Source organism: Aethalodelphis obliquidens, unplaced genomic scaffold (genome assembly GCF_003676395.1).
Source record: "Aethalodelphis obliquidens isolate GAN/ISIS:26980383/991018 unplaced genomic scaffold, ASM367639v1 scaffold2, whole genome shotgun sequence".
In the NCBI taxonomy this organism is placed as follows: domain Eukaryota; kingdom Metazoa; phylum Chordata; class Mammalia; order Artiodactyla; family Delphinidae; genus Aethalodelphis; species Aethalodelphis obliquidens.
Window position 1 is genome coordinate 66,712,106 of NW_020837946.1, and position 288,358 is coordinate 67,000,463.

The 288,358-nt window shown below is 37.1% G+C and overlaps 2 protein-coding genes and 1 non-coding gene across 29 annotated transcripts in view; 2 read left to right on the forward strand and 1 right to left on the reverse strand.

Annotated features, from left to right (window-relative positions):
* COBLL1 (cordon-bleu WH2 repeat protein like 1) overlaps nucleotides 1-11,458 on the forward strand; it is a 160,507-nt gene extending 149,049 nt beyond the window's left edge. For 11 of the 15 annotated variants that reach the window (XM_027129482.1, XM_027129534.1, XM_027129517.1 and 8 more), the window contains 3 exons: nucleotides 1,202-2,781; nucleotides 4,660-4,836; nucleotides 10,517-11,458. In XM_027129482.1, coding sequence (XP_026985283.1) covers nucleotides 1,202-2,781; nucleotides 4,660-4,836; nucleotides 10,517-10,603 — 1,844 coding nt within the window. In that variant the 3' untranslated portion in view covers nucleotides 10,604-11,458. The remainder of the gene's footprint in view (nucleotides 1-1,201; nucleotides 2,782-4,659; nucleotides 4,837-10,516) is intronic. The other 4 variants (XM_027129488.1, XM_027129550.1, XM_027129582.1 and 1 more) reach the window with 1 other exon arrangement.
* Nucleotides 11,459-84,277: 72,819 nt separating this feature from the next.
* GRB14 (growth factor receptor bound protein 14) lies at nucleotides 84,278-209,133 on the forward strand. 13 transcript variants are annotated; one of them, XM_027129616.1, is made up of 15 exons: nucleotides 84,666-85,018; nucleotides 86,280-86,412; nucleotides 159,642-159,798; nucleotides 181,935-182,056; nucleotides 183,932-184,006; nucleotides 187,977-188,114; nucleotides 193,085-193,195; nucleotides 193,387-193,482; nucleotides 199,480-199,560; nucleotides 200,038-200,100; nucleotides 204,673-204,789; nucleotides 204,881-204,953; nucleotides 205,101-205,188; nucleotides 207,376-207,469; nucleotides 208,772-209,133. In XM_027129616.1, exons 1-15 carry the CDS (start codon nucleotides 84,828-84,830, stop codon nucleotides 208,916-208,918), a joined length of 1,686 nt encoding a protein of 561 aa, XP_026985417.1. In that variant the 5' UTR covers nucleotides 84,666-84,827; the 3' UTR covers nucleotides 208,919-209,133. The 13 variants fall into 13 exon arrangements, with proteins under 13 accessions (XP_026985413.1, XP_026985443.1, XP_026985420.1 ...); XM_027129612.1 differs by lacking the exon at nucleotides 200,038-200,100 and having other exon boundaries at nucleotides 84,278-85,018; XM_027129642.1 differs by lacking the exon at nucleotides 207,376-207,469 and having other exon boundaries at nucleotides 84,659-85,018; nucleotides 208,772-208,960.
* A 48,906-nt stretch (nucleotides 209,134-258,039) lies between these two features.
* LOC113605273 (small nucleolar RNA SNORA25) lies at nucleotides 258,040-258,168 on the reverse strand. The gene has a single exon (XR_003427136.1). It is a non-coding gene; the product is annotated as a small nucleolar RNA SNORA25 (small nucleolar RNA).
* Nucleotides 258,169-288,358: the final 30,190 nt, after the last annotated feature.

Below are 288,358 nucleotides of genomic sequence, written 5' to 3' on the forward strand. Positions count from 1 at the left end.
ACTTTATCTTGTAGATGAAAGTGAGTGATTATAAAACTATAGAGAAATACTTGACATCCTTTTACAATTTGACTTCCAAGGCTCACATTTCACTTGTGCTGTGCAAACAATCATATCTGAAAGGAGAGGCCACTGAGGGTTTTGAAGATGAGGGCTAGCTGGTTATTCAGAAGAAATGACTCTTCATGGCATTTGACTGGAGGAGCACAGTATATAAATCACTTGGCTTAGTACAAGACACGTGGTACACATTCATAAGCCTGTGTTTTCTTCCAGATGCCTCATTCCAACTCTTTGCCATCATGCTGTTGGCTGGCAACTGTTGCTTTGTTAACCTAGACACTGGAAAATGATTTTTGTTTTCAGGAGGTCTGAATTAAAATTAAGAGGAAAGGTAGTGCTGGGGAGAGGGAAGTTGTTTTCTCTACCTGGATTCAGACATGAGAAAAATAGTTATTTTTTCTCACAGAGAAAAATCAAAACCCACATGATTGTTTTTATGTAGTTGAAATCACCCATATTTTGACTGAAAACAAAGTCCTCTAAAAGTATTTAGCAAGGACACCTAATTAATAAGACAATCAACTTAGGTTCTGTTTTTACTTCAACTCTTAAAGGTAAGGTTTTGTTGTCTTCCTTAATTAAAACTGATAGCATTTGCTGGGATTGTTTCCCTTTTAACGTTAGGTATAAAATTTAAATATACTAGGGATTATAGAAAAGACAGAGAATCAAAATGGAAAAAAAATTAGAGAATAAAAACATTTTTTAAATTTGTCAATGTCTTGTCATTCTTAACAATGACTGAAATATAGTCTTTATTTAAAAGAAAAATCATAGGTATCTTCTATGAGTACTTGTTTTGGGCAACACACTATCCTAATAAGCATGTTACATAAATGATATATATAATACATGTTTTTTTTTTACATCTGAGCAAACTGAGGCTCAAAAAGGGTAAGTAATATGATGTGGCCATACAGGTTGTAATTAGTCAAGCTGATTCCAGATTCAGGTCTCTATGATATCAAAGCCCATGCTGTTTTCTCTGTATGCCACTACCTGTATAATTTTTGTATAATTGGTAGCTGAAAATTATCTATAGAATTCAAATCAATCTGTTTCAGTTTGGGGGAGGCAGGCATTGAAAACTTGAGGTTTTCTATTTTTTTCATATACTTTATGATATTTTTTCTCTCAGTAGATCAAAATGAAATAATTGTCATTCCAACAAACACAGAAGACAGTATGAAAAATGGAATGAGGAGAACAGAAATCAATGTAGCAGGTGTTGCCAAAAGTAACAATGTGGACGTGGAAGTTGACAGACTATCAAATGATCAGGCATATAAAACTGATACTGCTAGAAGTTACAAGGAAAATCATCTTGCTGCTTCATCAGCACCAGATCAAAAACTGATTCAACCTAGTGCAGAAAAGACAAAAATGCAAGATGCAGCAATTCAGACAATCCCTTCCTGTGACAGTTTTGATGGGAATCATCAAGATCATAATTTGTCTGATGTCAAAGTTGATGAAAGTGTGCAAACTTCAAGTAACAACAAATCAACTCAACACTCATCTTTAAGCCCACAAGATTCTTTAGATACCTCAAGAGAATTTGGGAGTCAGGGCCCCCTAATTACGTATACAGAAGAGCAACTCACCATAAAAGATCCAATTTGTGCACACGGTAATGATGATCTTTTGCCTCCTGTAGATGGGACTGATAAAAATTCAACAGCTTCTTATATAAAGACTTATCCATTTTACAGACAAGACTATAATCCCAAGCCAAAACCTTCAAATGAAATTACAAGAGAGTACATACCCAAAATTGGGATGACTACTTACAAAATAGTGCCTCCCAGATCCCTAGAAATATTGAAAGATTGGGAATCGGAAACCATAGGGTATAAAAATGATCAGGAGATAAATACTTTAGGAGAAAAGGACACTCGTGAGAATGTGAAAGTAACTGCAATCCAAACAGAAGATCCTGTTATTTCTGAAAGCCCAAAGGAGCCAGAAGGAGACCTGAAACCAAAGCCTACCCTGAGAACAGAGCATCAGGTGCAAAGTGAGGAGAGTCTTACCCACAGCACAATGTCGAATCCTCTGAAACCTACTCCCAAAATGACGAGAGACACTGGCACAGCTCCTTTTGTGCCAAATTTGGAAGATATAAACAGTATTTTGGAGTCAAAACTTAAATCTCGGGTTTCAAATCCCCACTCCAAACCAAGTTCTTTTTTCTTGCAGATGCAAAAAAGAGTTTCAGGTCATTATGTGACATCTGCAGCTGCCAAGAGTGTTCAGGCTGCCCCTAATCCTACTCCAAAGGAACTAATAAAGAAAGAGGTGGAAAGGGATACAATACCTCCTCCAGAGCCAGCTCCTTCTCCCTTAAGTAAAACAACTCACTCTCCTCCACAGCCACACATTCAAAACACTGATGATGACAGCAATCAGAAGCCTGCTGAAACCTCTCCCCCTCCCGTAGCCCCCAAACCTGTTCCTCTTCCCAAGAGTCAGTTAGCAACACTTAACCTGAAGACTCTGAAAACTTTTGGTGCCCCTCGACCATATTCCAGCTCTGCTCCTTCACCGTTTGCCCTCGCTGTGGTGAAACGGTCACAGTCTTTCAGCAAAGGTCGTACAGGGTCACGCAGTGAGGAGGTCAGAGGTGCATCTGCCCGAGCTCCAACTGACACAGAGGGAGGGAAGATTCCTTCCGTAAATACGTTTGTGGACATCCCACAACCAGGTGTGAAAGATAAGGTAAATGTAACCTTTTTAAAAGTAAGGGATTCTTAAACAACATGGTTTCAACAGGGTTAACAAAGCATGTCGGTTTGTTTGTGTGTTACTTAACTCTGAATTCATAATCTACTATCAAGCTACTGTAGGAAGAAAAGAGTAGTAATACACAGAATCTGATTATTTATTCTCAGAGTTATTATAATTCATATAACTTGATCAGATATTACTATAAGGTCATCCTTATATAATTGTATCATTAGGAAATATTTAAATTTAAAGCTTCTTTGCTCCTACATTTGTATAGTGTAATAGTTTATAGTTCTGACTCTCTAGTTTTCTGTGTTTTGCTTACCTCAATTTGTTTATAACTCTTCTAGATGGTCTGGTTGACTTTATTTTCTTTTCCAATTCTCCATAATGGCAAAAGTTTTAATTACATAAAAACATAAGCAGTATCAAAGACTAGATAAAATAACCAAACATCTCTCAGCTCTGTATTTTCTATCATATACACTCAACCTGAGCTTACCAAACATTGTTATATGTAATTTAAATTAAAACCAGAGTTTAAATAGGTAATTTTCTTAATTTCCCATTTTGTTAATTCAGTGTCAACTTTCCAGTTATACGTATGTTGAGCAAAATATCACTTAACCACCATCTAACCTTAATGGTGTACAAAAAAGGGATTTGTTGACTTCATGTTTGATCAACTAATGATATAATTTGCTAGATTCAAGTAGTATAGTCAGGAAGAAATTCACAGTATGAATTATGATAATCCCCATGCAATTTTTAAAAAATACATTGTGTACTTTTACTCTGATAGTGTTTAAAGAATACTTTCATATTTGTATGACTGTTCCAGAAGCATTTTATACTATTTTTTCAAACACTCCCAGAGTAACAGAACATTAACCATATTGCCAAGTAAAGACTTTTCCATAATTTTAAAGCAATATTTACCTTGAAAAATATTTCTTCATATATTTTCACATTTATGTTTATTACTTTGATATAATATCAGGAAGAGATATACGATGCAGAGATTAATTCTTTACTTGGGAATAAAGCCTGAGTTTTTTTCTTAGAATGGAATACCATTTCTAAACAACAGAAGCTTGATTTATATAATACAGTTTTTGAGCCATTGCCTGAGTTCTGTTTAGCTCATCTTTTATAAAGATACTCATCTGGCAGTTTGAAAAAGACATTTTTAAGATTGTTTGAATACAGTTGCCAGTTAAGTCAGTTACTAAATATTCCTTCCTAAGAAGTTTAATTAAATTTTTGATTCTTAAATTTGGAAATTTCTAATATTTATTTTTAGTCTCATGAGAAAAATAAAGAAAACATGGCCATCAGTTAGCCCCTGTGACTTCCAGAAACACAAAATAAGCTGTTAGTCACTAATATTCCTTTATTAGAAGATACATTAGGTTCAACAAGTATGAAATTACCAACATTTGTCCATTTGTACCATCAAAAATAATTTCACAACATTAATATATTGGAACTATGAAAATGTGTTTTTTTTGTTTTTTTGTCTGTGGGATTTTTATTTACTTTGGCTCTTCTAGCCAACTCCACTGGAGAAATCGGCATTATTCTATTTACTCAAGGACAGTAAAATTACCACTGCATTTGTGAAACAAAAAGAGGTATCACTTTCCTTCCTTAGCCTCCTGAGTTCAAGATGAGGGAAAGTAATGCCCTCATCTTCCAGCTGAGCTCTGGCAGCAGAGATAACTCAGTGGATGAGGAAACAGAGCTGAGTCTAAAACACCAGTGAGGCAAATGGTGGTTCTTAAAGAGCTACTGATGATGAAAATGTTTTGCATAATGGCCCATTCTTCACGTGGTATTCATATAAATATTTCACATTTATTTTTATAGGAAAATAACTCTGCACATAATGAACAGAATCCCCAAACGCCATCTCTGACTGACGGCCCATCATTCACCCTTAAGAGACAAAGTTCTTCAACATTCCAAAGCTCTGACCCAGAACAGATCCGACAGAGTCTGCTGACTGCAATTCGTTCTGGAGAGGCTGCTGCCAAGTTGAAAAGGGTAAGTTTTCTTTATCAGATGGGTGACAGTGGGTTTATTTTCAACATTGTCAAACTCATACTTAGGGGAAATTGTTTTCTGGCTTTTAAGTCTGAATAGGGAAGATGCCAGAAGTTACTCTTTTATGTCAGGGGTCATTTTTGAAGTATAAGCTGAAAGAGTACTTAAAAATATGTCAGGTCTGTTTTCCAAAACATGGGCCAGGTGCAGAACACTAGTTTTGCTCATTATTATATATCTATATATAGAAAGTGCCTTGGACTCTTATTTTAAAAAAATTGTGTTAGCACAGCAAGAAAGAGTCTTTTGGAAAGAAAGTCCCTCCTTTATTCCAGAAAAGCTGCACTGTTGTAGAAGCCTGCAAGTTTTCAGTCATCGCTCCTACAGCAATCAGTTACTACCATACGTGGGATTGGGTGGTTGGGCAGGGGGAGGAGTTTTATAGGCTAAACCAAAATAATGTAGGGAAAATCTAGAGAATTTAGATGAGACCTAATGCAGAAATTCCAATCTTAATAATGCCCTGCCAGAGTCTAGCTTCTCCTGGATGTAGGAGAGCAAGGAGGTGTGCCCCCTTCTTGGGCAAACACCAAAAAGCATCACAGGGAATTATGTGCAGATGAGTTTCCTCCCTTTGTTGCCTTCATCCGCTGAAAGAGGATGTGGTGCAGCCTTGAGCCTGGCATCCTCACTTGGACCTCCCAGAGGCTGTAGTTTCCCTAAATGTCTTTCTTGTTCTTCCCTTAGTCATCTTGGTTGCAAGTTCCTCAACACCCAAGACAAGACAAGTACTCATTATTTCACTGACTCCCTAGGCATTTCATTTTGTGAATTCCTTCTCTAATCATTTTAGAAGCTATTTAGAGAAGAGTAAGAGACTTGTTGAGCAAAACACTGAACTCAACAAAAACGAAATCTGCCAAGGAACAGGAATGCTGCAAAGATAGAAAAAGGGGGAGGCATCCTCGCATGTCTACACAGCCAGCTTTGCCTGTGTCAGCCAGCTTCCTGGATGGGTTTCATTGGAGCCCTGAGTGACGGCCGTTCCCACAGAGGACTTGGCGCTCCCATCTGGGCACACATGGTGACAAGGCAAAATATTGTGTGCTGTCAGGAGTGAAGGAAACATGAAGGAATAATTCAGGGGAGAAGGTTTGAATTTTGTAGATTATTTGTAGAGTTTAAATTAAGGTGCCAGGCAGCAAAAAAAACCCAAAGAAACCAAAAGGAACATTGAAATTGGTATTTCACAGGTCATGACATCTATATTTTGTGGGGGGGGAATATGTCCCTGTAAATAAACTGTACATTCTTATTTATGAAAATAATTCTATTTCTAATTCTGTTTCTAATCTTGTAAATTAAGGATGAGTTTCAAAGTTCTCAATTCAATAAATTTGATAAATATTTTTTTAAAGCAGAAAAATACCAAACATTGTACAGATACTGGGGATACAAAATTGAATAAAACGAAGCCTCTGCCTTCTGGGTGTTCATAGCCTGGGACTGAGAAACAGTGGTACCTCAGGCTCATGGGAGAACAGAAAATAACCGCAGTGCCTTTGTACTAAGTCAGTGGATATATTAATCAGTTTCAGTAAACTAATTGCAGAAAACAGTGCATTAAGTTGGAAATGCCTTCTAGGCCAACAGAATTTTACAGGCAGGCAGCTGTATACTTGGTATCTTACGGGCTCCGATTTGGCAGTCTCTTCACGTATAAAATTCTCATTGCTTCCAGAATGAGCTGGATGTGAATCAACACGGAAAGCAGGCCCTAAATGATGATCCTATAATTGTATCCTGTTTATAACTCATTACTTCAGGTTCTATTGAGTCTAAATTCTCTCTCTCAGTAGGAGGTTACTGACAGCTCTGACTCCCTATAGTGTCAGCTCCTAAACTCTGTTTAATGAAAATTCCTTACATAATCCTTTTTCTTCCCTCTGAAGAAAGACACAGGGTCTAGTAGAGTTCATGATATCTACACTCCATGATCAGCACCTTCACTTCTACTTATATATGCTAAAAATGTGTTTTTATATACCAAGACTCAGAAGAACATTGTTTGTAATAGCTCCAAATACATATAACCTTAATATCCAAAAATGGTAGACTAGTGGTAGATTCAAAGCATGGCAATAAATTGGATAAAATGCACACAACAGAACAATGTAGATAGAGACATAAAAAGATATGTAAAGTTGACAGCATGCAAAACTCAATTATATTATTCAGTGATGCATGCATAGGTGGCAATTATTTTTAAAAGTGAGGAAGTAATTACAAAAATCACAATAGGGTTACTTCCAGAGGGGAAGAAGAAGTGCTGTTGGGGGTGTATTAGAGCAAGATGGGCACACAATTTAAGAGGGAACTAAAAAAATTAATCAAGATAAATATTATCTTAATGCAATATTTAAAAATGTACAAATTAATGCAAAAATCCATGATAAAGTCAAAATTTTAAATAAAGACAAGATCAGTAGGGAGCTGGAGTAGGGAGTATTCTCTTGACCTGAGTGGTGGGCTACATATATGTCTGTGTTTGTTTTCATTGGGCTGTTCAGTGCACTCCTCTGTACATGTATTATATTTCAAAAAATTGCAGAAGGTGGTAAAAATAGACACAAGAAGGCTCTAATTTCTTGTGATCTTTGCTTAAGTCCCATATTTCTGTCCTGTTCTGAACACTTCTTCTGGTTTGTTTTACATTCTAACATTTCTTTTATAGAACAACAGTTACAGTGCCAAATAAAATCTCCAGTGATTTTGACAGTGGGTTTAGATTGTTCATCAGAAAGTTGGCTCCGTGTTTTGGCACCCAAATGTTCACTTTTTCTCCAGGTACCAACCTGCCTTATGGCTCTTGTTCATACTTGAGCAATTAACCTTCATTAAGTAGTTGGTTCACATTAGAACAATTATCTAGTTGATTGCCCTAGTGTAAATGTAGTCGTGAATTTTCATGTTTCTTAAGGCTTTTTTCCCATGCCTTACCCCCAAGTCAACCCACATATAGTCAAAGCGATTTGTCTTGTCTTCATATAAAGCATTAATAAATCTAGCACAGTATTTTATAAAATGTGTTTGATGTTAAGATGTATGTATGACAGCAAATTGTTTTCAGAGAATAAGAGATTAAGTCATCTATTATTATTGACTTGTGTTGACACAAGAACTTTGGCTGCTTTTGGTTCTTGTTGGTGCCTCGACTTACTAAGGTTATTACACTATTATAAGGAGAATATAGGTTTGTAAATATAAAAGTCTGAAAATAAACTGATGAATGATATTTAGTGCTTGGTAGTAAGTGTTTCCTCAGAAAATAAAACTTATCATTAGCTAGATAGAAATCTGGAGGGAAAAGAAAACCTGGGTAAGTCACCCAGGATCTTCCTGGCTTATTTTGTTTAATTAGTCTGCTTTTTATTCATATTTCCTTGGTTTGAATTTGAACAGTCCAAGTGTTTCAGGTTGGCAGCTCTTTCCATGTATTTTAAAAGTAAAAATGAATGATGGTTTCACAGTAAGAAAGCTATGTGAATATTCCTGAAAATTTCTTGAACTTCAAGGGTAGACAGTCAACTAGTAGATGCTTACATCAGTAAATTCTTAAAGTTACTTTTTAAAGATATCTTTATTACTAGTGTCCTGTGGTCACTGTTCAAAAAATTCAAGCAATACTTTTATACTTCATAAATGTTTGTAAAAAGTTACCATATTTCATCTAAGAAATAGTCATCGAGTTACACTGACCAGGCACTAAAATAACTATGAGTGTGAAGTAGGTATGAAGTGGCATTAAAATAGACAAGGTCTCTGACCTCAAAAAATTCATAGAATAGTATTCTAATGATATCTTCTCATGTTTGAAGTTTAAGTAAACAAATTTTTAAATAACAAAATACCATTTCCCCCCAGAGTAACTGCTCTGGATAGAGTACAGTGTAACCTTTCAGACCACTTTTGTCATATATAAACATTTATTTTTTCTAACAAAAATGGAATCCTCTAAAACACTGTTAAATATATATCTATCTCTTGAAGCTTTCCCTTTTGTTACATACATATCTATGCTGTTCTTTTAAGACTATGTAGTATTTGGAATTCCCTGGTGGTCCAGTGGTTAGGACTCTGAGCTCTCACTGCCAAGGGCCCAGGTTCAATCCCTGGTCAGGGAACTAAGATCCCACATGTTGTGTGGCGCGGCCAAAAAAAAAAAAAAGACAACATAGTATTTGACTGTATGAATGAACCATAGCTTATTTGCTCCTTACTGGTAGACATTTAACTGGATTCTAGTTTTTCACTCTATAAATGATATTACAATTAACATCTTTTACTTGTAGACATTTAGAACCATCAGTATGTTTTTTTAAATGCTTAAACCAAATTTTCTCTTTTACTTTACAAAGAATATGAGAACTGCAATTTTGGCAAGAATTACAAAAATAACCCCTCACACACAGAGAGGCTTTTCAGACCAAGATTACATAACAAAAAGCCATTACCTGCATTACCTGTCTGTTGGCTGTACTTGGAAAGTAGCCCCACATGAGTACTGAATAGGGTGCAGATAAGTAAGTGTTCCTTCCCTTGGTGGCAACTTTTCTGCTTAGCTTTTCAGGTGGATGGTGTCAACCACTCTACTCCATCCTGGGTTCTTAAGACAGTCAAGAAAATTGATTAGTTTAGATAATCTATCTTTGTTTAGTAAAAGGCAAGAAATGAAGCACCAGGAAACCAAAGCCAACCTAAATTTGCCAACTTTATTTTCCTTTTCACTGACTTACTCTGTTGCTAGGCAGAATCTGTAGCCTTTTGTACTTCAGTTCTCTTCTTATGAAAAGAGGATAATGTTTGGTTATAAAGCTGAACTGGTCAAATTACAATCAAGAGATGAACTATTTTTCTTAAAATGTCATATTTTATATGTAATATTTAAAAATATTATACCTACTATTCAGAATCCAGATAACTTTCTTCTACATTCCTGTAAGTAACGTTGGAATTTCAAACTATTTAGGAAATTTTGTTTTAGTGTGTTTTATTCCCTTTCAGTTTGTAAATAGGAAACTTTGCCATAGAATTTTGGAACTTAGGAGTTTATTCCCTAGTGAATAAACTCCTTTTCATTCTGCATTTGTTTTGGCAAAACAGTCATAGGTTTGACTTTTTTAGCCCTTCAAATGAAGGCATTTTAAAAACCAAAGCTAGTTTTTCTTATAAATGAGGGGTACCTGGGAGAATAATTTCAAGTTAATATATATCATCAATATGAAAATTATACAATTCATTGCTTTGTGGAATTTGCTTTATTTTTCTACATTCTCCAAGGTACTCTGGGGGAGCCAGAATTAATCTAGCTAAAAATGCGCTTTAATAACAACTTGGCCTGCAGTCTGCTTATGCTCTTGTCCTTTGAGTTGATTTGGTAGTTTTGTAAAGACTAAGGTGTGTTAACGGATTATTTAACTTGTTTGTTGTGGAAATAACTCATTTTTAATTTCATGGCAGATTGAACATTTATTCTTGATTATATTTGAAATTTATTGAATAATAAATACTAAATGTTAGCATTTACAATTAAGTAGAAGTTAAAATGTGGTAATTGTTGAAAATTAGACAGCTGTCCCATTTTAAATTGATGGGTGCAAAGTGTGTTTCTTTCTCTTAGGTTGCAGTTCCATCAAATACAGTATCTGTGAATGGAAGGTCAAGATTCAGCCGCTCCATGTCCCTTGATGCCCAGGATGGCCATTAAGTGTTGCCCTGCCATGCCGCACTTCACCAGCTCTATTGCACAGAACGACTTCATACTGATGGAGAATGTTAGCAAATGTATGTTCAGATGTACACTAATATATTATCTATTAAAGCATAAGAACTTGTGCTGTGGCTTTTAATGCCAAAAGAAGAATTACCAGAATTTATAATTTATAATAATATCTTTGGCCTTTTTTGCCTTAAGAACTGAATATGCTGCTTTAGAACTTTAAGACAAGGTGTTAATGACTTTCATTTTTCTCAAATGAGAAATCGTCACCTTTTGTTGATTTCACTTATTGACACATTCTCTACAATCGTGACTTAGACAAAGGGATAAATTAAGATTCATAGACATATTTGTATGACACATAAATAACTAGGCAAACATAGATCTGACATTTGCTGCCTCAATGTTACAGTTTAATTGGAAATGTTTATGTTATATTAAAGCCCATAACAAATATTCCATTGATGGATATAACATGTTACGGGGTGGGTACCCCATCCTCTAAACATAAACGTTAAGGTTTCAGAAATCCTGGCTTTAATTAAAGTGATAGTAATTATGTAGTTCAGATGCTAATATTCTAAATAGTAATATATATTTACATTAAAGCTAAAATTGTTAAGCAAAACAATGTCTAATTTGTTGGCTTGTAACTGTTCTGGAGTCTAGAGCTTGTTGATGTTCAATTCCTACTTTAAAAATTTAACTGCTCACTTATTCTAAAAGCCTTGTCAAACAAACTGATGTTATGTTGGTTTTTACTAAAGCTACTGGGATATCTGCCTCTTTGGAAAATGTGTTGCTTTTTCCCCTGTTTAATAAAAGCAAGTTATATATTTGGGATTCTTTTTAAAATGCAGTTTGTGTCAATCAGCACATCTGTGCACTTCACCTGATGAACACATCTCCATCAGCCAGTAAACAAATAAGTAATATAGTAAGACCGACCATTTATCAGGGCTCCCTGGTGTGTATGAGCCCATGTATTCTAACTCCAAAATGCATAACATGCTTAGCAGAGTTCTTGACACATGGCAAGTACACATTAAGTTAAATATTGCTGCTATTTCCTTGAATCAGACTTGAAGAGACCCTCATGTATGGAAACCTAAGTTATGTCATTATAAACCAACAGGGAAAGGAGTGACTTTTTGAAAAACTGTGTTTGATTATCCACTTGGAAAACAATACATTTGGATTCCTAACTCAAACCATAAACAAATATATTTGAGCTTTTAAGAGCAGTATTTTAAAACTTAGATGAATATATTCAACATTTTTCAGACCTCAGCATAGGAAAATTACTTAAATAAGACAAAGGCACAGTCATAAAAGATATGATACATTTACAAATATTAAAATTTAAAACTTATATGTACATTAAGTACTATAAAAATGAAAAAATAAGCCACGAGAAGTTTTTAATATATATAAGCGTTAATTTATAAAATGTAAACATTTCTAAGACTCATGAAAAGACTACTGAATAGAAATATGCACACACTGAAAAAACAAAGGGTATTTCTTACAAGAGGAAATCTGAAAGGCTAACAAACATATGGAAAAAAATACTCTTCAGTAATAATCAAGGAAACACAAGAACACGAGGAAGTGTACCACATCACACCCATCAAATTAGTAAAAATGTAAGTTTCAAAACAGCAAGCGTTGTCAAGGGCAGTGAAACAATGGGAAGTCTTTTACTGTGGTGGGAAAATACCCTGGCACAACCATCAAATTTGCAATATCTAGTAAAATTAAAGATCTTTTATCATGTTACCTTAAAGAAGTACTTATGTGTGTGCTTAAGGAGGGGTAAAAATGTTCATGGCAGCCTTGTATATAAACAGCAGAAAGGAGTCCTAACCAGCGCTAAACATTGATAGTATATTCATATAATAGACTTTTGTACAACAGTCAAAATGAACAAATTAGAGTTATGCATATCACATGGATACATCTCAGAAATAATAAGGAAGAAAACAATGGAACAATGCTTATTTTATGATGCTTATATAAAATAATAAAATATGCAAAGTGATACTATGTATTATGGCTATAAATATAGAAAAAATAAAATACACAGGTTTGCTGGTGGGAATCAAGAAATGAAGATCGGATTGGGGAGATTTATAGGAAGCATCAATTGTGTTTGAAAACAAGTTTTACTCCAGGTTTTAGCAAACTTGAAATAGTTTGTAGTTATTTTTTTTAAAGATCACACAGGACTTAGGGGGATATATATATGAACCATTAGTACACATACAATCTGAAAAAGTTGCCTTGTCCACATTACTTTAGGAGAAAAGCATGTGCTACACTCTCTACCCAATTGGGAAAGGATAGGAAAACTAGTCATATCCTTAAGTGACAGCAAAATGAAGATACAGGAATGATTTAGAACCAACTTTCAATTTTCATATTTAATTTTTGGCATCTAGGCATTTTGCTTTTCCTTTTTTCCCCCATCAAGTTATTTCTTTATGATACCTATTTTTAAATTATCCAGATTCTATGTAAATTATAGGGTTTGAAATTACCCTCTTTTCTGTCTCCAGCATCCCAATCCCCTTTTCAGAGATAACCAATGTTAATGTTTTGATATTAATCCCTATATAGATGTATTTATATCCAATACATATTTATAGGTTTGTTTTCGGCTTTTGTATTTTTGCAGATTTGTTGTTACCGTTGTTTTTAAGATTAAAAAAAGTCACACTCTAATACTATTTAGCAACTTGCCTTTGCACCAGCAATGTTCCTTCTTGCACATAAAGATCAACCTTATCATGTTTCAGTTTGTTGTTCTCCTATTATTAATTTCATTCTTGTGGTACACAGTTATGCCTAGAGTCAAGATACTTGGGTTCAAATCATAGGTCTGCCACTTACAAGTCATTGGATCTTGGGCAAATTATTTTATCTGTACCTCATTTTCACCTTTGAAAAATTGAATTAACATACTTATGGTGATGGTTGTGAGGATTAAATGAATTTTAAAAGTGTTTGGCACAATTCATTTTACAAAGCTACCTATTTTTAATACTACTATTAGCGAACAGGCATTATTTATCTAATATACTTCCCATCCTTCTGAAGAGTGACCTTCCCTCCCATTTTAAGACCAGATCTTGTGAAAATGACTATACTACCCAAAGCAATCTACAGATTCAATGCAATCCCTAACAAACTACCACTGGCATTTTTCACAGAACTTGGCCTGAGATAACAGAATCCACACTCTGCTACTTGACCCAAGTCCTTGAATGAGACCAGTCATTTTCCTGAGACCTAATGTTGCTTGTACTTGAAACTTAAAGAATCCCAATTGATACAATTATTGTCTAGTGCCAGTTCTTTTCCTACCCACTACCATTAGAGACAAAAACACAAAAGAGCTAAGAATCAAACTCACTAGTTTTTACTACCAATTGACTTTGATAAATGACTTGAAAGAAAAGGGAACTTGCAATCGGGGGTCACAGTGAAGATTTCCATGGATAGAATGGTTTTTTTAGATTATTTTTCATATAAAAATAGCTAATTTATTTGGTGTTTTAGAGTTTACACAGAACTTTTGTATTATTTGATCCACATGTGGAACAAAAAAGTACGCAAAGAAATTGCTACTTTACAAAGGTCACACAACCAGACAAGTGGCAGAATCCCACATCTGATTTCTAGTTTGCTCTTTTGCCTGGCCAAACTTTGCAAATGATGGAGAAAATGGTGCTAGATTTCAAGGGACACTTAAATAGTAACCTACTTGTTCTGGATCTTCAGTCTGTCTTGCTTTTCTCTTAAATGTTACCACTTTCCTGCAAGTTTTCATCCTTAACACCTCAGACTCTTCATATGGGTAGATGTATTTTGTTTATGGCAAGAAAAAATGCCACCATGTGCTCTCTCAAAACTTTTCTGACAGGTATTTCAAGAGAAATTGTGAAACATTCTGGTAATCTGTATAGCACTGTTGGCATTTCTGCGTCACAAACTGGAGAAATTCATCTGGAAGTCTTGCAGATTACTCATCTTGAAGAAAAAGTGCTACAATTCCAACCTTATAGTTTTCAAACCAAGAAATTTCTTTACCTACCAACTTATTATGTTCCTACCCACGCCTTGTGGTAGACGATAGTGATGGCCCCCGATTCTTTACCTCACCTGCATCCACACATTTTTCCACATGACTTTGCATTTCCTCTCACTAAAGAAACAGAACCCATTTCCCCACCCACAGGAACAGGTTTTGTGACTAACAGAATGAGATGAAATGACACAGTGCCAATTCTGAGACTAGATCTCAAAGTTTGCATGTTTTTGCTTGCTCTCCCTGTGCCTGAAATGCTGCTGTGAGAAAGACATCTCTGGGATGGCTGAATGGTCCTTAAAAAAGGACGAGAGATGCATGGAGCAGGGCTCCCAACTGAGGTCAGCCTAGAGCATTTAACAATCAGATCCCTAGACATGAGCAAGTTCAGTCAAGATCAGCAGGGCCAAATAGCCAACCGAAGCTGACCCTGGTGTAAGAGCAATCAATGCTTACCCACTAGCAATGCCCCTGAGGTTTCATGGTTGATTGTTATACAGCATTAATGTGGCAACAGATGCAATACACCCTCTTAAACTCATATACATATGACTCTAACCCAAATTATAAATTCATTCAATTGGTTCAGATCCACATACCCTATTTCCCCCATAGTTCCACAGACTATTTACTAAATCCAACACAAATACACCTCAGATTCTCTGTCTAGCTCCCAGCTATCTCAAAAAAAAAAAATTCTAACGTAATAATCCCTTTATTATTTGTGGTGCAGAAATATCTTCTTTCCCTTTCTCCTCTCTCGTTTTATGTTCAGAACTGGGAACACGAGAGCCCAAATATCAAAGAGATCCACAGCCCCCTTAAAAGCTCTTTGGACTTGTCTATTTCTTAGAGTTGCCAGATAAAATACAGATTTCCCAGCTAAATTTGAATTTCAAAGATAAACAATGAATTACTTTTTAGTGTAGGTATGTCCCATGGAATATTTGGGATATATATATATATATATATATGTACGTATGTATACACTAAAAAAATAATCATTGATCTGAAATTTAAATTTAACTGGACATCCTATATTTTTCTTTGCCAAATCTGGCAATCCTACTATTTCAGGAAAATCTGGAAGGAGGAAATGAAGCAAGAAGAAGCATCCAACATGTGGGGGAAAAAAGAGGAGAGAGCAGGCCCAGGTACATCAAGAAACCAGAAAGTGGCATTACAGAAAAGAGTGGAACCTTTGTTCTCTTTGATAGTTCACCATCAGAGAAAACCTCATGTAATGAATAGGAAAAGGTTCATTGAAGAGTTCACAGTGAAGAAACCCTGTGGATGACTTCTGTTGGTGGGTTTTAGATACCTTCAAGTCATCAAGAAACAATATACTCAAGAAATTCTGCTAGAGATTGGCCAAGATGGCAGAGTAGAAAGACACTAAGCTCACCTCTTCTCACAAGCACACCAAAATCATAGCTATTTGCAGAATAACCATGAATTAAAAAAAACAGAACCTACCAGGAAAGACCTTATGTAATTAAAGACATAAAGAAGGCAAGACAGGCAGGAGGAGCAGACTCACAATACAATAGAGTCCCATACCCCTGGGTGGGTGACCCACAAGCTGGAGAATAATTACATTGCAGAGATTCTCCCACAGGGATGAGAGTTCTGAGCCCTACACCAGGCTCCCCAGCCTGGGCATCCTGCACTGGGAAGACAAGCCCCCATTGCATTTGCCTTTGAAGGCTAGCAGGGCTTAATTTTGGAAGCCCCAGAGGACTGGGGGAAAAAGAGACTTCATTTTTAAAGGGTGCTGACAAAATCTCACGTGCACTGGGACCCAGGGTAAAAGCAGTAATTCGATAGGCGCCTGGGCCAGACCTACCTGCTGGTCTTGGAGAGTGTCCTGGAGAGGTGGGGGTGGCTATGGATCACCCTGGGGACATAGACAGGAGCCATATTTGGGAGTTTGGACACTGCTGCTAGGGACCATCTTGGGACCATCTTGGAACCCTCCCTCTAGTTCATTAGCACCAAGACCTGACCCCCCAACATCCTATAGGCTGGGACACCTCAGGCCAGACAACTAACTGGGCAAGGCCACAACTCTGCCCATCAGCAGACAGGCTGCCTAAAGACTTCTTGAGCCCAAGCCACCTCTAGACATCCCTCTAGACATGGCCCTGCCCACCAGAGGACCAAAAACCAACTCCACCCAGCAGTGGGCAGGTGCTGGCCCTGCCCTCCAGGAAGCATGCACTAGCCTCTAGACCAGCCTCACCAACCAGGGGGCAGAAACCAGACATAATAAAACTGTAATCCTGTGGCCTGCAGACCCAGCCAGCCTATAGCAGGCCAGCCCCTACCCAGGGACCAGCTGGGTCCCAGCACTGCCCACTAGCAGGCCAACATAAGCTTCAGGACACCCCAGACCCCATACCTAATTGTGTCAAGAACTGGTTCCTCTGTTCCCCCACCAATGATCTAACACACCAGCTCTGGGATCCCTGGGCCCTGCAGCCAGATTCTAGGACCTGGCTCTGCCAGCCAGTAGTCCAGCACTAACCTCATGATCTGGCTTCACCCTACAGTGGGCAGGCAACAGTCCTGGAGTCTTCTGAACCCTGACTCCACCAACCAGCTAGTCAGCACTAGCCTGGGGTCCCCTAGGGTTCTGCAGCAAACTGTCTCATGACTTGGCCCCACTAACTAGCAGCCAGCAGCATCTGCACAGGGCAGGAACTGGCAACCAACTGGGCTACAGGCCAACCAAGCCTACCAGACCACCCACATAATCAGACCACCACAAAAGAAGGAACCACGCAGCCCTCTTAGGGGGAACCCCTAGAGCATATAGCTTGGGTGATGAGAGGGGAGTGTGCTGCTGGGACACACAGGATGTCTCCTACAGAGGGCCACTTCTCCAATGTCGAGAAATGTAATAACCTTCCACATACATAAATATCCAAATAGCAACTTAGACAAAATGGGGCAGCAGAGGAACATGTTCCAGACAAAGGAACAAGATAACACTGCAGAAGAAGAACTAAGTGAAGTGGAGATAGGCAATCTACCCGAAAAAGAGTTCAGAGTAATGATCGTAAAGATGATCAAATAACTTTGATGAAGAACAGATCCACAGAGCAAGAAGTTAGAAGTTTTCAACAAAGAGAAAATATAAGGAACAACCAACCAGATGAAAAAATATAGCAACTGCAATGAAAAATACACTAGAAGGAATCCACAGTAGACTAAATGATACAGAGGAACGGGTCAGTGAGCTGGAAAATGGAGTAGTGGAAATCACTACCACCGAACAGTAAAAAGAAAAGAAAATGAAAAGTGAGGACAGTTTAAATGACCCCTGGGACAACACCAAGTGCAGGAATATTTGCATTATAGAGGTCCCAGAAGGAGAAGAGAGAGAGAAAAGGACATAGAGAACATATTTGAAGACATAATAGCCGAAAACTTCCCTAACCTGGGAAAGGAAACAGTCACCCAAGTCCAGGAAGCACAGAGAGTCCCATATGGGATTAACCCAAAGAGGAATACAAGAAGGCACTGTAATGAAAATGACAAAAGTTAAAGAATATTAAGCAACAAGGAAAAAGCAACAAATAACTTACAAGAGAACTCCCATAAGGCTATCAGTTGATTTATCAGCATCAACTCTACAGGCCAGAAGGGACTGGCACAATATACTTAAAGCAATGAAAGGGAAAAAGCTACAACCAAGAATACTCTACCCAGCAAGGTTCTCCTTCAGATTTGATGGAGAAATCAAAAGCTTTACACACAGACAAAAGCTAAAAGAGTTCAGCACCACTAAACCAGCTTTATAACAAATGTTAAAGGAACTCCTTTAGGCATAAAAGAAAAGGCCACAACTAGAAACAAGAAAATTAGAAAATGAAAATTTTAACCAGTAAAGGAAAACCTACAGTAAAAGTAGGAAATCATCCACACACAAGGTTAGTACGGAGGGTAAAAGAAAAAAGCAGTAAGATTCTGTATATCCACAATAAGCAGTTAAGGGATACACAAAATAATTAGATGTAAAATATGATACCAAAAACAGTAATCATGAGGAGAGGAGAATACAAATGCAAAATTTTAAAAATGTATTTAAAATTAAGAGATCAACAACTTAAAACAATCAAGTATATATATAGACTGCTGTACAAAAACCCCATGGTAACTACAAACCAAAAATCTATAATAGATATACATACAAAAAAGAAAAGGCAGTCCAAACATACCACTAAAGATAGTCATCAAATCACAGAGAACAGAACAAAAAGAAGAAGAAAGGGGGAAAAAAGACCTACAAAAACAAATCCAAAGCAATTTAAAAAATGGTAATAAGAACATACATATCGATAATTACCTTAAATGTAAATGGATGAAATACTCCAACCAAAAGACATAGAATGGCTCATGGATACAAAAACTAGACCCAGTATATATGCTGCCTACAAGATACTTGATCTAGAGACGCACACGAACTGAAAGGGAGGGGATGGAAAAAGGTATTCCATGCAAACGGAAATCAAAAGAAATCCAGAGTAATACTTATATCAGAAAAAACAGACTTTAAAATAAGACTGTTACAAGAGACAAAGAAGGACACTACATAATGATCAAGGGATAAATCCAAGAGGAAGATATAACAATTGGAAATATTGGGTTGGCCAAGAAGTTCGTTCAGGTTTTTCCATAACATCTTATGGAAAAACCCAAATGAACTTTTTGGCCAACTCAATATATATGCACCCAACATAGGAGCAAGTAAATTTATAAGGGCACATATTAACTGACATAGAAGGATAAACTGACAGTAACACAATAATGGTGGGGGATTTTAACATGCCACTTACACCAATGGACAGATCATCCAGACAGAACATCAATAAGGAAACACTGGCCTTAAATGATACATTAGACCAAATGGACTTAATTGATATATAGAGCACTCCATCTGAAACTGGAATACACATTCTTTTAAAGTACACATGGAATGTTCTTCAGGATAGATCACTGAGGCCGCAAAACAAGCCTCAGTAAAAAAAAAGTGAAATTTTATCAAGCATCTTTCCGACCACAATATTATGAGATTAGAAATCAACTACAAGAAAAAAACTGCAAAAAAAAAAACCCAAAACCCACCACAAACACGTGGAGGCTAAACAGTATGCTACTAAACAACCAATGAAGCACTGAAGAAATCTAAGAGGAAATTATTGATAAAATATACCTATAGACAGGGGCTTCCCTGGTGGCACAGTGAATAAGAATCCGCTTGCCAATGCAGGGGACACAGATTTGATCCCTGGTCTGGGAAGATCCCATATGCTGCAGAGCAACTAAGCCCATGCACCACAACCACTGAGCCTGCGCTCTAGAGCCCACAAACTACAACTACTGAAGCCCGCGTGCCTAGAGCCTGTGCTCCACAACGAGAGAAGCCACTGCAATGAGAAGCCTGTGCACCGCAACGAAGAGTAGACCCTGCTCGCTGCAACTAGAGAAAAGCCCGTGTGCAGCAACGAAGACACAGCACAGCCAAAAAAAAAAAAACCTATAGGCAAATGAATACGAAAACACAAAGATCCAAAACCTATGCGATGTAGCAAAAACACTTCTAAGAGGGAAGTTAATAGTGATACAAGCTTACCTCAGGAAACAAGAAAAATTTCAAATAGACAATCTAACCATACACCTAAAGCAACTAGAGAAAGAAGAGCAAACAAAACCCAAAGTTAGTAGAAGGAAAGAATCATAAAGGTCAGAGCAGAAATAAGTGAGAGAATAAAAAACAATAGAAAAGATCAATGAAAATAAAAGCTGGTTCTCTGAAAAAATAAAATTAATAAATCTTTAGCCAGACTTATCAAGAAGAAAAGGGAGAGGGCTCAAATCAATAAAATTAGAAATAATAAAGAACTTACAACTGACACCACAGAAATACAAAGGATCATAAGAGACTACTATGACAATAAAATTTTTACTATTTTTACTATTTTTAGTAAAAAAATATTTTTTATTTATGCCAATAAATATTTTTTTATTTATGCCAATAAAATTTTTACTATTTTACTAATAAAAAAATTTACTATGCCAATAAAATGAAAAACCTAGAAGAAATGGACAAATTCTTAGAAAGGTATGATCTCTCAAGACTGAACCAGAAAGAAATAGAAAATATGAACAGATCAATTACCAGTAATGAAAATGAATCAGTAATTTAAAAACTCCCAACAAACAAAAGTCCAGGGCCAGATGGATTCATAGGTGAATTCTACCGAACATTTAGAGAAGAGATAACACCTATCCTTCTCAAATTGTTCCAAAAAATTGCAGAAGGAACACTTCTGAACTTATTCTATGAGACCAGCATCACCCTGATACCAAAACATGACAAAGATACCACACACAAAAAAATTACAGGCCAGTATCACTGATGAACATACCCGCAAAAATCCTCAACAAAATACTAGCAAACTGAACCCAACAATACATTAAAAGGATCATACCCCATGATCAAGTGGGATCTATCCCAGGTATGCAAGGATTTTTCAATACCCATAAATCAATCAATGTGATATATCACATTAACAAACTGAAGAATAAAAACCATATGATCATATCAACAGATGGAGAAAAAGCTTCTGATAAAATTTAACACACACTTAGGATAAAACTTTCCAGGAAGTGGGCCTGGAGGGAACACACCTCAACATAATAAAGGCCATATGTCACAAACACACAGCTAACATCATACTCTACAGTTAAAAGCTGAAAGCATTTCCTCTAAGATCAGGAACAAGAGAAGGATGCCCACTCTTGCCACTTTTATTCAACATATTTTAGGAAGTTCTGCACCAATTAGAGAAGAAAAAGAAATAACAGGAATCCAACTTGGAAAGGAAAAAGTAAAACTGTCACTGTTTGTGGATCATATGATACTATACATAGAAAATCCTAAAGACTCTACCAGAAAACTATTGGAGCTCATCAACTAATTCAGTAAAGTTGCAGGATAAAACATAAATATACAGAAATCTGTTGAATTTCTATGCATTAACAATGAACTAGGAGAAAGGGAAACTGAAGAAACAATCCCATTTACCATTGCATGAAAAAGAATAAAATACCTACGGAGGCAAAAGACCTGTCCTCAGAAAACTATGACACTGATGAAAAAACTGAAGACAACACAAACAGATGGAAAGACATAACATGTTCCTGGACTGGAAGAATCAACACTGTTAAAATTAATATACTAACCAAGGCAATCTAGATTCAGAGCAATCCCTATCAAAATACCAATGACATTTTCCACAGAACTGGAACAAATAACTTTAAAATTTGTGTGGAAATATGAAAGACCCTGAATAACCAAAATAATCTTGAGAAAGAAGAACAGAGTTGGAGGAACCACACACTCTGACTTCACACTGTATTACAAAGTCAGTAATCAAAATAGTATGGTACTGGCACAAAAACGGACACATAGATTAATGAAACAGAATAGAGAGTCCAGAAATAAACTCACAAACTTATGGTCAGTTAATCTATGACAAAGGAGGCAAGAATATACAATGGAGAAAAGACAGTCTCTTCAATAAGTGGTGCTGGGAAAACTGGACAGCTACATGTAAAAGACTGAAACTAGAACACTCCCTAACACCATACACAAATTAAACTCAAAATGGATTAAAGACCTAAATGTAAGACCGGATACTATAAAACTCTAAGAGGAAAACATAGGCAGAACACTCTTTGACATAAGTTGTAGCAATGTCCACCTCCTAGATTAATGAAAATAAAAAAAATAAAAAATAGGACCTAATTAAACTTAAAAGCTTTTGCACAGCAAAGGAAACCATAAATAAAACAAAAGGACAATCCACAGAATGGGAGAAAATATCTGCAAATGAAGTGACAAACAAGGGATTAATCTCCAAAATATACAAACAATTCCTGCAGCTCAATATCAAAAAAACAAACAAACCAATCAAAAAATGGGCATTTCTCCAAAGAAGCCATACAGAGGGCCAAGAGGCCCATAAAAGATGCTCAACATCACTAATTATTAGAGAAATGCAAATCAAAACTACAATGAGGTATCACCTCACACCAGTCAGAATGGCCATCATTAAAAAGTCTACAGACAATAAATGCTGGAGAGGGTGTGGAGAAAAGGAAGTCTTCCTACACTGTTGGTGGGAATGTAACTTGTTACAGCCACTATGGAGAACAGTATGGAGGTTCCTTGAAAAACTACAAATGGAACTACCATATAATCCAGCAATCCCACTCCTGGGCATATATCTAGAGAAAACCATAATTCAAAAAGATAACATGCACCTCAATGTTCACTGAAGCACTATTTACAATAGCCAAAACATGGAAACAATATAAATGTTCATCAACAGAGGAAGAGATAAAGAAAATGTGGTACATATATACAATGGAATATTACTCAGCCATAAAAAAGAACGAAATAATGCCATTTGCAGCAACATGAATGGATCCAGAGATTATCATAGTAAGTGAAGTAAGTCAGAGAAATACAAATATCATATGATATCACTTATACGTGGAATCTAAAAAAATTAAACAAATGAACTTATTTATAAAAAAGAAACAGACACACAGACTTTGAAAACAAACTTATAGTTACCAAAGGGGAAAGGTAGGGGAGTGATACATTAGGAGTTTGGAACATATACACACTACTATATATTACACAGATAATCAACAAGGACATACTGTATAGCACAGGGAACTCTATTCAGTATTCTGTAATAACCTACATGGGAAAAGAATCTGGAAAAGAATGGATATATGTACATATATAACTGAATCACTTTGCTGTACACCTGAAACTAACACAATATTATAAATCAACTATACTCTAACATAAAATAAAAATTAAAGTAAAAAGAAAAGAGAACACTCATACACTGTTGGTGGGAATGTACATCTGTGCAGCCACTGTGGAAAACAGTACGGAGGTTTCTCAAAAAACTAAAAACAGAACTAGCATACGATCCAGCAATTTCACTACTTGGTATGTATCCAAAAAAACAAAAACACTAATTTGAAAAGATACATGCACCCTGATGTTCATGTTAACATTTACAGCAGTATTTACAATTGCCGAGACATGGAGAAAACCTGTATCCATCAACTGATGATGGATAAAGAAGATGTGGTGTATATATATAAAATGGAATATTACTCATCCATAAAAAAGAATAAAATTTTGCCATTTGTAGCAACATGGATATGTTAAGTGAAATAAGTCAGACAGAGAAAGACAAATAGTGTATGATATCACTTATATGTGGAATCTAAAAAATACAACAACCTAGTGAATATAACAAAAAAGAAACAGACTCACAGATATGGAGAACAGACATAGTGTTTACCCATGGGGAGAGAGAAGGGGGGAAGGGCAATATAGGGAAAAAGGGTTATTATGGGATTATATGAAATCATGTGTGTGATACTTTTGAAAATTGTTTTGAAAAACTGTTTTGAAAATTGCTTAAAAGCACTATAGAATTTAAAGGATCTTTTACTCAATAAAAAAAACTAAACAAAGAAATTCTGCTAATGTCCTCATTAACCTCAGTATCATTTTTATGATAACTATTATAACAATTGGTAAATCTAGGTAGGAGGTATGTGGGTTATAATTACACATGATTTTTTAAACTTTCCTGCATGTTTAAAATTATTCATAATATAGTTGGGAAATAAGTTATTAAGACACTCCTATTATAGTGACCAGCTGCACTATACACGTGTGGGGAGGGAGATATTTAATTTATGGTCATTTGTTTCCCTTCTACCAATGAAGAATTTTAGGCAAGTCAGGGGGGATGTTGTGATGCAAGTATTAATTTGGCAAAAGCAACTTGCTGTTGGCAAAGTTGCTCGAAGGGTTTTATTGCTAGGTCTCAACTAAAAAACATACACTTCAAGATCTGACTGAACACATCATTATTTGTAACAGGAAGGACAGAAATAAGAAAAATAAAATTTAAAAGGGAGAGTGATGAAGATGGTAGAGGAGTAGGACATAGAGCACACCTCCTCCCACAAATACATCAAAAATATATCTACAGGGCTTCCCTGGTGGTGCAGTGGTTGAGAGTCCACCTGCTGATGCAGGGGACATGGGTTCGTGCCCCGGTCCGGGAAGATTCCACGTGCTGCGGAGCGGCTGGGCCCGTGAGCCATGGCCGCTGAGCCTGTGCGTCCGGAGCCTGGGCTCCGCAACGGGAGAGGCCACAACAGTGAGAGGCCCGCATACCGCAAAACAAACAAACAAAGAAACAAACAAAAAAATCTACATTTGAAAGGATTCTCACAGAACATCTACTGAATCCTGGCAGAAGACCTCAGACTACTGAAAGTGCAAGAAGATCTCCACATAGTCAGGTAGGACAAAAGGAAAAAGAAAAAAAAAAAGAGAGAGAAAGGAATCGGGAGGGGACATACACCCCTGGGAGGGAGCTGTGAAAGGAAAAATGTTCCCACACTTTTGAAGTCCCCTCACTGTCAGGGAGATCAGCCGGGATGATGGGTTGGGGTGGGAGTGCAGCAACTGGTTTGTGGAAGGCAAAACAGAGAGAGACATGCACAGACAGTTGGTACAGGCACCCTGCACTCCCCAGCCTGAGATGTGCATCTGCTGGTATGGGCAGGGGTTGGGTGAGGAAGCTTGGGCTTCAGAGGTCAGACCCAGAGAGAGGACTGGGGTTGGCCGCGTGGAGACAGCCTGAAGGGGCTGGAGTGTGTTGCAACTACAACTGAGGATGTACGCGAAGAAGCCTGGGCCTGCCAGAGAGGCAAGGCACCATTGTTGGTGGGCAAGTGAGGAGAGGGGTGGGACCTATAGGTGCCTCTTTCCCTGTGTGTGTGCTCTCAGGCAACAGGACACCACCTACATGAGCTCCAGGGGCAGGTGCAAGCCGCCACTGCCATCGTGGGCTCTAGAGGCGGGTGCGGGCCACCACTGCTGCTGAGAGACCCATGAGCAGGTGCCAGCCGCTGCCTCCACAAGCACAGGCCCTGGGAGTGCACGTGGGCCACCGCATCAGTACATGCCCTTCAAGGGGATAACAGCACATGCTGAAGAAAGATGTGGAAGGCATCCAAACTAAAACACAGCCCTCACCAAAAATATTAAACCCACACAAGCTACACAGGGACGCTCCTGCATATAAATAGCCTTCCAAGACTACAGTAGATAATTGTTTCTCCTAAACTCACAGAGTAAGAGAAATATAAGTAAAATGAAGAATCAGAGGAACCACTCCCAGTTAAAAGACCAAGAGAATTCTACCGAAGGAACAATGAAACAGACTTCTTCAGTCTAATAGATACAGAGTTCAAAAAGGAGGTAATGAAAATACTGAAGAAATTAAGAAAGGCTATTGACAGAAAGGCAGATTACTGTAAAAAGGAATTAGAAACTATGAGGAGCCAAAAAAAATTAGGAAATTCATTTGCCAAGATGAAAGCTGAGCTAAAGGCAATGAATAGCAGAATGAATAATGCAGAACGAATAAGTGAACTGAAACACAAGAATAATGGAAATTACCCAATCAGAACAGCAGACAGAAAGCCAACTGAAAAAAAATGAAAGCAATATAAGAGACCTGTAGGATAATATAAAGCAGCCAATCTATGCCTAACAGGAATTCCGGAAGGAGAAGAAAGAGAAAAGGGGATTGAAAATGTATTTGAAGAAATTATGGCTGAAAACTTCCCAAACCTAAAGAAGGAAACAGATATCTAGATACAGGAAGCACAGAGGGTGCCAAATAAGATGAACCCAAACAGACCTAGACCAAGACATAATCAAAATGCCAAAGTTAAAAATAAAGAGGATTCTAAAGGCAGCAAAAGAAAAACAAAGAGTTAATTACAAGGGAACCCCCATAAGGCTATCAGCTGATTTCTCTACAGAAACATTTCAGGGCAGAAGGGAGTGGCAAAATATATTCAAAGCCTTGAAAGGGAAACATCTGCAACCTAGAATACTCTACCCAGCAAATTATCATTTAGAATAGAAGGAGAGAGAAAGAATTTCTCAGACAAGCAAAAACTAAAAGAATACTGCAATAGTAAACCTATCCTAAAAGAAATATTGAAAGGTCTCCTCTAAATAGAAAAGAAGCAAAAAGATATAGGAAAGAGACTATCACAACTGGAAAGTAAATCACGTAAATAAGCAGATCAAAAGATCAAATACAGATCAAATACAAAAAGAAAAAAAATTATTTGTGAAGCAACAAACACAAGCAAAAGAATAAAGATGTAAAAGGACATCAAAATCATAAAATGTGGGGGAAGAGAGTAAGAAAATGTTGATTTTTTTTTTTAAAGAATGTGTTTGAGCCTATATGACTATCAGTCTAAAGCAAGCAGACATAGGAAGGGGTTAACATACTTGAAAAACAGTGTAACCACAAATCAAACACATACAATAGATTCACAAAAAACAAGAGAACACAAGCATAAAAGTCAATCATCAAACCACAAAAAGAAAAACAAAAGAAAAAGTAACAAAGATGAAACATAGAATCAACTGGAAAACAAGGTTCAAATGGAAATAAATACATATTTATCAATAATTACCTTAAATGTCAACAGACTAAATGCTTCAATCAGAAGACATAGAGTGGCAGACTGGATAAAAAAACAAGAGCCTACAATATGCTGCCTATAAGAGACCCACTTTAGGGCAAAGGACACACAAAGATTGAAAGTGAGGGTATGGAAAAACATATTTCATGCAAATGGAAATGACAAGGAAGCAGGGGTCACAATACTCATATCAGACAAAATAGACTTTACAACAAAGGCCATAAAGAAAGATAAAGAAGGACACTATATAATGATAAAAGGATCAGTACAAGAAGAGGATTTTATGCTCATCAATGTATATGCACCCAATATAGGAGCACCCAAATACATAAAACAAATACTAACAGACATAAAGGGAGAAACTGACAGGAATACAATCATAGTAGGAGATTTTACACCCCACTCACATCAATGGACAGATCTTCTAGACAGAAAATCATTAAGGCAACAGAGATTCTAAATGATACAATAGAACAGTTAGACTTAATTGTTATTTTCAGGACATTACAACCAAAAAATCCAGAAGACACATTCTTTTCACAGTGCACTTGGAACATTCTCTAGGTCTGACCACATACTAGGGCATAAAGCAAACCTCAACAAATTCAAGAGTATAAAAATTATTTCAAGCATCTTCTCTTGACCACAAGAGCATGAAACTAGAAATCAACCAAAGAAAAAGAAATGAGAAAAAAAAATGATTACATGGAAATGAAAAAACATTCTACTAAAAAAACTAATGGGTCAACAAGGAAATCAAAAAGGAAATTAAAAAATATCTTGAGACAAATAACAATGAAAACACAACCAAACAAAATCTATGGAATGCAGCAAAAACAGTTCTGAGAAGGAAGTTCATAGTGATACAGGCCTTCCTCAAAAAACAAGAAAAATCTCAAATAAACAACCTAACCTACCACCTAAAAGAATTAGAAAAAGAGGACCAAACAAAACCTAAAATCAGCAGAAAGAAAGAAATAAAGATCAAAGAGGAAATAAACAAAATAGTGATAAAAAAATAGAAAAAAATCAGTAAAACAAAGAGCTGGTTCTTTGAAAGGGTAAACACAACTGACAAACCAAGTCACCAGGCTCACCAAGAAGAAAAGAGAGAGAACCCACATAAGCAAAATAAGAAATGAAAAAGGAGAAATATCAACTGATACCACAGAAATACAAAAAACCATAAGAGAATACTACAAACAATTGTATGCCAACAAATTTGACAACCTAGAAGAAATGGACAAATTTCTAGAAACATAAAGCCCACCAAAACTGAATCAAGAAGAAATAGATAATTTGAACAGACCTATCACCAGAAGTGAAGTAGAATCTGTAAAAAAACCAAAAAACCAAAAAACAAAAAAAAACCTCCCTACAAACAAAAGTCCAGGACCAGATGGCTTCACAGGTGAATTCTACCAAACATACAAAGAAGAAATTTTACCAATCCTTTTCAAACTCCTCCGAAAGATTGAAGAGGAGAGAACACTCCCAAAGCCATTCCATAAAGCCACCATCACCCTGATACCAAAGCCAGACAAAGATACCACCAAAAAAAGAAAATTACAGGCCAATATCTCTGATGAATATAGATGTAAAAATTCTCAACAAAATATTAGCAAGCCAAATCCAACAACACATAAGAAAGATCATACACCATGACCAAGTGGGATTTACCCCAAGTTCACAAGGATGGTTCAACATACACAAAATCAATGTGATACACCACGTCAACAAAAGACAAAAACCACATGATCATCTCAACAGATGCAGAAAAAGCATTTGACAAAATTCAACATCATTCATGATAAAAACTGTTACCAAAGTGGGTATAGAGGGAATATATTTCAATGTAATAAAAGCTATTTATGACAAACCCACAGGCAATATAATACTCAAGTGAAAAGCTGAAAGCCTTCCCACAAAAATATGGAACTAGACAAGGATTCCCACTCTCAATTCTTCTATTCAACATAGTATTGGAAGTCTTAGCCACAGCAATCAGACAAGAAAAAGGAATAAAAGGTATCCAAATTGGAAGAGAAGAGGTAAAACTGTCATTATATGCAGATGACATAATACTATATATAGAAAATGCTAAAGACTCCACACAAAAATTACTAGAAGTGATAAATGAATTCAGCAAGGTAGCAGGATACAAGATTAACATATTAGAAATCAGTTTCATTTCTTTACACTAACAATGAAATAACAGAAAGGGAATGTAGAAAAAAACTTTTTAAAATTACACCAAAAAAACCCCCCAAACCTTAGGAATAAACCTAACAAAGGAGATGAAAGACTTATATGCTGAGAACTAGAAAACATTAATAAAGGAAATTAAAGATGATTCAAAGAAATGAAAACATATCCCATGCTCTTGGATTGGAAGAATATTGTCAAAATGGCAGTAGTACCCAAAGCAGATTTAATGTGATCCCTATCAAATTACCCATGACATTTTTCACAGAACTAGAACAAATAATCCTAAAATTTATGTGGAACCATTCAAGACCCAGAACTGCCAAAGCAATCCTGAGGAGAAAGAACAAAGCAGGAGGCATAATCCTCCCAGACTTCAGACAATACTACAATGTTACAGTAATCAAAACAGTGTGATATTGGCACAAAAACAGACGTATGGATCAATGGAACAGAATCGAGAGCCCAGAAATAAACCCACACATCTATGGTCAATTAATCTTTGACAATGGAGGCAAGAATATAAAATGGGAAAAAGACTCTTCATCAAGTGGTGCTGAGAAAGTTGGACAGCTGCATGTAAAGCAATGAAGTTAGAACATACCTCACACCATGCACAAAATAAACTCAAGATGGCTTAAAGATTTAAACCTAAGACATGACACCATAAAACCCCTAGAAGAAATCATAGGCAAAACATTCTCTGACATAATTTGTACCAATGGTGTTTCAGGAGGAACAATGTTTACACCGAGAAGAGGAGCAAAGACTCTGAGGGTGGTGGGCTTATGGTGAGTTTTGTTAACAGAGTGTACATTATTCTAGAGTGGCAAGTTTGTTCCTTTACTCAATGAGCATGTATATGTTGATGATTTTCCTTCCACCAGGCACTGTACTGGGTGATAAGGAAACAAAGACAACTAAGACACAATTCTTATCCTCTAAGAATTATAAACTAATGAGAGTTCATGAAACATGGTCATAAAGAAAACTATACTAGAAAATTAAGTTGCCTGATTTTCTACCAGGTCATTTGTCATTTTATTTTTGATTTTTGGGAGTTCTTTATATATTTTTGATACTAGCCCATTGGTGGTTACATACACTGAAAATCTCTTCATGTCTGTAGCTTGTTGTTTCCTATTCTTTGTGTTTTTAATGAAAAGTTCTTGTTAAGTAATTGAGTATATCAATATTTGCTTTTATAGTTAAGCTTTTCTGTATCATATTTAAGAAATCCTTCCCTCTCTTGAGGTCAGAATGGGGTATTCACTGATATTTTATTTTGAAAAATTTAAAGTTTCATTTCTTAAATTTAAGGTCTGAATGCATTTGAAGTTGATTTTTTTGGTATGGTGTGAGATAGTAATCTATTTCTCCTTTTGCCCTCTATATGAAGAGTCAATTTTTTGCAACTCTATTTGCTAAATAACCATACTTTCCCCCCAATGACCTAATATACCATCTCCACCATTTCTGAAGTTTCCTAAATTAATAAGTCTATTTTGGGTCTATTTTTTCTGTTCCATTGGTCAAAATGTATATTCCTGCACCAAAAACACACTGTCTTCATTACATCAGCTTTATAAGAAGCCTTTATATATTGAAAGGAAGTCACTCCTTTTTCTTCTCCTTCAGAAATATCTTGGCTATTTTTGGCTCTTTGCTTTTCTATATAAATTTTAGAATAAACTTAAGTTCTGCAACACTTGAATGGGAATTTTACGGAAGAGTTAATGTTAATTAATTAGCCAGACGGCTAATAAACATGAAGAATAGCTCAGCTTCATCAGCAATTGAAGGAATGCAAATCATGACCACAAGGAGATATCATTTGAACCTACGGATAAAAATTCAGAAGTTTAATAATACTAAAGAGAGAATATGGACCAACAGAATCTCTTGTATACTCTGGTGGGAGTAGAAATTGGTACACACACTTTGGGGGAAAAAAAAGGATGGAATTACATAATATTTAACATTTGCATGTATCTTTTTACCTCTCTAGATGCAGTCTCTAGCTTTCTCCACTTTGCTCTGTGTTTTTGGAAGCTGATCTTTAGAGACTTTAATCAGTGGGTTCCCTGGCATTCTGGTTGGGTTGGGTTGAACTAATGAAAGACCCCGGCAAAACAATGGAGAGAAGGGCTGAGTGTGAGGTCAGGGTTTTTAGTGAGATCAGCTCCCTCTGTGCCAGGCTGTTGATTGGCTGAGTTCTACTAAAAGCTAGAGCTCTGTTGGGTAATACTCTCCTACAGCTGTAGCTGCCCTCTTCAGGTTCCAGTAATTCCTCCCTCTCCCTGCCTCTTCAGAGATGGGGATGCTTATGGCTCCCTGCCCTTGCTAGTGCTAATGTGCTTCATTAGTCCGTAATAGTTCCTTTATTTAACTTTCCTCAGTTATACAATTTGACCTTGTTCCTGCCAGGACCCTCACTGGTACCATCTAAAATTTAACAGTTTCACTCTTAGGCACATACCCAAGAGAAACCAAAGCAGGAATGCTTTCCAGGAGACATGTTCAAGAATGTTTGCAACAGACTTGGCACAGTTTGGTAATAGCAAAAAGCCAAAAACCAAGCGGGGGAAGGGCTCAAAGCCAATTGTGATATATTTACAAGCTAATATCATACAAAAGTGAAAATTAACCGTAACACATGCAGCAACACAGATGAGTCTCAGTAACCAAAAGTTGAGGAAAAATTTTTGAAGCAAGCCATAGAAAGCATGATAACCTTTTTATAAAACTGAAGATTATTTATATGTGCTAAAACTTTTTAAAAGTGAGGCATGACAAAAACAAATTTAAGACTGTGGTTACCTCTAAGAGGGAGGAAAAGGGTAAGATTAGGGTAGGCAAGGAGGACATTGGTAGGTTATTGGTAATATCATCCTATGTTATGAATTAGATGGTGGATTAAGAGGTTAAAATTAATAAATTGGCTAAATAAAAATGTATAATTGATTAATGTTAAAACATAAAAGCAGGTTTAGGAAGCCTGGAATTCCAGGATAAGAGTTTCATATTTATCCTCTAATCTTCTGAAGTTTTTGAGCAGAAAAGTGAAATAACTATACATTTAAGTTAATTTGCCAGAAGTGGGCAAAAGCAGAAATTCAGAAGGATCCTTTGTGAACTGATGGCATTCTGGTCCTGGAGTCATGGCAGTGGCATCAGAAGGAAGAGAAACAGGGATAAGTATTGATAGTATTCTTTGTGGAAATACAGGAGGCCAAAACAAGAGAGGACTGAAGTAGGAGGCCAAGAGTTAATTTTCCAGGTTTTGAAGCCTGAATTTTAAATACAGTCTTTTAAGGAGATATGAAGAATTTTAAATTGTTTGATGCTGTCTCCACAGTGGCTAAACTTATGCTAAATAAACTGAATGCCTCCATTTCTTGGGCTTCTCCCAGACCTATTTACTGGGAATTAAATTCAAGAGTAAAGCTGGGACACCGCAAAACCACCGCTGGGTTTTAGCTGCATCCGTTCAATCAGTTATGTCTATCTAGCTGATGCATATTATCCAAATTTGGGTGTGTTTTTTTTTGTATTTTTGTTTCTATATGGGAGGGGTACCATTAAAAGATATACAGGGACTTCTCAGCTGAAAAACTGAAAGAAACCTTATTCCAAATGATAAGTTGTCACTGCTTGAATGTCAATCATTCTTAAATCCTGAACACAATTTCATAACCAACATTTCTCTTAAATATTTAAATGGTATCCTATTTCCTACATTCAATAAAAATAATAAATCTTATTAGCGAATTCAATCCTGTGGGTTGAGTTGTTAATCCCAGTACTCTATTTATACAATTATTTTCAAGTTTATTTCCTATTTTTATCTTGTCCTTCAACTGCAATATAGTTCAGGGTTGCCTATTTTTAGTGCACTCAAGTACCACGGGCAGAAATGCTTCAACACTTCACTGTATAACCATGGCAGTTCTGCACCTTCCCTCCTAGCAGGCGACCTGTGCTTATGTCATCTGTGTCTTCCAACTTAAAGGGTGAGTCTAAATTCTCCTATTTACCAGTCATAAAGAATACCCATTTTGTGGCAAGAAGAAAAAGAGCAGTAAAATATTTTGATGACCCTGTATTTTAGAGGAGACTTCAAAAACCTTGTCTAAAAATAAGACATTTAATGCAAGTGCCAAAGATCAAGTAAATCATTTTTAGTAATCCTAGGACTTTTGACTGTGTCCAGGCTTGATTTGGGGAATCCTACTATGAGAATCGTTTTATTCTTTAAGAAAAAAATCTGAACAAAAGCCTGACTTCTTGCAGAATCTTTGACAACTTTTTCTTTTTTAAACCCTTATCTAGATGAGCTGTCTGTGAAGCAAGCTGACCTTCATTTAAATATGAATTTAAAATCTGCCTCACAGGTCTGAGTGGGGGCAAAATGCCAGGTGTATTTAGGGATATCTGGTTAATATTGTTGCAGGTTATCCAAATCAGCTCACTCCTAGAAGGCTGAGAGTACAAGCAGAAAAAGAAGTGACTGTAATTAGGACGTGGAGTTGTGGAGTGAGACAAAGATGGTTGGGTGAATGGGGTTGTGCGTTTCCTCTTTGGCACTCAGGCTGTCCATGCCATCTGCTGCAGAATGGGAGGAACAACTGGGCTTGTCCTCAACAAACACTGGCAGTTGGTCTTTTCATTTCCTCCCAGAAGAATTTGTCTTTACTAGGACAAAGGTCTCTGGAGCATCACAGAGATTTATGCCTTAAGAAATGTAGTGAACCATTTGGAAATCAAGATTGCTTTCTTGAAACTTTAAGTGGTCATAAAGAAATGAGAAGTGGAAAAATAAATTATTCCGAGGATGTCTGCCCAACACAATGGTCCTAATGTGAAATTCCATTTGCTACTCACTTGAAAGGGTACAATTTACCATAAAAATATCAAAGATTTTGAGACTCAGTCACCAGGGAGTGTGTGGAATAGCAAAGTGAAGTGTGGTTTCTCTTGGTTGCAATAGAAGAAAGTGACACATGAACATTTAGAGAGATGTTATATCCATGTGATATTATTCACATTATACTTCCCTTAAAAGTTATTTATCCAATTATTTATTATTTTCCCATTACTAACTTTTGTTCTCCATGAGGGAAAAACCATACCTAGTTTATCCTCCATGCACAGTCCATAATACATAATAACAGCAGCAGTTAACATTTTGCCCTTACCATTCGCTCTTCTAAATGCTTTACTGATATTAATCATTTAATCTACAACAACAGGTATTATTACATCCATTCTTACAAATGAAGAAATTGAGGAACAAAGGACCCAAGATCATATCTAGTAAACAGAAAACCAGAACATAAACCCAGGTACTCTGACACTGAGTCCTCATTCTTCTATACTACCTGTCATATTAAGCATGCGATGTAAGTATTTGTTGAAAGAATGAATGACCAATTCAGTAAATTGCTTTTTAAAATCTTGACTAGGTGAGAAACAGGTCATTTAAAATTTTCTTCTCTCTCATTAGAAATACTGATCCACCTCCCTACAAATGTAAGAAAATAGTTATAGCCAACTGTATTGATAGCATGATAATGACAATAACCAAACTTCAATCCTGATACAACTATTGTAGAATTCCCTCCAATTCTAAAGAGACATCAAGAAAATGTGGATCATTTAGGTTAAATTTGCTTAAACCTGTCTTGATTTCCATTTAAACATATTCTGCCAGAAATACACACAAATACATGAGGAGGCACAGAAATCTTTCACAGTATTTGTAAAGTGGCTTACAGACTTAGAAATTTCTATAAATGAGTTAATTGATTTTTAAAACCCTCATTAAGTGCCCACTCTCTAAAGTACTATGGCTCTAATCAAGTCACCACCTCTTCCAAGGCCTTTAATTATTCCTTCTATAGAGAAGGACTTCGAACAGACACTTTCTCCAAATTCAAATTCATTGTAATGATTATTACCTGTCTCCATTTTAATAGATTTTTCCAAGGGAATAGGTGAATTTCATTGTTTCATAAATAAAATTCTTTAAGAATCATAAGAAATAACGTATGTGTACTAGTAAATACATTTGCTTGTTTCAAAACTCTACTTCATGATAAAAGTACAGTAATATTTAACTAAGGAGAGATTTTATTGGTTTTGTTCAAATCAGTTTCATTCAGGAGTGTTGAGGAAAGCAGTAAGGGTTGCATTCTGGACCGGGACACCAGAGAGCTGGGTTCTTGTCCTGGTGATACTCCCAACTTACCGGGAGATCTTATCCAAGTCATTTCTCAGAGCCTCAATTCCTTCATTAGTAATACTAAGGTTCTATGACATGACCCTTGCCTCTTCCAGAGAACATATATTTTAATAAATTACAGAAGTACTATGAATTTAACATTTTAAAGTAGTCATTTTTAAGGGGAAAAAACCCATCCTTTCTTGAAATCTAGATTCCACCTAAGTGATACTGTTTCTCTATGAAGAGATAGAATGAGCTATGGTGAGGTGACTTGTGTAAATGATCTCATTTGGGAGGTACCGAGGGGACAGAGACTTGTCATTGCCAAGTAAGTCACATTTAAATTCCCTCAAGCCTTGAGAAATAATGTGAGGGAAAGTGCAAAAATAGCACAGTCATTCCTTTGGACCAAGTTGACTCCTAGGCCTCCTGAGAGCACCGCAGCTGTGTATTCATCTATACGCAAAGAGAAATAAGAATCTTCTATATTTGGCACATGGTGCTCTTCTATATACCAATGTGCTCATCTATCAATATATTTTATGCTGAGCCTTTCAGTAAGGAAAGTTCCACCATGCACACTGCTTCATGCACAGCTACACATGTTGAAGATGCTTTTTTTTCCCCTGCCATATGGAAAACTGCAAGAGCACAGAGCCACACTGAACCAACCAGAATGAAGCTAGAGGCAGCTGTATCTGATTGAAACCGTGGAGAGAATCGAGACTGACAGAGTTGCAGGGCTAGAAGGTTAATGAGTCCATAGTCCTGCCTCCAGGCAGAACTGTCCTGAACCATTCCAGGCAAATGACAGCTCAGCCTCTTGGAAAATAAAATCTTCAAAACACGCTTCGATAACATTTCATTGTCTAAAATGTCCTTATCCTCATAAAGTTCTGAAAGCAATATAAATCCACACTCTTCTTCTGTTTAATCTCCCTGTTGACAGATATATAGAATAATAAAATGACAGAAATGTGGAAGATGATGAGAGCCTTAGAGATGGGTCACAGACTTGGTTATCATCCTCCCAGAGACCTCAGAGGAGGGAATATATTAGCACATCTGTGGACTCTGGTTCTAGTTACAGTAATATTATGGGTCCAAGTATTTGTTTATTATAAATCAGATCTACTATTTATCATACATTACTAAATAAAATTTTGCCTTGCACTCCATAGCAAGAATCATAGGTTTAGCAAACACTATCTGAGCTGAAATATTTAATCAAGGAATAGGTTCTTACATAAAAAGGCAAAGGAAGTACAGACTGGTGTGCAAATAGCCCCATACTTCTTTATTTACTAATTTTGTTACAGCATTCCAATTTATGGTTACGTTCTTACATATAATGCTTCTATAAGATTACCGCCTCTTATGCCGCTGGGCATTAGGAATCATGAATGGGTTGGTGGCGTTATATAAAGACAAGTGTAGGCCATTTGCGGATCAGGGTTCAAATCCCTTGTCTGCTACCTATCATCTGCATGGTTAAGCTGCTCCATCTGAGGCTTATTGCCCTTACCTGTAAGAAGAACTACTAATACCTATTTCACACTGATCTTGGAATATTAAATGGGAAAATACTGGTAAAAGCACCTAGGACCTGGCAGGCAGTAGCACAAGTGTTAGTTGACCACTAACCATGAATCTGATCTGCTACATGCTGCCTTTCTTTCCTCTTCCCCACTCCGTAAAAGTTCCGAGAGAGGGTGATTGAGTGTGGGACAAACCTGCCTCCTCTGTCACCAGGCTGTGCTTCTGCTTCCATTTGGCCTGTCGTCTATTGCTGATCCCCATGCTAACTTATCAGGGGATTTCCCTTAGGGACATAAAGGGTAAGAGCAAGGAGACCTTACGATGCCAAGTTAAATGCGATGCTGGATTTTAACTTGATTTTTAAAAAAATCTGTGCATGTTACGTTTGTGCTAAGAGCAAGTATTTGGAATTCAGATTCTAAAACACTATATTCATTTTTAGAAAGTCATAATAGAACTGCTTTGTGCAAAGGATAAAAAGACTGATTCAAAGATAGACTACTTTTTAGTTCACAGGAGTGAGCAATAAGAGGAACTATTATTCATTGTGAAGTAGAAATGCTAATATCTACAGAGTTTGAAATACATTTAAATAATGCCTTATTGTCAGAGAAATATGTTCTTATTACATAACAGATAGCTATAGAGACATTTTAAATCACCACTCCAATTTTATGATCCAGAAACCACTGATACTTGAGTACATTTTCTCTTTTCCTGCACATATTCTGACAAGCAGGACTGCTTTTAAGTTCAAGTTCTGCCACTTCCTAGTTAGTTGGTGTTGGGCATTAGTTTCTTGAAGCATCTGTCACTGCATCTGAAAACTGGTATCAACTTCATAGAGTTATTGTGATGACTTGCGAAATAATGCACATGAAGCACTCAGTACTGTGTACGGTACATAATAAGCATTCAGTCATGTCAGCCATTGTGATTATTCTTTGTTGTGTATTATTTAAAATGGAAAAATGACAATTCAAGGAGAGGAAATGAAGGTCACTAGCAAGCTGTTTTGTCTTGAGCTCTTGGAGCCAGTACAGTACAGAAAGGTTTCTCATGCAACAACATCAGAGACAATTTATTGAATGCTTTACTATGTGATTCCAGATACTAGGATATTATAACTAATTTAATCCTCACAACAGTCCTGAAACAGGTGGTATTACTATCTTAACTTTACAGATGAGTAAACTGAGTCAAAGACGGGTTAAGTATCAATAATATGCAAAGTCTCACAGCTAAGTGACAAAGCTGGGGTTTGAATGCAATCAATCTAGTTCCAGAGTCCATTCTTGTGAACTGCTGGGCTGCAAGCCCTGTACTTACCCAGCCTTAAGACTTCAGAAAGAGCCCAGAGTCAGCGACAGAGACATCAATGGTTTAGTGGACAGGGGGATCTTATCCATCTTATCCAAGGTCATACACGTCACCGTGTGCAGACGGTGGGAGGGACATGGCAACAGTCTTCGCTACTCAGGGGGAAAGGAGGCTACCGTTTATAGGGGGAATTGATGTCAGGTTGGTTCAGTTACCAGGGAGACTAGCACCTGGAGCATGGGGCAAGCACGCAGGCTGTTAATTAGGCCCTATAATTAAGAGGACTGGATAGTCATGTGAGAGAAGCAGGGCCTGGTTGAGCAGGGGACGTACAGAGAGAACAGCCATCTTGAATGGCCTCCATGCATTCCACCCCTACATGACCCTTACCATCTGGGTCCACCCCTCTTCCCTGATATGCCTGGGGTCAGGTAGGTAGAGGTGCACTACAATCAAATACCCCGCATACCGAATAGACAACTGCAGCTAAAGAAAATCAAGAGTCCAAGAGAGGGACAATCTTTGGGGGCCATGTGCTTATCAGGTCAATTTTTCATGGAAGTCCAAAGGAGGATGATTTACTCCTCTAGCTACAGCGACCCAACAAACTCACTGCACAGTGACGCCACCACAGTCACCCAGTCCGCAAACAGATTCCCTCCACTCAGACTAAGGACAAAATATAAGACGTTTAACAGGCACAATACAGGGAAAATCATGACCACTAAGCAAAATACAAGCAGTAACAGCCTTCTGAGATAATACCGTCTCTACCTGCGGTTTTCATCCTGGCCTGCAGGATCCCACCTGTCCATCCTCACTGCCCACAGCCGGTGCTAAATAATGAAGAAGCGGCATAACAGGCCACATGGTTAATATAATTGTGCCTTTCTCCAGTAGGGAGCCCGGATTAACTACTCTAGTAGTCCTAGGTGGGGCACGGCAGGAGACAGGTGAGCTCCTTAAGTCCCTTTCTAGTCCTATTCACCACGGGGTGGCAAACCCAAACCACCAGGGCCTTACCTGCCAGTCCCAGGCCCATTTTATAAGGTGTTCCTCTGGGTCTAGATCCTGTGGCAAGGGCAAAAGCAAGTTAGGGTCCTGGCCAATAACTGGCAGTGGGCCTTCAGTCCTTTGGTAGTCAACAGTCGAACTCGGATTGTGTTGGATCAGCTGCCTCTGGGTTAACGTGGTGTAAGCACTGGGATGTTTGCTCCCACCTTAATGGTTGTTTAAAGTAGCCTGGCAGCAGTGGGGTTGTAAGGCAGGTGGAAATGCCAGTGGATATCATTTTTACTGGCCCATTCCTGAACTTCATGGCCAGGAAGGTGGATCCCTTGGTTCTTATCAATGTCCATGGCGGAGGGGGTGGCGGGGGGTCTTATAGCATGCACAGCTGTTCTAGATCCCAAATAATGGTTTTGGGGTTGCTACACGACTAGGATAGACCTCTTGTAATATCTTTTACCTGTTGTAGCGCATTGTAGACTGCATTTAGCTGTTGTTCCATCACACTACATCATTGTTCCGTCCCCTTCCATGGCTGGGACCTGAGGCCCAAGGGCACTCTTATTAGTTTGCTATTGTCACAGGCCCCTAACAAACACTTCCGAGTAACTGGCCATGTCCAATTCACAAGCCTGTCCCTGAGTTAACATCCCTAAAGCCTGTGTCTTGCTTAGGGCTGGTGGCTCAGGGATATGCTCATCGTACCCAACTAGCTAACAGCCAGGTACCTGATAATGCAGGTTCTTGCATTTTGTCTGTATTCACCAGCCATCCCTGGGCACTCAGATGAGTCACAAGCATGGGACTGCTACTTTTCAACTGGAAAGAGGCTCTGAGGTTAACAGGATTTCATCAGCATAATGGGAGAGAAAGACATCTCTCGTGGTAAACAGCTGCCACGGGGCTCCACAAGCTAGAGACCAGCCACCTTAACCCCACAACTTTCTGTTCCCCGTCCTTATTTCCCGGCATCTCAGCGCTCACGGGAGTTTCCTCGGCCGCCTGGCTGGCTCACTAATTGTTAGGCTGCAAGCCTCGTACTCACTCGGCCAGCCTCAAGACGGAAGAAAAAGTTCGTAGTCAGCGACAGAGACGCCAATGGTTTACTGGAGAGGGGATCTTACCTGCCTGAAGCAAGGTCCTGGAGCGACACCCCACTGCGTGCTGTGCGCGGCAGACACCGAGCAGGAAACGCCAGGCATCTTTGCTACCTGGGGGCGGGAGCAGGGGCGGGAGGAAGGGCCCGGGTCGGGGGAGCCAGGAGGAGGCCACAATCTAGAAGGGGAATTGACGTCAGGTTGGCTCAGTTACTAGGGGGACCGGCAGTTGGGGCATGGTGCAAGCCGGTAGGCAGTTAATTAGGCCCTATAATTAACAGGATTGGAGAGTCATGTGAGAGAAGCTGGGCCTAGTTGATCAAGGCCTAGTTGAAGCAGGGCCTAGTTGAAGCAGGGCCTAGTTGATCAGGGCCTAGTTGAAGCAGGGCCTAGTTGATCAGTGAGCAAGAGAACAGCCATCTTGAAAGGCCTGACCATACATAAACAAATACAGAAGAGTTTAATATTGAGCAGATATTTTTGCAAATAGTACAGTTTAAGTCAAACAATCTAAAAAGCACTTAAATTTTAACAATTTAAATGCAATTAATTAGAAAAGGACCACAGAGATAAATACCAGGAAAAGAATTAGATGCCCTATTCTTTCAGAAAGAATGTTCCCAAGTGGCTTATTATGCCCATCCAGCAACGTTACAGGGCCTCATATTCGATCCATTTCTTCTGAACTTTGTAGGTAGCTAGGAATGGTTAGGCAGCAAGCAGTGTTCTTGGAAAAATAGATTCGTGTTACCCTTGGAAACAGAGTGTGTTGCAAGAAAGTCTTTGGCATGAAACAAGGCTGAGTATACACAGCCGTCTCTCAGATGGTGTGGGTTTGGAAACATAAGTGGACAAGCCAAACCCTTTAAGTCTTCCTTTTCCTTTGAACTGAATTCCAGAATGTGTTTTTTATGTTACTGTGTAGCATTTGTGTTTATCCTTATTTATTCCTGCATAATATTTCATTGAGCGGATGTGGCTATTGAATGAAAACAAGATCCTTCAGTCATTCCAAACTGAGTTAAATGAAAAGTTCCATGCTTTCCAAGCTCATCTACTCATCCCTTTTGGATAGTGAGAGAAACATCCCAAAGCACGGGTGTGGTCAAATGATAAAGGGAAATTGCTGTCAACTTTTGGGGAAAACTGATATGTTCAGATATTGCTGATGGAAGCGTAAATTTGTATATTCCTTTTAGAGAACAATTTGGCAACATTTACGAAGCGCACTATAAATATTCATAATATTTGTCACAGTTCCCCCTATTCCTGCGAATTTATTCTAAGGTAATAATTATAAAGAAAAAAACATAAATGGAGAGAGAAGTCAAATATAGCGTTACTTATAAATAAAACCTAAGGAACATACTGATTGTTCAACAAGAGACAAATAGATAAGTAAAACATCCATGGAATATTTTGTTCCCTGAAATAATTATAATCATGAACTGTATAATATAGAAAAACAAGACGTTAAAAAGTAGGGCATTAGATGATCTGTTTACTTTGATTATACTATGTGATGTGAATAAACTAGAAGGTAACGTTGAATAATGGAATTAAAAGAGGAATAAGGACTAGGTGATTTTTTTTCTTCTTAAATTTCTTTAAATATTGCTTGAGATAGGCAAAAGAACTGACAAATAAGATAAATAAATGGATGAAGAGTTTTCTTTGTCATTAGAAGAGCAGGTAGATTTTCCTCTTCCCACCCCCAGTGTCAGAAACCAACCAAACAAATACATCAAAAACGAAACTCCTCGCCATTTGCCTTTAAGGAGAGCTGCCATGTTTAGAGTTTACATCTCTGAAATAGCCACTCTGGTGAGCAAAGAGACTAAGAACAAACTTCTGGAGTAGGGTCTTCAATTTGCAATAAGATTTCACTTCAAGAGATCATACTCTTCTCCCCTCCTTTCCTTTCCTTCCTCCCTCCCTCCCTCCCTCCCTCCCTCCCTCTCTTCCTTTTCTTCCTTCAAATATAGCAGACATTTATATTGCTCCTCTCCTCCTTCCTCTTACAAATTTCTTTCCTTGATCATCATAGGGCTTTAAAGCCCCCTTTTCAATACTTTTTAGTACTTTTTTTTCTTTACCTTCCATCTTTATGTAATTATTTTACCCTTTATTTCTATATGTTATTTACAGTTAATTCACTAGTGCACTTCTACTCTCACCCTGTTTTGTGTTTCTTTTAAAGATTCCCTGGCTGACTAGCTATAATTTCATTTTCAGTAGTGGATATAAATGAAGGTTAACTTGACTCCAGCTCTTAAACAGCACTTTTATGGTTAAGTGGTTATGGCTAAGTTTATGGTTGTGGTTAAATAATTTCTCAGAAGAACTAAAAGTTAATGGCTTTGCATCATTAAGAACATCTTCTAATTATTCCTGTCTTTTATTCAAATTCTGTTGTAAACAGAGTCAATGCTTTAAATTTCTTTATATTTATACAGTATAAATAAATGCCTTGTGGGGAAATTAACCATACTTTTTCATCTGTTTTTAAAATAGTTTTGGTCACTTAGTGTACATAGTTTGTCATATGGTTGAATAGTATTTCTATTTTTCATTTGTGTGGAGTAAACTAGCCAGGTATCTGCTGCTTAGTCTGTTTGCAGTGATTATATCATCATTTTGTGTTGCCAGTGATTTATTTTCTGAGTTATCCATATTGAAACATTTTCAGTTCAAGTGGATCATTGCCCTAAAGCACTTTTCAACTTAATAAATATAAGTAGAAATTGGACTTTTCATTTTGTTATGAAGTTTTGATTATAGGCAAAAACTCTAATTTGACTCTTTTCTTAACTTAGTTCTTTTAGCATTTAAAAATACCAGATATCATTACAAAAACTTACGCTTCTCCAAATGGGAATGTAACACTGTTACATTTTCTGTTTCTCTGTTTTCACAAGTAACGTGTAAGGGTACTTCTGAGGCTTAATTTAACCATGATAGGTGACACTTGAGCAGTGTCATTATGAAATAATATGCAAATCCTTCACCTTCACTTAACAATACTCACCGAGAAGCTACTATGTATTAGGCTCAATGTGGGGCCCTAGGATACAACAGGCAGCAAGACTGTACCCTCTTCGCATCCTGTGCTCTTCACCTGCAAAATAGGAAACTGATATTTTTTAAGGCTCCTTTTAGGAGTAAAGTCTCTAATTGATTGTTTTTATTTCAAAGATCATAAAAGATTATCCATTTTACTAAAAGCAAAACTTTAAAAAAAATGAAGATATTTTAAGTGATACCTGGTTCAATATCTAGAGTTTACCATGGTAGACAATAACTAGTGAATGTTAGGGTTATCTCTGAATATGACTATAGATGTGTGTATTCATATTTTCAAATATATGTGTATTGCACAAAGGAATTTAAATTGTAGGTTGCCATATGCACTCAGAAAATTGAACAAAAGCAATGAAACATGGTAAATACAACAAAACACAACAAAACAGAAGTTAGAGGGTTTTACACATAGACTAAACCCATTCCCTGAAAAATTCAGGGCATACATTAAATATTTCTACTACCATGATACTGAGATGAGAGGATAGCCTTATGATATTACACACTGACTCTTCAGAAAATCCAATATTAAAAATCCTAAACTCATAAGAGAACTAAGTGTATTAGTTCCACGTTATACAAGGAGTCATTTGTCGGTTTTCTTTAAAAAGAACCATTTATGATCCCTCCACGAGTATATTTATAACATGATTCCATGTACAAAATTTCCCTTTCTGCACAGTTTCTCGGTAACAAATCTATTGTGTAAAGCATGGTCCACTTGTAATCTCCTTATACCGTACTAAGCTAGGCTGAGCAGCCTCAAGGTCATTCACACTGGTTTTGGCTTCTGTGTAAAGACGGCCCCAAGCTATTTAAGGAACATCTGGCTGCTGGAGAGCTTGGAGCCAAATTTGCTGTTCATCACTCGCAAGTGCCTGCTTTTTAGATATTAACCTCACTCCTGGCTCCATCTAACTTTTCCATTCTTAGTTTTCATTTACTTTGTTTAAAAACACATATTAATTAAAAAGTTAAAAAAATTTTACATGTGAAAAAAACTCTCAATAATCTACCCTAAATTGTTTTGGGTGAACATCTAGATATAAATAAGTAAAGAGGGGCTAAATAATTTGTGTGATCATTAGGAAACCCCAAAGACCCAAAAGATGCAATAGCCTATTGCTTTAGTTATGTTTATGCTAAAATATCCAAAATGAATAACCATAAAAAGCATCACTTTTTAACAGACAATAAGTCACGTGTTAGTAAACACAAAGAGTTAGCATGGGTAAATGACTTATTTAAATACATGGTTTTACTTGAAGTAATCCTAATAGTACTTATTTGTAAATTAAATTCTAAACAGTATATAAATCTGCATAAATAGACTATGACACCTTGAAAACTGCTTCAATCTTTAAAATAGTACATTAAAGTTGATTTACCACATGATCCTCATGAAAATACCTATGACATCTACATTAATACACAGTGAAAGGATAGTAATCAGTGAAACGTCTGGGATTTCCACATGAATCAACACTGGTGCATTGCTAATGTAACACTCAATTACATCATGTTTAATTTATGTGGAAATGTTTGGATATGCCTAAAATGTCTGTGGTAAATCATTCTGGGATCTTAATTGAACATTTTTCTGTGATAAATTACTCTGTAAACACTGAAATAATATTCTTACATAACTACCAATTTATTTTGAAAGACTCCAACAACCCCAAATCATTATTTTCTTTGTATGATCCTAAGCTTGTATCCTTCAGGAATTTATTTTCCTTTCTGGTAGCAAATAATTTTAGCATTCATGAAACACTTATTTCCATCCCATAGCTTGGTTATCATTTTTTAAAACTCAAAATATCTATGTTATTTTAATATACTAAAGATCATGGTGAGCTATAGTCTCTTCAGTAATGAAAAATGCTTAGAATTAAAAATTTAACACTCTTTTCCCCAGTAATAAGCTACTTAATTTAATATACTAAAGTAGTGATACTCTATTTCATACTCAATTACTTTATTATTAAGAATATTTAAGGGACTTCCCTGTGGTGCAATGGTTAAGAATCTGCCTGACAATGCAGGGGACACGAGTTTGAGCCCTGGTCCAGGAAGATCCTACATGCCGCGGAGCAACTAAGCCCGTGTGCCACAACTACTGAGCCTGCACTCTAGAGCCTGCGAGCCACAACTACTGAACCCGCATGCCAAAAATACTGAAGCCCGCACGCCTAGAGCCTGTGCTCTGTAACAAGAGAAGCCACTGCAATGAGAGGCCTGCGTACCTCAATGAAGAGCAGCCCCTGCTCGCCACAACTAGAAAAAGCCTGCGTGCAGCAATGAAGACCCAACGAAGCCAAAATAAATTAATTTTAAAAATATTTAAAGAAAAGAATATTTAAGAAAGGAGCTCATTTTCATGGTGGAGACTAGTTGAAATGTCATTATTATAGTTAATACAGAAAAGATTTTATATGAAGCTGAGAAATAAATATTTTTAATCATAAAAAATACTATGATACTAAAAATTAATAATTTCCCATGTCACTACCCTTCATTACCTGAAATGTTTAAATCAAATAAATGTTTAAATCGAATAAATTCTATTTTGAAATTTTTATACACCTGTTTACTTGAAATATAATAATTCTTCCTAGAACTATAATTAAAGTAATATAATTAAAATTGATGTAAATTTATATTATTCTAATAGTTATAAACTTAAATTGGACTATGATTTTTCTATCATTTTCCAGAAAAATGAGTCAACGGCAAATCTGGAGACTGTACCAATCAGAATTCTTGGCTGCAAACAAACAAACAGCAGCACCAACAAAGCAACATGATACAGCAAAGGTAATCAACCATGGGTTCTTCAGCTGAGGCCTTAACTGGATTTTGTGACTCCCTTCCTCCACTCCACTTTCCTTGCCTTCAGTTTGAATCTCAATGATTCTTTACCCAATATGGTGAGGGATCTGAGCCCCTGGTAGCCTTGCTTAAATCAGGTTGCAGTACACTGACATTTTCTTCCACCCACAACTGTGGCAGTAAGTCTACTTTCCCTTAAGTGGAACTGACAAACATAGTAACACAGCAACAACAGTAATAATCTTTTCTCTCTACTTTTTGTTTTTGCCTGCTTCCATAGGGCATGAAGAACCCAAACTGATCAGGTGCAGCCTTAGCTTCCAATTCAATGGAATTCCAACCTTCATGTTACTATTCCATCAGAAGCCAAAATCAAAAGGATAGAAAACAAACAGTTGGCAAGTGAGTTAGTAAATGTAATCCTGAGAACCTCCATTCCAGTTTTAAACCCTACAATTCTAGACTTGGATATTCTGACCAAGTGGAAAAAAAACTCCATGTGGCAATCGTTTGTTCAAAATGTAAATCGTATCCTGCAAGAAAACACATCAACCGCCCACGCTGTTGACTCTCTGTTAAGCTTATCTGACTCAGTGACTAGTTCCTTCTAGTAATGGGGTATGCAGTAGTATCAATGAATCCCTTGAATATTAACCCATTGCCTTCCTTATTTCTTTAAAAAAAAATGAGTTCCTTTAAACTGAATCTATTTAGTGTGGGGTACCATCGCCTTGCATAAGGCAACCAATTAATCTACAGATGGTATAATGACAGAGAAGAATGATCAGGGAAAGCAAAAACAAATTCAGAATAAATACCTACTGCAATAAGGAAAAACTGCTGCTCACTTCTCCCCATCCCATAAAGATGATAGGTATTCCCTGTAGACAACTTGATATCAAATTGTTCTTCGGTCTCTCTAGGTATAATGCTTTTTAGAAGCCCATGATCAGTTACTGATACTAGAAAATGGAGTGTTCACGGTAGCTGGATGGCCACTGATGAGAACTCCATGTTGTTGTAACTGCAGATAATCTTCATTCCCTCTATGATAAACATTTGGTTCATGAATCCGCTGGCATTGCTGAGAAAGGAGGTTAACCTATATTTACTGAGTGGGTCATCTTATCTGTTCAACATACCCTTTCCCCAAACTCCCTCCATAATCTCCAACCCTACTCTTCCCAACTGTCTGGCCGTCCAGCTAGTTCATTAGCCACTGAGTTGGTATAGGTTCTTGTTCTGATTATCTTTACTGCATATAAAATTAACCTACAATTTAGTGGCTTAAAACAATCATTCTATTATGATCATGGATTCTGTAGGTAAGGAATTCAGGTGGAACACTGGGGATGGCTTTCCCTTGCTCTGTGATGTCTGCTGCCTCAGCTAGGAAGTCTTGAGTCTGGGGATGACTCAATGACTATGGGCTGGAAGCATCTGAAAGCTCCTTCACTCACATATCTGGTACCTACACTGGGCTGACTCGAGGACGAGGACTGGTGACTGAAGTAATTACATGTGGCCTCTCTTGGCAACCACATAGCATGACAGCCACAGGGTGATAGTATTTCACTCCCAGTGACCACAGGAAATAAGTTAATTAGCAGTTTCACTTTTTCATAGTAGAATAAGGCAGATCTAAATTCTATCTCTAAAATGACTAGAATTTTAAATTCCTTCACCCTCAACAAAGCCAGATAAAAGCCCTGGATCCTGCCAATTTCACCAAGATTCTGTGCTGCAACTCACTACTAGTAACAATTTCTGTTTAAATCGGGCTCCTGGTTGCACAGCAGAAACTGACTCTGATCCTACTAAGCAGAAAAGGACTTCACTGGAAGAAAAAAGGTTGGCTCAGACAGTCCATAAGAGGGCTAAAGAACCAAGCTCAGAAAAGGGCCCTGAATTAGAGACTGGGAAGCAGAGAATGTAGCTAAGCTCATATCTCAGGATCAGCCTGGAGAGAACATCTCCACTAACAGTGCCCCCACTGGATCCTGGCTGCTGCTGCTAACATGAAGACCTACCACCGCTGTGACTGACTTAACTGTTCAATCACCTCCAGAACAACCCCTAACTACCCCTGATTTTGTCACTTTCTACAGATCCAACATTCCCATATAGAGCTTCCTGCTGGCCAAACTTAATGACATGTCTGCTTCTTAGCTCTTGGGGTGAGAAGAGGGGATGAATGCTTCTTCTAGTTCCCCAGAGGGAAGTGGGACTCTGCCTCACCACACTTACACAACAGGAATCCTACCAAATAAAAACGGGGCTTAGATTATGGGCAGGCAAAAATAAAGCATATACCTATTGAACATGCTTAATCTGATTATTTAATAATAATTATTATTTAATAATTAAAATGAATGAATGGATGAATTAACAGTAAGACTTAATTAGTTCAAGCAACTACTTTAATAAAAGGAGCCCCAAGCTTCTAGCCTTAATGTTGCTGTGTGACTGGGTAAATCATTTAACCTCTCGAGTTCTTTTTTCTCATCTATAATAAGAGGGCTTGGCCTCTGATCTCTGATTTTCATTAGAACTAACTTCTTTTTAAAAATGATTGTCAGTGTTCTTTGCAGAGGCTCATCCACGTGGTGGAGCCATATGCCTACTAGGACTTGGCAGTACCCACTGCACTAGCTTTATAATATTAAGAAAACTCTTAGTAAACCAAGTTGGCTAATTTTTTTGAAGTTACAAATGGATTGTTTTAATGTGTGTATATAATGAAAGATTATTGAACAAAGCTTGGTGAAATTTAATGGTTATGCATCCAATTTTCCATTGTGTGTGCAGAAATTTGGGGATTAAAAAAAATTTTTTTTTACACGGTCTCATGTTGTTTTCTGAACTCCAACACAGTTTCATCGTCTGGAGATAGCCTATAGCCTGGAAAACAGCAAATTCAAGAAACATCCTTCCCAAAAGAGTGTGGGTTCTTGGTATAGAAATCTTTTCATGAGAGACTTGGTTCCAAGGTTCTCCATGAGGAAATTTGGGTGCTTCCCATTGAATTCTCTCATCTGAGTCATTCCTTCAGCGGCCTAGACGTCACCTCTGAGGATGATTCAACCTTTTCAAGACAACACGGAATCTTTTCTATCCTCTTTGGGAAAGATCACAAATATGCTTCGGAGGAAAAGATGATGACACTCCGGACTGTCTGGCTTCCCCTTTCACAGTGATTCTATTAGGGAATCTCTCAAGCTTCTAGGGAAACCCCCTTCATCCATCTTTTGGCAGCCTGTACTGAACCAAGACCAAATCTTCGAAGACTTAACTCGTGGTGGCTCCCAGAGTCCGTCCCTCACAACAGAGCAATGTTTTGTAAATTCAGAGAAGCATGTTTGCACTTTGGACAAAAATAGGACTGGCCAAAAATTCTGCAGTTTGCTATACCATAGGATAGATCCAAATTTCCAAACAGGGTTATGACAGAAAAATCAGACAATTGGAATAGGCATTCAGAAATGGCTGCTTATCTAGCAACATGAAGTTCCCATACTTGGGGACTTTTGGTTTTATTTACCCGACTTGAGTCATGTCTGTGTAAGGGAAATTCCTAGTGAGGTCCTGGATGTGACCACTGGGTGTGCTCCAGTCTCCTCAAGCCAGCACCAGGTCAAAACAGGATCTTATTCTGTGAAGCTTACAGTCAGACTGGCTCCCTCCATCTTGCTGTGGCGCTGGCTCCATGGCTACAGGGAAGCTCGCACAGCAGGAATATGCATTCAGAAGTTGCCTTCCAACCAGCTATATTAAATCCCCATATTATGTCAGACAATGGCTGTTATATTTTATCACATAGATGTAACCAAAGATTACTGGTTAGTTGAAGATTTAATACGAACAGATGATGGGTAAATTTCACAAGTGACACAGTGTTGTTTGGAACATTTTCATTTTCTCACCAACATTACCAAAAAAAACAAAAAATCACAGCTGAAGAGACCAGTAATAATGATCTACTTCATGAGCTGATAGAAAAATCAAGAAGAGAGTAAATGTTCACACTTGTACTGTGTTAAAATTCTTCACACAGGGCCTGGCATAAAATGATCATGACAGTGAACTAACATTTGTGTTAGTTAACTTTACGACATGGGCATATTATTACATCTATTTTTAGGGAGAAAAATTGAGGTACAGAAAAAAGTTACATTGCCTAAGTACATCCTGTTAGTTAGAGATGGGCTGACGTTTGAACTCAGGTCTTTTCTTACCACAGCCCATGGGCTTAGCCACACTACTCTGCTTGTGATGGATGCAGGCTGAACAGATATATTTTTAAAATAAATAAATACACTAAGCACAGAAATTATAGAATACATAACGCCTTCTTGGATTATGAGGGTTTTTTTTCCTAAAGCTCTTTCTGTACTCAGAGCGTTTTTTTGTTTTTTGTTTTTTTAGATGTTGGGGGTAGGAGTTTATTAATTAATTAATTTATTTTTGCTGTGTTGGGTCTTCGTTTCTGTGCGAGGGCTTTCTCTAGTTGTGGCAAGCGGGGGCCACTCTTCATCGCGGTGTGCGGGCCTCTCACTATCGCGGCCTCTCTTGTTTCGGAGCACAGGCTCCAGACGCACAGGCTCAGTAGTTGTGGCTCACGGGCCCAGTCGCTCCGCGGTATGTGGGATCCTCCCAGACGAGGGCTCGAACCCGTGTCCCCTGCATCGGCAGGCGGACTCTCAACCACTGCGCCACGAGGGAAGCCCTTGGATTATGAGTTTTTAAACCTCCTCTTCATTCCTATTATATTCCTATAATTTTGTTAATTTATTTTATTAGTGTCTCAAATTCAGTTTAGCAAAAATATTCTTCCTAAACTTTAATAAAGTCTGTTGGTTAATATAGACATAGCTTGCTTTGTGTTAACTTTTTATACATGAAACTGTGTTGACCTTTGATGTATATACTGTATAGTTGTCAATTCCCAAGTATATGTAAACAAAAACAAAATCTCTGGTATTTTTTAAAAGGTTAAATGAAGTGACAGAGTACATTGATGACCTATGTAAATACAATAGATTTGCTGAAGGGACTGTTTCAGTGGCCTTTACATACTGGCGTCAAGTTCAACCAAACATGGTAAACTTGTTCCAAAAATACATGTCATTTTTAGGGGTCACATTTATTGCTGAAGTGACATTCTTATGTGCTATAAAAATGACAGTCTTTTTATGTAGACCCCTTTATTCATTTGCCACTATTCTCTGTTTCTTTTTAGGATTTCTGAGGATTTTTATTTCCTATTTTATTTCCTATTTCCTATATCCAAACCAACCTTATTGTGTCCCTTAAAAAGAACTTTCCAGAGAAGCATCCAGGAATTAATAAGCAAACAATAGAATATTTTAGATAAGTTTTACAGACTGTTCAACTGTCACATATGCCAAAAAAGTCACCGTTTTTATATAGACTGGTAATTGACCTGATAATCTGTATAGGAAGTGAGTTGTTTTATTCACTTACATATTTATATATTATACAATTATCAGGCATCTAGTGCTTTGGGGAATGAATACTTACAAAATAATGTTAGTTAAAAGGTCTTGTCAAGTAAGATGAAACTTATTTTAGTTGCAAAATCAGGGGTTGGCAAACTTTTCTGTAAAGGGTCAGATAGTAAATATTTTAGGCTTTCCTGGACATATGGTCTCTGCTGCAGCTCCTCAACTCTGCCATTGCAATGCAAAAGCATACAAATAGTGCGACTGTGTTCCCATAAAGCTTTACAGACACTGAATTTTGAATTTAATTTTTACGTATCACAAAATAATATTATTCTTTTGATTTTCTTCAACCATTTAAAAATGTGAAAAGCATTCTTAGCTTGTGGGCCCTCCGGCTGTAGTTTGCTAACCCCTGCAATAAACAGCGAAATCAGACATAGGTGAATAACAAAAATCTCCCAATGAAATGATTTTTTAAACGTTAATGATAAAGGGCTTCCCTGGTGGTGCAGTGGATAAGAATCTGCCTGCCAATGCAGGGTACACAGGTTCTATCCCTGGTCTGGGAAGATCCCACATGCTGTGGAGCAACTAAGCCCGTGTGCCACAACTACTGAGCCCGCGCACCTAGAGCCCGTGCTCTGCAACAAGAGAAGCCACTGCAATAAGAAGCCCACGCACCGCAACAAAGAGTAGCCCCCACTCGTCGCAACTAGAGAAAGCCCGTGTGCAGCAACAAAAACCCAACACAGCCAAAAATTAAAAAAAAAAAAGTTAATGATAAAGATACAAAGATAGTGGCATTTTAATTAGTATATTTCCTTTTGCTTTTAATCTCTGCTAGGAATTTTCATCTTCTTTGTTACCCTTTCTGAATTTACAGTGTTTTCTAAATCCACTATCTTTTCTTTTTACTATCGGTCAACCATTTTACCCTTGATCCTGTATTCTTCAAAATGTGCACTGATTTGCTATATTCTTCTAATTTATAATAATTGATAACAATTATTGAGATAATTAATAACAAAGAATATATTAGCTTCTTCTTTATCCTTGTCCTGATGAAAGTTGTCATTTTGTATGTTTTTAGGTTTTCATAAATGCAATAAGTATTCCTCTGTCTTATTAATATAAATTTTTTTTTACTGATAGATTTCTCTTTACTGATAGATTAAGTTTAAAATATGCTGATGTACTATGATAATTTTGGCTATTTTAATAATGATGTAATCTAAAATGGGGATTAATAGCTATTAATAACATTGGCCCTGAACACTGGCCCTTGTGGAACTGGTCAGAATATGGAAGACCAGAACCAAAAGTACAGGCAGGATTAAAAGCTGGGTGAAGACCTGAAATAGAAACACACAAGGATAATTGTTTTAATGATAAGGAGGTGAAGATGTGATATTGAAGGAGAGTTCAAAGTTGGCCATACATCCAGGGAAAAAGGACAGGCACATCACGAGAATAAGTGACAAAAGTTCTAAAAGTTCAAAGGTGTCTTTTTAGAAATGGACTAGGCCACTGGTCAAAACTAAAGAATACTAATTAGTTGACATTTTAATACAGATTATGGGTAAGATTCATAAACAACATAGTGTCTGAAAAATGTTTGTTTTCTCATAACATTATCAATATTACAAAAAAACACAAAAAACCCTCAGAGCAGAAGAGAAAAGATCACTAAGTATGAACAAGTTAATGAGCTGATAACATTGGCTTGGCAGCTGGTAATATGGATCCTTAGCTAGAGAGGCCAAGGTTCAAATGTATATGAATGGCAGGCATTGCATGGTGAAAAGCCCAAGTGTAGAAACTGGCACACGAAGTAGGAAAACTAGAGACAAGGTAGAAAGAGGAATGGGATCAAGGAAGATATTCACAACCTGGAATCTGAGTCATCTATCAGAGATAGATTGAAACTTGCAGGGAACAACCTGAATTTTGAGTTCCTACCAGCATTGGGAGAATAGTCACAGATGAGGTTCTTCTGCAGAGGAATTAGAATGGCAGGAAAAGAAGAGAGAGAGAGAGCTGTACTCTAAACAACATAAGATAAGAATGAAGCGACACCGTAGTTAGATTACATACTTTTTATAAAGTGAAACCTAGGTCTTTCAATTTATTCATTTAAAGTATGTCACTATTCAAATTATGTGTCATCAATTAGAGATTAGTTGATGTTTATTTTAGTCATTTTAATGAAAAATATGGTCATGGAAAATGCATATTTGGTTGTGTACATCCTAAAATCCGGTACTCACGCCTGTTTGGAGAAGTCCATCTGGTCACATACCTGGCCTCACACCTTAACGACCCAACACTAAGTCCTGTCCTAGCCCCTGAAACATCTCTCTACGCATCTATTTCTTTCCTCCCTGTTGCCTCAACTTAGTTCAGGTCTTTGTCTTATTTCACTTGGATTACTGAAATATCTTCACAAATTCTCTCTTCACTCTGGAGCCAGAATGATCTTTACAAAACAAAAATTACCTCATGCCCCTTCCCATCACTTTTAAAAGCCCAGCTCCAATTAACACCCAGCTGCACAAGTTTGCTAATATACTTTTACGTTTCCTTGCCACACTTTCGTTATCTATCAATATAAAATCAGGAGTAGTAACAGTACCTAGAGCATATACCAGTTCCAAAGACAAAGTGAGATAAGTTTAGAACAATGAGGAGCCCACATTTCTGTAATTGAAACTTGCAGAAATGCATTACGTGTTACTCTTATTATTGAGAGTGGCATCCAAATTCCTTTGTAGGGTATTCAGCACCCCTCACGATCTTGCCCTTGCTTTTCTGTCCAGCATTAACCCTCTTCACTCTCCACACCATTCCCTCCTTTGCACCAGCTAAGCTCTGCTTGAGCTATATTGAACTACTTGCAGCTATTTTGAACCTTCCATTCTTTCTCTTGGATTAGGGTCTTTGCACATGTAGCTGCTCTATCTGGAAAGTCCCATCTTGCGTAATTTGCCTAATTAAATTCTATTCTTTTTTAGAACATAGCTTCATGGTCATCTTTGCAAAGACTTTTCTGGTCTCCCATGCCTGGACCAGCTGCTCTTTCTGCCTAGATGCCCTGTGTATTCACCTGCCTTCCTAAAAATTCACTGTAACTGCTTGCTTCTTTGGCTTTCTCCCCATTTATCCATAAGATTCTTGGAGGCAGAATTTTCTGAGGGCAGAGCCTATGACCGTGCCTGGCACATAATGCACCTATAATAAATATTTGCTGCCTTCATGAGTGAATAGGATTGCATAATACAGTTGTTACTTCAAAAGTGAAACAAAGCAAAGCATATTGGGGGCAATTATATAAAAGTCCTATTTGTTTCCTTCCCAAAATATTCAAGCACACTGGAAATACATAAGTAAATGTGGCATTTGGCATATAAATATGTCTTAAGTGAAAGTTTCTAATCATTATATATCAAGCACTTTTAAAATGTACTATAAAAATACACTTAATGTTACAAGCTGTAAATTACTGAACCAGATAGAAAAAATCAAATTGGCCAATTATGTTTCTATTTATAATTATTTCTTACTTCTTTTTGTTTTTCAGTTAGGGTTTCTCCTTTAACTTTGAGATCTACATGTTCACTGAGCTTGGCTTACTGGACTGTAACCCAGGACTGACTAAGTTGAAGCACACTGGGGAAATACAAATATATTTTTATTCATCATGACAGATGCTCTTTGAAACTTGAATTGTGAGAACAGAAGTTCAATTAATATGTTTTTCACTTGTTCTTCTGACACAGAGAGGCCAAATGACACAGTGGAAAGATCCTCAACTAAGTGTCAAGAGAAAACCTTGTATTCTAGTGCCCTCTTTGCCACTTAAAATAGCCTTGTGGCTGTGTGTCATTCAACATCTCTGAGGTTTAGATATGGAAAAGAAAGACATGTTGTAAGTGGCACAGCATGGGTGGTAGAAAGTGTCTGATAGGTACATGCCTGGGGAGTCCTGGTTTTGCCACTAATACTCGGGTGACCACTGAACCACCTGTTTTCATTTTCTCTTTCACTCATTTACATACTGTAAGCGCTCAGCATATACTGACACTTGGTTAGGGGATTCAGAAATAAAATACATGGTTCTCATCTAGAGTAGCTCAGAGTTCAGTGTAAAAGACAGAGATCCAGATCTCTGATAATATCATCTCTAGTCACACATCCCAAACATTTATGTGCATAAGAATCACCAGTGGATTTCCTTAAAATGCAGACTGTGATTCAGTAGGTCTGGGGTAGAGCCTGAGATTCTATATTTTTCACAGGTTCCCAGGCACAGAGACTGTGGACCAATGGACCACAGTTTGAGGAGCAAGTTCATTGGGATATAAACAGAGAGATGCTAAAGGAGCACAGAAGAAAGGAAACTAACTCAACCAGGAAGGCTCCACTGAAAAGGGAGGCATTATATGCATATGAGTAGAGGGAATATTTTATAAAGGACACAGAAGTGTGAATGGCTATGACGTGGGTGTGGAAGAAAAGATAGCAAATTGGTGGAGGAATGTGGCAGGGAGACCAATTTCCAGGAAGTGCAATAGTCCACGTGGGGGATGATGAGGACCTAAATTACCTTAATTCTTTCATCTGATTATTCATAGCTCAGTTTTGAAAATGGGGTGTGGTGAAGAGGGCCTCATGAAGGTGGGGATAGTGAGGATGAAAATGAAACAGATTTCTCCCAATACATTTATGAGGTAAAAAATAACAGGACCAGATTTCTGATTGAATGTGGTTGAGGGTAAAGGATGAGGCATGCAGGGATGTTTGCAGGGATGTTTGCATCAGGTGACTGAAAAACAGGGTTATTTTTAACTCAGGAATTTAACAGAAGAAGCAGGTTTGGATTTGGTGGGGGAAGTGAAAAGTGAAGATGAAGTGAGTTTTGAACACATAAAATTTAATGATTGGGAGACAGAAATTCATGTCCATTTAGCTGTAAAGATCCACTGTTGCTCCCTTTTCTTAAATCCAGTGTCCTTGAATGATGCACAGAGTTACTACTTTCTATTTAGCAATAAATAAAACATCTTTGAGAACGAATTAACATTGTACACTCATCTCAGGAGTCCCTTTAGGGATTTTCTTTTCTCACTTATAAATTCTCTTTGTGTATCCTTAGAAGTTGACTATTATGACTTTTAATAGTATTATTTTTTTTTTCTGAATACAACATTTTTTTATCTTGCCCATGGGTGGGTCATATAATACAATTCATTGTCTGTGTCTCTTCCTCTTAATTGTTGCTGCATCGTTTCAGCTGTTTTTGTTGAAAAGTGATTATTGACTTTATTTTCTCCTTTGACATTACCTTTTTATTTCTCATGGCCTTTATCTGATTATACTTCAGACTTTTAAAATAAGTCATTCTGAAATAATCTGTCCTAAGTAAATTCTCTTCGGTAGTCCTATAACATAGCTTATATACTAAAGTTGAAATTTATTACTTAATATTTCCCCAGTATAGCATGAAATATCTTTCCCCTTCACCTTTGCCAATATTGTGTTGCTGCACAACCTTCAAAACCTAGTTTTCTCTTTCAAGATCTTTAAATTTTTCAAGAGAAGTAGAAATCTAGATTTTTATTTGAAGTCTACAGACCTTATTGATATTGGCTCAAATATTTAAAAAAATACTATTCATAGTTGTTATGGTTTGATCTGTCAACTAAAAAGATATGTTGAATTCTTCACTCCAGTGCCTGTGGATGTGACCTTATTTCAAAATAGGGTCTATACAGATGTAATCAGTTAAGATAAGGTCATTAGGGTGAACCCTAATGCTGTATGACTGCTGTCCTTATAAGAAGAGAAGGGGGGGAAGAAGAACTACAATCCTGCAGCCTGCAGAATGAAAACCACATTCACAGAAAGATAGACAAAATTAAAAGGCAGAGGACTACGTACCAGATGAAGGAACAAGATAAAACCCCAGAAAAACAACTAAATGAAGTGGAGATAGGCAACCGTCCAGAGAAAGAATTGAGAATAACGATAGTGAAGATGATCCAGGAGCTCAGAAAAAGAATGGAGGCAAGGATCGAGAAGATGCAAGAAATGTTTAACAAAGACCTAGAAGAATTAAAGAACAAACAAACAGAGATGAACAATACAATAACTGAAATGAAAAATACACTAGAAGGAATCAATAGCAGAATAACTGAGGCAGAAGAACGGATAAGTGACCTGGAAGACAGAATAGTGGAAGTCACTGCTGCAGAACAGAAAAAAGAAAGAAGAATGAAAAAAAATCAAGACAGCCTAAGAGACCTCTAGGACAACATTAAATGCACCAACATTTGCATTATAGGGGTCTCAGAAGGAGAGGAGAGAGAGGAAGGACCCGGGAAAATATTTGAAGAGATTATAGTCGAAAACTTCCTTAACATGGGAAAGGAAATAGCCACCCAAGTCCAGGAAGTGCAGAGAGTCCCAGGCAGGATAAACCCCAGGAGAAACAATCCAAGACACATAGTAATCAAATTGACAAAAATTAAAGACAAAGAAAAATTATCAAAAGCAGCAAGGGAAAAACAACAAATAACATACAAGGGAACTCACGTAAGGTTAACAGCTGATTTCTCAGCAGAAATTCTACAAGCCAGAGGGAGTGGCACGATATGTTTAAAGTGCTGAAAGGAAAGAACATACAACCAAGATTAGTCTACCTGGCAAGGATCTCATTCAGATTTGACAGAGAAATCAAAAGCTTTACAGACAAGCAAAAGCTAAGAGAATTCAGCACCACTAAACCAGCTCTACAACAAATGCTAAAGGAACTTCTCTAAGTGGCAAACACAAGAAAAGAAAAGGACCTATGAAAACAAACCCAAAACAATTAAGAAAATGGTAATAGGAACATACATATCAATAATTACTTTAAATGTGAATGGATTAAATGCTCCAAACAAAAGACACAGGCTTGCTGAATAGATACAAAAACAAGAGCCATATACATGCTGTCTCCAAGAGACCCACTTCAGACCTAGGGATACATAGAGACTGAAAGTGAGGGTATGGAAAAAGATATTCCACGCAAATGGAAATCAAAAGAAAGCTGGAGTAGCAATATCCATATCAGATAAAATAGACTTTAAAATAAAGAATGTTACAAGAGACAAAGAAGGACATTACATAATGATCAAGGGATCAATCCAAGAAGAAGATATAACAATTATAAATATATATGCACCCAACATAGGAGCACCTCAATACATAAGGCAAATGCTAACAGCTATAAAAGAGGAAATCGACAGTAACACAATAATAGTGGGGGACTTTAACACCTCACTTACACCAATGGACAGATCATCCAGACAGAAAATTAATAAGGAAACACAAGCTTTAAATGACACAGTAGACCAGATAGATTTAATTGATATTTTTAGGACATTCCATCCAAAAACAGCAGATTACACTTTCTTCTCAAGTGCATACAGAACATTCTGCAGGATAGACCACATCTTCAGTCACAAATCAAGCCTTGGTAAATTTAAGAAAATTGAAATCATATCAGGGATCTTTTCTGACCACAATGCTATAAGATTAGAAATAAATTACAGGGGAAAATAAACGTAAAAAATACAAACACATGGAGGCTAAACAATACACTACTAAATAACCAAGAGATCACTGAAGAAATCAAAGAGGAAATCAAAAAATACCTAGAGACAAATGACAACAAAAACACAATGATCCAAAACCTATGGGATGCAGCAAAAGCAGTTCTAAGAGGAAAGCTTATAGCAATACAATCCTACCTTAAGAAACAAGAAAAATCTCAAATAAACAATCTAACCTTACACATAAAGGAACTAGAGAAAGAAGAACAAACAAAACCCAAAGTTAGTAGAAGGAAAGAAATCATAAAGATCAGGGCAAAAATATATGAAAATGAAACAAAACAATACAAAGATCAATAAAACTAAAAGCTGGTTCTTTGAGAAGATAAACAAAATTGATAAACCTTTAGCTAGACTCTTCAAGAAAAAGAGGGAGAGAACTCAAGTCAATAAAATTAGAAATGAAAACAGAGAAGTTACAATGGACATTGCAGAAATACAAAGCATCCTAAGAGACTACTACAAGCAAATCTATGCCAATAAAATGGACAACCTGGAAGAAATGGACAAATTCTTAGAAAGGTATAACCTTCCAAGACCAAACCAGGAAGAAATAGAAAATATGAACAGACCAATCACAAGTAATGAAGTTGAAACTGGATTAAAAATCTTCCAACAAACAAAAGTCTAGGACCAGGGCTGGTTTCACTTCGCAGAAACAGCGCACTCTCCCTCTGAGACTTTAAGTGTGCTTTAATAAACTTTTCTTTGCCAAAAAAAAAAAAGTCTAGGACCAGAAGGCTTCACAGGTGAATTCTACCAAACATTTAGAGAAGAGCTAACACCCATCCTTCTCAAACTCTTCCAAAAAATTGCAGAGGAAGGAACACACCCAAACTCATTCTATGAGGCCACCATCACCCTGATACCAAAACCAGACAAAGATACGACAAAAAAAGAAAATTACAGACCAATAACACTGATGAACACAGAGGTAAAAGTCCTCAACAAAATACTAGCAAACAGAATCCAACAACACATTAAAAGGATCATACACCATGATCAGTGGGATTTATCCCAGGGATGCAAGGATTCTTCAATATACACAAACCAATCAGTGTGATACATCATATTAACAAACTGAAGAACAAAAACCATATGATCATCTCAATAGATGCAGAAAAAGCTTTTGACAAAATTCAACACCAATTTATGATAAAAACTCTCCAGAAAGTGGGCATAGAGGGAACCTACTTCAACATAATAAAGGCCATATACAACAAACCCACAGCAAACATCATTCTCAATGGTGAAAAACTGAAAGCATGTCCTCTAAGATCAGGAACAAGAAAAGGATGTCCACTCTTGCCACTATTATTCAACATAGTTTTGGAAGTCCTAGCCATGGCAATCAGAGAAGGAAAGGAAATAAAAGGAATCCAAATTGGAAAAGAAGAAGTAAAACTGTCACTGTTTGCAGATGACATGATACTATACATAGATAATCCTAAAGATGCCACCAGAAAACCACTAGAGCTAATCAATGAATTTGGTAAAGTTGAGGGATACAAAATTAATGCACAGAAATCTCTTGCATTCCTATACACTAACAACAAAAGATCAGAAAGAGAAATTAAGGAAACAATCCCATTAACCATTGCAACAAGAAGAATAAAATACTTAGGAATAAACCTACCTAAAGGAGGTAAAAGACCTGTACTCAGAGAAGTATGGGACACCAATGAAAGAAATCAAAGATGACACAAACAGATGGAGAGATATACCATGTTCTTGGATTGGAAGAATCAATACTGTGAAAACAACTATACTACCCAAAGCAATCTACAGATTCAATACAAACCCTATCAAATTACCAATGGCATTTTTTACAGACCTAGAACAAAAAATCTTAAAATTTGTATGGAGACACAAAAGACCCCGAATAGCCAAAGCAGTCTTGAGGGAAAAAAAACAGAGCTGGAGGAATCAAACTCCTTGACTTCAGACTATACTACAAAGCTACAGTAATCAAGACACTATGGTACTGGCACAAAAACAGAAATATAGATCAAAGGAACAAGATAGAAAGCCCAGAGATAAACCCACGCACCTATGGTCAACTAATCTATGACAAAGGAGGCAAGGATATACAATGGAGAAAAGACAGTCTCTTCAATAAGTGGTGCTGGGAAAACTGGACAGCTACATGTAAAAGAATGAAATTAGAACACTCCCTAACAGCATACACAAAAATAAACTCAAAATGGATTAAAGACCTAAATGTAAGACTGGACACTTTAAAACTCTTAGAGGAAAACATAGGCAGAACACTCTATGACATAAATCACAGCAAGATCTTTTTTGATCCACCTCCTAGAGTAATAGAGATAAAAACAAAAATAAACAAATGGGACCTAATGAAACTTAAAAGCTTTTGCACAGCAAAGGAAACCATAAACAAGACGAAAAGACAACCCTCAGAATGGGAGAAAATATTTGCAAAAGAATTGACTGACAAAGGATTAATCTCCAAAATATATAAACTGCTCATAAATATATAAACTGCTCATAAATATATGAGCTGCTCATGCAGCTCAATATCAAAAAAACAACCCAATCCAAAAATGGGCAGAAGACCTAAATAGACATTTTTCCAAAGAAGACATACAGATGACCAAGAGGCACATGAAAAGATGCTCAATATCACTAATTATTAGAGAAATGCAGATCAAAACTACAATGAGGTATCACCTCACACCAGTTAGAATGGGCATCATCAGAAAATCTACAAACAAAAAATGCTGGAGAGGGTGTGGAGAAAAGGGAACTCTCTTGCACTGTGGTGGGAATATAAACTGATACAGCCACTATGGAGAACAGTTTGGAGTTTCCTTAAGAAACTAAAAATAGAATTACCATATGACCCAGCAATCCCACTACTGGGCATATACCCAGAGAAAACCATAATTCAAAAAGATACATGCACCCCAATGTTCATTGCAGCACTATTTACAATAGCCAGGTCATGGAAGCAACCTAAATGCCCATCGACAAATGAATAGATGAAGATGATGTGGTATATATATACAATGGAATATTACTCAGCCATAAAAAGGAACAAAATTTGGTCATTTGTAGAGACGTGGATGGACCTAGAGACTGTCATAGAGAGTAAGTCAGAAAGAGAAAAACAAATATCGTATATTAACGCATACATGTGCAACCTAGAAAAATGGTACGGATGAACCGGTTTGCTAGGCAGAAATAGAGACACAGATGTAGAGAACAAATGCATGGACACCAAGTGGGAAAGCAGTGGGGGGTGGGGGGTGGTGGTGGGATGAATTGGGAGATTGGGACTGACATATATACACTAATATGTATAAAGTAGATAACTAATAAGAACCTGCTGTATAGCACAGGGAACTCCACTTCGCTGTACAGTAGAAACTAACACAACATTGTAAAACAACTATTCCTCAATGAAAAAAAAGAAAAAAAAAAAAAAGAGACGGGAGAAATACACAGGGAAAAGGCCATATGAAGAAGGCAGTTATTGTAACGATGCATCTACAAACCAAGGAAAAGCAAGGATTGCTGGTTGTCACCAGAAGCCAGGATGGGAGGCATGGGACAGATTTTCCCTCACAGCCCTCAGAGGAACCAATCTTGTTGACTTCTAGCCTCCAGAAGCACAAGATAGTAAATTTCCGTTGTATTAAGCCACATAATTTGTGTTGCTTTGTTACAACAGCCCTAGGAACCTAATAGAATAGTAAATAAACGCACTGTGAGTTTTATATATAATTTGCCACTCTGTAATATCAAGTGATTTTCTTACAGATACAAAACCCTAGGAACTTGTAAAAATACATATTTTTGGCTATGCTTTTCTGGAATATGGCAAGTTATTTCATACCATTATCAGCATCTCTATTTTCATCTGATGTTTCAGCCAAATAGATGACTAGAAAGTTAAGTATTTGAATTGATTCCCTCAGTAAATATTAAACGCTTACCAGGTACCAGATATCGGACTAGGTACAAGGGATAAAACTATGAATAAGAACAGCTCTTTCCTTAAGAAACTTACCATTATCACAATAGTTATAATACAATAATGGTGATGATGGGAAAGTAGCACAGATTGCTATGGGAAGACAGAGGAGGGGCACCTAAAACCAATGAGAGATCAGGAAAATCATCCAGTTGTGATGTGCACAATTTAATTGTATAGGAGTGACATATCAGCTGATTTGTCTCACAACTAAGTATGTAACAGAACTGAGATCCCAACCCAGGATCTCTTACCCAAACGTCTTTCTACATCACCACACCACTTTGGTTTCTTCATGTGCAAAAATGAAGATAATATTACTCCTTAAAGCTTTTGTGAAGATTAAATAAAACTTATGAAGCACACTGGGCTGATGCCTGGTCCTGGCAGACCTTACTAATGTCCACCAGACTCTGGTTCTTTTACCTGTCCTGGATCTTAGTCTATCCTGACTAATACACTGGTCCATAATACATGCTCCACAAATTTTCTTCTCTCCTTTGACAATAATATAGGGCACAGGGTGATAGAAATAAGCTTTAACTTAAAAAAAAATTAAAATTTAGGGCATGAATTTCCCAGCTGCATGTAATATATTCTTATTCCAGGTTCTGAGACAAACCAAAAGCAGCTTATGATAGTTGAGAAAGTCACTATGCCCTAAGACCAGCTGAAATGAAAAATCCATTCGCTGTCAGAAAAAAGTCACCTCTCGTTAAAGATCATTTCTTTCATTCTTCCAAACCAAATTATTTAAGGTCAAAAATAGCAAAAGAACCTTATGAAAAAACATATAAATGCTAAAAATCCCAGCTTGAGGTTTCGGCAACTATTCTTAACATACCTTCAGAGGGTTTGACTGTCATTACTACAAATAGAAGACTTCCAGGAAGGCATTATTCAACAAAAAGAAGTCTTTTATTTTCTCTACAAATCTGGGACATGGGGAGAAAGATGAGAGTAAATATAATTCCAAGTTTTCCACTCAAACAAATCTAAATGCGCCTGCCTAGCATTCAACGTCTTGATGATATGTTCTCATTTGCTAACTAACCGCATTTCCCACTTTTTTTTTCCAGCATAGACTCCATTTTCATCGTCTCCTCAGAGTCCACAAACAAGCCATATTCATGCTTTCTTTATGCCTTTATCCATTTGCCTGAAATGCTCTTTTCTCTTACTTGGAGAACGGGCTCTAGGTCCGCTTCCTGTAATTGTATTCTGTCCTCTAAGATTCAATGCTTTTAAAAAAATTATTGATTTGCTTTTATTTTACCTTTTAAAAAAATTGAGATATAATTGAAATATAACATTATATTAGTGTCAGGTGTACAACACAATATATGTACATATTGCAAAATGATCACCATGATAAGTTTAGTTAACATTCATCAATACTTTGTATGGCTAGTAATTTTGTCTCTTATCCGAACTATGGGTTCTCAAGAACAGGAATGGTTTTTTACAGTTCACCTCCACCTCCTCAAAGCTCTGGTACAGTACTGAGCACACCATCAGCAGTAAATAAATACTTCTTGCTTGATTGGTTTGTAAGTGCACGTGGAGATGGTTGGGTAATGCAGTTTGAGGAAGAATAATAGAAAATTGAAGAGGTTCCAACAGAAGGACTTGTGACAGAAGTCAGAATTAGTGTCTAGGGGTGTGTGGAGGGCTTGAACATCATCCTCCGCAGTCGTTTAAAGCTGAGTATTAACAATTAGTGACCATTGGACAGTGGGCAGTAGGATAACTGCCTCACAGAAAATGAAAGCAGGCGATAAAGCACTTCAAAAACTTTCCTGCTTTGGAATAGCTCTGGTGGCTAGAGAAAGAGGCCCTGAAAATGATACTGTTCCCATGTTAAACATTAGACATTGCATTCTCCGCTGTCATCTCCACTTTTGGGAAGTAGATACATGATCTGTGGCTATACTGTATGTGCTATTTCATTTTACTACCCAAACTGTCATCTAAGTTATGGATACAGCACAAAGATGTTTTATGTAACAATGGAGTGTCAGTTAGTTAATAATGTTGTGATACATACTTATGTGAAGTGTATTAGCACCAATAAATAGTAATAAATATTTAAGATGTTTGGGCAGGTTTTTCTCAGCTGCCTAGTTGTACTGTACTATCCTGTATCCTGTTATGAAAGTAGTTTTCAGGTATATTATGTTAAACCAGGTGTTGAGCTAGATTTCACATTCCTAAAAAGGAAAGGTCACACGGTAGACAGAGCCATGAACTGAGGGGTTTGAGTAGAAGCAGAGGAAGGAAGGATTGAAGTAGCTGTTACATTGACCTCAGTTTATTCATTTGAAAAGTATCTCTTATATGCCAGGTACTGTTCCACACACTGAGGAGCTACAGGTGAACAAGACAGACACCCTCTGCAACCATGGTGCTTATGTTCCATTTGGGGTGATAGACAATCAATAAATGAATTAATGATAAAGACAGATTCAGACAGTGATTGATGCTGTGAAGAAAATAAAACAGGGTGTTGTAATAGAGTGAGGGAAGTGTTGACGAAGAAAGACTGTCTGGAGAGGTGACATGTAAGCAGAGGCCTAAATGACACAGGGGAGCTGCGCTGCCTTAATGTGGGGGAAGAGTGTCCCAGCAAAGCCCTTTAGGCTGCACTGAGCTTAGTATGTTTTTGTCTGAGGAACAGAAGTCAGGCCAGTGTGATAGGAGCCTGGTGAAGGACACAGGAATGAAGCGGATGGGTCAGACCTGTAGGCCATGGGGAAGAGTTGGGCTTTAGTTTAATTAAAGATCGGACCCCTCACTACTGTTTTACTGATGCTGGTAGTACCTGAACATATTCCACCTGCTCCTACGTTGTAGTTTCAGGTCCGTGTTCTCTCCTTTCTCTTGTCCTAGCTGCTGTTCCAAGGACTCCATCATCTTTCAAACAGAAAGACTTAATGTCTTTGACTGATTATTTGGAGAAAACACATACCCTGTGTTTTGCATGAGTCTTTCCTTACAAAGTATACTTGGTCCTCATGTGTGGTTATTCTGCAACAAATGGTGTACTAGTTATGGCACTAAAATCTGAATGTGAGAAGCTGCATTTCATCTCTTATGGTGTTGGTGCCAGGGCCAAATTATCCATGTGGCACAGTGCCTAAGGCCCACAATACTCTATTTAAAACATAAAAATGTTTCAATATATTTAAAAAATCAGAAGAAATAAATGAAATTTTACCTTAGAGAATACAAGTAATATTAATATATTTATTTTTATGCCAATGCAGACATAAAATATAATTTAAAATATTTTTATGTAAGAAGAGGCCCATGAAGGCAAAGTGTCTAGGGTCCAATGCAGCCCTTGTTGGTGCTTATGTGATAATAAATACCAACGTACTGTTTAGTCTTCAATACAATTATTGTTTGCACAGAAAAACATTTTATTTTGTTCATTCTAGTTTAATCATTTAATAGACTCTAAACTCTTTGAATAGTAAACCTGTGACAGTGAAAAAATTTTGTGTATCCCATAGGTGTACATTTATTTATAATATATATATTATCTACTACTGTACTGTTATATTGTATGAAATATAACATATAGTTATAAGTATATAAATAGAAGATTTTAAAGTCTAGATTAAAGGTGAAATAATGTTTAAATAATTTTCAAGTTACTAATGATACATAAAATCTTTGCTCTTAAAGTTATTGATAATTATTTTTAGTGAAAACCATATAATTGAACATGCTGAAATTCTATGAAAGTTTTATTTTAACATTTAGTAATATGAAAGTCAAGTTAAAGGTTCAACTTTTTAAACTTGGTTTTAAAGGCTAACAAAACTGAAGAAGATACTTACAAAAAATGTTATATTCCAATGAAATGAGTACATCAAGGGAAATACTTAGGAAATCATGATACCCATTTTTCAATTCCATCTACCAATTACACAAACATTTTTTGAAATTCAGCAACTTGGTGTCTTCTTGAGTAAAAGCCACTTGTTTCTGACACCTAATCAGAAGTTGTTGCATTGTTACACTTCTAGCAAGATCCACTGAAATCTTCAGAAGATTGTTAAACAGATTGTAAAATTATTTTTTAAAATAAAGAGCAGTCATGAGAGTATTTATAGTTGGCATATTTACATCTGCTGTTAAAATGAAGCAAAATCATATATTTTCAAAAATATTTTCTCTATATCAATGAGTTTCAAAAACAATTACTAATCACTCATTGTTAAAACACCCACTTTATTTTGATGCGCTGGATGAAAACATGTCTTTTTTCAAAAAAATATCTACAAGGTAGCATTCTGTTGAGACCCACCTACCAGTGCAGAAAAGTGCAGCAACTTTGAAGCACTTATCTAATTTGTAAAAGAAAAATGTATGACTCAATTTTTATTTCAACCACCACTTCAAGTACTTCAACAAGATAACTAGTGAATGTCTTTGTAGTACACAATTTTGTGGTCACTGTCTTTCTCGTTACAAAGTATTTAAAGGTTGTAATACTTAAAATAATACATTTTCAAATTCACTTGGTGGGACAAGGAAATTGCAATCCATGGCAAAATGCTGAAAGGGAACCCAGGAGTGGTGGAGCAGTGCTGGCTGTCAGTGTGCTTTCCATGTACCTTGCCCTCATTGTATGATCCATGACCTCCTGATACATACAGCAAGTGAGGTGCCAGTGTCAATATCTATATTAATGATTAGTACAGCTGAATTTCTTTTCTACTTTTTTTTAGGCAAGAAATAAATATATTTGATGTTTTCATCTTGCACTATCATGGATTATTTGTCTTTGAAGAACATTCTGTAAAATTGCCATTGGGTGTTTCTCATCTTTAAAAAATTTTTTATTCTAGTTGTCTTCTCCTAACATATTTACTATGACATCAGTTCCTTTTTGTAATTTTTGCCAATCAAAATGTTCTTTAAAAGTAACAATAACAAATAAATATAGAGATTACTGACACTTTCTAAACAGTCTGTGCATTTACTAGGATTCTTTTTGGGGTTTCTCATATCAGCTGAAATTAATAATAGAGATTAATTGAAGAAAAAACTCCTTTCTCCGATTAAAAAGCAATTTTCCAAAGCCTCTGTTCATTATTCAGAAAGAAAAAGCTTACATCAGCAAAAAATATTCAGAAAGCTATGAAATATGCATATTCTTATTATGACTGAGCAAACACAGGGAATATAATCAATACTTTATAATAACTTTGTATGGTATATAATCTATAAAAATATAGAGTCACTATGTTGTACACATGAAACTAGTGTAATATTGTAAATCAAGTATACTTCAAAAAAAGAGGCTGAGCAAACAAATTTTGATCTTGAGCAATAGTTATTTTTTCACATTTTGTCTGCTTTCTGTACGAGTATCACATACTTATACAATAGAAATATGCTGTGTGTTTATCAACCCCCCCCAAAATCTAAATATAGAACAGTATTTCTGTGGCTTTAGCATTATTAAAGGTTAGAGAAGCAAATGTTACTTATGTCAAGTTGGAATTTTTAAAAAAGTAAAATGACATTATCTAACTTACCAAAGATTGGAAACCAGAGGGCAAACAGGGATTAGTATTTCAGAGACAAAATATTAGAAATAGAAAAGAGTACATTAATAGCTGGGATAAAATCATTCAATTAATTGACTATTATCAATTCAAAGCCGACTATAACATCAATTGCTAGTAATTCAATTCATATTTGAATCAAGTCGAAAACTCGGCTTAGAAGAATATTCCTGAATGTTTTAAGAATTTACCAGGAATCCTTTATCCATTAGTATTGCCTATTACTTTTATTCAAAATGGTGGTGGTGGGGAGGGAATGCCTGGGAAAATAAGCCAGTTTTGAAGTAGCATTGTAAAAAAAAAACTTTAAAAGTAAATGGCCGCAAAAAAAAATTCTATTCAGCTCATCAAATTTGCCTTGGTCTAATCCATATTTACCAACTTACTTCCTCCTAGCTATTTCCATCATTTTCTATCATTAAACTAAGACAGTAGTTCTCAGTCTTGAAACTAGCAGAAATAACCTCCTGAGGGAAGTAATAACTACCTACCTCTTTGACCGCACCTTCTCTGTCTACTTTGAGGCTTCTTCTTCCTCCTTCTGTCCCCTAAATGTTCCTGCCTGAGGTTTGTTCAAGTTTTTACTTTTTGCTTTTCAGACCCTTGCCTCTGATAATCTCATTTACCCCATGATTTCAATTATTGCCTCCCGGCAGAAGAATCCCAAAAAGGTGACTCCAGCAGAAAATTTTCAAGCTATAGTCTCATATCCCAACTTCTGGCTGGTCATCTACATTTGGATATACTACAAGCAGTACAAACTTAATGTCTACAAAACTAAAAGCATGATCTTCCTACATCATCAATTTAACTCCTCTGTTTCTGTCAGTGCTTCATTCCCCTACCCATGTTGCCTTGAGACTCGAAGCTCTTTAAATTATTTGCCTTCTCCCTTACTGTTCCATCCTTACTATCATTACTTGCACTATTTTCAATAACATCTTAACTAGTCTCCTTACTTCTGAGGAACATGTCAACTTGAATCATCATTCTAATTGATGATTGTGTTTGTGTGTTTAATTGTGTTTCATATCTTCTTTAAAAACCTGTGTTTGCTTCCTATTTACTTATAAAAGAATGTTCCAGTTCCTCAGTCTGCCATTCAAGAATTTAATGATCTGTTCTACCTTTCTAGATTCATTGTCCATGATCATATAACTTACAGCTTATACACTTAAGTTGAACGTTATTGCTTAATATTTTCCCAATATAACATGCAATATCTTGCCCTTTCACCTTGGCTGATGTTGTGCTGCTGCACAACCTTCAAAACCTAGTTCAAATTAAATATTTTCCAAGATGCTTTACCTGATAACTCTAGCTAGCTGGGATCTCTGTTGATTTGTTCCTACAGGCACCATGATGCAATGGAAAGGGTATGGGCTTTGGAATTCTCTACATCTAGGTTCCAAAGTCATTCTGTTTGCTTTGTGACAACAGGAAAGTCATCTAACTAAGTCTTGGTTTTAACATATATATAAAATGAGAATAATACAACTTAGCAAGAAGTTCAAAAGAAATCCTGTGTGGTATGATTGATGTCACCAGAAGGAGTCCAGTTGAGTAGCTGGCTACCAGTAAGCCTAAGAAGGTAAAATTTTTCTTCATTAAGATATATCAAATACTTGGGATTTCCCTGGTGGCTCCGTGGTTAAGAATCCGCCTGCCAATGCAGGGGAACGGGTTCGAGCCCTGGTCCGGGAAGATCCCACATGCCGCGGAGCAACTAATTCCGTGCACCACAACTACTGAGCCTGCGCTCTAGAGCCCCCGAGCCACAACTACTGAAGCCCGTGCGCCTAGAGCCCGTGCTCTGCAACAAGAGAAGCCCGCGCACCGCAACGAAGAGTAGCCCCCACTCGCGGCAACTAGAGAAAGCCCACGCGCAGCAACAAAGACCCAACACAGCCAAAAAAAATACATAAATTAATTAATTAATATATGTATAAAAGATATATCAAATACCAACTAAGAACTAGGCACTTTAAAATAAAGGGTGATGATGAAGATAAACACAGTCTCTGCCTTCACAGAGCTAATAGTCTGAATTCACCTCAGCCCAGAGTCTAGTCCTCTACTTTTCAGACTCAGAAATGACCTGGAATTGATTAGATTAATGCATAGGATACTTGCTTAACACTGATATGTGAAACCAGAATAAACAATTTCTTATTTATACTGAATATGTAACTGTCAAACAAACTGACCCCTCAACGTGGTCTAACCAGTTAGCTATGGAATCAGAATGAGAAGGGGAAAAGATTCAAATATTTCACGGACTTGGGTTCTGATGGCCAGATGGGCCAATCTCTAAAACAGGAAGATGGACTTTCTTTCTTAATACATGTGTATTAAGAGATGACACCTGGCATATCAAGTCCAAGAGAGGCTACAAAACAATACACCTCTCCTACCTTCCTCATTTCCTAAAGAATTTGCAGAAAAGGTTCCCAAATATTCCTATGGATCTTAAAGGTAGGGATGAAAATGCTCGCCATAGATTTCTGCAAAAAGTATTATCTTATGGTGAAGCTGGGGGTTATGCTGAGAGAAGTGGATAGAACTCTGAACTAAATTCTGAGCAGAACTTATGAATGTGAGGACAAGGCAAAGAGAAATCACTGGATAAAAAAGGATGAACTCAACTGAGTATCTGCCATTAGGCAAAATAGCAGCTCAGGGTCAAAGATTAGATTTCAATCTCAAGCCAAAAAAAAGTCATTATTGTACTCCTATAAAATTATGTGTTTGGTAATATATTATCTCAATTTCTTGAAGGCTGATACAAGGCCTGGTTTGGCTTTCTATTAGAACACCATACCCAACAGATAATATGCTCTGCATCAATACTTAAGAAAGGAATGAATGACCCATCTTATCCTTAAACAAAGGGCATACATATAATCTAGGCATCATCTGCACATTGGGTAAACCCGCTCATGAGAGAGATCTTTGGTGATTGGAAGAGGACATTGAAGTAGGCTTTAGATGGCATGAGACTTAAGTAGTACTAGGTTGGCACCAGAAGGGAGGTTGAAATCTTATCTCTAGCTTCCCTGTATCCCTCTGATATTTGAGTGTCCGTTAAAAGAGAGATCCCCAAGACATATTGGCTGGGCATGATAAAATGGAAAATATAGAGTCAAAACAGCCTTAACAAAAAAACATTTTTCTGAGGTTTGTCTATACCCATTCTGCAGGCCTTTTAGCCCCTCACCAAACTGTGGAGTGCATAGTAATCATAATAAACTGTTACTTATTATTATTATTATTTATCTATCTACCCATCACCAGGTTCATTCCAAAAACTATTGGTATTTGAGGTGGCTAGCACACACACAGCAAGATAACAATAAATATAAAAGCAATAACCAAAATATACAGAAGGAAGTCAAAGTCAATGCTGAACATAAGGAAAGGAAAATAAGCTACAACCATGGGCAGTGCTCATACAGAGAATGCAGGCTTTGGGATCTGTATACCTGCTATAAATGGACTATAATGGTGACACTGAGCTTTCTTACACAAGCATTTGAACGTCACAGGTATATTCTGATTTTCTTGGAAAATCCAAGTTCTCTAGAACATGAGCAAAAAGAATCTTTAGGGAAAGAAGAGTATATTAGCCTTTCTTCAGGGTATACTGTCAGATTTCATTAGGTCTAAACCCACAGTGCACTGCTGGTTTAAAAACCACTACGTGAGATTTCAATTCCTGTAAAATGCTCCTTAAGTGAATTTTCATTTCTACTTTATCTTGCCACTATCTCAATCTTTTTGCCCTTTCTTCCTTCTTTCCCTCCTTCCCTTCTCCCTCCCTCCTTCCCTCCCTCCCTCCCTCCTTCCTTCCTTCCTTCCTTCCCCCCTTTAAAAATCTAATCTTGGTATTCGCTTAAGACATTCATTCAGAGGCTAGTCTTTCACTTTGCTGGCATTGCTATTTAAATAAGAGATACCTAATTTGTTTATATTTTTTAAAAAATTAATGACAAGGGAACTATACTGAGCCACTGAAAGTAATAAAAATCGAAATATAAAATACTTTATACGTTCATAGAAAAAGTTGGCAGAATCTCTGTGAGCCATCTGGAGCTCAGGAGTTTGAGAGCATGCATATTTTTGATCTAATGAAGGCAGGCACGCACAGGTGTGCTGGTAGGCACTCACTAAACGTCATGCTTCCAGGACTGGAAAAAAAAGTATGCTCCCTGGAGTATTGTTGTGGTTTTCTTTTCCACTTAAAAAAATGATATTGTGGGACTTCCCTTGTGGTGCAGTGGTTAAGACTCCACGCTCCCAATGCAGGGGGCCTGGGTTCGATTCCTGGTCAGGGAACTAGATCCCACATGCATGCAGCAACTAACAGTTTGCATGCCACAACTAAGGAGCTCATGTGCTGCAACTAAGGAGCTGGCTTGCTGCAACTAAGACCCAGCTCAACCAAATAAATAATAAAATAAATAAAAATTAAAAAAAATGATACTGTATGGAATGTAGCACATAAAAGTGTCAGACTGGTAGCTTTGCAGCCCCAAATTTCTTTCTGCAAAGCAAGAGCAACACAGGCAGGAATATTACAAATTTGCTGAAACATTTTTAGTAATGGGACTTAACTGGAGCATTATAGGAACTTATAAGCATGCCAAAAATTTTACATGAATCAGGTTGAGCATTTGAAGGCTCTGGTAAGAGATAAATGAATACATTAATAAGAAGTGAAGGTAGCTTTGCATATTAAGTCAATTATTGCTCCTAGAAGTTTCATTTTTAATTAGGCACAAAGATTATTCAAAATGGCCATTCATGGCAAAGGGCCACTTAACAGAAGATAATGGGATCTCCAGTAGACTGTGCTCCTGTAAAATAGGTTCCTGCACTGGCTGGCCATGGTGCCACCCTCCTATCTTAGAAGAACTTAAATTGTTACTATTATTCTCCTGTGCTTTATATTACTCAGGGGTAGACTTTTTCTTCTAAAAGCCACTGAAAAAAATGTATGGCTCCTAGATCAGAGAGAAGATGCTTAAGCTTTTCGCACAATTACTAATTGCTTTGCTAGCACAGCTAGCTGTAAGCAGTTGGGGCGGCGGGGAGAGGGGCTACAAAAGTCCTATTTTAAAGGAATAAAATATAGAATAGGCTAATTTGATGATGAAACTTCATTTGTCAGTTCTAGAGGATAGCTGAAAGGCTGAGCAATTTTTTATACTCTTGTGAGAGCTATGACAATAGAGCACTATTAAGGTAGAGAAAGGAATACTGGGTAACACCTCTTGATTTGGGATGGGTCACCAAAAGGATGAACCCTAGCAGTAATGGTGAATCAGAATTAGTAAGTCTTTAGAGGACCTAGAGCTCAGTTTTGAATCATCAGCAGATGAGATAATTCCAGAGTGCTAGTGCTTCCTGGAAGCAGGCGGAAGCAATTACAATCTTTTCGAAAGGAAGCTAGCATCGTCCTAGGCCTCCAATTATTTCTAAAAGTTATTTTGCAAATCAATGTCAGGTAAACAAAAATAAATAAATAAACAAAAATAAATAAACAAAAATAAATAAACAAAAATAAAAAAAAGTTTAAAGAGACAATAAGACATGAATCAAATATAACAAGAATAGCAGATAATAGACACATGGGGGGTTCAAAGATTGGCATTATCAGACACATCTTCTAAATAACACTTATTACTTTCAAGGAGATAAGAAACAAGACTGCGAGTTTTAACAGGTATTTAGATACTAAAAATAGGATAATTATGTATGAATGAATGGATCTATTAATATCTTGGACACAGCTAAAGAAAGATATGTCAGAAAAAAAATGTCTAGGATAAAGTATGAAAAAAAATTTGGTAACACATGAGAAACTGTAAAAGACAAGGAAGGCACAGTGATAAGGTCTAAGATATATGTAATTAGAATCCCAGAAAGGGAGAAAAGAGAGAAAGGGGAAAGAGCACTATTTGAAGAGATAATGGCTAAAAACATTTCCAAATTGACAAAAAATGTTATGTCACAGATTCAAGAGCACTTACAGACTGCAAGAATAATAAGTAAAAAGAAATCCTCACCTAGGTACAACACAAAACAATTGCTGAAAATCAAAGTAAAAGGAAACCTTAGAGTAAGGGGAGGTAAATAGGACTCAAATTACTTTCAAAATAAATGACAATTAGACTGAGTTGATTTCTCAATATAAACAAGTAAGCCAGAGTAATGGAAGAATATATTCAAAGTGTTGAAAGAAAGTAGTGCCAACCAAGAATTCTATAGGTAGCAAAAGATCCTTTAAATATGAAGCTGAGCAGAAAAGAACATTTAACAAAATCCTATATGTCTTCATAATAAAAACACTCAAAACTAAGAATAGAAGTTAACTTTTTCAACTTGATAAAAGTAAGTCTATGAAAACACACAGCTAACACCATACTTAATGCTGAAAGATTGAATTTTCCCCCCTATGATAAGAATCAAGACAAGGATATCTGTTCTCACTACTTCTATTCAACATTGAACTGGAGGTTCTAGTCAGGCAGTTAGACAAAAAGAAAAAAAAGAATAAAAAAAGAAAAACAAAATAAAAGGTATCCAGACTGGAAATGAAGAACTAAAATAGTCTCTATTTGCAAATGACCTGATCTTGTATGTGAAAAATCCTAAGAAATCATACACACACACACACAAAAACACCCAAAAACCTATTAGAACTAATAAGTGAGTTTGGCAAGGTTGCAGGATACAGGATCAATATACAAAAATCAATTTGATTTCTATAAAGTAGAAATGAATAATCCAAAAAATGAAATTAAGAAAACAATTCCATTTACATTAGCATAAAAAGATAAAGTACTTAGTAATACATTTTTAAAAAGTAGTACAACATTTATAATCCGAAAACTAGAAAACATTGTTGAAAGAAGCTAGAGAAGACCTAAATAAATGAATAGATGTATCTCCAAAGAACATATACAAATGGCCAATAGGCACATAAAAGATGTTCAACATTGTTAGCCATTTGGGAAATGCAAATCAAAACCATAACGAGAAACCACTTGGCACCCAATGGAATGGCTATGTTTAAAAGAGAGACAATAAGTGTTAGTCAAAATGTGGAGAAATCAGAACACTTTTATATTGCTGGTTGGAAAACAAAGTGATGCAGACACCTTGGAAGATATTCTGGAAGTTCCTTAAATGATTAAACATAGAGCTACCATATAGCTCTGCAATTCCAAATAGAAGTGAAAACATATGTCTGCACAAAACCTTGTATGCAAATGTTCGTTGTGGCACTATACACAATAGCCAAAAAGTGGAAAAAATCCAAATACCCATCAAATGATGAATGGATAAACAAAATGTATAGACATACGATAGACCATTTTTCCTCAGTAAAAAAGGAATGAAGTACTTACACGTGCTACAACATGTACGAACCTTGAAAACTTATGCTAGGTGAATGAAGCTCTCACCAGGGAGCATCCAACTATGTTGAGATATAGTTCACATAACATATAATTCACCACTTAAAATGCACAATCCAATAGCTATTAATATATGCACAGATTTGTACAACCAACATTACAATTAATTTTAGAACATTTTCATTGCCCCCAAAAGAAATCCAAACCCGTTAGCAATCACTCTCCATTTTACCCCAACCCATGCAGCCCTAGGTAACCAATAATCTACTTTCTGTCTCTATAGATTTGCTTATTCTGGACATTTCATACAAAAGTGCTCTAATATCCTTGTGTTATCTGGAAAGATGGTAAAATTAAGTAAATATAATTTGATAAGTCAAGAATATATGCTGTGATCACTGATACAATCATGAAAAGAATAGTAAAAATGTGCATCAGTCCCAAGTTAATAATGAAGGAAACAGATGGCACATTCAAGCTGGGTAATTTCAAGAGAGCTTAATAAAGGAGCTCTTTATAAAGATGTGACCAAGTTTAAACAAAACAAAACAAAATAAAATATAACAAAAGGAGATAGTGCAGAACTCCACTGTGTCAAGAATTGTCTGAGATTTTGCTCAGCTTGCAAGCTGACAAATTATCCTGCTGTAGTTTCAAGGATGCTGGCAAAAGACACAAAACTCCTGGGTCAGAGACAAAGGAGAGTTTGTCATTCACAGTAATAGTAGTAGCCAGAGTATCAGCATTTGTGCAGTTCTCTGAGCCTGAAATTCCCATAAGGTTACATAAAGAGGTCAGGTAACACTTACACATGTAGTAGATTGCATTGCAGGAGAGGAACCATGCCACCTGACAGGGAAAAAAGAGAATAAATATCCCAACTTCATATTCTTCCCACTTTTCAATCTCTTACTGGTGTCTTCCATTGAACAACACCAACCAGAAATCAGAAAGCAAGGAAGCTCTTTGATGTCATCCATAAAGTTGACCTTCCTGGGTCCCAGGGCAAGGTGGAAAAGGATGGAAAATGAATGAGTCAGATGGGACAAATGAATAAGCAGAGGGGAAAACACGAAATAATACAAAATAATCCAAGAGAAGATAAGAAAGAAGGGGAAAAGGAAGACAGAAACGGTTAGATAAGGAGATAGCACTTCTTGGGATAGAGATTTAACCCAAAATGTTCTTCAATTGAAAGCAATGATCATCTACTTGGATAAAAACCAACTGACCAAAGAGACTTAATCATATGTCATTTACAAAAGACACTTCTAAAAATGGAGATAAAAAAAATGTTGACACAAAGTATGGACAAAAGATGTACCATAAAACATCAGCCAAACTGTATTAATATCAGACAAAAACGTGAAGGCAGAAAAGTTACTAGAGATAAAGGTGAACACCTCAAAATGCTCACTGCTTCAATCTACCAAGAAGACCTACTAATTCTAAATTTGTAAAATAATATACTAAAATTAACTTCTAAAAATATAGCTTTAACACCTATAAAGCAAAATAGAACATATACAGTAAAAAAAAAAAAATCCACAATCATACTGGGGGATTTTAATATAACATCTCTCAGAATATGGTAGAATAAACAAATAAAAAATCATTATGAATACAGAGAATTTAAACAACATGGTTGACACATTTGACCTAATTGACATGTTTTATATATATATGTAAAACAATAAATCCAACAACCACAGAAAATACCTTCATTTCAAGCACACACATACTATTATAAATGTTGATCGTATGCTGGGCCAAAAAGCAAGTTTCAACAAATTTCAAAGGACTGAAATCATATATATTCTGTGACAACAAGGAAATTAAACTATATATTAAAAAAAGAGGGCTTCCCTGGTGGCGCAGTGGTTGAGAGTCCGCCTGCCGATGCAGGGGACACGGGTTCGTGCCCCGGTCCGGGAGGATCCCACATGCCGCGGAGCGGCTGGGCCCATGAGCCATGGCCGCTGAGACTGTGCATCCGGAGCCTGTGCTCCGCAACGGGAGAGACCACAACAGTGAGAGGCCCACGTACCGCAAAAAAAAAAAAAAAAAAAGAACAAAACAAAAAGACAGCTAGAAAAACTCTATCATAATGGAAAACACATTGAATAATAATCAAAATACAGCTCATTAAAGCTTGAGAGATACAGCTATGGTCATACCTGAGAGGAAATACATGTCTTTAAATGTGAATATTAGAAAATATGAAAAGCTAAATATCAATGAGCTATAAGCATCCACATGAAAAATTTAGGGAAAGAAAAAGAATAGCAAATAAACCCAAAGAAAGTGCAAGGAGGGAAATAGAAAAGATAAGAATAGAAATAAACAAGACCAAATACAAACAGACAATAAGGTCATTCCTGAAAAGCTTTAAAATTCATGGTGAATATAATCAAGAAAAAAAAGAGAAGGCACAAATATCCAATGTTAGGAATAAGGAACAGGCCAACACAATAAATTCTTTAGGTATTAAAAAGTTAAGAAGAAAATATGAATAATTTTCTGCTAAAACATTTGAAAATTTAGATGAAAGAGATGAATTCCTATAAAATGCTACTTGTCAAATCGACACTAGAAGAAATAAGAATATTAGAGTAGTCCTATAACTATTAAAAATATTAAGTCATTTATTAAAAACTTTCCCGCAAAGAAAACCACGGTGCCAAATTACTTTATAAGTAAATTGTATTAACTATTAAGGAACAAAGAACACCAATGTTATATATACATTCTTTAAGGAAAGATAAAAAGAGGGACACTCCTCATCTATAAGGCCATCATAACCTTATACCAACCTCATAAGAATATTATGAGAAAGAAAAATTACAGGCCAATCTCATCCATGAACATAGATGCAAAAATTATAAACAATTATCAGCAAACATAAAAAAAAATGTAAGAAAGAATGAGTAGGGTTTATTCTATGAATGCAAGTTTAGTTTACCATTAAAAAAATCAACATAACTCATTACTTCAATAGAATGAAGGAGGAAAACCATATAATCAACTCAGTAGTTGCAGAAATGCTGTTTAATAATATTCAATATCCACTCATGATAAAAATTCTTAGCAAACAAGGAATATGAGGGAACCCTCCTTCCTTATGATAAGGGTATGACAATATTATATTTAGTATCTATCCATTTGAGATGGGGAATAAGACTGGAATCTGTGCTACCAACATTCATATTCAACATTGTTCTCAAATTCCTAAGCAGTGTAGTAAAACTAAAAAAAAGACATAAAAGATATAAAAATTAGGATGATGATTAAAACTGTCATAATTCACAGATAATATGGTCATGTACATTGAAAACCTAAGAATGTTTTCAGTAAAATTTCTAGAATTAACGTGTGAAAGTAATTATGTGGTAAAAAAAGATCAATACACAGAAATCAGTTGTTTTTCTCATCAACAACAAATGACAGAAAATCAAATTTTAAAAAGGTGTCCAAAGTAGTGTAAAAATATCAGATATCTAAGAACATGTTTAACAATATATGTGTAAGGTATCTATGAAAAAAACCATGAAGCATCATTGCAACAAATTAAAGATATAATCAAGTGAAAAGACATAGCAATTTCATGGATTGTGCCTTTTTAAAAATATTACTTCTCCCCAGACTGATTTATAGATTTAATATAATCCAGTCAAAATCCCTGCAGGTCTTTGCAGAACTTGTGAATCTAATTCTAAAATTAATAGACTGAAGAAGAATAAAATGAAAAGTCTTGTTTTACTGAATATTAAGACCTTTTATAAATCATAGTAATCAAGGCAATGTGATATTGGCATAAATATTGATAAATAAACCAATGGAATAGAAGAAAGAGCCCAGAAAAGACCCATGGATAGATGAACAATTGAATTAGACAAAAGAGGCACTGTAAAGTTGTGAGGAAAGAATAATCCTTTCAATGAATGAGCCTGTGACAATTACCTATTTATGGGGACAAAAATAAAACAACCTCTATATTTTCACACTTTCATACCATTAGAAAAAAAAATCAGGTGGATCACAGATTTAAATGTGAAAAGCAAAACGATAAATTTCTGCAATATATAGGGAAAATTTCTAAGCAGTATACAAAAATATCATCGTAAAAAGATAAATTTGGCTATATTATATTAAGAACTTCTGTTTATCAAAAGATACCATTAAGAGGTCTAAGATGTAAGACATAGAATGGGAGAATAGATTTACAAGACATAACTAAAAAATAGCTGGTAACTTGAATATAAAACAAATAAGAAAAAAGACAGACAACTCATCATAAAATGGGCAGGAGAATTGGTACTTAGCAAAAGAGAATGTCCAAATGGCAAATAATCACGTGAAAAAGGGCTCAACCTCATGAGTCATCAAGAAAAGTAAAATTCCACCATGAGGTATCTCCGTACGTGCACCAGAATATCTCTTGTAAAAATTCTAATAATATTCCAATTGTCAAGGATGTGAAGAACTGGGGAAAGGTATGCATTGCTGGTGGTCGTGAAAATTGGTACAATTAATCTGAGAGACGGGCAGAATCTACAGGAGATGAGCATAGACACACCATGACCTCACAATGCCAACTCCTGCATACATGCCATGCAGAAATGCATGCATATGTGCACCAAGAGAAGGGTGCAAAATGTTCACTGCAACAATACTAATAACAGTCCAAATCTGGAAATAGCTCAGATGTTTATCAGTAGTAGAATGGATACATGAGTTGTGGTATTTACATACAATAGAAGAGTTAGAAAAACTACAGATACTTGTAAAAACATGGAAAAATATGGTAAATAACGTGTAAAGGGAACCAAGTCAAGCACGAAAGGATCATACTGCATGAATCCATTTAAAGTTCCAAACCAGACAACCTACTCTATTGTGAGTACGGATGGGTTAAACTATGAGTTGATTACTCTGAAAATCTGGATTGGAGGGCGGGACTTTCGGAGGACTGACAATAATGCATTTCATGATCTGACATCGGTGTTTGCCTTGAGATAATTCATCACACAATTTTGTTTGTGAACTTCTTTTCTGTACATGTGTTATCTTTCCCAGTATAAAGGGTTAAGCCATTTGATTTGATGAGAAAGGGAGAGAATAAAGCAAGGAGGACATATTTTTCTTAGGGGTAGGAAGGCCCTACCTTATGTTATGTCTTGTAAATCTATTCTCCCATTCTATGTCTTACATCTTAGATCTCTTAATGGTATCTTTTGATAAACAGAAGTTCTTAATATAATATAGCCAAATTTATCTTTTTATGATGATATTTTTGTATCAAACTGCTTCCTTTGCCATTTTACAGGCTCAAATCAAAAGGGACAAGGGCCACTAGGGGAGGACTCGCTCTTTGGTGCCAAGATATCTGCCTTATTGTTTCAGATATCTTCGTTATGGGAAGGAAAATCTCTTTTTAACTTCCTTTTGACAGAAAAAGGCCTCTGTATTCTCTTAGGTTGTACCAGGTCTGGTAGTATTCTGCACCTTTTATATTGCATAATTCTTTATTTAGAATCATTTTTTTGTAAACCTCCTGGATACAAAAGCTAGTTTTCTTGTTGGCTTGCTTCAAAAATGTGAATGAGGGAATTCTATCATTCTTGGTATAGATCTTCAAGGTGTCTGGGAGTAAACTCAATCTTAACGTCAATCTACAAGACAAAATTATTTAGGTTCTCATTCTTCAGAGATTTGTTCTTTTTCTTTTTGTCCCCAGTTACCACAGGTACAACAATTTTTACCCATGGAAGTTAGAGAAGGAGCATAAAGCCTGCAAGTGGATACTCCCTGGATTTCCACTAAATGAGAAAATGCCCAGAGAGGGGAGACACAAATGAGATTTCATTCTAACCAATGAATACTCTTTCTCGAGGTTAAAAATTTATGCTGGGAAGTGGAATACTACTGGGCAATAGTATTTCCAGTGATTCCAAAGATACAGTTTCCACCTACTTTTCTCTGGCAAAAAAGACTGTCTGCTCTCTCTCTGTCTCTCTCTTTCTCTGTGTGTGTGTGTGTATGAGAGACAGAAGGAGAAAGAGTTGTTGAGAAAAGAGAGGGGATAAACGCCAGCCACTGATTCACTTTCCTGTTAGAATGCTCAAACTATATCATTTTTAGAAAGGAGCAATGGTTGCCTGCAGGACTTTTGGATGAAAATAGGAATGATTGATGATGATCATGATGATGAAAGTATACTTCTTTATGTCTTTAGCTCAAGTTATCTGCAAATACATGACTCTTTTTTATTTTGCTGGAATGACCTCAACATATCTGTATGCTTTTACATTAAACTCTCTTAAAACCCACATACGGAATCCAGACCATACTTCAGGGAATGGGATGGGAATGAGGGCTTTGCCTGGCACACAGCATCAATATGTTAGCTATAATGATTAGTAGTACTGATTTTATCCCTCAGGGGAACTACTGGGCTTAGCCATTGCATTGTATAAAGTGTCCTGCAGACCACACCCAATGTGTGACCCAGGCCAGTACTGCTCTTTATTGGGTCTTAATTTTGACATCAGAAAAATGAAGAACTTGGATTCTGTAAGCTCTTTGACTCAAAGATTTCCTGCCTCAGTGGAGTACTCCAGGTTTCTCACAGGCTGGGGGTGAGGAAACTCTGGGTGTCAGCAGTGGTTGGTGCCAAGGGCTGTGTGTGTGTGTGTGTGTGTGTGAGTGTGTGTGAACACACAGATATGGAGGAGGGGATTTTGCCAGTTTCTTCAGGAGGCAGTGTTTGCCTTTCCCTGGGCAGAGGTTGTGAAGGTTAAGAAAACCTGGTGTAACAGATGCCAGGGACAGAATGTTAACCTAATTTGGTCAAAGAACAAAGAGCGTGTGAAACACGTGAAAATCCCAAATAGTGCAGTGGTATGGGGGCAATTCCAGAAGAGCAGAAACAGAATTACTACCCAAGAATTCAGAGCAGGGTTGCCTTACCTCAGAGGGTGAGCCTAATGTAATTACCACTTCAAACAGTCTGGATGGTGAGGATGGAATCTTCTGGGTTGGAAGCCTGACTGTACTATTACTAGCCCTATGTTGTACCAGGTACTCCATGACACTGAGCCCCAATTTCCTTGACTGTAAAATGGGGTAAACATCTAATTTATAAGGCTGTTGTGAGGTGGAGCAGTACTAGGCAGAGTGGGGACTCAGCAAATGAGAGCTACTCTTATCAGAAGAAAATTAATAATTTTTCTAATTCCCAAGATAACGTCAGGTTTACTCATACCTTACTAAGAATCCTCAAACATCTCAGTAGTTTTCTACACTGATTGTACTCCCTGGTCCCCGTCCACCCCTTCCCCACGCCCGTGTGTTTAGCTGCGGAGTGGAAGGAAGAAGAGGCACGTGGGGGTAAAGACTGGGACAAACCTGGCCCCCTGGTCCCCTGGCCTCCAGGCACGGTGGGGCCTGTCATGGCGGCCCGGCGACAGCTTAGGTGATCTCACGCAGCAGAGCAGGAAGAATGAAAGAGTCTGGGGGTCAGGGCTGCCCAGACCCCTGCCCCGCCCGCGGTCGGCCAGGCCGGCCCTGCGCGAGCGCCGGCTCACACGGGTCCCACCTCCCGCGGCGCGGGCCCGCCCCGACCTCGGGCTCAGCCTCGCGCTCGGGCGCCCACCTGGGGAGGCGGCGGCCCGGACCTCGGGCGCCGGTAGCCAGGGCCCCGCGCGGGTGGCGCGGGCTCCGAGCCAGCGCCCCCCAGCGCCCCCCAGCGCCCCAGACCCCGAGCGGGGCCCGCCCGGCGCCCTCCCCGCCCCCACTGCGCCTCGCCCCGCCGCCCGCGGCCCCCACCCACCGGCCGCTCCTCCCCTCTCCCCACCCTCCTCCTCCGCCCCCTCCCCTCCCCCGCCGCCTCGCCTACCGCCCGGCCGAGCGTCTCAGCCGCCCCGGCCCGGAGCGCAGGCGGCGAGGCCACCGCACCTGCAGCGTGCTCGGGCTGCCGAGCCGGCACCTCGCCTCCCGCCGCCCGACCTCCTTCTCCCCACGCGCCGGGTCTCCCATGACGCCCGAGCTTCCCGGCCGGCGACAATGACCACTTCCCTGCAAGATGGGCAGAGCGCCGCGGGTCGGGCGGCTGCCCGGGACTCGCCGCTGGCCGCCCAGGTGTGCGGCGCTGCCCAGGGGAGGGGCGACGCCCGCGACCTGGTGCCGGCACCCTGGCTGCACGCGCGGGCGCTCCTGCCCCCTCCGGACGGGACCCGCGGCTGTGCTGCAGACAGGTAGGCAGCCCTCGGAGGGCGCGGGGGAGTGTCCTGGGTTGGCAGCCGGCGAAGGGGTGAGGAGGCGGTCCTAGGGGGCGAGCCATGTGCCCAGAGCGGGGCCAAGTTTGTGAAACTCTCTGAAGACAATTGCCTTTGAGCTGGCTCCTACCGGATCAGCAGGACATTGCGATCTCTCGGCGCCTTATAAATAGCATCACCGTTTCATTGAGAGCTTCGGATCTCTCTCGCCTCTGCCCGTCGGTGTGAACTAGGAGGCCGAGCCCCAGGCTGGCCAGCCCCCTTCCTTCTTGCTTCGTGGTCCTGCATTAAAAAAAAAAAAAATCCTTTTCTTTCATATATTTAAAAAATCATAGAATAAATGAGTTCACCTCCCACATAGAGTCTTACAGCGACCCTGGAGAGGCAAAGCACGGATTGACATTTGAGCAGTCTCGCTGTTCAGCAGGAAAGAATAGAGGCTTTAAAAGGTTTCCCAGTCTCCATAGCATTCAGCACTAAGTGCCTGTAGAGTTCACAATTTCGCACATACTTCAGGAAAGAAAAAGGATGCAACAATACAAAAATCTGTAGTCCTTTATATTCATACATTTAAGTGGTGCTTTTTTTTTTTTTCTTCTTCAGATTTTCAAAGTGCTTCAACTTCACTGAAGTTAAAATTACTCCGCAGTGGACTAGAGTACATTAACACTAGCAAGTTCTATTCACTTAACCTTCTCAAAAACACTGCCTTGCAGTTTAGTATCTATAAGCACTTGAAAAATCAACAGACTGTGTGTGGGCAACATTGTGAATGAAATTTGAAGTGCAATGAACCACCGCTATAATTAATAAACCATAACTTCCAAAAGTGATTAGTAAAATAGCATAGGGATGAATTCAGTAAATGTTTATAGACTTTGTCAATTTAGTGGATGCAAAACAATGTCTAGCTCCTCAGGATGATTTTTGCATCAATCATTCTGTAGTCTGTATTTCAGCTTCAGGAAAATTATCAGAAGTGCTGGAAATGGGGTTTCCAGGCCTGGTGATTTTTTTTTAAAGGCCCCCAAAAAAGGAATACAAAAGAAGATTGATTTATATCAATTAACTAACTTATTTTGACCCATAGAAAGTACACCACAGACCTTTGCCATATACTTTATATAATACTAGTGTTGTCACAGAGTGGTGCATGCTGGCCTTAACTTTTTAATCCTGACAGCAATTATATTTTACATTCTGTTTTATGTAAATTACATTCTATGTTCTCTTGGTGTAGGAGAAAAAAGAAAGATCTTGATGTTCTGGAAATGCCATCTATTCCAAACCCTTTTCCTGAGCTATGCTGCTCTCCATTTACATCTGTGTTGTCAGCAGGCCTGTTTCCCAAAGCAAATTCAAGGAAAAAACAGGTATGCATTTAAAAGTGTTCTAATTCAAAAATCTTAGGAATTCTACATCCATTTAGTCTTTAAGATACTCTTACACTATTAACAAAGTATCAGCATGGCCTATTTTAAATAACCCTATTGACTGATATAGTTCGTAGCCATTAGTTTCCTTCAGGGTCTCAGTTTTCACATCTGTATAATGGGAACTTTAAAACTTACATGTCAGACTTTTGGGATGCGTTAAATGAAAGAATATATGTAAAGTACAGAGCCTGGGAGCTATTATTCTTCACATTGTAGGTGGGAGAGTTATATATGATAACAGCTGAACGATTTTAAGTCAGAAATTGGAAGGGCTGGCAGTGGTGTTGGGGTGAGAAGGGGATTGACTGGTTCTTTTAATACCTTCTTTAATCTTTCACCTTTTCAACCCAAGCCAATGTTATTTACTAAAGGAAAGTGATAATGGTGAACTGTGGTGAAAGGTAATAGGAGTTTTGGACTCCGCAGGTTTTCTTTCATTTCAGCGAATTCCTCAGTTTGGAGGCTACTGGCTGCAGAAGGCAGACGACTTATAAGTGATGATTAGCTTATGAACTTAATTTTTATGATTTTCTTTCTTTTCAAGTTTCTATTTTGGGACTGACTTGAGCAAATTAAACATCAAGGACCAAGCAACTATGGGGAGATCCAAAACAATTATACATTTTTTGAAAAAAAATTAGTGTATCCTAGGATAATCCCATCTCTTTTGAATATGCTTTCTCCCAATTTTGAATCAACAAAACAAAGAGAAGCTTCACTATGTAAAATGTACCTTGTTCTTGCAAGGGTAGAAACAATAAATTTAAATAGTCAGATGCTTGCAACAAGGAGAGGGATAATGAACAGAGAGGAGAAGACAGTCAATTATTTTCCCCCATCTGTTGTTCTCTTTTGTTTTTTCAGCACTTTACTACCTGTGGTGGGTTCAATAATGTGTGTTTATAGTTTTAGGAATGAAGGAAATGCCCCAGGAAATAGATGAATTCTTGATAACATACAGTAATAATAGAGACAGTAGAGAAGCATTCCATGGGATGTTGTATTTTGATGGATGTCTGGTATAATAAGACTTATATACTTGTTTTTTGGGGGGGAGGGAGGGGGTTGCAGTTTAATTGGTACATGTGCTTTTTGGATAAGGATTGGAGAAAGTGGGAGTAAATATTCCTGGAGCAGAGGTATGTTCTGAATTAGAGTCTTTGATGGGGGAGGCAAGTCCTTCAGTATGTGGGACTGAGACTTTTGATGGGGAGATGATCAAGGAGGATACTCTTTCAAGAGCTGTAAAGACAGAGCCCAAGGAAAAAACAGCCCTGCTGAAATGTCTGGGCCTTTTAAGAACTTGGCTTTGGGGTTAAGATATAAGATGGGAATGTAGATGATAGATTTGTCTGTGCGTCATGGTGGTGGAAAAGATCGATTCTGGACTGTCCCTATGATCCAGAATGGGAAAAGGAAATATCTGATGATGGCGTAATAGGCATTTGGGGATTTAATACATTGTTTCCCTATGTTCCTTGCACCATCCTAGGCACTGAGGCACTGAGCTGGGCAAAAATGCCATTCGAAGGGTGTTTATCAAGGTGTGACTTTGATTCGGGGTTGGGTTAAGACTTAGGAGTTGAACAGAGGAAGGAGAGAGGACAGGGTCTACTCCGACTTTAATTTTGTGAATGAGCACTGGGAGAATGCCTCATCTACCAGATGTGTCCAAGGGGCAGCGTTTGTTTTGAATAGGGAGAGAATGTTTTATGCTTAAGTTACTAGAGGGAGAAAAACGAGAAAGAGAGTGGGTGTGAGTGTCAGGGTCAAGTAAAGGTTGTGGCCTAAGTATGGGTAGTCATCAGCCTAGAGTAAGACGTCTGATCTTGGGGAATAACATTTCTTCAGATCAGGTTTAGCAAATCGGCAACATGGGAAAAGGGTGCTATGCTACCCTTGACTCTGACCAGTTTCCTGCTTCGGCCTTGTGTCCTGTTTCCACGGTGACCTTTTCAGAGAGCACTGCGCCCACACAGACAGCTGTGCTGTTGCAGGAGCAGAGTTCTGGCCTGACTCCTGGAGACCAGTCCCAAAGGGATGTTTCCACCTGAGAAGTACCTTTCCTGCTCCCTCTGTCTTCCTTGGCCCAAAGGTTGGGGGTCCCTATGAAGAGAAGGTTATCCCAGAGTTGGGGAAGAGGAAGGTTCCTTTTTGCATTCTTTTATGTTCCCTTTTCCCCACCTGGACTTTGCATTTAGAACTGATCCTTTAATGACTCTGTCAGTAATTCTCCCAAGCTCAGTGTCTTTGTGACACAGATTACCCTTTTACAAGATGATATTTCAGGCCCAATTATCTCTGACCTTTGGTTGAGATGAGGTAAATGACTATATGTGCTAGGTTTCTATTGACTATTATTTATGACTGAAACATTATAGGAGACGATGTCTCATTTCTTTATAGTCTCTCTTTCATTTGTTTTGTTTAACCATTCCAGTCATTTTAGCAATTCTTTTCTCCCCATAGAAAAAGTGAAGAATTGCACTTGTTACTTATAAATAAATGACCAGAAAGTTTGAAAGAATCCAGACTGGAAACGTTAAATTTCATGTGGCCTTTCAAAACCACAGTCAAAAATCATTTTACAGGCCATAAATATTTTTTTTTTTTTTACAATTTGAGATGTCTCCATAATGCATGAGTGGTAAAATGCATTGAAGCTGCAAATAGGATATGCTTTATCTCTTTTTGCAAATAAAATGTCTCAAAGTATACAATACTGTATGCTTGCAGTATTTTTATTTTAAAATAAGAACTAGATTGAGCTAAAATCTGGATTCTTTATTCCCTCTCCCCACTTTTTTTTAATAGTACTGGCCAGATGTATTTTTAAAGCATATTTCTTTGTGTTTATCAATGAAGCAGATTTAAAGTGTATGCTCCATATACATGGTTCAGAAAAGTTACCTGCAATTTCAACTTTATATGAAAAGTGACTTAACTTATGAATTTAGGTGTCTTACTTTTTTTTCTATTTCAGATTGAAATTTACCAGGAAATCATGCTTTAGCACTTATTATTTGAAGAAGGGGAAAGAATAAGATATATTTGCCCCTTGCAAAAGAATTAGTTCTTTTCTCGAGTTTGTCTCCCCCCAGGTTATTTTTGTGCTTGGACTCAGTTTGTGTGGTAGCTCTGCTTAATTGCTTTCCAGGATTTATGTAGGATAACTAATTCAAAATAAAACTACTGAAGATTTTAAAGATAAAAAATCACCTGTGAAAAACAGTGTGTCATGGAATGTTCAAGCTGGAAGAGATCTTTGAGATGATCTAGGTGAAGCACTCTTCTTTTACAGATGAGTAAGTTGAGGCTAAGAAATGCTATGTGGCTGATGGTGTCACAGCTAGGACCTGAAAATCAGATTTCTTTTTTTTTTTAATTTTTAAATTTTCTATTAAAATTATTTTTAAATTGAGATATATAAAGTGAGATATAACATTATATTAATTTCAGGTGTACAAGATAATGATTTGATATTTGTATATATTCTGAAACGATCACAATAAGTCTAGTTAACATCTATCCATACATAGTTACAAATTTTTTTTTCTGGTGATGAGAACTTTTAAGATCTACTCTTTTAGCAACTTTCAAATATACAATATAGTATTATTATACAATATAGTATACAATATATACAGTATACAATATACAATATATACAGTATATATAGTATACAATACTACAATATAGTATTATTAACTATAGTCTCCATGCATTACATCCCCATGACTTATTTATTTTTAACATCTTTACTGGAGTATAATTGCTTTACAATGTTGTGTTAGTTTCTGCTGTATAACAAAGTGAATCAGCTATATGTATACATATATCCCCATATCTCCTCCCTCTTGCGTCTCCCTCCTACCCTCCCTATCCCACCCCTCTAGGTGGTCACAAAGCACCGAGCTGATCTCCCTATGCTATGCGTCTGCTTCCAACTAGCTATCTGTTTTACATTTGTTAGTGTATATATGTCCATGCCACTCTCTCACTTTGTCCCAGCTTACCCTTCTCCCTCCTCATGTCCTCAAGTCCATTCTCTACATCTGTGTCTTTATTCCTGTCCTGCCCCTAGTTTCTTCAGAACCATTTTTTTTTTTTTAGATTCCATATATATGTGTTAGCATACGGCATTTGTTTTTTTCTTTCTGACTTACTTCACTCTGTATGACAGACTCTAGGTCCATCCACCTCACTACAAGTAACTCAGTTTCGTTTCTTTTTATGGCTGAGTAATATTCCATTGTATATATATGCCACATCTTCTTTATCCATTCATCTGTCGATGGACACTTAGGTTGCTTCCATGTCCTGGCTATTGTAAATAGAGCTTCAATGAACATTGTGGTACTTGACTCTTTTGAATTATGGTTTTCTTAGGGTATATGCCCAGTAGTGGGATTGCTGGGTTGTATGGTATTTCTATTATTAGCTTGTTAAGGAACCTCCATACTGTTCTCCATAGTGGCTGTATCAATTTACATTCCCACTAACAGTGCAACAGTGTTCCCTTTTCTCCACACCCTCTCCAGCATTTATTGTTTGTAGATTTTTCGATGATGGGCATTCTGACTAGTGTGAGGTGATACCTCATTGTAGTTTTTTTTTTTTTTTTTTTTTCTGTACGCGGGCCTCTCACTGCTGTGGCCTCTCCCACTGCGGAGCACAGGGTCCGGACGCGCAGGCTTAGTGGCCATGGCTCACGGGCCCAGCTGCTCCGTGGCATGTGGGATCCTCCCGGACTGGGGCACGAACCCGCATCCCCTGCATTGGCAGGCAGACTCTCAACCACTGAGCCACCAGGGAAGCCCCCTCATTGTAGTTTTGATTTGCATTTCTCTAATGTTTAGTGATGTTGAGCATCCTTTCATGTGTTTGTTGGCAATCTGTGTATCTTCTTTGGAGAAATGTCTGTTTAGATCTTCTGCCCATTTTTGGATTGGGTTGTTTGTTGTTTTGATTACAAGCTGCATGAGCTGCTTGTAAATTTTGGAGATTAATCCTTTGTCAGTTGCTTCATTTGCAAATATTTTCTCCCATTCTGAGGGTTGTCTTTTCATCTTGTTTATGGTTTCCTTTGCTGTGTAAAAGCTTTTAAGTTTCATTACGTCCCATTTGTTTATTTTTGTTTTATTTCCATTTCTCTAGGAGGTGGGTCAAAAAGGATCTTGCTGTGACTTATGTCTTATGCCTATGTTTTCCTCTCAGAGTTTGATAGTGTCTGGTCTTACATTTAGGTCTTTAATCCATTTTGAGTTTATTTTTGTGTATGGTGTTAGGGAGTGTTCTAATTTCATTCTTTTACATGTAGCTGTCCAGTTTTCCCAGCATCACTTATTGAAAAGGCTGTCTTTTCTCCATTGTGTAATCTTGCCTCCTTTATCAAAAATAAGGTGACCATATGTGTGTGGGTTTATCTCTGGGCTTTCTATCCTGTTCCATTGATCTATCTTTCTGTTTTTGGGCCAGTACCATACTGTCTTGATTACTGTAGCTTTGTAGTATAGTCTGAAGTCCAGGAGCCTGATTCCTGCAGCGCCATTTTTCTTTCTCAAGATTTCTTTGGCTATTCGGGGTCTTTTGTGTTTCCATACAAATTGTGAAATTTTTTGCTCTAGTTCTGTGAAAAATGCCATTGGTAGTTTGATAGGGATTGCATTGAATCTGTAGATTGCTTTGGGTAGTATAGTCATTTTCACAATGTTGATTCTTCCAATCCAAGAACATGGTGTATCTCTCCATCTGTTTGTATCATCTTTAATTTCTTTCATCAGTGTCTTCTAGTTTTCTGCATACAGGTCTTTTGTCTCCTTAGGTAGGTTTATTCCTAGGTATTTTATTCTTTTTGTTGCAGTGGTAAATGGTAGTGTTTCCTTAATTTCTCTTTCAGTGTTTTCATCATTAGTGTATAGGAATGCAAGAGATTTCTGTGCATTAATTTTGTATCCTGCTACTTTACCAAATTCATAGATTAGCTCTAGTAGTTTTCTGGTAGCATCTTTAGGATTCTCTATGTATAGTATCATGTCATCTGCAAACAGTGACAGCTTTACTTCTTTTCCAATTTGGATTCCTTTTATTTCTTTTTCTTCTTTGATTGCTGTGGCTAAAACTTCTAAAACTATGTTGAATAATAGTGGTGAGAGTGCACAGCCTTGTCATGTTCCTGATCTTAGAGGAAATGGTTTCAGTTTTTCACCATTGAGAATGATGTTGGCTGTGGGTTTGTCATATATGGCCTTTATTTTGTTGAGGTATGAAAATTGGATTTCTTGAGGCTTTGACGGCCCTTTCTTAGGAAGGTACAATTTCCACAGAAATTGAGAACCATAAGAGTAGCACAGTAATAAACCTATATCAATTGTTGTTAGTTACAACTCTGCCCATAATACAAAAGCAGAGGCAACAAATGCCATTTGATAATTTCCACCTAAGGACCTGGATTCTTGTTTTTTTTTTTCCCTTCCTCAAATATAACTGTCTCTTTGTGTTTTTTCCCTCTAACTTTCTTCCTTCTTCTCCCTAAAATTGATATGAAAAATCTATCAAATAATTGATCTATCAACAAGTAAGGTTTATTAGTTTTATTAATAACCAGATTTTGTGTTTAGTTTACAGTCCACAGTCACACTAAAGCCAGGAAGTGGGTCTGTCATCCACATTTTAAGATTATTTTTTTTAAGTACATAAACAGGAAGTGATTTGCCCATGCTTCCACAGTTTAGACAAAGGGAGATAAAAAAGAATGTCATTTCCGAATGTGTTTGCCCCTCACCACACTGGTTTTGGTTTATTCCGTATTGAGTTAAACCTTTTTGTATATCTCAGGAAAGTAAAAACTATCTTCCAAATAATTAAGAAATTATTTTCCACATGCTCTGCCTTTGATTTCATTTTCATCTCACATGTCAGGTACTGTCAAAAAATAAGTTCATCTCTGTCCCCAAATTAAACGGCCTCTGATGTCATTCCTTCATGATGTCAGTAACGATCTTAATTTGTACCGTGCGAAACTTGTATGTGTGGTTCTTGTGTGGCTGCTGCATTATCCAAACTCAAATACTCATTTCTCCAATATACACAGAAGTAGAAAGCAATGAACTATGCCCTCATATTCTCATTTTCCAGATTCAGCATTTATCAAGATTTTGTCTCATTTACTTCATCTATTCCTTTTTGAAATTTTTATTGTATTTGTTGAAGTACAATAAATAAATTACTTAAAAAAAAGTAAAACCTGGACATCCTGTCACTGAATCCCTACCTAGTTTTGTATGCATTGCTGAAAAGTACATTTTTTCATTTAACCAACATGCCATTATTCCCTAACAAAAATAAAAATTCCTTGGTATCATTTAAAATCATTCATAATCAAATTGTCTTAGTTGGAATGATACATGAAATCCTCAAATTACAAGCTGGTTATGTTTCAAAATCTTTTTAAATTAGGTCTTTGGCAATTTAAATTTATGTAAACAGCATATCAATTGTATTTAGGTCCCCTTGGCCATTTTACAAAATCCTATATAACGTAAAATGAAACGTAAATTTCATATATTTGCAGAAAATATAAGACACTTTCTCCACTGTCTCTCTTTTGTTTTCCCATAAAAACAGCACATAGTCTCTGCTTCTTTCTCTAAATCCATTTCATCCTCTGACATTTCTCTACAGTCTTGCTTGTCTTGATTGCATATCACTGCCTGTGGCCCCCAGTGGCCACCCCGATTGGAATAAATATCTCCTCCTATTACTGGTTTAGCATGTGCTAACTGACTGGAATCTGTCTTTGGAGAGAGCTGTTAGCCCCGTGTGTTCCACTCTTATTCAGTCAGCTTTGGCCAAGGGGACACAGGGACCTGGACCGATGCTCACTCAGCAAGCGTAATGGAACAAATTCTGTGAGTAGGAAGTGCGAGTTCAGTAGGTATGATGTATGGAGGTGGGGAGGAAACAATGGACAACTAGTAGCCTAGGGAAAAAAAGCTGAAGCAAAAAACAGTTGACATATAAACAAATTCTTATAATATATGAATGATACATGGTAACCCACTGATTAATTTGGCTGACTTAGCCTCCACAATTCACAGTATCCAACTCCTTTGCCTCAAAGCATTTAATTCACGTGAAGGGCATTTATTTGACAGTGGTTTCAGTTGATGCCACCCTACAGTGATGGTCATCTTCCTTGGTCCTTGTCCTGAGCCTGCATCTTATTGAGGTCCCTTAGCCTCTGATGACAGGAGCTATCAACTCAGGATCCTCCCTACTTCATGCTAGTTACCTTTGTCTGTAACAGAGACAGCTGTCTCTTCCTATTTTAAAACTTAAATCGCCTAGCAGATCTTCTGCTCATCAAGGTTTTACTTCCAGTTTGAAGGTTGCCTCTAATTTTTAGTTAATTTGCAGGATACACTTGCAGTCCAACCTTTATCTGCAACATAACTTTTATTTTCTACTTCTTTGAAAGCTCAGCTTCTGGTTGGTTTTTCCCTAGGGGCATATATTATGTTCTATCAGGAGAAGGAAAATTGGAGTCATTCATGGTTCAATATAAATGTGGATCTTAATATAAAAAAGCTTTCTGCAGTTTTATGGTTGTTGCTTTGAATCATGTCAGCTTATATGGCACAGTAATAAACTCCATTGTATAAGTATACACTGATTTGAGTAAGGATAAGCAGACTTGGGAATTGTCCTTTTGGTACTCTAGGTAAGGGATGGCTCAATGGAGAACCTAGGAAATGGCCACAAGTCTTTGCCAATGAAAGGGAGTGGAAGGGAGGCTTCCAGAATCAGTTTAGAAGACAAATGGGTGAGCTGACATAGGGAGAGCATCTTTTACTTCTTGTCCTCCCCTTTGCTTCCACTCATTGAGTAGTTTTCAAAGCCACAGAGAAAATAAACACAAACGGGAGGATTAACATTCTTAACTAGTTTACAAACGGTTCTGTCTATTCCAAAAGATCCTTTTTAAGTTGGTTGTTGACTCACATGTATTTTTCCATAGATGTAATGTTAGATGTGGTGGTTAGGTTGTTAGGGCAGGCAGTAAAAGTTTTTTTTAACCCACGATAGCTCCCCCAGATGGTAGATTTACAACATCCTGTGTGCTAGTTTTTTAATACAGTTTCTATGGAAAGATGTGGGGCCATATGATGTAATTGAAAGATATTGGACTAGGAATCCACAAACTTAGTTTTTAATTTGGTCCTGCCGCTGCTGAGTGATGTGATATGAGCCTATTAACCACACTTTCTGGGCCTGAGAGTGCTACAATTTTATTCTATTCCTAAAGCAAGTGATTCTAATGACTCTTGAAGTACTAATGATTCCGTAGTAGACGGGAGGCTTTTTTGGTCCCATTGGCCCCAGCAGTTCCCTCTCAGTCTTTGTTCAGATCTTCTCACGTGGTTACCACACCTCCATTGATGAAGAGAACATTTGGGTGCCATGGGGCAAGGTGCACAGGAGCCACCTTTATGGAGATGATGTGGGCAGGAAGGGGCTAGTTAAACTCGAAATTGTGCATCGAAGTCTAGGTCCAAATAATAGAGAGTCAGAAAAAGTATTGTATCTGGGAGGGGCCAGGTTGGGTGGTGAAACTGTATTTAAACTTAGAAATAAGGGTATGAGATTAGATATGAACATCGGAGGCTGGCATAGGTTCAGTATGCACCTGGTTGTGCTTGGCTTACAGGGTTTGAGGTAGTTATAGCTTCTAAGTCCTTCTCTAAAAAACTCTTGCTCAAGTCATCCATTTGATGGCTCAAGTCACCCACTTGATCACTCAAGCCAAAAACCAAGGAGTCCTCTTTCTGGCCTTCTGTCAAGTACTGCTACATCTTTCATCACAATATACTTGAATCCATAAACTTCTCTCTGTCTCCACTGCTACCATCCCAACTTGAGCTACTGTCTTCTGACATTTAGGCACCTTATAAATGGCCTCCTTGCTTCTATTGACACTTTAGCTTATTTTGGTTCATTTTCCATACACTTGCTAGAAATGCACTTTTAGAAATGTTGATCACATTATCTCACTCCCTAGTTGAAAACTTTTTGATAGCTTAGGATAAAATTCAAAATTCTACCTTGGCCTACAGGATTCTATGTGGTTTGGCTTCTGTCTGTGTGTTAAACTGTACTTGCATTCTACTCTTTATTCGTTATACTCCAGCCACAGTAGAGGGACAGTCCTACCTGAATGTGAACTTGGCAAGCTTTTTTCTACCTCAGAGCCTTGAGCTTGGCTGTTTCCTCCATCTGGAACCTTTTTTCCTGGTTCTTTACAAAGCTGACTCTTCTTTATTCTTTAGATATCAGCATAAGATCATCTCATCAAGGAGGCCTTTTTTGACTAAAGTATCCCTCTACACAGTTTTGTTTTTTTTTTCCATCCTATCACATTTCCTAGTATATTTCCTTGGTTGTACTTACCATAATCTGAATTGTCTCATTTATTTATTTGCTCTAATTACTGTTTTTCTTTCCAAATAAAATACTTTGGTTTTGTTGTTCTTGGGTTCTTTCCTTAAAAGAATTAATGAGTAAATGGATTAATGAAGATAAGTAGTTAAAACCAGTTTAACAAATTATACTTTGACATATTTATTCTAATCATGATTAATCATCTTCCTCCTCTTCATCAAATTTTAAAACATATTTCTAATTTTGTGAAAAGATTCTATTAACAAAAACAAAGTTATATACTAGGCTCCTGGACCAGTGAGATTTTAGCAGTATATGTCTTTTGCTTCCGTTACACGCATAGGAAATTTTGATCATGTGCAATGACATTAACGGATATATTTCTGATTTTAATCATTATTCTTATCTAATGGAATTGTAAGTGAAAAGAGCATGGTGAATTGTTATACTTCCAGCGTATAGTGTTAAAAATCCACACAGTTAGAAAAAATTAAGTGGAATATCAATTGTGTTTATAATACGGGGTCTCTTAGAGCAAGGAGTAGATGTTAGCAAATGTTTTAATTGTTACCTGTTAATGTCATTGGTAAATGATTTAGGCCAGTGCTCATGCTGTAGAAATGGGGAGACATATACACCATGGATATACATGAAGCTTTCCAAGAGATTTGCAAACTCAAAGATTTAAGATAACCAGTTTTCAGATCCTCATCTTCCTTTTGTACTTTGTCCTAAAACCCACCTGTGTTCATAGTAACCTTCTCACTTGGTGCGTTACCCCGGGGCATGTAAACCTCTAGGGCATCACACACAGGGAAGGCTTCCTTTAATGATTAATCAAAGTACCATGAATCAGAAGGGGTTCCTGTCTTTTTATGCCTTATATTTCTGTTAAGGGAAGACGTAGTTAGAAATAAGGATTTTGGCTAGTGCTGAAACATTCTGAATTCAGATATATGATGATGTGATGGGAGTAATGACAATTTTCATTTTTCATTTTTCAATTTTCATTTACTGACTTCAGTTCTTCCCTCTACTGACTGTTGTCAAACATATGTAGCCTTTGAGGGACAGTTTCCTAAGAACAAAGCAAGTAGCGCACCAGTGGGAAACACTGAATGCTGAAAATGGCCTTTTGTGATGTATTTTCCACTCTTCTCACCACTTGAGACACATCCACAGCTGAAAAAAAAGTGCACCTACAAACATCTGATGTTATATATAGGTTAGTGCTGTGGGTGAGGGAAGTTCTCTGGGAAGCTGACTTGGAGCCTAGGTTTGCCTGCAGGAAGTTTACTGGGGCTCAGAGCCCTTGCAAACAATGCCTACGGGATGGACACAGGGACAAGTTGGGCTGCAGTGCAGCCACAAGAGCCATCAGCTGATCCCCTAGGAGCTCAAGCTGGGATGGCCTTACAGAATTGTTCAGAATTAGGGCACAGAGGCTGGGCTGCCCTGCAAGGACCTGATCTTGGGCATGGTGGCTCTCTTCAGCTGAGAGCAATGGCAGGCAGGGAGGACTTAGCTGGGTCTTAGTGACTGACACACTAAAAGCTGGGAGAATTAGTGCTTCACTCCTGAAGGGGGCAGGCTTGGACAGTGTGCTGCAGCATCTACAATAGTAGTTTGGATTATTTTAAATGTAACAGAAATCCTGTTTGAGACTACCAAATTTTTGAAGATAAATTGGATAAAACTCAAGGATATAATTTGTACATAATTTCTTTCAGATCTTGTGTCTTAATATTGTCCTGTTTTATCAAATCATATAATGAAATATGAATTCCAGTCAGTTCCCATCCTATTTTATCATAAAATATATTAATATTTTCCACTTTCTATTAATAAAATATACTAGCTGCTAGACTAATTTTTAAAAGTATATACCATTTGCTTTCATTAAAACCATAAGAAAATTTTATCATGATGAATACTACAATTAATGAAGCTGTTTCTAATTTTATACTTAATTGTTAAAAATTATATCCAAAAGCTGAAAATCAAGGTAGAAATGTACACTTACACAATTGCCAAAGGAACTCTATGGCCTTCCTAGCACTTTGTCATACTCCTCAGAACTCTTAATTCTGTATTATTTTAATTTTGAGAGCTTTCAGCTCTTTCTTTTAAAAGATGTATTCCATAATGAATTTTTAGTGGTCTTCAAAATATTTTTTCTCAGAATGCTTATTGATAACTCTGTTTGAATTGAAAAGTAAAGTTGGACTCTATTTGATAGAACATTAATCTGATTTGGCTGATTGATTTGAGAGTGAGGACTAACTTTTCCAATTATATGGTTGACATTTTTCTTAAACTGAATGAACTAAATTTACAGTCCTAAACTTTTTTTTTAATGTTTAACTTAGAAGGATTACAAAAATATTTTTATTGAAGTATAGTTGATTTACAATGTTGTGTTAGTTTCTGGTGTACAGCAAAGTGATTCAGTTTTATATATATGTATATATTTTTTCATATCCTTTTCCACTATGGCTTATTACAGGTTACTGAGTATATAGTAGTTTGTACCTGCTAATCCCAAACTCCTAATTTATCCCTCCCCTATTCCCTTTTCCCTTTGGTAACTGTAAGTTTGTTTCTATGTCTGTGAGTCTGTTTCTGTTTTGTGGATAAGTTCATTTGTATCGTATTTTAGATTCCACAAATAAGTGATATCATATGATATTTGTCTTTCTGTATCTGGCGTACTTCACTTAGTATGATAATCTCTAGGTCCGCCCATGTTGCTGCAAATGGCATTATTTCATTCTTTTTATGGCTGAGTAATATTCCATTTCTATATACATATCACATCTTCTTTATCCATTCATCTGTTGGTTGCTTCCATGTCTTGGGTACTGTAGATAGTATACATCCCTAAACTTTTGATGAAAATGCATTTAAAGCACATTATAAGACAAAAGCATTTTATTAAGAAAATTGGAAATAATGCAAAACCCTCATCAGTATGTTGGTTTAGCCAAAGTGTGTTAAAATTAACACTTTTCCCTCATATTTTTCTGAGTGTTTTACTTTGAACAAAGTATATTTAAGTGAAAGAGTACCATATTGTTAATGGTAAAGCCTTGTTGATAAATTATCCAGAAATTGAGAAAATGAATGAATACGATTGGGTAACAAATCTTTTCCAAGTCAGGTGGTTTACATTCATTGTTTTCAGTTACATTGTAAGAAACCTTAGTTGATTTACTGGATGATGGGTCATTAGAAACTATTTTTAGCTCAGATGGAGTTCAAAGATTGTCATTGCCTTCTGCTACCTCTGCACTCTTTTCTCCCTGACTCAGCTTAGTTTTTCTCTCTAGCACTTACTGTAATCTGGCCTATTACATGTTCACACATGTATCTGTTTATTCTTCCATTGCCTTTTCCCACGAGAACATGAGCCCTGTGAGGGCAGGGACTTTGTTTTATATACTACTCAATCTCCACCAGATAGAGCAATGCCTGGCATTTAATAGGCCCTCAGTAAATTTTACTGAATGAAAGAATAAATGAATGAATTAATGCATGGGGAAGGAGCAGAGGAAGTAGTTATTATTAAGGGAAGGAATGAGGGAATATTTGAGAATGTACTGATAGTTTAATATAAATGATAAAGAGTTGGAAGGAAACTTGGGAATGTGAATTTAGTTTAGTTACTGGGAGAAGTCTGACATTGCTAGATGTTAAAAGAGATCCTCATCAGGATAAACATTTGAGTATTGATTTACCACTATTAGCACATTCTGAATTTGGATAACCCCTGCTTAGAATAAATACTGTTCTTTGCCTCTTTGGTCTCCTTATAAGGGTTTTCAGTCTTACCAGCCCAGGAGTGCCAGTTAAAAAGCATGTATGCTTTATGGGACTAAGCCCAGTAAAAGCTTTTCAATCAACCCACATTCACAGTGGAAGATTACTTTCATTCTTGGGAAGGATGACACATGCGTGTGAAGCCAGTATTCAGATGAAAGGGGTACTTTCATATTATTTAACTGTGTATTGGCAAGACTCGGGCCAGTATCTAGTTTCTCTTTAGAAACATTTTGCATTATATTACAGTACTCTTACTGTGCTGTGCCAGGGAAATTAAGATCAGCTGGAACACTCTGTAGGTCATTGGCTTAGACTCTTAGGGCACTGGGAACTTGATGTTTTGTTTTCATGACCTCATTTAGGCTGAACCTGTCTTTGTCTCAAAGGCATAAGGGCCCCTTTACCAAACCATGTCTATACCTTGGGAAATGTATGGGAAAGGTTTAGAGAAAAGTGATTTGAAAGTATTGGGTCAACCTCCATGTAAAGAGTACTTGATAAATTAGGACTTTTTAGTCAAGAAAGATGAGGAGGTGGTATAATTAAAGTCCCCTCAACATGGATGTAGCCATCCAATTCCATGAAATCTGAAAGATACTTTGAAGGTTAAAGAAGATAGTTTTAAGAAAAATGAAAGGAAGAAATGTTTACAGGTCATGTTGCAGTTCACGGGCCTTATGCTCTGGCAGATGCTTTCTGCAGAGATTTCCAGAGGACGTCACTCTTGTGGAATGAAGCACCTCCTCCATGTTTCTCAAAGTGGGAGTATATGGCGTGTATATGCATATGGGGTGTGTGAGGATTGTGGGAGGGCCATATGGGAAGTTGCACAATAAACACGGAACACTTTTCTAGAACAATCATTTTAATTGAAAATAGGAGAAAACAGTTTTATATTAAAGTAAGCATTCCTGTTTTTATGAATAGAATGCATAATTTACATGGATTTTTAAGGACAAATTATATACCTTAGAGTTACTGCCTACCCTGAGATGGCAAGGGCTGTGTAATGACTTTCTTTTGCATTTTTGGTAGTTCTGATGGAAAAATTTGAGAAACACTAGTGTGGTTTTCAGGTCTGTGGGAAGTGGCTTTTTGTAATCCTCAGGAGGATAGGTTATCATCTCTCATTTCCGTCTCAGTTCTTCTTTCTTGCTAAAGCTTCTCTGATTTTATTGGTACCTATATCATTAATATCGAGGATATTGGGTTATTAAACAGTTGAAGAGTTTTTCCTACTCGGCTTTCCTGCAGCTTGGCTGGAAATTGCTCTCACTAAAATCTCTAAAGACCACCATATTCCTGAAGACCTACTTCAGTGCTTGATATCTCAGCAGTTTGGGGCATTTTTAACTACTCTTTCCTTCTTGAAACATTCCCTTGGCTTCTACTTCTTATAGGTCTCTGTTGGAGGATCTTAGTGTTGGTGTTCCTTAGGGTTTTATGCTACAGCTTTTTGTTTTCATTTTATTTTCATTTTACTGCCAGAATGATCTCATCTAATCCCATGGCCTCAATTACAGTCTACATATAAGTCTAGACTAGGTTATCCTGGGCTGCTTGCAAAATATCTTCATTTGTACAGTCCATAGACATCGCACGCTCAGCATATTCCAAACCGAATTAATACTTTTCCTCTAAAACTTCTTCTCCTGTGTTGCCCTTCATTGGGAACGGCATGCTCTCTAATTACACTAGAAAATCAGAAACCTTGGTTCTCTTTTGGCTGCTCTCTATTCCTCTGTCTCCTCATTCAATTGGTTACAAAGTCCTCTTGGAAAAACAACTGTTGAATGTATCCATTTTTTACAACCTCTCTGCCATTGTCAGAGTTCAGACTGAATCATCTCATAATTACTTTGAGAGTCTCCTCACTGATTACTCTGTTTTTAGTCTTGTTCTACTCCTAGAAGTGTAACATGCTTAAAACAATTTTTTTTTAATTGAGGAGCTAACATTCATGTAACATAAAATTAATCATTTTAAAGCATACAATTCAGTGGCATTTAGTACTTTTACAGTTACTTTTACAGTGTTGTGCAACAGTTACCTTTATTTAATTCCATCACCCCAAATAGAAAGCCTGTATCCATTAGTCACTCCCTACCCCTGCCTTCCCCCAGCCCCTGGCAACCATTAATTTGCTTCCTGTCTCTATGCATTTAGCTAATTCTAGATATTTCATAGAAATGGAATCATATAATACATAACCTTTTGTGTCTGGTTTCTTTCACTTAGCATGTTTTCGAAGTTCACCCATGTTGTAGCATGTAATAATATGCTTTCAACCGTGGAATAATTCCAAACATGTAGAGAATTTCATATTTTTTCTTTTGAAGAAACAGGAGGTTGCTCATACATGGTAGCGCCCCTCTTTGTTCCTTTGTTCTCAAGCTTGTTTTGTCTCTCCTTTCCCCCTGCTATGAGGGAACCACTGTTCTGAGGTTGGTGAGTATCCTTTCCTTCCATGTTTTTATACTTTTGCAATATATAGCACCGTACTGTGTTTTAGTGATTTATGTAAAAATGTATATTGAATGTATATCTCTGCAACTTGCTGTTTCATTCAACAATTTTGATTAATCCATGTCAGTAAACGTAGATCTAGTTTATTTTATTTCATTGTAAGTATATATTACAATTTATTTATCCTTTCCCCATGGAAGAAAATCGAGAATCTTATTAATTTCTATCATTAAAAAACACACCAAAGTGTAAGGGCTTCTCTACTGTATGTATTTATAAGTGGGATTATTTGCCTTTAGAGCAGGTACACGACCAGTTTTACTAGATATTGCCAAATTGTTCTCCAAGTGGTTGTACCCACCAGCACTACATGTGTCTCCATTTCCACACTTTCTCATCAACAGCACTTTCAGATTTTAAAGTTTTTGCCAATGTGATGAGTGTAATGAAATTTAATTATGGCATTAATTTGCTTTAGCTTGACTACTCGTAAGGTTGAGCATCTTTTCGCTTGCTTCTGGCCATTCATATTTCTTCTTTGTGAATTATCTATATTTTTCTATTGTGTTTGTCTTTCTTATTAATTTGTAAGAGTCCTTTACATAGTATGGATACTAATCTTTTTGTAATTAGAAACATTACAGTAATCTTTTCTCAGTAATTGTGGCTTGTCTTAACTTTGTTTACACTGTCTTGTGAAATAAAATATTTTTGTCTTAATTTAGTTAAATCTAGTTTTGTACTTGTGTCCATCTTACTTAATAAATTTTTCCTCCTTCTGTGTCATGAACATATTTTCATCTAGTCATTTTAACATTTTACTTCTCATACTTGAGTCTTTAACACAGCATGACTTGTTTTTATGAATGATAGGATTCTAATTTTTTTCCAAATGGGTATCTACTCAAACAAATACCATTTATTAACCACCTCTGACTTCCCAAAGCATTTTAGCATTTCTTTGATCATGTATCGAGTTCTCTTTTTTATAGTGAAGTGATGGTTTTAAAGGGCAAATCAGATAATTTCATTCTTCTCTTAAACCATTCCTCAGATCTCCATCATTCTTCGCATACTGATTTTAATAGGGCTCTTGGGGTACTACATAGGTGGACCACCTTTCTAATCCTGTCACCAGCCCTTTCCTCCTTATACTCTGTGCTTTAGCCACAGTGAACTCCTTTTAGTTTTCTAGTATATCATTCTTTTGCTTATCTGACCCAGTGAGGATCAGGTCTTTATGAAAGATGTTCGATCTTCCTGCATCTCTTTTCTCCTTAATCTTTAAAAAGCTAACTTCCAATACCTCTCTTCGAACACTTAGCTGAGTGAGTCTTCTCTTCCTCTCCCAGATCTGTGGTAGGTGCCCTGCTACTAGGTCAGTTATGTTGCATCATCCGTCTGTTGACATAAGGGTGTTCCACTATCCAGGAAGCTCTCTGGGGACAGCAGGAACCAAGTTTGCCTTAGACATCAATGCATTTCCAGACCCTAGCATTGTGCCTGGCACATTGTAGGCCCTCTATAAATACTTACTGAATTGAACAGATGGTGCAGATAACATTTTTTACCTAAAGTAGCATTTGTCTTTGAAATATCTGATAGATGATCTATATAGTCTCCTTAAACATTTTCAGTGATGAACTTAATTTTCTTGTGACCAGTAGAACCCTAATAAAAATGCTTTCTTATGAACTGCATGTAAACCAAGATTGTGTATAATTTTTAGAAAATAATTTAATTACAATGTTTTGTAGGATTTTACCTTTCCCTATTTAAATTTGAATTTTGATCTATTCTTCCAGGATATTATTGAGTTGGATTCTTTCTTTACAGTAATTGGCCCTCTCAGTTTTGCTTCATATGCATATAGGTATAGATGACATTAGTGTCTTCATTCAAGAGTGAAAAACAGGGCTTCCCTGGTGGCGCAGTGGTTGAGAGTCTGCCTGCCTATGCAGGGGGCACGGGTTCGTGCCCCGGTCCGGGAAGATCCCACATGCCTCGGAGCAGCTGGGCCCGTGAGCCATGGCTGCTGAGCCTGCACGTCTGGAGCCTGTGCTCTGCAACGGGAGAGGCCACAACAGTGAGAGGCTTGCGTACCGCAAAAAAAAAAAAAAAAAAAAGAGTGAAAAACAAAGCTTGCTACTCTAGCCTGCTTCAAAGGTGATGCTAATGGAGTAGCCAACACTTTTTTTCTCAACATGTTGCTAATCCATTCAACCAATATTTATTGTGTCTGCTTTGTACTAGTCGTGTTTGGTATATGTATAATTGTGTCATCATTCTGGTCTTATTCCTGTTTGATCTATCAGGAGTGTCATGAGATATTCCTCAATTATTCTTTAGAAATTAAGATATTTTAGTCCTGGATAGTTCTTTGACCTATCAGTCTAGAGGCTTATTTAAAGATAATAACTTAGCAGTTATTACTGTTATCAGTAATATTTATTCAGTCCTTACAATGCACCAGGTGTTGTGCTAAGAAGATAAGTTTTATAACATCTACTTTTCCCAATACCTCAGTGAAGTAGATGCTGTCATCATATCCATCGTATAGGAAAGGATGTTTAAAAAAGATTGTATTGTTTGATCACAATTTTACACAGACGGGAAGCGACAGGGGCAGGATCTGAACTCAGACTCCCCTGTATTAGTGACATTTGCAGACTCCTGATGACCCTTCCTTTCTTCCTCCCTTCCTCCATTCTTTTTTTTCCCCCTTAAAATTTTTTTAAAAACAAAAAGGAATGTTTTAAATAGACCAGCCCCCTACTATGAATAGTTTTGCAAGGTAGAATTCTAGAGATGGGCATTGCTGAGACATCTTTCATACATGGTATAACCAGTGTGCCCGATGGAACAGAGCCAGTTTTAGATTTACCCAGAGGTTCCTTTCACTCAACATTAGCTTGAACTTGATTAGTTTATCTCTAGATATATGAAATTTAGTAATTGTACAGAGTTTAAATATTAAAATGCTTTTTGCTTCTTTGAGAAGAATGACTTTTCAAAACTATTAAGATTGACTCCTAGATTGTGGAGGTCCAAGCAGTTTAGAGCAGCGTGACTTCTCTTCTGCTGGTTCCTAAGGGTACATAGAGCCTCCTGCCTCTGTGTTAGTGACGATACAGTTTCCAAGGTACTTTCAAATATGTTATCATTTTTATCCTTTTAACGTCTGAATGTTGTCAGTAGGAGAGTTAGTGTTATCTCAGTTTTACAGATGGAAAGAAGCAGGGTCAAAGATCAAGGGTTAAATCCTATAATATTGCATAGCAAGGACTTGAACCCATATTTTCAGATTTCAATGCCAGCCCCGAGTGCCTAACACAAAATTGATAGGTGGCATTCTACTTAAAAACTACATATAAAATTCCTCCTTTGTGCTTTCAATATCACCAGTGTTTATGTAGTGGGACATAGATTGTGACAGTCATAAAGAGTTGTCCTTTAAATTTGACGTGAAACCCAACCTTACTATATTCTGATCTCCTTCTACCTCCAGTGCTTTTAATTTTTATGGTATTGGTATATTGCTTTCAGTAAATATAAAAAAAATCCTTTTTATTGTGGTTTCAGGAAGTGTTAGAAGTCCTTATTATTTTTTAAAGTAGGATTTTGGATGATTTTTTGGAAACTACCAGGGAAATTGGATCATTCTCAAATCAGGATGTATTCTGACTGAGAGAGCTTAGCTGTGCTCTGGGGTGTTAAATTAATTTTTCATTGACAACCTTTGCCTGGGATTTAACTGAGGTTTAAGTTAGTAAAAATCCTGCCCTGTGACCTAGAGAACAATTGGATGAAGTAGATGAAGTGGAGAACAGTGTATTTTCTCACTCTTTTTGTTGCATTGGACAGAACCCAGGTCATCTGCAGAGATAGTAGAGATTTGGTACGGACCTGTCCTGCCACTACATCGTCACCTTTAGCAAGTCAAATACCCATTATTAGACTAAATGTAGGGCTGTAAATATCAGTGCAGAGAATACTGGTCTTTAAAGCATGGGATCAAAAATGATATAAGTGTTCAGAGATCGAATTAAATTCCATTAAAAAGAGAAGTTAGGGCTTCCCTGGTGGCGCAGTGGTTGAGAGTCTGCCTGCCGATGCAGGGTACGCGGGTTCGTGCCCCGGTCCGGGAGGATCCCACATGACGCGGAGCCTGGGCCCGTGAGCCATGGCCGCTGAGCCTGCGCGTCCGGAGCCTGTGCTCCGCAACGGGAGAGGCCACAGCAGTGAGAGGCCCACGTACCGCAAAAAAAAAAAGAGAAGTTAGTATCCTTCATTTATTAATATGATTACCCTCCAATCCCAGAAAAGTTGTTTTATATGTGTAATGCATTAGGGTGGCTATTCTCAAAGCTCATCAGGCATGTCACATACCTAGAGTGTTTGATATAAGTGAAGATTCCTGGGTCATATCCCTGGGGAGTCTATTTCCATAGGTCTGGAGTGGGGCTGAGGTATTAGAACTTCATTTTTTTGTGTGTGTGGTACGCGGGCCTCTGACTGTTGTGGCCTCTCCCGTTGCAGAGCACAGGCTCCGGACGCGCAGGCTCAGCGGCCATGGCTCACGGGCCCAGCCGCTCCGCGGCATGTGGGATCTTCCCGGACCGGGGCACGAACCCGTGTCCCCTGCATCGGCAGGTGGACTCTCAACCACTGCGCCACCAGGGAAGCCCAATTAGAAATTTTAAGAAACACCTATTAGGAGATTCTTATGATTCTGATGCAGGTTGTCTGTAGACCACTTTTGAGGAAACCTTGGGATCATCTGATTAAATCAAGTATTGAAAGAATGGCGTTTTCCTTACAGAGGAAGAATTAGGCAATCCGCCATTAGTATGGAAGTGTTACTCCATGTGTACATCCACATGCTTTAGATGCATTTGTGGTTCTGTAATATAATTTCTAGAGGATGACACTTGTCTAAATATTTTTACTTCCTCTCCAAGCTGATTTGAAATCACATTACCTTTAAAAGTAAGGTGTATTTGTGGTTTAATAAAGAACTTCTATGGCCATGGGAATTGGCACAGCTCTGTGACTGGTGAAGAGGTTGCTGAAATAGATCACACAGGAGGGTGCTGTTGAGATATGGTTTTGTCTGTAATTAGTTCCGAAAACAGACAGCAGCAGAGGGGGCATGCTTTAAATGACCCAGAGAACCTGTGACCGGATTATTTTAATATGAATTATTCTAGATTGCATCATTAATTCATTTCATTTCGACCATTAGAAAAGTATCATTTTTGAAACAAATGGTCTATTTAAAGAAAGACCATGTGATCAGACATTTTTATCAGTTACTTATTTGAGGAAATATATATTATATGTATATTTAAGTAATTCTGGTTTCTTTTCACTTATGTTGTGAACACTGGTTCTTGCTAGCATCTCTTACAGCTAGGGTTTTTTTTTTTTTTTAGTTGTAAGAATTAAGAGTCTGATAAGTGGTTAGTTGATTATAAAATTAGAATTGACAGATACCTCCTACAGATTATTTGTTGAATAAAGTTTTGTAGGGTTTGCCTAGGAATTGAAGATACATATCCTTCAGACTATATTATATCATTAAAAAATTGGAAGTGAATCCCATATCCTAAAACTTTTTTCTTTCCTTCCAGACTTAGTGCATATGTAGACTCTTTGTTCATAACTTGGTGTTTTTTTTTTTAATGTGGCATTTTCCAATACATGCTTTTATCAGTTATTAATTAATGTTCTATTATTAACAATAGAATAAATCAACTTGAGTTAGGTTACTAAGCAGAAAAGGAATGCTTCCTTTGCCGTTCTTTTTGTCATATTGTGACCTTTTGAAGCCAGGGACTGTTTGTTCCTTTTTATCTTTTTCGTTTCTACTATGAAACATTGGACAGAGTAATGAGTGTCACTGTTGGTGTTAATTCCTAGATACAGGCTATGCTGGATTAAAAATGCCTATCGATTCTTTGCTACAGCCCCCATTGAGAGGTGGTATCTGTATCTTGTCCTCTAGAATCTTTGAGGGATCTGATTATTTGGCCAGTGTAATACAGTGGAAGTGATACTGTGACAGTTTTGGGTCCAAGGCTTTGAGAGTCTGGTAGCTTCCATTTACTGTTTCTTGGAATACTCTCTTTGGGAGCCCCCAGCATTCTTATCTGAGACCAGTCGGACTATATTGAGATCACCATGTTGGAGAGGCTCCAACATGCTTCTCTGATTGATAGTCTCAGCTAAGCCCAGCTTTTCAGGCATCCCTGCCAAGGTGCTAGACACGAGAGTGAAGCAATCTTGAATCCTCCAGACCCACCCATCCACCAGCTGATTACCTGTGACCTCTATTGACATCATATAGAACTGAAAAATTGCTTAGCCAAGTCCTGTCCTGATCCACAAAATCATGAGATATGATAAAAGCATTCTTGTTTTAAGTCACTGTGTCTTGGGACAGCTTGTTATGCAGCAAGAGGATGACCAGAACACAAGCAAAGTTCCTGAGAGAGGAATAGATGGTGGTAAGTGGAAGGAACTTTGGAGAACATCTTATCTAACCATTCCCTTTTGTAGGGAAAAACTGCATTCCAGAGACATGAAGTGACACGTTCCTTTCAAGTCATGCAGACAGTCACGGTCACGGTCAAACTCTAATCTGACTTTGTTTCATTTGCTGCTGGAAGACCCTAGATCATTAATTTTGCACTTTACAACTGGTAAGCGAAGACACATGGATATAGCCTAGAGACACCTAAAAAAATAGTAACATGAGAGAAAGAACTTTTGCAACCTTGAAAAGGATCCCAAAACAGTCTCTGTTCCAGGAATACCCAGGCCAGCCATTTTGTATGACTTAACTACTATTAAAAAAAGTTACATTCCAGTGTAAATGGATGTTTCACTTACTATTCAAAGATAGTAAGTAGGGCTTCCCTGGTGGCGCAGTGGTTGAGAGTCCGCCTGCCGATGCAGGGGACACGGGTTCATGCCCCGGTCCGGGAAGATCCCACATGCCGCGGAGCAACTAAGCCCGTGAGCCATGGCCGCTGGGCCTGCGCGTCCGGAGTTTGCTCCCCAAAAGGGGAGGAGGCAAAAAAAGAAAGAGCCCACAAAACGACAAAAAAAAAAAAAAAAAAAAAAGATAGTAAGTAATGTTAGAAAAATAAGCATGCACACAAATAATGGCTGCTGATTTCCTATATAAGCAATCTCAACATTTATGCAATTTGTATTCCAGAAACTCCTTGGTAAATTTGGAAACTTTGAATGCATTCTTCCATGGAAACAATGATAATCAAATTTCAATTTAACATATAATATGCCTAATATATAGTACTTTAAATAATCACCGTATTTATTAATTTTCTATGGGAAGATGCTTTTCAAATTCCAGCTTGGTACCTGTGAACCCGTAAGGTCCAACCTCCCCTTTATTTGACTTTGACAGAGGAACTGGGCTCCACTCTTCCCATTAGCAGTGGGAGTGAGCACCTTACCTTGCTCTTAGCATCAGCGGGTGGCAGATGTCTTCTTATGCTTATGGAGGAAGAGTTCTGGGGGCTCTATGCAGGTGGGGAGTGTGCTCTACTTGGTGATAAGGAGAAGAACGGGAGCAACAGCATAGCTCAGGACTTCTTGCTGTTTAAATTTCTTAGTTCAGATCAGCTCCTAGTGCTTTTCCTCCCCTCTTTCTTCTAAGAATCCTAGAGACTGATTTACTTGCTTTCTATTCCATCATTCCCGATAGCTTCCAGTGCTGGAGAGGGTGTGGAGAAAAGGGAACCCACCTACGCTATTGGTCGGAATGTAAATTGGTACAGCTACTATCGAGACCAGTACCGCAAAAAAAAAAAAAAAAAATTAATTTAAAAAAACAAGGTATCAATTCTTAAACTCACTAGAGACGGGATGAAGTCTTTCCATTTTTCTATACTTTTCTATTTCTAAAGGTAGGACAGTGATTTTTCTATTCTTCCCTTCCCTTCTCTTCCCTTCCTTTCCCTTCCCTTCCCTTCTCCTTTCCCCTCCCCTTCCCCCCCTCTTCTCTTCTCTCTCCTCACTCTCTTCTTTCCCTCCACTCCCTCCTGCCTCCCTCCCTTCCTTCCTTCCTTCCTCTCCACTCATTGTCTTATTTCTCTTAAAATCAACCTAATTTCTTTTATGCCCTGGGAATTGTTATCTGATATAGTTAATTAAATACTTCAGTTTATTTTTAGATTTAGGGAAGGTGAGTGGCACCTTTACTGCTTATATAACTAAGACAAATTATAGGTGCTTCTACTAAGTTATAAGCCCTTGATAGGAGGGACTACATCTGATTTTTCTCAGTAATCCCTTTTCACACAATATTGAAATAGTCATCAATATTTACTATGTAAATGAATAAAGATTAAAGATCACAGTTCTGACCTCTCTATGGTTATATATCTGTGCAGTCTAAGAAGGTGAAATGCCCTGAAACTTATTTTAAAAATCCCATGAATGCTTGTATATTGCCCACATTCCTAGCCTGCGTATTTAATGCAAGTGTATGTGAAGATTTAAAGTCAAATTTTGCCTTTGGTTTTCTCTTTTACCTTTATTACTGCTTGACTTTCTTGTTACGATATCATCAAACAGTGGAACCATGTAAAGCCATAAGTGAGGTGTGGTTAATTTAGTAATAATAAGGGCAATATCTGACATTAAATCCTTCTATTCCTTAGAGTAAGATTAAATAAATGAAGGTTTTATACATTAGTTCAAGGATTATAGACTACAACTAGGAATTGTGTATATTTTTTTCAGCTGGTTTTTTGACAAGTGAACTATAGTTCTTTACTCAGAACAGAATAATTTGCACTATGTCAGTTCTAGCTTTCCTCAAGGATAAGACAGAAATTGTGCAGAAAAGTTCAAGGTAATTTTTTTGTTTTATGTTTCCTTGAGCCTGGTTTGAAGTGTAAAAATAAGATGCCAGGAAGCCCCAAATTGAAGGACATATTATTCTACAAAATTTTATCTTCAGGTATTTATCAGTTTTTGGCCCTAGCCATTCTAAACTATTTGCTATTTTTTTATCTTCTTAGACCAAATGTCTTTAAATAATTCTTCAAGTTATTGAAAACACAACTGTGAGAGAATCCTAAATAGTAATTTTGAGAGAAAGTTAGAATAATATGTAAGGAAACATTTTATTAAAGATCTTGGTTAATTCTTAGTCCTTTTTCTTTTTTTTTAAAGAAAGCTGGCATTTTAATGACTTGAGTGGTATTAATTATCTACTTCTTATGTTACGGTTCAGGATTCTTTAAACATCCATTAGGGCACAAATTATTTAGACACTCAGTATTTCAAAAGAGGAACTTAGCTCTATTTGCTTTATTAAAACTCGACTCATTTTTGTCATAGATTTTATAAAAATTCTTGTGTCCCTTCTATCACTGTTGAATCAGTTATGTTTGGGAAAAATTTATTTGTAATTGTGCTTGGAGTGGAATACCTATAGTACAGGTTCCCAGGTACTAATTCCCAAATACTAGTGCCCAAGTTGGAAGTTTATATGTAGGTACCAAATATAGAATGCAGCTTTTGCCTGCCTTTTCCCTGAGCATATTTTAATTAGACTCGTGACCTTATTCTGCACTATGGCAATAGTCCCTAAATGCCATCTAGTAGTCTCTCAGACCATACCTTTCTCTCTTTTGTTGCTAATGCTAGAGTACTCTTTCTAAGAACCGAAATCTGAACATGACATTCTTCTACGTTCATCCTTGAATGAATCTCCATTGGTGGAGATTGTTGTTGAGAGTTCCAGTTCATTCAAAATTTCAGTCCTTTGTGACCTGTTTGTTCTTCTTGGGAGGCCTTTAGGATAGTCTCTTTATCACAGATGTTCTAGAATTTCATGATGAAATGTCATGATGTAGGATTTATTAAAAAAAACTCATTGCGTAGGGCACTTTGTAATCTGGAGATTCGTCCTTCTGTTCTGCATTTTTTTTCTGTAATATTACTGTGTTATATTCCTACTCCCTGTTTTCTCTGTTTTAGAATTAAACAAGTCTTGAGTTTGTTCACTTTATTTTGTTCATGTATATTTTCTATTTTCTGAAATAATATATATTTTTCCTTTAAAAGTGGGAATGCATTTAGAAATATCATCTCTCAAGTAAAAAAAAAATTCTACCAACATATTATTTTTGTGTATCTGTATCTTAAATGTCCCATAAAATGACTTCATATTCTAAAAAAAAAAGCCTATTTAAGTGATCTAATTTTTAAATCATTTCTTCCCTCTCATCCTTCTTTTGGTCTTTTTTGTTCTACTTTCTGGGTGATTTTCTCAATTTATGTTTCCATTTTGAAATACCCATTTTTTTAGTAATTATATCTTTAATGTCTAAGAACCCTTTTCTAAGTATTCCTTTTTAATTTTTGTAGTAGTATCTTGATGCAATTTCTGCCATCTCTGGATATTATTCTTAGCTTCCTTGAAGTTATCATCTGTCTCAGTCATTGTGTCTGATTGTTTTCTTTGTTTACTTGTTGTGCTCCTTTCTTCTGTGCTGGAGATACTTATCAAATGTCTGTTGACTTTTGGCTGCCCATTCATATTTAAAAATGAGGTTATAAAATGATTATTGAAAACTCTGTTTGTTGGCTAGTAGTTTTCATGGTAGAGCAGTATTAATCAAACTTACTGGGAAATACACATGACTGTGTACGTCTTATATCTGAGGCCATTTAGTTCATCCAGACAGGGATTCTCCAATATTTTTGCTTGGGGATATAAGCGTGGCAGGCAGTGTAGGAGATAGGTGAGGATAGAGTGCTTGGAGAGTGGATGTCCTACTATTTGGGATATAGATTTTCACCCCCAGCCTCCTCTGACCCTGGAGCCAATTCCATTTCTCTTAAGACTATATCTCCCTTGGGGCTTGGTAGAAGTAGTGGCCTGACTCTGCAGCGTGCAGAGGGAGGATGTAGGAGTGTAAAGGCGCTTTATACAAAATTTCAGGCCATGACCTTTTTTTAAATGTCTAATAACAGCACCTCTTCTGTACATGCCTTATATTTTTAGTTTCTGAACATATCAGGGGTTTGCAGGACATAATAGATTGCTTTTCGTTGCTTCTGCTCTCAGGTTTGACCTCCCTCCGTTCTCCTAAGTCATGTACTATTCTTTCAGCCATTTTGTGTTTTCATATTTTAAAGTTTGTAGTTAAATCTTATCCTTGATCTCTTTGTAGCCAGAGTATGTTTGTTTATTGTGCTTGTTTGGGGGAATTTGCAAAGGAGGAGAAAATGCATTACACTACAGTCTTGAAACTTTAAATCCATTGAAAATGCATTCATGCATTTATTCATTTAATTTTTAATTTTATTCTCTTGAGTAGCTATAACATACATATAATTCACGATATAAAAATGTATTAAAATTATTCATCGAGAAGTCTTGCTCTCGTTCTTGAATCCATTGGTTTAGGACATCTTCCCCAAGCCCTACAGGGATTCACTTTTATTAATATCTTTTATATGTCCCCTGTATTTATTTATGTAAATATTAATAACTATAAATATATATTTATTTGTAGGCATACCCTATTTACTTTGCCTTTTGGCTTAACAGTTTCTCTGGATATCTTTACCTGAAAACACTTTAAAAGCTACAAACCATTATATATCATAAAGTGATTTGTATTAATTTAGAGTTTAGAATTAGTTCTTAAACACTTGCAATCACATTTTTATGAAATTCAAGGATTATCCTGGGGATTGTGCAGAAGATTGGGGAATAAAAGATCAAAGAGGCAGGGGCATGGAGGCAGAGTTGAGATGCGACGAGAGAAGCAGCACAGTGTTGAAATGAGGAAAATAGAGGTGGGTATTCAGGCCGACTTTCATAAACTGAGGAGTATTTCCACACATGGAAAAATTAGTCTAGGTAGTATAGTGTTCAACTACATACAAAACACATACAAAGTAAGCAAAGTAAGTATATGCTGAGTTTTACCATATGCTTCCCGAAATATCTAGTAAATAGCAAAGTTTGCAGCAGAAAGTCTTAGCACTTCTAAAAGAGAACACACATCTGTACACGTCTTGAAAAGTTTTGATAGCCTCAAGACCATTAAAGGATTTCTGTGGCTTTTATGTAATACAGGTATATTCAGCAATAAATATTCATTCAGTGGTTCAAAATGAGGATGATGCCTTCAAGGAATTTATTTTCTGAACATCTATATCAACATTATACGAAAACAATTACTCAAAGACTTTGCTGGTTGTAATTCAGTTAGTAATGCTGAGTAAATAGTTCCATCATGCTTCATGTATGTGTAAATGAGAAAGCTCTACTAAAACAGCTTCCTGGTCTACACAACAGAAAAAACAACGCAAAAAATATTTGGTGATTTGGAAAAATCCTGCCTGACTGATCTTAAACATCAGTCTTTAGTTGGGAAGTAATATAACTTTATTTTATATTTTAAAGTGAAAAGAAGTATTTAAATTTAAGTAATTTATTTAAATTATTAAATATTGTGGAAGACTATAACCTCTATACAAACAAAAGATAAAATTAAAACCACTGAACAAAAATAAAAGTACAATCCCATTGCTTAGAAATAACTCATGCTAAAATCTTGGGTACCTTATCTCTTTCTACCTCATTAATGCATCTAAACATACTTTAAAGTTTTTCAGTCAAATACTGTATATTGATCTAGAGTCATAAGCTTTTAGCAGGAGGGGTCCTATTAATAATTTTTTTTTCTTATTTTACAAATGTACCGACTGAGACCCAAGTGAATTAAGTTACTCTCCAGTACTGGGCTCTGATCCTTTATCAAGTGAAGTGGAGGCAAGAGGAGACCTCAGGTTTTCTGATGATCTTTCTGCAGTGTCACTAAACTGCGAGTCACACTATTCCTTTAATTTTTCAGATTGTTAGCAGGTTGCCATGCACACGAATGCCAGACAGTGAAGAGTCAGGCTGCTTGAACACAGTGTGCCGATGCCAGCCACCTGCCTCCCAGCCTGGTGGTGCCAAAAGGCAGGGCCTCCAGGTCAGAGCTGGCCTGTTCAGGGTTGGGTCCCAAAGGCCTCACTGAGATCAGTAGCCTACGAAGGCTATGAAGTGGCCTATGAAGAGCAGAGGCCCTGAGCCAAGCTTTTACCAAGCGTGTCCGCTCAGCCGCCCAGAACAATGGATAGTGCTTTGGAGAAGGCAGTGGGATCAGGAAATAGTTTCTGAGGATTAGTGGGGAATGATAGGGAGTAACCTGCCCTAAGGCCTTTGGAAACCTCTGGTTTCCAGACCAACAGCCCAGAGGGCTGGAGGAAACCAGGCCTTCCTGTGTCTGTCCTCTAATTCTCTGAAAATTAGCAAAGTAACAGCATGGTATTTCAGGACTCATTTGGACTTGGGCAGAATAGCCTTTTCTTTTTCCCTTTTTTATTGAAGAATGTAAGTACAATGAAGGCACTCAGGACCTAAGCCTCTACTGAAGGTATTAGCGATGTGGGGTGGGGGGGTGGGTAGGTGGGGAAAGGAAAAGGAAGGGAAGGAGGAAAAGGTGGTGGTTGTTGTTTTTTTAACTTTTGAAACATTCTAAGACTTTTGCTACTCAGTAGACACTTTCAATGCAATGTTTTGGTCAAAACTGCTTACTTTATGGTCTGGGGTGGAAGGCACCTTAGTGAGATACTGACAATAGAAGTGAATGCTAGTATAATCTTCCCCTGTACTCTTTTTCCATGTCTAGTCTTGGAAAGTCTACATTCTACACAGAAGACTGATGTGGAAGAGTATTTTTGAGTGCCAGTTTATCCCAGCAACTGCTGGGTTTTAGAGGAACTCTCAATTAAATACATAGAAATTTCTATGTATTATTTCTCATCAGCTTAATATTAGAACTGAAAGCAATTTTCTAGGGCTGATAGAAATTCATTAGGCCAAATAATTGTACTGCGTTAACAAACTGCATAATTGATATAGGATTATAGCCAAGTATTGTCGTGTTATTACATACGTGTTGTAGCTGTTTACAGAATAAATCAAGTGGCAGTTTTACAAATATGGATTAGAATAGAACCAGTGCAGTTGTACATTTAGAGCACCTGTAATGCCAAAATAATGGATTGGATATTTTCTTTTCATATATTGCAGAATATGATTATGTCTTGTTTGTTTAAGAAAAGTGAAACGACTTCTACAAAGCACTATAAAAGTAGTTTCAGCCATAGGTTCAGATGAAATAATACTCTAGAAAAGACATGTATAGTCTTGTAGGATTCATCCAATGCCTGGGTGCTAGGTACTACATATAGAGCATAAATTAAGTGTCAATTTGCATTAGATTATAATCTAAATAATAGTTTTGTTGTTTTGTCCCCCTCCAAACTATTGGATTTATCTCCAATTGAGTGTGGCTTAAGGTCATGCAATTTATTTATTTTATTCTGGAATTGATACATCCGAATGAGTGTAGTCTCATTCAAGATAAACACTGATGTGTCTTGAATGAGATGACATTGATTCTCGTGATGGTGTTACTGCTCAAAAGTTTGTAACAACTGACTTGCTTTTAGAGCTTTATAACAATCTTTTAACCATTCCCACTGGTGACTGATCTTAATTCCTCTCGACTGTTTGATTTTGAGAACTAGCAAAAAGTTGTTTTGAATCAATTCTGGAGAATGATGTGAACACTCAAACTAGGAAATACATAAAGAAGTTAATGAGGCTCTGAGTTTCTTGCTTGACCTGAACACCTTGGTATTTCTTAGGAAGAATGTAAAAATTGCTTGTGAAAAAAAACATTGTTAGAATAAGGGTATAGGATGTCTAAAACTTCTTCTGTGACATTTTCTTTGGAATTGCAAAGTAGAATATTTTAACTAGGATAGCATTTTTTTCCCAAGGGCAGGGTATTATTATAGTTGTAATTTGAACTAAATACATCCTAGTAGGACAGTATTGTGAAAGTAAAAACACAATAACCATAAATCACTATAAATAGCAGTGGAATACAGTGACTATAAAATGTACACACTGAATCCAGCAAAGACCTTCTATGTGCTGTGATGTATACATTCAACCTACCAAAAGGGCAATTCTACCTCATCAATTTTGTCATGCAACTAATATGTACCATTAAATGCATGCTATTCAGAGAAAATTTTTGGAATGATTTATCTGAATTGGGAATTTTAATAAACATGTCTGGGAGGTTTAAACAGAAACCATCTTCTTCTCAAAATAGCTTTCCCAGCAGCAAACTGAACATTCAAAACTACCGCATTGACTTTAGAACCATGTTACTTAAAATAGCTTACAACTCCTCCCCATTTATGCCAGAAAATAATGGTCCCTTCTCAATAAACTGTTTCGTGGATAAAGGCGGCTGAAAATAAAAATATAGGTTTATTTTAGACAATTTAGAATGAAACTCCACGTGATGAGATCTACCTGAATAACTTGTGAGGATTTCACTCATTTGCCGCATCTATATGTTCTGGTATATTTGTTAAATCAGGATCATTATCACATAGTCACACCTCATAAATATTTGAACTTGCAGTCAAGAGAATGCATATTCTCTCACAATTATTTAAAAGTTAAGAATCCTTTTCTCTCTCCACCTACATACAACTCTATAATGATGTCCACATTTGCTTTCTCAAAGTTTCTGCTGTGACCACTGGCAGAAACAGCATAGCAGACCAGATGGTCTGTTGATTTGAGTCGAGAAATTCTTTGGCCCTTATTTAATTCAGTAGTTCTACTCAATCTGCTTAGGAGAGTTGACTGAGAGAACATAAGGATGCTGCTGTTAAGATGAGGTACGTTGGCAACGTTTCTGCATTTCTTTCCCACCCTTGGCTGGGCATTGTCGTTAGTTCTCTTATCTTTGTAAACTGTTAAATGAATCATTTAAATAATAAAATCGTTTCTCCATGTGGCATAATATTTTAAAAGATGGCTCTATGATTAAATCCTGTTACCTACAGAAAGTTTGTGAAGATCGGAAACAGATTTATCTGTTAACAACTGATGAGAAGTTGACCATTTCATTTGGCTTCTGAAATATTTTGGTGACCCCTGTGGATCTAATGTGGAAGGGTTGGAATCAGTAGGAGCAAAGTCCTAAACAAATGCATGGACTGTCTTTGGAACTGGATGTTGATATCAGAAGTTGCCGTGACAAACACCATCTCTGAAGAGCTCCTTCGTGAGCTCACCTCCTTCTGGTGTTGCCTGCAGCAATTCCATGGTACCCCCATTTTGTATGAGAAAACTTTTATGTCAGGTACAGTTTTCTTCACAGTCAGTCCTGATATCTAGAATGAAACTTGGAAGATAATCCTAAATAGAGTTTCTCTTCGGTAAGGTTAGCAGACTCTGAATTGGAGAAAATAAAAATGAGTAAAGATATTTGCCTTGAATTATTTGTTGGAATTTCAACTTACTGACTCCCTGGGTCTCCTTCCTTTTCTTTATTGTCATTAGTTATTTGTTATTTGTCTGTCTGTGGTATGAGAGTTGGTACATATAAACAATATTACATTATTGTGTCAATCCCAGTATTAAAAAATACCTCATTTATAGAAATATTGGAGTTAAGCCTGTTTGGAGAATACGGTATTCTAATAAACTGAAATTTTTTATTAACTGTAAGAAAACTCTTTCATGTAGAAAAACTGTCTTGGACAGAGTAGTTCACCTGAAATAATGAAAGCCTGGCGCCACACCTGAAACAGAAAGGGTATTCATCTATAATTAATAGCGAAAGGGGCCTTATTTTTAAGGATGTCTTCATTTGATCCTCACTCTTGTTTAACAATTTGGCTAGGTATAGAATTCTAAGTTCAAAATAATTTTACTCTCAGAACTTTGAATATATTAATCTATTGTGGTAGACTAGTGGTATATTCAAAGCATGGACTATTTCTCTTATTGTTGGGGTTATGATATTTCACTAAAATATGTTTAAAAATTGTCTTAAAAACCCCACTATTCCTGCTCTGTACTTGGTAGGTTCATTTAATCTCAAGTTCACCGTCTTTTCTTCAGCTAAGAGAACATTACGTGTTTCATTATTTTCTCTCTTCTGTTTTTCCCTTCTGGGCCCAAATTTTGCCAAGCATTATGTCAGCCTTGTGGTTTTGGGCTAGTTAACCTCTAACATCTTTGATCATCAATTGCATTATTATAAAGTGGAAATTATAATCCCCAGGAGGCTAGTACCCAAAATGGTAATTATTTTTTCTCCTGCAGATACCTTGTTCCTCTGAGCTTATCGTTTTGATCAAGGCACTGGAATCTAAATATAGACTTCTGGCTCTTAAAGTGATGTCTGGGCTGTTTTTAGCATGAAGGTTATTGGACATGACTCTGGTCTTCCTCAAGGTAGCACTGGCTCATTTCTGAAGGCTTCTTTGGATACCGTAGCTGTGTTATATGGCAAATGCAGAGAAAAGAGTCAAAGTTATCTGTTGAAATGGGAGATAGAATGTTAAATAACAAGGCGACCCCATTTGTTATAAGGTAGAAGTCTATACAAGAAAGCTGTGGGATCTATAGTATTTCTGTATGGATTCAGCTGATGAATGCCTGCCGGATTAATCTTCCCAGAAGAAGAGCTCTGGTCATGTCACCGCTTCTTAAAAATCTTCATTGGATCCTCATTGCCTACAAAGTTAACATCAAGTTCTTAAACTTAATTTTCAAGTTGTCCAAAACACTGGCTCCAGTGAAACTTTCCAATCTTATATCCTACTATTCTCTACATACTCATTCTAATTAAAATACATTATTCTGTTTCCCAAATCTATCCCATGCTGTTCCCTTTGCCTAGAATTCTCCCTGCCTCCTATTTATTCTAGTGAAATCCTTCTCCTTTACGGTCCAACTCCAGAGCTTCTTCCTTTGCAAAGCCTCTGGCAATCTCTGCACAGAATTTGAACATCTCTTATAGCACCTAACATACTGCAGTGAAGTGACTTTAGGTAGAAACTACGTCATATTCATCTGTGATTTACTAAGGTCTAATGATGCCTCTTTTGTAACCTGTGTTTGGTAAATATGGTTGAATGATTAAAAGAATGGATGCATTATAGTAATGCTGTGTTGTAATGTTTTACATGGAGGAAAATAGATTTGGAGATTGTTTTGTTTTGTTTTGTTTTTTGATGGAGCTGACTGGTGACCAAAATTGTGCCTTGTTGACTATTTTGATTAGAGATTTTTAAAAAAATCGTTTATATGATCACTTCTTGATTTTTATAAATAGCTATATGCACTTGCTAATGAGACAAGAATACAGTCAGATATTTGGGAAATATTTACTCAGCTTTTAATCCTTCTCCTTTTAAGAGTCTTTATGAAGAAAAATGAAAATCAGATATAATACTGCTTGTGACTGAAAATATTGTGCATTTTAATGAAATTTCTTATACCATCTAACTTGTTTTGCCTGTGGACATAGTTTGGAACTAAACTGACTTGTTGCTTGGGATTGACCATAATAAATCTGCTGAGAGTTGAGTTCTATTTCAAAATGTATCCTCTCTTCTAACTTCTTTTCCACTGATGAAATTGAAGATATGAAATATCTTATTCTTTAAGTTGTAGCATTCCCTGTAACTAAGTATGTAACTTTTATAAATGCACTAGCAGTTTCTTGATGGCCGTGAAGAAGCGGAGTAGAGCAAGACATTACATGGTAATTTGTTATGTGTGACTTATAATATTTGGGGAAAGAGCAGCTATAATTTTGTGTCTTCAGTCAGCAGGGTGGCCTTGATTTGTGGCAAGTCAACATATTCCTCTGAATTTTTGCGATGATGACAGTATTTAAGAGGAAAACACTTAAGTCTTCTGGAAAGAACTTTTAAATTGTAGGGACTTACATCTAATCATCCCTCTGATATCATACAAATATTTTTGTTTCTTTCAGGAAATGAGTGTGTTTTCAAGTTTATGTTAGTTTTTTCCCCCTTGTAAATGGAAAAATACTTAAAGACCATTTTGTACAACTACCTCACTTTGCAGAGAAGGATAGATGCTCTGAGAGTTGGTAGAGGACCTGGGACCAAAACTCAAGTCTTCCAACTTAATGCTAACAGTATTAACAACAACACATAATAGCAACTAATATGTATAATATTTTCATATACTCTTATTATAAGGAAACTGAGGCACCGAGAAATAGCTTGCTCGAGATCACACCATCAGGGCTTCCCTGGTGGCACAGTGGTTGAGAATCTGCCTGCCAATGCAGGGGACACGGGTTCGAGCCTTGGTCAGAAGATCCCATGTACTGCGGAGCAACTAAGCCCGAGCGCCACAACTACTGAACCTGCGCTTTAGAGCCGCGAGCCACAACTACTGAAGCCCACGCACCTAGAGACGGTGCTCCACGACAAGAGAAGCCACCGCAATGAGAAGCCCGTGCACCAAAACAAAGAGTAGCCCCTGTTCACTGCGACTAGAGAAAACCTGCGCACAGCAACGAAGACCCAACGCAGCCAAAAATAAATAATAAATTTACTAAAAAAAAAAAAAAATTATAACCTGTGACTTGAAGAAAAAAAAAAAAGGTCACTATCAAGTGGTAGAGTTGGGGTTCAAAAATAGGTTGTCTTCCTTTGAGTCTCTCAGTATAACCCAGAGATGTGGTAATATGTGGTTTCACTTTTTAAAGGAAGCTTTTGAGTGCATTTAAGTGCCCTAAGAAAATTTAAAGGAAGCTTTTGAGTGCATTTAAGTGCCCTAAGAAAATTTAAAGGAAGCTTTTGAGTGCATTTAAGTGCTCTAAGAAAATTAGGATTAACTTTAAACCTAATATCACAACATGAGTATTAGTAATAGTTTTGTAAATGTCAGTTCATCTCATTGCAGAGCATACCCAAGTTACAATTCATAGATAGAAAAAAATTCTATTATTGGGCTGAATAAAAATTTCTTATTTAAAATAAAAATATGATGGAAATTGAAATTGGGTTAAACCTTTCATAGTTTATAAATTGAATTCAATGTAATTCATTTCAAACTCTGGGTACTAATATAGAATTGATTATAATGCATAAGTACATATGAGGTCACCTAATCATGTATATTCACAGGGAGGCAAAACAAGTATGATTTTCAGCACCAGTAAAGAAGGAAACTCCCTCAAATAAGAAAAGCTCCACTTTATTGAATTTATCTAGAATGTTTACAGTCAGAAAATCTATTAAGAAATTGTCAATTTTAATGTTTTTTACATTTTACTATTTGTCCCACCTATTTTATGTTCCTTATTTTTTGTTTCCTGCCTTCTTTTGTACTAATGAAGTATTTTTAAATTATTTAACTATTTCACTCTATTAGCTTGTAGGTTTACACTATTTTACTATTCCTTTTGTGATTATCCTAGACTTTGTAACATGCATCCTTGACTCCTTGAAGTGGTACTGTTATCACTACTCAGACCAGTTGACTCTATTATTGCCCTTCCATCCTTTGTGTTAATGTTGTCATATATTTTAATTCTACACATATTTTAAACTTCATAAGGCATTAATATGTTTATTCAAAATTCATTTTGAATTACCAGTATATTTACCTTTTTCATTGCTCTTCCTTGCATTTAAAAAAAAAATCTGGAATCAATTTTCTTTTGCCTGAAGAATTCTCTCTTGTACTTATTTTAAAGCTGTTCTGCTAGTGAGAGATTCTCTCTGGTTTTCTTTCTGTGTCTCTGTTTTGAAGGGTACTTTCACTGGGTGTAACATGCTAGGTTGGCTTTACTTTCTATTAACATTTTACAGTTGTCTTTTCATTGTATTCTGACTTCTATCATTTCTGTTAAACCATTATCTGTCAATCTTATTACTGATTTTTCAAAGATAGTTTGCTCTCTCAGGCTGCTTCTAAGATTTTCCTTTGTCTTTAGGTGAGCCTAGTTATTATTTTAAAATATTTATCTGCTTGGCATGCGTAGTGCTTCTTAATTCTTTGACTTAATGGCGTTCCTCAGTTTTGGAGTATCTTGACCATATGAAGAAAGGTATTTAGATATTGTTTTTTCCCAGTTCTTTCTCTGCTGACCTCATGATCTTTTTTCTTTGCCTCATATATACCTTTTGCTCTTTTTTCCTTTCTCTTTGCTCTTCTTATATCAATCTGAATGTTTTTACTGTAATATTCCAGTTCACTAATCTTCTCTTTGGCTATATCCAACCTGCTATTAAAGCCATATTTTGAGGGTTTTGTTTTATTATTGTACTTTTCACTTCTAGAATATCTATTTTATTTATTTTTATAGATCTGAGTTCTTTTGTGAATTCTTCATTTTGTCATTTATTTTCTTGAACACATTAGTTACAATTATTTTGAAGTCCATATCTGATCCAATATCTAGATCTTTTTGTATGGTCTTTCCTCCCCTCTCCCTCTGCCCTGTTTTTTTTTGTATGCCAGTTGATTTTTTAAATCAAATGTTGGACATTGCATACAAAAATTGAAGAAGTTTTAAAGAAGTCACCTTCTTCCTGAGGCTGTTCATTCTAGTCTCTGATTGGATGGATAACCTCAATCCGTTCATGAGAGTATCTGAGATGACCAAAGACAACTGCCACAAGGAGGAATAATGGGTGGTATAGTTTAATGGTAGAAGATTTAAAGCTAGGAAAATTTAGAAAAGAGGAAGGAAGATATATCTAAAAATAGCAATGAGGGTCAAGAAGAACCTCTGCCCACCTCTGGGCCATGAGAAGTGTGGAACAGTGATCTTCAGTGATAGTGAGAGTTCAGTTAGAATGAAGGCAAAGTTGAGAGAAGAGATTAAATTTTGTGGGATTTTGTTCATGATTAATTGTGAGATCCAGAGGCATAGTAAAATGATTTCAGCAGTTGGGAAAGTGTGGGGTGACAAGGAGGTGACGTACTGATCCAGAGAATATGGGGCCTGAGGATGGATGACCTGGGAGTTCTGGGCTTGGAGTAGCTGATGTAAACAGGGAAAAGTGCATAAAGAGATTATTGTGAGGGACTCTCAGACGGATACTCGTGGTGAAACTGTAAGGAGGGAGAATCTTTCTACCAGGACACAAATTTCTGTATTCTCCTATTAGCTATTCTGATAACAGTGTGGAAGAGGAGGTGTGTGAAGATCTGAAGCTTCCGCTTAATTCCTAGAATGAACTATAAGAGAAGAAAATAAGTGGATTGATTTTGGAGATATTTGCAAAGTAAAATTAGCAAGACTTGGTGATAGGATGGATATGAGGTATGAACAAGGAGGCATGTCCAAAATTACACCCAAATTTCTGGCTGTTGCAGCTGAATAGATGGATGGTAGTGCCATTCACTGAGCTAGAAACACTAGAAGAAGACCAGATTTTGGTGTCAGATGATGACATTGTGAGTTTGATTTGGACTTTTTGAGTTTAAGGTGCATTTGAGTCATCCAAATGGGGATATCAATATCCAATTAAATACATGTGTCTGTTGCTTCACAGAGATATCTGACCAGGAGATGTGAGTTTGTCAGCATCTGCTTATACGGTGGTAATTGAAGTTTTTGGACAGAGTGAGCTGGCCAAATGAGAGTCAACAGAGAGAAGCTAGCCAAGAATGTTCACATATGCTGAAGGGCAAATAGAAGGGAGGATGAAAATGTTCATTTTACTTAGCTTCAAGGAAATCATTGGTAAGAGGGTTGGATTAAGTCCTTCAGAGTAGAAGCCTTAGATTATAGTTGGAGAAGTTTGTTGTTAAAAGAAAAAATGATATTTTAGCTGGAGAGAAATTTTAGTATCTTTTATTTTTAAATCTAGGGGCTTCAGTATGTTTAAAAGCCAGTGAGAGAAATCTGGTTGAAAAAAGATTAAATATACAGAAGAAAGAAAAGAGCTCCTAGGAAACTGGAGAGAAAGGGGGATGTATTAGTTTCCTATTGTTGCTGTAACAAACTACAACAAAAATTAGTAGATCAAAACAAGACACATTTATTAACTTACAGTTTTGGAAATCTGAAACCAGGTCATTGGACTAAAATCAAGGTGTCAGCCTTTTTCCTTCTGGAGACTCCATCTACTTGCCTTTTCTAGCATCTGGCTCTTGGTCCCACATCACTGACCCCTGCTTCTGTTTTTACATCTCTTTATTTCTGTTTCTGTTGGCACATCACTTTTTCTGATGCTGACCCTCCCTGCCTTCGCCTTGTAAGAACCCTTGTGAATATCTTGAGACCACCTGTGTAATTCAGGATAATCTTTGGTTATCAAGATCTTTAACTTAATCACATCTGCAAAGCCCTTTTTATCATGTAAGCTAATATATACAGAGCCACAGATTCCGGGGATTAGGATGTGGACTTTTTTTTTTTTCATGGAGGGTAGCGTTATTCAGCCTGCCAAGGATAGAAAGGAGCATTTTCTAATTTAATTGGAAACGAGGAAGGTAGAACATGTGCAAGACATGGGTATGTCTGTAAAAATATATTTTGGGGCTCATATTACATATTTTCTCTTTAAAATGGAGTTGTTGCACTTGCTTGAGGGGAGAGGCAGACAGGAGATTCAGGGAAGAAAGTTCTAACTTAACAACTAGAGCACTCCTTCATATAGCCAATAGTTAACAAGAACCTGCTGGGAACCTGATGGGTACAGGGGTACAAAGTCATAAACACACAGCAGTTATTATCTTTCTATACACAGTTAGAGGTTTTCAAGGTGTGCTAAATGACCATTTGACCAGAGGCATTTAAAAAGGATTCCTGGGTACTAAATTACAGATGACCTCACAGATAATTCTACTATTTACTGATTGTTATCAGTAATGTGTACTTCCTAAATACACTATATTTTAAAGAAATGGGTAACATATCATAGAATGCATTAAATGCTAATACCAGAGATAATTGCTCAGAAGTAAGGAGTGTAGTAAGTATTAAGGAGTCCTTGTCAATATTTGAGCAGTCAGAGCTCATGACACTCTATTTTTACTAAGTACTTGAACTTTAACTTGAATAATCTTATAGTTCTTTGCATTTTAAGTTTTACATGAATAGTACATGAACTATAAATATTATAAAAAAATAAATACATTAAAAATAACCACTTCGTGATCACAGGTCTCCTCAATCTCACTTTCTTCCCTAAAGATCAAGATTGTTAAAAATTTGGCATGGATTCTTTTAGGGTTTTTTTTTCTTATGGGTTTACTGACACGTGTATATATGAAACTATAGGTATTTTCTTTGATTTTTACACAAATGGGATCATACTAAATTATTGCTCTATAGTTAAAAAAATTCAACATTATGTTTTTGCAATCTTTTTTTGTTAATCCGTATGTTAGTTCTGTCAGTTGCTACCTACTAGTCCATAGACTGAATGCATTATATTTTATTAATATGTAAGCATTTTCAATACATCAATTGTTTCCAAATTTTTCTCTTGTAAGCAATGATACAGTGAACATTCTTCCAGATGCCTTTCTAATGTTTATGCTAGTTAGTCTAGAGAATCAGGAAAGGAGTAGTTATATCAAAAGGCATGGCTTCTCAAGGTTTTTATAGATGCTGCCAGATTTCATTCCTTAAAGTCTATTCCCATTTATTCTACTTTCTTTTGTGTCTGACAGTACCACTTTCTTCCTAACACTTGTGCCAGCATTTGACATTATCAGTATTTAAAAGTTTTTCCAGTAGTGAAAGTGCCTTATTTTAATGTATGTTTCTTTTGTTACCAGTGAGACTGAATATTTTTTTCAAGTTTTTATATTCAGTGGTGTAATATGTTTGTTCATATGTATGTGAATTGTGTGTTCATATCTGCCTTTTGGTGCATTTTTATTTTGAGAGGTATTTGTTTTTTCTGTTAATTTTTAGGAACTCTTTATATATTCTAAGTATTAGTCCTCTCTTAAATATGTTGTACACATATTCTCTCAATCTGTGCCTGGTGTTCGAATTTTATGTATGGAATCTATCATACTATAAACATTAAAATATTTATAAGTTTAATTTGTTGAATTTTTTATGGCTTCTAGGTCTAGATTATTAAAATTCTTTGGTTATTTTTTCTAACGTATGTAAATTAGTTAAATTAGTTAAATTTTGGGAATTTCTTTTTAGTTTTCTAATTTTGGAGTCCATTTTAGTATCAGGTTAAAGAATATCCTTTGTGTACTCAAACGGGTAGAGTCAGTCTTTTTTGAGTATCTCATCCTTTCTCCCTTGATTTTCAGTACCAACTGTTGCATATACGCATGGATCTGTAGGTAACTTTTTAAAAATTGGATGGCTGCCTTTTTATATTATGTTAGGTATGTCAGGTGTAGAAAGACACTCCTCATTGATCTTGTTCTTCTAATTTTCTTGGCTATAATTACACATTTTCTTTACTCTGAAACAGTTTGAAAAGCAGAGACATCATCTGTTCCCTAAAGAGTATGTAGAATTTCTCTGTAAAACAAACTATCTGTACTGGCCCACCTTTTTGGGGAATAGCTCTTTGACAACTTGCTCTCTTTTTCTATCGTAATTAATGTCTTTGAATTTTCTGTTTGCTGGATTCAATATGTATAAATTATATTGTCCTACAGAATTATCAATTTCATCCAGATTTTATTTACATAAAATTGTGGGAAGTATTTTCTTAATATTCTTTTAATTGCTTCTTCATTTCTCGAGTATTATTTCTTATATTATATATTGTTACTTTCCCTTTTTTCACCCTTGATTTGTTTCACAATTTATCTATTTTATTTTTTTCCCCCAAACATCAGATCTTGGATTTATTTATTAGTTCTACATTTTGCTTTTTTTCCAAGTTTTAATTTCTACTTTTATTTTTACTAAATTTCTTCTTTCTGCTTTCCTCAGATTTTACTTAATGATATTTTCTAAATTTTGGATACTAATGAATTTATTTTCATTCTTGTTTATTAATAGATATGTGTTTAAGGCTATGAATTATAGCGTGAGAACTGTTAGCTGTAAAAGATGTGATGTGTAGTGTTTTCATTAAATTCATTATTCTTATTTGTAGTAGTATTATTATGTAGATATTCTGCAATTTCAACTTTTATTTTTTTCTTTGGAGAGTTATATAAAGAGTCTTAAAATTTTTCCTAACCCCAGATTTTATTAGTAAGTTTTCATTTTATTGTACTGTGATCAGAAACTGTTGTCTGCATTCTTTCCACTATTAGAATTTATTGGGATTTTATCTGTGACTTAAAATGTGACCAAGTTTTTTTTTTTAACCTTTTAATTAAAAAAGTTTTTTATTTATTTTATTTTTGGCTGCATCGGGTCTTCATTGCTGCTCACGGACTTTTCTCTAGTTGCAGCGAGCAGGGGCTACTCTTCATTGCGGTGTGCGGGCTTCTCATTGCAGTGACTTCTCTTGTGCGGAGCACAGGCTCTAGGCACGTGGGCTTCAGTAGTTTGTAGCACGCGGGCTCAGTAGCTGTGGCTCGCGGGCTCTAGAGCGCAGGCTCAGTAGTTGTGGTGCACGGGCTTAGTTGCTCCGCGGCATGTGGGATCTTCCCAGACCAGGGCTCGAACCCGTGTCCGCTGCATTGGCAGGCGGATTCTTAACCACTGCGCCACCAGGGAAGCCCTAAGCATTTTCTTAAAGAGAAGTTATATTCTCTGACTTAACATTAGAATTCGAAATGTAACAGTTAAATCTATTTTGTTGTTTATATTAGCCTATTTATATTTTTCATATTTATATCTACTTTTTAATACACCTGTTCATCATGGTTTGAGAGGGTTGGATAGTAGTCTATTAATAGTGTGTCTATATCCGATTTTCCTTATATTTCCTATACCTATGTGTATTGTATGACACCTAGACATTCATAACCAATATATTTTTTATTGTGAATCACATCTTTTAGCATTAAAGTTTTCTTCATTGCTTGTTTAGTGCTTTTCTGTCCTGAGTTCAGTCTTGCATGATATTGACCACTGTATTCTTTCCTTCCCTCCTTCCCTCTGTTCTTTCTCCGTCCCTCCTTCCCTCCTTTCTTTTTTTTCTTTCTCGCCCCCCCCCCCCGCCCCCCCCCCCCCGCCTTGCCCCCACCACATTCTTAGTTTTCAAACTTTCTCAGTCACTGGGTTATAGGAGTCTCTTTCCCACCGAATAGAGTGGAATCTGCTTTATGATTCATACGGAAAGTTTGTTTTCTTTCAGTAGGTAAGTTTGGCTCTCTAACATTTATTGAGATAACATAAAAGTTTGGTGTTAATACTGTTATACTATTTTATATTATGTTTTAAAATTTATAGGTTTTGAAGAAAATTTACAGGGTGTTCTGCCTTCTTAGCATTGTGCTCTTTTAATTAGAAAGGTTTATATTTCTGTTACCATTATGGCTATAACTACATGGAAACCCTTAAACCTCTTATTTCTTTAAACATTATCTGTTAATCCTCTCTAAGGAACAATAATAAAATTAATATTTTTCTTCTTCCTCCTCCATTTTCTACCAGCTGATTTTAGCATTACAAAATAATTTAGTTAAATTCTCCTGTGATTTATCAGTTTTAAAATAATATCTTTTGATCTCAGTAACATTCCATGTTTTTCCTCCTTCAGCTTTTATCTTTCCATGTTTCTTTGATCATTTCTGCATGTTAAGGCTTATATTACTTATATTTTATTATAGCAGCACAATTACATAGGGATTTAGTCCCATAATTAGTTTTGGTATTTATTATAGTCCTTTTACTTTGAATTTTCCAGCTGGCTCTCGGATGATTGCAATTTATCTCCTAGTAAATTCCTCAAGAAGGTTCCATGGGAACAAGATTTTATGTGCTTTCATATGTTCAAAACTTTTGAATATTGTCTGTTACCTTTACAGTCAATGAGTTTTGCTAGATTTAAAAATCTCATTTCTATTTTCTTTCCCCAAGGATTTCATGAGCATTACTCCATCCAGTGGAGTAACTAAAAGACAGTGGGGTCCACTGAAACTTGTTGAATGTTATTGTGGAGAAATACTGCAACAGATTGATTTCTCCCTTATGAGCTACTGGGGATTTTTTGCCTTGATGTCCAACGCATTCTGTAAATTTCAAGTCCAGTGAAGTTGGGCATTTTACTGTTGACTATTAAAATGAGTTTCTCTGGGGACGTGTGCCCTTCAATATGTATTTTATTTTATTTTTTAAGCATTAAAATAGTGTTTCAGATTTATTAGTAGTAAATTTGGAATAGGGAAGTCAATATAGACCATAAGGAAAACTTGAACTTTCTATTCGTTTCCCAGCTACCCACTCACTTTTCATACAAAACAGACCTTGACTCCCACATCTGAGTGAAATGGGTCTGCAGAATCTTTCGGGGAATGATAGGGTACCAGTGGCCAGCCTCAAACCTTGTCAGGTCTGAAAATAAGATTACAAGAAGGAAATAACATTTCAGTCTTGTCTTGAGAGACATAACCTAGGTTCAGTTACGACTACGTTTGCCATGTGAGGGTAAAGAGCTCAATGTCCATTTATTGGTCAGTGTGGCAAAAAAGATATGCAAGATGGAGCCAATTGTTTGAGCTAAATTAATACAGTTTTTTTTTTTAACTCACTGTTACCTATTTTGTAACTTACTCATTCTTCTGTAGGGGAAAGAAAGACTATAGAAGAGTATGAAGAGATTAACTGAGTATAGTAAAATATGGATCCCTCAATAGAAATATAAGGAATGGAATGATAATTGTCACCCTTTTCCTAAAATCTTGTTTGAAATTTCCCTACTGTTACACTACAACTGAAGCTTTCACACCACTCTATACGGACTTCTACATTCTGTATTTTATAGCTAGAAATACACTAATAAATTTTTACAAAATATCACATATGCTTACTGTTGTTCCTAGTGTATTGCTAAATACGTATTAAGCTATGGACAAATTATCAATGAACATTACACAAGTAGCTTAATTCTCCATGTTGAGATTATAGACCAACCCACTGCACAACTCTATTCTTATTTTCAGACAGTGGAACTCTTATATTTCTTTTCCCTAAAGTATATGGACGTGTTTTATCTTAGTCGTAATCATATCTACACAGAAAGTATGAAGATGTCCTTCTCAACAGAGTATGAAACACGCCTTTAGTGGAATGTTGAACCCTCATTTCAGAGCAAAATAATATATGGCTATCAGAGCCTATTAAGAGGAAAATACTTAAATTCTTTTAGAAGTAAACTTTGTATGGAATGAGTTTCTGATGTGCCCCTCTAATCTTTTTTTTTTTTTTTAATTGAGGTATAGTTGATTCACAATGTTGTGTAAGTTTCAGGTGTACAGCAAAGTGATTTCAGTTATACATATGTATCTATTTCAGATTTCAGTAGGTATTTTATTATAAAAAGTTTTCTTATATTTTATTTTTATATATTTATTCCTTTCCATTATTTTGATTTTCTTCTGGGGAGATTCCAGTTACACATGTATAGATCTCCTTTACTTGTCTTTAGTTCTCTGTTTCTAATACTTCTTAAATTTAAAACAGTTTTCTACTCTCTTTGGTTGCCTTTTTTGTATCTGTCATCTATTACCTCGACTTTGATAGATTTCAATACATAGCATTTAAATCTCTGGAGCTCTGCTAGCTAATGTTTCATCTCCTCTTACTGTCTTGGTGTTTCTTCTCTATCCTTTTAATTGTCTGCTTTGTGTGTGAACAGATACGATTTTGCTTCATTAATTATTTTTTGTTCTTGGTTTAATGTATGGTCTTAAATTTTATCTGTTCTTTGGCATTACTTTTCTTGCAAGTAGTCCTCATCTGCCATTTGTTTTTCCTGTGTCTTTTCTCCTTTCTTCCCATTCATAGTATGTTTGTACAGATTTCGATGATGGTTCTGTTTTGTTATTCATCTTCAAAGCAGTGGGTTTTTCTTGGAACATATTTATGGGAGATTCATGAGGAAGACAGTCACAGTTTAAGTACTAAGTTAAAAAGACTTTTCCTTTTTTGTGTTTGAATTTTGTTTTCAGCCTTTAATTCTTCTAAGCTAAGGGATATGGGAAGGTGTGAAATTTTTCTTAATATAATGACTTCCCACTGCTACAGAGGTATGGTGTTCCTGCAAAAATGGATTTCTGACCTCCTTTTGTTTCCGTTATTTTTAAAGGATTTTTGTGCCTATGTTCATGGGGGATATTGAGAAACTGGATAATATTTTGTTGCCAGTCTGATTCTCATACCTTGCAGGTAAACGATAATTCCTCTCTCAGGAAGTGTTAGGAATTTTATCTTTTCTCTTTGAATTTGTCACATTTCCCACTATTTGTCTAACATGACTACTTTTTTGTTCAAATTAGCCATCGGGGGGCACTTTTAGTTTAAAATTTGTAACTTTATTCAGCTCAGGGAACTTCTGTCTTTTCTTTCTTTTTCCTTGTGCTTTCTTTTTTTAGTCTTTCTGTAACTCATATTCTATGTGTGTTGATCTTTTTAGATTGTTCCTCCATGGTTTCTTTTTCTTTTCATTTCTTTGACTTTTCCCTTCACATTGTGAGAGACATTTTCTCAACTTTATCTTCTGTACTGTTTATTAGTTGTTAGCTTTGTTTATTACAGTAATGTTTGGAAGTTCTGGGTTGCCTCATCCTCTACATTCCTTTTCTCGTAAGTATTTATATAGTATTTAAGATGACCTTAAAAAAAAAGATGACCTTATATTTTCTCTAAATATACTCTAAACCTAAGTTCTCTGGATCTGTCTTCACCATCTTTTCTCTTATACACAAATTCTGGCTATAATTTCTTGTGCTCTTATCAGTCTAATGCCAGTGATTTCTAGCTTCTAGAAATTCTTTTAATTTATGGTATACTGAAGGTACCTTTCTTATATCCCAGCATGGCAAAAAAAAAAAATTATTTCTTCTTTCTTAGCAAGGAAATTATCTCTTTATTTTCTTTCTCTTCCTCCTTCTTCTCCTTCTTGTCATTTTAAGGTTTGGGGGGCATGAAGAAAGTTAGGTGCTTGTTTTTTGTCTGCTTTCTTGATCTAACTATTTTTCTTAAGAGAACCTTAAAGTATATGAAATTTGAAGAGTGTAGATAAGACATTTATCTTTTTATAGCCTATACTTTTGTTAATTATAATTTATGTTGGAAGCTCAAATACAGGGAAAAGTTATAATTTTATTTATATTTGTTAATGTATTTGACCACTTGAACCTGTGTTTCTACTTCCTTGTCATCTTTGAAATCTTGACTTCCTTCTAATCTGGTAATTTCCATTTCTCTCTAAGACTCATTTCTCTGTTTTCCTTCCTTCTAGTCACTATTCCATAGTTTGTCTTTCACATTGAGGTAAAATTCACATCTTATCAAATATCACTACCCTTGAGGATGAGAGTCAAATTTCTGAGTATGACATAGAAGGACCATTCTTGTCTGGAAGCTCCTTCCATGTTTTTCATCTTTGTATATATTTCCATTACTTGGAATTACCTTCATTCTTGGATCTTTTGTCCACTTAGGGAACTTGTCTGCTATTTCATGGTGAAGTTAAGCTCTTTCTTTTTTATGGTTCCAGAACTTTATTTATACTCAGTTAAAGAACTTAACATATAGTTGTAGTTATTTTTAAGTGTCCATCTGCCCTCCTGTAGACAGTACAATACATTATGCCTCCTTGATAGGCAGCCATAATGCTCCTAGAAAACTATGTCAGGTGAAGAATACACCTTTTAAAATACTTGACTGAACTGTAGATTGGTTATATTTATCATGACTAAGGCTTATAAGTCATTCAGTAATTTCTTTAAAAGAAGAAACTTTCTATCAGAGTTTAAATCAGTAAGAAATCCTAGGGGACTTCTCTGGTGGCACAGTGGTTAAGACTCCACACTCCCAATGCAGAGGGCCTGGGTTCAATCCCTGGTCAGGGAACTAGATCCCACCTGCATGCCCCAACTAAAAGTTTGCATGCCGCAACTAAGGAGCCCTCGAGCCACAGCTAAGGAGCTCACCTGCCGCAACTAAGACCTAGTGCAACCAAATAAATAAATAAAATAAATAAATATGAAAAAAAAGAAATCCTAGACATTTCTGATGGAAGGAAGGAACTGTCAGAGTAGAGGGGGAGAAATAGGATAGAGGAAGATCACATCAGGCCCATCAAGTGTAAAGAATGATGCCCTGTCGTATACCTAGAGAAGCAAAAGGTCTTTGAGTAATATGAGCTGATAGAACTAGAGGTACTGAGTTTGTGTCTAAAGATCTAGACTGTTTATTGCTATTAAATGCTATAACCAAATATTTTAAGATTTTTCTAAAATGGGTGTTCTTAGGACAACAGTTAAATTTAGTGTTGACACTACTGACCACTAACAGAACTATGTCAGATAGCAAAAGAATATCCAAATGATCCTGTGAAGAAGACTGTGTGCTTTTGTTCAGAATAAATCATAAGGCTAGCAACTGTTAAGACGAGAAAGGGGGCTTGTCCACCATGTAACCGGAGTGACTAGTCTTTCCACATTGATTGTGAGTGAACGTGATGCCTACTGTGTACCGAGAGCATCCTGCTAGGTATTCTGGGAGCAGCACAGGAGATGAAATCCTGGGTCCCACACTTAAGGATTATAGTCTCCTTAGACAAACAACTGGGGCCTATGAAAGGATTTATTAGTTATCAAAGCAGTGTATTAGTGTGTGCAGAGAAAGGTATGAGGAATGGAAAAGTTTAAGTCCTAAAAAAAAAGTACAAAACAAGGAATGATATAGTTTAGATGGAGGAATGACTTCTTGGAGGGGTCAATTTTGATCTGTATCTTTGGGGGAGTTAATGAATATGGAGGGGCAATGAGCTACCCCAAATGGGTAGCACAATAGCACAGTATACAGGAGGAAAACGGAGCGGCACACCAAGTTGTGTTTTGTGTAAAGCAGGAGACTGGTTCATTGGTTGGCTGAAGAAGTATTTGTAGGAATTAGTAATCAAGAAGCATTCTTGTGCCTTATAGCATTCCCCCCCCCCCATGTATAAAGCCACTTGGGGTGACAGAGTGATGGTTAAAGGGAAATTACACATGTCCCTATTTTCAGGGAGCCTACATTCTAAATGATATAAGGTGCTCACACATAGAAAACAGTAGCTGAAGCTTGACTAAACTGGTATATGATTAGGGGTAAAGAGATAGTCTGGAAAAAATAGATATGGTTTGAATCTGTAAAATGGGAACAAATGATGCCTGCTATACAGGTTTGTTAGAATAAAATGAAATACCATATGTAAAGTGCCTAACACTTGACAGGCACTCTGTGTTTGTTGTCGCTCCCTCCTTTTCTACCTCTCAGTTCTAAGGTAGTATGTGCAAAGAAAAAACAGGAGAGATGCTTGAAGGATGAGAGATCAGTGAAACTTTCAGAAGAGGTGGGACTGGTCTTGGGCCTTAAAAGATTTGTGGGTTTTAGAGAGTGAACGTTACAAAAAAAGAGGTGGAACTCGAACGTGCTTCAGGGAGCTCCAAGGAGCTTCTGTTCATGTTGAGTGGGAGAAGAGGTCTGAAAGGCAGGCTCGGAACCTAGACGTTGGCTGGTGCTTAGGTTGCATTCTTCTGCCCAGATTCCACCTTGTACACTGCTTCGACCAAGTGTTGACATGTTGCCACGTGTCAGCTCCTCTGATATGCAGGAGTTATCAACTTTGAATTCCCCATAGCAAATAGCATAGTACTTTACACATAGTAAGGCCCTCTACGCATATTCATTAGGTGAGTTAGTAAGACAAATGCTTAGGAACATGAGAAACAAGGGTGGTTTGAAGATGACATTTTATGCTAATACTACATCAAATTATATAGTACAGTGTGGGAGAGGATATTGTAGAGTAGAATAGTAGAGTATCTTGGAGAGGGCCAGATGTGGTTTTCACCTTGGCTGATTGACTTATGTACTTCGTGGATTTGGATAAGTTTTTGCAATATATTCTTGTATCTGAGACCATTTTTAGCCCTCTGCTCTTCTGGCCTCAGTTTCCTCATCTATTGAATAGCTAGTACCTGCTTCATAGAGTTGTCATGAGGATTCAATGAAAACTAGCTCAATGCCTGGCCCATACTGGGTGCTCACTTAAATATTATTAATTATCATCATAATACTTATTATTTTTTTGTGTGTTATTCTTAATTCACATTGAAACTTTGATATGCGTATTTTGAGTGACAAAATTCACTCTTGTTCTATCAGTGTTGAGCAAAGAACAAAATAATGTACAGTACTATTCTATAGTATTTCATTGTTGACCTTGCTATATTGTTTGCAACCCTGTTATATCAAAATTTAATTTGTAGGGCTTTCCTGGTGGCGCAATGGTTGGGGGTCCGTCTGCCGGTGCAGGGGACGCGGGTTCGTGCCCCGGTCCGGGAAGATCCCACATGCTGCGGAGCGGCTGGGCCCGTGAGCCATGGCCGCTGAGCCTGCGCGCCCGGAGCCTGTGCTCCGCAACGGGAGAGGCCACAACAGTGAGAGGCCTGCATACTGCAAAAAAAAAAAAAAAAAAAAAATTAATTTGTAAATAATGATCTGTGACACAGTCTAAGGAGAATGCATCTTAGGCCCAGTCCTCTGCAGGAGCAGTTCACGGAGTATTTTTTCATCACCTGCCTTGGGCTCTTCCAGACCATACACAAAACTGATATCCTTGATCCTCATAGCAATCCCCAAATTGTTGGCCATAGCTTTTTATCCCCATTTAGCAGCAGCTGAAGAAATTAAGGCTCAGGTGACAAGGTTAGTGAGTGGTGCAAGCCATTTATAATAATGGTAAAAAAAAAAAAAAGCATGGGCTCAAGTTAAATTTTGAATCAGTGTCTACAATAACTAGGAAGTGAGATAAAGCAGTCACTAGGAACACGTGGAAAAGATTGCTGAAAAATGAGACTCTGCCTGTTATTAAGTGTGAGTGTTGTCTCATCAGTCTTTCAGCCTGCTGACTGTGAAAAGTGTATTTGAGTTTTTTTCAAAGACCTTTTTGGCAACATAGAGTCACAAAATGCCACATTTCGCTCTTCATGGTTTTCACTGAAAATTTATAAACTTCAACTTTCAAGAGTTCCAAAGAGATGACCTATCATACTTCAGCAGTTCATTGTCTGTAGAATAGTTTTTAAGGACAGGTATGTTGCACTGTAATGAATATAGAGCCTGGACATTGTTTTGACTTGAAGGATGCATTTTAGTGTTTAAAAAGCTCTATCATGTGATGTAAAACAGCATCTCTGTCTCCCCATTCGCCTAGACTTCAAAACTTGCAGTCGGCTTTGAGAACCTCACTCTGTATCTCCATCAGTTATCAAGTTCTGCATATTGTTTTCTCTTACTCACTTTTCAAAGCAAATGTCGTTTCCTCCTTGAAGCCTGCCGTGATCTCACCTCTGATGTGTAGTTTCTTCTAACTTGGTGCACCCCTGGTACTTGGCATTTAATCACAGTGAGACTCAGCCCTTTACTGAATGTGATTTTTAATTTAAAAATGAGTATCTCTATTCCACTATGAAGCAGTGACCATATCTTACTCATTAGCATGTACTTATCACCTAACACACTGCCTGGCACATAGTGGGTTCTTTGCCTCATGATTTAGTGGAATGAATTGCTTTGATTATGGTGGAACCCTTTCTGAGACCAGAGATAACACTTCTTTGTAATATTCAAAACCTAAATTGAGAAAAGAAGAAAGAAAAATTGTAGATAATAAACTTGAAATTATGTAGTAACCGTGGGCTTTGTTATTGTGTGCCCGCCAAAAAAGTGACTCAAGGTTAAACCAAAATCTTTTCCTTCACAAATGGTGACTCCCCTCCCAGTATTAGTAGATTTTTGTTGGTAGTTTTATTTTAAAAGACCATGATAAACCTAGTAGGATAAGAATAAAATGAATGCCCACAAATTAGATCTGCCTGTGACTTTTTTACTAAGTGAATTCCCCCCCCAGCTGCCATTGTGAGCGAGCTGTGTAGGTTTTGAAATTCAAAGTAGGGAACCCTAGAGTTTGTAGTGTCTCTTTTTTTCTTTTGAGGAATATGAGATCACCGTGCATATAAAACACACCCAAATGAACTCTGCCCAGTAGCAGTCTAGATAATGAAATGGAAAGTTTGTATCTGAATTGCCGAGAATCTCGCATTTTGCCCTGTTACTACGACAACCACTTTGTGATCTAGAAGTGACAGGGAGCTTCCCTCAAGCTGAACGCAGCATGTCATTCTCTGTGTCCTGGTTGAAGAGCACTGAGTAGGTGCTTGTTAAGGAATCGGTCCAAAGGGAGTTTATAATATAAAAACTCAGATTAGTTTTAATATTGCAATAGTTTTTGTCATTTTTGTGTTTCTCTTACTCTTTATTTAGACATTATTGAAAATTTTCTCATTAACCAGAAATGGACCCTTCTCCAACCCTCGAAAATACTGGAATACAATTTTTAGTTATTGTAAGAAAAAAAGGCAAAATGGTTGTTAAACTTTTGAGAATGCTTTGAGCATGCTTATTTAAATGCTTTGAATTGAATGAAATGTGCTCAATTACACAGATCTGTGCTTTTAAAAAACATTAGCATTTGCAATTCATACGTTGTAGTTTAATGCCTCATTTATATTTAACAGTATTATTTAGGTTGATTGTTAAGGTAATATTTAACAGGAATAGTTAAGTGTGTAGCTGCAAGGACAGCTAAAAGGTCCATAATACAGAAATTTTAGCTGTTTAGGAGACGAAGTACATAAATATATTAAAATCCTTTTATTATGACTTGTAAAGTTTAACACCTTTGGACCAATTCTAACTTCAGGATTATTTTTTGTGCCTCATATAATATGTTTCAATCTACCCATTTATCACTTTTATGAGTAGCATAAGTAAATTTAGTGCATCTGCATATTTATACACTTTAAATAGACCAATGTAAACAGTTTCTTATCTGCCATATGTTGAAATGTTTCAGTAAAGTAAAGACATAACTGCCTAGTCAACAAAGAATGGCATTGAATTGCACTGTTTTGGAAAAAAAAGTTAAGTGAACTAGATGGCTGTTAATCTGGTTCTTTAAATATCATAAACAAAAGTATCAGAATGTGTTTCCAAGGACAAAGGCGGAGTTTTCTGGGCTTTGATTGGTTGCTGCCTTGTCCTGTCCCACAGCCATCCTTAATTGGCTTTGGTAGATTGGAATCACATAAGCAGAGTGACATTTATTACTTTCCTAGTTGTTTCTTTGCACTGAGCCCCGAGATTCCCAAGGAGTAACTGTAAAAGATTTCTTTCATTTCGTCCATGATCTACGGGAGGGGATCACTCTAAGAAGAGCAGGCATGAGTTTGAGTGCAAGAAGAGTCACTCTGCCTGCAATAACGCCCATAGTTCTACAGAAAAGGGTATGTGACTTCTGCCTTTTTTCTTTTCTTTTTCTTGCTGTTTTTTAATTTCCTGTTACTGTGTTTATTAATGTGTTGGAAACTTTCGTTACATATCCTGAGAGAGGCTATAATTCATTGAGGCTATAGGTGATTAAAGGATAGATTATTGAAATTAGACTATTAAAAAAAAAGCTGGGCCAGAACATCTCTATAGTACGAAAAGCTCCATGTGAAAGTAGTTTGGTCTCGATTTCAGGGCGTTGTGATACAGACTGTATTGAAGATTTTTCTTTCTTTTTTTTTTTCCCCTTCTACTGTAACTTCAGGCCTCTTTGCCTTTAGTTCAATAGGCAATCTGCTAGCTATTATGTTTTATATTTGTTTACTAAGGAGCAGATTCTTTGTTTCACTATAATTCATGATACATCCATCTTCATTGTTGAATGGACGATATAATTGTTTTACTGTTTAAAACATATGGCACCAGTTTCTTTTCCTCTGGTTTTCTACCCATTTCTATTGAGTTTCTGCTTACTTGCTTAAGAAAAACTTTCCATTAAGTTCCCTTGTGAAAAGGCTTTCTGTTAATTATTAATGCAGTCAATCCTGTGTGTGAAATATTTTGTCTGTTAGTTTTTTGTAAAGTTTATTTCTATGTCTTACTTGCCACATCGTATTTTATAAGGTAATAAATATACCATGTGATGTAGCATTTAAGTAAAGCTGAATATACTAAACTTCTCTTGTAAATATACCAAATAAGAACCGTGTATTGAAATCCTTAAAGAATCAAATCTGTTGTATAGCAAAGAAAAAGCACCAAAACACATTTTGACACTGTGCTTTCTGAATGGTTTTGGTGACACTAGAAACTGTAATGTTTATTTCTGTACCTGACTTTTAATGGTTAACTATTAGTGTATTTCATTAAGTCAAAGGTCATGGTTTAATTTATTTGAAAATGACAAATCTTACAATTAGGGTGTCTTTTAAAAGAAGTGTCTCTTTTCATTGTTTTTAAGTTTTAGGTTTTTAATTTATTTTTTTATCCAGTTGACTACTTATTCACCAGGGACATTTTACTTGGCAGTAAAACAGTATATGATAATTTTGCCAACATTTGTTCTTATCTTTCTTGATGTCTTTCTTTCATCTTAAGCAAATTTAATTAAAAATATTTTGCATTGAGCTGGAGTCTTTATTTTGATGTAGACTTAGTAGTACATTAATAATGACCATATAGATTACCTGAGTCACTGGCAATGTGAAAAGGTATAATAGCGTATATCAAATCTATATCCTTATGTTTGGATTCTTCTTTATCCAGTTAATACTTTATCCAGTTAATAATTCTTCTTTATCCAGATAATTAATAATAATTTCTTTGGTTTAACCAAGAAATTTTCATCATGTGGTTTTTTTGCACAACATATTGGTGTGGTGGAAAGCATGCCGCCTGGATTCTCCATTTCCTAGCTGTGTGATCTTGGGCAAGTCATTTAAACTCTCTGAGTCACTACTTTCTCACCTATAATATAATAGTGGAGAGATTTTCATTACATGCTCTCTTCAGTCTTATTTGTGTCTATAATTCTGTGACTCAAATAATATATTTTGAATTTTCATAAGTATAATAAAATATTTAAACCATTTCTTATTAGAGTATAAAACATTAGAAGAAGATGCTATCATTTTCAAGGATTTGGAGCAGTTAGTCTAGGGGAAATTTGTATGAGTAAATTTGTATGAGTAAAACTTAGCTAGAAAATAACACCCAGCACTGGTTGGTAAGTAGCAAAACAGGATTACTCTGGAAAGCTGTGATTATAAGTGATGTTAGGTCTGAGCTGCCAATGGATACATCGTTGTGATTTCTTTTGGTTCTTTTATAATAAGCTTCTAGTCAGGTTTCTATTATAATAATTAACATAAGTCAAAATTCCCTAAGCCCAAGTCCATGTTATTCCTTTCCAGTTGGTACACATATTAAATGTTCATATAATTTAGCGCATCATTTGCTGAAAATACTTAATGCTATTTCTTTCTCCCAATAGTTTAATCCCCAGAGGACCCATTGTTGATAAGACTGTTCTGAAAATCTTAGTATCTCTTATTTTAGAAACTGGGTGTTTTTCTGACTAAAAAATATCCATCTGCTCTGGTCACACCATGCCTTTGTTTTCTAAGATAGGAAATTATTCCACACTTATAATTAACTTGTTTTCTATATGCACCATAGTTTAAGATGATACAAATTAATACAAGCATTTCTCAGTATTTTGGGGCAGCTTCTCATTTTCCAAAGAACCTAGGTGCTTTTTCCACAGGTTTGGCATAGAGTTGGCTCATCCTGAATGAGTGGTTCTTGCAAAATAATTTGTCAACTGGAATCCTAATCATTTGAAAGGCTGAGGGTATTTCTGAAAATGCTTAATAGTTTTAGGGAGTAATTTTCTTATCAGCAAGCATATCTGATCTAAGTGGGCATAAGATCTCCTGAGATTGGTTGGGAACTTGAACTTTAAACACGGCTCTTAACATGGTATGGTATTTTCGTAGCACATCAAATATACTTTGATCTTTGAAGAACAGACTAGTTCAGTGGACTCTCTGTCAAGTAAATTGGAAATAAATTTTTGACTTTTTCTAATTCTATCAGGATCCGATTTCCTTGATTCTAGTTAATCAAGGTTCCAGTGAAGAAAGTTTCATCATCTCTCTCAGAAATGATCGCATCCTCATCAAGTGTTCTGAATGAGCTCTTCACCTCATAGCATTTTTCTCAGATAACTAGGTTATGCCTTTTTTTTTTCAAATGAGAAGACTGAGTCTCTTGGATGTTGAGTGACTTATGCAAGATCACCCAGAAGGTCAATGGCAAAGCTAGAAATAGAATCTAGGTCTTGTGACTTCCACTGTGTTTCTCTTATTAGATATGTGTTACCTCCTGAAATTAATATGTTAATGAAATTGCCTTATGGTGTGTATAACTGCCATTCAACTTCTAGTCTGGAATTAGCTTAGGCAAATCTTTTCATCTTCCTCTGCACCTCCACCAACTCCCATATGCTCTAGTGTAGAAAACATTTTATTCAGACAGCAATTGTAAGCAACAAAGTGTGTGCGTGTGTGTGTGTGTGTAAGAGAGAGAGAGAGAGAGAGAGAGAGAGAGTATGAGAGAGAGAGAGAGATGGAAAGACAGTTTTACCCAGCGTTCATTACATCAAGAAACAATTTTAAGGTCCCAGAGAGTTAACAAAAACTCAAGCATTGTAAGGCTTGTACTAAGTGCAATATAAAATTCACATTCTTTTTATATAAAGGTTGGAAGGTCTGAAGGCCAGATGCCCATATTCTGATTCTGTGGGTAGGAAGATTTCTACCTCTGTCAGATTAAAATTGTTCTGCAAATTGTTTCCAAGCATTTCTACATTCTTTAGCCATACTACAATTATGAGAGACTTTCATAGGCACACAGAATTCTAACGTGTCTTCCAGAATCTCAGAGAAAAAAGGAATACTTTTTAGAATATATTTTTTATAAGATTCAAATCATTTGAAAATCCAAAATTCATGAGTATAATATGGAGCAATGCCATTTATCAAAAGATCCAATTCCCCATCTATACAAGAGAATAGTTTGTTATATTCATTTCCCTCCTCATACAATTAGAATTATTGCTGTGAATTTCTAAAAACAATTTTGTAAAGAATGAAAGAATATAGATCATCATCATATCACTATTTTGCCCAGAAGCTTTTAAATACATACAAAATCAGTCCAAGCGAATGTAGCATTCACTGTGCTTTGCGGCCTTTGAAACCTTTGGGGGTTTCCTCAGCTTCATATGAAGCCTCCACTCCAGCACATCGTTTTTCTCCTTGTGCTCCAAACAGGGTTTGGTGCTTGTCCCACTGTACTTCTGCACGCAGTTTTGTGCTCCATGACCTGTAGACAACTCCAGGATCCTGTTACTGTCTGTGTCCCAGCTCAGGCTGTGGTACCATCCTGAAACCTTCTAAGACTGTTTCTTATTACATCTGTCTTAATGGTGTCTTGACTCGAGTGTCCATGGATCCACCTTTATGACTCATTTCTCAATGCAGTAACTACTGCCATGTGACATCAATTTTGTTATTACCTTTTATGATATTTAAGTCTTATTAGCTCTCCTTAGGTGTGTATCTTAAGCTTTCTGGCTTTTCATATTTGACTTTTAGTTTTTTCTATGGACCTTGTGTATGTTTTATATATCTTGTATTATTTGGTTTTCAAAATTTGTTTTTACATTTTTAAGGGAAAGACCCTTTAAATAAAGTGCTTTGTCAGTTACAGGCTGAATTTAATTTCATGTAACCGGAAAACTCAAATGACAGCATATTAAACAGGGGAGAGATTTATTTTTCTTTCACTTTACAAGAAGAATTGGTCCCAGGCTAATGTAGCCTTCCAGCAATGTCCTCAGGCAACCAAGCTCCTTCCTGCTTTCTATTGTATCTTCCTTAGTGTGGGTCCCTTTTCCTTTTATGGAAAGATAAATGCAGATCGCTAGCCATCCGGCTCACATTCCTGGCATACAAAATGGGAAGAACCAAGGGCATACAGGCTAGTTCTGCCAGTTATTAACGTGCCACTGGGGAATAACTGGGAGCTTCTGATCATATCTTACTGGCTAGGATTGTGTCACGTGGTCTGGATCCAAGGGAAGCCAGGAAATGTAGGCCTTGACCTGCACGCACTGCCCTTCTCACCAGAATTAGGAAATGGGGAGGATGGCTTTTGGTGGGGAACTAGCTGTCTCCACTGTCAGTGACTCCTGTGTATTAGGCATGCAGAAAATGTTTGTCCCTTGGATTTTTATTATTGTCTTGCCAGGTATAGAATATAGTTATGCTTTTTGAACAAATGTATTCTATCGCTTGATTGGAGATAGTAGAAGGTGTAGTAAGTGGGGAGAGAGCAGATTTCCTGTGTAGGGGAGGGTAATGGAATGCATAGATGGTGACCTGAGTTTAGATGGCTGGCTTGCTTGGAAAGTGGTTGTGAAGTGGGAGTGAGTACTATTATTGCTGTTTACCTGGAGCTCTCATTCTCCCTAAATCTTGATCTTTCTTCTGCCCTTTTAATTTTTATACAGGGTAACATAGTTGCATATTCACCCAGGAAGGGTACCACATAGATGAATGGATTTTGTGTTTTCACAAAATGTTTCCTTTCCCTAAAAGTGAGTTTTTACGAAGTGTGCTGTAGTGGAGATTGTTTGTGTGTTTTAGCCAGGAAACCCTGAGTTTGAGCTCAGCTCTGTCACTGATCAGTGTTGTGACTTTAGGTGTCTTCTTTTAAACCTTTCAAAAATTCAGTTTCTCTGTTTTGCAGATAATGATGCTTCCTCACAGAACAGTTGCGAGGATTAAATAGGATAAATATTTAGAAGACTTGACACGTAGTAGAAGCTCAACAAATGTGAATTTCTTTTTTTCCCCCTCATCTGGGGAATGGCGTGTGTTACTAGTTTCATAAATGGTTTAAAATCTCCCTATTACTGTGATTTAAATTTTTTTGGGGGGTGGGGGCTCTATCCTTTTAAGTATTGATAGCTATTCAAAAGTTTTCTTGTAGCAAATGAATCAAACAAAAAGTAGTTGTCCTTGATACAATGCAGCCAGGGAACGAAAGACAGTATGCCTCTCAAATTCTTGTTCCCTCTGCTTACTTTCTGTATACAGACTCTAATTTGAATTAAAAAAAAATTAATCCAACTACTATATGCTGATAAATATTTTTTTAAAAAATTTGGGAATGTAGATTTAAATAGAATAAGATAGGTGGTTAGATTACTTCTTTCACTGTCCTAGGGAATATCAGGCAGGGACTTCTGGCTTACATATTTGCAAGAGGTACAGTTGTACCTAGTGTTAAGACATTGTTTCAGTAGACAGAGGTGACATTACTGGAATGTGAGCTATATGATGGTAGGGGCTGTGTCATCTTTGATCATCATTAGACTCAAGTGCCCAGCACAGGGAATGTACAAAGTTGGGATATAATTACTATTCACTGAATAAACACAATTTTTGAAAAAACAAAATTGGGCTTTTTTGATACCGACCTGTCATTGGCATTTCCATCTCTGCATTTGTGTCTCTGTGGCGTTCATTTCCTTTTTCCTGGATTGCATACCTTGTGGTAAGAAGCTGTGCACTCAGGGCCCACCTCAGCTGGTCCACCTTGCTTTTTCATGAGCTCTGTCTCCACCCCCTCCCTCCCTCCCAGCTCGTTCCTGTGAGTAATTTTGAGCACTCCCTGCCCTCCACACCAGTAGAAATAAAAACAGCTATACTATGTTCAGCACTGATTACACTCTCTTTAATCCTCATAAGAACCCTACAAGATTGGTGGACAAACCCAGGCTGGGATGAGAAAAGTGAGCCCTGGAGAAGTTAAGTGTCTTAGCACAGTGCTAATGAATGACAAGTCAGGACTGAGCCCAGGTGGGCCCCGCCCCGCACAGGGGCTGCCTGTCAGAATTGATGGGCACACATGTGATGCAGAGCTGCGCTCCATTGCGCGGCTGCAGTGCCCTTGCCTTTCACCTATAGTCTACTCATCAGACAAATCTCACCTTTTTTTTTTTTACCTGTCTGTCTGTTGCCCTCCTAGCTATTGTTTCCTCGTTGTACACTCCAGTCTTACCTCACCTCAAAGATATAGTGAGTAAACCATATGTCAGAGCTCCTTGGAGCTCAATAGGAATCTCTTGGGACTTACTAATTGTGCTTTAAAAAATTTATAATAATAGTCACTCTTATGAATTGAGTGCTATCAGTTTGCCATCATTTTGCCCATTTTACAGGATGAGGAATCTGAGACTCCTCATTGATAAGCTCATGGTGTAGGATCTGATCCCAGAGCAGATTCCGGAGTGCACCATCGCCACAAGCACCTGGACTGAACCTCCATGAGAATGAGGGCCACGTCTCGTATTAGTTTGCAAACTACAGTGTCTGGTCCACGTTTGGCAATGAAGGCAGATTAAAAATAGCTGGGCTGATTAACAGTCTAAGACTCTTGCTTGGGGGGAGCAGTCTTAGGGCTGGCTCGCCTTGGCGGTACCCCAGCGCCCGAAGCCAAATCTAGAAAATAAGAATCTCTTTTGGCAGAAAAAAGAAGTAAGTCTTTTGGTTATTTCAGATATTTCGGGTATTAAGCCCTCTGAAAGATAGAGATTTTCTACCCCTGTATGATATTACAAATGCTTTCTCTTAAGACAGTTTCAAAAGAGCAATTAAAAAACCATTTTGGCTAAACAGCATTGTCCTATATGCTTGACAGCCTCCTAATTGAGCCTGCGTATTTGGGCGTATACATTCAGTTGTATTTGTGAAATACCAGGAATATTATTTTATAGTTTCAGAAGTCAAATGAGTTTGGGTGGTTCTATCAGGATTTGAAGAAGATTTTGACATCACCATTCTAAATGCCAAGGAGGATCTCCAGCTTGAGTTGCAGGAAAGGGGACTTTATATTATATACCACCTGAAGTGACTACATATATGCCACTCCAACCCATCCCCAACCCTTCTTATTAAAGATGTAGACATAATTTATCTTAAAAATTCAAATAGTTAAGAATGTTTAAAAATATATTTAATTTTTTTAGAAGCTTGCAACTATTTTAAGCAGTACCTCTATGTATGTTAAAGTTGTAGTTTTCAAAGCATTGTTTTCTTTCTCTATTTGCACCAAGAAATAAAGACTCCCTCTGCTGGCTGTTTCTATATATGCAATTTTTCTGGCAAGTTGTGCTAAAAAAAGTGAAACACAAAGAATAACCTTTTTTGACATTCAAAAAGCTGGGTGCTTTGGGACATACGTGCAACTTTATATTTGGGTTTTTAGTTATCTAATGCTTTAATGCAAGATGTTGTGTCGAAGCAGCAGCTTAAAGCTGCATGAAAATTAGGTAAGCAGAGTGGAAAGAACAGGATGAGGTAGGAGCCCAGAGATTGGGGTTCCCAGGCTGGTTCTGCCAGGGACCAGCTGGAGATCCCCCGGCAAGTCAGGTCCTCTTCAGTCTCAGCTTCTTCACTGGTAGAATGAGAAGGTTTCAGGAGATGTTTTCTAAGAGTCCTAACCTTTAGGATTTTATGATTCTAACAGTATTGATTCCATTTCTTTTACAGGAATATACATGTTTTACACTGATGCACATGCTTTGCACTGATATAAAATAAATATTTAGAAACGTGAGGGAAAGGTAAAATGACAAACATGGATATAAATCAGTTATTCCTCGTGCTATCACAGTATGGGAATGTTAGATCTAGAAAGTGATAGTTTGCATGGTAAGTTCATAAAATAATACCCCCCAGATGTACCAGAAAGACTGACTATAGCATATTTCATTGATTCTATGGCACCTTAAATTACAAGAAGCATCATTATCTTATATGCTTCCAATTAAATTATGACATACCATTGATGGTAAGTTACAGAGAAGTTACAGAGAAGTTAAATGTGAGAAGGTGTGCTTTTAAAAATCAGTGAAACAAGGTAGTTCCTAAAAGTGCTTCAGTTGATGCCAGACAGCTCAAGAATTAACAATAAAAAGTCTGATGTGTCCTGGACTCTGATAAATATTCTCTTTCCTCTCCTCGTGTTTTCCCCTCTCTTCTAAACACTTCTCCCTTCACCCCTCCCCAACTTGTCCTTCTTTCTCACTGTGTGAAACAGTTATTAACTTTTTCACTTAGGCATGTCTTATGGTTATTCTGGGAACAAACGACTGCTGAAAAACTGAAATGAGATACTGGAATAACATTGTGTCCAACATAAGCATGACCAGTGGTTTTCTGCTTTGAATATGAATAAGCATTAGCACTTGTGAAGGGTTTTTTAAACTTCAAAGGTGAATTAGTCAGCACTGGCATCTTCACAGGAATTACATGAGTTTTAAAAACACTGAGGCTTCAGAGAACGCTCCTTTGATGAAGTCACTGGAAATGTTAGAGTGGGATTTGTGATCTGACCCTCTTTATTATTCGTATTGGATTTAGGTCCTAAAATAACATGAATATATACATATGTATATGTGTGCGTCCATGGTTTGGGATATTTTTAGGCTTAGTTTTTAATGTTTGCTTTCTTTTATAATGAAGTTAGAGCTGTTTCTTTTGCCTTTTTTTTTTTTTTACCATGTAAGAGCACACTGAAAGGGCTTCTGATTTCTTGCTTTATAAAATTGAACATCCGCTTGAGTTAGGGTCTTTCTTGCTATCCTCTAGGGAGAAAGAAAGCCCAAGGAAGGCGCAGGCTGCCTGGCTCTTGGCCTGAGACGGAGAGCAGAGAGGGTCAAGAACAGAGTAGAGCACAGGGGCTTGAAGGAGAGACTTTCTGGACCCCCCTTTGCCTGCAGACCGGCTTTCTTCTCTTGGTTGGAAGCCTAGACGTGGCATGATTTGGCAGTGTCATTGATCTAGACAGTCAGGTGGGACAGTGCTAAATCCCCTGCTGTGCCAGGTTTGGGGCATTTCCAGTAGCAAGGCCACACTGGGCCTCGTGGGCCTGATGCTGGATGGGAAGTGAATTCATACAGCATAAAGCTTCACCTTTGCATTTTGAATTCATACAGAACTTGCAGAAGATCTGTATGGATCCCCAGCCACACAGGTCCTTTAACTCTGAATTAGTTAATCTCTTTATCCCCGCATGCCTTCTAATGTTACTGCTGAAATGTAATGACCTACAAATGTGTACAAGTCCAGAGTTTTTACAGAGGTGGTGTGGGGATGATTCATTCTTGTGACCTTGAGGATTGTGGAAAGAGCCTGGATCCGTGGTCATTTGATGGAACTTGCCTCACCAGACCCTGAGCTATCCTCCTCTGGTTTCAAATGTGAGAAAAAAAACCCAAACCTTTAATTTGATTAATAAGCCATTGTTGGGTAGATTTTTCTATTACTTAGAGCCGAATTTGTTCCTAAATGATTAGCTCACCATGTAGTTACTTATCATTATTTTCTTATCACTTTGTAATCTTATTCTGGTAAAACTGTCTTTTTAAAATTGAATTCTTTACTTCCAACCATTGAAAAAAGCTACTTTATCATTTGTGTATCTTAAAAAGGATCCCCTCTTGAGGTGGCCTCCTTGCTAGTTTGCACCGATAGAAACCAGTGTCTAGCAGTGCTGGGCAAAGACGCTTCTCCACAGACCTTCCAGCACCTGTGCACCTGTGCTTCCTCACCTCTTCCTCATAACTCAGTCCCTCTGATCTCAGGACAGTGGTCTGTGTGCTGTTCCATGTGTATTTTTTGCCTCTTCAGTCCTTGGTATCTTTGCTCATGATACTTGTTCCACACAGATGTTCTTTTTTTTTTTTTTTTAATTCTCAGAGTTCCAGACTTAAAATGGGCCAGAGAAGTCACCTTATCTACCTTTGTTCAGTCCGCAGATTTCTTGAAAACTTGCCTATGTTTTCTCTTTGGTCCCATGTGTGTCCTTTCTTCCCTAGAGGTTTTTAAACTCTGTGAGGTTTCCAAGCTACTGTTTTGGAATCCCTAATATTGTCTCCTATGAGGCCATTCATGACGGTGTCAGTCGTCCCTAAAGGGATATTTACACTGTGCCAGGCCCCATGCTGACTGCTGGGGACACAATGGGAAGCACATATTGACATTATTCCTGGTGTCATGCAGCATGCTGAGTAGTAGAAGCTTATGGATAATAATTATGTAGTTGCACATATGCATACGTGAAACAAAGGGCCTGGACCTAAACTGGGAGTAGCGTTGAAAACTTCCCCACAGAATGAATGGTTTATCTGAAGGATGAGAAACAAGAGGTGGGTGGACAGTATTCTAGGCAGCAGTAGTAGATGCAAAGGCCCTGTGTCAGGAAGGAGCATAGCTATTTCAAGAAACTGAGAAAATATATGGTCAGAGTTAGAGAATAAGGAAAGGATTATAGGGAATAAAGTTGAAAGGGGCCACATGGATGTGAAATGGACCTGTTTATGTCAATCAATTCCTGTAATTCTGATATTGGTGACAATATCTATTTTGAGTTAATGAACATGTACTGCTCATGCTCAAATATGTAGTTGAATATCTCTTTCAATGGAGATAATTTGATTCCCTATGACCTGATTTCTCTAAACTATGTACTGTTTTGCTCTTAATAAATATTTGACAGCTAGCAAAATAATGAAGGATAGCAATATGGAAGCGACAGCTTTTCTTGAGCTGTTGGGATCTTTGGGAACAGTCTTTGTTTTTAAATATAACATTTTGTTAGAGGTTTCGAATAAGTAATAATGAATGTATTATTTGCCGTTTCCCTTCAGGGGAACATATTGAGTTGCTTAATTCAAAACATCTAAGACTGTCTCCTCTTATCTTAGGATACTACATTCCTTATTTAGAAGAACATAAAAATCCAGGGCTGCTCTGACCTCTATATAAAAATATTTCACTGATTTAGGTACATTGCCTATCTGTTAAAAATAATGGAGAAAAAAATCTGAAACATTAAAAGATAGCTTTATAATCTTACTGTACTTGGATGATAAAATTTTAAAGAGTGGGAGAAATAAGCTTTACTTTGGGACCTAGTTGAAATCAAATTTCTATGGGCCTTGTTTCTTATTTTCTATTAATTATATATAAACAATATATATAATTAAGAGATATAATAAATGCATTTATTTTTCTGTTGAAAAGTTGTATACTTTTCATTGTGGTAAGATCTTGGTATTTAAATAATGGTGTTTAAATTATTTTAAATTAAATATTAATTAATAAGAATTAATATTTAATTAAATATTAAATGTGGTATTTAAATGTAGTTAATCTAAAAATCAAATTTAAATTCTCCCCAAATAGAAACTTTGACACCCAAGATAACCATGCCCAACCGTCTTTTTCCTTCCCTTTTGCTCTTTCTTCTTTTTCTAAAAAAAAGTCTCTCACTTCATCCTGTGGATTCTTGCTCATATAGTTATGTTTAATCTGTGCTCGTTTTTTACCTGCTGAATAATTATCCCATTTTGCCTCCTTTCTTCTCTGAAGAAACAAAGGATAAGTGATTAAGTAGCTAGTTACTTACCAATGGGTCCAATGCCCCTTTCTGCTCTGTGGCATTGCCAAATGACCAGATGAGAACCCTGAGTTTTTTTTACACATATTCTAGGATGAATCCAGTTTGGAAAGGAATGAGGCATCCCATTCCATCACTTTCTTGGGTCTGCAGGAAGGAGGAGAAAGGCTGACCGCTTAGCCTCTGCCCAGTGCTTTCCTGAAGCTTTCCACATAATCTGTTCTGAGAATCAGAATTTCCGGGGATTATAGCAGATGAATACTATGTGTGCTTTGGGGAGAAAGCAATACATATTGAATTGATTTTCAAATTCAAGCTCTGTGTTTTCAGAAATGGCCTTTGTCTTATATTTTAAATAGTTCATCTCTTTTAGTCCCTTGGCTTTAGGGGCCTCAAACTTCTTTTCTGAAAAGTTAACCATTTCTTGCTCTGTGTATTTCAACATTGTTGTGTCTACTGCTTTCAAAATGAGTTATGTTAATTTTTTAATCTCTTGCCTCCACTTACTTTTCATGGAGGGCAGCCTAGGGGACTTGAGGTATAAAGTATATAAACTGCCTTGATAAGGATGTCAGCCAAAACAGAGATCTGCTCCACCCACATTCCAGCATATTCTCTGCAGGGGCTACTGTGTCTTTATATTACATTTTCATTGCTAGATGCCGTATGCTCCCGGCACAGTTTTTGAAGCTGTAAACCACTCTGAAGGCCAAGGTTGCTCCGATTGTCAGGATTACAGTGACACTGAGGGCTTCCTCAACACAGCCTGTGTGTACACTGTTGGCTGTCCTTGGGAGCTCTCTCTGTTCCTGCTGGTGGGATGTTATAGACAGATCTTATCAATGCATGTTTTTCTTGCTAATCAAGTGTGTCTGCTCATTGATGAGACAAAGAAAGTTCCTGTTCTTCTTTAGGGTCCAGGCAGGATTTCTTCCTGCTGGCATGCAATTGCAAATGATCTCGTGGATCAATTGTTATGAATTCTTCTTACCCTATTTTTTACTTTATATAGCAAGGTGGGGATTTAGGCCACTGAACTGGGAATGTATAATATCCCTTTATTAAATAGCATGATTATATGGCCTTCAGATGTCTTTTTACCTTTCAGTATGTAGAGGAAACAGGATACCACTATTTTACTCCAATGATTCTTAAGAGCAGCCCTGCCATTTGGTTTTTACATGATCACAAAAGTTTGTACCTGGGCTTCCCTGGTGGCGCAGTGGTTGAGAGTCCACCTGCCGATGCAGGGGACACGGGTTCGTGCCCCGGTCTGGGAAGATCCCACATGCCGCGGAGCGGCTGGGCCCGTGAGCCATGGCCACTGAGCCTGCGCATCCGGAGCCTGTGCTCCACAACGGGAGAGACCACAACAGTGAGAGGCCTGCGTACCGCAAAAAAAAAAAAAAAAAAAAAAAAAAAAGTTTGTACCTTAGTTTTAATCCCTACTAGTCTTATATCAATATCTTTACTTATGACTTGACTTTTTTTCTTAAACAGGAGGGTTTAGTATACTAATATTTTTGGCATATTCAACTCTACTAGAGAGTTAAGGCTTAGATTATCTTTCCCTTTTTCATATATTTCAAGGAGAAATAAATAGAAATAAAAATGAGATTTTTTTTAACAAAGGCTCCCCATCAGTAGTATAAGGAATTTTTCATAAGTACTGAATAAATCTGAGAGATGACAGGGACTTACTGCTGTGGAAGATCAACCAAAATAAATTTTTATCGTTCGTGGATGAATGTGTATTTTGGACAAATGTCAGCATTAAATGGGATTATTTTTTTAAGAAGAAGAGTTTGAAATGGAGCTCAAACAAAAGTATTGTGTTTTCCTAACAGGTGTTATTAATTTAAAAAATGAGTACATGCACTTATTCCAGAAATTTAAGTTAGCCTCGTCCTTCTAAATTTATGTGTCTCCGTTCTTGGCAACTTATTTCTTTCCAATTTGCAGCAAAATCAACTGAAGAGATTAATGGCATTTCTAATTGGTTAGGTATCTTTTTCATTTTCCCCAACTTTACCTCTTACTCTATTCTTGCCCTCTTCTTGAATTTGGCTTAGACTTCAGAATGTCTCCAGATTTTCATTTGTTAATTCCTCTGATATAAAAACTAGAGCATGAAAAATAAGAGGCATGCTTCTGTTACCCCAGGGGATGGGCATTTATTGTAAGAAAGCATGGGGTAGTCAGGAAGTCTCAGGAACCTGTCCCGTGGCCACCAGGTCATCCCCAACCCCCTGTTTCCTGGCATGGAATGAGCAGTGGCCTCTGAGGGCACTGAAATGGCAGCTCATCATTGCTCCACATGAAGGAGCAGCCCCAGGGTCGGATCTTCTTTTCCTCTCAGGACTGGTTGTCTTCATGTTGCTTTTGGCAGGAGCACCCACCAGTGTTTGACCCAGTCAGTGTTAACCACAGCCGCCTGGTGGACGGCATTTCTTAGCATCTCAGCAATTGTCTGGCACTGAGATTTGTCTGAAGGCACAAACTTAAAAACAACAGCCTACCCAGATGCAATCATGGGAAACACTGAGATTCCAAAGAGATCTTGGGATCTTCATGAACCACATGTGTTAACCGAAAAATGAAGGAATTGAAGTGAGAGCTCAGACACTTGCACCTGATTTTGGTAGTGTATTTTCATATGACTTCACAGCTGCCTCAATGACTTCAAAACTCAGAACTGCTGGCTAATGGCAATATTAAGCCAGTTCTTACCTAGGATTATTTATAAGAAAAATTGTATATCTGTTGCTCTTTGAGAAGAATTTTAATTTCCTGAGGATTAAAATTTAATCAATCATATACTTCGTGACAGAAAAGATTTTTAAATTAAAATTTACAAATATGTATTGAGTACCTGTTATGTGCAAAACATTTTGGTAGGCTTTGCAGGGGTACAAAGTTCATTTGTTCCAAAGATCTTTATTAAGCCATACATTGGCTTGGACTAGGTCCCTGGGATATCATGTCAAATGGTGAGTAAATGTAGATTTTCCTTAAAGGAGCTTGCTAGTGCAGTTGAGGAGAAAGATATTCAAGTAGAAAATTACAAAGTAAGAGCTCTAAGAGGGGCACATTATAAAGCCATGGGCAGTCAGGGGAGACTTTCTGGAGGAAGTGCTGTGGGAACTGGGACCAAATGATAAGTAGGAATTTGCCAAATAAAGCATATTGTTGGTGGCTGGGGCAAAGATTTCAGGTAGAGGATACCTCATGAGCAAATAGAAAGAAGAGGTTGCAAATGTTTATCATATCTGGCTAAGGTCAGAGTGACCTGTTCCATAGGCTGATTTGCTGGGGAGTGTGCATGCTCTGTGCGTGCTGAAGAGTTTGGACTTTATTCCATGGGGTCCCACTTCCCTGGTTCTCTATCTCTCTTTATCTTTCAGACTTTCTTGCCTCTAACTCACCATTAAATATTGCAATTTCTCAGGGTTCAGCCCTAGATTCTTTTTTTTCCTCATGCTTCTTCCTTTTCTCCCTTGTCAGATATATCCATATCCACAAGTTTACCACCTATAAGCTCAATGATTCTTAAGTCAATTCTGAGCTGAGGATCTTGCATCCCTGTTACTACGGTCATGCTTACCACCTCATCTCCCTCAGGGCCATGCTCCCTGCTTGCTGCACTTGCCGTTCCTGACGCCTTTTTTTGTTTTGTTTTGTTTTGTTTTTTTTGCAGTACGCGGGCCTGTCACTGCTGTGGCCTCTCCCGTAGCAGAGCACAGGCTCCGGACGCGCATGCTCAGCGGCCATGGCTCACGGGGCCCAGCTGCTCCGTGGCATGTGGGATCCTCCTGGCATGGGGCACGAACCCATGTCCCCTGCATCGGCAGGCAGACTCTCAACCACTGCGCCACCAGGGAAGCCCCCTGACTCCTCTTAATCCTTAGAATCTGCCAAGTTTCTTCTTGCCCCACGGACTTTGCATGGCTTCGGTTCCCTTAGCTTGAAATGCTCTTACCCTCTCTTTGCCTAGCTACTGCCCACTCCTTCTTCAGGTCTTGGCCTGAATATCACTTTTTCATGGATATCTTTCAGGTATCTCCTAACCCCCATTATATGATTTAGTAACATACTGAATTTTTATGTCCTACTTTGTGACTATTGTTTTTAATACTGCTTTCCCCACTATGCTTTAGCTCTCTGAGGGCAACAGCCAACTCTATGACAGCCTTATATATATATATATATGGTTTTTTTTTTTAAAAGGGAACTTTATTTATTATTTATTTATTTTTGGCTGCATTGGGTCTTCGTTGCTGCGAGTGGGCTTTCTTTAGTTGAGGCGAGTGGGGGCTACTCTTCGTTGCGGTGCGCGGGCTTCTCATTGCGGCGGCTTCTCTTGTTGCAGAGCAGGGGCTCTAGGCACGCGGGCTTCAGTAGTTGTGGCACGCGGGCTCAGTAGTTGTGGCTCACGGGCTCTAGAGCACAGGCTCTGTAGTTGTGGCGCACAGGCTTAGTTGCTCCGCGGCATGTGGGATCTTCCCAGACTAGGGCTCGAACCCGTGTCCCCTGCATTGGCAGGCGGGTTCTTAACCACTGTGCTGCCAGGGAAGCCCAATGACAGCATTATACTAAAACACTTAGCAAAGGATGTATGCTTTGCATGGGGTCTTAATAAACACAATGAGCTGCTTGAGTTAGGACAACAAGGAGCCATTGAAGAATTTTAGAAGAATGACCTGATGTGATTGGCTATTAGAAAGTTTATTCCCCTAGCAGTATGGAGAAAGAGTTGGAGAAGGTCTTTGGCTAGAACAAGAGATATAAGTAGGTGGATATTACCACTAGAAACGTACAGCTTCATGGCACACATATGATTAAAAAACACAATTCAAGTATTCCCTGGTCCAGGGGCCCAATGATATTCTCAGCACCCTTTTCATCTCTTGGCATGGTTTACTCCATGTGGGCCCCATTTTCCCACAGTCTTTCTCTTCACGAACAGTAGCAGCTTCACCCTACACCTGCCCAGTGGAAAACAGGGCTCACTTTATGGTTATGTGAACGGATGTCTAGATTGGCCCTGACTGACTCTGATTAGGTCATGTGCCCACTCTGAAATAGTCACTGTCGCCAAAGGGATTCTGAGTGTTGATTGATCAATCTGGATAACAACTATGTGAAGCTGAGGCAGTCATGCACTGGTAAACTGGCTATAAAAATATATATATTTTTAAAAAGGCCTTATTGTAGCATTTGCCAGTTTCTTTGGTGTACTCCCACCATGGCTGACTTCAAGATGCCTGGCTTGCAGAGTTCCTGAATGTTCAACAATCACCTCTTGCAAGCCAGTTCCAGCAGCTCCACTATACCATCACTGAGCTGAAAGTAGAGCTGCCAGAATCACAAAGACTAATGGTGAGGGAGGGAGTGGGTCTCTAAAAGACAATCGGAATGCTCTTAGAAGAGGGATAGGTGCCTGGTTGCCAGTCCAACAAATAAGCCTGCACTCTCCTGCGTAACTTATACTTTGGTGTCGTGATCTCATTTTACTTAGGAATTTTTTTTAAAGTTCTTATATTATTTCCTTGAATAACATTTTTAAGTACCTTGTAATATTCCATTTTGTGAAAGTACTATAGTTTACCATTCTTTTGTTGTTGTATATTTAGGTTGATAGAATTATACATAATGCTTTGCTGGATAAGTCTATGCCTAAAGCTATTTTCCACATTTATGACAGATTTATTGAGATAGTTTGCCTAAGGGAAATTATTGAGTCAAAGGAATGGACCTTTTAATGCTTTCGATAAATACTTTCCAACAGGTGTACAAAATAGTTTTACCAATTTATATCACTCCTGTCATTGTAAGAGAGCAACTATTTTTTTCCACTGTCATTACACATAATTAGAAAAATAATCGATAGAGAGTTGACACATCATTTTAATTTTCATTTGTTTGAATTACTGAAAATGTTAAATGTCTATATTTTTATAAGGTGTATTTCTTATATTGAATTTTCTTACAATTTCCTACTTCTGTGTGTGTTGATCTTACTATACTATTTTCATAGGTATTTAACTTATTATAATTAATTTAATTTATATATGACATATCACAGTTAGTAGTGGAAATTCTAGCACATAGCATAACTTGGTAAATGTTGAGGAAAGTGTTGTATGTGAAACTCTCTACTTCTGTATGATTTGGGGTGACATTAGCTGCTGTAATAGATAAAGAATCACAGTGAGTTAACAGACTAAAAGTTTATTTCTTGCTCATGTCAAAGTTACATATGGTCATTCCTAGTTGGGCACCTTCCATGTGGTCATTCAGAGTCAAAGCCTCCTTCTGTCCCATGGCTCTGCTCTCCTCTTTAGGTCTTTGTCATCATTTCCATTCAGTGAGAGGCTGGCGTAAGAGAATGGATGACAGTATATGGGAAATTTTTATGGATTAGGTCTGGAGGTGCAACACTGCATGTGCTTACATCTCATTGACTAAAACTCAATCCCATGGACACAACTAATTGCAAGGGAGGAAAGAAAAAGGATTTGGTGAACATCTAGCCAGTCTTTGCCAAAATTTCTATAACCTGAAATAGAGAAATCTTTATATTCTGTTTACTGCTGTTACAACATGTATATCTGGGAATAAATCACCCATGTTACTTGGATTGTTTAAAGATTTAAATATGGAGTGGAAAATTTAAAATATTGATAAGAGATATGTAGCTTTTTAGTAGATCAGAGTGGTGGGAAATGACATTGAATGGTCATTGAATGGCCTCCAGTTTAGACACTGAAGAGAAGAGACTGGAAGTTGTCAGACAGAGTGACTTTGACACATATTATAAACAAGTCTTGGATGGGCAACATTTACTCCATGTATAAGGAAATTAGATGTAAAACAAACTGTATAAGGAATTTGTAATTAGCTCAACTGATAAGTTTGATGACTTACTAGAATGATATTTTTAATAGACTATTTTAGCTCATTTTTTAATTTCTACCTACACAGGTAATTAAAGTATACAGTGAAGATGAAACCAGCAGGGCTTTAGAGGTACCCAGTGACATAACTGCCCGAGATGTTTGCCAGCTGTTGATCCTGAAGAATCATTACATTGATGACCACAGCTGGACCCTTTTTGAGCACCTGCCTCACATAGGTCTAGGTAAGGATACAAAATCATAGTCATATCATTGCTTTTCTGTCCCTTATAGTTTGATCATATGGCAAAGATTTTCTTCACTTGTAGAAAAATAGAGGACAATTATGAATAGTCCTTTTCTTTGTTTTTTATTTTTGGGTTGGTAGTTGAGAGAAAAATAAAGTAGCACAAAATGGAAATAAGAATAGAAATATTAAAAATTTACCACTCTTCATGGTTTAAATAATGATGTGTGGAAATTTGGGAGCTAAACCATAGAGTCTAAAGTGATGGAAAGATACATCTCATAATAAACTTTAGTAGCACAATTAACATTTTTTGAGAGGTCAATAAAATATGCTGTTATTTGGACTACTTTTTTTTTTTATAAATTTATTTATTTATTTATATTTGGCTGTGTTGGGTCTTCGTTTCTGTGCGAGGGCTTTCTCTAGTTGTGGCAAGCGGGGGCCACTCTTCATCGCGGTGCGTGGGCCTCTCACCGTCGCGGTGTCTTTCGTTGCGGAGCACAGACTCCAGGCGCGCAGGCTCAGTAGTTGTAGCTCATGGGCCTAGCCGCTCTGTGGCATGTGGGATCTTCCCGGACCAGGGCTCGAACCCGTGTCCCCTGCATCGGCAGGCAGATTCTCAACCACTGCGCCACCAGGGAAGCCCTGGACTACTTTTTGAATTGATTGTAGTGCAGACATGGGAAATATCCACAGTGGTAGTCTCTTTATGGGACTGTATACCCTAAATTTTTCTTGAAGAATGAGTAATCCTTCACATTTTAAAGTCATAAACATAAAAAATAATCGTATTTATTTGCAGTTGGAAATATATCTCTGTATTGTGAACTGTAGAGGCTTTTCCCCTCACATCTTTTAATAAGTTATAAAGAATTTTCATTCTTCTGCTAGTGTGGGACAGAATTGGGCGACAATTTTGTCTCCCCTTTCTTATTTTTACAAATGCTGCTGTTAAAAAACATGTCCCCATAATAGGTAGATGAGAAAGGAAGGAGTTTGTTATGGCAGTGCCATTTGATTCTTTGAATTTTGTATTAGTTTCCCTTGGCTGCTGTAACAAATTAGCATAATCTCAGTGGCTTAAAACAACCAAAGTTTATTCCGTTACATTTCTGGAGGCCAGAAGTCTGAAATCAGTATCAATGGATTAAAATCAAGGTATCTTCAGGGATGAGCTTCCTCTGGAGGTTCAAGGAGAGAATCCATTTCCTGCCTCTTCTAGCTTCTTGTGGCTGCTGGCATGCCGTGGCTATAGCTACATCACTCTAATCTCTACCTCCATGGTCACACTGTGTTCTCTTCTGTCTGTGTGCAGTCTCCCTCTACCTCTCTCTTAGAAGATAGTAGCATTTAGGCTTTATCCAGAATAATCCAGGATAATCACTTCATTTCAAGATCCCTAAATCAATGACACCTGCAAAGTTTTGTTTTGTTTTTATTTTTTTACCATGTAAGGTAACAGTCACAGGTTTCAGGGATTAAGATGTAGCTATCTTTAGGGGGCTATTATTTAGCCTACCATCAACTCCTTTGCATTGTAAGTCAAGCAACTTTTAGTAATAAACAACTTATTCAAAATTATTTTAAATAAGTTGTCAACGACAGGACAATTTGTCCCTTCAATTTGTTTAAAGAATTGAGAATTTTATACCTAGGCATGAGTCATTCACTTTCTTGCATAGCTAGCTACCAATATATAAAAATTTTCCTTCGTTTGATACGTAGAGGGTTTACACCTCAGAGTAGCGTACCAAAGTAAGGTTCAGTTCGGATGAGAAGTTTGCCTTTGTCTTATGAAATGCAATAAAGATGATGTTGGCAGAAAAGGTATGTTCTTAGGAGGATCCGTTTTTAAAAGATTCTGGAAAATGGTTCATTTAAAGTCCCTTGCATTCCCTGAACCATTCAGGAAGTGTCTATAGTACTTCCAATTTGAAGACTGCTGTCCAAGGATATGTCAGGACCTGAGGAAGAGGACAGAGGGAAGCCTGTGGAAAAGAAGTTTGGATAGTTCGACAGTCTCCACAGGGATTCTGAACCTTAACCCACCCTCCCACCCCCTGTTTGATAGTTGATGAGCGACAACATGTCAGCTGATCTCCACAGCTGAGCATGTACCTTCCAAGAAAACTTGAATTCTGAAGGTATGCTGTTACTGGTCCATGTGACTTGCTGTCTCACCCTCGTAAGGCAGAGAAAGTTCAACATATATTTTCTTCATTGCCATTTGTGACTAATTTAACTTCTATTCATGATCATTACTCTCAGAAATATGGTGTTAACTCTCAACAGATACGTGCCGTAATTCCAAACTATTTTGTTTGCTTATGCTTCTAGAAATATAGCTCTCAATTAGTATAATATATAATTACAGTATTCTATACTCTTAAATTTTTCTTTTAGAGAGAGTTTAAAAGTCATTAAACATCTTTTGCAGTTATAGTCACTACAATTTATTCCTAACAAAGAGCTTGAAGTTCAGTAATAAAATCTACTTTATAAATCAAGAAGCAGTTTTCACAAGAGACCGCGGCAAGTCATGTGAGGAATAAAAAGATTTGTGCAAGTCTTTTAATGTAGAAGCTTAAAATGGAACGTTGAAAATTAATTTGAGCTACATGCTAAATTTAAACTTTTAGGCATTGAATAGAAATATATTTCTCCATTACTGTATTTTCTGGAAACTGCTGAAATAAAATCAAAGATGTGAGAATATTGTCTCATGGCTTCATTAACCATGCATTAGACCAAAGCTTATGAGAAAGAAATTTAGTTCCAGAGCTTTTTGTGTGTTCTTTTTTTTCTCTTTGTTTTTACTCAGATAAAAACTTTACACAGTAGAAAAATTGCAGACACTAATGCTACCCAAATACTAATGTATATTAGATTTGCCACCTTCCATTCCTTTTTTAAAAAAATCTGCTGCTTTATTTCTGTAAGGATACACTGAGATGTTAGATGATAAGAGTTAATGAATATCCAACTAAACTCTTGAGAAACAGTTTTTATTCTTTTTCTTTCTCCTGCTTCTTTAACAATATAACAAGAGAATAACAACTCTTAAGATTCTGTGGTCTTCCTCAGCATCAAATGTAAAACCAGTGTGTCTCTGAATTTTATTTGTGTGTGTGTAGCTTATAAATACTCTTGTAGGAGCTACTCAACCTAAGAGTAGTATTCAGGAACGTTTTTGCTATTTGTATATTAAAATGAACTAAAAGAACTAGAGTGGGGTGTTTCTGCCCCTTAAATATGCTGTGCAGCTGCCGAAGCCCTTTGTTGATAGAATGCAGCACTGACATATTCAACTGCAAATCTCCTTTTAGTGGTGACGACGTAAAGAACCAAAGGACAAATCATTTGCCAAAACTTTGGTGACCAGCTAGTGAGCTCTGCATGTTGTTCAGGAGACATTCTTGACCTCTCTTTGATTAAAATGATTAGTTTTCAATGAATAGAATTCTAAAAGTGAAGAGATAGTCTATTATTTTAAAAAAATATTTTTAATACAAAAATAATTCAGCTCACTGTAAATAACAGAAATAAAGATGTCAGAAATTAAACAATACTATCCATTATTTCACAATGCTGAGATAACTTTCTTTAGTTTCTCTATTTTAACAGAATCTCTAGCCTATGAGTTCACTTGTGTAGATTACCTTCTTTTATATATGTGTGCATCTTTAAAAAATACTGATTATTTTTAGTTTTTTTTTTTTTTTTCCTTTCCACCTTACAGATTCCACAAAAGCTAGGAACTAACTCCCCCTGCCTTTCCCTGTTGCTTTCCTATAGTTTAATTTGTTAATAGTTTAACAAATATCTGTTGACTCTTTTGCACCAAGCCTGTTTTGTGTGTGGATCCTGGGGGTACAGTATGAACACAATAGACAAAAAGCAAGGCCCTCATGAGTTTGCATTCTAGTGGGAAGAGAAAGACAAGAGATACATGACTAAAATGTGCAATCTTTTAGGCGGTGATTAGCACTGGGGAGAAAAGGAAGGCCGGGAAAGGGAGAGGGAGTCCAGGGCTGGTTGGGAGATGCACTTTAAGTAGATCAGGGAAGGTGTCCCTGACAGTGTGATGTTTGAGTAGAGGTCTGAAGCAGACAGGAGCAGGTCTTGCACTTAAATAGAAGATTGTTCTAGAAGGAGGGAACAGCAAGCGGGAAGGCCTGGACATGGCAATGTGCTTGTGTTCAGGAAACAGGACTTAAGGAGTCAGTAAGGCGGAAAGTAATGGAAAGGGACTGCACAGAGCTACCACAGAGCCAGCTCATGCAGGGTCTCCCAGGCCATGGAGGGGACTGGACTTTTACACTGAGTGAGGGAAAGAGTAACTGTAGGTCTCTTCGTCAGAGAGCAGTATGGTCTGACTTAGTTTTAAAGTCTACTACTAAGAAGACCCGAACGCAAGTTTTTGACCATTTGGAGGCTAAGCAACTTCGTTTTGCTTTTACATCAAACTATCTGTGGCTTCCGGGCTTGATCCTTGCCCATCTCTCATTTCTGCCAGTCGCGCATGCCACATTGTACTATCTTCATGTCATGGTCTGCACATGTACAAGGCTTAGTGTTTGTGAGATCCTGAAGCCTTGTAGGCAAGAATATTGTGACTTAGGAGATAGATGAGAGTGGGGAGTTTTCTGCCTCTAGTTCACTTTAATATCCCAGATAAGCTTAGGAAAGTTTCAGAGACATGTTATGTGGTTAATAGATGTGCTACTGTTGTGTGTGAACCATTAAAACACACCACAAATTACTAAAGTCAGAAGGGGGAGCACATGACATTCAAAATATGGTTATGGAATTCAAGGTCTGTTTTCAGAATGACACTTTGTGTGGCAGAAAACCCTCCAATTTTATTGGTATTTTTAATATGAATGCATATGTGTGATAGCTACTATTAATGTGCATCTTACGTGTGCAGGGCCCCTACTTAAAGGTTTCACGTTCATCTTGATAGACACTCTCAATATTTAGCCTCATAGCAACCCCGCAGTGTACATTTATTTCATCTCCATTTTACACATAAGAATACAAAGAGTCGGTGATAAAAAGTACCTGGCCCAGAGTCAACCTTGCACAAATCTAGGTACCTGTCAGATTCTCAAGTGTGTGCATTTTCTGTGGAAGCAAGTTTGTTATTTCCTCACTTCACTAGGTCAGGCCAGTGTTTTCGGGATTCTGTGGTTGGTTTGTCTCTCTCACTTTCCGTCTGCATCTCTCATGCAGGCTATAAATACAAATTTAAATTCTGAAACCTCAAGAACATTTTCAGACAAACCTAGGTAGTACTGAAATTATTGGAATCAAACTGAGCCAGCCTGGTCCACGTTATAGCAGAGCCAGCTATTTATCTTGGCGGAGAAGAGGATCACTTTGGAAATGGGCTGTTGTTGAATTTATATACATTGTGAATGGTAATAGGACAGTTGGAGCTTTGAATATGATGTCAATATTTCATATCCTCTGTCCATAGTTATTAATATGCTACCAAGAATTTTCATAGGTAGAGTAAATCATGGAAGGCAGCTAAATATCCTGATTCTGTTACAAATTGCTGATTGGCCTGATTTTGGGTCGTGTTATTATGAGTTTCTAGTACTACATACAGCTTTATAGACATTGGATTTAAAATACCAGTATATCACCAAATATTTCCCCTTCTCTAGTGATATAACAACCCGTTTTGTAACTGGTGTGTTTTACTTCACAGCCACTGGATGTCACTATAGTTCCCCAGATGGAGTCCCCTGCCTTTACAATTATTGTAAGAGGATGGTGGGTGGGTGGGGGGAAACTTCAGTTTTAAGTCTTCTGGAACTTAATGGGATCCATGTTTGCTTTGCTCCCATTTTGATTCCTAATTGAAGCCATGGTATGAAGCAGTGGCAATTAACACAATACCTCAAGCGCATACCTATAGATTCCTCGGGAAGTGGAATTAATTGTATTTTAGTGTCATTGCTAGGGACCGCTGAGATTTCTATTGCGAGTATCATTGTGGAGTGGCTTTAATAAGCAAAATGAATGACTGCAGGCTTTTAATGAAACCATTTTTATATGTGCAGCTATACCCACATGATCTCTTTAAGACTGAAGCAATGCACAGCAGCGGTGAGGGAACACTTCACAGCCTCCTGCTTTGAAGCTGCTCCTTCACTTTTTTCTTCTTTGCAAAAGAAACAGAAGTGTTTTTTCTGTTGTCTGGCACTGATACTGATATGTAGTTGTACTTTCTGTGCTATCTGGAACCTACCAGCCATCAGAGTTGTGACCACCCTCATCACCAGTGGAAATAATTGTGAAACCCTTAGGACATGTGTGCTTCCTTCTCTATCGAGACTTATGTAGCCCTGATCTGAGGGTTAAGGCGACATGTGCTCTGGTAGCACACTAAGGCTGGAGATGGGAATTGTGAAGCCAGCAAAGAGTGCTCATAACTAAATCTGCCTTGTGGTCCAGCTGATTTTTCCTTTTCAGTATTCTCATAGCCTGAGTTCAGCTCTCATCATCTCTCTTCTCAGGAATTCCTTTAGCCTTACAGTTGGTCCTTCCTCTTGCCTCTGGTCATACCAAAGTGATTCATCTGAGTGCAGACCTTGATTCACCTTGCCTTACGGTCCAAGGTCCTTTGCAGGTCTTGTAGTACCTGTGACCTGACTACCCTTCCTACCTCAAGCCTTGTGTCTTACACCTCCCTCCTCTAAGTTTATACATTAGAGAACTGCCTGTAGTCGCCTGCATTTCTACTCCTTGGGTTCCTTGCTCATGCTGTTAAGATTCTCAGGAAGCCCTTTCTCACCCATCTTTACCTGGCTAGCTGCTATGCATCTTCCAAGGCTTACTTGGAATGTTAGTTAAAAATAGCAATAAAGTATAACTGTATAATAACTGCTAGCCATTTCCTAAAAATTCCTATGAAAACAAAGATGGAACCCCTCAGCTGTCCAAGCTGACTGACAGCTAACCTAGTGCCACGGTCTGGGGAGAGGAGAGACAGAAGAGTGGTTGGAGGCATCCCATGCTCAGTCTTATGAAGTAGAGTCACCCTTTCCATTTGAGAGCAGGTAGGGAGACACACCTGCCCCTCTCATATGCCTGGGTACAGACTTTGGCTGCTCAGAAGCTACTTGTTTTTTGAGGCAATTGGCATACTTGCTGGCACTACCTTTTCTCATACATCCATTAGGAAATTACAACCTCCCCCCAACACCCCTCCCCCCAAAAAAGAGTGGTGCAGGAAGCACTAGGAGTGATAGAGGTAAATTGTGTCCTGGGAGGTGATGTTCCCACAAGTACACACTATAGGTGGGTGTGGAGAACAAGCAAATCTGGATAAGAAGCAGATTTAAGGCTGTTCAAGCAGGATTATTTACAGTATCAATTAATGAGAAAAATAAAACCTAATGCTATTATAATAGGGGAATGTTATAAATTACAGTATATTAATAGGATGTAAGTTATGCTGCTTTGAATCATGTTTTTGGAGCTTTTCCTTTGAAAACTGATGTGGACAAATGTAAGATTGTAACAGTGATTGAATAAAGTATATATTTTTCACAGCATTTAGGAAACATTGTATATATGTTTATATGTGTACAGTGTTTCCTAAATGCTGTGAAAAATATATACACATAAACTCAAATAGTCCCAAAGAAAAAGACAATAATGTAATGTTAAGTGCTTATTCCTGACTGACAGTTTTAAAGATGGATTGTGATTGTCGGCTGTGTTTTCCGAATTTTCTGTAATGGAAATGTATTATTTTAATAATCAGGGAAAAAAAGAAATAAACACAGTTTTTAAAACTTATTAAGAGATTTTTAAAGACTTAGTTCAGACAACTTGTTGAAGCCCCAAGTTGGATCAAGTACCCATCTTCTACACTGCTATAACATTTTCTGCAACTGTCTTAATAGTGATCATATTATTAAAACTAGTCCATAATTCCATAAGCAATGGAACTCTCTGTATATGTACATCTTTGTAACCCAGGGTCTAGGACAAATAAATGGCTTTTGAACTAAGGTATACTAAACTGTAAGTTGTTATATCAAGTAGTTCAAAGGATGGATTACAAAGTACATAGAAGGAAGAGACTTGAAAAAGAAGCCAAAGAAATCACATGCCATGCCCAGATGGAAATTTACTCTGAGTCCTTAAAGGGTTCATTGGATAACTTAGAATTCATGGAAGCTGTTTCTAAGCTCTTCAGGTATTAACAGTCAGCTTGAGATAATATATATGCAAACATTTTGTGGAAAAATAAGTCTTTCTATGAATACAAGTTGTGATCATTGAGTCTGAGTTAATATGAGGACTGTTTCACTCTGTTGAAGAATGATCCACAAGGCCTTTATACCCATCAGCTTTCATGTCAAGATTTTCCTATTATTGCACTTGGGAAGCTGAATCTGGCAGTGGCAATTTTCCAGGGAATCTTGCTGGTATTAAGTAGTTTTCTTAGGTTAAGGAAACTTTTAGAAATTGAGCCTTGCTTTATTCTTTGCTTCTCCAGTTTTTGTTTTGCTTGGTCAGAGGCTGTTCATTTTTATCTGAAAATAAGATTGACAAAATGTATGTAGTTTCTACCTAGCACAGAGAAGTACAAGGACCATTTGTCTCCTGGAGTTTCCTGTAACAAAGGTATACAAAGAATTGTTTTCTGGGTGAATTAGAGCTAAAAGCCACTTTTGTTTCTTCTCTTATCAAGTGATGGGAAGAGTAGGGACTCCAGTTTCTATTTGATCCTCACGCTGTACTTTCAGTAGATTCAGTGAAGAAATCCAGGTAGAAGGTCACAGGTGAACACTTTCCATTCTGGGAGGATTGAGGTTTTTTAAAAGACTTTGAAGTTAAATCAACAGTTTCAGAAGAAACTTCTCTCTTCTATTTTTTTTTTAAAGAAAAAGTTTTGTGAAAATTAAATAGAAAACAGAATTATGTGTAGTTATCACTGTTCGGTAGTATTTCATTCTATTAATGTAAGACTTCACTGATATATCAGAAACAAAAATAAAACTTAAAGTGATATGAAGCTTTTGTTGTTGTTTTAAGAAAGCTTTTTTTTCACTCTTTTTGAAGGCTTTTTTTCTTTTTTTCCTCCGTTTTGGTTGCTGTCTTGAAGTGACTTAAGACAGCTTCTCTCCTATTTTTCTACCTACGTAAGAGTGATATTTGATCATTGTAATAATTCACTTTACAATCCCTGAAAAATTCTTCAGAAAGCTTTTTAAATAGACTTGTATCTGTTAAATTTTAATAATACATCTTAATATAGTATTTTAGATGAATTTATGAAGTTTTAAAAGTAAGGTTTTTTTAAAGAAAAATCACGTTGAATTTATTTGAATTTTACCAGGGGTCATTTCTCAAATGGTAGCTCAAAAAGTCTCTGAGTTCATTCTGGGTGACAGCTCCTAATATTGTTTTTTCAAACATTACAGCAAAAAGCCCCTAAATATAGAATTAATAATTTTTTTTGATAATTAAAAAATATAAGTTAGTAGAATTACTGAGTTGGTTAAAGTCTGCTTGGTTTTAGAATGGGTCTATAGAGGAAGAGTCAAGAGAAAGTTATGGGAAGCCATCTAGACAAGGGTTTTGTTTTGTTTTTCCTTTCTTGGGTGTTGGTGATGATGTCTTATACTACGCTTAGTCCTTGGCAAAACAAAGCTGGTCTTCAGCCACTTTTCACCTCCCTTTTAAGCATTTTTCTTTTCCTCTCAAAGTAATCCATCTAGGCATCTTATATCCTCTTGTTGAACTTTCTCCCTGTTAAGGTCTGTATTTAGTTCAATATCTGCACTTTAAAAAAACACAAATTTTGGGACTTCCCTGGTGGCGCAGTGGTTAAGAATCTGCCTGCCAATGCAGGGGACACGGGTTCGAGCCCTAGTCTGGGAAGATCCCACATGCCACGGAACAACTAAGCTCATGCGCCACAACTACAGAGCCTGTGCTCTAGAGCCCGTGAGCCACAACTACTGAAGCCCGTGCGCCTAGAGCCCGTGCTCCGCAACAAAGAGAAGCCACCACAATGAGGAGCCCACACACCGCAATGAGGAGTAGCCCCCACTCACTGCAACTAGAGAAAGCCTGCGTGCAGCAACGAAGACCCAATGCAGCCAAAAATAAATAAATAAATAAGCTAATTTTTAAAAAACCACAAATTTTCTGTAAGATGTGAATAGCTGATAATCAGGCCTCTTAGGGTTCTTTCAGTTATTTATTTATTTATTTTTAAATTTTATTTTATTTATCTTTTTATACAGCAGGTTCTTATTAGTTATCCATTTTATACATATTAGAGTATACGTGTCAATCCCAATCTCCCAATTCATCAAACCACCACCACCCCCTGCCACTTTCCCCACCTTGGTGTCCATATATTTGTTTTCTACATCTGTGTCTCAATTTCTGCCCTGCAAACCAATTCATCTGTACCATTTTTCTAGGTTCCACATATATGCGTTAATATACGATATTTGTTTTTCTCTTTCTGACTTACTTCACTCTGTATGACAGTCTCTAGATTCATCCACGTCTCTACAACTCACCCAAATTTGTTCCTTTTTATGGCTGAGTAATATTCCATTGTATATATGTACCACATCTCCTTTATCCATTCGTCTGTCGATAGGCATTTAGGTTGCTTCCATAACCTGGCTGTTGTAAATAGTGCTGCAGTGAACATTGGGGTGCATGTGTCTTTTTGAATTATGGTTTTCTCTGGGTATATGCCCATTAGTGGGATTGTTGGGTCATATGGTAATTCTGTTTTTAGTTTTTTAAGGAACCTCCATACTGTTCTCCGTAGTGGCTGTATCAATTTACATTCCCATCAACAGTGCAAGAGGGTTCCCTTTTCTCCACACCCTCTCCAGCATTTTTTGTTTGTAGATTTTCTGATGATGCCCACTCTAACTGGTGTGAGCTGATACCTCATTGTAGTTTTGATTTGCATTCTCTAATAACTAGTGATGTTGAGCAGCTTTTCATGTGCTTCTTGGCCATCTGTATGTCTTTTTTGGAGAAATGTCTATTTAGGTCTTCTGCCTATTTTTGGATTGGGTTGTTTGTTTTTTTGATATTGAGCTGCATGAGCTGTTTATATATTTTGGAGATTAATCCTTTGTCAGTCGATTCACTTGCAAATATTTTCTCCCATTCTGAGAGTTATCTTTTCATCTTGTTTGTAGTTTCCTTTGCTTTGCAAAAGCTTTGAAGTTTCATTAGGTCCCATTTGTTTATTTTTGTTTTTATTTCCATTACTCTAGGAGGCGGATCAAAACAGATCTTGCTGTGATTTATGTCAAAGAGTGTTCTTCCTATGTTTTCCTCTCAGAGTTTTATAGTGTCCGGTCTTACATGTAGGTTTTAATCCATTTTGAGTTTATTTTTGTGTATGGTGTTAGGGATTGTTCTAATTTCATTCTTTTACATGTACCTGTCCAATTTTCCCAGCACCACTTATTGAAGAGACTGTCTTTTCTCCATTGTATATCCTTGCCTCCTTTGTCATAGATTAGTTGACCATAGGTGCGTGGGTTTATCTCTGGCCTTTCTATCCTGTTCCTTTGATCTATATTTCTGTTTTTGTGCCAGTACCATATTGTCTTGATTACTGTAGCTTTGTAGTATAGTCTGAAGTCAGGGAGTCTGATTCCTCCAGCTCCATTTTTTTTCCTCAAGACTGCTTTGGCTATTTGGGGTCTTTTGTGTCTCCATACAAATTTTAAGATTTTTTGTTCTAGTTATGTAAAAAATGCCATTGGTAATTTGATAGGGATTGCATTGAATCTGTAGATTGCTTTGGGTAGTATAGTCATTTTCACAGTATTGATTCTTCCAATCCAAGAACATGGTATATCTCTCCATCTGTTGTATCATCTTTAACCTCTTTCAACAGTGTCTTATAGTTTTCTGCATACATGTCTTTTGTCTCCTTAGGTAGGTTTATTCCTAGGTATTTTTTTCTTTTTGTTGCAGTGGTAAATGGGCGTGTTTCCTTAATTTCTCTTTCAGGTTTTTCATCACTAGTGTATAGGTATGAAAGAGATTTCTGTGCATTAATTTTGTAGCCTGCAACTTTACCAAATTCATTGACTAGTTCTAGTAAGTTTTCTGGTGGCATCTTTAGGATTCTCTATGTATAGTATCATGTCATCTGCAAACAGTGACAGTTTTACTTCTTCTTTTCCATTTGTATTCCTTTTATTTCTTTTTATTCTCTGATTGCCATGGCTAGGACTTCCAAAACTATGTTGAATAATAGTGGTGAGAGTGGACATCCTTGTCTCGTTCCTGATCTTAGAGGAAATGCTTTCAGTTTTTCACCATTGAGAATGCTGTTTGCTGTGGATTTGTCATATATGGCCTTTATTATGTTGAGGTAGGTTCCCTCTATGCCCACTTTCTGGAGAGTTTTTATCATAAATGGGTGTTGAATTTTGTCAAAAGCTTTTTCTGCATCTATTGAGATGATCATATGGTTTTTATTCTTCAATTTGTTAATATGGTGTATCACATTGATTGATTTGCATATATTGAAGAATCCTTGCATCCCTGGGATAAATCCCACTTGATCATGGTGTATGATCCTTTTAATGTGTTGTTGGATTCTGTTTGCTAGTATTTTGTTGAGGATTTTTGCATCTATATTCATCAGTGATATTGGTCTGTTATTTTATTTTTTTGTTGTATCTTTGTCTGGTTTTGGTATCAGGGTGATGGTGGCCTATAGAATGAGTTTGGGAATGTCCTTCCTCTGCAATTTTTTGGAAGAGTTTGAGAAGAATGGGTGTTTGTTCTTCTCTAAATGTTTCATAGAATTCACCTGTGAAGTCATCTGTCCTGGACTTTTGTTTGTTGGAAGATTTTTAATCACAGTTTCAGTTTCATTACTTGTGATTGGTCTGTTCATATTTTCTATTCCTGGTTCAGTCTTGGAAGGTTATACCTTTCTAAGAATTTGTCCATTTCTTCCAGGTTGTCCATTTTATTGGCATAGAGTTTCTTGTAGTAGTCTCTTAGAATGCTTTGTATTTTTGCTGTGTCTGTTTTAACTTCTTTTTCATTTCTAATTTTATTGATTTGAGTTCTCTCCCTCTTTTTCTTGATGAGTCTGCCTAATGGTTTATCGATTTTGATTATCTTCTCAAAGAACCAGCTTTTAGTTTTATTGATCTTTGCTATTGTTTTCTTTGTTTCTGTTTCATTTATTTCCTCTCTGATCTTTATGATTTCTTTCCTTCTACTACCTTTGGGTTTTGTTTGTTCTTCTTTCTCTAGTTCCTTTAGGTGTAAGGTTAGATTGTTTGAGATTTTTCTTGTTTCTTGAGGTAGGCTTGTATTGCCATAAACTTTCCTCTTAGAACTGCTTTTGGTGCACCACATAGGTTTTGGATCATCGTATTTTCATTGTCATTTGTCTCTAGGTATTTTTTGATTTCCTCTTTGATTTGTTCAGTGATCTCTTGATTATTTAGTAAAGTACTGTTTAGCCTCTGTGTGTTTGTGTTTTTTCCCTGTAATTGATTTCTAATCTCATAGCGTTGTGGTCAGAAAAGATGTTTGATATGATTTCAGTTTTCTTAAATTTACTGAGCTTGATTTGTGACCCAAGATGTGATCTATCCTGGAGAATGTTCCATGCACACTTGAGAAGAAAGTGTAATCTGCAGTTTTTGCATGGAATGTCCTAAAAATATCAATTAAATCTATCTGGTCTATTGTGTCATTTAAAACTTGTGTTTCCTTAGTAATTTTCTGTTTGGATGATCTGTCCGTTGGTGTAAATGAGGTGTTAAAATCCTCCACTATTATTGCGTTACTGTCGATTTCCTCTTTTATACCTGTTAGCAGTTGCCTTATGTATTGAGGTGCTCCTATGTTGGGTGCATATATATTTATAATTGTTATATCTTCTTCTTGGATTGATCCCTTGATCATTATGTAGTGTCCTTCCTTGTCTCTTGTAACATTAAAAGTCTATTTTATCTGATATGAGTATTACTACTCCAGCTTTCTTTTGATTTCCATTTGCATAGAATATCTTTTTCCATCCCCTCACTTTCAGTCTGTATGTGTCCCTCGATCTGAAGTGGGTTTCTTGTAAAGAGCATATATATGGGTCTTGTTTTTGTATCCATTCAGCTAGCCTGTGTCTTTTGGTTGGAGCATTTAATTCATTCATGTTTAAGGTAATTATCGATATGTATGTTCCTATGACCATTTTCTTAATTGTTTGGGGTTTGTTTTTGTAGGTCCTTTTTTTCTCTTGTTTTTCCCACTTAGAGAAGTTCCTGTAGCATTTGTTGTAGAGCTGGTTTGGTGGTGCTGAATTCTCTTAGCTTTTGCTTGTCTGTAAAGCTTTTGATTTCTCCCATCGAATCTGAATGAGATCATTGCTGGGTAGAGTAATCTTGGTTGTAGGTTCTTCCCTTTCATCACTTTAAATATGTCATGCCACTCCCTTCTGGGTTGCAGAGTTTCTGCTGAGAAATCAGCTGGTAATCTTATGGGAGTTCCCTTGTATGTTATTTCTCATTTTTCCCTTGCTGCTTTTGATAATTTTTCTTTGTCTTTAATTTTTGGCAATTTGATTACTATGTGTCTTGGCATGTTTCTCCTTGGGTTTATCCTGTATGGGACTCTCTGCACTTCCTGGACTTGGGTGGCTATTTCCTTTCCCATGTTAGGGAAGTTTTCGACTATAATCTCTTCAAATATTTTCTTGGGTCCTTTCTCTCTCTCTTCTCCTTCTGGGACCCCTGTCGTGCGAATATTGGTGTGTTTAATGTTGTCCCTGAGGTCTCTTAGGCTGTCTTCATTTCTTTTCATTCTTTTTTCTTTATTCTGTTCCACAGCAGTGAATTCCACCATTCTGTCTTCCAGGTCACTTTTCCATTCTTCTGCCTCAGTTATTCTGCGTTGATTCCTTCTACTGTATTTTTCATTTCAGTTATTGTATTGTTCATCTCTGTTTGTTTGTTCTTTAGTTCTTCTAGGTCTTTGTTAAACATATCTTGCATCTTCTTGATCTTTGCCTCCATTCTTTTTCTGAGGTCCTGGATCATCTTCACTATCATTATTCTTAATTCTTTTTCTGGAAAGTTGCCTATCTCCACTTCATTTAGTTGTTTTTCTGGTGTTGTATCTTGTTCCTTCATCTGGTACATAGCCCTCTGCCTTTTCATCTTGTCTATCTTTCTGTGAATGTGGTTTTTGTTCCACAGGCTGCAGGATTGTAGTTCTTCTTCCTTCTGCTGTCTGCCCTCTGGTGGATGAGGCTATATGTAAGAGGCTTGTGCCGGTTTCCTGATGGTGGTGGGTAGAGCTGGCTGTTGCTGTGGTGGGCAGAGCTCACTAAAATTTTAATCCGCTTGTCTGCTGATGGGTGGGGCTGGGTTTCCTCCCTTTGGTTTGTTTGGCCTGAGGCGACCCAACACTGGAGCCTACCTGGGATCTTTGGTGGGGCTAATGGCGGACTCTGGGAGGGCTCACGCCAAGGAGTACTTCCCAGAACTTCTGCTGTGAGTGTCCTTGTCCCCACGGTGAGACACAGCCACCCCCGCTTCTACAGGAGACCCTCCAACACTAGCAGGTAGGTCTGGTTCACTCTCCTGTTGGGTCACTGCTCTTTCTCCTGGGTCCCGATGTGCACACTACTTTGTGTGTGCCCTCCAAGAGTGGAGTCTCTGTTTCCCCCAGTCCTGTCAAAGTTCTGCCATCAAATCCCGCTAGCCTTCAGAGTCTGATTCTGTAGGAATTCCTCCTTCTGTTGCCGGATCCCCAGGTTGGGAAGCCTGACATGGGGCTCAGAACCTTCACTCCAGTGGGTGGACTTCTGTGGTATAAGTATTCTCCAGTTTGTGAGTCACCACCCAGCAGTTATGGGATTTTTATTTTATTGTGATTGCGCCCCTCCTCCCATCTTATTGTGGCTTCTCCTTTGTCTTTGGACATGGGGTATCTTTTTTGGTGAGTTCCAGTGTCTTCCTGTTGATGATTGTTCAGCAGTTAGTTGTGATTCCGGTGCTCTCTCAAGAGGGAGTGAGAGCACATCCTTGTACTCTGCCATCTTGAACCAGTCTCTCTTTGGGTTATTGTAGCATTAATCCTTTAACATAATGAGACTTGGTTGGGGGATGGTATTTATGACAGAACATCTAAATGGGGATGGTGATATATAAATGTAAAAAAATTATTTAATATTTTCAAAAGCCAGATTCTATAATAAGTAAGTTGTATCTCCATTACGAGATGAGTATAAGAGGTGAAAACCTGTAGCTGCATTTGATCCTCTGGATTTTGATTTTTACATGTTTTCTGAATTTTCAATAGAATAGTGCCAGAAATCTTCTTTGAAGGAATGGGAAATATGTCTTTTCTTTCCCACTTACTCTAGTTTTAGCCAGCTTTATTTGAAGACATTTTTCTGCTTAAGATTACCAGGCTATTTTCCTGATGCTAGTAATTGCATTATTGAAATATTTGGTGTTATAGTTCTATGAAATTTTCTGCAAATATTGTATCCCTTATTTTTTCATTGTAGATTGGTATGCTGGGCTTTATTTGTGTGTAGCCAACAAAACCCCAACTAGACTGCTGCTTTTTTTGTGGCTACACATATTACACTAGTTTTTTTGTGACACATTTGTCATAGCTGTTCAAATGCAGCTTGGTTTTTCCATTCTTTGTTTTATTTTCTTTTTTGATGTAATCCAAATTCAAATGATTTATGTTACTTTCATGTGAGGTTAAGATTGATAATAATTTGAAATATTACCTGTTAAATTCTTTCCCCTTACACTCAAAATGTGGTGGTTTGTTTTCAATTAATTAGCAAATAGTTATCGAACACATTTCAAGATAAAAGAATTTGAGGCAATCAAATTTTGAGAACTGAGGAATGTGAAAGAGATTTGAGCTGATACAGAAAGAATGAGTAGGATATACACAGGGGATGCCCTTCCAGTGGGAACTGTAGTGAAGGCAGAGGCAGTGCTGTGCAGAGGAAGGAGCAGAGACTTGGGGTCAGACATGTGGTAGGCATTCAAACCCTGAGACGTTTGCTATCTGTAAAATGGAAATAGAATTTGCTCTTTAGGTTATCCTCTTAGTTTCCTAAGGCTGCTGTAACAAATTACTGCTAGCTTAAACCAATAGAAATGTCATCTTTTAACAGTTCTGGAGGTGAGAAGTCCAAAATTAATTTCACTGGGCTGAAATCAAGGTGTTGGCAGGGCCACACTCCTTCCAGGGGCTTTATGGGGAGGCTGTTCCTTTCCTCTTTCAGCTTCTGGTGGCTGCCATTATTCCTTGGCTTGTGGTCACATCACTTGAGTCTCTGCCTCTGTGGTCACATTGCCCTTTCCTCTTATTTCTCTGTCAGATCTCCTTCTGTCTCCTAAAAGCATACTTGTGTTTGGATTTAGGGCCAACCTTTGTAATCCTGGATAATCTCCTCATCTTAATATCTTTCAGTTAATGACATCTGCAAATGCTTTGCCATATAAGGTAACATTTAGATTCCAGAGATTAGGACCTGCGATCTTTGGGGCCATATTCAGCTTACTTCAGATACTATAAGAATTAAATACAGTAATGAAAAAGGTCTCAGATTGAGATATGCAGAGATGTAACTTCCTTTATTTTTATAACTTGAATTAATTTCTAACTCTGAGTCTCCTTGACCTGTTAATGGCAGACAGTTTAATCTTCTGTTACTGGTTTGCTTTATGGATTGTTACAGTCTTGTTGGGGTAAATAATCAATTCAGGTTATATAAATGAGTTACATACAGGTTTAAGATACACTCAGTTGAAGGTTAAGACCTAGTTTCACTCTTCCAACACACTGGTGGGGCATTTAAGTCCCAGGAAGGGTATTTATCTAACTTCTATCCAACTCTTCTCTTCGTGTTCTAGAAACTCTTATTTCTCTCAAGCTTATTGCCTGTATCATAAAGCCCCCTAAATTCATGGTCTTATTTTAGCCCTTCCACACTTCTTCTGGAGAACTTGGTTCTGCAGTGCTCTTTCCTCATACTTGGATGCTACGGACTCATCTTCCTCAGCATTGCACTTAGCTATTGCTTTTCCGCCATGTTAGATGCAGGGCTTCTACTTGAGGGTAGAAGCCTCCTAAGGCTACTCTTTGGTGTGAACCACACACCACCATTAAACTTACCTGGGATTTTATTAGCAACAACTGCTCATCCTGAAAGGGTCCTAGTTCCAGAAGGGGCAGGATATAGGGTCACTGTGACCTAAACCATCCAGTTACTATCTAGCCTCCTCTCAGGCTCCACTCCACCCTTTCCTCCACTAACGCCTTAATTCCAGATCCTTTCCCAGAGGACAGAGGGTGCATCCCTGTATGAGTCAGTGGAGGATTGGCTGGCCATTATTCTCCCCAAGTAATCATATTTGTCAAAGACTGATAAAGTCTAATTTGAAGCTCAAACGTAAAGAAAGTGCATCTCTGTCATTTTTTCCTCTCTGTATAGTTTATCTTCAGGGCAGAACATGTGCTGTTTCCTTAGTGGTAGAGATAGGTGATGGGTACAGTGAAACACAGGTTGGTAAAACAAATAAGCAGACATATTGCTTAATACCTTGCAATTTTCTCCCACTGTGGTTGCAATAAATACAGATACAGTGCGTAGCACATAGTATATTTAATAATGTGAACCTGTGCTTCATAAGGTTGAAAATATCAGTTGGGGTTGTGTGAGAAGTAAACAAAAGTAAGGATAATAAAGATTGTTAGGGATGCAACTTCCCACTCGATATCTCGGTGACTGCTGGATCTCCCTGCAAACTGCTTCTCTTACAGTCTTCTTAGCTCATTAATGGCAGTAGTCCTTCCAAATGCTTAAGCCAAGAATCTTGGTGTCTTCCTTCACTGCCCCCTCTCTTTCACTCCACATCCAATTTGTCAACAAATCCTGTTGGCTCTACCTTCAGAATACATACACACAGATTCTGTCTACTTCTTACATGCTGCCACTCTCATCCAGGCCACATCATCTCCCCTTGTTAATTGCAATATTCTGCTAGATGGTCTTCCTGTTTCTACCCTTAAGCCTTTTGAAATCAGTTATCCACTCAGCATCCAGTGTGATCCAATGAAAACGTAAGTCAGCTCATAGTAGTCTTATGTTCAGAATGGATTCCTTTCCCTTGTGCCCTCCTTTTTCCCTCCTCCCTGATCCATTTTTCTCTGTAGTGTTTATTGCCACCTTTTAAGATTTACATGATTTATTGTCCCTGTCTTCCCATCAGAATTGAAGCTCCATGAGGCAATGACTTCTGTCTTGTTCACTACAAAATTCCAAGCCCCACAATGACTGTCTGACACATGGTAGGCCTTCAATAAATATTTGTCGAATGGACAGATGAATGAATAAGTTAAAACTGCCAGACTATATGGATTTATCTCATAACAAGTAGGAAGTGGACAAGTTTTTGAGTGGGGGTCACATTGATACAAATGTTTTATGAGGTTTCCTGTGATATCAGGATCCAGGTTGGATGGGAAGAATGAGAAAAACAGAGGTTTGGAGATTAGTTAGGAAAAAGTGAAGGTCTAAATGGGAATGGTGATAGTGGGAATGGGTTGGGGGTTGTTGGGTGTGTGAGAGACACTCAGACAAAGAGTCTGATATCTGGGGTAACAACTGGAGGATATTGGAGTGGACATAGAGAAAGTTGTAATGGACATTGGAAAATTTAGGAAAAAGCAGTTTGAGAGAGAAAAAGGAAGATACTTTGTTTCATTGTTTTACATTTTTTACAAATTTTGGTAGAATGCATGTAACATAAAATTTACCATTTCATTCATTTTAAGGGTAAAGCTCACTGGCATTATGTACATTTATTTATATTTATATTGTTGTACAACCATCACCCCCATCCACCTCTAGAACATTTTTATCTTCTCATACTGAAACCCTGAACCCATTAAACAATAACTCCTCATTCTTCCCACACCCTGGTCCTTGACAACCACCATTCTACTTTGTGTCTCTGTGAATTTGTCTGCTCTAGGTACCTCATGTAAATGGAATCATATAATGTTTTTTCTTTTGTGTCTGTCTTATTTTACATAGTGTAATATCTTTAAGGTTCATCTATGTTGTAACATGTGTCAGAATTTCATTCCTTTTTAAGGCTAAATATTCCACTGATGTCTTTACTACATTTTGTTTATCCATTCATTTGTTGATGGACATTAGGATGTTTTTACTTTCTGGCTATTGTGAATGATGCTACAATGGACATTGATGTACAAGTATCTGTTCCAGTGCCTGCTTTCACTTCTTTTGGTTATGAACTCAGAAGTGGAATTGCTGGAATTGTTTAATATTTGGAGGGACCACCATACTGAACTTTGGTTTTAGACAGATTATGTTTGAAGTGGTGGAAAGTCTAGCAGTTAGGATTGGAGTGCTAGTGAAAGCAACTGTAGCTGGAGATTTCACTTCAGGGAACTTGACAGACATAATGGCTGAGGAGGGGAGAGTTAATTAGTTGAGAGAAGAGGAAAAAAAAGAGTCCAGCCAAGGACTGCATCTTAGGTGGGAGAAGGAGCTACCAGAGCTAGTCAATGAGACCGAAAAAGAGCAATCTGAATTAGGAACAGAACCCGGGAGTGCTGATACACACTTAGCTCCAACTCATTCTTATTCATATATTCATTCAGCACTCTTACAAGAACTCCCTTTCATATGAATAAGCTTCTATTTAAGTGTGACATTACTTTCAAGGGTTTGGGTGCTGCAGGTCACAGATTACTCCTGAGTGTTGAATTTCTGAGACATAGGTACTTTTCAAAAAGGTCCTAGAAGCACCTAAAAAAGCAGGGGATTTCTATATTTCTTGTTTGGCTGTTCTCCATTTCTTATTTTGCATTAATAATTTCACAGTCACTTTTCTTTAACCTTTTATTGAAGTATGACATACTTTAACATAAGTGAACAAAGGTGGACAACTTGGTGAATTCTCAGATATTGTTTCTACCTGAGTATCCAACACCCAGATTAAAAAACAGAATATTTCTCACCCCCAGTGGTTCCCTCATGCCCCTGCTCAGTCACCCACTATCCCTATTATCTTGATTTCTAACACCATAGATTTATTGTATCTGTGTTGAACTTATATAAGTGGAATCATGTAGTATGTACTCTTTGTGTCTGACTTCTTTCATTTAGTATTATGTTTGTGGAATTCATCCATGAAGTTGTGTTTTACTGTAGTATATATTCCATTGTGTCCTTTACACAGTTTATATATTCATTCTCACATTGATAGGCATTTGGGTAGTTTCCAGTTTGGGGCTATTATGAATAGTACCGCTATGAACATCACAGTTTCTTACTAAAATAGGAAATCTGCATGGTATGTTCACCTCTTTAAAGTTGCCATTGCTTTTTTCATTTAAGTGCCTTTCCTCCTAAGTGCCTTCCCACCCTGCCTAATTATCTTCATTGGTAATACAAAGTACATTTGCCTGAACACTAGTTTTGAAAGTAAAAAGTGCCACAAGAAATCAGGTTTCTTAAAAAATTGTATGTCCTTGCATTAAAATTTTCTTTTTAAAGCATTTATTTCAGTTTTTCTCAACTATCCAGATTATGTGTCTTAAACGCATAGTGAACCTGTCAAATTTTTTCAGCTCTTAATGGGATGAATTGTTCAACCTTGAGGCAAATATTTTAATTTTGGCACCATGATGAGTCGGAGAAAAAGAATCGTTCCCATATTCTTAATGCAGTTTTGTTATCAAACTTATAATTTACATAGCAATGAAAGGAGATTGAGAATTAGTAAAAAGTGCATTGTGATATTTTATGTCATTTTTCTCTTCGGGTTACAATCTGCTTTGGTATAAAAATCAACATTACTAATTCAACATTAATGAAAATTTTATCAATCTGATTATTCCAGAATTGAGTTGAAATTTTCTATGTTTAATAAAGATACGTACATAATATATTTTATATATTTGTATGGATATATACGTCCCTATGTTTATTTGTCTACCTACCTGTCTATCTTTCTATCCATCCATCCATCCATCTATCTGTTGACATGCTCACTGGAACATTCTTTACAGAAAGAACAATAGAAGACCACGAGCTGGTGATTGAAGTGCTATCTAACTGGGGAATGGAAGAAGAAAATAAGCTATACTTTAGAAAAAATTATGCCAAATATGAATTCTTTAAAAACCCAATGGTAAGTGAAATCCCTATTAATAGTTATAGAAAATGAATGAGTTTAGTTAAATTTTATTTTATTTTATGTGAAGAAAAATATCACTATGGATAAAATACAAGTCCCTATTTGGTAAACTGTAGGTAAGAATTCTGGCCCTTTAAAATTATAGTCACACTTCTTCTTACTCTAACAATGATTAGCCAATATCATCACAGAAGTTCATATACATGGTTTTGGGGAACTACTGCTTCTTTTCTTGCTTTTTAAGGAAAAAACCTACATTTGATTTGGGGAATTATTAGATATCTCCAAGCAGGTTCCAAAATATTATGGTTTAACTCTTTTCACAGAATTTAGGAAATTAAATAAGAAAAATTCTAAAGGAAAAACAGATTAATGTTTGTTGGGAGTGTTGAAACTTAGCCAGAAGTTTAGATTGACATGCATCTTGCTGTTCCAAACTATTTTGTTTTCAGTGCAATAATTGAGCTAAGTAGAAATGAGATAAAGACCAGTGCATTATCTAGTAACTAGTAAATACTACTTTCATTATAGTTCTTTTTAAAAGAAAGTAAATGTATGTCACATTCTAATGAAGACTAGTGATCTAGAGAAGTCAGAATAGCCTCTGGGCTCATTATTTTAAATTGTTTTTGACTCTGCAGCTGTAGCATATTTTTACACTAAGTTTTGGATAATTGGATTGAAATGATACTTTATGAAAAATATCTGATACACACCATAATAGAATATTTTCAAACCCTGAAAGACCTCTTACGCTCTCTTTTATTTGAACTTATTAATAGAAACATAGTGGGATGATCTTTGACAAAGAAAATACGAGTCCTAATAAAAATTAAATAGAATTAGAATTAGAAAGGAAACTGTTTTCTTATTATGAATCTTTATTAAAAGCAAGAATTTAAAAGTCATAGTTAAAGACATAGGGTTTAGTGCTCATTTTTAGTTGTTTTTTTTTTTTAATTTATACAAGGCTGTAGATTCATTTTGTAGACTTAAGAGTAGTGGTTCTCAACTGGGGGGTGATGTGGTAATGTCTGGAGACATTTTTGGTTGTCATACTGGGGGGATGGGGGTGCTGCTGGTGGGTGGAGGCCAGGAATGCTCTAAACGTCCTGCAATGCACAGGACAGTCCCCCCAACACAGCATTATTAGACCAACATTAATAGAACTACGCTTCAAAAGCCCTGTCCTAAAAGAAGTATAGTGGCATACATTTTCTTAAACTTGCCTGATCATAAAAACTCTCTGGGGAAGGGGATAGTGGTTGTTAAAAATACAGGATCCAGGTCCTACCCTGACCTACTGAATCAGACACTCCAGGAAAGAGGCCTCGGAATTCCTATTTTTAAACAGCTTTCCTGGGTGAATTTTATGATTAAACAGGTTTGGAAAGATAGTGGGTGGACAAGACTGTCATTTTAGCTCCCTGGCCCTCTAGTTTAACTCCTTGTTCCTCTACTCTATGGGCTGTGACCTTGGGTATATATATATCCTTTACTTCTATGAGCCTTGACTTTATAAAATGGAGCTGATAGTCCTTCAGTACCTGCTAGAGTGGTTGCAGGACTCAGGGAAGACGTATGGGAGCTAGCACACTGTCAGCCTGAGGGCAGTGTTTGTAACTGGAGGTACATGGATCTCTGTGTATCAGCACCATCTGAGGGTGTTTGGCTAGTCTTCGGGCCCTGCTCCTACCTTCTCATTAAGATACCTGCGGGTAGAGTCAGGGACTGGCATTTTTAAAAGTGCTTTGGGTGAATTTTCAACACACTGATTTAAAGAGCTTTTGCTTTAGATGACTGTGTTGGTCATAGTTCAATCTTTTCTGGCATGGCTTTGGGATAATATAACATGTATCTTTTCGTCAGTATTTTTTTCCAGAGCATATGGTGTCTTTTGCAACTGAAACCAATGGTGAAATATCCCCCACACAGATTTTGCAGGTAAAATATATATTTTCATTAAAATATGTAAGTACTAAATAATGAAGGGAAACTGTAAGGTCCTTATTTACTTATTTATTTATTTTTCTAATTTTATAAGTAGATATACTCACGTATCTTGCATTTCCATGCCTTTTTTTTTTTTACTTCATGAGAGTTGACAATATTCTTTTTTTAAATTGAAGTATAGTTGATTTACAATGTTGTGTTAGTTTCAGGTGTACTGCAAAGTGATAAAGTTATACACACATATAGAGTTATTTTTTTTTCAGATTCTTTTCCCTTATAGGTTATTACAAAATATTGAGTATAGTTCTCTTAGCTATACAGTAGGTCCTTGTTGGTTATCTATTGTATAGTTCTCTTAGCTATACAGTAGGTCCTTGTTGGTTATCTATTTTATATACAGTAGTATATATATATTAATCCCAAACTCTTAATTTATCCTCCCTCTTCCCCTTTGGTAACTATAAGTTTGTTTTCTATGTCTGTGGGTCTATTTCTGTTTTGTATATAAGTTCATTTGTATTTTTTTTCCTTAGATTCTAATAAAAGCGATATCATATGATATTTGTCTTTCTCTGTCTGGCTTACTTCACTTAGTAGGATAATCTCTAGGTCCATCCATGTTGCTGAAAATGGCATTATTTCATTCATTTTTTATGGCTAAATAATATTCCATTGTATAAATATACTACATCTTCTTTATCCATTCATCTGTCAATGGACATTTAGGTTGCTTCCATGTCTTGGCTATTGTAAATAGTGCCGCAATGAACACTGGGGTGCATGTGTCTTTTCCAGTTATGTTTTTCTCCGGATATATGCCCAGGAATGGGATTGCAGGATCATATGCTAGCTCTATTTTTAGTTTTCTGAGGAACCTCCATACTGTTCTCTATAGTGGCTGCACCAATTTACATTCCCACCAACAGTGTAGGAGGGTTCCTTTTTCTCCGCACCCTCTCCAGCATTTATTATTTGTAGACTTTTTGATGATGGCCATTCTAACCAGTGTGAGGTGATACCTTCTTGTAGCTTTGATTTTCATTTCTCTAATAATTAGTGATGTTGATTGAGCATCTTTTCATGTGCCATCTGTATGTCTTCTTTGGAGAAATGTCTATTTAGTGAGGTCCATATTTATACATGTCCAGATTTTGGATGGTATGCCTTGAGTGGTTAATTTTTGCTGGAGATAAGGTTGGAAAAGAGAAGAAGAGGAAAGAAAAGAAAAGAGCACAATCTAGATAAAGAATTCTGTAAATCAATAAAGACCCCTAACTATATTATTCTTCCCAGTTTTGAACAACTGTCAAAGGATTTTAAGCGTTTAAAAAATGTGTATCATGAAAGGAAACTGGCAGAATTTTGCTCTGTGATGTATTTAAAGATTGTTAGTCTTCAAAAAAATCAAAATTTCCAGTAAATTATAGACATTTTACCAACATATATTTAGTGTTAACTTTTATAATAAATGCTCTCAATCCTATTTATGATAAAATATTTAGCAATTAAATGAAATATTATCTATGATGGAAACACTTGATTGAAACATGAAATAGCTGAATTAAGAATACTAGTTATGGGCTTCCCTGGTGGTGCAGGTTGGGAGTCCGCCTACCGATGCAGGGGACACGGGTTCGTGCCCCGGTCTGGGAGGATCCCACATGCCACGGAGCGGCTGGGCGCGTGAGCCATGGCCGCTGAGCCTGCGCGTCCAGAGCCTGTGCTCTGCAACGGAAGAGGCCACAATAGTGAGAGGCCCGCGTACCGCAAAAAAAACTAGTTATTTAATTTAAAACTTCCTTAGTTTTGCATCTATTGAGCTCATTTCTTACAAACTGGCAATGGCTGTAGGCTGTAATTTTCTTAAGACATTTTCATTACAATAAAAATTTTCAGTTATTTTATTTTTGATACTATACTTGTTAACAGGTTAATGGTGAGCAATGTCTTTATAATGGTTGCTGTTTGATCTAAACCCCAGGCCTCCCCGAACCCACTCAGTAGTCTCTGATCTTTAATGAAGAAAACTTTTAATAGTTCCAGTATAGATATTACTTTAAATATGTTGGTATTTGAATATACTGGTAAATATATTGGGTATCACAAATTTGTTTTCTATGGGCTTTTTATTTGTAATAGGTTATATTTCATTTTTTGCTTCAGAATATTTTAGAACTATGATTAGCCTCAGGATTTCTCTAAAAGCTACTTATATGCTACTAGGCTGTCACAGACACCCTGTAGAATGTTAGGGTGAATGGCAGCAGCAGCAGTGCCCCAGCACCCCTAGCTCTCACGCCTGTTTATACTTTGCCTTTGGATTATGACAGGGCGGTGGATTGGAGTTTTTCTTCTGCCTCCTTTCCCAAATTCTCCTATAATTTAGTTATATTACTTTAATGTTAAATTATAAAAACAAGAAAAGTCATAGCTTTGGAATCAGATAGTCCTGCACGTGCCCCTGACCTCTTCTCTCCACTGAGGCAATGTTTCCACTTTTTAAAACGTTCCTTCTTTTTCTAGTGTGACCTCTATGACTCCCTTTTTAAAATTTAATTGGTTTGGTTTAATAACTTGGAAAGCACTCAAACTAAAAAACCTACTTGCCTGCTTTGCATGTCAATTAATTAATATCTGTGGCTCATTAAATTAAAAGTTTTTTTATTAATTTACTTAAAAAACATTATCTACTCTCAGCATTTCCCCGAATAGCCTTTTAAAACTATGTTACGCTGTTTTAGCTAATATTTTCTCTTAGTTTCAGTTTTAACATTTTGCATTCGTTTATTCATAGGGATTTCCATTTCCTTCTTTTAGTGAGACACTAATGCGTTTCCACTGTCTTATTAAGGATGCTGAGCACAGCCACTCAGAGCTATTCCTTTTCATTCTCAATTTCCTGACCAACACATGCCTACTGCCTCAGTTAATTATCACTGGGTAACAAACTATTCGAAATCTTAATGGCTTAAGTACCCACTCATATTTTGTCAACAGTTTTGTAGGTTGGTATTTGGGAAGGGTTTAGCTGGATGGGTCTCTGAGGCAGATTGACTCCCAAAGGGATTGTGGATCCGCTTCTTCTGAGATAGCTTTTCACTACATGTGTCTGGTACTCCTTGGCCCCTCTCTCTCTCTCTCCACATGGTGTGTCATTTTCCAAAACTTTTCCAGTTGCGTTGTGCTTCTCACCACATAGCCATCTCAGGGTAGTCACGTTTCTTATATGAAAGTTAGCTTCCAAGAGTTAAGGAGTAGAAGCCATCAGGCTAGTTAAGGGACTACAGTTAGAACGGCAGCCTGTTCCTCCCGCCATATCCTATTGGTCAGAGCAGTCACAAGCCTTGCCCAGATTCAAAGGGCTGGAGAAACTTCACCTCTTGGTTCAGTGGCAGGATCACATTTGCAGAAGAGCATGTGGAATGAAAGATATTGTTGCAGTTCTCTTTGGAAAACACAACCTGCCCATACCCACCCACAACTGAGAACCGTAGAGGACAAAGACATTGTTTACTTTACCTTCATCGAGGAGGTGAACTTGGCTCAATTTCTTTAATAATTGAATAATGGAAGTCCAGATCATGGTCTTAACCTATACCATAATGAAGTTGATAGGTCAATCTATAATCTCAAGGAAAATCATAGACAGGGATGAAAAGTATCAGGACTTAACTCTGTAGACAAAGTTCAGCTTTTCAAATGGACATTCAAATAGCTTGTAATTTTGGTGTTTGACTAAGTACTGATCACTTAGAATATATATTTCGTGAGCATATTTTCATTTGGAACTTGCCTCAGGTTTTCACAAGACTGATTTATTTTCTGTTATATATATCGCTATTTCTGTAATGGTGTATAAGTGGTATCAATGCTGTTTGATTTTGCACGTTTCTATTTGAAATATAAAACCACAATATCATTGATTCAGAAACTGTATGAGAGTGTCTGATTTTTCTTCCAGATGTTTCTGAGTTCAAGCACATATCCTGAAATCCATGGCTTCTTACATGCAAAAGAACAGGGAAAGAAGTCCTGGAAAAAGATTTACTTCCTTTTAAGAAGATCCGGTTTATATTTTTCTACTAAAGGGACATCAAAGGTAAATTGGAATATCAGTGATGTGCTATGAATTATATGGAAGTTGTAAGTTAAAATGGGTTTTACTTTGTTTTATTCATCATCTTATTGCATGATGTCAACAGTTGGTAATTTTTTTTAGATTCCAAACATTTGCCATAATCCATTTAAAAACTAATTATTCAGCTTTATTTCCCACTAGTTTCAATACACATCCTTTGATACCATCTGGATGCTCTTGTTTCAGTACCACATTCCTTGCCCATTTCTCCCCCACTCTGAATCTACCCCCATTCTCCTTACCAAGGCTGGGATTTTGAAGCCCAACAGAGTTCACATCTTTTCTTTTTACCCAGGTCATACTACTGACCTTGCCCACCTCTGAACTTCTGTTGATGCAGTTAGTAACACTCAGTTGAGTCTGTAACTGCTTATTAATTCCTTTGTGTGTGTTAGTTTTGTCTCCTCACCTAGATGATGAATTCCTAGAGGAAGTTATCATGTTATGATCAGCGGTGGATGTATGTGTGTGCTTGCTTATGTATACCTATGTATACAGTTACATAGACATTCCTGTGCAGATGTTCATACACACATACATAATCACTCATGAATGTGATTCCCTTAGCACTAGCACGATGTAATCTGTTTCTATGTAGTCTGGTTGTTGCCTACTATGCCATATGCCTGTGTTTTATGTCTTGACATTTTATGCAATGCATTGATTCCCTTCAAGTAAAACTACTTTTGAGAGTGTTCATGAGAGTTTAATTCTATGTTCATGCATCTGTTCTGTCAGTGACAACACTGTTGCTTCTTTATGGGTAATCTGTCATTTTTCTTTGGCTCTTTTTCAAATTTTATCATCATCATTGGTATTTAGTCATTTTCCTGCCATATTTCTAGGTATGTTCAAATATATTCTGCTATACATACCTTGCTTGATTCTTAACATACACATTCAATCTTCAAATTCATATTTTTCTTTTATGCTGAAAATGTTCATTATTTATCTCTCATTCTCAATATTTGATCCTTTAAATTTTTAGTAGGATTTTCTGTCTTGGCTAGTCATGGCCCTAGGTGTCCCTTTGCTTGTGGCTGCCTAACTCCAGTCTCTGCCTGTGTCTTCACACAGCCTTCTCCTTTCTCTGTGTGTCTCTGATAAGGACACTTGTCATGGATTTAGAGCCCACCCAGATAATCTAGGAAGATGTCATCTCTAGATCCTTAGCTTAATTACATCTGCAAAGGCCCCTTTGCAAAACAGATCACATTCACAGTTTCTTCAGGTTAGGACATGGACAGATCTTTTAATTTTGAGTGAGAGAGTGAAATGATCATGTTGTAAGATGAACATGGCCACAGGAAGCTTAAAAAACCAACTAGAGAGACAGAGAAACGGAGAGGGGAAGGGAGCAGGGGAGGCAGGAGGGAAGGGATAAGTGGGCAGGAAGGGAGAGAGATTGATTGATTGAGTTGAGGCACAGATGCTAATTAGTGCTAACTAGATGATCATTTCAGTAAGCAAGGGTGGAGGCAATGGGATCTAACCTAGGATGAGCAGTGGAGAGAGAAGGGGATGGATGTAAGATTAAATGACAAATGGTCAGATTTTGTTGACTGGTTGATATGAAAGAAGAGGAAGCACTTAATGTTCTTAGAGAAAGACTTAAGGAAAATAAAGAAATAGAAAATGATAGAATAGGGCTTCCCTGGTGGCACAGTGGTTGAGAGTCCTCCTGTCAATGCAGGGGACACGGGTTCGTGCCCCGGTCTGGGAAGATCCCACATGCCGCGGAGCGGCTGGGCCCATGAGCCATGGCTGCTGAGCCTGCGTGTCCGGAGCCTGTGCTCCACAATGGGAGAGGCCACAACAGTGAGAGGCCCGTGTACCGCGAAAAAAAAAAAAAAAAAAGAATAAACAGGAATAGGAGATTTGAAGAAATCAAATCTTAGAAGAAAGATACTGATCTTAGTTCTAGATATATTGTGTTGATGGTGAAGTATCCACATGGAAATGCCCAGAACACAGCTAATGATAGAGACTAGATATTTGGGCAGTGGTATGGAGATATGGAGTTGCAAAGGAGTGATACTTCCCATATTTTCCCCAACAGTTCTTACATAGTTTCCTCCCTTCCCTGATATACAGTTTTCCTTTGCTGCTATTCACACGTGTGTGCACACACATGTGCAAGTGTGTGTGTATTTTAGGCTTAAGTGGTGGAATACTTCATGGAAAAGGCCTCTACTTATTTAGTAATCCATTCCTTTACAGAAATCTTTTATTTTTAAGTATATATAGTTTGACTACTAGTGTTCTATCGTATAGAAGCATTTAATTTTTCTTGAGGATTTAAACCTAGTTTTCAAATTGTTATATTACAGATAATGTTAGGATGAATAATTACCCATTTTTGTAATTAAGGTTTTAGACTTTTTCTTAACCTTTGTAATGAAGTTTCTCTTTTCCCAGTTTTCCTCATGTATGAAGTAATATACGAAGGTGGTTTTAAGCAAATGTGTGCTGGATCATCTTTTTACTTTTAGCATCAGAGAAAAGTGGCTTCTGAATCCAGTAATCACATTTCTTTGACTGTCTTCCCAGTGATTCTTCACTGGAAGATATGACAATATCGCCTTAATTCCTGATTTCCTAATTCTTTAACAGGTTTCGCATGAAAATCCACAGCCCATTGTCTTTTTACTTCACCCTCCACCTCCTTTCCTTTCCCACCTATTATATAACAAAACAGCTCCTATTCCATCTACTGAAGCGATACTCTTATCCTTGCAGTAGTCCCCCCTTGGCTGGGCAACATTATAGGCATCAAACCTCTGTTCTCAGGTCATACCTCAGCTCTCCTCAACATGGTGTCTAACTTTGCTGTGCATCGTACATAATAGTGTTCTCTCTAGCCTGTGCTGAATGAGCATGTGTTCCATAGTCTATATATATGAAAATGATTATACGTTCCCCCTTAAAAACGAAATTCAAGATATTAGATAAACTCAAGGATTATGACCTCTATAAAAATCATATAGGTTATCTAATGTCTAATATGACATTTCTACCTGGCAAAGTGACCACTTCCTGCCCTTTTTCTATGAGAAGTGTCTTGATTTATTTTACTTTCTAAAGATGTAGGCTGCATGGGAGTTAGATAAACACTTACACAAGCCTTGGAGGTGTGGCTATGACTTACAGAGAAACATCTAAGTACCCTGCTCTCCAACTTCCCCCTTATATACACGTTTGCATGCTTACCTTTCGCTAACCGTGCCAGCTCAGCCTTAGTCTTGTACTGTCATAAGCTTTGATGTGTCTGCAGTAATGGAACAAAAATTAGTCAAGAGAAGAAACTCATCATGTCTCTTATGTCCTTCCAGTATTTCTTAAGCTGCCTTTTTCTCACGTCCAAATGACTCAGCTACATTGACTTCTACAGTATCAGTGGGCAGGGATGGTTTTATTCCATCTTCATAGAAATCAGACATTTTTACTAGCAAATCAGTTTCTATCAAGGAATAAAGTTTTAAAGGCCTTGCCAACAAGAGTACTTTTCTCCCTTCTCCTCCCTTGTTCCAAGGGCCCTAGGCTGGGTCTCTTTTTTTTTTTTTGCGGTATGCGGGCCTCTCTCTGTTGCGGCTGACTCCGGACGCGCAGGCCCAACGGCCATGGCTCACAGGCCCAGCCGCTCCGCGGCACGTGGGATCCTCCCGGACTGGGGCACGAACCCGTGTCCCCTGCATTGGCAGGCGGACTCTCAACCACTGTGCCACCAGGGAAGCCCTGGGTCTCTTAACAATTTTCTTTTCTGCCTCATTCTCCCGTGGAGTTGGGAGCTTTAGTCATCCATTGGATAAAAATGCCTAAAGAACAGTGACACACAGAGAAACAGTTGCATACACAGAAGCTCTTGCTCTACTAATCATCACTGATGGAATAGCCAGCCTACTGGCCAATGACTGAAATTTTTTTGGATTTGGATTTGAATGGGTTGCTCAAATTGCTGAATGTTCTGCTTTATCTTTTTGTTTTAAGAGCACTGCTTCTCAGATTTCAGTGCATGTGCATAACCTGGGTTCTTGTTAAAATGCAGATTTTGATTTTGAATCAGCAGATCTGGAGTGGGCCCTGAGATTTTGCATTTCTAATAAGCTCCCAGGTGATGCTGATACTGCTGGTCTGGGACCACACGACTAGTAGCAAGGTTTTAAAGAACCAATGCGTTGTGGTCAGTTTTGATTACACATTCAACCCCAGAATTAAGCATTTCTCCAAGTTATTAACCTATCACAGAATAATATGACCCAGTGATTTCCCATGACCAGCTCTAAATCTTATGGGTTTCCCAGCGAAGAAATAGCCCTTCATGATTCCACCTTGCCTTGAAAATCAGACACATTCCATTGCCAGGTAATTTCCCTGAATTTATCTGTACAGGCTTCCTTCCTTTTGTAAAGGAAGGTGGTCATGCCGCCTGTTTCATTGCTTGCTGTGGTATGTGAGGCAGTACACAAACATGAGGGACGATCATTTCTCAATGAAGCAGGAATCATCATCTGTTTTTTTTTTTTTTTTCCTTTAGCTGCTATAGAAGCTCAAACCAACCTTCTTCCCTTTGTGGAACTACCATTATTTAAAACCCAAATAAGAAAACATTTTCAAAAGCCATGCTTTGCTCTCTTCTCTCCCTCAGATTCCTTGAAGTGGTGGTTAAAGCAACTAATCTTAAAATAGGAAGATATATTTTTTTGTATATTGGAAGTTAAATTATAAACAAATCACTACTTCTCAAATTAAATAATCTCATATCCAGCTCCTGGTTATTTAAGGATATAGTGACTTAGTTTTCCTTTCCTTTTGTATCTGTGACATTATTTGGAATAATTTTTGCCAAGGTATAAGTTATGTAACATAATAGAAATACAAAAGGTAGTGTAAAAATATGTATCCATTTCAACATACATATATATTTCTTTAAGGAACCACGGCATTTGCAGTTTTTCAGCGAATTTGGCAATAGTGATATTTATGTGTCACTGGCAGGCAAAAAAAAACATGGAGCACCGACTAACTATGGATTCTGCTTTAAGGTACAGGCTTAATATTTTGCTAGATGAATAAAGCAAGCCTCAGCCTTTTAGGTAAGCTTGAGTTTCTTTTAATTTCTTTTAAAAAGAGACAGCTTTCTCTTATATATAGGAGAATTTTAGTGGCTTTTATTTCAACAGGTGTTACCTTCAAGATATGCATTAACGATAAACAATGTGCTGTGGCCTTCTAGCCTAACAAAGCAGGAGGGCCTCGAGACCTGAAAATGCTCTGTGCAGAAGAAGAGCAGAGTAGGACGTGCTGGGTGACCGCGATTAGATTGTTTAAGGTAATCTCACTGCAGGTGTGAATTTCTATTAAACATTGGGAGTACCATCAAAGTTTGAAAATACCTGTATTTCAAAATTCAGAAGACTCACTAGGAATGCACGTGGGTATGTGAGGAAGAAGAAAAATAACCACCACCAAATGCGTGTATTTTATTTTTTATCTGAAAGATAAACATTTCCAGAGTAGAGTGCAATAACCTAATACATTTATCTTGTGTGTGTGGAGTATTCCATTTTTAAAAATGTTCTGCTTTTTATTTTTTTGTAAGAGTATTACATATATAGCAAGTATAACTGATTGAAATTTCTCCTGTCCATGACTTCGTCTGCATTTTAAAAACATTGCCATCAATCCGATGTGAAGTATATTTTAAAATGTGCCCACCTGGATATGTTTAGTGCAGTTGTTTTATGTTTTATATAAGTGTTGTGTGAATTGCTTTCTAGTTTAATGCAAATTATTTTATAAATTTTACTATAGCTGTATTATTCAAACATTTACCTTTGTGCTAAGTAAAAATTACCGCTTCCATAAGCAAAATTTATTGGTAAGCATCTTGACAAGGAGTAAGAATGTTCTAAAAGTAGGTAGGGGGAGAGAGACACAGAACTGATTTCTTCCAGGATGTATAGAAAACACATTTATTTTTTAAACTTGTATGCTAGCAAATTTAGCACAACTTTAAATTTATAATTATAAAACTTATCGACCATTTCCTTTTAAGAAGGGCAGAATAATCAGAATCAGAATTACTCATTGTCATACCAGGTTTGCAAGAAAGTTTTATTTTCTTTTCCTTTTTTTTTAATTGAGGTGAAATTCACATAACATAAAATTAACCAAATTAACTTTTTTTTTTTTTTGGTACGCGGGCCTCTCACTGTTGTGGCCTCTCCCATTGTGGAGCACAGGCTCCGGACGCGCAGGCTCAGCGGCCATGGCTCACGGGCCTAGCCGCTCCGCGGCATGTGGGATCTTCCCGGACCGGGACACAAACCCGTGTCCCCTGCATCGGCAGGCGGACTCTCAACCACTGTGCCACCAGGGAAGCCCCAAATTAACTATTTTTAATGTGAACAATTCAGAGGCATTGAGTACATTCAAAATGTTGTGCAATTGCCACCTCTGTCTAGTTCCAAAACATTTTTTTCACCTCAAAAGGAGACTCCATACCCATTAAGCAGTTACTCCCAGCCCCTGGCAACCGCTAATCCATGTTCTGTCTCTATGGATTTACCAATTTGGATATTTCATAGAAATGGAATCATACAATATGTGACATTTTGGGTCTGGCTTCTTCACTTAGCATAATGATTTGTGGTTCATTCATGTTGTAGCAGCATGTATCAGTACTTCATTCCTTTTTATGGCTGAATAATATTCCATTGTATGTGTGTTGTTTAACATATATATATATGTTAAATAAACAATTTTGTTTATCCACTGATGGGTATCTGGATTGTTTCTACCTTTTTACTATTGTGAATAGTGCTGCTATGAATATGTCTATACACGTATTTGTCTGAGTAACAGCTTTCAGTTTTTTTGATATATACCTAAAAATGGAATTGCTGGTCATGTGGTAATTCTATGTTGAACTTCTTGATGAATTGCCAAAATGTTTTCCACAGAGGCTAAACCATTTTACATTCCCACCAGCAATGTATAAGAATTCCAGTTTCTCCATATCCTCACCAACACTTGTTATTTTCCACTTTTTAAAAAAATACTCATCCTAGTGGGTGTGAAGTGGTAGGAAGAAAGTTTTTTAAAGTAATTTAAAGGAAGCTTTTGGATTAACTGTGAAATTTTCTTCCTTTTGCTGTTATGGCAGAAAGTCACTATGGTTACCTTTTTATTAGAGATTTGTTTGTTTCTCAAATAGTCTACTGTCACAATGGCTGTCATGATTTTGGTTTCAGCAGATCTTAGAAATCTTGATTCTTCGAAACCCTCATGTTAAGTAGTCACTTGTTTGCTCTCATTGTCGTAAAATGTAAAACAAACAAACAAAATGAAGAAGAGAAGAGTACTTTAGAGGGTCTTGGAAACCAACCAGTCAAAGCAGTAGTAACTAGGTAACTAGGGATATGCATTGGAATCACCTGAGGTGCTTTCTGAAGCTCCATGTGCCCAGCCCCATCCTGGGGGATCCCGAGTTAGTGACTTGAGCTCCAGGTGTCGGCCTGATTAAGAAACGCTGAGTTCATCCAGCGCTGTCCTTTTATAGATAAAGAAGCTGGCACTCTTTGGTAGACTTTACTCCATCACAGTTATGGTAGAGAAAATATCTTGAGGTCTCAGGTTTTCTCTCCCCTTCCATCAGAACCCTGTAAGTCCAGCTATGCTGGTGGAAGAGATACTTTCCAACCTTGTTAGCCAAGTCTTTCTCCCTTCTAAGGGCCTCAAATTCAAACACCCAACACAGAAGCAGGTGGTAAACCCACTTCCTTTAATCAGTCTTTCAGTGACTCTGACATGCCATTGATTTTACTAGGATGTTCTATTATTTTTTGTGTAATTAGATGAGAATTATGCCAATAAAATTGTGATATGATGTTTCATATCACTTATAATTTTTATTTTCATTTGAATATTTAGGTTTATTTAGGCCTATAGTCCTGATTTTCATCATTTTTGTTGATGTTATCAATTTTGTGTATACACACAGATATATATGTATGTGTATAGATATACATATATATGAAATAAGTTAGCTGAGGTATTCTTAAAACTTCTTCATATTCTCAATCTGGCTTTTCTGAATCATTTTCATCTCAGAGTCATGGATACTCATATTTTCCACAGATTAACCAGCTCTGTGGTTCAAGAGCTTTTGGGAGGCATCATCTCTCAGATGAGTGCTCTGCCATGGTCCATGGGGTTGTCTTTCTAGCTACTGGCATTCCTTTTGCAAGGTTTTCATGCTAATGACTTCTTAATCCCATATCAGTTTCAGGCAATGGCAAGTCAATTCATCCACAGTGAATATGAGATGCCATAGATTATAATACAGATTGTTAGTTTGAAAACAAATGTGTGTCTAAGAAATGATGAAATGTACTAAAAGCTTTCTTTGTTCTTTCTATATCCAGAATGCTCAGTTTCTGGAAGACTGTCTCCTTCTTACCTTTTTTTTCCTCTCGTTTGACTCTTCTCAAAGCCTCTTTCAAGTCACAGATGCCCAGTTTAAAGATGCTCTGTTGTATTAGTTTTCTATAGCCGCTGTAACACATTACCACCAACCTAGTGGCTTAAAACACAAATTTATTATCCTATACCTCTGTCATTCAGAAGTCTGAAATGGGTCTTATTGGCCTAAAAGCAAGGTGTCAACAGGGCTCCATTCTCTTTTGCAGTCTCTAGGGGGAAATCCATTTTCTTGCCCTTTCCAGCCTTTAGAGGCTGCTCATGGCAACTTCCTCCACCCTTAAAGCCAGCAATATCCAGCTGAGTCCTTTCCATGCTGCCATTTTTCTGGTTCTCTCTTCTGGTTCTGGATAAGGACCCTTGTGATTACATTGGATCTACCAGGATCATCCAAGGTAATCATGTCATTTCAAAGTCAGCTGATTAGGGACTTCCCTGGTGGTCCGGTGGCTAAGAATGCACTTCCACTGCAGGGGGCACAGGTTTGATCCATGGTGGGGGAACTAAGATCCCTCATGCCACGCGGTGCGGCCAGAAAATAAATAAATGAAAATAAATGTAAAAAAAAAAAAAGTCAGCTGATTAGCACCCTTAATTGTATCTGCAACCTTATTTCCCCTTTGCCAGGTAGCCTAATATATTCACAGGTTCTAGGGATTAGGGTGTGGACATATATGGGGACCATTATTCTGCTACCACATCTGTGTTCCCTGTTTATTTCAGTTATGGCAAAGTGTTTCCAGATGAGGCTGGAAATAGAGGCCAGCATCAGTGAGGTCCTTTATCACGGAGCCGATGAGAAACCACCACGGTTTCAAATAGGAAAGTGATATGATCTGTTTTACACTTTAAAATAATCAGTTACAGGAAGCCTTGGCCTGCCAGCACAGACACATTTGAGGCTCTCTAATAGGGGACTGGCAGCTTGTTGTCAGTGGGGCACTGGTTTGATCCTCCTGGCTGGTGCAGTTGGGCTCACCTGGTGTTAGAGGTAGCTTTTGCTCATCTCCTTTGGTTGTCTATCGTGTTATTTCCAGAGTTTATCGTTGTACCTAGTATCAAGGAGCAGGGAAAGACTAGTCTATGTTATGTTGGCTGGATCAGAAGTGTCCTTCTTCTTTTCATTATGTGTTATTTATTGGATATAGCCTCCCCCAAGAATTTGGCCCCTTGTTTTATTTTCCTTTCTTTTTCATATACACATGTAAACTCTTCATGTAGCATCAGATAGAGATATTCCCATTCTCTTTGGAGAAATTCCAGTTACATACAGAATCAGAAAAATCAGAAGACTTAGAAAAGGGGAGATTTGCTCATGTACAGTGTCCTAGTTACATGTTGTCTTTTCCCCTTCCCTTCAGTTAGAACTCTGCTAGTTTCTCTCTAACACATTTTGGTCCCTTATCTGCCCCTCCATAGGACAGGGAAATGTTAAGGTGACCCATGCCCTACCCCTTAGCCAGAGTTAACGTTCAACAGCACAGAAGCAACTTCCTAACACCACAGGTACCAGGGACAATACATCTTTGAAGGAAACAGTCTTATTAGTAGGTAGCAGGCTTTTCACTGCAGGTAAATAAAAGGTGTCCAAGCAGCATGTCCTTGTGAAAGTGTGGTTGCAGGCTATTGTATATTCTCCAAATGAACTTGACTAGGAATTAAGCTCCTCTGTCTTCTTTTTAAAGTTACTGTAGGCTTAGAGTTGATTTAAAATAAATTTCATTAGGTCCTATTAATGTCAATCAAACCTTAAATTAAAAAATAATTTTTATAAGTTGGGAAATAATTGGATAAAGAAGTCAACACAGAGAATTTTAAATGACTGTATTCATGTTAAAAGCAAAATCTTGAAAACAGTGACTCCCCTCACCTCCCTCTGATTTTCTGCCTAATTACCAAATATATCCACTTTGCTGCAATTGCTTTTAAGAAAATAGTTTTTAGTAGAGAAACAGCTCTGTTAGAATGTTTAAATGGAATTCATCCTAAGGGTAAGATTGGTTTCCATGGTGTCTCTTCAATCTCTTCTATATCAGACCTACTTTTAAGTTCATAATGGCTCCATGAAATGGAGAGAATTATAGAGGGCCATGGCAGTTGGCGTTCTTAATGTTTCTCAAACTAACAATCCAATTATACTCTAGACCCACTTTCCATTGTAGCCTAGCAGTCCAGTTCTTATGATGCTACCTCTTGAAAGTAAAGCCTCTGTAGTTCTTATCTACTGCTCTTTACACTGTATGCCATGACTCTTTGTCTGAAATTAGCCTGATTCCCCACCATTTTGACTTCCCTGAATTTAAAGCCAAAACTTAAACAATGCCCTAAGAGTACTGTTACCAGAGGGTGATACAGTGCCAAGAATCTTCAAAATAGGATCAAGTTTATGGATTACAAAAGACAATGTAATTCATCAATCAGTCATTGAAGAATTATGGTAAATTTTACCCAGTTTTGCTTAGGATGTGTGTCAGATCCTCAGAGTCTTTGTACCGTGAAGTCGGGCACCCTTCCCAAGTGAGCTTTCTTATTGCTAAGCTCCAAATGGTTTTGGTGCTATTGACACTAAGAATAATGAGTAGGAGTGTCAGTTCCAGATCTTTATATTGTGAGCTAGAACTTACGTGTGGGTCCAAATAAAAGACACTGTCTTTTAAACTGTACTATTTAGGACACTAAAAGTTTACCATTCAAAAGTATGGCTGCTTTACTTGTTTTAAGGAAAGCTTATAATTTTCAGTTTTTATATTGATGATGTATAATTAATGAAAGTGTTGATATTCAAAAGTTGTAGTAAAACTCTGTGTAGTAAAAGTGGCGGGACTGTGTTTTTATTATTCTGCAGTATGGCATGCAGCTGTACCAGAATTACATGCACCCATATCAAGGTAGAAGTGGCTGCAGTTCTCAGAGTATATCACCCATGGTAAGCACCAAGTTTTTGAACCTACATTTTATTTTATATTTACATTAATTTGCAATCACATTACATTATAAATGTACATTTCCATTCTTTCCTTTTGGTCAAGTAAAGTAACTTTTTGGCACCATCCTACTATCATGTTATATTGAACTATTTTTTTTTTTTGGATTTTATATGATTGCAGCCTATGTGATAAAATCACAATAATCGAGCACACATGAAGTATTCAGTTACAATCATGTTTTATGTTAAAGAGAAACTTTAAATATTTGAAAGAATTATGCGAGTGATTCTTTGTCATTACATTTGAGGATTAGATTTTAATGAGATAATTTATAGAACATTGTCCTTGAGATTGTAGATCTTTCTTAATTATTGATTTGATGGTGGGTTTATTTATTTTTTAAATATTCATTCTGGGATTATCATCGCCTGTGAGCTCTTTTGCATTCTGACTTTCTAACAATTAAATTTTTGAAGTTCCAGGTCCTTGAAAAGCATACTGCTCTCCAGGAAACCCAAAAGATGCAAGCCAAAATACAGGTCGTGCATTGCGTTAAGACTAGCACCGCTTCACAGATTTATACTAAATGCCACTTGGATATTTACAGGCAGATACATTTTTTCCCCCTCTTTGGGACCTAATTTTAATTTCCTGTGCATTAACACAAGAAATTTATTTCTGAACTCCAAGTTTATGTTCTGCTATTTTTGCTTGTGCTCCTTAATACTGAGTGTATTAGGAATTCAGAAGTATGAGCCCATGTTACAGTCAGCTAACGTGCTACATTTCCACTTAGGTTAAAACATGCGTTTCATGGCTGTGACCAAAGAAGGTGCATTTCCCTACATGTAACGTAGCATATAAATGCTCAGCTCTAGGAATGAAGCATGAAATAATGTTGATTATGAAGTCTGATAGACTAATATGGAAAAAGAACTCCAATGCTGTAGTTACGTTGCTTTACGTTATGGAAGAGTAACTTTTCATCTTTGTATCACATTACTTTTTAGCCCTAAAATAAGAAACTAACGAATGTAATGAGTTTTTATAAAAGCAATAGCTTTAAGGTGAGAATTTTCACAATTTGTCAGCATACTGTAATCTTTTAATTCATATATGTATATATGAATAATGAATTTTATTATCTTAATCCTTTCCTAAATCCTTCTAAATTTCTTTTAAAGTCATTAGGATGAGCATGTTAATAGCAGCCATGATTTGGAGGCAGTTATTATTTGGTGTCCTCTTAATCATAGGAAAAAAATGTTATAAAGTAAGTACTTTCTAGTCTCATCACTGTCATTAGTGTACAAGTATGGTATTATTCTTGCTTCTTTCCGTTGCAAGTGATCCTATTGTTGATCAGTACGTCTATGGCATTTTGGTTAATGTAGCTTTACTTGTTCAGCACCTTGTATGAGAGAAGACATTCCTTGAATGAATTGGCTGTAAATAGGGATAGAAGGACAAGAGGTTTAAGTCTCTGTGTGGTGAGGAAGATGACCTGTCCTGTATGGCAGTTGACATGATCAGAGAGAATAGCATCAAGAATTCTATCTCTACTCTTCTTAATTTTCATGAAGGAAACTAAGAAGGTTGGGGAGGTATTTGCGTTTATTTTGGTGTCTATACAGAATCCCAGGATAATTTCTACATTATCATGAAAGAATCAGTGACCTATATCCTGGATGCCAGTGTCTCTCACCTGCCTCTGCTGGTTTTCATTGAGGCCCCATGTTCAAGGAACAACAGGGAAAAGTTCACATACTTAGTTATAGTTTTAAAGGAACAATATTGTCTTCTTTTCCAGGGATTCATTTCGAGAAGGGAAATGAGAAAAAAATTATCATACCATAATGAACATCATAACTATATATAGCACATAATAGCCATCCCATCAGCCTTTGAAATGAGAATCATCAGCAGATATTTCAAGAAGCCAAATGTATTTGGTCCTTTTTAGGATAATAAAAGGGATTCATTTAAAGGAACATCTGTTAATATGGTCCTGGCCAGAACAAGGGGATGGGAAAAACAAGTCAACTGAAGTTCTTATTATTTTTCACATTTGACTCTGAGCTAGACATCCCAAACTGCACTTTCTTCCCTGTACCTCCCATTCTGTGGTACATAAAAGAACCTTAGATAGGGCCTATTATTATCTTTACCGTAAGCGTGACCTTGATTGAGTCACTGCCGTCCTACAGTATAAAATAAGGGGGACAGTTGCGTGATCTCTAGAATCGATTACACCTCTGATGTCCGGTGGCTCTGTATGACACTGGTGAGAGAACAATGTCTGAGGATATTCTGTGCCCTCTTACTAAGGCCTGTGCTACACGTTTATGTAGCTCTTTCAGATGGGGTGACAGGGAGTGAGTGACTACGAGTTGCTGCTTAGCTAAGCTGCCTGAAAAACATTTCATGTTCCAACCTCACTAAAAGTGTTTGGATCTGATCTCGAGGTGTGGTCTGGATAATCCAGGATATACCCAAGCCTCTTCTTTCTTAAAAAGAGAGGCATGCCATTAAAATCATGGACCCTCTTTTAGGGCTTGCCCTATTTATCCCACCAGAAGGAAGAAGTAGAAAAAGGGACAAATATTTGAGAAATACACTGATTCTGAATGTTATCAACATCACTTTTCTATGTGAAAGAAATTGAGCTGAAAATGACCTTTTGGTTCAAGTCAGATTTTGCTTCACTTCCATTTCTTTGTCCACCAAAGGTAAACTATTAATTTTTCATCCACCACCTGCCATTCAGTAGAAAACATTTTCTATATTCCTGTGTTTTCCCCTAGTGTAATGTAGCAAATGAAAATACTTATTTGTATCGTAGACTCCCTACTTAGGTCAAGTAATTATGTAACATGGGATCTTATTTTACATTTCAGCCTGTCATATTATAGGAGAAAAATGAAAAAAAGAATAAGAACTGGTTATGTTTTTGTTTCCTAACGGTATTTTTATGTTATCAGAACCTTGTGATTACAGAGCCCATCTTGGCATGTGAAGGCAGAGATATTATAAGGATAAAGCTATCATTATGATTGAGATTAGTTACTCTCTGGCTTGGGCAGGTGGAAGCTTTTCATTAATGTCAGCAAAGCAAAAGTCTATCCATCTGGTCCACAGCCCAGCACAGAAGATCACGGGGTGAGAAGGGCAAAGTAAGGTGTGACAGCAAATAGAGATTACAGAGACAGCATCTGTTTGGAAAGAGCAGCTGTCAGTTATGAAGCCTCCTATAACAAATGAAAGATTGCACGCCGAATCTCCAGAAATAAAGATGAACCATAATAAGATTGTGGACCACTACAGCAAGGTTTCAAGAGGAAATAATAAATGCTAATAAAGTGGGATGTGTAATGCAGTGATAAATTATCCCCCCTCCCATTTTTGTATGAACCAGGTTTTGTTTCAAGCAGACTTTTGTTTGTTTGTTTGTTTGCGGTACGCGGGCCTCTCACTGTTGTGGCCTCTCCCGTCGTGGAGCACAGGCTCCGGACAGCGCAGGCTCAGCAGCCATGGCTCACAGGCCTAGCTGCTCCGCGGCATGTGGTATCCTCCTGGACCGGGGCACGAACCCGTGTCCCCTGCATCGGCAGGCGGACTCTCAACCACTGCGCCACCAGGGAAGCCCCTCAAGCAGACATTTGACTAGAGTCTGTTAGACCAAGCAGGGTATGGCTGAATCCATGTGGAGAGAGAGAAAATGGTCTTAAGCCAGGAGACTCCAGGTGTATCTTGGCTGATCCTTTACAATGAGAACTCCGGTTTTTGTGTTGCTCTTCTATTAATGACGAGTGGGGAAAAACTATTAAACATTGTTCATGCTGGTTTTGGATGTTTTGTCTTTTAAGAGTTTTAATTCTTATAAATTGAGTGACACTTTTTTAAAAAAAAAATCTTTATTGGAGTATAATAGCTTTACAATGGTGTGTTTCTGCTTTATAACAAAGTGAATCGGCTATACATTTACATGTATCCCCATATCCCCTCCTTCTTGCATCTCCCTCCCTCCCTATCCCACCCCTCTAGGTGGTCACAAAGCACCGAGCTGATCTCCCTATGCTATGCGGCTGCTTCCCACTAGCTATCTATTTTACATTTGGTAGTGTATATATGTCCATTCCACTCTCTCACTTCGTCCCAGCTTACCCTTTCCCCTCCCCATGCTGAGTGACACTCATAACTGAAGATTCTGACAACTGTTTTTTTTTAGGATGCATGACTTGGGTTGGCACACATTTTAAAAGATGGTTACAAAGTAGAGCCCTAAACAAAGAAAAAAATAAAAATAAGGTCCAGGTTTTGGATGTTTTATTTTCACCTTCAGAGACTATGAATACAAAAAGTAATTCGCAAAAAAGATGACTTTATTACTTGTTTAAAATCATGTTTGTTTACAGAGTATGTCTTCCTTTTATATCAGTTCTTCTTTTGTCATTCAGACTTATTTTTGAAGTTCTCATTTTGCCATGTTCATGCTCACAAGATGAAAAAACATTCACGTATTAAATCATAGAAATTTTAGTATTATGGAGTTACCTGAATTATTTCACTAAATTTCATTTTCTAAGTTAGAGAAAAGTTGATGTGATAAACTTTTAAAATACATATTGTTGGTTATAAAATATGGGTACTATTTGTTTCTAAAGAAGTGATGTAAGTCAGTCTGTTACAGCTTTAGTGTATCTTGAATCTTAATAAGTAGATAGATTTGACAGTTAAATGATCATTGATGAATCTCAAAGCATAATAGAGAGGTGAGTTTCGAAGTGATGGATCTTCTTAGCCACAGGAAAGGTTATTCTTTTCTAAATATGAAGAGATAGGGTTGCTTTAGAAGAAAGACATGCTTACCTTGAAAGCTTTTAATCTCTTTATTCAACACTTAATTCAATGACCTTAACAAATAACTGTATAACTTATTTAACCAAAATATTTTATAGCACCATTTTCTGTTGAATATGTATTGTTAACTTTTTAATTTCCTGCTAGCCACCTTTGGAACCACATCCTAAAATGGAAACGTACTGCCAGCAAAGCACTGAAAGGTAACTTCAAAGATGTTTTCAAGGTAAAAAATGTGCTTTTTTTTCCAGAGAAGTATATCAGAGAATTCCCTGGTAGCAATGGACTTCTCAGGCCAGAAAAGCAGAGTTATAGAAAATCCCACTGAAGCCCTTTCAGTTGCAGTTGAAGAAGGACTAGCTTGGAGGGTACAAATTAGCTTCCTGTTCTTCAAAATATTTATGATTTGAATTTGTTTCTCCCCGAAAGTTAAAATTTGTTTCCCACTTCCTTGCACAGAAAAAAGGATGTTTACGCCTGGGCACTCATGGTAGCCCCACTGCGTCTTCACAGAGCTGTGCCACAAACATGGGTATGTCTCTGCATATTCAGTGTGACTAACTGGGTGGCAAGATGTGCATTTAGATGTAGTCATTGAGGGGTTAGGGTAGAAAGTACACATAATTAAATTGTGATCATTTCAAACAAATCTTTGTATTCCTCCACTTTATTTCTTCAGCTATCCACCGGTCCCAACCATGGTTTCACCACAAAATTTCTAGAGAGGAAGCTCAGCGACTGATCATTCAGCAAGGTCTAGTGGATGGGTAAGTTTGATTTTGAGTAGCACTGATTTTGATTTCTCCTATAATCAGTAATGACTTATTCAGCACACACAGAGAGTTTTGACTTCAGCTTATTAAAACAGAAGTGACTTTATTCTATAAGGATGGTTGTCATTGAATCCTAGCAATACCTATACAGTTCCTGTTACATAGTGTGTGCTTAGTATTTGCGCATAAGGAGAAGATAGCTGAACAGGATGCTCTGCTCTTAACCAGTGATCACTAATATTACCCATTCTGTGCATCTCAGGTATTAATTGATGGGGGGGGGACTGAACTTGTTTTGGCGTGTCAACATTTTGATTTGAACGAGTAATATGTTTGCAAAGTATGGTTTGTGTCATGACACTATCTTACGTATTATACATTTTTTTAGGTTTGATGCAGGGTGTGTTAAAGTAAAAAGCTGTTTCTTACATATTTAGACTATCTTATTTTTTTCTTTCTGTTTAAATCCCTATTTTCTTTTCTCTAAATTTTAACAGTTTAAAGGAATATAAACCTATGAAACCAGTACTTTTTGACTCTTCTCATGTTATCTTTTAGTGAGATACCACAGAAAAGACAGGAGAAACAGAAAATTTATTATGCAAGATTTATGATCTAAAGAATTTTCTTTTTCTCAGATTACTCAGTATTTCAGATATCAGTACTTCCTATAATACTAGCTGAATTCTCTTCCCAAATGCAATACAAGTTAAGGAGCTTGTATTGAGGTTTGGATGAGAAATAAAACCAGCATCAATTTAAACAAGTGGTAATGGGATCTTATATCTTCATGGGTTGGCTTAAGATGATGGCAAAATTTCAAGGTGATTTAATACTGACATTTGGATAAAAATGCACCTTCACATGGAAGATTATTAATAGCAAGTCGGCATTTCAGTAGAATCTAAATAAGAAAAGATTTCAATATACTTCTCTGCATGGAACACGGTCTTTTCAGATATAAATCTGAGCAATCAGCAGAATTACCATCTAAGACCAAGAAAAGAAATAAATCACAAAGAATTGTCAAAATGTTTTGGAGGATTATACTTTCCCTTATTTCTGAGCCCATTTTTTGTAAATTGAATGAAATAATTGCATAAAGAATGACAGTATCTTTATTTTTAAAAATTTTTAATTAAAAAATGGGTTATTTGGGGTATTCTTTTGGAAAGATGTGATGATGCCAGGCAATCCACTAGGTGGTAGTGGTGATCTACTCAGGAATGGGGAGAGAATTAAGCTTGATTGACCAGTGAAACTCCCTTTTGTCCCATCTCCTAGAGATGTAATGTCGGAATCTCACACAGCACAGATGAAATGGATAATCTCATCAGACATCTGTGATGGCTCAGATTTGGCTGTCTCTTTGCCCAGGCACAGTGAGATTAGTATTGGAGTCACCAGTGGGGACTGTTTGCACAGTCTGTTTGCCAACAATTAATATAAAGCTGGTTATGCACTGAATTGCCAGTTAATAAGAATCCACGCCTGGCAGCATTTTTCTCAGGCCATTAGGCCATGTCTTGTTTTTCTAGCCTGTTATAGAGGCTTTTCTACTGCATTCTTCAAGGTTAAAGTATATGTTGTTTGAGTGTTTCTTTTACTTAAAATATTTTGCTCAAACATTTAATAAATGATTTCAGGATTGATTTTTTAGAATATATTAATTCTCACTTTCTGTTGTGTATGTAATAGTAGGAACCAGAATCAAAAGAAAGGATCCAGTGTAGAAGAGGGGGTTAAAAATTATTTCACTCTAAATAGTTTTCTTTTTTTAGGGCCTAATATGACCCAGAAGTTAAAATAACAATATGCTAATGCCTTATTCCCTGTACCAAAGAGTTACATGTGAATACCCAGCTTTCCCAGTGGAAAAAGGACGTAGCACTAATTATTGATGCCACATAGCATTATATTGGTTATTGTGAGCAAGCATTCTGACAAACGGCTGTGTATTTATCCTATTAAAATTAAATTTGCTCTGATGATAGTTTTATAGTATAAGGTTTATGTTATACCATATTGTTTACCATGTTGGATAATCCCATCATTGAATACATAGTAAAGGAAAATTCTGGCTACATTTATGAATATACTTCCTGGATTTGGTACAGGCTATATTTCTATGAAATCCATGAGTAAATGTAGAAAAATATTGAAATCCTTCTCTCTCTTTAGAGTTTTCTTGGTACGGGATAGTCAGAGCAACCCCAAAACTTTCGTACTGTCAATGAGTCATGGACAAAAAATAAAGCACTTTCAAATTATACCAGTAAGTAATTTGTGATTTCATATTCGTATATTAGAGATGATCTTAATGCATAAGCTTTTGGAAACTTTAGTTTTTTTTTGGTTCTTTTATTAAATATAATTTGGGAACTTGTGCTTTGACTAGAGTTAAGTTTGGCAGAAATGGTTTTATGAGCCTGAATTAATATAAGAAATACAGGAATTGCAAAAATTAAATTTCCCTTTTCCCATGAAATACGATTTGGTAATATTGTATAGACCCCGTGCCACCTATTGTTAAAAGGTTACTGAAAATTCCTTCTCCTGAATTCCTCTAGTGGTTCTTTAAAAATCATTATTTTCAAGCCCCTTCTCCTCTCTTGTCCCCACAATGCTTTTTTGGTGTTTTTTGTAGTTTTGTTTGTTTTTAATCATTATGGATAGGTACACAGGTGCTGTGGAACTGGAGATCATTATTTAAACTATTCTGAGCACATTTAAAATTTTTCTGTAATTCTGCTTTGATGTGGCACAACTTGGTTTGGGATTTTTTTGTTGCTTCTGCTGCTTTTGTGTGTGTGTGTGTGTGCGCGCGCGCATGTATGTATGCACGTGGTCTGTGTATTGGAACCAGATAGTGTGGAACAGAGATTCAGTCTACTTTCAAGAAGGTATTACATCAGATTGCTAAGTTGCTAGTGTTTTCTTTTTTTTGAATGACTTCTTTTTGGAACTATCCAAAGTCCACGTGAAGTATCTTCCCTACTTCATTGATTATGTGAGCGATGTCCCTGGCACGTGTGAATTGCTTAATGCCTGAGATCTCACTGCCGAAAACAAAAACAGAAAAACCCCAAAACGCTGTCATTCCACTAACACAGTATTTGATTGCTCCAGAATCAGTTTACTGATACAAATTATGGTGAATATTCATTTTTAATATGTTAAGTAAGGCTTTAGGTAGACAACAACTAGAAATGGAAATTAATTTCTGTAGGTGGGAGTATTAAAATTTTTTGTTTACTTTTACACTGAATAGTGCCGGTTTCTCACTGTGCACTGTACTGATTCAGAATAATCCTACTATTCTAACTACTGAACGTTAAGAGAATTTAGAGACAGAGAAAGTAGAGCCACACTGCTTACCTTAGGATCAGATGGTATTTCTTTTAAATGCAAGTGAAGTTACAAAGAAGAAGTGGACATGCCATAACATTCTTTTCACTGTCCTTTAGTATTATAAACACATCAATTTTGGCATTTAAAGGTGCAGTATGCAATAGAATATGATTGTCTTTCTGGGTATTTTGCCCTTCTTACCAGTTTGTTGTTTTTCCTGTTGCAGGTGGAAGATGATGGTGAAATGTTCCACACCCTGGATGATGGGCACACAAGATTTACGGATCTAATCCAGCTGGTGGAGTTCTATCAACTCAATAAGGGCGTTCTTCCTTGCAAGCTGAAACATTATTGTGCTAGGATTGCACTTTAGCCAAACAAGAAGTGACTTGTTAAACTGCTGAAGAAAAAGGACTCAAGAAAAAGGAAGACCATAAATAAGGGTGAAAGCATTGCCATGGTGAAAAGAATCTATTTCTCTTACAAGTTACAAAAAATAGTTTGTGCATTACAAATAAGTAAAGATTTGGATTGACATTACCTTCATCATTTAAATATTAGTTAAAATTAAACCTCCAAAAAAAAAAATCTGGTGTGTTCTTGTGTGATTTTCCATTACTATAATATTTTCTTCAATTATGCACATTTTAAACATCTTTCTGTCCTTATTTACTATAGCAACATTAGAATTCTCAACCACAAAGTATGAAAAAAAGTTGGGGCTCAGAATGAATTATTTGTGGACTGAATTTCAATTAACTACTGTTTTTGTAACTTAAGAAGTATGATAAAAACCTGAGTTAACAATTCAAAGAAGCTACTCACAACCTGTTAATAAAACTAAAAAACTATTTTGAATTGTATATTTTCTGAGTTTATTATAACCTTAAAATCAAATCATATTTTGAAATAGCAGCTTAAAATTATTTTGAAGTATTGATATATTGATTTTTTTCAGGATGACTTTTATTACATATTAAATTATTAATTATACTATAATATTTACACTGATACTGTACCTATTAGTGACACGTTATTCACTGCATTTTTTTCATTCACTTAAGGATTGACTGGAACTATCTACTTGTTTTTAAGGAAATGATTAAAATATAGAGGGGATTTATATAATTTGCACATGCTTTCTCATGGCATGTAATCTGTCACAGTGTAACATTTTTCACATTAATATTTCACATTTGCCCCACGCTGTAACTTTCAGAAGTTTCTTTAGATCCTTATACAACTAGATGATTAACCTGATCAAAATGTTAAAATCAAAGATGCAGAATCTATTAAGGTCCGAATAGGTAAATCCATGCTATTCTCTTTGCCTACTCCCTTTTCATCATCTTACCTTGGCAATGTCGGTATGGAAAAGGTTTTGGAAACATGAGGCACCCACCTCCCTTATCACCTCACTGAGACCATCTAGAAAGTTTTTGTTGGGATTTATAACTCTGTTTTTCCTACTTTTTGTGAGAAGGGTATTCATTGTTCTAAAAAAAGATGAGAAATAAAACATTAAATAAACGTTAAAATCATACAAAATATTGCTCATCCCCTTTGATCCTCGTAACAACATTTTGGGAAAGTTAAGAAGATTTTTTAAGAACAATATTTCAAAAATGCATACTGTAGTTTTAAATAAAAGCTATTCATTTTTGGTAATAGAGCATCTGAAAACATTCATACAATGCTAATAAAATCAATTATTACTGAAAAAGAATTACTGGCAGAATTTTAAAAATACTCAATTTGCTTTTAGCCAAAGCAAACCTAATTCTTAAAACACTGAAACTTAGAACATAAATCCGATGCTGTAAAATATCGATCTGGTGTCTACAAAGGCTTGAATGACACATAGGACCCTAAATAGAGGAGCAAGAGGTAAACACACTTGATCCTTTCAACCTTGTAGAGTATCTCTGATTATTTCTGACTTATTTCTGATTTATAAAAATATTTTGTGTTTTGAACTGATATGCATTTTCTTATTTTGCACCAGGGTCAAATTAACAATATCAGAAAATGTAATATTTTAAATGCTAGACTCTCATAAATTGGCCAATTTGTGCTTGTCTTTGTTATTTGTGCCTCTAACTTCATTCACAATCTAAATTTATTATTGTGGAGCCCAGATTTTGTACGTAATTGCTCATTTTGGTCTTAAAGCATGAGCCAAGAAAAATTATTGAGGAAGGGCTGCATTATCCTTCCTGATTCCTTCTGATAAAGGGTTTTGAACACGTGTGTATGTATGTAAATCTTATATGAAATTAAATCTGAGAGTGTCAGACACATCAAGAGTTAGTACAGTATTAAAATGGATTTCCAAGAAAAATGTGAATTACCTTTGGATTATTTTTCATTTTGGTTTAGCCAAGTTTTGCTATCTTGCACCATTTTAGAGTGGGATTAGGTCAGATTAGCTCTATGTTTTCTTCTTTTATTCTTTTCATATGTTGGAGTTAGTATACTTTATTCTCCTAGAAAGAAAAAAAAACCCAGCAGATCTGGTCCACATTGTTCTTTTTCGTTTTTTTAAATGGAAGAATTATTTATTTTGAAACATTCAGGAAAACTAGGTCAAACAAGATAAAAACTATGAGTGTTTCAATTCAGAATAATTACTTGTTTCACATGTATAATGGTGCAAAGACCTGACTGATTTGAGTATATTAGTTGGAAATTTTTATCTTAGCTCTATTTTAGGGTGGTGGTCAGCATCAGTTAATCAGAGGCCCATGGGGTCTCTAGCTTCTGATCACCAACAGTGCCAACTCTACATATGGTAGTTGTGTTACGGTAGGGATACCAGACTATCACCTGGATTATGATTTCTCTGAAGAGGAAAGATTATCATTGGTTATGGGTACAATTTGGTGTTTCAAGCTGGCTCCATATTTAGAAAGCTCTTCCCTCTATTGCCAGGCATTCTTAAGCTTTTCTGTGCCTTGGATCCATCTAGCAGCCTCATGAAATTTATGGACCCTCTTCACAGAATGTCTTTAAATGCAGAAAATAAATAGAATTTCAAAGCACGGTAATTATAGAAACATAACTGTACAATTGTATATGTAGGTGGACCCCGGGTGGAAACGCTGCTGTAGCGTGGCCTGCTGTGTCTCCTGGCTGTGTTGACTGTTGCCCATATAAAGCCTCTAGTTTTCTGTCTCACGTTCTGTAGGGAATACAGGAGCTGATTCTCAGTCAGTGTTAACCCACACCAGTGGGGCACAGAGTAGTTTGCTTGAGATGCAGGGTTCTTGTAACACTTATTGAACACTCAACCAAACCTTCATACCTGCCTCTTGTGGGATTATCGCCTCCTGCCAGTGCTGGCTCCTACACTTTTACCATCTGTGACACTTAGGCATGCTCATAACCAGGGCACTGCTTGTAATGTCTCTAACTGCATGTATCTCAGACCACAAATTATAGATGTGAACAAGAGAAAGGCAAGCCTTTGGACTGAGCACATAACTATACTGACCCAAAACGTCATTGCAGAGATCCCTCAATTTGAGAAAGGGATCTGAGTGAATTTTTAACCAGCATAAATACTTGTTTCTACAGTGGGGTATCAGGTGACTAGTCCTTTACCATGCTGGTTCGCTTTGTAATTATAAAAAATTCACCAGTTCCTAATTCGACCCCACGTGATACACAAGGCATTAGAAGCTAGAATTAAGATTATAGCTCTGAGGTTAGACTTTGCGGATTTGGATTCCAGGCCATTACATAGTAGCTATGTAGCCTTGGTCAAATCACAGTTTCTTCTTTGCTGTAGAGGGTATTACAATCACCATCACCACCACTTCTTCAGTGGGGGAGGCGGGGGTGTGTGTGTGAAATAAAATCATTGATGTAAAGTGCTTAGCACATGATGCAGAATCTTAATTGATGTATCTTTTATTATATTAGTGATTGTACATTTAGGTACTCCACCTCCCTGGGACACTGCCCATTCCACCACTGAGAATCTTTGCTATGCCACCACTTGTTTGCCCTTCCTGCCAAGAACGACATAATATACGTCATACATCGTGCCTCTGCCCTGGTTTCAGTCCTTTGTATAAGACTGCTTTTGTGGAAGTAGCCACAGTTATAGTACAGTGGGGGGTACCCAGACCATCAGTAGGGACTCTGTGGACAGCTGTCCCTAACTGCACCGGATCCTACAGACTCCCGGGCTTCCTTCCACTTGCTGATTAATAAATATAAAGTGAGATTCGAGATTCTCATACTTTCCATCTCCCTCCCCCCAAATAACATTGATAGGATGGGAAGTATAGAAGATTGAAAACCTGCTCCAGAGACCCCCACCTAGACAACACAGGAATTGAGCTAACACATGGCTGAGTGGAGGAAGAATAAAGGACTCCTAGGTGATGGTACATCTCTGGGAAATTAGTAAACTTTCACTGAATAAATGTGTCCCTGGTTGTACACTTAGAGTGGATTCTGTTCCCCTCAGAAGCTCTTGTAATGTTGGCAATCTGATTAGGAGCTGAAAACAACGCTGTCACCTTGTGTGCTTGTTAAGTTTACTTCAGCATGTACTGAGTGCCTATTATGTGAAAGGCACTTTTAGAGATGCAGAATTGAATATTAGAGTATTGGATACACAAATATGTGTCCTAGAAGCCAAACTGGATAAGTGTTATAAATACAATGGGAGAGAGACATTGGTTACACTTGTTGAATGATGGGAAGAATGAGATGGGTCCTGGAAGGCCTGTAGGATTTACATTTACAAAACCTTGGAGAAAGAGCCGACAGTGTCGTCAAAGGGGGAGTGGAGGCAGCATGGAAAGTGCACAGATTGAATTTAAGAGTTTTTCAGCAAATGACAGCTTCACTGTAACTGAAGTATACAGGGCATGTGACAGAGGGGAAGGCCATGGCTAATAGGACTGGAAAGGCAAGCTTGGCAAAGTGGTTTACATTTTAGTTAAGGAAAGCCACAGCCAGGCGCCCCATTTCATTTTTACCTGGTTGAAATCAGGAATGGGCTTTCTTAGTCTTTTTATCTCTTTTAAACCAAAGAGCTCATCAAGAAGCCATTGCAATAATCTGGGCAAAAGTCAGGAGAGCCTGCTCTAGACCCATAGGCATGAAAAAATGATTTTATGGAGGGGGGAATCATCAGTGTTATCATCAGACACTGGAGAAGCAAAGGGAGGAGTTGAAAATTATTAGTAGGTTTAGGGTCAAGGAAACTAGGAAGATTGTGATAATTATGATGGTAACAAAGGTCCAATTTTAACAGATGTCACTGGAATTCTTTGAAAAAGAATTCTCTTTATTTAGAACCTCTTTATATAGGAAGGTGAGCCTGAAGGCTTGATGCTAAAAAAAATAGGTAAGTACAGAGAACTTCATTTTGCGTTGGAAGATAATTTGGGCATGGAAGTAGACTGGGAGGCAGCAATAGAATGAATCAAGGGGCCTAATGAGATGGTGGGAGGCTGGAAGCTGAGGAGAAAGATGGCCATTGGCAAAGTCCTGAGACCAGGCGGTAAAAAAGACTCCTAAGAACATGGATATTGAGGACATATTTCTTGGAATGTTTGCTGTGTGGTTCTACAATTTAACAACCTTTCATTTTCCCAAACCTGATATGAAGTCTCCACACATACAAATGACTTGGAAGAGAGTTGTGGTAGAAAGTCCAGAGAAAGGACCATGCTCCACATCAAGGTTTAGGTGGAACGCAAGCAAATAAAATTTCAGCAGAAACAGGAAATTCAAACAACAGGAACAAATGTCAGAAATTTTGAGTTGGGCTTCGGCCTTCCAAGTAGATGTAGATTGTTTTACAAAAACCAAAAAGCAGTCTGCCCTCAGCTAAGATATAATTTTCACGTTCTGTAATCGTTAAAAAAAATAAAATCACCCTTTGTTTGCCTTAGCAGCAACCCTAACTCATTCCCTGCCCTCCCCCTTTATAATGTACCTTCTTGCGCATCACCGTTTCTTCACTTGCTGTGACTCAATCACTGACATTCCCCCCACCTCCCTGAAACTGTGTGGCCACATAAAAGGAAAAAATTCAGACCTTTCTTACATGCTCTTTCAGCAACTTTGGTGCTGCTAACCACTCTCTCCTTGAACCATTCCCTTCTTTTGTTTTCCATGTCAACAAAATCCTTACATTCTTCCTATCCTGCTGGATGCCTCTTCTTGGTCTTCTTTACGAACTTGTTGCCCTTTTTGCTCATCCCTTAAATCTTGCTATGCTCAGCTATGTCCTAGGATTAATTTCCCTCCCTCCTTATTTTACTCCAACCCTGTAGACTCTTTCCTTTATTCTCATGGCTTCACATACTGTCTTAAGTGGCTTTAAAACTTGTGCCTCCTTTCTGAACTTCAGATCCATTTATTCGGCTACTTGTTCAACCTCTCCATTTGTATATCTTATAGTTACATCAAACTCTACATTTCTATGGATCTCTTTATCTTCCCTCAAGACCTGATCTCCTCCAGAGCTTCATAGCTCAGTAACCGTGCTACCACCAGCTTTCCAAACAGCAATCTAGAAAGTATCAAGTGCTGTAAAATGTCAATTATATCTGTGTATTTCTCTCCACTTCCATTGCCATTGCACAAATCTGGGCCACTTCCTTTCCTAGACTACTATAGCAGATTCTTAGATGGTCTTTCTTTTTCTGATCTTTCTCTATACCCACCCTCCCTCCTCAAGTTCATTCTATACAGAGTGATCTCTCAAAAATACTTGATCATACTACTCACTCCCCTACTTAAAAACTTCAATGGCTTCCTATTGCCTTTGGATAAAGCCTTTTTAAAAGGGCTATGAGGCTTTCATGATTTGGCCTTTGTATTTCCAGCATTATCTTTAGTCACTCATCCTTGCATTCTATTTTCCAGCTAGCCAATTCCCTGGAATAGACTCTATTCTGACATGTTTTCTTTGGCTTTGGCCCTTGCACATACTGGTCCCTTTATCTTGAACACATTTCTTTACTGTTCTCTCCAACCCAGGTAACCCTTTCCCCCTTCTGGGGCTTACGTAACATACTATTTCTTCAGGAAAATTTTCTTGACTATAGATTAGGTTAGGTTACCCAACAGTATGTTCCTCCCACTTTTCTGTTACAATGCTCGTCACATTCTATTGAATTAGTCATTAATTTTTGTTTTTCCTATTAAGTCTAAGTTCCTGGCAAGAAAGGAGTTTGTTCATGGCGGTAGCCTCAGAATTCAGCAGAGTATCTAAGGCAGATATTAAGTGCTCGGTAGAGATTTGTTGAATGAATCAATACAATGATGAGGAAGAACAGAATATAAGAGCAGTTTTTGAACTCCTAAATCTGGAGTCCCTATGGAACATCCATGAGGAAATGGTTTCAGACATTATAAGATAAAAGTCAGAATTCAGGTATACCCTGTGATCATTTACCTAATCATGATAATGATATTTCAGTTTCCCTCCATCCTTATTCTTCTTCATTGAAAATTTATACTCATTAAAAATTGCTTTCACATTGAATCCAGTTGAAAACATCCAGAATTCCCATCGTGTTTTTCTGGGCTGGTGGCATGGTATCTCTCCTATTCTGCTTTTAAAAACTGCTGGAGGGCTTCCCTGGTGGCGCAGTGGTTGAGAGTCTGCCTGCCGATGCAAGGGACACGGGTTCGTACCCCGGTCCGGGAAGATCCCACATGCCGCGGAGCGGCTGGGCCCGTGAGCCATGGCCGCTGAGCCTGTGCGTCCGGAGCCTGTGCTCCGCAACGGGAGAGGCCACGACAGTGAGAGGCCCATGTACCGCAAAACAAACAAACAAACAAACAAACAAAACCAAACTGCTGGAGTCTCAGTACTCAGCAAACCTATAAATTCAATACAACCCTCATCAAGATCCTACTGGATTTTTTCCCATGGTGTAGTAATGATTCTAACTTTGTCCAGAAAAATAAACATATAAGAATAGCCAACAGTACTCAGAAAATGGGGGGGGGGGTTCTATAACATATTAAAACATACATAAAGTAAGAGTGATTAAAATAATTTATAAATCAACTAATGTGATTATTGTGTAACTGAAACTGAGCAACCTGTTTTTGGCTGTTGTTGCTGAGGACTCACAAGAGAAGAAAGCTATTTTTCCTATCCTTACTTCAGAAAGCAGAGACTAACATTGTGATTGTAAACATCTGAGCTACCCTCACACCTGAAAAGAGGTGATAAAACCTTGTCCTTTAGAAGTATTGAAGAGTACTAAAAGCTAGATTATCCAAAGAGGAGAAAAGATATTTATTTATATGTTGTAAGAAGTGGAAACGGCCTAACCAAAGGGGAGATATAGTCTAGCTGAAATTGAGAAGCAGATGGTGGTTTGGGTTTTACTTTTGAGTAGCAGAAATCTGTGTCCCTCTTATCCACAGCTCTGTGGATGGGCAGATGATTGGAGAATGCCTGGGAGATGAGACTCTAAGTATTTTTTCTCAGAGAGCAGAGACAAGGGCTTCTGTGGCAGAACCTGGAGACAGGAGACTGCTCAGAGCGCCAAGGGTAACCTGATGGCAGAAGATCCATGTGACAGCAACATATTTTAGCAAAAGGATCAAATGGTGCTAATTGCCAAAGAGGAAGATCAAGCCACAGCCTTTGGTGCCTGGGACAGTGCCTTGGATTTCTATAAAGGTAAAGTTTGCTTCACTCAAGTGTCATTGAGCAAATTCACATTTCTTTAAAATGGAAAAGAGAAGCCAAAGAAAGAATAAAGAATATATATGGAATTAGAATCAATGAGGAAACAGTTGAGTTTTTTAGGTTTGATGGGACAACTAATATTTCACAACTCCCTACTTTACTCTTTATGCCATAATAAATTTCAGATAGTTCAAAAAACCTAAACATAAAATATGAAGTCATAAAGAACTGGAAAAATTATAGAGGAATATTTCTGTAAAACTGTGGTTGTATTTGATCATTAAAGCCAGAAATAAAAGAAGCACTGAAACATACAAAGTTAAAGTCTATACAAAAAACGAATACCACCACCATAAATAAGGCTTAATAACAAAAGAAAAATTTGATAAAATATTCATAACATTATTAACAAAAAATAAGATTAACATTGCTATTGTGCAAAATGCCTTTACGTATCAATAAACAAGACATGCATTCTAAGAGAAAAAAGGCAAAGAAATAACTAACAGCCAATTTAAAAAAACAGATTGCCAATTTACATATAAAAAGAAGTTCAGCCTTATTAGCATTCAGAAACTAAAATTTAAATTTTGATCAGTTATTTCTTTTTCAAATAGACTGGCATCAAGTATTGTCAAGGATGTGGAGGGAAAAATTAAACATCCCCACCATGTTATTGGTGGGAATTTCAAGTGCTCCATACTTTTGGTAGAATAGTCAGGCAATATTGTGTTTGCGATTTAAAAAACTGAGATATAACTGACATATAACATTTTATTAGTTTTAGGTATACTCAGATACACAATTTGTTATATGTATATATTGTGAAATGATTACCAAAATAAACTCATCCATCACTACCCAGAGTTACAATTTTTTTCTTGTGAAGAAAACGTTTAAGATCTACTCTCTTATCAACTTTTAAATATATAATACAGTATTGTTAACTATAGTCACCATACTATGAAAGTTTATGCCTTTTGAACACCTTCACCTCTTTCACCCAACCACCCCACACCTCTGGCAACCACTAATCTGTTCTCTGTATCTATGAATTCAGTTTTTTTTAGATTCCATCATTCAGTATTTGTCTTTTTCTGTCTGACTTACTTTGTTTAGTATAATGTCTTCAAGGACCATCCATATTGTTGAAAATGGCAGGATTTCCTTATTCTGTGGCTGAATAATATTTGGCAATATATACATAAAATAGAAAATGTGAATTCCACTTTATCAAGAAACGCTATTTCTAGAAATTTATTCTAAGGAGAAAATTGGTCAAATAGTGCATCTAAATGTACTCATCAATTCATCTGTTTACTTATTCATTCACACAACAGATATTTTGTTGGTGCCCACTGTATGCTCAACTATGAACAACTGATGTATATAAAAGACACAATCACTGATCTTGTGGAGCTTATTTTCTGGTTAAAGATACAGACAAAACAGAGAAAACAAATTAAAAATAGATTCAAATGACGTGTAAGGAACTACTAACAAGAATAAGAGAATAATGGATAATGTACATTCGATAAGATGGCCAGAGAAGACCTCTTTGGGGAAGTGTCATTTAGGGGGAGACAAATAATTAAATATATTTACCATATATAAACAATGTTTATATATTTTGTTCTATGGTTGAAGAGTTTTCCAAGCAGTGAAAAGAACACATGCAAAAGCCCAAGGTAAAACAAAACATTACGTACTTGAGGAACAGAACGGTTGGGCATGGTGTGGAAGGAGTGAGTAGCACAGATGATAGTAAAGACAGGTAACATTCAGATCACACAGGCCCTTTTAGGCCATGGAAAGGAATCTGGATTCTATTCTAAGGGGAATGGAAAGCCTTTGATGGCTTTTTCTTTTAATTGGAGTGAAATTGCTTTACAATGTTGTGTTAGTTTCTGCTGTACAATGAAGTGAATCAGCTATATGTATACCTATATCCCCTCCTTCTTGGACCTTCCTCCCACCTATCTAGGTTGTCACGGAGCACCGAGCTGAGCTCCATGTGCTATACAGCAGGTTCCCACTAGCTATCTATTTTACACATGGTAGTGTATTTATGTCAAACCTAATCTCCCAATTCATCCCACCCTCCCCTTCCACCGGTGTCCACATGTCTGTTTTCTATGTCTGTCTCTATTCCTACCCGACAAATAGGCTGATCTGTACCATTTTTCTAGATTCCACATATATGCGCTAATATATGATATTTGTTTTTCTCTTTCTGGCTTACTTCACTCTGTATGACAGACTCTAGGTCCATCCATATCTCTACAAATGACCCAGCTGCGTTCCTTTTTATGGCTGAGTAATATTCCATTGTATATATGTACCACATCTTCTTTATCCATTCATCTATTGTTGGACATTTACATTGTTTCCATGTCATGGCTACTGTAAATAGTGCTGCAATGAACACTGGGGTACATGTGTCCTTTTGATTTATGGTTTTCTCAGTGTATATGCCCAGTAGTGGGATTGCTGGGTCATATGGTAGTTCTATTTTTAGTTTAGTTTTTCTTTTTAATTTATTTTTTTATACAGCAGGTTCTTACTAGTTATCTATTTTATAAATATTAGCGTATATATACCAATCCCAGTCCCCCAGTTCATCCCACCACACCCTGGCACATCCCCCCTTGGTGTCCATACGTTTGTTCTCTACATCTGTGTCTCTATTTCTGCCTTGCAAACCAGTTTACCTGTACAATTTTTCTAGATTCCAAATATACGTGTTCATATACGATATGCTTTTCTCTCTCTGACTTACTTCACTCTGTATGACAGTCTCTAGGTCCATCCACGTCTCTACAAACGACGCAGTTTCGCTCCTTTTTATGGCTGAGTAATGTTCCATTATACATATGTACCACATCTTCTTTATCCATTCATCTGTAGATGAGCATTTAGGTTGCTTCCATGACATGGCTACTGTAAATAGTGTTGCAATGAACATTGGGGTGCATGTGTCTTTTTGAATTATGGTTTTCTCTGGGTATATGCCCAGTAGTGGGATTGCTGGGTCATATGGTAATGCTATTTTTAGTTTTTTAAGGAACCTCCATACTATTCTCCATAGTGACCATATCAATTGACATTCCCACCAATGGTGCAAGACGGTTCCCTTTTCTCCACACCCTCTCCAGCATTTGTTGTTTGTAGATTTTTGGATGATGGCCCTTCTAACCGGTGTGAGGTGATACCTCATTGTAGTTTTGATTTGCATTTCTCTAATAACTAGTGATGTTGAGCAGCTTTTCATGTGCCTCATGGCCATCTGTATGTCTTCTTTGCAGAAATGTCTATTTAGGTCTTCTGCCCACTTCTGGATTGGATTGTTTGTTTTATTGATATTGAGCCGCATGAGCTGTTTATATATTTTGGAGATTAATCCTTTGTCAGTTGATTCACTTGCAAATATTTTCTCCCATTCTGAGGGTTGTCTTTTCATCTTGTTTGTGGTTTCCTTTGCTGTGCAAAAGCTTTTAAGTTTTATGAGGTCCCATTTGTTTATTTTTATTTCCATTACTCTAGAAGGTGGGTCAAAAAAGATCTTCCTGTGATTTATGTCAAAGAGTGTTCTTCCTATGTTTTCCTCTAAGAGTTTTATAGTGTCTGGTCTTACATTTAGGTTTTAATCCATTTTGAGTTTGCTTTTTTGTATGGTGTTAGGGAGTGTTCTAATTTCATTCTTTTACATGTACCTGTCCAGTTTTCCCAGCACCACTTATTGAAGAGACTGTCTTTTCTCCATTGTATATTCTTGCCTCCTCTGTCAGATTAGTTGACCATAGGTGCGTGGGTTCATCTCTGGGCTTTCTATCCTGTTCCATTGATCTATATTTCTGTTTTTGTGCCAGTACCATATTGTCTTGATTACTGTAGCTTTGTAGTGTAGTCTGAAGTCAGGGAGTCTGATTCCTCCAGCTCCGCTTTTTTCCCTTGAGATTGCTTTGGCTATTTGGGGTCTTTTGTGTCTCCATACAAATTTTAAGGTTTTTTGTTCTAGGTCTGTAAAAAATGTCATTGGTAATTCGATAGGGATTGCATTGAATCTGTAGATTGCTTTGGGAAGTATAGTCATTTTCACAATATTGATTCTTCCAATACAAGAACATGGTATATGTCTCCATCTGTTTGTGTCATCTTTGATGTCTTTCATCAGTGTCTCATACTTTTCTGAGTACAGGTCTTTTACCTCCTTAGGTAGGTTTATTCCTAGGTATTTTATTCTTTTTGTTGCAGTGGTGAATGGGATTGTTTCCTTAATTCTCCTTTCAGATCTTTCATTATAAGTGTATAGGAATGCAAGAGATTTCTGTGCATTGATTTTGTATCCTTCAACTTTACCAAATTCATTGATTAGCTCTAGTAGTTGTCTGGTGGCATCTTTAGGATTATCTACTTATAGTATCATGTCATCTGCAAACAGTGATAGTTTTACTTCTTTTCCAATTTGTATTCCTTTTATTTCTTTTTCTTCTGTGACTGCCATGGCTAGGACTTCCAAGACTATGTCAAATAACAGCGATGAGAGTGGGCAACCTTGTCTTGTTCCTGATCTTAGAGGAAATGCTTTCGGTTTTTCATCATTGAGAATGATGTTTGCTGTGGGTTTCTTGCATACGGCCTTTATTATGTTGAGATAGATTCCCTCTATGCCCACTATCTGGAGAGTTTTTATCATAAATGGGTGTTGAATTTTGTCAGAAGCTTTTTCTGCATCTATTGAGAGATCATATGTTTTTTATTCTTCAATTGTTAATGTGGTGTATCACACTGATTGATTTGCGTATGTTGAAGAATCCTTGCATCCCTGGGATAAATCCCACTTGACCATGGTGTATGATCCTTTTAATGTGTTGTTGGATTTTGTTGAGGAGTTTTGCATCTATATTCATCACTGATATTGGTCTGTAATTTTCTTTTTTTGAGGTATCTCTGTCTGGTTTTGGTATCAGGGTAATGGTGGCCTCGTAGAATGTTTGAGAGTGTACCTTCCTCTGCAATTTTTGGGAATAATTTGGGTGATAGCTCTTCTCTAAATGTTCTATAGAATTTACCTGTGAAGCCATCTGGACCAGGACTTTGTTTGTTGGAAGACTTTTAATCACAGTTTCAATTTCATTACCTGTGATTGGTCTGTTCATATTTTCTATTTCTTCCTGGTTCAGTCTTGGAAGGTTATACCTTTCTAAGAATTTGTCCATTTCTTCCAGGTTGTCCATTTTATTGGCATAGAGTTGCTTGTAGTAGTCTCTTAGGATACTTTGTATTTCTGTGGTGTCTGTTGTAACTTCTCCTTTTTCATTTCTAATTTTATTGGTTTGAGTCCTCTCCCTCTTTTTCTTGATAAGTCAGGCTAAAGGTTTATCAATTCTGTTTACCTTCTCAAAGAACCAGCTTTTAGTTTTATTGATCTTTGCTATTGTTTTCTTTGTTTCTATTTCATTTATTTCTGCTCTGATCTTTATGATTTCTTTCCTTCTACTAACTTTGGGTTTTGTTTGTATATCTTTCTCTAGTTCCTTTAGGTGTAAGGTTAGGTTGTTTGAGATTTTTCTTGTTTCTTGAGGTAGGATTCTATTGCTATGAACTTCCTTCTTAGAACTGCTTTTACCGCATCCCATAGCTTTTGGATCGTCGTGTTTTCATTGTCATTAGTCTCTAGGTAGTTTTGATTTCCTCTTTGATTTCTTCAGTGATCTCTTGGGTATTTAGTAGCGTATTGTTTAGCCTCTATGTTTTTGTGTTTTTTACCTTTTTTTCCCTGTAATTGATTTGTAATCTCATAGCGTTGTGGTTGCAAAAGATGCTTGATATGATTTCAGTTTTCTTAAATTTACCGAGGCTTGATTTGTGACCCAAGATGTGATCTATCCTGGAGAATGTTCCGTGCGCACTTGAGAAGAAAGTGTAATCAGCTGTTTTCGGATGGAATTTCCTATAAATATCAATTAAATCTATCTGGTCTATTGTGTCATTTAAAGCTTGTGTTTCCTTATTAATTTTCTGTCTGGATGATCTGTCCATTGGTGTAAGTGAGGTGTTAAAGTCCCCCACTATTATTGCGTTACTGTCGGTTTCCTCTTTTATAGCTGTTAGCAGTTGCCTTATGTATTGAGGTGCTCCTATTTTGGGTGCATATATATTTATAAATGTTATATCTTCTTCTTGGATTGATCCCTTGAACATTATGTAGTGTCCTTCCTTGTCTCTTGTAACATTCTTTATTTTAAAGTCTACTTTATCTGATTTGAGTATTGCTACTCCAGCTTTCTTTTGATTTCCATGTTTATGGAATATTGTTTTCCATCCCCTCACTTTCAGTCTGTATGTGTCCCTAGGTCTGAAGTGGGTCTCTTGTAGGCAGCATATATATGGGTCTTGTTTTTGTATCCATTCAGCCAGCCTGTGTCTTTTGGTTGGAACATTTAATCCATTCACGTTTAAGGTAATTATTGATATATATGTTCCTGTGACCATTTTCTTAATTGCTTTGGGTTTTTTTTTGTAGGTCCTTTTCTTCTCTTGTGTTTCCCACTTACGAGAAGTTCCTTTAGCATTTGCTGTAGAGCTGGTTTGGTGGGGCTGAATTCTCTTAGCTTTTGCTTGGTTGTAAGGGTTTTGATTTCTCCATCGAATCTGAATGAGATCCTTGCCGGGTAGAGTAATCTTTGTTGTAGGTTCTTTCCTTTCATCACTTTAAATATATTGTGCCACTCCCTTCTGGCTTGTAGAGTTTCTGCTGAGATATCGGCTGTTAACCTTATGGGAGTTCCCTTCTATGTTATTTGTCATTTTTTCCTTGTTGCTTTTAATAATTTTTCTTTGCCTTTAATTTTTGCCAATTTGATTACTATGTGTCTTAGTGGGTTTCTCCTTGGGTTTATCCTGTATGGGACTCTCTGTGCTTCCTGGACTTGGGTGGCTATTTCCTTTCCCATGTTTGGGAAGTTTTTGACTACAATCTCTTCAAATATTTTCTCGGGTCCTTTCTCTCTCTCTTCTCCTTCTGGGACCCCTGTCATGCTAATGTTGGTGTGTTTAATGTTGTCCCAGAGGTCTCTTAGGCTGTCTTCATTTCTTTTCATTACTTTTTCTTTATTCTGCTCTGTTGCAGTGATTTCTACCATTCTGTCTTCCAGGTCACTTATCCGTTCTTCTGCCTCAGTTATTCTGCTATTGATTCCTTCTAGTGTATTTTTCAATTCAGTTGTTGCATTGTTCATCTATGTTTGTTCTTTAATTCTTCTAGGTGTTTGTTCTTAAGTCTTCTAGGTCTTTGTTAAACATTTCTTGCATATTCTCAATCTTGCTTCCATTCTTTTTCTGAGGTCCTGGATCATCTTCACTATCATTATTCTGAATTCTTTTTCTGTAAGGTTTTCTATCTCCTCTTCATTTAGTTGTTTTTCTGGGGTTTTATCTTGTTCCTTCATCTGGTACATAGCCCTCTGCCTTTTCATCTTGTCTATTTTTCTGTGAATGTGGTTTTTGTTCCACAGGCTGCAGGTATGTAGTTCTTCTTGCTTCTGTTGTCTGTTCTCTGGTGGATGAAGCTATCTAAGAGGCCTGTGCAAGCTTCCTGATGGGAGGGACTGGTGGTGGGTAGAGCTGGGTGTTGCTCTGGTGGGCAGAGCTCAGTAAAACTTTAATCCACTTGTCTGCGGTTGGGTGGGGCTGGGTTCCCTCCCTGTTGGTTGGTTGGCCTGAGGTGACCCAGCACTGGAGCCTACCTGGCTCTTTGGTGGGGCTAATGGCGGACTATGGGAGGGCTCATGCCAAGGAGTACTTCCTAGATCTTCTACAGTGTTCTTTTCCTCACAGTGAGCCATAGCCACACCCTGCCTCTGTGGGAGACCCTCCAACACTAGAAGGTAGGTCTGGTTCAGTCTCCTATGGGGTCACTGCCCTTCCCCTGGGTCCTGATGCACACACCATTTGTGTGTGCCAAGCGTGGAGTCTCTGTTTCTCCAGTCCTGTTGAATTCCTGCAATCAAATCCCTCTAGCCTTCAAAGTCTGATTGTCTGGGAATTCCTCCTCCCACTGCCGGATCCCCAGGTTGGGAAGCCTGAAGTGGGGCTCAGAACCTTCACTCCAATGGGTGGACTTCTGTGGTATAAGTGTTCTCCAGTTTGTGAGTCAGCTACCTAGCAGTTATGGGATTTGATTTTATTGTGATTGTGCCCTTCCTACTCACTGCGGCTTCTCCTTTGTCCTTGGATGTGGGGTATCTTATTTGATGAGTTCCAGCATATTCCTGTTCATAATTGTTCAGCAGTTAGTTGTGATTCTGGTGCTCTCACAAGAGGGAGTGTATGCACGTCCTTCTAGTTCACAATCTTGAACCAATCTCCCTATTTTTAGTTTTTTAAGGAACCTCCATACTGTTCTCCATAGTGGCTGTACCAAGTTACATTTCCACCAACAGTGCAAAAGTGTTCCCTTTTCTCCACACCCTTCCCAGCATTTGTTGTTTGTAGATTTTTGGATAATGGCCATTCTAACCAGTATGAGTTGACACCTCATTGTAGTTTTGATTTGCATTTCTCTAATAACTAGTGATGTTGAGCAGGTTTTCATGTGCCTCTTTGTGATTTTTATGTCTTCTTCGGTGAAATGTCTATTTAGGTCTTCTGCCCATTTTTTGATTGGGTTGTTTGTTTTTTCAATATTCAGCTCCTTGTGCTGTTTGTATATTTTGGAGATTAACCCTCTGTCCCTTGCTTCATTTGCAAATATTTTCTCTCATTCTGAGGGCTGTCTTTTCATCTTGTTTATGGTTTCCTTTGCTGTGAAAAAAGCTTTTAAGTTTAATTAGGTCCTGTTTGTTTATTTATTTATTTTTGTTTTCATTACTCTAGGACGTGGGTCAAAAGAGATCTTGCTGAGGTTTATGTCAAAGAGTGTTTCTCCTATGTCTTCCTCTAAGAGTTTTATAGTGTCTGGTCTTAACATTTAGGTCTTTAATCCGTTTGTAGTTTATTTCTATATATGGTGTTAGGTAGTGTTCTAATTTCATTCTTTTACATGTAGCTGTCCAGTTTTCTCAGTACCACTTATTGAAGAGGCTATCTTTTTTCCATTGTATGTTCTTGCCTCCTTTGTCATAAATTAGGTTACCATACGTGCATGGGTTTATCTCTGGGCTTTCTATCCATTAAGGGTAATGGAAAGCCATTGATGGCTTTTAAACAAACAAATGAAAAATGATAAAATAGGATTTATATTTGGACAAGATCACTCTTGAAACTTTGTGGATAATGAATTGGAAGTGGGCAAGAGTAGATGTTTACTGCAGCATCATTTACAATTGTAAAAACCAGAAAATACCTAGGGGATTGGTCATAATCATCATAACGGATGCTCATATATCTAAATTCATTGATGGGAAAAAAATCACAATTTTTGAGAAAAATTGTATGTGTGAGTGCACATGGTAGAAGGATGTTTACAAAAATGAGAGTAGAATTAGCTCTGCCTATGCTCTGCCTATGATATAAAATTAGTGCTATTCTTTGGCTGACTTTATATTTGGCTTTATATTTTTTTCTTTATTGCTTTTGATGAATGGGTATATTTTGTATAATCAGAAAAATCAATCTCTTTTCATTTTAGAGGAAAAAAAAGACTAATCAACAATGGAGAAAAGTATTTAAGTGATTTTATACTCTCTACTTTTCTGTTTGCCTATCTCAATTGTTTGTCATTTCTTAACATGAACTGGCATTCTTGTCTAGTAAAATATCCATGTGGATTATTGGGTGTCTTGTCCATCCGAACTAGTGTTTCGATCTGAGCATGTTACTCTTCTGCCAAAACATGTGGATTCCTTATTTCCCATGAATTCTCAATGGACAATGAACAGACATCTTGGCAGCTGCTTGACAATTCCTTAAGGAAAGAAGAAAAGTCTAAATTTAGGCTCTCTCCCCAGGCTGTGGTTTTCTAACTCAAAGGAACTAGAGAATTTTCATTAAGAGACCTGTTTTTATTTTCTGAGGCTAGGGAGCTTCCATCTTTTATAGTGATAGACTAGTAAAGATTACAATGTGGCTTCAAAGTGGCAGGGGGGTTGGTGGTGGTGGGATGAATTGGGAGATTGAGATTGACATATATACAGTAATATGTATAAAACAGATAACTAATAAGAACCTGCTATATAAAAAATTAAAAAAAAAATAGTTGCTTCACCACCAAACTCCTCAGTCCTCTTCCAGCAACATTATCCCAGACACACACAAACCCTACACAGGCTCTTGGGAGCCTGGAGGTGGCGTGAGCATGTTCTCTGAAAGGGCATTGCTTTTTTATTACTGTACTTTGTAATACTGTGACATTTTATTACAGTAAAAAGAAATAACCTACTTGGACTTGCAATCTACCTACTTAATTTTTAGTCCCTCCAAAATATTGAACATAGTTTTTCCCCCTCTAAGTTCTAGATGCTGTCCCTCCTGCCTTTACCATTTTATAACCCCATTTCTAGAACACCTTTTCCTTGGTTTATCATAGAAAATAGCTTAGCCTTTGTGCTTTCTTCCCCTTATGTCCTCTACCTTGTTGGTTCTTCTCAAAATTGTTCTTCACTCCAAGTCACAATTATTAATTTAAAGTTATTAAATTGTAGTTTCCAAGTAAATACCCAAACTCTCTGTGTAGTGATTCAGTTCTTAAAGGCACACATGAATCTTCTGGTTGATTGAAGGCTCAGTTGTGGGATTTAGAATGATGTGGGAATGATGATAATAATGATGAGGATGACTGGTTAAATATTATCAACACTGCTGAATGTACCATTGAGTCCTCCCTGCATCCATGGTTTCCCCAGAACCTGTAGGATATGTTTAGCTAAACTTTAAAAAATAACATAAATAGCACATCTTCATTGCAACAAAATCAGACAAAAGTAGCAAAAAAAATTCACCCATGATTTTACCACCCACAGATAACACAATACTGCTAAGACATTGATATATATAGTGAGTATAAATTACATATTGCCTTTGAGTGTTTCACACTCATTACTCTTGACCTATTTAATTTCATTTTCTTTCTGGGGATCTGATTTCTATTTATAAACAATCATAAATTATTTCTGTCTTATATGCACTGCCTGGAAGATTTGAAAAAAATTTTTTAAATAATTTTTGAATGATATGATGATCAAATTACTGGAAGTGATAGAATACAAAAGTGATAGATATAATACAAAAAGAAAACATTTAAATAAGTTGTTCCACTGGTAAAGTTGAACCTCTCCCCCATGTTGCCCCCAGTAGGGCATCCAAAATAGTATGTGTTCTGCATTCTGCATGTAATTCCATGTTTGGAGCACTGAGGATAAGAAATTTTATTCTTAGGTCAGTATTCCTCAAAGCGTGGCTTGTGAGCCAAATGAATTAGAAAATTTTCTCAAAGATTCTGATGTAGCTCTGCAATGAAGCCCCCAAATCTGCAACTGTAATAAGCAGTCCACATGGTTCTAATGTTTACTAAACTTTGAGAGCCACTACCTTAGTGCACTTGACCATTGCTACCCAGTGCTAGTCCTTGTCAAAAGCTTCACTGTTTTCAAAATGACAGCGGCAAGGCATTTCACCAAATTCCCATTAGTATAACACTACAATACTGATTTTCACTACCGAAGTGAAGATGTTTTCTCTTCTCACTATGTTTCCGTTTGTCTTCTCTAAAACTTACAGTGGTCAGGAGCTTCACTGGAATCACTCTAACTCAGAATACACAGAATGATTCCCATCTATTATTGAATTTCAAGCTTTTAAAAATTGGACACATGATTCACTCAATGTAATGGATGTACAGGTTAATCCAACTAATGTTATCATTAAAGAAAGGCATAAATATGTAAGACCCAATGATTTTTTTTTTTTACAAGTCTTACACTAAAAATTCAAAGAATCTGAACAACGCCAAGGAACTGCCAGTGGATGTCAGCAGTGTGCCATAGATTTGTAGAACCAAGTACTGTTTTTGCTGCTACCTCTCAGAAATAACTATGGCTGGTGGTCTTATACCTTCGTAACAGCCAATATTTTTTTTTCCTTACCTTATAAATTATTGACTAATTTTGTACCAATTAGTTCTACCGGTTGGTAGGTTTGTTATCACGTTAAGCTTCAAGACAAGAACCTGGACTCAAATGATTAAAAATTTAGAGGCAGTTGATTAAATATGCAGATAGTCTGTGAAGCCACTTCTTGAAACAATTATATTGCCTTTTAATACTAATGATTTGTATAATTAATAAAAAAACAAGCTTGAAAGCATTAAAAAAGAAGTGAGACATTAAAGGGGATTGGGCTAAACGTCACGAAGTAAGAATATAATTTGATCTGGACACATTTACCCTCTAAGTCAGATCTAGCTGGGTTTTTTTTTAATAATATGGTTTCCTTTTTAGCAAAGACTATGTACTGAATTGTACAACTGCTTTGGAAATTATGTGTTGGATCAGTGAGTGGTCTGAGGGCTAATTAAATACATTTTGCAAATTGTATACTTTTTCTTCCAATTAAAAATCTTAATTACTCCAGTGCATTTTCCAATTTGAAGGTTTGTTGTGAAGTATAAGCAGTGAAGTGTAGATGTCCAGATCAAACTGGGACTGCTGTTGAGATCCCTTGGCTTACAATAAAGCTATTTTTAGTTAATTATAAAATTATGAAATTGCCCTAGCAACTCTGACCTCCAAATATGTTTTTAAAATGCTTTTTTCTCCAGATCACAGATTCTTCTCTGCTATGAACACAAATTTGGAGTCAGTCCAGGTCTTTCCATTGTGTGATAGAAGAAAAGACATTTAAACTCTTTATACTTCTGTTTTCTTAGCTGTGTTATAGGGCCAATCAAACAATACCAGGAGTAACTATTATTTTGGAGCTCTGCTAAGTTTCAGACACTATCATAGGCTCTTTACATGGTTTACCTCCTTTAACCATTGAAAAAAACCCCGATGGGAAGTTGTGCTATCCAGGTGTCACAGAAGAGAAAACAGAAAAGTAAAGTATTAGAGTTTGTTTTCAAATCATGAGTGCCTGACTCAAAGACCTAAGATCTTTTTCAAAAGATCTTTTCAGTAGATAATGCTGTTGTTATGTTTCCTAAGGCCCCAGTATTGTCCAGCCATGGCACTGAATATGTTCCATGGGTTGACTAAGGGGCTGGCAGTGTGAGTGCCAATGATGTCAAAATACAATACTCCTGGACAGAAAGGTCTGCCAACCCTCTTCCAGTGTCCTTTGAAGGGGGCTCTGTCTGTGCCCTTCCATAGGATTGAATCTAGTTACTTACTCCTTGGAGACTATGTAGTCAGAGCCATTGTAGAACACTAATTTACTGTTTAAGTTTGGTGCCTTACTGTAAAAGACAGGAAACTGAAGAAGAGATTTTCAATCTTAATTTACAGATGGAAAAACCATGGTGAAAACAAACAGTAGCCTCAAGGCCATCTCAAGAGTCTGGATTGAACTCTGGGATTGGCCAGGTCTTCTTACGTTGGACCCTGGACACCACCTGTTTGAGGCTGATTATGGAGATATTTTTCTGAAGATTACTTTTGTAACTCCAGTTCTCATTAGGTTATTATGAACTACGTGCTCTAACATTATCCCAAACTCAGCATGATACAAATATATCTGTGGGCAAACATTATGGGTGAATAAAATAGCAATTGTAAAATGATTTAAAATAGGTTCAGTGATTAAGAAACGAAGGTTCTGGATTTGTAGAAGCGTGTATGTACGTTTAAGGATGCTGATGGTATAATTTGTTTTTGATTTCTTCATACTTCTGGGTTTGTTTGTCCAAAATTTTGATAAAACTATTTTACAGTTGCTTTTGCGTGGTGCTTTTCAATTGCTATTTAATGGTCAAATCTCTATCACTATCTAGCTATGTAGCTATGTATTGGGTTTTTCTGTAAGATGTTATATATATCTTTTTTGTTATTTAAAAGGTCTTTGTGTAGAGGACCCGTCACTGGATGTGTTGGTTGGAGGCAACTTCGGGAGGCAGTATGTACATGGTGGGCAAGGCACAGGGAAAAAACAAAACAAAACATGTGTTTTTGTTATAGAAAGACGGGGGTTCAAGTCCACTTAACAGCTCTGTGACTTTGGCACAAATAACTTCTCTGTACTTCACTTTCCTTTTACAAAAGAAATCACCACAAGGATTGAGATACTGTAGGTAAAACAGGAGGCCTCGGGCTTGGCACAAAATAACTCAATAAATGCTATCTTAAAAATCCTTTCCTTTCTCCTTTTTCTATGAGAACATAATAATTATTCAACAAATTTTGGTTAAGAGGATAAATGACTGCTACTGTATGCATAACTTTTAAGCCCATTGATTATTTCCATTCTTTATCATAATCTTTCAATCCCTACCTTCCAAATTGTTTTAGATGTGAGCCTGTTGTCTCCAAAATCTTTCTGGGTTCTACTTTTGCTCACCACTCCTTTTGTTTTGGGTAGGTTCTCATGCCCTCTTTTCATATCTACTTCCCTAAAAGTCGGCTTTTTTTTCTCACTCAAGGCCTCCTTCACTTATTCACAATCTTGCTGTACTCCAAAGCACAACTTGACATGTACCTTTTGATGAGATCTTCCAAGAGAAAAATAGTAGATTAACACAGCACGCTGTTCTCTCAAAATTTTACATTTCTGAGGGTGTGTTGATGTGGGCTTTGTAAAATCAGCATGTGTTTGAAACAGACTATATGGTCCTCATGAGTAGGAAATGCACTGCGTATATTAGTCTATCTTCTCGATGCTGCCTAGGCATTCAAAAGGAGGCACCCAAATATTTGCTGATTTGAATAACAGATACATATCCAACCAGACCACATCAGAAAGAAAGGGTATAAAATAATCATTCCTCAGAATTTTAGAAAAAATTTTGGCTACTTTTTTCTGCCTCCACCTTCACCAGTACCTCATTTTGTTTCTCCTTTTGAGGAATATGAAAATAATTTTAAGCCCATTTGCATGTAAGGAAATTTTCCAAGTTGGTTTTTGGTTATGATTATTTTCTCTACTTCCAATTAATCTATTTCACATTTATTGATCACCTCCTATGTCTTAGATACTGTTCTAGGTGCTAAAGAAATGAAACATAAAAGAAAACAAAACAAACAATAAAACAAGGTCCCTGGCCTCAAAGAACTCATGAAAACTGAGGACAAACCCAGTATAAAAATATGGTTGGTGCAGTGCTAGAACTCTGAAGTACAATGCGGGCACCCCAAATGGACAAGTTTAAGCTGCTTTTGGCTGCCATTCTTTGGGCATATTCTTGGGATATTCTTATCCCACAGCTTGCCCATGACGATTTTGATTTAGTGGGCCCATACCCTTTCTCTTATTACCACAGTGCTTTTTCCTATTGAATTGACTCCATAAAACCTTAACACTTTCATATTCCATGTGGGAAATTCTATCTATCTATCTATAATCTATTTATCTATCTATCCCATTCACAGGCTTTCTCCATGCTATGCATGAAATTACTCTCTAGATTTCCTCTTATGGCAATAGTGATAATATATAATATATTCCTATTCTTTTATTACATTACAGAATCATCAAGAATTTAGACAAGATCTTTCCTGACTGTCAACATCTGTAAAGATAATAGCATGTTATATTTCTATATCACTTCATACTTTTCAAGGCATTTTTATGGAGGTCTGAGCCTTGGGAGTAATGCTCGTCAGGATGTACCACATTTATAGCAGAGTATAATGGGCAGAATATTTGGCAAATGCCACATGTGGCAATTCTTCCCACACAAAGGCAGTCCAAAATGTTTAAGTAATTCTTGTCATGTCAGAAAGTGCAAATGTTCTTCAGGTATGGTTGGTTGATTTTATAAATGAGTTTTTCCACTTTCCATAGTTACGTCAACAGACATTTCATTTAATTATATTTAAAGGTTTGACAAGACAGTTCCTGTGGAAAGTACGTTAGCTTAAATTTCACCATCTTGTCACGTCACACTGTGACTGGTCTAAGTGTGGTAGAGCCTGAAAGGGTGGGCTTAATCAGCATGAACATTTGCAGAAAGTAATGAAATTTAATAATAAATAATTCCAAGAGGCCTCGTTAAGCTGGAACATTATTATCAAACTAAATATACATGTTGACAGCTATGCCAATAAATGTGAGAGCTGTGAACATTTACCACATAAAATAATGAAGGTCCTTTAAAAGGCTCTGCTGCTCTTATTCTAGGAAAAGGATTACTCCCTGACTTTGTTTTCTTTCTTTGTCAAAAAATGAAAAATGAAGGGGAAAAAATCTTCTCGGTTTGCTGTCAGAGACACGCCTGCAAGGAAATGCAGTAGGTTTAAAAGAACTGTAAGAAAATAAATTCCTGAGGAAGTTATCATATTATCTCTGCTATCAAAATTAAGACTACAGATCTAGCTGACCACAGCGATTTCCTTGAGGTTTTACATCTTATCAAATTGATATAATGCTTTTGGAGTTTAGTTATGAATAGGAATATAAGAAGATTACTTAATCCCTAGATCTTGATTCTGAATGCAGAATTGAACACAAACTCATTACAGTTGCTGCACTGAATCTAATAAAATTATGAGCCAATAATTAAATACTATGCTTGAGAACAGATTATGTTATTTTTGCAACTACCAATAGTTTTTACAAAAGATAAAGGAAGCATACAAACTCTGTTAGATTTGTTTAGAATCTCTTGTTACAGAACACGGATACATTTTGGCATTAAATTGCCTTGGATGTAAAAATACCTAGTATGCAACTTCACCTAGAGACTTGCCAGCACAGATGATTACAATTTAGCTACAGCCGGAAGAGAATCAAATATATTGCAGAAGCTATCGTATAATAAACGAATTTGGTAAAGTGACTCATCCAAATGAGATTAATTTTAGGCATAATTGCACAAACCTTAACATCACTGAAGATATATAATCCCCTTAAAAGATTTTTTAAACAATCTGCACAAAGTGTTTCTGGGACTTTAACAAATTTTCATTTTCTTGTACTGGATCTCATAAACAGAAGTGAAAGACTGAGAATGAATGACGCTTCTTTGATTTTTGTGTTTTCCCATAAACACATTAAATTATGGAAGACCTAGCACCTATTTTCCAATTGTAGTGCTCAGCAAAATAAAAGAGATCTGGCTTGAACTGTCTGAAAAAAAATTCTTGAAAATGCCTGTCCTGTGTTTCTGATTTACATTGAAGTTTACATTGAAGTTTACATTGAAGTTCTATGCTAAAAGCAGCGGACTAAAACTATTTTCCCCCAATTTCTGTATGTCAATCAAATATTTGAATCTGAGGGTTATATTTAGGCAGGGGTTGGGAGGTCTGCTCCTTGTGTACCTTCTTAGCCTTCTTTTCAACCTTTCACTGACTCTCCTCTCCTGATGTCCTCTCTAGCTACCCACCTCCAACCCAGGCCTGCATTTTGGTAGATGTTACTAGCAGCCACCAACATTCCATATTCCTCCCTTTCAGGCACATGGAAGGCCAATTTCTGGGGTGAGTGGACCCTGTAACTTTTTCTGGCCAAAAGAGTATGTGGTGGTGAAGAGCTTGTGTGCCTTTCCCCCTTGCTCTTGAACCACAAATAGTATTGAGAAGGTTACATCTTCCAGATACCAAAGTTATGAGATGGTAAAGTTATGAGATGTGCAGTGTGCTTGACATTTCCCCTGGTATCAATTTATTTTATTTAGTTATTTTTTTTTCACTAATGTTAGCACAAGTGCATTTAAGTAACTCTATCACCTGAGTTCCTTGGTGAAAAAGAGCTCTCCACCAATCTGCTTTGCACGTATAACATGACAAAGAAAGAAACATTTTTATGTTAAACCAATTAGAGTTTTGGAGTTGTTTTGGAGTTGTTCTCTACTAAGCCAGTCCCAGCCCAACCTAATTGATAAATGCTCTGACACAGGTTATTTCCTACTCTTATTCTTCCTATCAAAAGTTTCTTCATCTTAGCTTGCTGTTTCATTAGATTAGAAAGGGGTTAAAAAATTCCATGTATGTGAAAATATTAATTGCTACTGATGGTTAGAAAGAAGGTAGTGAGTGACAGTAGGTAGGAAAGAAGACAAGGGTGATCAGATGTAACAATACTGTTATCCAAGGAAATAACTGTTGGTAGAACATCAGAGCTCTAAGACTGACTAGTAGGAGAGGATACTTCAGAGGGAGGGCTTTTCCTTATTTCTGCCTGGGGTTTTAATAAAAATGCTAGTGCTGGGCTTCCCTGGTGGCACAGTGGTTGGGAGTCCACCTGCCAATGCAGGGGACACGGGTTCGTGCCCCGGTCCGGGAAGATCTCACATGCCGCGGAGCAGCTAGGCCCGTGAGCCATGGACGCTGAGCCTGCGCGTCTGGAGCCTGTGCTCCGCAACGGGAGAGGCCACAACAGTGAGAGGCCCGCGTATCACAGAAAAAAAAAAAAAAAAATGCTAGTGCTTCCTGGATACCTAAATCTTCCACACCAGTTTTTATGTCTGTGTAAGCTCAGGAGTCAGTTGCTTCTGAAATGGTAGATATTTTAAGTTGTTTAAAGTAAAATTTATTCAAGTATTAATGTGAAGAATAACCATAACTCAAGTTCAGGGAGGTAAAGCTTGTGAGAAATGAGATCTGACATTAACTCCTTGAGTGCGTAAGAAGCAGAAATATTTCATACCCTTTCCTTGCAGCTTTAATTTCCATGGCTAACAACAACGCCCCTACCCCTGGAATTAATAAATAACATTTTGTCATATTTGCTTCAGGCTATTTTTTAAAGAAATAAAACATTATAGTTTTCCCCTTTGTTGTCCTCAAAGGTAATCACATTCACAAATTTTATGTGCATTTTTTATACTTTTACTACATATATAACTATCCATAAACAAGATATATTTTCTTCCCATGTGTTTGAAAAATTATGTAATGCTATCATCCTATACATACTGTTCCATAACTTGCTTTTAAAAAGTAAATAAACATTATATTTTGAGATCTATTCATATTGATCTACTTATTGTTGTTTCATTCTATCTAGCTGTGTGTGTGTATTTCATTTTTGCTGCTTTTTAAGATTATACCAAAATTTATCCATTTCCGTACATGTTATTTTTGGGGGATTGTTTCAAAGTTTTCATCATTACAAATAATGCTGCAAAAATATTCTAAGTTATGTCTTTTTATGAGGGTTTTATTTGTGTTGTTTATGTTCTTGTTAGAGTATATACCTAGGGATTGAATTGCTGGATTGAAGATTTTGTACATCTTCTATATTACAAGGTACTTCGAAAATGCTTTCATAATTGGCCCTAATGATTTATACCCCTACCAGCAATGAACCAAAGCTACCTAATCCTCATCAACACTTAGTGTTACAATTTTTTTTGCCAGTCTGATTGGTGTGAAATAGTATTTTGAAAATGTTAATGTATGTGAATAGCTTTCCATAGGATTGTGTTAATTGACAATTCAAGTTTCCTTTTCTGGTATTTGTTCAAATCCTTACCATATTTTACTATATTGTTGTGTTTTTATCACATATAAGAGGTTTTAAAATTTTCTTGCTTCAGTTTCCTTATGATATGTGTTTCAAGTGTCTTCTTCCAGTGTGTGGCTTGTCCTTATATTTTGTTTGTGATATCCTTAGTGCACAGAGATTTAAATTTTGATCTGGACAAATTAATTCATCTATTCCTTTATAACTCTTATTTCTTTGCCATCCTAAGGCTACAAATATTTCCTACTTTTATTTTTTGTATGTAAGTTTTAATACCCTTGGAATTTATATCTGTGTATATTGTTTGGCTAAGAGTCTGATTATATTTTTAATTATTATTGTTTAATATGTAAAGCTAATGTCCAAATGCTCTTTTTGGAATAGTTCATTCTTTGATAATGTGTTTTTAATATCCATTTTACAATTTAACAAGTTGATCTATATACACACCTCTGGTTCTGGGATTCCTATTCAGTTCTACTGATTAAACTGTCTTTTTCTACTCTAAAACCACATTGTATTCATTACCATGGTTTTATATAAAAATCTTTATTTCTGGTGGAGCAAGCCCTCTGTGTTTTCTGTGTTTTTTTTTTTTTTCCCAAACATATTTGGCTAGCTTTAGAGCTTTTTTCCTCTATATGGATGAATCAGTTTATCAAGGTATAGGAAAAATCTTATTACGCTTTTAATTGAAATTGCATTGAATTTATAATGCCCATGGAATTTTGATTTTGTCTACATAATACTAACATATTCAAATAAAGAGTCAGTACATACTCCAGCCTTTAATGCCAAGACACAAATAGCATGTATATATCACTTCCAAATCTAACTCTCAAGAGATGTGAACCTGTGTTGGAGGTACTTTAGAAAGAAGAGCAGGTGGTTTTTAAAAATGGAAAAGAATTTGGAGACGATTCAATTTTAAAAACAGAAATAGGAAATGAGCAAAAAAATATAACCATGGCAGGGAATGAAATGACATCTTATCAGGTATGTGGATGGGGCCAAGGGGATATAAGCAGGGAGTCTCACAAGAATGCTAGTTGCAGTGTTTGATTCTTCAATGTCCTGAAATTGGAAGCTTTTCGAATGTGTTTCAAAGTGGTAACCATTTCCTGCAAATAACAAATAAATTAGTTTCAAAACCACTGCCAAGTTCAAGCTCTAGAATCTGTCAGTTTAAATGGTCTGTGCCAATGCATTCTTGTATACCCCACTCCCTTCTGCCAGCTTCATTGCTGATTGGATACTGATGGATGGCATTGCTCGTTCCACAGCAGCACTTTATAAATAACAATGCTGTGTGATCTACAGCACAATGGCAATGCCTATTTTTGCAGCAATTGGACTGGCTGGAAACAAATGATTTCCCTAATAGCAGGCCTTTGAGTGGATACTGGGCTCTGGATCCATCTTTAATAAATGTGTTGACAAGGTATTAAAACAAGATGTATATGTTTTTATGAATGTGAACATTTTAGGCACAGAGCAAATTTACTACTTAAATGCACTTGTGCTAACATTAGTGAAAAAAAATAACTAAATAAAATAAATTGATACCAGGGGAAATGTCAAGCACACTGCACATATTTGCTAGATAAACATTACCGTGTGATGTTAACTATTGTCAGTACTTTATGTCCCTAGCATTTCTCTTTATTATTATACCTGAAGAATATTTATATTTTTTAATAGACTTGTTTAAAAAAAGATACCATAACGAGATTAACAATATTTGGGTGAGAAAAGTTTAACTGTCAAAAATTTGACCAAAATATAAAAGTCACCAAAATTTTAAAATTGTCTATTTACAAGGATATGGTCACTACTAAACCATAGTGACCATATTAAATGTGACTTATATTAAGCGTAAGTCAAGAATTTACATCAGCTAATTAAGGATTCTGTAACAAGAATGCCAGGTGGCTAGCTAGATTAAAAAGACCCAAAAAATAAATTCCACCAGAACTTTATAATAGATATTGTAAAAATTGTAGACTATGGTAATTATTAGAGCTGCAAGGGGTTACATTACCATTTTGTCAAATTCTTCCAATTTACTAACAACACCACCAAGTACAAGTTATTCTTTAATTCAAAAATTATAGGCAAGATCATTTTAGTGTCATGGTGCATGACTCCCTCTCCTGTCATCAGTGAGACCTCCTTCCTGTACACATGGAGGCCCTAAACAACAAACTACAGAATACCTCAAAATGCTATGACTCTGTTGCACTCTCTTGCTTATAGGCTTTTGCAAATATCCCTTTACTTTAGAATGCCGTTTCCTCCACCACCTAATTCATGCTAATAACCTCCTACTTCTAGTTTGATAAAAATAGGAATTAGGTGGTCCAGTGGTTAAGAATCCGCCTTCCAATGCAGGGGATGTGGGTTCAATCCCTGGTCGGGGAACTAAGAGCCCACATGCCATGGGGCAACTAAGCCCATGCGCCACTGCTAGCCCACATGCCACAACTAGAGAGAAGCCCACGTGCTGCAACTAGAGAAGCCTGAATGCCGCAATGAAAGATCCCGAGTGCCGCAACTAAGACCGGACACAGCCAAATTAAAAAACAATAGTGTAAAAAAAAATAGGAATTAGTAACATTTATGACATGCTTACTATATACCAAAGTTCTAAGCACATGACATCACTTTACTCATTAAACTCTCATATTGACCTAACAAAGCATATATTATCACCCCCGTTTGACAAATGGGAAAACTGAGACACTGAAAACTTAAATAACTTGAACAAGAACACAAAGTCAGATTATCAGATTAAAGCTCAGGCAATATACCTCCAGGGCAGGATATTATAATCTGTATGTTACACTGGCACCACAGATTCATCTCATACTTCACTTACTGTTTATACTCTTCTCCTGTCCAGGAAATCTCTTTTCTGAGCTCCCACAGAGACCACTATATATAGCATCTTCCATGGTACATATTCATAGATTTTGTTTTGGTTCTCCTACTGTGATCTTCTTGAAGGCAATGAGCAGCATTTTATAGTATTAAGAGTTTGGACCTGGCACTGGACAGACCTGGATTTGATCCCAGGTTTATCACTTAAAATGTGACCTTGGTAAATTCCTTAAACTATTGGAGCTCAGTTTTTATCATCTATAAATTGGGGATAATAATAGTTGATTCATCATAATGTTATATTAGAAGGATTAAGCACATTAAGCACATTGTTGCTCAATATATATTAGCTGTTATAAAAATTATTACTTATAGCCTCTAAGTTTATCATAATTGTAGATGCATATTTGTTGCATAAATAGGGCTGTGAGGGACACAAATGAACCAGATTATATTCTGAATTTACCAACTAGTGACACCCTTGTTTCATGAACTGTGGAGCTTAACCTTCAACATAGAGAAGTATCCCTCCCTTAGCTATGCTTTCTTCAGCTTAGGGTCCTCCTGGTAATGCACTTGTCATTTTAGTTGATATATCAACTCAGACCACCTAGGATATTATTTAGGTCACAGGGAATGTATATGTTTTTTTAATGCACTGATGTTTTCTGAACTGAAGGAAGGCTGGACCTAGAGAGAACTGAGTCCTTTAAATAGCTCATTGAAGCAGGGGGAAGGACCTATTGTAGAGGGGCGATCTGAGCCACTGAGTTGCTACATGACCTTCAAGGTATTATTCTACTTTTGCCCTAGAAAAAAGGAAAACAAAACTACAAAACTTTTGCTTCCCTTCATCCATCGCCCCTAGTGTGACTGTATGTGTGTCTGTGCGTTCTGAGATGTGGCCACGCATCACCTTTGTCAATAAGGTTTGGGAGAGCTGGCTTAGTACTGCGGTGGGAGGTAACAGTCATAGTTCTGAAGTTTTTGCCTTTAAAAATATGACCTTTCAGTGATAAAACTGTAACTTATATGAACAAACAAACATGTGAGAAAGCAAGCCAAAAAGGAATGACCCTCTCTAAAAAGAATGACGCTGTTAATGAGAAAACACATTACGGATCCAGTGTCAAAGCACAAGGTACTCACCAGTATCCTCAGCATCAGTGCCCCAGTGTACTCTGAAGCTGTGATGAACATCATGGTGTGATCAGATACCCAGAAAAGTGAGGAACCCACAGTGGGGTTTTCTGAGTGTATTGGATGAGGTCCGGCACTTATAAGTCTCCATGACCCATCTATAGTAGTCCCCCATTATCCGTGGTTTTGCTTTCCAAGGTTTCAGTTACCCAGGATCAATCCTGGTCCAAAAATATTAAACGTTAAATTCTAGAAATAAATAATTCATACGTTTCAAACCGAGCGGCGCTCTGAGGAGCTTGCGTGATGAAATCTCGCGATGTTCCTGCTAGGTCCCGCCCCAGACGTGAATCTTCCTTTTGTCCGGCGTATCCGGCACGTCAGTCCCTCAGTGACGCAGCTCGTTATTATATCGACCCTGGGGGTGTTACAGTGCTTGGTTTAAGTAACTCTTATTTTACCTAGTCATGGCCCCAAAGTACAAGAGTAGTGACGCTGGTAATTCGGATATGCCGAAGACAAGCCGTAAAGTGAAAAGGAGCAAGTTCTCGACTTAATAAGAAAAGAAAAAAATTGTATGCTGAGGTTGCTAAGACCTACGGTAAGAACGCTGGTAATTCGGATATGCCGAAGACAAGCCGTAAAGTGAAAAGGAGCAAGTTCTCGACTTAATAAGGAAAGAAAAAAATTGTATGCTGAGGTTGCCAAGACCTACGGTAAGAACGAATCTTCTGTCTATGAAATTATGAAAAAGGAAAGAGAAATTAATGCTAGTTTTACTGTTTCACCTTAAACTGCAAAAGTTACAGCCACAGTGTGTGAGTGCTTCGTTAAGATGAAAAAAGGCATTAAATTTGTACAATAAGATATTTTGAGAGAGAGAGAGAGAGACCACATTCACATAACTTTTATTACAGTATATTGTTGTAATTGTTCTATTTTATTATTTGTTAATCTTTTACTGTGCCTAATTTACAAAATAAGCTTTATCATAGGTATGTATATACAGGAAAAAAAATCCAGTATATGTAGGGTTCGGTACTATCTGCAGTTTCAGGCATCCACTGAGGGTCTTGGAATATATCCCCTGTGGTTAAAGGGGACTACTGATTCTCCACATAGCCCCCAGAATAATCTTTTTAAAATGGGTATATAGCCTATAACGCTTCTGTTTGAATCTCTTCAATGGCTTTCCATTGTTTCTTGCACTATGAATGCACTAGAAGTCATGCTATGATGCACGAGGTCTTCTGTGATCCAGACCATGCTTCCCTTTGCAATGTCATTCACTCCGCTTCTAAGTATGCTCCCAGACCCAGGGTCCTCTTTAAGTTACTCAGTGCACCCCGACTTTTCCTAAGTCAGGGTTGCAACACAAGCTGTTCCCTCCTCTCTTGAAGGTATCCATTTAAATGGTATCTCAGAGAGGCCTTCCCCAGCCACCTTAAACCCTGACTACAGCCTATTCTGTATCATTAGCCCAATTCATATCTTTATAAAACTCTTCATAATTTGAATTATGGGATTTTGTTAGTTTGTCTATACTTGGGTATGGTATTTCTTCTCTATTAGACTATAAGCTCCAAGAGGGACCTTAATCTGCCTTGTTTATCGCTGTATAACCAACACTTAGCTTAGTGTTTAGAACACAGTGCGTAGGTAGGTGTTCAGTAGCATTTGTTGAGTGAAGAATGAGTGAATGATTAGTTCTAGTCTAGTCTCATAGAGATCTGTTAGGCGATCGCCTTTTTCTCCTTGCTCTGGCAAGTGCCTGAAGCCAGTTTTGAGAAGGACTCCAAATGGCAGTATGTCTGAATTCTGGTGAAGGTGGAGACTAATTGAATGGCTAATGTATATTTATTTGCAAGGCACTCTGCGGGATGCAAAGTTGAGCTAGATGTGATGTCTTTCCTGTCACATGTTACAATTTAGGGTGTGGGAGTGTTTCTCGAAATAGATAAGTCTAGTGTGAGTGTGGCAGACAGGTCAGCACCATGTGTTAAATACAGTTGTGCTACTGTGTTCTAAGGGCTGTGAGGGAATATAGGTAATACTTGGATTTTTAAAATAGCACTCTGAAGGCAGTGAGTCTATAGGCTTTTTAATTTAAACTGTTCTCTGTATGCAATGGGCTTTATGCATCTTTAGGCTTACATGCCATTACAAAACTCTAGAGTGGGACTGGTAAATTTATCTGTCTGCCATTCCCTTATTAAGTCAGAAAATATTCTTTGATCTCCAGCAGAGGAACAGGCACTGTGCCTAGTGCTCTAGGCACCAGGGATATTGCTGTGGATAAGAGAGACTAGCTCCCTGCTCTCACAATGCCCTTACATTTGTGAGAGAAAGACAGACGTTAGATAAGAACTATAATGTCAGATTTGGAAAGTATAATGACAGGAGAGTGATGAGATGCAGAACCACCGTGGGGACTGGGGGTGGGTCACTTTAGGTAGGCTGATGAGGAGAAGCCTCCTTAAACATGTGACATTTGACCTGAGGCTTGGGGGATGACCAGGAGCTGCTCATAGGAGAGCTTAGAGGAAGAGCCTTCCATTCAGAGAGGGGCAAAAGTAAGACCCCTGAGGTAGGACAGGGCTGTGTGTGTGAAAGACAGGGAAACAAGTCTAGTTGAGCCTAGTGGGGATGAGAGTGAGAGGAGGTCACAAAGATAGATCACGTAGGGTCTTATGGGCTGTGCATAAGAGTTTGAATTTGACTCTTAGCAAGAGTAAAGGGAAGTTATTGAAGTGTAAGTACACGATTGACAGAACCTGATTTCTATTTTCAAAGGGTTATTGCTGTAAAAAGAGGTTGTAAAGGGAGCATGAGTAAAATAAAGGACTTGATCTTTGAGATCACTGTTAGACATGTATGTCCATTTATGATAACACAATTTAGCAGATGTGTGTTGAGTAACCTCTGTGTGCCAAGCACTGTGCAGGAAGAAGAAGTTGCTGCTGCTGGATTTCATCAACAATATGACTGGGTTTTTCTCTAGGGACATGACTGCCATATTTTTCAAAACTGATTTCTTCATTTTCAATTTCCTTTCCATGATTAGCTAAATCGAAAGCAAATGTTTGGGGTCCTTTTAACCTGCTCACCTCAAACCCTCTTTCTCTTTCTGAACAGGCCTGTAATTTCCCAAAGTGGTGCATGGCTGTGGCATATAGTACTTATCCTGAAGAAGCAGGTTCTGCTGGGGCTTCATGCTCGAGTCCATTTTTCTTATCTTTCTCAAATGGCCAAAGTTAACTGATTTGAAAGGGCCTCATTTTAAATTACATTCATTCAGTGAAAACAGAAATTAACACTTAGAGACATCTATATGCTAATGATTGTAGCTCAGGGAATTCACTTTTAACCTTTTCAAAAGGCACTGGTAAAGAGCCATTTCACTTGAAAGCAACTTAGTAAAACTGGTAGATTAATTAAATACCATAAAATTTCTTTAAAAATCTTTATTTCACTTATGATTTATGCTATTATTTTTTTCTTTTTTATGTGAGTTACCTTGGCTCGGGTCGTGCCTTCTAGGATGTATTATTTAGCAGATTATTTGACATGAATAATGCAAAATCCAAGAGCGTTAATGTAATGTCATGAGTTTGGAAGATAGTCAAAGAACAAAAGACAAACAAAGGAAATCTGTTCATCAAGGCCACTGCTAGCTCACATCACAGCTTTGAGCAAATGTTTTTTTAAAGTGCCCTTTCTTTTGTCAGTGAAGCCCTGAGTGAGGGCACAAGCCCAGGCTTGGTGGATGAAGTCTGGGTGCAAAGCTTCACTTGCCCCTTCGGTTACATGCACTTGTACAGTGAACAGATTGCACAGAAGTATATTACATCCTTTAGTGGCTCTGTGTCTCATCTCTGTATCTTACATATTTGTATTTACTTACCTTCGTCCATGATTCAAGGTCTTTAAATTATATTATCAGAGAGAGACAGGCTTTTCCCTAGTCTCCCTGTACCCTGAAGAGTAAAATCTACTCAGGATTATGGAGTATGATGCATTTTGTTGAACTGCATGAAAGGAGATCATGTACTTAAGCAGGGAAGTCCCTTCAAGGGGATAGATTAATTAAGTCAAAAGGACGTGGTGTTATTTTTCCACTCAGCATATTCTTTCTTTCTTCTGAATAAGTAGCAATAGTTTAGGGCATGAGGTTTTACAGTCAGATTTGCTTGTGAATCTGAGTTCTGCCTGACATTTACTGGTTGTATAACTTTGAGCATGTTATTTAACTCTTGGAGACCCAGTTTTTCTCATCTGTAAAATGGGTACAATAATACCTACTGGGAGAATTAAATGAGGAAATGCATGTAAAGTGCTTGGTAAGATGCTAGGCACAGAGTAAGTACTCAGTAGAGGGTAGTGCTTGAAGTGCTGAGGATAAATTAAAAAAAGAAACAATTGGAAATATTGCTGCTTTCAGAAGCTGTACTCTAGAAGATGATTTCCAAATTAAGTTGAAATAAGGGCACTCAAATACCTAAGCTGGCAATGTTGTATGGCTCTTTTGCTAAGTACTGTATTCCTTAGTCATACTTACCTCATACTTTATTTCTCCTTGACCCATGTCCTCAAAAGTAGCATTCTATAATCATCAAAAGGAATCATATCAATAAATTAGCCCATGGTATATTTATTTTTATTACTCCTACAATCTTATACAACTGTAAAATTGGATAAGTTTTGACCTGTATTTACACCCATGAAACCTTCACCACAAATTAATAAACATAATAAACACCCCCCAAAGTTTCTTCGTGCATTTTTGCAGTCCCTCCTTTAATCCTCCCATCCTCACCCGCAGCAAACCCCCTTCCCATCCCTAGAAAACCACTGATATGCTTTCTTTCACCATAGATTAGTTTGCATTTTCTAATTTTATATAAATGGATTCATACAGTATATACTCTTTATTTTTTGCTGTCGTTTTGATCTGGCTTCTTTCGCTCAGCGTAATTATCTCGAATTTTATTTTCAGGGTAAATATTTTGACCTCAGCGAAGGCATCTTTTCTGTATAAGCAGCATCCATGTTGTGTGTATTAACAATTTATTCCATTTTCTTGCTGAGTAGTATTTCGTTCTATAAATATTTCACGATTTATTTATCCATTCAGTAATAAATGTTGATAAACATTTGGACTGTTTCCAGGTTTCAGATATTACAAATTTGCTGTGAATATTCAAGTATCAAAACAAGTCTCAGTATGGATATATGCTTTCATTTCTCTTGGGGAAATATATAGGAGTGGAATGACTAGATAAGTCATATAAGTCAATAAGTGTATATTTCATTTTTGTTGAACTGTTTGCCAAAGAGGTTGTGCCATTTCATATTCTCTCTATTGGTGTATGAGAGTTCTAGTTGCTCCATAGCTTCACCAACACCGAGTAAGCTTGGCCTTTTTAATTTTAGCCATGAGTGATATAGTGGCATCTTATTGTGATTTTAATTTACCTAATGACTGTCATGTGCTTCTTTGACATCCTTATATCCTCTTTGGTGAAGTGACTATGCAGATATTTTGCTCCCCTCTTATATTGGATTGTTTTCTTATTATTGAATTTTGAGAATTATATACACACACACACACACACACACACACACACACACACACTTTGGATACAAATCCTGTAACAGAAATGTGATTTGCAAATATTTTCTCCCTGCTGTGGCTGCTTTTTTATTCTCTTGGTGATGTCTTTGAAGGAATGTTCTCAATTTTGATGAAGTCCAGTTTATCAATTTTACCGTTCATGGTTCATGGATTTTTGCCTAGGTCAAGGCTACAGAATTTTTCCTATGCTTCCTTCTGGAAGATTTTTGGGTTTAGGTTTTACATTTAGGTCCATGATCCATTTTGAGTAAAAATATTTATATGGTGAAAGATCTGGATCAATGCTCATCTTTTTGGATATGAATATTCAGTTGTCTCAGTACTTTTGTTGAGAACACTATTCTTTCTGCACCAGATTGCCTTTGCACCTTTTTCAAAAATCAATTGATCATATATATGCATGGATCTATTTCTGGACTGTCCATCTATTGATATTTTTAAAGCTGTGTTATATTTTGTAACCTTTTAATTCTCAAAGCAGTTTGCTGAGCGCCATTCCATCAGTCTCCTCCTTCCCTGTAGCTCAAGTAGACAATTCAGTTTAATTTTCTCTTTCAGTGAAATTTAGCCAAGGTGAATTTAGCCAGTGATTTAAAATGAATCTAATGCCTCTCTCTACCCTTTGATAGTTTTGTTTCCTATTTTTAATTTTTATTTGGTTTGTGCTTTTTTTGGGTGGGGGGGCGGTGTGTGTGTGAGATGAAAATACCTTGACAGACTGTTTTCTGTTGCGTACAAACCTATCGAAATTGGCACAAATCATCAAATTGCTCATGGTGGGGTGGGGAGTGGCAGTGGAAGAATCAAAGGAAGAACCTAAAATAAACACAAACCCTTTCTAAAGGATTCCTGCTAATGAATGTGTCCATTCCTAAATTATAGCTAATATTTCTCCATCCTCTGCCATATCACAGAAGGAAAATGTTCACTTTTGCTTTAGACATTCTTGAAAGCAGAGGCAGGCCAGAAATCCCAGGACAAGATCCAACTGAGCCTGCTTGAGAACAGGGCTTTCTCAGGTAGGATTCCACTTGTAAATCCCAGCTGTCAAACTGTGACAGACAGTCTCAGAAGAGGAAAGAGCCGTTCTAAGGGAGGAGAGTGTGTGGCTAAGTGTGAGGCAGGGAAGGTGGTTATCAGCCCTTTAATAGGTCCAAGCTGATTGGTGAGCTCCTTGTTGATGCTAATGAGGCTATTTTTATACTGATAGCTATATTATTCCCAGCAATTGTCATGGTTACACGGACAAAAGGAGAAGGCGAATGATAAACTTTCTGAATAAAGGAGGTGGCATGAAATTGGAATCATTTAATCATTTATTCTAACAACAAAAACAGGTCCTTTCTAAGATGAGTTAATGAACTCTGTTTTACCCCTGAGACTATAATCCTCTACTGATATCAGTCTCCTCATCTGTTAAAATGAGGGGGTTGGACTAGATGATCTCTAAGGTCCCTTCCAGCGCTGAAAATTCTGTGATTCTATGATTACTTAATCTATTTCTCAGTGACTAGAGGTTTTGCATTTACTATATGTAGAAACAAAGGGGACTTTTAACTTGGAATATTTGATTTTTATTTGCATCACAAGCTGTATTTCAGCATAGAGAAGGAATGGAGATGTATGAGTTAAAGAAATGGGTCTCTAATATATTTTAGACCATGTATAGTAACCTGTCTATTTAGTGATGCATTGTGGGAGTAGGGCATGGAAGCATTAAAAAATCCTGCTAGTCCTGGTTAAAAGTGCAATTTCATATTCACGATAGGTAAGTTCTTCTCTCAAGAATAGCATGATATCTGTGTTAACTCTACTTCTCTTTCAAAATGGTTCTCACAGTTTGGCTGCATGCATCGAACTAAGAGGTAGATGTGTTCTTTACTTGCCATTTGTCACACTGTGCTGGACCAAACCAGGATGCTTCTCTCCCAAATTGAGCAGATCCTGTGAAGACACTAAAAGAATGTGTCAGAATGCTCCCAGACAGGAATCTGCAAGCATATTATTAAGGTTGTTATGTATCTGGGCCAAAAATGGGCAGGACTTCATTTTATTCCATCATGTTTTCATATCATAGAATCTATAGAGAACGATCATAATGCTGAAATCAGCTACCTGAAAGTGTTAGCTCATTAATCCCCTATTTTCATTCATAAAATACCTATATTTCTTCCAGTCTATACGAACTATTTTAGGAGAAAAGCCAAAAAGTTTAGAGTCTATGTATACAGTTTTAGTCTTAGCATAGAGAACCTCTGTAGCCCTGTCCTCAAGGAACTTACAGTTTTCTTGGAGAGAGAAGACCTGATTAGTGGTGCATGATAATGAGTGCCCTTGGGGGGCAGGGATGGGGAGGGAGAGAGGACTTTGTGTAATGTGTAATGTTCACACTTTAGGTGCTTAATGCCACCCTATGTCAGGTACTGGGCATGGCACACACTGAAAAAAGATCGTATCATTTCTATTCTATGGATTAAAACACTGAGTCTCAGGGGATTAAAAAAAGAAACACAAAAGCCATGGTTACACATCTAATAAACTTTTGATCTAGGGTTTGAATCCTGGTTCATCTGATGCCAAGGCTTGTCCTGTTTCCTCAGCACCAGGCATGGCAAACAGGTTTCATCTCACCTGCTCATGCTAAGCAAGTGATGGGACTAAGTGGAGTGTTGATTGAGAAAGTTTCTGAGTGTGCATCTGGGATCAGAGGGAAGTGCCTTGGTCTTTTGTGATGTAGCATGGATTCTCGAAATTTCCCATACTTGCCCTGGCACCTGCTGGCCAAATGAGTGGCACACACCTCAAATACTGAAGAATGAAAAGAGAAGAAAAGAAAAGAAAGCTCAGCAGAGTCTGCATGTTCAGGGAAATTTTCTTAGAAAAGCTGGGAGATAAGCCAGCCTTGATAAATGGGTAGAATTTGGACAAGTGGTCAGAAAGCAAACGAGCACTCCAGAAAGTGTTTGAGAAGTGGAGCAACAAGTGAGCAGACCTTTAAGGCAAAGATTTTGTCATTTTTACGAAGCTGAGACACTTGCCTGCACGCCTGTGTTTACCGCGGGGCAATGGAATACAAGCAGATTGTTTAAACAGGTTCAAAGCCTTTTCACATTTACACTGCTTGAACAGTCTTTCTGTGTTTCATTAGTTGCCAGTAAGTTATCCCTTTGTTTCTGTGTTTGGTTTTATGGATTCTATTGTTGTAATGATGAGAGCACAGGGAAACCATGTAATGACAGGGGGAAGCACTCGCTGGAGGAAAAAAAAACCACTTTGAATCAGTGGGGCTCCCTGGCTACATCTGGGCACAATGCCAGCTTTTCTCTAGCTGAGGAACTTACCACAGAAACAGCTGGCAGTGGCTATTTCACCTGTAATAAAGACAACTCAGCACACTAATCAACGATTTAATAATTATATCAGTGAAACAGACTATTTGAATGGTTTCGGGGGATTCAAGCCCCCCTCTGCAGTAGATGCTGGCTTTCAGAATGGCCTCGCCTTCTTCAACGGACTCAGAGCTTTCCCTCCAGTACTTTTATTTTAAGACTCTCCTGGTTACAACTTTTATACCAAAATATATTGGAACAGCATATACCCCTTAGACTTGTGCTTATAGACGCTTACGGAAGCGCCAGGAAATTCCAGTGAGTGAATAGAGCCTTTCCCTACTCTGTCTATCTAGGTTTGTAGAATCTGTCCCTGATGGCAGTACTGTCCCATTGGGGGTCGCAGAACATCTTTTCTTCAAACGAGCTGCTGTTTCCCAGGGTGCGTCACAGTTTGGTCTGGCTGGGGGTTTTGTCAGAGAGAGTATATATTAGGTTCCATTGCATTTTGGGTTTTCTTTACTCTCTCCTTCTTTCTCTTGTGAGGTGTTCTCAAACTCAGTCAAGGTTTTATCCAGTCATGAGTAGGGTTTCCTATAGAGGATCTGGATGACTTTTTCCTCCCCATTTACCACTGGTCAAATGAACAGATGCAATAAAATATAGGGACACTCAGTCTTGGCTCGTCCTGGCATGCATAGTAGACTACTGGCATGCAGGGTAGTGTGGGATGGCTGGTGGTCTCAGATGTTCTCATGATCACATTGCTGCCAGTCCCTCCTCAGGGAGTTTTCATAGCACTTTTTCTACCTTTTCTTTTTCGTGTCATACAAAGTGATTTAATTATCTGTCATCTAATCTCTCACATGTTAGTTCAACCTTGTAGATTTTAGGAATCTAAGCATTAATTATATTAGGTCCATTAGAATGAGGTCTTCCTTGGTGGTAAGCCTATCATGACATTTGGCTTTGATGAGGAAAAACAATAAGGGGTATACATCATTGTGTACCCAGCCCTACTTGTAGGTAGGTATCCAGGATCTCAGACAGGGACTCAGATATATTCAAAACATAATTAGGACCTTCCCCCCACCGGCAAGTATAAACAGGCTTAGAATTTTATAAGGAATCTGCTCTGGGTCCCCTTCCCAAAGCCAGGTTCCAGTGATTTGTTAAAGATACCAAACTCCTGCAGTGCTGGGAACAGGCTGCCTGGCCCCAATTGCTGGTGATTCCCTTTACAGTTTGAGCATTTTTTGTTTGTTATATTCAACTGTGGACCCTAATGCCCAAATAGAAATTTCCCACTCAACATTCTGATATGTATAATGGCCCCAGGCAAATTTTCATATCTGGAAGTATATTTGTGTTGTATTATTTAAAAAACACCCCTCTACTATCATTCTCCTCATCCCTGGTTTATCCTGGGTCCCATTAATTAAGGGCCTAATCTGTGAGAAGATTGTGTCACTTTTTAAAGTATATGCATTTTAATAGGTTTGCTTAAGGCCTGAAAAAGATTCAAGATGCAAAGGATTGAGTTGATAATGGTGGGATTTCAGGCAGTATGACAGGTATTGAGAGATATACTTTTGGCCAGAGGCCCTCCCTCACTCCATTCAAATTTCACAAAATAGACAGTTGTATACTCCATAAGCAAATGGGCGATACCTTTTTCTTCTTTTTTCCCTTCATAATTTTGACATAAGCTAGGCAGTGGAAAGCAGGTACTAGCTGGTAGTATCCATTATGTATGGGGGCCAATTTTATTAAGGATCTAGGAAATCCCTCCCTTGGTGGCATATTTAGAAAGTACTATTGGCATCCCGTCCCTCCGTGTTACCAGTGAATGACATGTCAATGTCTTGATGCCTGATCTTAATTATTCACTCTCTGCCATTTCCAGAGCCCTGAGATGGCTTTCGTCTGTGCTGACACATGGAATATAGCAAAGAGCATTAGTGGATTCCAAATATGACTACAAAAATAAAAATAGAAATTACATGTATATATTTATAAAAAACATACATACATACACACCTCTCTACATATATATATGTATACAAATATATATATATATGTAATTTTAACCTTTATATATATGTATAGGTTGGTCATAAAACCAGTTTAGTGGCATCTAGCATATGTAGTAGGAGCATCTTCTTATTCATACATGTAAGAAACCACAGTGACTTCTCTTTCCTGACCATCTTCCAGAGAGCACACTGGAGTATTTAAATGTTATCTATTCATATTTATGCAATGTTTTCTATTACATAATTTGTAGAGCATTCTTTTGAGGATAAAATGAGGTGATAGATTTGATTGAAGATTATAAGTTGTAAACTGAAAAGTATATGTCATCATAAATTCAACTATGATGATTTTCATGTTATCCATTTGGTCTCAAGTTTTGGATTACAGCTTCCTAGGCATTAGGGCTAATGTTAGTTGGATTTTCACTGTGAGTGCCAGAATGGCACCATAATGAAAAAAGCTCAAACACAGTGAAGAGGAGGGAACAGTGAATGCCAAAGAGCTTGAGTTTTATTCCCAGCTCTCTGGTAACGGATCTCATGCCTTGGGCAAATCATTTAATCTCACTAGGTCTTTGTATCCTTATCTTTAAAGTGAAGGGGTGGATCAGCCACTATTCCATCCAGATCAAATTTTCAGGGATCCTTGGAAAAACTTTTTTTTATTATTATTATTTACTATATGAAGCCAATCAGGCAAAATTGCTACTACAAATTCTTCAACCACAAAAATTAGCCTTGGTCCAGGTCCCATAATATGATAGGTTGTAAAAATTTAACAAAACTGAAATGTTTTCCAGAAATTGTTTTAATGCCAAGAGGCTATTATCAGTTGAATTGCTGCCAGGATATTATTATGTATGGGAAGAACCAGTATAAAATAAGAACACAAACAAAAACAAAAGCTTGGAGGGAAATCTTTTGCTGCTCAGTGAATTTTTGTTGTCAGTCTGACTTGTCTGACTATAAAGCAGTAGTAAATAAAAGTTTTTTTTCTTTCTTTAAATTTTTCCTTTCCCTTCCTACCTTCCTTCCGGAGCCCTATTCCTGATAGGAAAATGGGGTCAATAGAATCAATGTTCAAAGGTAATTTGGAGTGGTAGATATCTTTTCAGTTAGTTGTCAGAAGCCTTCTGAGAACCCTTTTTAGGCATTCTCAGCATTTGTGGAAGTTGAAAAGAATGTGACAGAAAGAAACTAGAGTGGGAAATGCATTTTAAACAGTCTCCTCCTAGGAAGCCATAGTTCTTTTACACTGCCCATATCATACACCTAAACTATGTCAACGTTCGGATTTTTCTCTGATAGGGTGATATTCTGTAAACAATTTACAACTTTTGTGATTTCTCCATTTTAAAACTGCCTTGATAAATTAACTGGATGAAACTAGTTGTAGAATAAACAGATGTATACATTTCCAAAGGTCTTAATAGTAAGGTGATATTTGAACAGTGAACTGAAGAAAGTAGGGAGCAAACCTCTCCTCCCATCTATGTTGGTGAAGAGCAGTCCAAGCTGAGAGGAGAGCATGTGCAAAGGCCAAGAGGCATTTCCTGAGGCATGAGAATGCCTGGTTGGAGGAAGAGCAAGGAGGCCAGAATGCCTGGTGACAATGAGGGAGGGATGGGGTAGCAGAGGATGATGTGAAAGATGAGAAGGGGCAGGCAGATCTTGTAGGACTTGATAGGCCATTGTAATGCATTTGGGACGTACTGGAGGATTTGGGCAGAGGAATGCCTTGAACCAAGAGATGCTGTAATGGAATACTTCTGGCAGTAAACAGAGAGGGACCTTAGGAGGTGATTAGAATAATCTAGGGGGTAGATGATGGTACTTTGGAACAAGCTGTTAGTAGTGGAGGTGGTGAGAAATGGTCTGGATCTATTTTGACAGAGAGCAGACAAAATCAGTTGGTGGGTAGGATAAGGGGTTTAAGAGAAAGAGGCACAGCCAAGATGACTCAGAGATCATGGCCTGAGATACTGAAACTGGGAAATTTTCATCAACTGAGATGGGAAGATCAGGAATTTGTGGGTATAAGTTTTTAATCCCTATACGGGAAAGAAATGTTTTGTAAACAGTTAATCAGTACACTTCTATTGGGTAGCTATTTTCCTTCAATTTAAATTTAAGAAAGGAGATTGAGAAATGGAAAAAAATCCAGCACTAGCCCATTCTATTGATTTTATCCATTCATTCATTCAGTTAATATGTACTATAATCTCTTACGCATTTAAAACTAGATTCTAGGTGCTGTGAGACATAGAAAAGTGTTCAAATGTGAATTATGCTATCAGAATGCATGTGATTTAATAGTGGTACCTGATAGAGGGTGAAAATGTGTGTCATTAGTACAAGTAAGGTGTCATGGTGTTTGGGTAGGCAAGAGTGATTATGAGGGGGTAACATGTGAGATTGCCTTGTAAATTGGTTGGTACTTTAGATTCTAGGAGGAAAGTTGTTACATCACCAAAGCCAGAAAGGCTATGGAAGAGGGAAAGGATTTTTGAAAATTTATTAATGACTTTGTGAGATTGTTGAAGGTAATCTCAAAGAACAATCTAGATCAGCCTTTCTCAAGAAGTTTCGAGTATTATGCCCTAATGTTCATTACAAGTAATGAATTTACTAGAATGCAACTAGCCACGTACCATCCTTGGGAGAATTGAGAAAATTGTTCTGTGGTTGAAGAAAGCTGAGCGAGTCTGTATGGGTCCTAAATTCAAGGTTATATTTAATTAGTATGGAACATCTCAGCTTCTTGTCAAACTTTCATATCTAACCCAGAAAGCAAATAAGATGGGTGGTAGACCTGATGTCTGGCTGAGTTTGATATCAGGTAAGGGGCTACGCAGGTAAGTGAAAATAGCAAAAGAAATAAAAGAAGTTTCTCTTACTCTTGAGAATTATATAATCTAACTGGGAGGATAAATACAAGGACAAGTAAATGAGAATAGCTTTACAGCACCATCTTAATATTGCCCAGTGATATCATAGTCTGACTGTGGACAAAGGGTAGGATAGTAATTTGCAGTAAAGAATAATCAAGGTTGGCTGGGTTGAAGCAGAGAGGACATCCTTGAGGGTCTGAATCTTAAGAAAATATTGACAAGTCATTCATTAGTCCATTTTTAAAAATCAGCATTTGAGTGGGGATTTTATGAGCTAAACAATTGAGACTTTATAGGAATGCTGATATTCAGATCGCTTTCCTTGATTTTCAAAATATATCTTCAGGCACAAAAATCTTTGCTTCACTCACATTTGTGCTTCTCAAGTCTGCTGGATTTTCCTCTCCCAAAGGCTGACATCTGTCTAATACTTGAGTTGTGAAAAATGTCCCCTTTGTTAGGCTCTTTTCATTGACAGTTATAAAATTTCCTTTTGGAGATCACTGAGTGCTGCCTTCACAAAAGGAACACTCTAATATGATGAAAACATTGAAGGAAATGCAAGCTCCCATCCAGACAAATTCCCCACCCCTAGTATGTAGATAAATGACTGATAACGCTTTTTCTCTTGGGATGGGGGACTTCGCAAGGGATTTTGAGGTACCACTGTTTGGACTTAGCAGGGTGCTTAAGCCTTAGAGCTCTCCATGCCAGTCTGGACACATCCTAAACACATCCAGAGGGCAGGAAATCACACTGTATTTTTCCAATACCCCTTTGTGTAATAAGTTGCCCAAACCAACGATTTATAATGGTAACATCTCGAGGTGAAATGTGAAAGGGCAGGCGCTGGTACAGGTGAAAGAGGAAAGGTTGTGATACTCTCTGAAGGCACGTTGAAGGAGGCTGGACTAACGTGACAGTGCCCATGTTACCTGAGTACAGCACACTGAAATATCCCATAAGTGATGCAGAGCATTTAATGAGTTGGGACTGAAAACTTTAATTAGCTTGTAGGGCTTTTATTATTTTATTTTTTGTTCATTATATTTTCTGCTCAGTCTCTGTGAATGTTCTGCATTTTCATCATCAAATGACTGGCTGGTTATTTTTGTCAAACAAGAAGCCTGAAACCATCAAGTCTGAGTGCAGAGACAGTCTGCCTGCTCTGTCAACAGGATGAAAGTGAGTCTCGGGCTTTTTTAATTACAAGGATAACATGTTCGCTCATCTAATAATGAAGACGGTTAGCAATTTTAAATTTTAATAATCAATTACTGAAAGTAATTCTCCATTAAACCACAAGAGAGCCATTATATCTCAAAAGATGGAACATGCTGTATGTAACAGTAGCAAATCTTCTATTTTTAAATATCATTAGGGAATATCTGATTGTTTCATTTCTCTGCATTTCTTTTACCTTTTTCCTCATGCAGACCATCTCATTTTCCGCAGGAAGACAGCACATGATCTTATAAATAATAAAAGAAAACCCTTGCAAGACTTGATCCAGGGGTGTGAAATATGTGCTAAGAATGTAATTTATTTCAGTCTGGCATATTTTGACTGAATAATAAGGAAGGTGACTAATTAATATTATACTATGCTGTGGGCAAGGCAGCACAGTGGGCTAATCCATGCTCCTTTCACCTCTGGAGACCCACATGCAAGCCTTAGAGGAGTCACAACTGCTGAACATGGTTTGGGGGAGGGGAGGGGAAGGCATCAGATGTCTTTTCCTGACTGTGGAGACCCCTGTCCATATTCTAAAACCACCCTGAGCATCAGATTCTGCTCTGAGGAGATGAGGGAAAAGACAAATGATTGCTACTTGACTATGGCAATTTGGCTGACTTATATGTCAAGGGGAGATAGCTCCGTGACAGCTCCAGCTGTCCTGCTCAAGCCTGGTTTAGCCAGCTCACATCCCGCTTAAATATTTGGAAATACATGGAGCGAAAGAAAAGGAGTGTGTGTGTGTGTGTGTGTGTGTGTGTGTGTGTGTGTGTGTGTGTGTGTGAATGTTTTCAGGTAGGAGACTGGATAAGGGTGGGAGCACAATAACGAGATGACCAGAAAACAGTGAATTATTTAGAATCAGATTAGCCCTAGGGCTCCACTAGAAGCAGTTGATTCCATTTTTGCAGTATCTGAAGCTCAAAGAGTAGAAAGATACTGTGCTTTATTTCTAAAGCATTTGATTAGCTTTCAGACAATGGGAAGAGGCCACTTTAAATCTAACCAGTGGCACTACACTGGGCACCACCCCGACCACATGGTCTGTGGGGTTGAGGGAACTTGACTGCCCTGAGTACCATAAGCACCAAGGCCAGAGATGAGGTTCTTGTCATCTTGATTGTTTTTCTGGTGGGAAATGTGCCCGTGTTTCTGAACTGCACTGGCCTTTCCAGGGAGCAGTCTCATGCTTCCCTCGGAAGGATTAAAGCAGAAACTCTTCCAAGCTAGGTAGGTCTGGGGTGGGTAACGGGGATTTCACGACACTGATACTTAAGCTGTAGTTCCTTTGTACTTGTTCACAGAAAACTTTAAGTTTCTGAATATTGGAGGGTTCCTGTTTCCCTCTCATTCTACTACTTGGACTTTACTCATCATTAGAGCCATTGCCAGAGAGAAGCTGGTTTGGTGGAGACAAGGGAATGTTGATTCTCAATTTAGGGAGTTCCCTGGGTAAAACTGAAAACTGATCCCAGTACATTGAAGAAAAAGGCTGACCGCTCCAGATTGGTAGGTGGTAGTTTCAATAAGCAAGGGAACTTACATATGAGTCTTGTCTTGAGTGGCTGCAAGATGAGTAGGTCTCTGCACCCACCTGCCAGAGTCCTAAGAGTTTATAGAGAGGCCTTAATGGGGTTCAGTCAGGTAGATGGTCTCAGTAACATCTTATTTTCCCAAGGCTGCATCCTTGAAGTGGCTTTGAGTGCAGGAACGGTGGGCAGAATGTACATTCCAAGGATAAGGGAGGGAGTAAGGAGCTGTTACTTCAGTTGCTGGAGACCAGTTCTTGGGTCACCCTGTGGTCATATCCTCTTTATGACCTCCTCCAACAAGGATATATGATCCACATTGGATAATTTTGGTCTTTGTTAGTGCATCTAAGAGGTGACTTGGGAGGATAAGAAGAAACTATCTGTTGAAGTTCAGGTTCAAATGTAAATTCCAGTTATCTAGTTATGATGACTATTCCATGTTCTACCTATCTACTGTTACTGTGTGCAACTGGGTGTGAGAATGATATATTTTTAAAACTTTGAGACATTTATTTACTTTCCCAGATCACCAATCATGGATTATTATGAGTGAACTGTCATGATTATGAGTGGCTACATCTTATATCTCCTCATAAAAACTTAGCCCTTTTGAGTGACTATAGCGTCCAGTGAAGAATTTCAAGCTTTGGTTGTAGAGTTAAGAGCTCCTGGTTTCATAGCCCCATGCGCCCTCTTTGAAATGGCCTATATATTTTTTAACTGGGGCAGAAAAACCCATCACCACTGTATGACATAGACAGGTTTCAAGAACCAGAAATACTTCTGGCAATGACATCTGTAAATACTGTGAAATGAAATCCACATTAGTGGGCTAAGTTCTGCTTGATATCTTAGTGCATTTTTGTGTGTTCTTCCGTATCCCATTTTCTGTGGAAACAAATCTTATCCTTCAAAAGAGCACATAATAGGAAGTATTGTTTCTTTTATTTTAAATCTATATCTAGAAACAAATCACAGCTCCTTATGCTGTGGGTTAGTGAAGCTGCTATTTTGGGAGCATGTGTGTTACTTCTGTAATGGGTATAAAAATAAGGTGACCCAGGGCATGGAGAATCTAGCCTCATGCTGTCTGCTAACTTTGTTTGGGTTGCTTTAGATTGGTCCCTGGGGTGCATGCAGGTAACTGAGCAACTTACATTGGGTTCTCGGCTATTTGGTTTGGAGGTCAGGCTGTGGATTCCCTCCCCTAGGAATCTTTACTTCTTCAAAGTGGGAGAGAGTCAACTCTTAGTGGGCTCCCTAAGGAATATCTGATACTCCATAGATAGTTGGAGGGAAAGGGCAGTGCCAAATACCCCTTACATCCCCAGTGGTATTTGGGTTGTTGTCTAGAGGTGGAAAAAGTCATCCATGGCATCACCGAAGGCAGAATTCTATTCCATGGAGAAGGTGGCAAAGTCAGCAGGGGGCCACTCCAGGGAATCCTCCACTGCTTGCTGTGAAGCAGAGAACAGAATAAGGTCAAAGCCTAAGGGAGGTCTACTCTAACACCCAGTGGAGGGATGCAGAGGCAATCAGGTAACCTTGCTAGAAGGCTTGGGGCTAGAATCATAAAAAGTTAGGAGAAACGTTTAAGGAAGCTCTAGCTCTAGGCTCCCAGATTACTGATGAGAATTGGAATGACTCCTGAAGATCAAACAGGTAGAGAGCAGCCCTACTTACACCAAATCCTAGGACCTCTGATTCAAAGCAGTAGGTTTGCTGCATTACAAGATTGTGTACAATGAGGTAAATGATTTTTCAGTGAGGTGCAATGCAGCTAGAACCTGAAGTGGAGAGGGTGTGGGCTTTGGAGTCAATGTAGAGTTTGAGTCCTACCTCAACCACTTATTAGTTCTGTTACCTTGAGAAGTTTATTTAACCTCTTTAAGACTAATTTTTCTCACCTGTTAAATGAAGATAAAAGTAGGGGAAGGTTTTTCAACCTCTGCACTATTGGCATGTTGGACTGGATAATTCTTTGTTGCACAAGGTGTCACGTGCAGTGAAGGATGTTTAGTTAGCAACCCTGGCCTCTGCCCCTTATATGCCAATGGCACAACCCCTCTGCTGTGTATTCTGACAACCAAAAATGATTCCGGACATTGCAAAATGTCCCATGGGGTCAAAATGGTCCCAGTTGAGAAACACTGCAATAGTGTACTATTGAGAATAATGAAGTTCTATGCAAAGGACTTGCCATGGTATCTGACATGTAATTATCTTCCAGTAGATATTAGGTATTATTTTTACCCATTAATAAAAATGTGAGCAGTATTTTCATCAAATATCAAATAATGCCAGTTATTAGGGGAAACATTCACTCTCAGGCCATGTGTGAATATACTTAGTCTAGAGTTTCAACTGGCCCTGTTGTCTTTTACTTTGAACAAGGGAAAGCAGGTTAAAAAAAAACCTTTTTTTCTGTGTTCATATTCATGTACTCTATGCAAATATAGTCACAGCTTACCTGATAGACAGTTTGCAGAACAGTAGCTGCATGATTAATTGATTAAACACTGCAGTGTTCATAGCATATTCTGGGAGAACAATTACAAATTTCCCAATGTAATACATGTCTTGACATTGAGTAGCTGCCCACAGTATTCTTATTTGGAAAGGCATTCATGACAGTTATATGTGGGCTTCCATTAAAAATGTGTTTATATTGCTTTCGAACTACAGAATATTCACTTGTTTTATTGATATAATCTAAAGAGGAAGGAAGATACTTATTTCTGTTTGTCATGCACATTAATGTCCCATCTTGTTTGGTTACTATTTGATAGCGTATACAATCATACAGTCATTCAAAATGCAGTTTTAGCTTCTTGAATTTAGTGATTAAAAACAAGCCATACAGCATGATTCACTTAGTCTTGGCTTCACATCAAACTCCTACCACTTCTGCAGCAAAAGCAAACTTCAGGCCGTTAATTAGAATGGGCATGACTAACCAAGGTAATTTCTTCCTGCATTAATCTTAAACTCTTTAAGAGTCATCAAGGTTTTATTTCTTTAACTCCAGATTAAACTGCTGAATTTTGCAGAAAGCATTAAAGGTTACACAAGTGAGATTAAAGTAAAACAAAAGACACAATTGTCATTAAGACAACATTAAAGCAAGGTGGAAGAAAATTTAAAGTATATAAATATGTATTTTTCTAAACGAAAACTTTGGGCTAAGAAGAACCACCTTTCAACTTGCATTGGAAATGTTTGGGTTTGATTCTCTCAATTTGTTTAGAGTGAAACTCATGGGCTAACTTATGGAACACTGATTTAATAGATTCTTTAGGCAAACCCTTTGGGCCAACAGTATATTAGAATTAGGATTTTTGTCTTCCAGATTGCAAAAGCAATTTGAAGAAGCAAGTCAAAGCAAGGTGTTTTTTTTTCTCATTTAATCTGTGTTGTGTGATCTTTGAGGCTGTCAATTGCCCTACCTCAACTTCCCAGCTCTTATTTCTTCTACAACTTTATTAGCCCCAAATATACATTCTCATGCTTTCCTACCTTTTCCCTTTGGATGTCCGTCTTCATCACTTCCTTGATATTCTGGGTCAAAACCCATCCTTTACCTCTCTTTTCTAGCTGTACCTGTGCAGCTAGCTATTTAGGTGAATTTCTTTTACTATATTATTTTGCACTGGTCTGTATATTGCTTAGTAATTGTGTGCTTGTTACATGTGTTTTTTATCTTTCCAAGTAGATTGATATATCATGAAAAGCATAGAATGTCTTTGACATTTTTTTTTCCTCGAAGTACCCACCAAGGTGTTTTGAATGTATAACAAGTATTATGTTGGATGAATTAATGAATATTATATCGAAATATTTTAAAGTGAGTTTTTATGAAGGGCCCCTCATTTATTATATGATGAATTTATATAATAACTAATAACAGTATCAGAAGTACCGCTTTAAATGGTGCACTAGTATAACCTAATCTAATTCTCATTTTGCAGATGGAAAAACTACATAGATAAATGACTCACTTGGTAAAAACTCAGTGATCAGCCCAGATGGATAAGTGGATATTCCCACTCAAAGCCCCCAGTTTTCACCTCTTAGTGCCAAGTCCCCCATTAGTTAAATATTGCCAATGAAAAGATACACTGATCTAAAGTAAATATGAGGATATCAGGTCACCTTGATAGGCAGTATAGAGCATGCTGGAGTTAAGGAGGGGCAGTATAGAGCATGCTGGAGTTAAGCTTATGTTTGAGAGGCACACAGATTGGAGATCAAGGGCTGACTTTGCCACTCCTTAGCCTGGAGAACTCAGATGAGCAACCTTAACTCCACACTTCGTTTGTTCATCTGTAAAACGGGACTAATAATTGTACTTATCTCAAAGTACCTAAAACATATATTTTGTGTGGCATATAGAAAGCTGTTAGTTAACGTTACCTATACTTCTTAACACTTCAGGGCTTTACAGTTCAACAAAAATTTTTAATCACATTAATCCAATGTATTTTATAGGTACTAAATATGGATTCAATAACCATATACTTTAAGAAATGTATACCTTTATACTCTACTTTGTCAGTGTCCCCAGGAAAATTTCTTTTAAAAATAGTTTTTTTCTGAATTAGGTAGAGGAAAAAATTCTTCTTTGGAATTTTCCATTTAGATAATTTTGATGTTATAGAGACTTCTATTTTCATTTTCAGGAGAACTTTCCTGATCCTCATTTTAAAAATAGCTGTCAACATGTTTAAAAATTACTTTATAGTTTTAGTCATGTATCTCTTTGAAGAACTGCCTTTTTCTTTCAGAAAGTGAAGTGATGAAAAATAATACTGAGATAAATTGCTTATTTTATTCTTATGCAGCAGAATATTTTATAGTTACTTCTTTTTTTTTTTTTTTTGCGGTACGTGGGCCTCTCACTGTTGTGGCCTCTCCTGTTGCGGAGCACAGGCTCCGGACGCACCGGCTCAGTGGCCATGGCCCACGGGCCCAGCCACTGTGCGGCATGTGGGATCTTCCTGGACCGGGGCACGAACCCGTGTCCCCTGCATCGGCAGGCGGACTCTCAACCACTGAGCCACCAAGGAAGCCCTATAGTTACTTCTTTTGAAATCATAGGTTGAATATAAAATTCACACGAGGACAATACTGTAGATTTCCTTGATTAAATTCACATCTTCAATGTTTTAATTTCAACCCACACCTCTTTTCTTAGATGAATGGAAAAAATAACTTTCTGGAAAGTGAGTTACATAATATTAATTTTTTTAAACATTTGCTATTATCTAAGATCAAACTAGCACAAATGCCTTTTCTTGGTCACAAGCAGGTTTGAAGTATGGCTGTACCAGGGCAAACTCCAAGTACCTACTCTACATAAATTAATCTCCGAAATGAAAATGCATTATGCTTATAATTGAAGTTATCATTTCTAATACCACCATTAATTCTGATTGAATCTTAAATTTGTGTTGCAATCATTTATTTGAAGACACTATATCTCTTAAAAATTCATGTCAAGTGCACCCTATAAAGGTTAATCTGTAGTCTTGAAGCTATTTCTTAGGCTTTGGCAATCTGGAGAAGGTCAGATTATGAATCTATGCAAAAATGAGAGCCTTTTTTTTTTAAATGGGTTGAGAGCAATATCTATTTTACAGAAAGTTAGGGATTGGCAATTTAGCTTAAGGATTTTATTTTTTAAATATAAAGAGTTGATCTATTCACAATATCATCCATTTTTTTTTAATTAGAATTTTGATTTTAAGCCATTTCCTGTACTCTTGGAATAGTGAGTTCTGGAAATAAGTAACCTCCTTCAGTCAGTCCATTTCTTTGTCTCTTTATTCCTTTTCTTTCACTCATTTTCCTACATAGATGGGTGCTATCACTATCTACCTAGGTGCTGTATTTGGGAATTTTGGGGGAGGGTGCCTCTTGATGCCTCCTTTTCTCTCTCTTTGCCGTATCCAATCAATCTTTAAGTGCTATCTGTGTCTTCTCAAAAATAGCTACAGAAGATATGGAAAGCATTTATATATTTCTATTCTCCCTATCATTCCTTTAGTGCAAGCAACAGCTGTCTAACTAATAGGCTGAACCATATGAAATTGTCATTTTTGTTAGACAAAATATTCATATATCCACAATTCAACCTAAATACTTTTTCTTTCTTCTTTTCCTAATCCATTTGTTTCGTATTGCAGTAAGAGAAATATTTCAGAAATACAAACCTGATCATATTTCATCCTTGTTAACTCCCTTCAATGGTTTTCCATTGTCTCATGATAAGGTCTGAATTCCTTTCCATGACCAACAAGGTGCTACATGAGCTGGATTTCTTTAGCATCATTTTTTGAAACTTCACAACTTTGCAGTTTTGTTCATTTTATCTCTGGTCTTTTGAATGTATCTTCTACATGGTCTGTCTTCACTGCCTCTACTTTGCTGAATCCAATTCACCTTTTAGATTTCAGTGTATCTAACACTTTCTCTAATTCCTCAGGTCTGAGTTAGAAGCTTTCTTAGGTGCTCCTGTAGCAACCATCACACTGTATTTAATTTCATATTTACTTTTTTATCTCCTTTACTCAGTATGTTCCATGAAGGAAAGGGCCATGTCTTCTGGTTGAGCCCTGGGGTTCTAGTGCTAATGCATTACAGATACCCAATACATTATTCAGCAAGTTACTTAATCTCTCAAGTTAACCTCAGTTTCCACATATCAAGGATGGGGAAAACTTCGTAGAGAGATGGTGAAGATTGAATAATAAGACATTTTGGCAGGCTATTCTTTTTTTAAAAAAAATTTATTGGAGTATAGTTCCTTTACAGTGTTGTGTTAGTTTCAACTGTACAGCAAAGTGAATCAGCTGTTGTATACATGTATCCCCTCTTTTTTGGATTTCCTTCCCATTTAGGTCACCACAGAGCACTGAGTAGAGTTCCTTGTGCTATACGGTAGGTTCTCATTAGTTATCTATTTTATACATAGTATCAATACTCTATATATGTCAATCCCAATCTCCCAATTCATCCCAGCCTGCCCTTTCCCCCTTTGTATCCATATGTTTGTTCTCTACGTCTGTGTCTCTATTTCTGCTTTGTAAATAAGATCGTCTATACCAATTTTTTCAGATTCCACATATATGTGTTAATATATGATATTTGTTTTTCTCTTTCTGACTTACTTCGCTCTGTATGACAGCCTCTAGGTACATCCACGTCTCTACAAATGACCCAGTTTCATTCCTTTTTATGGCTGAGTAATATTCCATTGTATATACGTAGCACATCTTCTTTATCCATTCTTCTGTTGATGGACATTTAGGTTGTTTCCATGTCCTGGCTATCGTAAATAGTGCTGCAGTGAACACTGGGGGGCATGTGTCTTTTTGAATTATGGTTTTCTCTGGGTAGATGCCCAGTAGTGTGATTTCTGGGTCACATGGTAGTTCTATTTTTAGTTTTTTAAGGAACTTCCATACTGTACTCCATAGTGGCTGTATCAATTTACATTCCCACCAGCAGTGCAAGAGGGTTCCCTTTTCTCCACACCCTCTCCAGTGTTTATTGTTTCTAGATTTTTTGATGATGGCCATTCTGACTGGTGTGAGATGATATCTCATTGTAGTTTTGATTTGCATTTCTCTAATAATTAGTGATGTTGAGCATTCTTTCATGTGTTTGTTGGCCGTCTGTATGTCTTCTTTGGAGAAATGTCTATTTAGGTCTTCTGCCCATTTTTTGATTGGGTTGCTTGTTTTTTTGATATTGAGCTACCTGAGCTGTTTGCAGATTTTGGAGATTAATCCTTTATCAGTTGCTTCGTTTGCAAATATTTTCTCCCATTCTGAGGGTTGTCTTTTGGTCTTGTTTATGGTTTCCTTTGCTCTGCAAAAGCTTTGAAGTTTCATTAGGTCCCATTTGTTTATTTTTTAAATTCTCATTACTGTAGGAGGTGGGTCAAATAAGATCTTGCTGCAATTTATGTCAGAGTGTTCTGCCTGTGTTTTCCTTTAAGAGTTTTATAGTGTCTGGCCTTACACTTAGGTCTTTAATCCATTTTGAGTTTATTTTTGTGTATGGTGTTAGGGAATGTTCTGATTTCATTCTTTTACAAGTAGCTGTCCAGTTTTCCCAGCACCACTTATTGAAGAGGCTGTCTTTGCTCCATTGTATACTCTGGCCTCCTTTGTAAATAGATTAGGTGACCATATGTGCGTGGGTTTATTTCTGGGCTTTCTGTCCTGTTCCATTGATATATATTTCTGTTTTTGTGCCAGTGCCATGCTGTCTTGATTACTGTAGCCCTGTAGTATAGTCTGAAGTCAGGAAGCCTGATTCCTCCAGCTCCGTGTTGTTGTTGTTTTTTTCCCTCAAGATTGCTTTTTCTATTCGAGGTTTTTTTGTTTCCATACAAATTGTAAAATTTTTTGTTCTGGTCTGTGAAAAATGCCATTGGTAGTTTGATAGGGATTGCACTGAATCTGTAGATTGCTTTGGGTAGTATAGTCATTTTTACAATATTGATTCTTCCAATCCAAGCATGTGGTATATCTCTCCATCTGTGTGTGTCATCTTTGATTTCTTTCATCAATATCTTATAGTTTTCTGAGTACAGGTCTTTTGCCTCCTTAGGTAGATTTATTCCTAAGTATTTTATTCTTTTTGTTCCAATGGTGAATGGGATTATTTCCTTAATTTCTCTTTCTGATCTTTCATTGTTAGTGTATAGGAATGCAAGAGATTTCTATGTAATAACTTTGTATCCTGCGACCTTACTAAATTCATTGATTAGCTCTAGTAGTTTCCTGGTGGCATCTTTAGGATTTTCTCTGTATAGTATCATGGCATCTTGACAGGCTATTCTTATTTTAGATTTTTGTACTTCCCTTTCCGATTTACTTCTGTAGTTTTTTTTTGTTTCCTTTCATTTGGGAGATTGATCTTCTTACTGGTAGAGATGATATTTGGTGCATTATGTAGGAAGGATAGAGGAGGATGGGAAACAAAATGTAGTCACTTTTCTATCCTGCTGGCAACTCACATCCCTGGAACTGGGTTTCAGCAACTATAGAGAGAGGCAGCAGGGGTGAGACTCTTCAGGGCTGCACTGTATTTAGGTGATAAAGTGGGCACAGAGTTTGGAAGGAAACCTTTGTGCCCTCTTGCATGGGGCCCAGTATTTTGTGACTCCCAGAGGATTGGGACCTTAAGTTTGCCAGGCTCAGGTTATAGGGATTTACTGTGAGACTATTCCTGACAGTAAGGAAGGCAGCATTTGTCTCATGGGAATAAAGAACAGTAAACATAACATGCCAGCCTTTCAGGGATAGAACGAGATTCAAGAGTCTCCAAAGGACTTTTGTGTTATTTATTTTCATTTTTGTGTTCTCCTGTTAATGGCCCTCCAAAACATCCCCAGGGTGGTTTTGTCTTCTCCCTTCTCCTCTTGCTGCTAGTTTTTTAATGCATCTTTTATTCTGTATGTCCTTTTATCTGTCTCAAAGCTTTAATCTAGTCAAAACGTCTATTCATAGCTGAAATTATCTTCATTATACCTTGGAAGACTAAATAGGAAGCCAACTCATCATTTGACTCTGAACTTAATTTCTGATTTTGTGCCTCTGCAAGCATTACTGTTTTTACTTATTCATTCGTTCAGTTAATACATTCAACAGATATTCACTGAGTGCCTTCCTCTTTTGGCACTCTTCTTGGTAGTAGTAATAATACCTGGATACTATACACATAAACATCCCTGCACTCAAGATACACACATTCTAGCAACATTCAAACTACTGGAAATGGAAAAGAGGCTGAGACTGGAGTAGAATTCTAGTAGTTACTAATATGATATTACTTTGAAAGTGATCAGCAGAGTAACAGATGAGAACATTGAGTCTGTTTTCAGGACTCCTTCAGACAGATCCGTGCTTTCACTGATTACTCATAGCCTGCTCTCTTGTCTTATTGCCCTCTAAGTATGCTAAACATACCTTATATGTTTTCTCCTGTCAGACTGCTCCCTCCTGTATCCCATTGCTATACAGAACCACTCATTTTCTCTAGGTCATGGGTAACTTATCTATGAAGATAATTTATGGCCTGGGGAGTGCTCATGGATTAATGCACATTATGTCCAGGTATTGTTCGTATTTCAGCAGGGAGTTTCCCTCATCTTAACTCCCCAGCTACAAAGCACCTCTGTGGATCATTTTAAAACTTTTTTTTCAGGCTAATAGGGAAGCAGTTTGGACCACAGACAAACTTTAATTGCTTCCCAAATCTCACCATCTATCTGGCTAATTGGTAAATACTCTCTTAAAAGCCCAACCAGGCAAGAAATAAGCCAGAATCATTTCTGGTTTTCTGCCAACTGTTGCATATGTTCGACATTCTTTTCAGAAAGAAAACATTGTGAATCAAAATATTATGAGATTGTTTCCACATTATGCTCATTAACGATTTAAAATATAGGTCTTTCTTGTGTTTGACATTATAAAGAAGCAGTCCTGGGCCTTTAAGTGAGATTGGGATGAACCATCATCAGTGAATAGCTGTTTAAGTAGAGAGATGCAGCCCAGTTACAGTGCTACATTACTTATCATCAGGCTGTTACTACCATTCCCTTTAGCATTATTTTAACTTAAATATCAGTGTATTAGACCCCACGATTCACCACCCTGGGAGTTATTGCCTGCTTTGTGGGCAGAGCCAGCTTTCAAAAGCCTTAAATCTTAGTGTTTCCCAGCTGTCATTCTCTTGCCAAGGGCCTTTTTAAAAGGGTTTGGGGTTCTCCTTTACATTACATATGCATAACTTCCATTAGTGTTAATCATATGCTCCATTTTAGAGCTGTTTTGGCCCCTCTGGTTAAATGGGCGTTTAAGCAGTTTTTAATGCATTATATGTACTTATTTTTTAAACGAGTATTATATGCCCAATTGACTGGAATGAATACAAAGTCCATCAGGTGAATACAGATTTATAATTGTTTTTAAAGCATGTATTATTTACTCAACCGACCATGACAGCCCTTTTGGAGTCATTCCAGCTGAGAGGGGAACTACATGTATATGTCAATACTGAATAAGCCTTTATAAAATCTTTTAGTGAGGTTCTCTCAGTTAACCTTAAAACTTATCCAGCTAATTATTTCCTCTCAATTTCTCTCTCTCTTCACAAACAAATTCTCAAAATATTGTTCACTAGTTTTAGCCTACATCATCATCATCGGTGAACTAGATGAAATCTATGCAAAACCCCATTCAGTTCAAATAAACTCAACAAATTCAACAAGGTATATAGTGTCTACGTGGCATTAGGCCCTGATACCGAAAAAGAAAAGATGCTCAGTTGTCAACATCACATAAAATTGACCTACATAAATAGTAGAATTTAATAAATTATTCCATTTTACAAATTATCCAATCTGTCTAAAAATTACTATAACTGAGCAGACTGAAAAGAAATTAAATATGTTCCTTGTTCTCTTCTCAGACATACAATTAAATTCTACTCCACTCTTCTTTTATAGCATTAAGTGTGTTATATATCCTTTTTTCCCTTACCTGAGTTTTAGTAAGATTATTCCAAAATTGTTTTCCAGATCTTTAACATTTTTAAAATTTTTGTAGCATCTTCACTTTTTACTGTAATAATAGATTGACTAATTAATAGGACACTGGAATTTATTTTTATTAGCTTTTAAAGCTCAAGACAGATACATCGTGCAATTTTAGGGAATGTATTCAGACCCTATGCCAAATGAAAGGTGATTGCTCTTGACCATATTGTAACCTTGTCTTACGGTTGGTAGAATTGAAATCCATATTAGTTGTGAGAAGGAAATGCATTGCTTGTTACCAGAAAAGAGCAGCACATAGAATTTCAATTTCTGACAATGATATTTGAGTTTAAAAATTCCAGTAGTACTTTAGGGACACCCTGAAATTTTTTTTTTTTTTTTTTTTTTTTTGGCTGTATGCAGGCCTCTCACTGCTGTGGCCTCTCCCATTGTGGAGCACAGGCTCCGGACACGCAGGCTCAGTGGCCATGGCCCACGGGCCCAGCCGCTCCACGGCATGTGGGATCCTCCCGGACCAGGGCACGAACCCGTGTCCCTTGCATCGGCAGGCGGACTCTCAACCACTGCGCCACCAGGGAAGCCCCTGACATTCTTTGTAGTTCAAAAATTAATGCACAAGAAAGACCGTATTCACTTAAGCTACCAAAAGTAATCCTTTCCTTACTGTATACATGTGAAGATTGTTCTTGGGGTGAGTGCTGTAGCCTCTGCTCCCAGAAACTGACCATGTTTGCAACTTTCCCTCAGACTTGAGGTCAGTCTGAGACTCTTGCTAGTAGAGTCTTCCTAGGTAGCAAGGACTCTGAGCCCAAGTGTGCTGTTGGCTGCTGCTGTTGTCCAGCGGTTCCTAAGGGGACCATTTGTTGATGGTTCATAAGAATACCTTTGAGTGTTCTTGTGTGACTTTCCCAGAGGGAAGCTTAGTTATGACAACGTGGTTCAGAAACTAGGCAGCAATGGGTAGAATGTGTTCTCTTTATTTGAAAAAAAAAAGCCATAAACTCACCTCCACAAAATGTGTCCTTGAAGAATTATAATGAAATAAGGTAAGCTTACATAATAAAAAAATCATGTTGAAATAATAGATAAATAGTAAGGCCAGCAACCATATTTTATCTGTATGACTTAGAGATTAATGCTTTTCCCTGACTGATAGCAAAGGCTGTTTAACTTAATATTGTTAGATATTTTAAACCATTCCTTTTCTTTTGGGTTTTCTTATTATTTAGCTTTCTTATTCAAGCCTGTCCATCTTTCCTTTTCACCTTCCTTCCTTCCTTTCCATTTTCTTCTACACAAATACTGATTGTAAATTTGCTACATGAATTAGGCTCTAAATGAAATATGGTTCAAGTCTTTAAATACTTCGTAGTTTAATAAGAGTATATACATACGGAAAAGATAATGACAATTAACGTGATAAATGTGTAAGTATAGTGTTAATAAAAAAAATACCCCTAGGATGATGTTACCTGGGATTCATTGGTGGCTTGAATATGTTTTTTATTTGTTTGATATGGGCTATTACATGTCAGTCAATTTTAGCGGTAGCAAGAGTCTTTCTTAAATTGAAAAAAGACATTTTCCCAGAAGGAGCAAAATGATTCTATTAAAAATTATTGAGAAGTTCCCCAAATGCCCTTCTGAGTGAGTATCTTGGTAAAGTATATGCATTTTCAAGAATATAAAATATGTAGCTGATAAATTCCATACATTAAAAGTATTATATGTAAAAGTAGTAGCTTGCAGAAAACTATAAGACACTCATGAAAGAAATTAAAGATGGTACAAATAGATGGAGAGATATACCATGTTCTTGGATTGGAAGAATTAACATTGTGAAAATGACTATACTACCCAAAGCAATCTACAGATTCAATGCAATCCCTATCAAACTACCACTGGCATTTTTCACAGAACTAGAACAAAAAATTTCACAATTTGTATGGAAACACAAAAGACCCCAAATAGCTAAAGCAATCTTGAGAAAGAAAAACAGAGCTGGAAGAATCAGGCTCCCTGACTTCAGACTATACTACCAAGACAGCAATCAAGACAGTATGGTACTGGCACAGAAACAGAAATACAGATCAATGGAACAGGATAGAAAGCCCAGAGATAAACCCACACACATATGGTCACCTTACTTTTGATAAAGGAGGCAAGAATATACAATGGAGAAAAGACAGCCTCTTCAGTAAGTGGTGCTGGGAAAACTGGACAGCTACTTGTAAAAGAATGAAATTAGAACACTTCATAACACCATACACAAGAATAAACTTAAAATGGATTAAAGACCTAAGTGTAAGGCCAGACACTATAAAACTCTTAGAGGAAAACATAGGCAGAACACTCTATGACATAAATCACAGCAAGATCCTTTTTGACCCACCTCCTAGAAAAATGGAAATAAAGACAAAAATAAACAAATGGGACCTAATGAAACTTCAAAGCTTTTGCACAGCAAAGGAAACCATAAACAAGACCAAAAGACAACCCTCAGAATGGTAGAAAATATTTGCAAATGAAGCAACTGACAAAGGATTAATCTCCAAAATTTACAAGCAGCTCATGCAGCTCAATATCAAAAAAACAAACAACCCAATCCAAAAATGGGCCGAAGACCTAAATAGACATTTCTCCAAAGAAGATATACAGATTGCCAACAAACACATGGAAGAATGCTCAACATCATTAATCATTAGAGAAATGCAAATCAAAACTACAATGAGATTTCATCTCACACTGGTCAGAATGGCCATCATCAAAAAATCTACAAACCGTAAATGCTGGAGAGGGTGTGGAGAAAAGGGACCCTCTTGCACTGTTGGTGGGAATGTAAATTGATACAGCCACTATGGAGAACAGTATGGAGTGTCCTTAAAAAACTAAAAATAGAACTACCATATGACCCAGCAATCCCACTACTGGGCATATACCCTGAGAAAACCATAATTCAAAAAGAGTCATGTACCACAATGTTCATTGCAGCACTGTTTACAATAGCCAGGACATGAAAGCAACCTAAGTGTCCATCGACACATGAATGGATAAAGAAGATGTGGCCCATATATACAATGGAATATTACTCAGCCATAAAAAGAAACGAAATTGAGCTATTTGTAGTGAGGTGGATGGACCTAGAGTCTGTCATGCAGAGTGCAGTAAGTCAGAAAGGGAAAAACAGATACTGTATGCTAACACATATATATGGAATCTAAAAAAAAAGAAAAAAAATGGTCATGAAGAACCTAGGGGCAGGACTGGAATAAAGACACAGACCTACTAGAAAATGGACTTGAGGACATGGGGAGGGGGAAGGGTAAGCTGGGACGAAGCTAGAGAGTGGCATGGACATATATACACTCCAAACGTAAAATAGATAGCTAGTGGGAAGCAGCCGCATAGCACAGGGAGATCAGCTCGGTGCTTTGTGACCACCTAGAGCGGTGGGATAGGGAGGGTGGGATAGGGAGGGTGGGAGTGAGGGAGATGCAAGGGGGAAGAGATATGGGGATATATGTATATGTATAGCTGATTCACTTTCTTATAAAGCAGAAACTAACACACCATTGTAAAGCAATTATACCTCAATAAAGATGTTAATAAGTAAATAAATAAATAAATAAACCAAAAAAGTAATAGCTTGACCCCAAGCTGGTAAGTATTATCATTATACCTCACCCACCTAAAGTATAATTTACAAAAGAGTAAAATAAAACTTTACATGATGTTTTAAGAAGATTGTAAAAAATATTTGCACTGTATTTCCTCGCCACCTAAAGAAAAAGCCTTTTGAAATTGGTCATAACTTAGGGGAAATATCTCTAGAGAAGAGAACTCTTTTTTTTAATCTCTCACATCATCAGTGTATTTTTTTTTCACTATTTTATAAGCAACCGACTTCCATCTCTGTGCCCTTGCTTCATAGTGCAAAGTCCTTTGTGAATGGGCCATATTCTCTCGCACATACAGGTCCCCACAGCATAATCACATAGATTAACTGAACTGGATCGTTTATTGTTACACTTGGAGACCTCTATAAACTTGAACAGGGAAGTGAGTAGTAATGTGACATTGGCCATAGAAATTGACATTTTCTTTTTTTGTTGTTTGCTTGCTTGTATTTTAAAATTGTTTTCTAGTCCCTGGTTATTTCTCACCTGAAAGCAATATTACTAAAATGTTTTATTAAAATAAACTACTTTCACATATAGTATTAGTTGGAATAGATTCAAGAATGTACCGAACTCATTTTAGCAAGGCAACAAAATGAGAGTTTCTTCCACAGGCCTTCTCTGCTGCCTTAAAGTAAAAATAGTTGAGTAAATAAAAGCATCCACATCAAAGCAGTGCTGCTGTTGCATTTCAGAGAAGGAATTTAGATGAAATTGTGATTTTTTTTGTTTATTAATATCAATACTTTGTACATTCCTTCCCTCTGTTATGCAGATGGTGGCTTCAGTGAAAGCTTTGCTGCAGACAGAACAGAACAAAACACATAAAACCTAACCAACCAAAAGTATATTTTACAAAAGAATAAAATAAAACTTTGCATGATATATGACTGTAAAAAATATTTCCACTTCATCTTCTTACCACTTTTTTTCAAAGCCAGGTGTTAAAGTGTACACATTTCTATACATATTTTTCTGAAAGCATATAACTTTGAATATCTTACTCTATTCTTAAACATTTGTCAAATTACTGAAAGCCTACTAAGCTAATGCGAACAAAAAGAAATCAGTTTGATGTGATAGATGTATCCTCAAAATGTCATTTCCCTGAGAAATAAGAAAACACTTGCAGGATTTGAGAGGACAGAACAGCAAATACATTTTAAGGAGATGAAATATTCTCTCTCTTTGTCTCTCTGTCTCTCTCTCTGTGTCTCTCACTCTGAAATCGACTCTGCAGCTGAGCTGATTTCATGTTAGAAAGCTGTCCTAAATACTTACTGACAGAGGGGCTGTGCGAATGAACGGAGAGCTATCTGCTCTCTCACACATGCCACCACACACACTCTCAGGTTCTGAATTGTTTAAGAACACTGTGCAAGGAGTCCTCAAGCTTATTCTTAAAATGCAGTCTAGTTAAGATGAATGTAGACTCCCACGCCTATATGCATGTATATCTTGAAGCTGAAAAGTTTACCTGATATGTAGGTGATTCATATTAAAAAAATTATAGAATCACTACTAGCATCTTTGTTAGTTAAATAAACATTCTGGTGAATAATATGATTGATCCAGGAAAAAAAATATTAGTATAAAAAGGGAGCAGATGCTCTTTAACTTGGTATGGTTGGTTTGGAATGTGCTTTCTTAATTTCCTTGCATGGTACAACGAAGCACTGAGAAGAATCTGCAGTGATATAAAGAAATAGAATTCCTATATATCTTTATTGAATGTGACACAATATAATCAAAGAATGCACATAATGAAGTGCTTAAGCTCAAAGCATTTTTGAAGCAGGAATTCTGCTGATTTTTTATGTGATTGTTTACAGATTAGTTCTGTATTTGCTCCTAAAGAATATACTTAAACAATCAATGAATAACCTACAGCAGTTTGTTGTAGATTCAATAATGGGGAATGGTGCATTGTACCAGGATAGTCAGATATACCCAAAGGGAGTGTCAGTGGTTAAAATGCTTCCATTGCCAGAAGGTAGTCTGAAAATGGTCTGGAAATTCAATACAGCATTGACCCTACATTGTATACATGATCCACAATCAGTTTCTCAAGTGTACTTGAAGTTTTAAAAAGAACCATTAAAAAAAAGCTGGAACTTAAAAAAAACCTATTTTAAATGAGTTGGGTTTTTGTGAATAGTTGATTTAAAATGTATTTGTTCAAATGAGCTAAATGTAATCATTTTTACTTTAGGTTAAATGTGTCTAAAATTATTTTATTTAAAAATAATTTAATAAAATATTTTAAAGTTTTAAAAATAACACATAACTTGTGATACCTGTCTGATTTCTATTAATTGTTTTCTTTATTTTATCAGTGGATTAGGAACAAGATAAGCGGAAAGATTTCTAACAAAACAGACTAGTCTTGCCCTTTTTTTCCACATTGACAGGTTTACCTTTTTCAACATGTAAGCTACTTCTTTAGGAAGTTGCATTAAATCTTATAGCTTATCAATCGATATAGTAGTTCATTAAGACCCCTTTACAAAATCTGTGTTAAAAAAAGTGCTATTTAACTAATTACAGATGGAGAAATAGTGGTATAATATGAGCTGATTATTCCACACACTGAAGGAAGAGTTAATTTTAATGATTCATTGGTTTTTCTATTTGACTTTTTTCTATTTTAAAATAAAAGACTATCCTATAAAATGATTTTGCTGATCTTAATCTGCTTATGAAAGATGTGAATGTGGTAAAAATATGCCAAGTGCCTGGAGTTGGGCTAGACACATGGTTAGATATGTAACAAACACTAGTTCTCTTTCCCTGTTCTGCATTCTATATTCATCACCAGAATTCTAATGTTTTGTGCCTTTTTGTGAGGGAAGACTAGGTTTTGTAGTTTGGGCAAACCAACTGGGAAATTATAGTGTCCCCTGGAAATAACAAGCTATAGTACAAAATTTGCAGGAGGGTTAGGGGCTAAAAGTACCAGAAAAACTTCACTTTTACCTTGAGTCATAATCATAACTTGATAATAATGATCCTGAAGCTGGTTTTTCTAGTTTAAAATGAAATTATAGCCTCCAGGAGGGCAGGGATGTGAATTTGTCCTGTTTATGGTTGTTCATCCAGCTCCAAGCACACAGTAGGTACTTAGTAAATATTGGTTACATGAACGAACAAAAAGCTATAATTTTTCTTTATTTCCATCTTTATAAAGTCGTGTAAATTAATTAAAATTGGTTTACTAATCTTGTGATATTTTAAAAATAATTAGCACATTCTATTTCAATACTGATTAATTTCTCCAATTACTGTTTTCCATAATATTGAAGCTAAACCTTCTATGATCATGATTCAGGCTCTTTATAGTAAGGAATCTCTAATCTGCATTTTGTATTTTCTGCTCACCCTACTGAATGGTATTATACCTAGCACAATATTCCTACCTCAATTACTGGACTTGTAAGAGCTTAATGACCTTAATTTATACATTATTATTTTTTAAGTAGCTCTTTTTTAAACAAAGACCTTTATCATCATTGTTTGCGGATGGGACTCTTCATGTACCTAGAAATTAGTACATGCTCTACTTTCACTGATGCAAATATTTACTAAGAGGGGAGAGAAAGAAAATAACCTCTTGCCCTTTTTTTCCTTTTCTGAAACCTAAAAGCATTTTGTTTTCTAGAGCTCTATAAAAGTTCAATGCATAAAAGGTTAGGAGCCTGACTTTTTTCTGTCGTGTATATCTTTGAAAAATTGGTTTATGAAGAGTCATACATCATGTAGCCAGACATATGGGAATAGTTAAAGATTAAGGTAAATAGACAAATTGAACTGCTTTAAATCATTTTCCTCGTTTCAGTTTTATGAAAGAGCTTATGAACAAAAGCTGACGTTAAGCAATCACAATGGGCTCTTCTCTATGTTTTAGACAGTGGTAAAGACTTTAGTGTCAAAGAGTGTTGCATCACCAATAGTTACATCAATTTGATTGGTGTCCAGATTTCAAAAATGTTACCTTGTCAAACCATAACCTTTTCCAAGTCTTTCATTTGTCATGGTTTTGTAGATTATATCATTTGTTTTACATTACCTGTATCAGAAAGCATGGATCATGGATTACAAGATTTTTTTTATTATATATCCGTTGTTTTTGTTTTTAAATAAAATTAATACTGTAGGCATTTGTGTTCAAAAGGGACTAATCAAATATTTTGGAAGGAAGTTTGATTTCATGCAACAAACATTATAGTAACTCTGCCTAAGGAGACCTTTGGTTCCTTTTTACTTTAAAAAAAAAAAGAAAGAAAAAAAAGTATTTTCAGAACCATTAGGTTAACATTTTTAATAAATTGAATAAGTATACTGAACTTTTCCAGGGTACCTAATACGCTAATATCCTGTGGAGAGAAGCTGACTGTTGGACTTTAAGGTAAGGCCCAGGAATCTGCCTAGTGGCATGGTGACAAGCCCCCACTCTTATGGAAAGTGCTGTGGCATCTTTAATGTCCACGCAGGAGAATAGGATTTAAGATTTTGTGGTCTCATTTGAAAGACCCCTACATAGTAAACTGCATGGAACTCAATTTATCTACCTAGAAAGGAAAGAAGGCTTTGTAACCCCTGTACTGATAAATCTAAGAAATGCTGTGACTATATGCCTTCATATTCATGCAGTACCGATCCCCTTCTTAAAGAATAATAAAAATAACAAGGTCTATGATCATGAGGTTGATATAGATAAAAATCCATTAACTTTTCCTCATTATCACAGCTCTTATATCAAAGTGCAGACATTCATAGGGCTAGCTCACCTCCCCTGGTAGCTGTGCAAAGAGACCATATGAAGATCTTTTACATACTTCTCTGTTGGTTTGCCTTTTATAGTGTATGTGCTCGATTTAGGAACTGCTGATGGTCAAAATGTAATTTAAGAAGACAACAAATATTTGCACAGGTATGTGAGCCCAGCTTATAAGACATCCAGCTAACAAGGTTTTTCATATTCTAAATAAAGTGAATGATAGGAAAAAGTAACTTCTAGAAAATGTTGTCTAAGTTTATTGCAGAGCTTGATGTGATTCTCTGTGAGAAAACACAGATGTTTATGCCTAGCCTGGAGACTGATATATCTATTAGGCACTGCATAAATGTTAGGTTTTTTTCTTTTGAAATATTCTAATTGCCACTAGAAATATATATAAGAAATAATCTTTTAAAGTTTGCTAAAATACCTCAGGATGTAAATGTATGAACAGTTTCTCAATAGGAAATGTGATGTAAAGGAGAAAAACACCATCATGTATATTTTGATAAAATTCTAGCAGTTTTGTGGTGGGGAATCTTTCTGGGATTGGGTACCTCCAGTAATTTTGTCCTTAGTCTCTCTTTATCGTATCTCCAAGCACACACACACACAAACAGTTTTGATTCACTTAAAAGATGCAGTTTTTGTGTGTTTGCTTTTTAGCTCAGGTTAGCTAAGTAACTTGTTTATATGATTCAGTTTATGTCTGCATAAAATATTACTATAAATTCATGATTTCTACTTCCTTCACTACACATTCAGCTCATCAACCCAGAAAGATATATCTGTTATCTAAAATTGAGTACACATGTTTTCTCTGTAGCTGTTCTTTCTGACCATAAAATTCTATTTCAAAAAATAACTAAAACCGGTGTTCTGCATATATTCTTTCATCTTTCCAGCAGGCCCATTCTGGTCCAAAGTACTCATGACTATAATGGGATTTATTTGTGAAATGGGAGTTAAAACTAAGAGAAAACATAAATGATTATTTAATCATTTGATGGGATCGTTATTGCTCACCTTTAAAATTAGCTGAAAGACAAATCAGATTCATCAAAATTTTGAATTCAGAGATAAAGTTTTTTTCTTCCCACTGTTAGTGGAAATGATGTTAAATTCCATATTTTATTGTACATTATGGCATTGAGCATGAAACAACCTTTCAAACTTTAAGGTGTTGTCATTAGTTAAGTTTTTCTCAACTATCCCAGCAATTTAAACAATTAAAACCTATCCTGTAATACCCATAAAATTTGACAATGTACCACTGAAACAATAGTCTAATAAAGTTAGTGCACTGTTTTAACTTTAAAAATCTTAGATCATGGTACATTTCTTGGGTATGCTTGATCACAGAATGATATTAAAACATTTTTAAGTGTAAGAGCACATTTGGGTCACTTGCAATGATGAATATACTTTTTAAAGTTTCATAATATTGGCTATAAAGGGAGTGTCAATGAGCTTGAACTGCATACAAATGGCTTTTCCACCTTCCACAAGATGCTTCAGAGCAGTGGGCACTAGAGGGTGCTGTTGGAGCTGATACTAACCTGAACTTATGCTTTCAAAATCAATGCTATCAAGATCCAAAAATGTTTCTCATGAAATACTACATCATTATTACTTTTTAACATTGGTTCTGTGAATGTCATCAGCACAGTTTCCAAAACAAATCACAAGGCAGTAATTAAAGCAAAGAGCTCCATAACTTGGCAATTATTTGTTGTTGAGAGGAAATCAAGATTCTCCTCTCCCACCTTTATAATACTCTCCCAGTTTTTCTTCAGGATGTATATACAGGTTGGTGATACATTTTCATAAATGTCAAGAAAAATGGGCTTGTCAGGCTATTAACATTTTCTCTGGACTTTAAACATGCATAGCCACAAAAGATTGTTTCTTAAAAGAAATGTGTCAAGAGGCTGCGGGTCTAACTTTTCTCCTGATGTTTGAGAAATTGCGGACATTCAAGGAAGCTTGCACATGAGGATAACCGTCCTTATGTCGAAAAATGTTGCTTTATATGATAATTGAAGAATTATCTACTCCCCCTGCCCCCACCCCCGGTAGTTATTTATAAGGGCATCACTGGTAGTTCCCTTTCTTAGACCTTCCCTGAAGGCATGATCAGACTCAAGCAGGCAGCTATTTCCCTTTAATTTTCCACAGCAAGCCAGTAATGCTTATGATTATTGTGAAGTCAGGAAAAGTTTAGTTTCATCAAGTGACATGTAGTGATACAATTAGTTACTTAAGTACTTCTCATAAAATGTTCCACCATGGAACCTAGTTTGTCAGATGCAGCTAAATATTAGCATCTCATATTAAACACAAGAGTAAAACTGCCTCGTGGAAAGCACAGCTGACAGCTCTCAACATGAGCTGAATGATCATTCTCAATTGTAATCGATTCTGTAAGTACTGAACACAAACCCCCAGGCAATTGAAGAAAATAGGATGATGAAGGACTGCAAACTAATATGTTACACATCTTCATTGATTAGACATTGATTAACCATTATTTTCCTGAATGACAAACAGCTAGTGGTAAAGTAACTGAGGCTTGTGATTTATTTACATCTTAGACAGAGATGACTTCTTTATTCAGCTGATTGTGAGCTAATGCTAAACCAGGAGACAGTGAGAGTTTCACGATCTGAGCTGCTGTTTTCTTCCTTTTTTCCTTTTTTCTTTCCTCCCTCCTCCCTCCCTCCCTCCCTCTCTCCCTTCCCTCTCTCTCTCTTTCTTCTTTCGTTCGTTCCTTCCTTCTTTTGTATTATCCTCTCTGGCGGTCTTAGATTTCTGGCATGTTTCCATTTGAAACAAATTGAACTAGATTTAAAAATGATCATTGAATTCCAAAATACAGAACATATACCTGTGGTTTAACTACATTTAAAGAGATCATTTTATAGACTTGGTATTTACAAGCATATTGATCAGTGTTTATTGAATTTTTAATTTAATTCTCTCTTTTCTTCAGTGCCTTATTGGCAATTATACATGGTTTTAGAATGAGTAGGATGGGAGTTTGTTGGTTTCTGTTGCTTATTTTTCTTCTGTGAAGCATATTGCTTTAGAAGTGTGTGATTTATTGTAAGGAGGCAAATATTTTACAGTTTAAATAATTTTTGGTTTACCTAAAACTGAGATATTATAGGCAATCTTGGATTTATGTAGCAAAATTCTGTGGCAGTGTAGTAAAAATTTTTAAATCTATTTCAATAGCTCTTAAACAATACACACAACGGAAAAATTTGCTCTTGAATTTTCAGGCCATCTCTTTTTTATTGCATTGAAGTAGAGAGAGCAAGATATTCATTGAAATGAACTGCATTATTACTAAGTTAAAACCAAATTATAATGAGACTAGTGTTTTTTTCTTTTTTTGCTTTCTAGAGCATTCTTGTACATTTTGAAGATTTGTGGGAAACATTATTTATAAGCAGAAATAATTAAGATGTTCTGGCATTCTTCATCATAATGGTCATGATAAAGACTTTTGATGTTCAAGAAAGCATAATTTGCTTCTCCATTGGAATTTGATTGTAAATTAGCACTAATTAATGTTCACTTAAGTGTTACAGATGTGTGGTATATCTAGTTAGTTACCAAAGGGGTAACAGTAGAAAATTTGTTCTGTGAAAGTATATGAATTTAGAGTAATGATTAGAGTGTCACTTTAAAAAAATAAGAGAAATTCATTACGATTTCTAGCATTAAGTCAATTTTAGCACTTATGTAACTTAGGGAAAAAGAAATTAGTAAACCATATCACTTCAATTAATATAGAGATGCATTTCAGCACCACCCTTATTAGTTATTGAATTATTAGACATGTAATTGTGGAATTTCATTGTCATTTGCCCTTTAATGTAATTCTAACTCCAGGTTAATAAATCAAATCTGTTCTTTATGGATATTGCCCTCTTTATCATAATAAATATGTGGATATGCTTTTCCCCAAGCAACTTCTGTTAGCCTCATCTAAGATATGGGGCCTTCATGTACAGGTATATTAACTCAAGGCTTTTAAAGATTTGTTTTATGGTTTCAGAATTTTAATCATGGGGTAGAGAGAAAAATCTGTGAACTTTGCATCTGTATCTTTAATGTTAACAATTGGAAGCCTAGTCTATTTGTTAAAGAAATCCAGCTGTACTTAAAGGGAAACAGCCTTAAGTTTTAAAAGAGGAAAACCATCCAGTTGGGATAACATGTAGTGCTCAAACTTTCACAAAGGAAACTAAGGATAAGCTTGACTCATCAGTGGACCCATGCTAATTATAAATCAACTCCTTAGTATTATTTTTGAGGGCTAAGTTCCCTTTTACCTTTTTACGGTGCTCAGAACATAGGGAAGGAAAAGTGTTGATTGGTTAGTGGAGCATGAAGAACAAATGAAAAACCATCCAACAGTAATATCCCAGAGGGAGCTCGGAACCCTAGAAAGAAGTCTAATAGTGTGTTGTTTCCTTGTCCATCTGTGTGCAGGTGAGAGCATCACTGCAGGGGTCTGTGTGTAGATGTAAAAATCAGAAACCTGGAATTTCATAGAAGCAACCACGATGTGATATTTGCACAAACAGCAACTCCCTTTTGGAAAAATGAAAAGCACCTCCTTTGGTGTTAGCTGTCTTTTCTTGTGAGTGTGTGTGCCTGCACACACACACACAGAGGCTTATGTGGAGCTGAGTGTGCTTCAGTTTCTTCAAGCATATTTAATATCTTTAAAATTTTAAATGAAAATGTAGCTGTCAATTTTAAACTAATTTGGATGGACAGCAATAAAATGCAAACCTCACTTCAAATTAGAATTTTCAGTGAGGATTTCTAATGGAAAGTAATTGCTGACAATAGGAAATGACAAATTACTAATTACTTAGTTCAATTAGACTTTTGTGCCTTTGGTCCTAAGTGGCAAGCATACAGCAAATCTTGCACTTTTATAACAATTAATGACACTAAAACTATTTAAACTGCCAACAGATGTGAGTAAGAAGACATGAATTGAAACTTACTTAATTTACATTCTGTCCCTATTTTATGTCAAGTAAATGGTGTTTAATTTTTATGCTACAATTAAATATTACTGGTACAGTGCAATTTTCACAGAACTTCGCAGGGCAAAATATCACTGCCCAAAAGCAGGTCAGTGTTAATGCTTCCTTTTCTCTTATCACAGCAGTATTTCTCTTTAAAAATAGTCTTAGAGTATGAATTTCTATCTATATGGTATTCATGGCTGTACATCAGTGTTAATTAAATAGCAGCATGCCCACTTTTTGCTTTGCTTCACTTTATTTTTTTTGTCTATTCTGTTCATCTTTAATATCTTGATGATCTATTTAGAATCCATCTATTTTTCACTCACCATCTTCCCCCGAAGACTAACTCAGGTGTGATTTTGTGAAAGGATTTTGTTTAGAAGTTGAATTCCATTAACTGTCTCTCTGTACTGTTAACTTCTGATTGTAGCTTACAGGGAACTTAATTTGGTATTCCTGGTGCTGTCATTTTTGATAATTTTGATTTTGCAAATATAGGATTTTTTTTAATGTTTCCAGTTATAATCAGGAAGATTTTTTCTCTGTAGGTCAGCAGCTCAGTAGACCTATTGCAGATGCATTTGGAGAGTTAAAAAAAAAAAAGGCAAGGGATCCAATTACATTTATAATTGTAAATGTATTTATTTAAAGTCTATTAAGACTTTAAATAAATTCTTTTTTCAAAGCATGTATATAAAAGTATTTACTTGTGAAATGAAAATAAAAATGCTGATCAGTATTGAGGCAAATTCACCTAACATTTTGTGCCTACAGGGGAAGGGCAGTAATTTCAGGCAACTAAACTAGCCATAAAAATAAATATAACAGGATGTTATAGAAAAACAAAAAATATAACAACACTGGTAAAATTAAAGACTTTAAAATCATTGCATGTCTAAGCAAAAAAGTGATTCAATTGTAGAAGTCCAAACTGGCTATTAAATTCCACAATTCTCCTCTGGGAATTTCTTTAGCCCATGAGATTCTCTGTATGTCACTAAGAGCTCAGACATCAGGTACTCGATTGCCTTCCCCAGTGTTCTGGGTAAGACTGCAAACATCCTATTCAAATTAAATATATTTTCTTACCCTTATCACTTACAGTTTAAGATTGGATGTATTCTGTGTCATATTATTATTGCACGTTCAGTTCATTAATTGGGTGAACAGAAGTTATTATGACCCAGTTCTCCTGTAAATAAGGAGAAAATGTAAATATATCTTGTTTTATTATATGGATGCAGGGATGAGGCAAATTGGAGGGGCCTGACTTGAGAACAGACAGATGACAACAAGTGCTTTTCCAAGGCTTTTGCTTGATTTTTGCAGCTTTATTTTTTTTCTCCGAGATCCCTGCAATTAAGCTATTGTTTGGAGGCAACACTGTAAACTAGATCCAAATAACTAAGGGTAGTTTTTGGACAAACCTCTGTTGTTTCACCACAGCTGTAGTTTTCTTTTCTCATGAGCCCTGTGAACTTTAAGGGCTAGAAATATAACAGAGAGCATAGTAGATAATAGAGGAAAAAGGAAAAGCTTAGGCAGGGGGTAGGAGGCCTGGGCAGGGACAGAGGAAAGAAAGACTTTCACAAATCATAAGAAAAATGGCACTGGCATTGTGCCTAAAAAAAGATAACTTGGAAAAGAGGCAAGAGCAGCGATAGACTTAGCAAGTATATTTAGAGCAAGAATGATAGGAAGAAAGAAGTGGCCTAATTAGAAGAGAGGGAAAGGGAGAGAGAGGGAGAGGGAGCAAGAGTGCAAAGGAAGTGTCAGAAAAAACCAGAAAGTAATGAACCTAGGGAAATTAGCAAAATACATGTGGAGCTTCAGGATGTATCCTCACTCATGCCACAATGCATCACGAGAATAGACTGTTTCAGTTGATTTAAACATCCAAGGAATGCACCGTTTCTTTCCTAGCTTCCGTCACCATTATTGAGACACAGACAACATACAAATGTCACTTTGGCAATCTAGATTCCTTTTATGGAGCTACCTGAGGAGTTGAAAGATATGGCACATCTACTTGTTATGTTTTATGAATTATATGAAATTGCCACATACTTCTGTATACTTTGTATTGTGTACAGATCATCTTAGACTTAACATGGGGTTACATCCTGATAAACCCGTCGTAAGTAAAAAAGTCATAAGTTGAAAATGAATTTAATACACGTAACCTACTGAACATCATAGCTTAGCCTAGGCTCCCTTAAATGTACTCAGAGCACTTACATTAGCCTACAGTTTGGCAAAATCATCTAACACAAAGCCTATTTTATAATAAAGTGTTGAAAATCTCATGTAATTTATTGAATGCTGAACTGAAAATGAAAAACAGAATGTATGGGTACCGAATGCTTGTAAGTGTCATCGATTGTTTATCCTCCTGAGTGGCTAACTGGGAGCTGCTGCCCTGCCCAGCATCACGAGAGAGGATTGTACCACATGTGGCTAGCCTGGGAAAAGATCACAGTTCAAAATTTGAAGTACAGTTTCTACTGAATGTGTATCACTTTCCCACCATGGTAAGGTTGAAAAATCATAAATTGAACCAAGCTATGTAGGGGACAATCTGTACATGGTTCACACATATTCTGTGCTCAATGAAAATTTTGAGAAGGTTTTTAAGCCCCCAAACTTTTGAACTCTTAATTATTTTTTTAAACAGGGAAGTGTGTTGAATTTTTCAGAAGGTTTTGAGAGAATTGTATAGTTTTTCTAAGACCGATATTTTAATGAATAGATATTAATACATACGTAAGTTTACAGGAAGAAAACTTTCTTACGTTGCATTTTCCTTATGAAAACCTTACGTAGGTAATTATGCTATTATATTGTTAATTGTATTTTAGTTTAGGAATGCGAAAGCTGGATTCTGTTCAGTTGTATAATCTTTCTAGACAGGCACTCAGAAGTATGAGGAGATTGTTGCCATCATTTCCTCCCTCCTTTCTTCCACCCTGCCTTCCTTCTTTCCCTCCCTCCCTTCTCTCCTTTCTGGATGTACTGGGCCTATTTGCAAGACTTGCCCACTGAATGGATTGGATGTTATTCCAAATATGATTTTGTACCTTCATAGGATGGACGGATAAGGGCAAGATTTCTTTGTAATAATCTTTGGAGGTGCTATAGAATGTTTGGTAATTTGTATCATTAAAGCACTGTAGCCATGTAGATGCTGGTCAGCAGTAGATTTGTTCTTGATCGTCCCCTTCAGGTTCAGGATCAAGAAGTCTTTATTTGAACAGTTGGGATAATGTCTTGGCAATTTCTATAATATGCTCCAACTTGACTTGTCCCACGGTTGGCTGATTACATTTAGGAAACTGGCTGGGCACTTATTGCAGCTGGTGAATATCTTATTGGAAAGTTGCCCAATATGAGCCACTTTTTGATGTACATCTATTTCTCTCTCAGAGGCTGAGGGTTAACACAGCAAGGATTAAGATACTTACCAATTGGTTAAGTATCTTATCTACCATTTTTGTTTTCTTGGAAACTATAATTTGCCTTCTGTAGAGCTTTTCCTTTTTTTTTTTTTTCCGGGTATTATGTAGACTTAAAGGAAAAACTGAGAGGTATCATATATATGTCCTAGACAGTGCACAACTTTTACTGATGAGAATTTATATATGTGTGTTTGTGTGTATAGCTGTCTATTTATCTACCTATTCTTGCAAAATATATTTTCTAGTCTACTTCTACATATCCTTGCAAAATTATTGAGGCTATTTTAAATTTCCTATACTAATTTCCTCAATTGTTTATATACCCTGGAAAATTTTGATTAACTGAATGATAATATACACAGACTTCAGGTTCAGAATCCCAATTTTCACTGTCAACCATTGTTATTTCTACTGTGAGATTAACAAAAAATCTATTATTTGTGTCATGCAAATATTTTAGGAGGAAAATGTATGGGTTTATCATAAGTATAGAAAAAGGAATTTGAAATCGTAAGAATTACTTTGAAGGAAGATTTTCTCAGTTTCTGCAGGTTCCTGGTCTTCAAAAGTGATCCCTCAGAGAAGACTTACTATGCTTTTAACTTATAGTCATAGCACATTTTTGTGAATTTCTTGCTAATAGTGACTGATATACAGAGAGTAACTTGCCTTATTTTATATTAAAAGAAGACATCAAACTTTTGCATAATAAAGAGCAGAAAAAGACTTAGCCAATAATTTATATGTGCTTTTTTGTAATTTAAATGATTTCAAATTATATCAAATTTCTTTAAAATCAAGAGCAGAAAAGGTCTCCTACCAGATGGGAATTCATATGTGAAGACAACATTCTGGAGATTAAGGTCAAGGTGTGAGAGCCTTGAAAGAAAAAAATGTTAGTGGGTTATTACTGCAATTCAACCAGAATAGATTCTGGTTTTTTGGATAAATAATAAATTAAAAAATTTAATTTCAGTGAATATGAAGTATATTTTCTTTGCTTAACTTAGGAAAACAAAAGCAAACTGACCATTTCTTTCTTAAATAAATCAAAGGAAATTCTTAAGAATTCTCTCTCCATCAGTAGACTCTGGAAGTTAGATATGTAGGTTTGAAATGTACTGAGCTCTGGGTTAAAATCAGGAGAAAATTCTACTTCTAAATCTGCCATGACTTGCTATGTGATCTTGGACAAGGCATTGCAACCTTTCTGTACTAGAACACTGATTATAGAATGAAGGTAACAGTTTCTGCTTTTTCTAGGTTTGGTATTGTTTTTATGATAAAGTAAGAAAATATAACTTTGTAAAATATGTTGTATGATAAAAGTATCAGTAGAAGCATAACTTTTATGTTTTTTGTAGTCACTAAGGTATTTTAAAATAAAGTTGTTACTCTTGAAAACAGTAACACAGTAATGATTAAGTACACCTTTTCTAAAAAATAAAATTCAGTATTAAATATATATGCTTCTAAATTCCAAACATCTAATTTAGTACATCAAATTGTACTAAATTAGAACAATATAGTATGCTAAAACCTCAAAGACTGCCACAAATTGCAAAAAAAGAAAAAAATCGGAGAATGATTTTCACTGATCAGAGAAGGATTTTTTTCAGGTCCTGAGGGCTCTTCTAGTCCAACTTCCCATGTGGTTCAAGAGTCTCTTTTATAAGAGTCCTTGTGCGTCGACCATCCAGGCTCTGCCCAAATGCACCCAGTAATGGGAGGCTCCCCCTCTCCTGTGCCTGTGTTTTTGGCACAATATTTGAGATCTACTTTTCATAATCTGGATAATGAATATCTACTAATGACAATTTTGGCTCACACTAAAGCTTTTGGAAAATTAGATCATTCTAGATTTAAAAAATATATAGATTCAATTACATTTGGAAATCAGTTGTATAACATAGACATGGGGGTGTCAAATACAGCAAATCATGGACATGGATCTTAACATCCAGGAGCACATAGCTTATAAGGAGGAAGACTCAAAACAAATAATCACAACATGGTGTAATAGGGGCAATGATAGAAGTATGAACATACTACAGAGGTAGCACAGAAGAGGATTTAATAGATTTAAAGGAGATGTCTTACAACAGGTGAGTTTTCATTGAGCAACTAACTGAGATGAATGGTGAGGGAGAAGGAAATGTAAGGTAGAAGAAAAAGCACATACAAAGGCACTGCAGTACAGATAACATAATATATGTGGGAAATTGCAAGAGAGTGGCCAAGTTAGGTCCCCCCTCCTTTATTTTTATAATTGATTTTCTTAACAGATTTATTGAAGTATATTTGATACACAAAAAATCATACATATTTAATGTTTGCAATTTGATGAGTTTGGAAATAT

Bases quoted from the DNA above. Each gene is read 5' to 3' on its own strand.
- GRB14 (XM_027129616.1), top strand. From the start codon at position 84,828: ATGACCACTTCCCTGCAAGATGGGCAGAGCGCCGCGGGTCGGGCGGCT. The intron at 188,115-193,084 runs GTAAATTGGAAT...TATTTCTTTAAG, and splicing joins CTACTAAAGGGACATCAAAG to GAACCACGGCATTTGCAGTT. The intron at 193,483-199,479 runs GTAATCTCACTG...ATTATTCTGCAG, and splicing joins CCGCGATTAGATTGTTTAAG to TATGGCATGCAGCTGTACCA.